Source organism: Scaptodrosophila lebanonensis, unplaced genomic scaffold (genome assembly GCF_003285725.1).
Source record: "Scaptodrosophila lebanonensis strain 11010-0011.00,11010-0021.00 unplaced genomic scaffold, SlebRS2 tig00000024-arrow-pilon, whole genome shotgun sequence".
In the NCBI taxonomy this organism is placed as follows: domain Eukaryota; kingdom Metazoa; phylum Arthropoda; class Insecta; order Diptera; family Drosophilidae; genus Scaptodrosophila; species Scaptodrosophila lebanonensis.
The window spans coordinates 21,550,183-21,831,551 of record NW_022060538.1 but is presented as its reverse complement, the minus strand read 5'-3'; the positions used below and the strand labels follow the sequence as shown (position 1 = coordinate 21,831,551).

General features: G+C 42.3%; 28 protein-coding genes across 49 annotated transcripts; 12 read left to right on the top strand and 16 right to left on the bottom strand.

Annotated features, from left to right (window-relative positions):
* The first annotated feature begins 2,111 nt into the window (after window positions 1–2,111).
* On the top strand, window positions 2,112–19,157 carry LOC115621434 (progestin and adipoQ receptor family member 4). 2 transcript variants are annotated; one of them, XM_030515087.1, is made up of 7 exons: window positions 2,112–2,672; window positions 13,455–13,670; window positions 16,251–16,354; window positions 17,106–17,243; window positions 17,326–17,334; window positions 17,464–17,604; window positions 17,674–19,157. In XM_030515087.1, the coding sequence occupies exons 1-7, from the start codon at window positions 2,153–2,155 to the stop codon at window positions 17,764–17,766; spliced, it is 1,221 nt and encodes a 406-aa protein (XP_030370947.1). In that variant the 5' UTR covers window positions 2,112–2,152; the 3' UTR covers window positions 17,767–19,157. The 2 variants fall into 2 exon arrangements, with proteins under 2 accessions (XP_030370947.1, XP_030370948.1); XM_030515088.1 differs by lacking the exon at window positions 17,326–17,334 and having other exon boundaries at window positions 2,116–2,672; window positions 17,674–19,156.
* LOC115621429 (neprilysin-1-like) lies at window positions 3,035–5,592 on the bottom strand. The gene has a single exon (XM_030515080.1). The coding sequence runs from the start codon at window positions 5,506–5,508 to the stop codon at window positions 3,394–3,396; it is 2,115 nt and encodes a 704-aa protein (XP_030370940.1). The 5' UTR covers window positions 5,509–5,592; the 3' UTR covers window positions 3,035–3,393.
* LOC115621888 (neprilysin-4) lies at window positions 7,782–9,963 on the top strand. The gene has a single exon (XM_030515716.1). It carries the CDS (start codon window positions 7,782–7,784, stop codon window positions 9,903–9,905), a length of 2,124 nt encoding a protein of 707 aa, XP_030371576.1. The 3' UTR covers window positions 9,906–9,963.
* On the bottom strand, window positions 10,324–12,670 carry LOC115621431 (neprilysin-1). The gene has a single exon (XM_030515082.1). The coding sequence runs from the start codon at window positions 12,523–12,525 to the stop codon at window positions 10,447–10,449; it is 2,079 nt and encodes a 692-aa protein (XP_030370942.1). The 5' UTR covers window positions 12,526–12,670; the 3' UTR covers window positions 10,324–10,446.
* Window positions 13,758–15,843, bottom strand: LOC115621432 (neprilysin-1). The gene has a single exon (XM_030515084.1). The coding sequence runs from the start codon at window positions 15,802–15,804 to the stop codon at window positions 13,864–13,866; it is 1,941 nt and encodes a 646-aa protein (XP_030370944.1). The 5' UTR covers window positions 15,805–15,843; the 3' UTR covers window positions 13,758–13,863.
* A 353-nt stretch (window positions 19,158–19,510) lies between the features above and the next one.
* On the top strand, window positions 19,511–22,014 carry LOC115621430 (THO complex subunit 1). Its single transcript, XM_030515081.1, has 5 exons — window positions 19,511–19,631; window positions 19,691–20,374; window positions 20,431–20,720; window positions 20,785–21,087; window positions 21,151–22,014. Exons 1-5 carry the CDS (start codon window positions 19,587–19,589, stop codon window positions 21,908–21,910), a joined length of 2,082 nt encoding a protein of 693 aa, XP_030370941.1. The 5' UTR covers window positions 19,511–19,586; the 3' UTR covers window positions 21,911–22,014.
* Window positions 21,942–29,474, bottom strand: LOC115621433 (zinc finger C2HC domain-containing protein 1C). Of its 2 annotated transcripts, XM_030515086.1 has the most exons (6): window positions 29,128–29,474; window positions 27,323–27,422; window positions 26,753–27,019; window positions 23,440–24,039; window positions 22,648–22,683; window positions 21,942–22,583 (listed from the first exon to the last, which is right to left on the bottom strand). In XM_030515086.1, exons 3-6 carry the CDS (start codon window positions 26,804–26,806, stop codon window positions 22,038–22,040), a joined length of 1,236 nt encoding a protein of 411 aa, XP_030370946.1. In that variant the 5' UTR covers window positions 26,807–27,019; window positions 27,323–27,422; window positions 29,128–29,474; the 3' UTR covers window positions 21,942–22,037. The 2 variants fall into 2 exon arrangements, with proteins under 2 accessions (XP_030370946.1, XP_030370945.1); XM_030515085.1 differs by lacking the exon at window positions 29,128–29,474 and having other exon boundaries at window positions 27,323–27,546.
* A 7,240-nt stretch (window positions 29,475–36,714) lies between these two features.
* LOC115621504 lies at window positions 36,715–43,052 on the bottom strand. The gene is made up of 4 exons (XM_030515173.1): window positions 42,875–43,052; window positions 38,838–38,885; window positions 37,853–38,242; window positions 36,715–37,260 (listed from the first exon to the last, which is right to left on the bottom strand). The coding sequence occupies exons 1-4, from the start codon at window positions 42,984–42,986 to the stop codon at window positions 36,815–36,817; spliced, it is 996 nt and encodes a 331-aa protein (XP_030371033.1). The 5' UTR covers window positions 42,987–43,052; the 3' UTR covers window positions 36,715–36,814.
* A 4,903-nt stretch (window positions 43,053–47,955) lies between these two features.
* On the bottom strand, window positions 47,956–48,819 carry LOC115621014 (chymotrypsin-2-like). Its single transcript, XM_030514534.1, has one exon. The coding sequence runs from the start codon at window positions 48,817–48,819 to the stop codon at window positions 47,956–47,958; it is 864 nt and encodes a 287-aa protein (XP_030370394.1).
* Window positions 48,820–53,470: 4,651 nt separating this feature from the next.
* Window positions 53,471–58,437, bottom strand: LOC115621394 (zinc finger protein 800). The gene is made up of 5 exons (XM_030515036.1): window positions 57,840–58,437; window positions 57,530–57,676; window positions 56,992–57,451; window positions 56,315–56,462; window positions 53,471–56,255 (listed from the first exon to the last, which is right to left on the bottom strand). Exons 1-5 carry the CDS (start codon window positions 58,026–58,028, stop codon window positions 54,161–54,163), a joined length of 3,039 nt encoding a protein of 1,012 aa, XP_030370896.1. The 5' UTR covers window positions 58,029–58,437; the 3' UTR covers window positions 53,471–54,160.
* A 165-nt stretch (window positions 58,438–58,602) lies between these two features.
* Window positions 58,603–78,411, bottom strand: LOC115621727 (fasciclin-1). 16 transcript variants are annotated; one of them, XM_030515453.1, is made up of 19 exons: window positions 78,257–78,411; window positions 76,515–76,792; window positions 71,639–71,677; window positions 68,703–68,832; window positions 68,479–68,648; window positions 68,167–68,400; window positions 67,924–68,092; window positions 67,699–67,859; window positions 66,909–66,926; window positions 65,975–65,983; window positions 64,692–64,700; window positions 63,910–64,061; window positions 63,751–63,841; window positions 63,468–63,688; window positions 62,864–63,026; window positions 62,642–62,789; window positions 62,428–62,463; window positions 62,112–62,237; window positions 58,603–60,219 (listed from the first exon to the last, which is right to left on the bottom strand). In XM_030515453.1, the coding sequence occupies exons 2-19, from the start codon at window positions 76,644–76,646 to the stop codon at window positions 60,215–60,217; spliced, it is 2,013 nt and encodes a 670-aa protein (XP_030371313.1). In that variant the 5' UTR covers window positions 76,647–76,792; window positions 78,257–78,411; the 3' UTR covers window positions 58,603–60,214. The 16 variants fall into 16 exon arrangements, with proteins under 16 accessions (XP_030371313.1, XP_030371300.1, XP_030371308.1 ...); XM_030515440.1 differs by lacking the exon at window positions 58,603–60,219 and having other exon boundaries at window positions 60,851–62,237; XM_030515448.1 differs by lacking the exons at window positions 58,603–60,219; window positions 62,428–62,463 and having other exon boundaries at window positions 60,851–62,237.
* Window positions 78,412–78,706: 295 nt separating this feature from the next.
* LOC115621360 (protein FRA10AC1 homolog) lies at window positions 78,707–79,601 on the bottom strand. Its single transcript, XM_030514984.1, has one exon. It carries the CDS (start codon window positions 79,585–79,587, stop codon window positions 78,775–78,777), a length of 813 nt encoding a protein of 270 aa, XP_030370844.1. The 5' UTR covers window positions 79,588–79,601; the 3' UTR covers window positions 78,707–78,774.
* Window positions 79,602–79,705: 104 nt separating this feature from the next.
* LOC115620779 (ATP synthase mitochondrial F1 complex assembly factor 1) lies at window positions 79,706–80,687 on the top strand. Its single transcript, XM_030514188.1, has 2 exons — window positions 79,706–79,971; window positions 80,023–80,687. Exons 1-2 carry the CDS (start codon window positions 79,727–79,729, stop codon window positions 80,612–80,614), a joined length of 837 nt encoding a protein of 278 aa, XP_030370048.1. The 5' UTR covers window positions 79,706–79,726; the 3' UTR covers window positions 80,615–80,687.
* Window positions 80,667–83,704, top strand: LOC115620778 (synaptic vesicle glycoprotein 2C). The gene is made up of 6 exons (XM_030514187.1): window positions 80,667–80,764; window positions 80,832–81,156; window positions 81,213–81,749; window positions 82,120–82,267; window positions 82,326–82,731; window positions 83,581–83,704. Exons 1-6 carry the CDS (start codon window positions 80,719–80,721, stop codon window positions 83,613–83,615), a joined length of 1,497 nt encoding a protein of 498 aa, XP_030370047.1. The 5' UTR covers window positions 80,667–80,718; the 3' UTR covers window positions 83,616–83,704.
* Window positions 83,705–83,834: 130 nt separating this feature from the next.
* On the bottom strand, window positions 83,835–86,526 carry LOC115620780 (neuropeptide F). Its single transcript, XM_030514189.1, has 4 exons — window positions 86,385–86,526; window positions 84,187–84,396; window positions 84,042–84,123; window positions 83,835–83,977 (listed from the first exon to the last, which is right to left on the bottom strand). The coding sequence occupies exons 2-4, from the start codon at window positions 84,366–84,368 to the stop codon at window positions 83,933–83,935; spliced, it is 309 nt and encodes a 102-aa protein (XP_030370049.1). The 5' UTR covers window positions 84,369–84,396; window positions 86,385–86,526; the 3' UTR covers window positions 83,835–83,932.
* An 8,228-nt stretch (window positions 86,527–94,754) lies between these two features.
* LOC115620777 (scavenger receptor class B member 1) lies at window positions 94,755–105,266 on the top strand. Its single transcript, XM_030514186.1, has 7 exons — window positions 94,755–95,231; window positions 102,917–103,008; window positions 103,087–103,599; window positions 103,673–103,833; window positions 103,894–104,174; window positions 104,373–104,491; window positions 104,557–105,266. The coding sequence occupies exons 1-7, from the start codon at window positions 95,195–95,197 to the stop codon at window positions 104,983–104,985; spliced, it is 1,632 nt and encodes a 543-aa protein (XP_030370046.1). The 5' UTR covers window positions 94,755–95,194; the 3' UTR covers window positions 104,986–105,266.
* A 2-nt stretch (window positions 105,267–105,268) lies between these two features.
* LOC115621013 (transmembrane protease serine 3) lies at window positions 105,269–107,127 on the bottom strand. The gene is made up of 3 exons (XM_030514533.1): window positions 107,031–107,127; window positions 106,252–106,438; window positions 105,269–106,196 (listed from the first exon to the last, which is right to left on the bottom strand). Exons 1-3 carry the CDS (start codon window positions 107,125–107,127, stop codon window positions 105,272–105,274), a joined length of 1,209 nt encoding a protein of 402 aa, XP_030370393.1. The 3' UTR covers window positions 105,269–105,271.
* A 4,669-nt stretch (window positions 107,128–111,796) lies between these two features.
* On the bottom strand, window positions 111,797–112,359 carry LOC115621717 (protein Asterix-like). Its single transcript, XM_030515431.1, has 2 exons — window positions 112,265–112,359; window positions 111,797–112,209 (listed from the first exon to the last, which is right to left on the bottom strand). The coding sequence occupies exons 1-2, from the start codon at window positions 112,302–112,304 to the stop codon at window positions 111,896–111,898; spliced, it is 354 nt and encodes a 117-aa protein (XP_030371291.1). The 5' UTR covers window positions 112,305–112,359; the 3' UTR covers window positions 111,797–111,895.
* An 11,373-nt stretch (window positions 112,360–123,732) lies between these two features.
* LOC115620809 (calexcitin-2) lies at window positions 123,733–137,412 on the top strand. Its single transcript, XM_030514233.1, has 5 exons — window positions 123,733–123,795; window positions 129,904–130,105; window positions 131,692–131,744; window positions 132,736–132,855; window positions 136,555–137,412. Exons 2-5 carry the CDS (start codon window positions 130,048–130,050, stop codon window positions 136,876–136,878), a joined length of 555 nt encoding a protein of 184 aa, XP_030370093.1. The 5' UTR covers window positions 123,733–123,795; window positions 129,904–130,047; the 3' UTR covers window positions 136,879–137,412.
* A 1,567-nt stretch (window positions 137,413–138,979) lies between these two features.
* Window positions 138,980–139,537, top strand: LOC115621331 (putative peptidyl-tRNA hydrolase PTRHD1). The gene is made up of 2 exons (XM_030514952.1): window positions 138,980–139,228; window positions 139,292–139,537. Exons 1-2 carry the CDS (start codon window positions 139,043–139,045, stop codon window positions 139,463–139,465), a joined length of 360 nt encoding a protein of 119 aa, XP_030370812.1. The 5' UTR covers window positions 138,980–139,042; the 3' UTR covers window positions 139,466–139,537.
* LOC115621330 (SWR1 complex bromodomain subunit bdf1-like) lies at window positions 139,428–141,006 on the bottom strand. The gene is made up of 2 exons (XM_030514951.1): window positions 140,939–141,006; window positions 139,428–140,872 (listed from the first exon to the last, which is right to left on the bottom strand). The coding sequence occupies exon 2, from the start codon at window positions 140,823–140,825 to the stop codon at window positions 139,623–139,625; it is 1,203 nt and encodes a 400-aa protein (XP_030370811.1). The 5' UTR covers window positions 140,826–140,872; window positions 140,939–141,006; the 3' UTR covers window positions 139,428–139,622.
* Window positions 141,007–142,444: 1,438 nt separating this feature from the next.
* Window positions 142,445–225,682, bottom strand: LOC115621012 (collagen alpha chain CG42342). Its single transcript, XM_030514532.1, is given in 19 exon segments — window positions 142,445–142,758; window positions 142,991–143,188; window positions 143,454–143,507; window positions 143,591–143,617; window positions 148,750–148,812; window positions 148,875–148,919; window positions 148,985–149,080; window positions 149,534–149,602; window positions 149,669–150,031; window positions 162,791–162,888; window positions 168,609–168,714; window positions 169,205–169,375; window positions 169,519–169,572; window positions 170,897–170,965; window positions 171,114–171,221; window positions 171,302–171,381; window positions 224,863–225,296; window positions 225,298–225,332; window positions 225,452–225,682. Coding segments are annotated over 19 exon segments (2,469 nt in total). The 3' UTR covers window positions 142,445–142,590.
* Window positions 225,683–243,540: 17,858 nt separating this feature from the next.
* LOC115621774 (caspase-3) lies at window positions 243,541–244,742 on the top strand. Its single transcript, XM_030515526.1, has 3 exons — window positions 243,541–243,889; window positions 243,960–244,289; window positions 244,354–244,742. Exons 1-3 carry the CDS (start codon window positions 243,544–243,546, stop codon window positions 244,614–244,616), a joined length of 939 nt encoding a protein of 312 aa, XP_030371386.1. The 5' UTR covers window positions 243,541–243,543; the 3' UTR covers window positions 244,617–244,742.
* Window positions 244,743–246,422: 1,680 nt separating this feature from the next.
* On the top strand, window positions 246,423–247,603 carry LOC115621011 (putative gustatory receptor 89a). The gene is made up of 2 exons (XM_030514531.1): window positions 246,423–247,382; window positions 247,439–247,603. The coding sequence occupies exons 1-2, from the start codon at window positions 246,423–246,425 to the stop codon at window positions 247,601–247,603; spliced, it is 1,125 nt and encodes a 374-aa protein (XP_030370391.1).
* Window positions 247,604–247,748: 145 nt separating this feature from the next.
* On the bottom strand, window positions 247,749–253,818 carry LOC115621770 (eIF-2-alpha kinase GCN2). Of its 3 annotated transcripts, none has more exons than XM_030515518.1 (11): window positions 253,534–253,818; window positions 253,303–253,475; window positions 252,740–253,245; window positions 252,055–252,685; window positions 251,429–251,986; window positions 251,191–251,373; window positions 250,759–250,967; window positions 250,321–250,619; window positions 249,207–250,253; window positions 248,180–249,141; window positions 247,749–248,103 (listed from the first exon to the last, which is right to left on the bottom strand). In XM_030515518.1, the coding sequence occupies exons 1-11, from the start codon at window positions 253,588–253,590 to the stop codon at window positions 247,977–247,979; spliced, it is 4,752 nt and encodes a 1,583-aa protein (XP_030371378.1). In that variant the 5' UTR covers window positions 253,591–253,818; the 3' UTR covers window positions 247,749–247,976. The 3 variants fall into 3 exon arrangements, with proteins under 3 accessions (XP_030371378.1, XP_030371379.1, XP_030371377.1); XM_030515519.1 differs by having other exon boundaries at window positions 250,321–250,616; XM_030515517.1 differs by having other exon boundaries at window positions 250,321–250,616; window positions 252,055–253,245.
* Window positions 253,819–254,318: 500 nt separating this feature from the next.
* LOC115621773 lies at window positions 254,319–255,912 on the top strand. Its single transcript, XM_030515525.1, has 2 exons — window positions 254,319–255,342; window positions 255,402–255,912. Exons 1-2 carry the CDS (start codon window positions 254,434–254,436, stop codon window positions 255,804–255,806), a joined length of 1,314 nt encoding a protein of 437 aa, XP_030371385.1. The 5' UTR covers window positions 254,319–254,433; the 3' UTR covers window positions 255,807–255,912.
* On the top strand, window positions 255,883–257,710 carry LOC115621772. The gene has a single exon (XM_030515524.1). The coding sequence runs from the start codon at window positions 255,964–255,966 to the stop codon at window positions 257,455–257,457; it is 1,494 nt and encodes a 497-aa protein (XP_030371384.1). The 5' UTR covers window positions 255,883–255,963; the 3' UTR covers window positions 257,458–257,710.
* Window positions 257,707–274,912, bottom strand: LOC115621771 (Y+L amino acid transporter 2). 3 transcript variants are annotated; one of them, XM_030515523.1, is made up of 10 exons: window positions 268,712–268,840; window positions 264,336–264,651; window positions 262,448–262,694; window positions 261,476–261,549; window positions 261,262–261,407; window positions 260,983–261,197; window positions 259,898–260,127; window positions 259,580–259,832; window positions 259,359–259,420; window positions 257,707–259,086 (listed from the first exon to the last, which is right to left on the bottom strand). In XM_030515523.1, the coding sequence occupies exons 2-10, from the start codon at window positions 264,621–264,623 to the stop codon at window positions 259,084–259,086; spliced, it is 1,518 nt and encodes a 505-aa protein (XP_030371383.1). In that variant the 5' UTR covers window positions 264,624–264,651; window positions 268,712–268,840; the 3' UTR covers window positions 257,707–259,083. The 3 variants fall into 3 exon arrangements, with proteins under 3 accessions (XP_030371383.1, XP_030371382.1, XP_030371381.1); XM_030515522.1 differs by lacking the exons at window positions 259,359–259,420; window positions 268,712–268,840 and adding an exon at window positions 274,859–274,912; XM_030515521.1 differs by lacking the exon at window positions 259,359–259,420.
* Window positions 274,913–281,369: the final 6,457 nt, after the last annotated feature.

The window sequence follows — 281,369 nt, the reverse complement described above, 5'->3', positions numbered from 1 at the left end:
TATTATAAATATTGTTTTGGTACAGAGTTTTGAAAGACCCCAAACTTCTTATTTGTAAATTCATTTAAATATATATCCAATTTATTTACAATATTCAATGCTGTAAAAGGAGTATGAAGGAGTATGAATTGTAATTATTTATTTATAAAATCTTTTTGTTTTTATTATTAATTTATAAGGAATTATTTAAATTGTCAACTACCGGACTGGCTAAAAAATCTTCCCCCAACTCGGTGGGAAATTTGATTCCCTTTTTTGTTTTTATTTTATTCGTTAATATTTAATTAATTACATTTCTCTGAAAAGGTTGTCTATTGTTTGTTAATTTTATTTGTAAGATTTTTGCTTATACAGACAAATTTTTTCCACTTTCTAGCTTATAAGGCTGTTTTAAATATTTTAAATAAATATTTTAATTACCTACTCGTCTGTATGTCGTTCATCTATGTTCGTCGGCATTCAAAAATCCCTTACTTTGTCCTGGCAACTCTGTGTTTCGTCAATGTTGATAAGCGATTGCGGTTTTGGTCAATCAACCGTTACAAATTCAGCGGCATATTCAAATGAACTATCCTTTCTGAGCACTGGATCCTGTGGCTGTGCCACTCTAAGCAGCTGGGTCGCACGATTTGGAATGCGCGTGCGCTCTGCCTTCTCTGTTGCCTCTTTCGCTGAAAATACTGGCTATTTGTTTCAATTGCATAACAATACGTCAAATAACGGTATCGTGGCAGCGTAGTAAACGCACGATTCAGTCAGATATTGACGTGCTTGCGTTAACGGTCGTGTGCTGCGGACAAACGCGCGTGTTGGTAAACTTGGCTATAAAATATTAACGAACAAATCAAGCAATGCCTGAGCAATAATATGATTTTGGTGGCTTTGGTTTAAAGCAGAATGCGTCGCCGACATCACTATTATAAAAGCAGCCGCAAACTAAACCCAAGTTTATAGCAGAAGTTTACAAATAGCCAAACGTGTTCACCCCCAGTTCGATTCCCTGCGCTGCTGCTTTGGCATATAAATTTAGGTCCTCGTAACGTACGTAAGAAATTCTTGTGCATTCCCCGCGCTGTCGTAGCTGTTGGTGTTGTTGCTGTTTCTTTAGCCATTTTGTAGCCTTAATTTTTGATAGTCAAAAATACGGCAAAACGTGTGCGCATCCAATGGCCGAAGAAGTGAGTAAAGTACTGCTTATCGATTTTTACTGTCGCACTATCCTAAGTAAGGAAACCTTAGTTGGGTAGAGTTCCAAAAAGTCGCGTGATTTCACATAAAATATTCAATTTGACTGTTGGAGTCAAGCGGCCTGCACACACACACACACACACACGCGCAAACACCCACTCATATTCAGAGATATATACACACATACATACATAGATGTATGTGTGTATATGTGCGAGCGTGTACATACCGATATGCTGATATAGAAGAATACAGGCGCTTTCACTTATACAGCTGCAAATATTTTTTGGGTCACGAGTCGGAGTGTTGACATTGTCCTGGCATCGTTCAACGTACATACATACGTAAGCACGTGCTTTTTTGGCACAGGATGTGCCAGCGTATACGTAACAAATAACGGCACTTCTCAATGTCTGCGACTTCTGTTTGTGTGGCTGTGTGCGTGTGTGTGTGTGTGTGTGTGTGTTTGTGTATGCGTCTGACATTTTATTCCATTGCGCTCTATTTTATAATTCATAGCGTTGGCATTCGCTTTCGCTTTCAGTTGCCGCCATTTTAGCAGACACCACTTGATCCCGAAACGAAGACTAAGACCAAAGCCCCGACGCTGACGCCCCGCCGCGCTTATCCACAAGGCATGGACACCGCTGCCGCCGCCGCTGCCGCCGTTGTCGTCGACTTCAATGCAGAGAGCGCCACAAAAACGAAACAGACAACGAAGCTGCTCAGTAAAGCAGTGAAGCCGACAACTAGCTACGTTCCATGCAGCATTGCCCAGGACTGTGGCAGTCCTGAGCAGGAGGTCCTTGAGTATATGGGCAGCACAGTTGAGGCTGTTTCCGCAACGCCTCCGCCTACGCCGGCGGAACTGCGCAAGGCGGACACAGGCGGGCCCACCGCCAATGGCGACGCACATGCGCCCCCTCCGCTTAACGGTCTGATCGGTCGGAAATCCGCCACCAGTATGGACCAGGATGTAAAGACTGCGACTAGCCTGTGCTTGGCGGCGGCAGCGATGGGCGAATCGGCCGAGTATTTCGGACTATACATGGCCCAGTCACACGGATATGCCTTCGAGCCGCAGCAGCAGCAGCAGCTTCACTCGCAACCATTGCAACAACAGCAACATCCCAAGCCGGAGGTGGCCACGCCGTTAACGCCGTTAACGCCGACAACGTCAACGTCTTCCACGAACGCTTCCACAACGCCAACATCTGCCTTGCTTACATCGACAACAACGACCACGAGCACCGGCGGCACGCCAAGCTCTGCTCCCGCCACACCCACAACTGCATCAAGCAACGCTTCCAGTGGCTCCAGTGCCGGACTGACGCCAGCCCAGCTGCTGCAGTGGCAGGACATGCCTCAATATCTGCAGTTCAATCCCTATGTGCTCAGGGGATACCGTCCGCTGCAGACCTTCAAGGGCTGCCTGCTCAGTCTCTTCTATTGGCACAACGAGACCATCAACATTCTGACGCACGGTGAGTGTGGGGGTTGGGGTGTGGGTGCGGATGTGGATGCGGGTGGGGGTCGTCTACAGTGCTTGCTCATTTATTGATCCAATGTCACTGTCGTCTTTGGCGTAGACTCGTTGCCCCGTAGCCTCATCGTCATCGTCATCGTCGCCTTTGTCGTTGTCGTTGTCGTTGGAGGCATAACAATCACGGTCAAAGCCAAGTGCAGGCCCATAAATAGATTATGGCCGTCACTCTTATGCATGCGACGGGGTTGGCGCCAATTTTATTCAAATTGCCGTTGGGCCGGGGGTGCGACCAACATTTCCGTTCCGTTGATTATTTCTGCAATTTGTGAGACCATTAGAAATCAATTAACTTCGATAGCGTGCGGTTTTGAAAAATTTATTTTCACATTTTTTGGATTTCGAAAAATTTAATTTAAAAAATAGTTTACAGCCAAACGGAGTATTTGTATTGGGTATTTGCGGCATGTGGTAAACAAACAGGTTAAATGGTTAAAACATTAAACAAAATATGCATCTCCAAGTAAACAACAAATTATACGCGAAGTTCAATCACATCAATTCATCATCCCAGATCATTTTTTCACTGGTTATTCAGTTCAGCCGCTGGTCGTTAATACCCTACTAGTGATATTTTAAAGCTATTTTGCAGAGAAAGCAATTTGTTTAGAGTAATCATCAACATTATGTGAAATCACACTTGGATTCCATTTCATTGCTTTCTAGTACATTTTACATTTATTCTCACGATTCATTTGTGTGCCCACGGCACAGTCGAACACAGTTCCGAACTCTTCAAAGTTGGAGAGAGGCCCGATTACGCGGTACATACCAGGTACATGTTGATCTGTTGAGGTTTGTAGTGCGCGCGCCTGGGGAACAGCATCGTTGCACCATACCTGGGCGTAACTGATAAAAAAGAGCTGCTTGCTGGTGTAATTAAACTTGGGCAGCTTCTCCCTGTCAGGATCTGTTTGCTTTGAGTACCATTCTAGGTAGGCTTTAAAGGCCAGTCGCACACCGCCATTATCCGCTACGTTCTCCGACTGCGAGATTGACTTCGGCAATCGGGCTTTATTGTAGACGTATTCGCTGTACTGATTACTGAAACACTCTTGGCGGATTAGAAAATTCTCAGCGGACTTCTCGTCCCACCAGTCATGATATGAGCCGCTCTTGTCGAATTTGCGACCAGCATCGTCAAAGCAATGAATCAGCTCGTGTCCAATCAGGGTGGCCAGAGTGCCGAACTTGAGGGCATTGGGATAGCTGGCATCCCACAGATAGAAGGGCTGGAGCAATGCTACCGGCACTTTGATAACATTTTCGATGAGGATATTGGCGGGCGTATAACTGAGCAGCTCTCCCGCCTCTAGAGGCTTTGCCTTCTGACCCACATCGTTGCGCGTTTGTCGAGCTGCGTGTATTCCGATTAGACGGAGGTTCTCTACTAAGTCGTCGTTGGTCAGGTTCAGGCCATCCATTTCCTCCGTGAAATTCTCATTGGCATACGAGTTTATTTCGAGCTTCATGGCTTTCAGTTTTTCTATGGCATAGCTTCGTGTTTCGGGTGAAATCCAATCCAGTTCGGTCGAGTTGAGAGTCTTGGTAAACGTAGATTTTAGCTGATCCCATATCAGCTCTATGTCGGCTGCCGTATCGGATCCTATGCCATTATTTCTTTTGGTATTGTAGCGGCGGTAGAGCATATTGTCCAGATTCTTTGCAAAATGCTGCTTCGTTTTATCTATGCAATTCGCATCCTGCAAGGCTGGAGTACTGGCCGTCTCCTGTATGAAGCTGTCGATAAGTGAGAAGAAGATGTAGTTCGCCACTATTCGCAGTGGTGTGCGACGCATGACGGCCATTACATTTTCTTGATATGGCGCATTATACTCGTAAATGGGACCGTCAATGGCCTTGTTGAGGGTCAAGCGCACAAGCGCCTCCACGTCTATAATGGGCATATAGCGTCTTTGCATATCAGCCACAGTAGTGAGCTTGGCCAAATCAGCCATGTCTCTGCCGTTTTTATCGTCATCCATACCCCTGGCGAGATCGATCTCGAACTTAATATGCTCCGTAGCCGTTTGGTCGGCCAATTCGGACCGAATACCCAGATAATTCTTCATAGTATTTGCGATCTTGTCGCGATAACGATCTCGAAAAGTCTTTAATTTTTCGTCTACATACACGGGACGGGTCCCCAGAGGAAACTCCTGACCACCAATATAGATAACGTTCGTTTCGTTGCCTTTAAAGTCTTTGCCTACATCCACGTCTATGATGATGTCTATATTGTAGGTATGTGCTATTTGTCCGATCGTCTTCAGCCAGTCAAAGTTATCCTTGTTCCATTTATCACCCTCCAGCACTGGCATAGTTCCGAACTCATTGATAATGCTCATTAGCTTCCGCTTATACCCGCTCTTCAGTTCTCCCAGTCGCGTACAAGACTCGTAAAAGTTCTTCACCTGCTTGTCTTCTGGCGTGTCAAGATCACTGTGTTTACCTTTTAAGAATGCAAACAACTTGCGATTCAACGCCTTGCTCAGATGCTCGAATAATCCGGTCGTTATGTCACCTGGGGCCTCAGCTCGATTTGTTTTATCCCACTTGCCACAGGCGAATTCGTAAAAGTTATCACACGGGTCCACATTCGGGTTCATGAAGCTCTCCATCTCAGCCACCTTGGCTTCTCTCATTAAATCATACATGAACTTGGGGCTCTGATCGCTATCGTACAGACTTATATCTCTGGGAGGCGGCGTGCTCCAGACGCAGGGCAGCACCAGAGCCACGGCGAAGAGCACAGTATGGCTCTTGTGGATAAGCATTTTTCCGTTTCAACGTTGTTGCTCGTCTCGTTTGAGGCGCTGAACTAAAACCGCTCTCAGCTAAAAGGCGACCGATTCCGACAGCTTAGTTCTTGCTTGCAGTGTGTGCGTGAGTGCCTCCATCTGTCTATAGTAGTCTGCGAAGCATTGAATGAGCTGACCTCGGGGTTATCTTTTATAATTGTTCCAAGAAAACGCATGCGAAACAAGTCACCTTATCAACATATTTTTCATGATTACAAGAAAAATCTTCAATATTTCCAAATAGTAGTAATTTTTCTTTAACCTTTTCTAAAAGCCAGTTTAAAAATGCATTTTTTTAATATTTAAGAAAGTATATATATATACATATATGTAAATAATAAATACACAATTGCTGCAGGATTGTAACGAGCTATGCTGATAAGCCGCACTGTAGTGCGATTTGGATTGCTTTTGAAGCCAATGGGCCAATTTTTCCACATTTCGGACACCAAACAATTTGCCACGACTTTAAAATACTCTGTACCTATGTGTAGTTTAGTTTACATATTTCTAAAAATTAACAAGAGAGAACGCTACAGTCGAGCAAGTCCGACAGTGAATACCCTGAGTGAAATTGTTACGCTAATAACTTTTCTTAGAACTGACCGATTTGGATGAAATGCGAAACAATTTGTGACTAAATTACGTGTGCAAAGTTTGGTTTCTGTAGGTTTTAAAATGTGGAAAGTATTGGCAAAATTCTGTAGCGGGAGGTGGGGAGGGAAAATCAAAAAAATAAAATAAACTCCAGCGTCTAAGTATCCAGTTTGGTTAATGTGCGCTCATCCGTTTCCGAAATCCAGGCGTTCATCCAGACGGACAAACGGGCGGACGGACATGTCTAGATCGATTTCTCTCGTCATGATGATCAAGAATATTAATACTTTATGGGGTCACAGATGCTTCCTTCTGCATGTTACATACTTTGCAAAAACCTAATATACTCTTTCTATCCTATGGGCACAGGGTATAAAAAAAGAAACACACAAAATTTTAATAAAACAATGGTTTGACCGTCTATACCTCATTCTGGATTGTAACTCAAAAAAATCCAAAAACTACGGTAGCTATGGAAAATTACTAAATCGGTAGAGTTGGAAACTAGAGAAATTGCACACATAAATGTTATATCTAGGATTTAGGGGCTTATTCGGATGGACGGACAGACAGACAGGGCTAAATTGAATCGTCTTGATCTGCTGATGAAGAATATATATTTTTGGTTCTGCCACGCCTCCTCTGCCTGTCCCATTTTTGCCCGCAAACCAAATATACTCTTTTTAATCTGATCAGTTTTTACCCTGAAATAGAGAGAGTTAAAGGCAGGAGTGCATTTAAATTGTTTTTAAAAAATTGGTGGGTTATTGTCAACTCCGGACTTTTGAATCCTCAAGTTTCAATCCTTTTAATATAAATTGTTTATCATTCAACTGATGTTTCATAAAATCTACGGAATAGAGTGTCTTACCAGCGGCAGTATAGAAAGCTTCCTCTCCCCCTTGCCTGAATACAGGTTGACATGAACAAAAAGTTTTGTCATTTTGCACATTTTATGGCCCACTGGAGCACAATAGCTCTAGAGCTCAGTTGAAATGCTTCAAGTAATTAATAGTTCCATGAGTTACGAGTATAGGCTACACACCTAATGAAGAGGCTGCAGAATGACATAAAAATTCTTAAAAACCTTCTCACGTAATGGGACTCGAGCGGCTAAGGCAGAGGCGTATATGAATACAAATGCTGCCTTTTGAGAGCGAACAGTGCAGATGTTTACCGAACAACAATTAGAGAGTCGTTTTACGCATACGTATATTATTTATGCATTATTTGTTTATTATAAAACTAAACTTACATACCTAGTTATGTAAAGAATTTATTTATTTACAAGTATATATCCATTCTATGGAGGTTGTTGTGATTATTGCTTATAAAGTGTTTGGTAATGCCCCCTTGTGGCCTAAATGATATTCAAAACTTCATAATAGTTATTCAAATTGATAAAATATTTGTAATTTGTTTCATTGAAAATTTTCACCTATCAATTATTACTTATGTACAATATGAAAAGGCACTGAGATTATAAAAACTTCGCAATTGTCACGTTCACATCACAGTCGGCGCGATGCCCTCGTAGGAACGCTCCTCAGACCAACGACCGGTCGGATGATAAGGCAGCCAAAGCTTCAGCTCAGCTGAGCTGAGCTTCGAAATGCGTCGCCGCACCTCTTTAGTCGCTCAATGTGTTCGCGATGAGCTGTACGCTAGTGTTCTTACTCGTCGCACTTGCGGCCGTGCTGAGGAGTGTCCCCAGCCAAGCGCTGTCCGCTTCCGGACTGCAGATTCAGCTGCAGGAACAGCTCATAGTACAGCACAATGATAGCGTCTATGTGCAGCGTGTGATGCGGTTGGCCAAGTCCGCCGAGATGCGCAACTACATGCAACCAGACACAGACGCCTGCGAAAACTTCTACGAGTACAGTTGCGGAAATTGGGCCAAGATAAATCCGGCTGAAGCAGTGCGGCCACGTGAGACCAACTACTACCAGCTGCTGGATAACGCCTATCGCCACAAGCGGTTGCGTCTGCTCGAACAGGCCGCCGATCCGGAGAGCGACGATGCTGCCGTGTTGAAGTTGAAGCGCTTCTACGCCTCGTGTCTCCATTTCCGGGAGACGCCGAGGACGCTCTATCGCCAACAGTTGCAGGCACTTGTCGGTGAATTTGGACGAATGCCGGTGTTTTTGCTGCCCGGCCAGGAGTGGCCCGCCAGTGAGTTCAATTGGCTGGAGACTGTAGCGCGAATTAAAAACAAGTATGGGTTCGACATTCTGCTGCGTTTGGATGTGGCGCCCGATCTCCATAACAATACACGTAATCGAGTATACATTGGACAGCCCTGGAAGCTCGGCTTGGAATCAAAATCCATGTACAGCAGTGCAGTGGCGGAACTCTATCGTCAGGAATATGTACGACACATATCCGAAGAGCTGGTACAACATCTGCACGTGGAGGCAGAGCTTGCTACTGTCACGGCACGGGAAATACTAAACCTAGAAATTGCACTCTCCAAAGGTATGGTGGATCCCTTAACTACCAAGCCACTCAGCGGTCTAACCCAGTCACGCACAGCTGCCGATCTGGCAGCTGCCTATGCGCCTACCTTCAATCTGACGCAGTACATCGAGCTGGCTCTGGGCCATGTGCCCAACGACACTCTCTATGAGTATGTGCCAGATTACCAGAAGAATCTCTTGGGTGTGGTTAGCAGCACACCGCCACGTGTGCTGGCGAATTACATTTTCCAACAGCTGCTGCAAAAGCTCTACTATGACCTAGACGCCCCCGCTGTGGATCAGTGTCTCAGCATAGTGGGGCAGCAGTTCCCCGAGATCTTAGACCACATGCTCTATTTGCGTTTGGGTGATGCTGCCACGTTGACGGATATCCAGGACCTATGGAAAGATATCAAGGCCAGTTTTCGGGAGAGTTTGCAAAACACCAGCTCCGTTTGGATAACTGCAACCACTCGGGAATTGGCGCTGGAGAAGCTGAATGCAACGCATCTGCAAATCAATGGCTATGCCGATGTTAACTTTACAGACCGGTACGCGCAGCTTCATATCGCCCCTCACGACTACCTGACAAATTTGCGAGCCGTGCTGGAACATGAGACACGACAGCGCCTTAAGAGTCTCAGTGAGAAGCCGGCTTCACTACCGGCCCCCACAAAACGGTCTTCATTGGCACCCGTTTATCTGGCAACGGAGAATGCAGTCCGATTACCTGTGGCGCTACTGCAACCGAACTTTCTTTGGTCCCGCTACTATCCACGTGCTCTCAAATACGGCACTCTGGGCTATTTGCTAGCGCGCGAGCTGGTGCATGGCTTTGATGAGCTGGCGGGCAGCCAGGCGGACTGGTGGGATGCGAAGTCCACGGCAGAGTATGGGAAGCGTAAGAAGTGCTTTAAGCAGCAATACGGACGCTTTCGGCAGGATGGTCATTATCTGGCCGAGAGTGATCTGCAGGCGGAAAACATTGCAGACAATGCGGCCGTTCAGCTAGCGTATAAAGCCTACTCCGACTACCTAAAACATCTGTCCTCATCAGCAATTGGCTCCGAGGCTCTGCCTCGCTTGCAGCAAACTCCTCAGCAGCTCTTTTTCCTGAGCTTCGCTCAGTTCTGGTGCACCGATGCCGACGATCGTTTCAAGGAGAAGGTCTCACTACTGAACATACACACTCCAAACGCTTTTCGCGTCATTGGCCCGCTTTCGAACTTTCAGGCATTCGCCAGGGATCATCGCTGTGCCGCCGAGACGACGATGAACCCCAGCCAGAAATGTCAGTTGTATGGCATTACCTCGAAGTAGCACTAAATTGTTGGTTTCTATACATTTTGAGAGACTTTAATAAAGTCGTGAAACTACAGTTTTGTGAACATTTGTTTTTTTTTTTAAAGGAACTAACATCTATGGCTATATTTTTTAGGCTAAATCGAATACCAATTGGAGTGTTAGAATGGGTGAATTTTAGAGAAGAAAAGTAAAACAAGTACTTATTACATTTTGGGCCAATCTTTCCTAAGCCAGAAAACCAATTAGCTGGCGCCTAAAAAGCTTTGCAGGTCAAGTTAACAGACAGATGCTTCAGCTAATAGTTGAGAGCGGATTACCGAAGATTCTAAATTGGCTTCCCTATTGATACTTCTTGAGACCTTTTAAGTATACAAGTATCATAAAGCTGCTATGTTGTTCTAAAAATTAGCTGAATAATAAAATAAATAATTTATTCAAAGCAGGAATTTAATTCGCAAAATATACATTTTTACACAAAGTGTTTCACGTATTTCTTAAAATGTAGAGTCGAAAAACTGCGCAATAAAGTTCGATTCGTTCCTAGTACAGTAGCATTTTAGTAAATGGCGCACTTGTATTTGGGGTCCATCGGCGCATCTTGGGGGCAGTTGAAGACCCAGGAAAACTCTTGGAAATTGGACAGCGAACCAACGACGCGAAACTTGCTCGGCGCGTGTGAATCCAGCGCCACTTTCGAGCGAAACTGTGTCTGCACATCATCACACCACAGCTGGGCGAAGCCCACGAAGAACAGTTGCCGATTGTTTATCTCTAGGCCAGGAAGTGTTTCCCGTATCTCAATGATAGGATTCGTGGGCGGCTGCTTCTGTAACCAACGCTGATAGGCCGCGTAGGCCAGCTTTACGCTGGCATTATCCGCTATGTTCTCCGACTGCAATTTGGAGTCCGGGAGCTTAGTTTCGCCGTACTGGTAGCTATGGTACTGAGCCTGGAAGCACTTTCTACGCGCCTCGAACTCATAGCGCGACTTGCGGTCCCACCAGGGGGAGAAGTTGCCGCTCGCGTCGTGTTTCTGTCCATCATCGTCGAAACCGTGGATCATTTCGTGAGCAATGAGGGAGCCCAAGGTGGCGTACTTGAGCGCCTCGGGATAGTTGGGGCCCCAAAGGTAATGCGGTTGTAGCAACGCTACTGGTATTTGTATCTTATTTTCCAAAAGGCTGTACGACGCAGCGAAGCTTAGTTCTTTGGTTGGCTCCAGTGTGGTCGGCTGATTGTTCAAACTACGGAGCTTGCGCTCGGCTTGAGCCGCCAATAGGCGCTGAACATTCGCTACATAGTTGAGCCCATCAATGGTTACATTGCCATAGAGCTCCTCAAAGTTCACATTCGTATAGGAGTTGATGGCCAGTTCCATGCGCTCCAGCTTTTCAATGGCCGTTGTGCGAGTCTCGTTGGCTATCCAGTCCAGTTTGTCGCCTGCTAGCTCCTGTCGGAATGTGGCGCGTATCTCCTCCCACATGCTGAAGACCTCGGCCTCAACGGCATCATTGCGGTAGCGCGCGTAGACCAGATAATCCACGTACTTGCCAAAGTAGTTTTTAGTTTTCTCAATGCACCATTTGTCGATGTCTTTGGAGTCCACGTCGGCCAAGAACTCCTGCAAGAGCCGCCACAAAATGTAATTGGCCAGCGTGTGGGGCGCAGTCGAGCTGGTCGTTCTGAATGTGGCCTCCAGATATATTCCGTCGTACGTGTAGATTTGCTCGGGTACGTACCCCCCAAGCACTAAGCTGAGAAACTCCGTCAAATTAATATTGGAGCCGTATTGCTCTTGTAGTTGCGATACCTTCTGCAGGCTCAGCAAGTCTTGCAGAGCGGCATCGCGAGTATTGGAGCTGCCCGCCTTCAGTTTATCGTCCAGCTCCAGTATATCTTTGGCTGTAGCTTTGGCCACTTCCTTACTTACGCCAAAAAACTGCTGTAGGTCCTTGGCTATGGTGCCCTCCTTCAGATTTTCGTACTTCTGAGTGCCCAAATAAATTCTGTTTTCACTGCCAGTCTTGAAATCGCGCATAATGTCTACCGCAAAGATAATTTGCTTCCCGTATTTGTGTTGAATCTGCGCCACAGTGCGCCACCAGCTGAAGTCTGATTTATTCCAGTTCTCGCCCGCCAGAGCTGGCAGCTCGCCAAACTCCTTGTAAACATTCTCCAGCGCCAACTTGTAGTGAACATCGTCGCGATGTACCAGCTGACAGGATTGATGAAAGCGCTGCAGCTTTGTCTCCACTCCCGTCTTGGCCTCATGCCTCAGCACTTGCTGCAGTCGTCGATCGAAGCCTTTGGAGATCAGCTGAAAGTTGTCCGTCATGCTATTGCTCAGAATATCGGCCGGGTTATGCCGTTTCCAGTTGCCACATGCGTAGCTATAGAAGTCGTCGCAGGGCAGTGTGTGAGTGTCTAGCATAGTACGGATTTCGGCCGCCTTCGCTCGACGCATTATTTGCTTGGCAATGTCTGTGGTCAGGTCATTTTGGATGATTGTGCTGCCATTGCCGTCGGCTGAGGAACGTGTTATAGCCGTCGCCAAACCGATTAGCAGCCAGAGGAGATTGAAGCGCCAGGTCGACATCGTCTCGCGAGCTCGTACCTCGTAGCTAAACTGAGCCATGGAATGTGTCTAGTTATCAGCTTTAATTGTCTACACAATGCTGGGAGCAATGGGGTGGGTTAAATTCTAATCTTGTTCTGAGAGTACGCTAGATTACTCTCTTATACGCTTCACAGAGGCAGAGGAAGCTGGGGTGCGCGAAACCAGCAAGGCCACAATTGCTACAGAAATTAAAAACAATCCAAATGAAATCGTGGAGTTCTAAGAGCACTTGCTGAAGCTGTGAATGCATTCCTCCATTTAGTAACTACTAAGTAGATGTTGATAAAAGAAATCGTGCCAAGAAGCCCATTGAGCCATGCCTTAAGCCACACTCCTTCCAAAGTTTTTGCTCCAAGCGAGCCAATAGTTATGCTTTACCTCTTAATTTAAAGCCTGCACTTCTAACACTAACTTTAATTAAGCCATCAATCATTATTTAGGTTAATTATATTATGACTTTGATTGACAAGCTGAATTCATTTTTCACTTTCCAAATGGGTTGAAATATTCGAAATGTGTCCCAAACATTGAATTGCCAGAGTCTTGAATATGAGAATCGCTTTTTGTGGGCTTTTTTCATGTACCTGATACTTTTATTGCTGCAGTCGTTAATTTCATGGACAACTTAATGTTATTTAGTCAAGGTTGTTGGTTGTGGTGTGTGTCGTCTTGAAAATAAAAGCAATATGTTTCTTTGGCACAGTTCCAAATTCGATGAGAGCTTTTTTTGAATCGTGCTTCAAAATGCTGTTTACACAAAGCAATCGCAATGCCAGAGTCGTAGTCGAACAACAAACACCCTTTCGTCTAGGCTCAAAACAATTAAATGTAATTTAAGATTTTAATTTAAAGTTAGCAAACTGTTCACTTTCATGTATCATCCCTTCAAGAACGTATTGCTATTAGCTTATTGTGCTTTCTTCTCTCCCTCTCTTTCTCTCTTGCAGCTATACCTATCGTCTATATATTGGCCATAGTGCCGGGACTTATGCCGTGGGACCGAGGCTATAGATTTCTATCGTTCTGCCACGTCTTCGGCTCCGTTGCGCCCTGGTGCGGCAGCTTCGTCTATCATCTGTTCATGAACATCGAGAAGGGCGAGAATGTCTATTATAGACTGCTCAAGCTGGACATGGTTGGCATCTGGGTGAGCCAGAGTTTCGGTAAGTGTAGAAAATGCCTAATCAAAGCTTGTGCTGAGAGAGTTCCTCCTGATAAGGGGCTATAATTAGATGCAACGTCACCTTGGGTACGTGAATCGGAATTTATTTAATACAACGGAATTATACGAGTATTTGAAAAACTAGTGTAATTAAGTCCAAGCCGCGTTACAGCCCTGCCGACAGACCAGGAACACTAGTACATAACGCACTTGTCGTGCGGGTTCATTTTGGAGCCCTCGCGACACTGGTAGACATAGGCGAACTCGTCGTAGTTGGCCAACATGGCGTAGAGTCGCAGCTGCTCGGGCGGATGAACGTCGCCGATGGTCGCCATGGAATGCTGGTCACGTTTATGATCAACACACCACAACTGTCCCACTCCCAGGAAGAACAACTGCTCCGCCGTTTCTGTCATATGGGGTAGGCTCTCCGTGGTGTTTGTTAGTCCCGGCTCCGTCTCCAGCCAACGGGTGTAGGCGCCATAAGCAATCCGGATGCTCACATTGTCTGCAATATTCTCGCCCTGTGCATTTGAGCGCGCCATGCTCTTATTTCGAAACTTGAGCTCACTGAATTGCTGTATCAGACAGGTTTTGCGCCGTTCGAACGCTTCCGTCGAATTGCGATCCCACCAGTTCTTGATGTTGCCCTGGCTGTCCTTTTTACGGCAAGTATCGTCGAAGGCATGGCCCATCTCGTGTGCGATGATGGAGCCAACGGTGGCAAATTTCAATGCTGTCGGATACACATCGTCCCAGAGATAACGCTGCTGCATAAAGCTGACTGGAATCAGTACATAGTTGAATTCATCGGCATAGAGGGGCGACTGATTATTGCTCTGGTACATTGACAGACTAGGTGCTTTGGCCAGACTTGCTATTAGTTGCTCGGCACGCAGCTTCAGAATGCGCCGTATATTGCCAAAGTAGTCGTCGGTGCTTATAATCAGGGAGGCATATTCCTGCTCATACTCCTCCGTCTCCGCGCCACTTATGCGAAAGTTCATGGCCTTAAGTTTGGCTACAGCAGCGGTCCGTGTCTGTTCACTTAGCCAGTCGGAGCTCGGCGACTCCAGTAGCTCGCTGAAGGCAGTCTTCAATTGCAGCCAGAGCTGTTTGAAGCTGGCCGGCATGCGGGGATTGTCCAGCTCTAGGGAGCGGTAGACCAATCGATCCATATAGTCGGGAAAGTGTTCGGTTGTTTTCTCTGTGCACAACTGCCGTTGCTGGTCCGCCGTCGGCTCCACATCGATTTTAAACTTCTGCAATAATGTTATTAGCATGTAATTGGCAAGGACGCGGTTGGGCGTTTTCTGCAGCAGCTTGCGAAGATTCCATAGGTAGCTCTCCACATGCTCGTAGACTGGCAGCTGATATTCTAGGCCAAGCCAGAGGCTAACAAGGCGCGTAAAATTTAATTGCGGCTTGTAGGACTCACTCATCTCGTCCAGCATTCGAAGACGCGTCTTGTCCTCCATGCTGACACCGGCCAACGGCTCGGAAATTCCGCGTGCCAGCTCAAACTCGAGATCCACAATCTCGCTGGCTGTTTCCATAGCCGCCAAGGAGCTCAATCCCAGCATCTGCGACAGTTCCGTGGCCATGCTTGCTTTGTAATTGGCGTAGTAGGCAAGAGCCTCGCTGCTTACCAATCCCTCCAGCTCCCCCAAGTACAATCGGCTCACTTTATTATTGCTTAGATCGGCGCCCACACTTACGTCCAACAGTGTGGTCACGCCATAGTCGCGCAAAATTCGTGTCATGACGTCCTGCCAATCGAATTTGGACTCGTCCCACTCACTGCCCTTGAGTGCGGGCAGCCCCCCGAACTCTTCCAGCACGCTCACCAAATGCGCCCGATAGTTCAGTTGTAAGGCGGTGCTATTGAGGCAGGATTCGTAGAAGTACTTGACGCGCGACTCCATAGTGCTGTCGGTGCTCATCTTAGGCTGCTCCAGCAGACGCCGAGCACGTCGCTGGTAGCCACGCTCCAAGGCGTCAAAGCGATCAGAGAGCACTTCCTTGGCCGGATTGATTTTCGCCCACTTGCCGCAGGCGTGCTCGAAGTAGTCGTCGCAGGGTGCCGCCTCTCTGTTCATATAGTTGAGCATTTCCGCCGACTTCGCTTCGCGCATTATGTCGTGCACATGCTGCAGGTTCAGCTCATCGAGCAGGCCTGCCCGCACGGAACAAGCTGCCAGCAGCCCGCTGACCAGGAACAGAAGAGCGACGCAGACTCGCGTGTGAGGCATGCTTGGTGGCTGCGTAAGCACTGAACTGAGAGCCGAGACGATTTGTGCGATTTTATGCGAAGCTCTAGCTGACAAGCCTAATAATACGAGTAGTTCGGCTATTTTTCGGTATCTCATGAGCCTTATTTGTAAACTAACATTTTTGGGAAAGACGGGCGACTGCCATTTTTTTGCCGTTTACGTCCAGCTCGTAGAAAACGCATAAAATTAGCTACCAATATATATTTTATTGGCCCCTAAAACAGGAAAACTTGCTCTATATTGGCATGAACGGTGCAGAATTTCAACGATTCTCTCAAACTCATCATCTCTACTCATCTTTCCGGCAGGTGCTCTTCCACTTGTTACGGCTACGACGCTATGCTTTACGCCTAAGCTCAAGTGGTTCATCATTGTCTCGTACTGTCTGCTCTCGCTGTGGGGCCTATACAAGGTAAGGATTGGAAGCAGAGCTTCAATATATATAATATATAATCACCGAACTATCAATCTATACTCGAAAGAATTATTGTAATAGTATTGAACGAATAACTTCGAAAATGTAAGCTTACATATAATTGTGAATGAGAAGGAATTTTCCTAAAATAATCTGGAATTTGTTTACAATAATAGAGTCAGATAGATGACAGCTAGAGAGGTTTGTACCTTTATGGTCCTCTTCGTCTGTACTCCAATTGTATGTACTTGTATGTACTCGAATACCTAGCAATGATGAACATATTTTATGGACGTATTTAGAGACATATTTTCGGATTTCTGAGCTGAGCTTAGGAAGCAGTTTTCTACGTATTTGGAATGTAATTTAGGAATATACATAGTTGTCAATAATGAAATCATTTCTAGGTAAAAGTTTATATTATTATTATACTTGTATGTGACTTTTGATTTTCAATTTCTAACGGAATTGATTAATAACTTTGAGAGAACTGTGCCGGGCTCTAAAACGTATTATGGGTCTTTGAAATATGAAAAAAAAACTTAGATATAACAAATGGTATTAAATATAACAATGGATTTAGAAATAAATACAGAACAGAAAGGGTTTTATAGCAAGGGAATGTAGTATTAGGAGCCGACGTATAAATAGTTTTGGACCTGCTGTGTGGTGCTACTTACGAGTATAAGAAGATGATTCTAAGCATAATTTAGAAAACAATAGAGCCTAATTTTTCTGTCTTCTCCAGGCCCTGACAGCAAGCTCGCCTTGGCAGCGCCGTCTGTGCTTCGCTTTGCCGTTCTCCATGCGCTCTGTGCTGACCTTTCTGCGTATCCAGGGCCTGGTGGGCGGTAGTCATATGGCGCTGTCTCACGTTTATTTGCAGGTTCGTATATCATTTGTTTTAGATTGATTAACTCTTTCATCTAATAAACGGATTTCTGTTGACTGCCGGTCTGTGAGCACAGGTTCAAGTTGTAAGTCACACCTTTGTATCTGGTCAGCACCCCTTACGTAGTGCTAGCCTGCTTTGGCTCCAAGAGAAATCGTTTATCCTTTCAGTGAGTTTACCTAATTGTCCAATACTTCTGTTTCTCTACTTACAGGATGGCGTTTCCATTTTGGGAGGCGCTATAGGAGCTATGCGTATACCCGAAAAATGGTTTCCCGGTCTAGTTGATTTCTATCTGAATTCCCATAATATAATGCATGTGCTGGTGGTGGTGGCTGTCTACTCCATGCATAAGGTGGGTCCTAAGACCATTTGATCCGACTAGTATCCCGTTTTCTGATGAAATACTTTGTATTCTTTACAGGCCACCATTAGGGATTTCGAATGGATGTCCATGCAGACGTGCAACTCGTATAGTAACAACACGGAGGACACTCTGACCCATGTGGAGCTATGACCCGTTTACTTGCTGCTACTTTTAACTAACAATTTCAATAACCTATGCTGAGTTGGCAGACACTCACGCGAAACGCAAGCGAAGAGCCGCGCCAATTCGCAAGCTGACTAGGCACGGCCATAACCATAGCCATAGCCATAGCCATGTAGAAATAAATATGGACAAGGAGAACGTAGAAAGGAAATTCGAATAAAGTTATTGCAATATATACCGTGTATAGAGCGAATGCTGTAACAGTAACAATATATAGATATGTGTATATATATACTATATATTTACATACAATATATATAGTACATTCTTCGACTGTGGTATTAAGTATTAAGGTTATTAAACATATTCAAACGAAACAAAACGAACAACATACAAAAATCTCTTGGTGCGTTTTCAAGAAATGGTGGCGGCCGCCATCCAAGGGGCGGCACTTCTATACGTGATTTCCATACAAAATACTCGAGTACTATACTAATACATATATAATATTATATACTTATATATAATTTTAAATTGTCATGCTCTGATGACGATGATGTTGATACATATGTACCTCATTATGCTTACAACAAAAATCTAATTTTCAAATATAACTTTGTACCTCGTCGAATACAAAACTAAAGATGCAAAACAATTAAAACTTACAAAAGTCGAACGTAAAGTTAATCTTAAATATCTTCCTAGTTGAACGTTTTTATTAAGCAAATTGAGATTAAGTTGTTAGCAAATGTTTCAGGAGTAGTGTAAGCTGAATACTTTAAACTGTGTGTGAATATTGTTGAATCACAGATTGTTGTTGAGGCAAGTAGCGTATCTGCGTTTTACATTAAGTGTTAAAGTTGGACAAAGTGTGAAATGTTGCAAACAACTAACAACCGTACTAACAAAGGCGCTGCTAAAACCAGTTATTAAAACTTCCTACCGTAGTTGCTATACTATATTTAATCTGATATTGTTTGTTTACAGGCATACATACAAATATGAATTAATCTTTTTAAGTCAATTCAGTAATTTGATTAACGTATTTAATACTTTAACAGTTTATTTAGAATGCTTTTGCGAAAAGCGCCTAATCGCTTTAAACATGAGACAATTATTTCCATTATAAGCTTTAATTAGTGCATGGCAAGACAGATCTATAACTGCTGCTACTAAAGTTAATTCCATCATACATACACACACATATTTTAGTGAAGCATGACGAGTACTAGGCTTTTAGTAGTTTAAATAATTTACACACGCCTATGAATATGACGAAGCAAATTCAACAAGGAACAATTGCTAACAAAGCTAACGAATTCAATTGAACAAAAGCAATAAAATTGAACAAAAATTAAAGCTTAGAAAGTATTTGTAAGTAGCAATTATAGCTAAATTAAAATAATAATATGAGTATGTATGTGCGATTTTCTGAGAAAGTTAATAAAAATACAAATTTGAAATATCCTCCAGGCAAAAACCACGACTTTTGAATTTACGTTCCCTGCGTGAAAATATAATTTATTTCTTTTTATTTTATAATAATTACATATTGCACAATATTAGCATATCAGCCCAACTGTGCCCAAGTACATTACGTGCCAAGAGCTATTAATAAAAATAAAATAAAGAATACAAATTCGTATAGCACACAAATTTGAATGCAGCTTTTTTTGGCGCTGCTCGATACAAAATACGATAGTCAGCCCTGCCAGACCAAAAAAAAAATTGACGTCCACATAATATCGATAACATTGAAAGTAGTGCTCGCACATCCCTACGTTATCGGAGTAATTGGCAGGCTGCAACACACGTATGCACGGATTCTCTTAATTCGCGCGTCAGTCATGGAGGAGACCGCTTCTTTCTTTGGGCTGCAAGCGGCCTGTGAGGTGAGCGATCTAACAAATGCCATTTGCCGGCAATTGTTCACATGGCTTTTATTTTACAGAAAGCCATGGAGGAGGCAATTGAGCAGAACAGCGTGGAGCCGCTAGTGAGCAAGTACAAGAGCTTCACTGCCAACTCCGAGCACGACAAACGCTCGCCCATGGACCAGGCGTTTCGCAATGTGCTGATGAATCGTCTAAGCGATGACGTTGAGCGCATTGGCACGTTGGTGAAACTCTCAGTGGAGGCAGTGCGTGCTGAAATTGTGTCCAACACCATTCCTGTGGTTCTCCTTGGAGACACGTTCGATGTGGTTACTTTGGGCAAGTGTGAGCAGATATTCCAGTTTGTGGAGCAGTTGGTTGAAGTGTGGAAGGAGGAGGTATTCTTTGGTTCGTGCAAGAACAATATTTTGCGCATGTGTAACGATTTGCTGCGACGCCTGTCTCGCACCCAGAACACCGTTTTCTGTGGCCGTATTTTGCTATTTCTGTCCAAGTTCTTTCCGTTCTCCGAACGCTCGGGCTTGAACATTGTGTCTGAGTTCAATTTGGATAATTTAACAGAGTATGGCCTGGACAGCAAAGACCACGATGATATAGACAACAAGGAGCTGGAGGACACAGCTGAGGATCTGCCGATTAAGATTGACTATGATCTGTATTGTAAGTTCTGGTCCCTACAGGATTTCTTTCGGAATCCCAACCAATGCTACAACAAGGCACAGTGGAAGATGTTCAATATGGCAAGTAACTCTACGCTATTCAATGATAACAGTGATTATAATGTTGGACTTTACAGCATGCAGAGACCATATTAGAGTCGTTCTCTAGTTTCAAGTTGGAAGATGTACGTCACAGCAGCAACGAAAGTAGCGACGACGCAAACTTGCAGGCCATGGAAGTTGATGATGCAGCCACCGATGCTGCTGCATCGCAAACCGTCCGCAAAGCGACACATTTCTTTGCCAAATTTCTCACAAATCCCAAGCTATTGGCTCTTCAACTTTCCGATTCAAATTTCCGGCGTTCCGTTTTGGTGCAATTCTTAATACTATTCCAGTACCTGCAGGTGACAGTCAAGTTCAAAACGTAAGTAGAATGGCATATAAGTATTAAAGGCGGCTTAAATCAATTAAACATTACGTTTTTGTAGTGACGCATATACCCTCGCGCCCGTTCAATCTGACTTCATCAAGGAGACGGAGCCACGTGTGTACAAGTTGCTCGAAGAGACGCCGCCAAATGGGAAACGCTTCTCCCGCACCGTACAACACATGCTTATGCGCGAAGAGATGTGGAACAACTGGAAAAATGAGGGCTGCAAGGAGTTCAAAAAACCAGAAGAGCCAGAACCCAGCGAAGATGAGGCCAAGGCTCCACCAGCAAAGCGACCAAAGCGTGCATTAGGCGACTGCCTGCGTGAGGCCTCCCGAAGCGGCAAATTCTTTCTGGGCAAGTAAGTAGAAGGTCGTCGTTCTCCAGTACATTACCAATGTCTACAATGCCAGTCTCCTAACAGTGAAAATCTGACGCGTCTGTGGAACTATTCTCCAGACAATCTACAAGCGTGCAAGAGTGAACAGCGCAACTTTTTGCCACAGCTAGAAACCTATCTGGAAACTCCTCACGAGAAAATTGATCCCGCCTTTGAGTGGCGCGCACTGCGTTTGCTGGCGCGCCAGACACCACACTTCTTCACATTTGTCTCGCAGCCGTCGTGCAAGATATCCGATTATCTGGAGGTGGTGCGCAAGCGCCTTATACGCGAGAAGGAGCTCCTTAAGCACGCCAGTGGCGGAGCTGCTGCAATCAACTCGACGGAAAGCAGTAATGGACTGACAACAAGCAGTGGCAGCGAATTAATTGAGCAGGAGTCTGTGGAACCTGAGCCAGAGCCGGACCAAGATCTCGAGGTGGAGGACACAGAGCCAGTCGTCGAGGACGACAATACACACGAGAAACCATTGATGGTGACGCGCGCGCACATTGAGGAAATTATTCCTCTTATTGGAGAGCCCTGGATGAAGGTGGGCAAGAAGATCGGCTTCACCAACGATGAGCTGCTCTTTTTCCAAATGAATCATCCCACGCCAGGAGTGGCCTGCATGCAAATGCTAACGAATTGGATATCAGACGATGATGATGCCACGCTTGAAAACTGGGCCTACATGCTGGAAGGTCTCGAGATGAACGAGGCTGCGGAGGGCGTCAAAGCCATCATACAACGCGAGAGGGCGACCTCGCAGCCGAACAACGATGTCGAAATTCTCTCGGACTAGCCACAGTGCACAAAAAAGAAACATAAGTTAATGCCGTTTCATTCATCAATTCCTTTATCACATGTAATATAATTGAGCTCACAAAACACGGGCTCGTACTTAATCTCATTGGGTAACAGAACACTTCTTAGCGCTTCTTCAACGGAGGCGGTCCATCACGACGCGGCTTATTGTGTATCATGGTGGCACATCGTGGTATGTGCCGCTCTGCTGCTTGCTGATTGAAGCGCCTGCCACAGTGCGGGCACTGGATATAGTCAGGGTTCTCTGAAGGCGGCGGTGGCGGCAAATCACTGAGTTTGCCACCACGGGCCAAATGCGCCTGCACCTGTTTGGCGGCGCGAATGGATTGGATAAACTCCTCATGTTTCTTTCGCCAATTGTTCTTCTTCACGCCCGTGCTCAGACTCATTTGCTGAGCGGCGCTGCTGTATTGTGACTGAGCCCGATGCATTGGACGCTTTACATACTTCTCAGACTCAGTGCCCTTCACCCGTTGCTTGGACGCATCGAAAATCTTGCGTTTGGTGAACATGGTGCGTTGGCACACTGCCTCATGTTTCTGCAAGCGCTCTGAATGGAAGCTGCGGCCGCAGAAACGACACTTGCTGGTCCCTTCTGGTCCGGCTGTATTGCTTTGAGTCGGACCCGGTGAATTGACAGTCTGGCGACTCTGCAGGATAAAAACGAATTATTAGTGGGCGCGAGAGAAATACACTGCAGTGGATTTAACTTACCATCGTATTTTTGGTAACTGGAGATTTGACGTTGGCCTAAAGGGGAGATCAAAAGGTAAATGTATTAGATAATACTTTGAATTGAACAGCTCAGCTACTCAGATATTGTATGTATGATATAGAATATGTTGATTTGGGTGGAGGCTAGGAAGCTGTTGAAAATCCACTGAATTCCGTTGGGTAATCTTGTATAAGGGCTATGTTCATGGTTGATTTGTATGAGAATCTTGGAAATGTAGAAACAAAACGGCTTTCTTTTTTAACCGATTTTTTTTTTGACAAATACGGAAAAGCATACGTTTTTGAAAATATACACAGAGGCGAATTGTATGAAGGGTTTCTGACTGCGGGTTTTTAAATTCTCAAGTGAATGTGAATTTATTCCACGTTTTCATCCTTGAATACCATGAACCCGCTGTTTTGTTCCTCACGGCAACTAAATTCAACTTTGTTATACTAACTTTTCTATTAACCGATTATTGCAACGAGATTATATTGAGGCATCATAATCAATCAATAATATAATCGTACCAATACCAAAGAAATCTTCAAAAACTAAATGGGATTATTTACATGTGGCAGCTATGCCAAATACTGAGCCTATACATGATTTGAAACCAACCAATGGTTCGGTTCAGGGGCAGTTGGTGTTCATATGGACGAACAGTCGGACGGACGGACATGACAATTCGCTTCGGCCTGTCATGGCGTCTATCATAACAGATAGAATGTAGATTGTAACAATTTAGTGGTTGTGGTGGAATTTGTGAGCTCTGAACAATTTACACTTACATTACGTGCCGGTACCCGCTGTGATATGGGCTGCTTCTGCTGTTGTCCTCCCGCCAAGCGCGGCGCGAGCTTGGCGCTAATGGGCGGTGTGGAAATGGAGCGTGCTCCATAGCCGGCGGTGCCTGGAGGGGTTTTTTTGGGGAGCACAGGCCTGAGGCGATTGGAATTTACAGTGCCAGTCGCATTGTATTTACTGTTGTTGGTGTTGTTGTTGCTATCATTGGTTATCCGTCGACCCGTTACCGGACCCTCTTTGAGGCTCATTGTGGACATCCCCTTGGTTAGTTGTTGGGTAGCGCGCGCTCCTCCAAAGCGGGAGGTGGTTGTACCGCCGCCCAACGTCCGTGCTGGTCTTTCTGTGGCGTTCGAAGTGGTGCCCGTTGTCCCAATCGGCTTGAGTGGATGGCTGCGGTCAATGCCGACACCGCGGCGTCGTTCGTCGAACATTTGGCGCACCTTGCCGTTGCCAGTAAGGCGATTAGGTTTAGCGCCAGGCGGCACCTCCACCGACATTATTGAGTCGTTGCCATTGGCCAATGATGTGTTCAGTTCACGACGTCGTTGTTCCTGTTCCTGTTGCGTCTTTTGCTGGAAGCGCATCTGCGTAGAGAGAGGGGAGATGGGTGAAAGGCGTTGTCCACGCTGGGCACCGTTCGCGGGTGCCGAGTTGCTGTTGGCATTGCCATTATTATTGGGCGGCAGGTGGCTAAGTGCCTCCATCAGTCGCCTCGCTGCCCAAGATTCGTTTAGCTTGAGTGGCATGATGCGATGGTGCTCGTGGTCATACTCGTAGTCGTAATACGCTTCGTCATGGACGCCCATGGCGATAAAGTCGTCCGGCTGCAACATATTCGTGCAACAGCCCCAAAGTGCGCGTGTCAACTAAACGGACACAGAGCACCGATTGCCCCAGGGATGGCCCAAAGCGCAGACAACATGTATACGTACGAGTATGTCCAATACCCGCGAGTGGTAATTAAGTGGATGTGTACACGCCCCACCCCCCAATCACAGATAGTCGACAATGAATGAAAGGGGTGTGTTCAAAGAATTGTTGCTGACAAAACCTTTAGCAATTCTCAGCAGACAGCAGATTTATGACAGCTAGTGGTACTCACCTATATTAGTTTGTATGCAAATCTTGGTCTAGTATGTTCTCCTTAAAGTTTAATACTGCATTCCAGAAAATTTAAATCTCAAATATACTGTAGTTGATTTTTTAAAGTATGCTTTTAAAAATAAATGAAACGTCTTTAACAAAAATGTAGAGGATCATGGGGCTTAGTCTTCCAACTATCATTTGTTCTTTGTCTTTTCGCACTTTGAAATACCAACGATACGTATACTATATGGTAGGCAGGCGGCATATTGATATATTTTTCGAACACACACCTTTTCTCAGTTGGGTTCTCGCCCACGCACCAACACACGAAACGATGACTAGAACGAACTGTCGAACCAACCCACTAACCCACCCATCTATCCACCTGAAAAACCGACCAGTCGAAGAGTCGGTCAGTCAGTCAGCCAGTCAGTTAGCCAGTCAGTCAGTAAGCTGACCACATCATACCACAAATCTATGCAACTTACGTGCCGCCAGTACATGTAGCCCCGTGCCACTCTCCCCGCCTGCGCGAAGCTAACTTTGGCCGCACTGGGCGTGCCCGCCCTGCTCGCCGCTGTCGTCGCAACAAAGTAGTTGGAGTGGGCTGCGGGCATACTCCCTGCCGCCGTTGTCCTCGTCTCCGCTGCTGCTATTGTGAACTGTCCTGCTGGTGGCCTTCGAGCCAGCCATGGCCACCTTGGGACCACTTGTCAAGAAATCGAAAATCTTTTCTATGTGTGGACACTTCATAAATTGGTGCGAGCAAAGACCTCAAAGACAAAGGCGAGGCTGTTGTTCTAACTCTAAGGTAGGCGTGTGGGCTCGATTAGTTGCTATTGTTGTTTGTCGTCGTGCATGCCAATAACTAAAATCAATGGCGCCGTTGCACATGACGTTGCCATGGCGCAGGGGGGAACCAGCAACAACAAAGTGCAAGACAACAAAAAGAGTGCGCACGGCATTTGTTGCACGTGCGAGTGGCAGCGGAGCCAAGGGATATCGGGCTGGGTGGGGTTGGGCGAATTGGGCGTGAGACCATGGGGCTGGCTACCCAGAGCAGAGTACTGTTTGTCACTTGAGCTCCGTGCATAAACAGACAAATTGCGGGGGAGTGTTGAGTGCATTACCGTCCACTACCTGGCCCCGGACTGATTAATCAGCAGTTGTTCCCTAAAAGGAACAACGCATTTTGTCTAAAGTTGTACGGGTTCCAATTAGATGATGGTCTAAGAAGTTTGATGACCCCTACTACTTTGTACTTAAATAAAGCTGTGCTTGTATTCAAACCATCTGTAAAAATCAGATCAAGTAGAGGGTATTTATTAAAACTTCTCCCTTTTTGCTGATCTTGCTACATTAGTCCCTAGTCCCATTCGGGCCTCGAGTAATGTTTCTGAATATAGGAGTAACAAATTATTTATTTAGCTAATGTTGTATCAACTTTTGATAACATCTCTGCCAGCAGTGGTATCCATTCCAAATTATGAATAATGCGAGAGAATCTATCTTATAGCCAAAGGGTAAAAGGCTATACTAATTGTCCATAATAACTTGTGTGGTAGGGTAATAAGAGGCTTACTATTTGGTTAGTCTGCTGAAAAGCTCTGGTTTCAACGACTTTGTCAAAAAACAAGTTGTTCTCGAAATACTTGCTTGTTCCAAGCAAACTGCATAAACTGTAGCGATTAAGCATTCATGAGCTTTAGCTCATCGGAAGGCATTTATCAAACAAAACTCTAGTAGTAGTTCTCTAGTAAATGTCAGATACTTTGGCAATTACAATTACCGTCAATATGTTGTCCGGCCTACACTTGTCAAGTGTTCAAGAACCCTCCTCCCATCCTCCCTTTAACTGAAAACAATAAACACATTACGTGCTGCCAGCGCTTTTGTTTGTTTGCGTGGGCGGCCGCGGCCTTTCCATATATGAGCCCAAAAACAAATTAATTAGCTGACATTTAACTGTTCGTTCATTCGTTCGTTTACTGTCTGTGGGAAACCCGGCCAACGGGCAACTTCGCGAACGGACGACTATGGTGGCTCGGCGATTCTGCCACTCAGCCTTTGCCATTTTTGGCACGTCACGGAAATTGAACGCGTAACGATGTGAACGTTAGCGACTATCTTGAGATAATGGCCAAAATGGTCAACTAATGGCAAGGCAGACGGCAGGGGAAATTATTTGGAAGCACTTCCCGAACCACTTACCCGCAACTGTCCCAGCTTGGAGCTTTGGCTCTCGCCGACACCTTGTGACGCCATCGCCAAATAAAGTAAGCTGCGGCAGAGCTTTAGCTTCAGGTGTGTGGGCTGCTAAGCAGAAAGGCAGTCAATGCGAGCGTGAGCGCTGATGACGCGTCTTGGCCGTCTGTAGACTTGGCTTAGACTGGAAATCTTGTTACTGGTGCTGCTTCTGACTCATGCACAACAGTCGTTGTCACCGGTTGCTGATGATGATGATGGTTGTGTGCCAAACTAATAAAAAAAAACAAAAAAACAATAAATAAAATGAAAATAATTTATGAAACAAGCGAATTATGAGCAGCTTTAAATGTGGCAGGAGGCGCGAACTGAGCTGAACAGTTGGCTGCTATTCGGCGTGGGGGCAGCTGGAAGCGATTGCGAGTCGTATCCAGTGCCAAGCCATGGGCCGTGGGCAGGCGACAGTCTCTGCCTCAGTCTCTGTCTCAGTCTCTGTCTCAGTCAACGGCATTCAGCCGCTCCAAAAATGGGCTGTTCAATGAGCAAACTAATTGAATTCAATTTTTATGCGCTTACCAAACTGAATGTGAGCCGATCGCCAGATAGTCGATGTGATAGTTCGTCAGCCCAAGGAAATGGTGGATGAATAGTGTTGGTGTTGTTGTTCATGCAAACGCTAAAAAACGTTCAAGAAATTTAAGAAAAATAAACTGCACAGCCTAAGTTTACTGCCGAAAAAAGAACTATGAACCTACAATAATGAAATAACTTTTGTAACTAATTTTGAAATATATTACTGAGAACGACCGAACAATGAACGAAATGGATTTTGGAAGCAATGAATTGTTGTTAAATAAATCAGAGCCAGCTCGATTTAGCACAGTTTAGTTTGCCTGCCGATGACAAATTGAGAAACTAAGCATAGTGTTCAAATAGCCATAAATAGATGGGAACTGTCAGATATTCATAAATATAATGGGATTGCCAATCAGCTTGGATGCGGGAGAACACTCTTAAAGTCAGTGGAAATCGGTAATTTACGATTATATACCATAAGCATTACATTTGTTAAGGAGGTATTTAGTCGACCAAATAAGGGGATTAATTTTAGAATAGAAAACTGTGTAAGCCGCTATTCTCTGCTGCTTAAGCTTCCATAAAGGCGCTTTATTACCTTCATGACTAAACCAGCTCTATTTTAAACAGTTTCAAAACAATGATCTAGTATTAATGGTGCTTCAGATTTTTAATAGAATTAATGTATTTAAGCATTTATTCTTATTTAAACTGTTGCTGGTGGAAGCTTATCGCCAGCTAAAGAATGTCCACCAAGAGGCAATTTTTCTTTTGGTCGCCTTTGTGGTTTCAGCAATAGAGTATTGTTTTCTTCATTATTTGGCCACTGCCTTAAATGGTAACTAAACGAAGATATAACATTTTTTTATTCAATTGACGGATTTTTTTGTTTGAGCATTGTGAAGCAGTCAACAAGATCTTCTAAGTGGAAGTATTTCTTTATGGCAACGCATTTTCATATAGGGGAATATAGGAGTATATATTTATTACTTCACACTTCAAAATATCTTAGCTGCTTGGTTTTAATCAAATTTTAGGTCTCTCTCTTCATGTTTCATTGCACAAGTATTATATATAGAAGTTTTGATAACAAACTGATTTAGCTCAGGACTGCGGAATTTTGAGCTGAAAAAATATGAATACTAATGGTATCAGTACTGTTTCAATATATATACAAGTAGATATATATATATATATATATATATATATATATATATATATATATATATATATATATATATATATATATATATATATATATATATATATATATATATTATAAGAAGTGTTATTTTACTGCCGATTGATATTCAAGAAAGAGTTTTTCAGAGGTTTCTCATAATAGAGGACAGAGCTAAAATGTAATTTTAAATCAACTCTAGCTGTCTGTTGGAAATGGCTTGCTTAAGCTAAAATGTTATTTGCTATACACTACAATTCCAGAGCATTCGAAAGTCGGCAAAGCAGCCAGCACACTCCCTGCTTATCTTTATTTCAGTTATTTATGTTGGGTTTTTGGCACACTTTTGTCGCTGACTAATTCAACTCTCCTTCTTTTGCATATTCAAGTAGTATGCATACAAGTATGTATGTATATACATATGTATGTAGGTATGTGAAGTATGTATATGGGTGCGTTTGTTGGACGTTTGCTATTCATTCTATGGAACAGCTGTGGCCGTAGCTCTGGCTCTGGCTGTGGCTGTGGCTCTGATTTGCATAACTTCCACTTCAAGTTGAACGCGGCGCGACGCCGATGATGTTGACGCTGAGCAGCTGCCAGTGCGGCAATCGAAGTTACTTACCAGCTATGCGATGAGAGAGCGAGCGTGTGTTTGCGTGTGTGTGTGTTGTGGAATGTTTGCGCCCAACCAACAACGGCAATTGGATGTGGCGGTCTGTGGCGGAGGGAAACAGCAGAAGGACGGGTACAGTCCACGAGAGTGGCACGCGAGTTTATTGACACACAAACGGCCACTTAGCCCACAATTGAACCAAACTGGGACACAGCAGGAACACAGCAGGAGCAGGAGCAGGACAGTCTCGTTGCACGCGGACACATGTGAGTGACCGGTTGATAAAAATTACGCATACGCCGCGTGCTCTGGCACCCACTCCACCAACGGGCAACGAGGGAAAACAAAAATTCGCTTTGTCGGTCGTTCGGCTGGTCACTGAGACGTCGTCGTAGCTCGACTGTTTGCTTGGAAGTTTGCGCGTTGACTGACTGCGACAAGATTGCGGTAGACATCACCACAAAGCGCCAAGCTCGTATTCGCATTCGCACTCGGACCGGCCCACGAACGAACGGGTTGCGAAGTTCGCGGTTGCGGCTGCGGTTGCAGCTGCGCCGACGCTGCTGCGCTGCTATGCGGCCGATTGCCCCTGAAGGGATCGATCTTGCACGAGAGTAGGAGTTGCAGTATCGAAACAAGAGACGCAAGGGAGAAGGTATTTCCATCTAAGACTGGAACTTTTCTACCTTCTACGTGCAAGTCGTCCGCTGCACAGAATCCCTGGCTAAAAATATGGAAATAAACACAGCCTGTCTGAACATATTACCTACACCTCTGAGAAAAGCATCGCACAGAAATATAGATATTATATAGTGTTACAAATTAGGAAATGTTTAATCCGACACCTAAGACATCTAGCCAACAAACAACACCTTTATAAGACATAGTCCAACCATCTAAAATGGGGCGAGCAATATCGTATAGCAAAGTTTTGAAATTCATTCTTGGTTCAGGATCGAAAATAATTATTTTGCTCTCGTACACTCTCACTCTCCCACACAAAGCAGCGACATTTTAGAACTAAGCAGGTGCCAATACGCACAAAAAGCACAATGTTAACATTATGGCAACGCCACGAATCGTCATGTGACGTCACAGGCACGAACACCAAATGATGCCGCACCTTCTTCTGTCATCTTCGCACCATGGCCCATGCATGGGATGGAGTATTGAAAGAGATGTGCGTGTTTCATTCCACAAGAACATGTACTATATTTATCGCTGAATTGTTGCTACTACACGTACTTTCGTTTTTGTTTTACAATTATAATTCATGTGTATGCGAGTACAATGGTGTGTTTGTTGTTTACTTCTCTTTGTCTGTCTCTATTAGCTCCCTCCCTCTGGCCGTCGATGTGCGATCCGTCGACTGACTCAACGACCAATTTGTTTGCTCTGTGTTTGATTAATGACGGCAGCTTGGAGTGAAGCCGAAGCCAAATAAAATCATAAGTACATTTTTAGCAGTTTACTTCAGCGTTTCGACACTTTTTTATGCATTGCTTTAGCTTGATGGTGTTGCTGTTTGTTGTTGCTTGTTGGCTTCGAGCTTCTCGCCTCTTCTGCATTAATGCTTAAAACGTAATTAATCATATTCTGTTTTGGTTTTCGCTTTGCGTTTCTTTATTTTGTCATATAGCTTTTATTGTTATTTTTATTCATTTGTTTGCTGTGGTTTTGAAACCTAAAGAGCGCGCCTTACACTTACAGTTCGAGCGAAACTTAACTATTTGATTTTCATTAGTTTGGATGTTTTCCATTAGTTGTTTGTCTCTTTGCCAAATTGTTTTGCAAATATGTATGTGCTCTAAAAATGTTCCTAACCCTTGTGCAAAATCTTTGAATAGGCTACATACATACATACATACATAATTCATAGACACGTTTATAAAACTTGCGTTCTTTGCTGATTTCTTGCCAAACCGTTTTTGTTTGAAGACCTTTGTCACAGCTTTTCTGATAACTGCCATTTGAGATAATCTTTCAACATGATTGATTATTCAAACGAAGTAATTGATTTATGATCTGAAATTATTGACGCCAATATCAAGATACAAGTTGGCTTTTCATCTCATTGGGTGTCAGAGTGAAGGTAAATCTCTGGCATCTGAATAGTACTACAATAGTACACAAACTATTTATATTTATCTCCAAATTGTGCCAAAGGTCTCTTCTATTCGGTATATCCGAAAATTTGCAATTCGTCGGCTCAAACGTTACATTCTGTTACATATTTCTGTTGCTTCCGTTGCTTGCAGTTGTTGTTCAGTGTTTCAATATTTCGGTTTACTTGTATAAGCGCTTTGTGTTCACTATAAGTATGTCGGTATATATTGTTTGTATATAAGTATGTATTGTATAGTATGCTTCGTTTCGCATTACACACAACTTACATGGACTAATGCAGCACTTGGCGCTATCGCCCTGGGATTGGGCAACATACAATACTATCTATATATTGCAAGTACAACGAATACGTACGGTTACGAATACGAATACATTCAAAGGCGTTACATATACATACACATACGAGTAGTACAGTGGGTACGTTTAACAGTGAGACGGCAACCAAAATCAACATCAACATCAACGTCAACATCAACAACGACGAACTGACTAATCCTACGCATCTAATTTGAAGAGCAAACCTAGAGACTGGTCCACGGGTCGTATACGCAACAATTTTTAAAATTTATTTTTTAAAGCGCCCGATACATTCTGCCCATGTCTCTTTAGCCGCGTTGGTTGCTCCACCTTTCCGATCAGCTGAACACGATTACACGATTGCACATTTATAACATTTTTCTATTTGCATTTCGCTTGACATTTGTTAATTCTACGGTTTTAATTTTCTAATTTTACATCAATTGCGTTTTCTCGATTTTAGCGCTACCTAAGGTTCTATTCACAGTTAAACTTGTTTTTTGTTTTGTTTTAGTTCGCCTCTTAAACACATATGCAGCAAAAAATAGTGTTGCTCGTTTAGAATACACATAAGTACGACTTTCCGGCTATTCAGCTAAGATCGGAAATGCATTTTATTACGTTTACGACTTGCGTTGCTACAAAAAATTGCATCTAAAGTATAATTTTTGTTTTGTTAACATTTTGCTTGGTTTTTGGAATTGTTTTGTTTGTTGTCTTTAGTAGTAGTAGTTGTTGTTGTTGTTACATCCAATTACTTTTCCATATACATTTTATAAAAAATATTTTGTTTAACTCAAGATAGGGGAGGGACTCATCGTCGTTAATTGGAGCTCTCTTTCTGTTTCTTCAAATAACTAGAATATACATATAGTACATACATTAATTATTCATGTGCATGAAGTTTTGGATGGCACTTAACATTAGTGATGGCTGACGTTCCCTCTATTCATGATTTGAATTTGTTTCTGTCAATTAAACAGCATATTGAAAACAATAAACAATCCATTTTATTTGTGTAGTGGCAGTGTTAAGCCAAGACTCCTTAGTCGTACGATAATGATGGCAACATACTTCCCATATTTGGCCTATTGGTCTACATTATTGAAAAGGCCAAGGTCAAGTTATTATAAACTGAACTCTTAACTTAAAGACAGTGGAAAAACTTGGGCAAAACTAATTATTCAATGTCATGGCTAATATCTACCGAACACTGGTAAACGAGTATTTTAAATCGCATCCACCCATCCTGTTGGTTTTCAGAATACACGGACAAGAAGAAGAGGTGTCTCTTTTATTTAAAGGATATATTTAACGAGTTGAAATTGTGAGATAGAACTCAAAAGTAAAGCATTTTTATTTTCGAAAAAGTTGGAGGACTCTATTTTTGTCGGAATTGTAGACCGAAAAGTGGTTTTCAGAATAAATGGACAAGAAGAACAGGTGTTCTATTTCTTTTATTTAAAGGACACATTTAACGAGTTGAAATTGTGAGATAGAACTCAAAAGTAAAGAATTTTTATTTTCGAAAAAGTTGTAGGACTCTATTTTTTGTCGGAATTGTAGACCGAAAAGTGGTTTTCGGAATAAATGGACAAGAAGAACAGGTGTTCTATTTCTTTTATTTAAAGGACACATTTAACGAGTTGAATTTGTGAGATAGAACTCAAAAGTAAAACATTTTTATTTTCGAAAAAGTTGGAGGACTCTATTTTTGTCGAAATTGTAGACCGAAAAGTGGTTTTCAGAATAAATGGACAAGAAGAACAGGTGTTCTATTTCTTTTATTTAAAGGACACATTTAACGAGTTGAATTTGTGAGATAGAACTCAAAAGTAAAGCATTTTTATTTTCGAAAAAGTTGGAGGATTCTTTTTTTGTCGGAATTGTAGACCGAAAAGTGCCAAAGGTTCTATTGTTTGTAAGCACTCTATGAATTGTAAGTAATGAGTTGCGGAGCTTTAACAAATTACCCAAAAGAATACTGATTTGATGATCCCTGCGCTCATACTCTCTGTATAATTATTTTCTTGGTTGTTCAGGCGAGCGAAATGGAACTGGATTTTATAGAATTTTTGAGACTTTCTTAGTTAACCGCTGTATTGGCTGTTCAATAAGTTAATAGCTAGTATATGGTAAAGTGTTCTACAACGGCACGGCTTTCGTATATTTTGGGGGCATTTGTTTACACACTCGAGCGAGGCAACAACGCTTTTTATCTTTTGAACGTCATGTCCAACACAAATGCGTCACAGTTGCTACCAAAACTTCAGGTTGGCTTTCCTTTCGTTGGCCAACTATTGAGCTGCGAACATGCGAACGGAACACCACTTAAAACTTATGGAATTAATTTGTTAAACTTTAATGTGTGATTGTCGAAGGTTCTTTGTTCTACGAAATTATGTTCTTTTTGCTTATTTTTGTTTTCTATATTTTTATTGAATTTACAAGTAATTCTTTTTATTTTCGCATTCGCCATTTTGCTTAAAATTTCGCTTTGAGTTTGTTTGTTTGTTTGTTTCATATCTGTTTCTGTCTCTAATATGTTAGTTAAACATTTTATAAGCCAACATTCAATGCGCTCTAATTTAACGTCATTACGACAATTGCTTAAGTCTTTTAGTCTACATTTGTTTTTTTTTGTTTTTGTTACTGTTGCTGTTACATTTACTGTGAGTTCTTTTTCTTACAACATTCATTATTCACTACATACATAACTGTTTGTCTGTCGGCCCTCCTAGTTTTGCAAGTGCTTCTGGTTAGTACATGCTTTGAAGGATTTGTGTGGGTTGCTTGCAATCTGCACAGCATTTGGCTAAGGCTTCAGGCGCTCAGGAGTGGGTCTCGATATTGTTGCTAAATTGCCTTACATAAATATATACTATATATATGTATATATATTTGGGTTTATATGCAGCTTTGTATATAAGTTCCTATGCCATATTCGCTTGACATTTACCTCCACTAGTATACATCATCGAATACATCTAAGTGTTTAGGCTATAATGCGATCGGCATACAATCGACATACGATACTGGTGAGAGGCAAGAATGCACTGTTTACCCGTAATTTTAAATTATTAATTTCCTTTATTATTTTTTCTTTCTGCCTGCTGCTATAGTTTCCATTCAAGTATGTGGTATGTCCTTGTTATGCCACTTTTTGAAAACCTGCACAGCATTGAACTTTTGGCTCTACTCGAACTTTCTTCTAATTTTCACTTAACTGTTAAGATTACTAATTCTATACGATTTTTCGTAAGGTTCTCGTAGCGGCGTTTTTTGGCACACGTGAGACACGTGTGCACAATTGTTTTAAAATTGGTTTTAATGTTCAACAAATTGATGGAAAGGCGAGGTGTGTGAACCTCGTAATTGCTTCCGAGTGTTCTGTGTTCTGTGCACTGAGTACTAAGTGGAGGACTATTTAGCGTTCTATTTGCACGAGAATCCATATTTCTATATTTTCGCTCAACACTTAATTTGAATTTAAGTAGGGGACAGTGGTCTAGTTCAAAAGTCTGAACAAAGCCCTCCTTTCAAAATACACTGATTGCACGGCTTTTGGATTCGATTTTGATTTCTAAAGTTTTCATTTGAAAATGGCAACTTATTACTGAAGAGCTGCTCATTAAAAATTTGCTTGTATTATAATTCTGAAACATTGATATCATCAGGCTTTGCTTAGACCATTACGGCTGTCATCAGATATCGAATACTTAGATTGATAGGAAGAATAGAAACACTTTAAAAATGTTCCGTGCAAACTCGAAGCTGCCAGTCAGGGGGGGGAAATACTATATGTATGTTTTCGGGCATTAATGAGTGCTTTTTGTAAACTTATAAGTTTGTTTTACTTTTCCTATAATTATGTATACATATATATTCTAAATACCCCTAAGGTTTTCCTATTTATAAGCGTGACTTTGTTTTTATTTGTTCGACAACTTGTTCAACAATCTTTCATAAAATTGATTTACTTTCTCTTAATGTGTTTCTTTGATAAATTTTACATCAGTACGGGTGGGCGTGTGTGTTTAAAGGTATATTTATATTCATTGTTGGTTGCTCTCTATGTATATATATATATATATTTATATATTTACTATATATGTATATGTGTATATTTATAGACGTGCAGCAGTTTATAAGTCATTGTTTTAGGCTAAGTTATTTGTAGGCTATAATGTACGCGACACATTCATGGATGGGATTGGCACACATCTTGCTATTATTACATATAAATATCTATATACGAACTATAAAAATTTGACGCTTGAACATAACCAGCATGTTCTAATTACACATAACATTTATTGTGTGTGTTTTATTTGGTTGTTTTGTTTTTATTATTATTTTGCTATGCTTACTCGAGTAACTCGCGCTGCCTGCGATTTCCACATGTAAAAATGTTTAAAAAATTGCGCACAAAAAGAGGACACAATTCAAAATTCTGTACAAACAATATGAATTTAAAAAATCGTTTACAAATTGTAACAAAAATATTCATAGGCATTATGTTTCTACATATACATATACATGTACATTTACATACATATATGTACTATTTCATTTAGTTCTACAAATTGCGTAGATATTGGGGCTTTGGTTTATTTTTCTCTCTTGAATGCAAACATTTTCTGTTGCCTACTTTTTTGCGCTGCCAATGCTTGGACGCGTGCATGCGTGTGTGTGCCGCAGTGTTGCTTTTTCCATATGCCATATGGCACTCATATGCCACACACACACACACTTATATACACACTTGCAATCGGAATTCGTTTATTGCCATGGCATCGACGCATTAGAATGCTCTAGTCGAGTACTTCTCGTACGAGAGTCTAAAGAGTATTGGCACACTTACAAGCACAAACACATACTTACGGCTAATACACACACATGCAGAGAACACACTAAATGGTAACCACACTACAAACGGGGCGTCTATAATTGCCACACTTGCCAACAAGGATGGGACTTGGACTCTCATCGACTCTTCCTTCTTCATTTGAATATGATAGTTGCAACGGCTAACTCAAGAATGGGGGAAGGGGGCGGCAAAGTGACAAGGTACACAAAATATATAGAACATACATACATACATGCATACTACACACTAGGCTAAGGTCTGCTCCTCTAATTCGATTTGTTTTTATTTCGGTGCGACGCTTGGGACGATCGCACACTTCGGGTGGGTTAGACTGCCGCTGCCGGTGCGGGCAGCTTTGAATTCGACAAAGTCGGGGGTCTACAATGCGATGCACGATGCCCTTTAGAAAATGAAATCTCCACAGTCCATGGCGTAGTCGAAATCCTCGCCGCCCAAATCCTCTACGCCCGTCGAATGAAAATCAAATCCGCCAATGTCCGTATGATAAACGGCACCGCTGCACGAGGTGTCGATGAGGTTGGTGCAGTGTGTTGTAGGCAGTGCGTGCAGCGTAAAGGTGTCCTCGCATTGCGACCAAGTCAGGCCGCCACTCCAGACGCCGTTAGGCAACGTGGCCCAGCCCCAGCCGTGGCCCCAGGGCAGCGCGCACGCCAGCGATGCCTTCGAGTCGGGCTTCTTGCTCAGTATGGCCACCGCCGCGTCGCTCTTCACCAGCGGATTTTGATTGTAGAGCGCACGTTGGGTGGCCAGCACCGATGATGAGGTATGATGCTTGCTGCTCCCGTGCGACGCCGCTTTTCGCTGCTTCACCTCGGAATGAGTGGCCGCTGTAAGGAGAGAGGAATAAATCAGATCTCAATTAAACTCGAATGCGACACTAAGCCTTTAATAGAATGTTGGGCACATTTTAAATTCACTTCTGGAACTGGCATGCAAAAATAAAGTTCCAAGTATGTCTGCTCATTGCAAGGTATTTCAAACCGAAGCGTAAATACTACTTAATATATTCTCGCTAAGGCTCGCTCTGAACTAGTTTTTGGAGAGAGCAAGATAGAGCAAGATAGATCATCATCAATCCTGGTAGCAAACGATTACCAACCGAGGGCAGTACTGTCAGGTTGCTCGGCTAGGAAGGCGACGACATTAGAGCCTGTTTCTTATGCGACTAGCCAACTGTAGTAGGCCCGCTGTTTCCGTTTTCCATTGGCCTGTTCTTCACTCTTTTTTTTAACGAAATTTTGATAGACTTTTAAGATAATACACAATAACGAATTGCGCTGCATTAACTTGTTCTGTTTGTGAGAAACTTTTTTGGTTACAATCTTCATCTTCCTGTATCAATGGTCCCGTAGCTTCAAGTCCAATCATATCATAAATTAGCGACTGTTCCTAAAACCTTACAAAGGGGTAAATACTTACGTCGTATGCGCACCAATGGACGTCGTAGCACATTCATTAGATGCGGCTTGTCCACCACAAGCTCTATTTGTGGTGGTGGTGGCAGCGTTTTGGTAATAGCGTCGATCCAGTCGCTAACCTCCTGCTCAGACTTGGCCAGCATCCAGTAGACCTTGGAGCGTTTGCGTCGTGACCCCAACGCAATTAATTGGGACACACTGCAGCCGTCTGGCAGTGGGGGGCGACGCGGTATCTGTCCAGTCCAGTGCGCTATGGCCAGCATTTCGGGGGCCTCCTTCACCAAAATCTTGCCCGCAGGTGAGGAACGACCTGGCTCTGTAAACCAAGCCATGGTAGAATCATCATAAAGCACAACCCACTCCTCGGCCCAGCGATTCCAGAGTAATTGCTCTGCGGAAGAAAGCGACGATTATGTAAGCTTTGGCCCATAATTGTCCTTGCAATTATAGTGGGAGAGGGGGGGTCGAGGCCTGCAGCGCCTCCGATCAATCCCCATGCACATACAGCCTTGGGCATGCACAGATCATGAGTAATTACACTTGAAAGCATGAATGAATAATTTCTCAGTCGCCCTGCCCCAGCTCCATGCAAATGTAATGCTGACGCCTCCTCGCCCACCCACGTGGCCCACTTCCGCCCTGCAGCTGCGTCATGTTTGGGGCCCTGCTTGTGCCTATTTGGCAGATTGTCACATGTGCTGAGCTGTGTTGGCTGTTGCTGCTGTTGTTGCTGCTGCGGTTGTCGCTCCTTTCGTTGCTGTCGTTGTTGTCGAGCTGCTGATAAGGGTAGTCGTAGTCATCGTCGCAGTCAGTACATCATAAACCGTGCTCATCCATTACGCCTGTGTCCCATCCATCTATCCAGCTGTCAGTCAAGCAGTCACTCAGTCGGTCGGTCAGTTACAAATGCGGGTCGCATTTTCAGTCTCTTTTCCGTTCGCATCATCAGTGCCTTAAAGCACTTCCCTACTTGGATGGATACTTACTTTTATAGCGCAGTAGGTAGCCTCCTTTAATTTGTTTGCCGCCAGCGCCTGCAATTAGTGTAACAGGGTTAGTGAAAGTGAAAGTGGGAGAAAGTAAGGCAGCTTAATATGTGACAATTAAATGGAAACGCAACTCCCACCGCATCGCCCATTGTTTGGCCTTTAATGCGACCAACGCTCGCCTCAAGGCTCACAGACCCAACCCACTGGCTACTGAGATTCTGCGCTCACCATTCGAAGCTCCAAATGTGTCCGCGTTTCAAAGGAAGCCAACAAAAAACGCACCAAAGCGGAGCACAAAAAAAAAATGCAATTCAAATTTCCGCTTCTCTCAAATTGGCAACAACAGTTCACGCGTCAGGGACGCAGCCCACGAACCGTCAACCACCGCCAACGACTGCCCACCTAAGCTCGAGCTCATCTCATATTCATCCGCAATGGCGTCAATTTCTATTCCAATGCCAGTGCGTTTGGGAGGGGGCTGAAAAAATATCAGCGGTAAGCTTTTCGCATGTGCTGGGTCAAGCTTCAATCTGTCGACTCTTAAGCCATTTTTTCCAAATTGGAATATATACTTGTAAGTAGATACTGACATTTTACAGAGTTAGAAAAGTCAGATGAGTCCTTAGCAATTATAACATTTCAGAAAGCACATAGTTCTTCCTTGTTGGCTTTTATGGATAAATATATTAGCAAAAGGTGCGACTCATATTAAGACTGCATCCATGCATCCTTTTTGTATCCTGCACCCAAATTCTCCAAAGACCAAGAAAGGACGAATGTTTTTTTGATGCACTCCCCCGCTCGCATTGCTTATATAAGCGCTTGCCTTCAAACTTGGGTTTAGACCAATTGCTTTAATGACAAAAATACAATCTACAATCTATCTTTTGAGAGCTTTATGAGTTATAGAATGTGCACATCTTAAAAAGTCAGAATATAATATAACCTTTTCTTATCCTTAAGCTTACCCACTCTTTCTCATGCTTATCTATCTTTAATCTCACCCATACACACGAATCTACAAAACCGAACACAATATTGCAGCACAGATTCTCCTCTACATACATTCCAAGCATTCAGCCAACTCTTTCACCCATCTAGCTGAAATAAAACAAGATAGAACGCTACAGTCGAGCAAGCCCGACAGTAAAATAGCCTGTACTCTCCACAAAAAAGAAAAATTAAAAAAAAAAAAAAAAAAATTTAAAAAAAAAATTAAATTATTAAAAAAATGAATGAATTAATTAAATTAAATGAGAATACATGTTTATGTTCAGTTTTAACAGCATACATTTACATCACGTACCTATGCGTGTTTATATGCGTGTATGTATGCAGCACAAAGTTGAACCAAAGCAGCAACAACAACAACAGCTGCGGGCAGCGCTGCCGACAGAGGCAGCGCATGAGCAGCGATTTTACTTATGGCTATAACTTTCTACAGAATTGACCTATCATGATGAAATTTGGCATACGGACACATTAGTACTAACTGGATGTACCTACCAAAATTGATTTCAAAATTCCGAGAATTACGGAAGTTATAAGAAAAAACACGAATTGCGGGGGAGTGGGGGGGTGCATCGAAAAAAAACTCAAACTCGTACTTTCTCGGCCTTAGGAGAATATGGAAACCAAGTTTGGTTATTCTAGCTCTTATACTTTCTGAGATCCTTGCGTTCATACGGACAGACAGACGGACAGACGGACAGACGGACGGACGGACAAGGCTATATCGACTCGGCTTCTCATCCTGATCAATAATATATATACTTTGTGGGGTCTGCCACGCCTCCTTCTGTGTGTTACATACATGCGCACAAAACTAGTATAGCCTTTCACCCTTTGGGTACAGGCTATAAAAATACTGATGGATATATTTAGATTGGCAAACTCCTCGTATTGATCAAATGAAAAAATACGAGTAATACATTAAAGTAGCGTCAGCTTGATTCTAGAATTCCCTATACTTTAGCCCTTTTTTCCATCAATTATTTTTGAGCAATCCCCTATTTCAATGAAACTTCAGATTATTGTGAAAAATTCGCGCAGAACAGATTTAACTCACAACTACAAGATACTACTAAGAATTTTGATTACCGATAGTTCCTATGGCAGCTATTCAAAGTAATGAGGATATGTATTGTTTTTAACTAACTTATTTATAAGTTTATTGTCGTCAAACCTTTTCATCTTGCCAGCATTTAATTAACTATAAAAAGGGGGGTTGGCCACGTCTCTATCTACTGGACTTTTAAGCATAACTTCTTAACTTTCAGTTCAGTACATATACGGGTATAATTTATAGCCAAAGAATTTGTTTGATTTATGACTGGCTTAAGCAAATACTTACCAGCCAGCATGCTCGTCTGCTGGTGAGATAAATAATAACTTCAGACTTTGGGGCTTTAATGGCAGATGCTCTTCAAACAGATTTCGCATTGTCATTGAGAGCACTATAGAAGGCAATATCTTTCGCCAGACGATTGATTGATGGCAATCTCGTCAATTCCACCGCTAGAGCGTAAAGTGGATTTTCAGCAACCTATGACTGCACTTGAAGAATAAATATGTCATCACCAGTTCAGCATTTCAGCATTTGAGCCTCGATGGGCCTTCAGTGGCCAGCAGGCCGGTTGAATTCCACAATTCCACAGAATAATCGGCGCAAGTAAGTCAACCGAGGACTGCGAATTGGCATACCCAGCAGGCTGACAATGAGTGTTTGACAATTTGTATACGAGTATGTACATACTATACTATGCTCCTAGTAGTATAGTATGTATTGAATGGCTTTCCATGTAATAAGCTTACACAGCAATTGAGAAAGGTTCGAGGCCTCGAGCTGTAATTCGCTCGTGAAATTGTCTGCTTTTCGGCGTCGATAACCTGCATTCAAGGCAGGCAGCAACAACAGCAGCTCGACTGCACAAAGTGTCGACAGAGACAGGGAAGGAGGCAGAGGCAGAGATAGAGACGTCGACGCCGACGCCGATGTGAACGTTGAGAACGAGGTCGCTGAAGGACACTGCGATGTTGCAGCTGCAGCCGATGTTGTTGCTGCGGATGCCACAGAGGTTGCTGCTGCAGGTTGAGCGGCAAACGGACAGCATGTGTGCCACTTCAGTGCACTCATACAAGTACATGCCCAACCCTCATACACACGCACCCCCATCCCCACACCCACACTCAGACCCATACCGAACTTAGTTTAAATTGCAAGTGGCTGCAGACGACAACAACAACAGCAACGTTGACGACGACGACGACGACAGGACTAGGTAGCAACATCAGCCGTGTAGAGACATAATTGTTGGGCCATCGTTGGAGCATTGCTTTGGTGGCTGAGGGGAGGGTCGAGGCGACTGGCTGTGCTGTGCTGTGCATGTTGCATGATTTATGCACGTGGCTGCAACCTGCCGAGGCATTCACTTGACTGGCGCTGGCGCTGGCGCTGTCGTTGTCGTGGCTGTCGTCGCTTTAATTCACTTTTCCTGACAGCGTTCTTGTGTACTCGTTTATAGTATGTGTGAGTGTGTTTGTGTATGTGTATGTGTACTCATGGGTATGTGAGTGGGTGTGTCATTTAGGGTTGGGGCTGTGGCTGTGGCTGATTTCTACTCTTCTCTTAATAATTTAATGAAAGCTGTAGGCGGAGGGCGTGGCAGGCCTTTGATTGCTGTAGAATATTGTTGTTGCACGCCCATCGTAATCAACAGACCACCACCAGGACACCAGGACAACAATGCATCCAGATAGAGACCTCCACACTCACACAGACACAGAGGCACACAAACACAAACACACATACATCACTCACACTTACGTATGTACGTGTATGTACACGGAGAAGCGCGCGCTTTGTGTCAGTGTGCGAATTCATTGAGAAAAATAGGCAGGCAGGCAGGCAGCAGACCAGCGAAATCACAAAAACGAGTTCAAGGGTTTCGTCAAATGGGGGCAGTCGCACACAGACACACCTATACACTATACACTATACACAGCTGTTGGGGCTGTGGCGCCTTTTAACTTACCCATTTGGTGTTGCTGCTGCAGCTGATGTTGTAGTTGTAGTTGCTGCTGCTGCTGAAGCTGGATGGAGGACGTTGAGCTTCTTGGCTTCACTTTGGAGCACATGGAAAACATTTTATTGGCCGTTGGTTGGTTACACGTTCGGCTCAGTTGTTAGTTGGCAGCTTCGTTAGTTAGTTTTGAAATTGATTTAACTGTAATTCTTCAAACTTAAAACGACGCTTGCAATTTAATATCGCGATAGCACGAGAGTTCAGTTCATTAGCGTTTAATATTTCGTTTTCATTTGCGGCAAAGACAGCGGCTTAGAGAAAGGCGTGGACGTGTGGCAAGAGCGACAGCCAGAGTGAGAGTGAGAGAGAAAGAGAGACGCAGAGGTGATGTCAGCAGCGACGCGACACCAGAAGGAGCAGCAAATGTTGCATGTTGCTAAGCAGAAAGAAAAAGGCGCGCGTTCCGTTATCAGCGACCAGTAACCAATACCAGTAACCAGTACCAGTACCAGTACCAAAAGCAGCGTTGTCAGCGTCGCTTTCGTTTTCGTTGAGCAAAAACTTGTTCGCTTTTTTCTGCAGAGTTGTTGCTCGCTGTTGTTGTGCTTGTTGTTGTTGTTGTTGTTGTCGTTTGTAAATATCCCGAAAGACCTCAATGAATTCCTTGTTGTAGTTGTGTTGTTGTTGCCAACATCTCGGCGTTTATGGCTCTTAAATGGCAAATGACTGAAGCACACAAACAGAAACGATGCGTGACTGTCGATGGGGCTGTCGTCTTCGTCGTCGTTGTTGTTGTTGTTGTTGCTGCTGTTTTTGTTGCTCACGGTGATGATGCTGATGCTGATAACGATGAGTCGTCGTCGTCGTCGTCTGTACTGTTATTGTGTTAAAAGGCCAGCAGCGGAAAAACAACAAATACAAATACGCCCTGCTAATTAGATTCTCTATTGTTTTTTCCTGCCTCGTCTTCGTCGTCGTCGTCGTCGTCCTTTGTTGCCTGCTTTCAGGCGCTGTTCGCTACAGTCACTGGGATTTGAGTCGATGCCACTTTTTGCTGGCTTAAATTCTTCCACTTCAGCGACAAACACAATCCAAATCCAAAGCAATCAAACTCCAGCGGGAAGGCGGGCGCAGGCAGGCGGGACATAAACACGCACTGAATGAATGCTTCCTTCGTTCCTTCCTTGGACGAGAAAGGCTGTGTGTGGGCGTCTAGTCGCGTAGGACAGAGGGGATGAGGGTCGCCAGACAGTGACAGTTGCACACTTGTATTATATAGTTTGAATAGAAAACGAAGCTAGAGTCCGAGCCCGACTGCGATTCCAAGTTCGAGTCCGAGTCCGTGTCCGAATGCTTCGCACTTGCCGCTGGCTGCGTTGAAAGCGAAATGAGACGCGAGCAAACACAAACGCACGCAACATGCACCCAGCGTTTAGTTTTACAGACTGACTGATTTCCTTGCTTTTTTTCTCTAGTTGAGCACTATTTTTCTCTGCTCTGTCTAAATTTTTCCGTTGGCCATTTGATTCCGCTTTGCGGCTAACTGGCACTGGCTTCTGCTGTGTCTGCTGCTGCTGTTACTGCTGTTACTGCTGCTACTGATGCTGCTGATGCTGCTGCGTCCACTCGACGGCTGCGTTGCGTTTTCACACCTCAGTTTGGTTTAACGGCCGAGACTCAACTGAGACACTGAACGCTGCTCGGCGGCTACTGCGATGCCGAGCGCGTCGCCCGAAACCGAAGCCAAAGCCAATCCGAAAGCTCTCGTTGAGGACTAGGACAACAGCAACGACACACATCCGACGACTCCGACAATACACTTAAAAAAAATGATGAAGAAAAAGCGCTTTTTATTTTGGAGAAATTGCATTTTTGCTTAAATTAATTAATTCCAATTGAGGGCAACTGACTCAAATCAGCTTTTAAAGTTGTTAGGCCGAAAGTTTCCACAAATGTGTTCATTTCATCCAGAAACTAGCCAGGGGGAAACAAAAGGTTATGTTCATACATACTAGAGTAAAGATTTTATTCATTAGCTGGTTGAGCTCGACACTATTGCGAACGAGGGTAATACGGAAATCGAGTAGCGAATAGCAGATGAACACTTGATATTTAAAAACAAGAGAGAACTCTACAGTCTAGCAAGCCCGACAGTTAAATACCCGGAAATTCCAAAAAATAAAATAAACTCGTCCTTTCTCGGACCTAGGAGAATCTAGATGCCAACTTTGGTTATTCCAGCTTTTATAGTTTCTGAGATCCTTGCGTTCATCCAGACAAACGGACAGACAGACAGACGAATGGAAATCGATTCTCTCGTCATGCTGATTCAGAATATATATACTTCATGGGGTCGGAGATGCTTCCTTCTGCCTGTTACGTACTTTGCACAAACCCAATATACTCTTTCTACCCTACGGGTACAGGGTATAAAAAGCACTTACACATTGTTATATACAAGTATATTGTTTAGAGTTTAATTTAGTTTTGATTTTTAGAAATATATGTCCGGGGCATAACTCAATTCATATTGCAAATATTGAAAAGAAATCAATGTATGTGCATCAAATATATGGGTTCCAGTCAAACAGGAAATAGTCAATCCTATGAGAGATAGGGAAAATAAACATCAACAAATAATAGCTGTGTAATAAAAAATTATTTTAAGGAAACACATTAAATGCAGAAAATATTTTTTTATGTTAAAAATAAGCTTTCTTAAAAGGCAGGATTGGCTGCCTTTGCTTGGATTTTAGATTTGTATGCTATTTCGTGAATTTCCCTGAGTGTGTCTGTAGCTTTAGGTCTGGCTTCTGGTGTCCTTCAACGTCCTATGCCAACAACACGGCGCGTTGAAATTCCACTGGCGGCAAACGACCCGCAAACATATGACAGACACAGACACCAATACACAGACACACACACACACACACACACACAGGAGTAAGGCAGCACACGAAGATGCTGCTTTCACTCACAGCCTCCTCCATTGGGGCACTGGAGCTTTTATTTGTTATTGCGCTCTCACGCGCTCTCACACGCGCTCTTTTGATGTGCGTGAGTGCCGCCAGTGTCAGGCCTGTGTGCGTGCGAGTGTGTGTGCGAGAGCCTCTGTGTGTTAGTAGGTTACACGCCCACACACTTCCCTCTGTTCTTGTTGTTGTTGTGTATGTGTATGTGTCGTTGTTGCTGTTGTCTTTCACTTTCGGTTCATGTTTTGGACACACCACAAGTGGGGCTCGCTGCCGTCTCTGGCTGCAGCAGCGACGGAGACGGAGACAGAGACAGAGACACAGGCAGCGCCAGCAGCGGCAGCAGCATCTGCTCGAAGTCTTATATACACACTGATAATCAGTAATAATGCGCTGTACAACTATTGGAATGAACCGAAAGGATATCCTTTGGTACAGTCGGGATACGATTAGCTAATCCAGGGCTTGAAAACAATAATGGGCTTAAGACAAAGATCAAGCAATAATATTAATTCACGGTACTACTTCTACAAATATAATGATTTCATTGTCTAATTAAGAATCCCATTCAGTTATTAAGAGTCCAAAAATGAACCAATAGTGCACTAAAATGGACTAAAATCTTCAAACAAGTTTTTTCAAAGTTTCTATAAAATATTAGTTTTAGTTCATGATACTTCTTCTAAAATTATTTCATTGTATCCGTATAATTAACGGAACGTAGGGAGCTATAGCTAAATCAAGCAATAATATTAAGTCACGGTACTACTTCTACAAATATAATGATTTCATTGTCTAATTAAGAATCCCATTCAGTTATTAAGAGTCCAAAAATGAACCAATAGTGCACTAAAATGGACTAAAATCTTCCAACAAGTTTTTTCAAAGTTTCTATAAAATATTAGTTTTAGTTCATGATACTTCTTCTAAAACTATTTCATTGTATTCGAATAATATAGTATACGGAATGTAGAAAACTATAGCTAAATCAAGCAATAATATTAAGTCACAGTACTACTTCTATAATGATTTCATTGTCTATGTAGAAAACTATAGCTAAAGGAAGTGAAAGGACATCATTTAATGCAGGCCGGATATGAGCTTATTAAGCTCTTATAATGGAATGATAATATATTATAATTTAAAGATCAAATACTAATATTAATATGACGTACTCTTCTGTAATGGTTTCATTGTCTTATTAGCACAACTTACGAATCCTTTTTAGATATAAAAGTAAAATCAAACTATAGTTAAATGAGGAGAAAAACGATTATCTTATTGAACAACCAATATTGCTTCAAAGTGCTCCACCGAACTTTAATCTTAATCTTTAGTACTTCCTTTAAAATGATTACACTGTGCAATTACAACCACTTGGAATCCTTACGTCTATTGGCTCTTTCAATTTTAAATGATCTCTGATTTATATACCATTTAAATTAACTAAGGAGAGAGGCACTTGCTAAGAAACTTGACAAACCTGCAACGTTAGCTCAACTATATTCCATAAATATGGAAATGTAGATTCCCAGAGTACAAATTATAAATCCTTAAACAGGTATTATTATTTAATTAACTTACATAATCTTTAAAAAGGACCTTTTAAGCGTGGCATATTACTGAATTCAATTTGCCGAATGCTTGTACACAAGATAAATGAAATAAGCATACGCGTAATACTTTGTGCATATTATTTTTATACTTATATGTTAGTTGCCCAGGAACCCACTTTTGTTTTTTAAAATCATCAAGTCGAGAAGATAAGACAAGACGAATAGGCTGACCCCAATAGTTTCTCGAAGTGCAGATACATATTTTCCAAAAACTCTTGATTCTTGACTTCAGTAAAAAAAAGGCTTCGGTAGTCTAATTAAATTTCTCCTCAAGCTTATTTATGTGAATGTTTTTACCACAAACTCCTTTTTAATTTAGCTTGAGTCCCAAGTTGGTCCCATAGGAAGGGAACCACAAAATAAACAAAATTTCAGCTAAATTGGCTTGGACTATTTTTTAAATTTGAAATTATAAATAAGAACATTGTGAGAGCTATCCTTTATACTGTACCTCATATAAAGAATATACTTGTATAATGTTAACTATCCGTTCATATTTAGCTCATTCCTGTTCAGCTTCGCATTCCGTCTTAGTGCCGTCGCCATCTTTTTGGCAACCACTTAGATGTGTGCGTATAAAGTCGTGATAGTACGCAATGCTGGCATGCGCATCCGGATAACCTCGGGCGCACGGCAGGCCCCAATTGACGAGCGCCACCAGCTTGCCGTTGTGCACGAGCGGGCCCCCTGAGTCCCCATGGCAGGCGCCCTTCCCCTTGTCGTTGAACGTGCACACATGTCCGATGTCCACACGGCTGCTGTTGTCGTGGGCCGCACGGCATTCCTCGAAGGGCACATATTTCACCTCGAGGCTCTGCAGCTGGACAGGCACGTCGCCGCCCAGCGACATGGTTCCCCAGCCGGTGAGCAGCAGCTTCTCGCCGGCCGCCAGCGGTTCATGATCGAACTCCACTGGCTGTGTGGCGTTGTCGAATACAATGGACTCGTTTAAACGGAGCAGCGCTATGTCATTGCGATACATCCGCGGCTTGTAGTTGCAGTGCATGACAATTTTGTCCGGATAGTACAATCTGGAGGCATTGTGCTGCAGATTCTGCGTGCCAGTTAACACGCGGAACGCGGAAGCTTCTTTGCCAATCACACAGTGCGCCGCGGTGACAATCCAGCGCTTATCGATGATGGCACCACCGCACGAATGGTGCCCGCTCTTCATGCCTTGAAGGGATATCTGATAGGGTGCCAGTCCCTCAGCCGCTTCCTCTCCGCCCACAATCCGATTTGTAGTGTACTGTGGCGGATATAGAATCTGCCCCAGGATGCCCTGAACGGACAGGAGCAGCGATAACTGCAAACAGAACGACATGGCCAGCAGTTGACTTTGTGGGCACTGAGCACTGCAATCCATTCAATTGGACTCTTATAGGCTTTCCGCGCGCACATCAGTGTGCCGGTCACGTAGCAGCAACGAATCGTATCTGGCTGTGGGCATTGGTGTCGACTTGTGACTCTGATTGTGATGGTCGGCACCCACCCACTGGGGGAACTAGAAGCCAGTTGATAAAAGCCGTCGCGTACATTTCGAGTTCACTTTTGTGGGTCACTGGGCGCGGAGTACGCACACATAGGACTGCATTTACATTTGAAAGCCCATTGCCAGGCTAAATTTGATATACTTGTAGGCTTCAACTTAAAGCACATCATTGAGCTGTTTTGATAAAATGATTCAACCTGAGATGTTATTTAACAGAATTTTCGTCACTTGGGCTTTCCTTCGCAACACCACTTTCAATTGAAGAAAATATTATAGTCGGAGAAATTTCGTTGTCACAAGCTATTCATTAATTTTTCCATATAAAATAATTTGGCGCTCAAAAACTGAACGCAAACACTATATTTCAGAAAATGATTTTCAGAAATCTCTCCTAAACTAAAAGAGTTTATGAAAGTTATCTTGAAATTGCAAAGAACGCTTAAGCAATCAATTGAATTGTGAGCATAAGGACTACATACGATGTGAAATTCCACTGAAAATTCCACACGGCAAGCCTGCCGTGACTTGCCCATCCATCATTGTCGCGGAAACTCTAGCACTTTCCCTTGCTTTATGATGAGAGTTGTTCAATATTAAGCATAATTCAAATGTCACTCCGATTATGTGTTTATGGCAACTTTTGTTTAAGTGAGAATAGAAAACTTTTACCTTTTTAACCAGAAACTGTTGCAAGCAGCTTTGACATATGTGCATGTACTATATGCTTATACATTTATTTAAGTCTTATTAAATGTTTGCAACCGACGGACAATTCCAATCCCCCTATCAATACGTCTTCACTATGCTGCTCAATTAAAAAATAGATACATGTGCATATGAACATATATATGTATGTGTGTTTGTGTATGCGAGTACATATAGAAAGCATTCTGCCTGCTACCTTCGCCTTATTCCGCTGTATAGCCTTGGTGGAGACCAAGCAATTACGGCCTCAATCAGGCAGATCTCTCAATAAGCGAGCGCTCACCTGCAACCACTTGCCTTCCACCGGAATCCCTCAATGCACACACATTCACATAATATTTGTTTTGTATGTATAAAGCGACCCAAAGCGCCTCCCCCCCGCCTATCCCACACCACGACCGCCCCAACAATAAGAGCAGCAGCAACAACAACAGCAAGGCATTTCATAGACTGCCTGCCATCGTCCACGTCGTCGTCGTCGTCGTCATCGCTATCGCCACCGCCATCGTCATCCTCATCATATTTTTCATCATCATCGGCTTCGTCATGATGATCAACGGCAGCCTAACAAGCAGCAAAGACAGCGACACCGACTCTGCCGACTCATATTACACAGAATCACACACACACACACACCCACACACTCATACACTCACACACTCAGCCATCGGAGCTTTGTTATTTGTGGTACTTTTGTATGTAAAACCAACCTGAAATCACTTAAGCAGTTTATTCTGCATAAAAAGCAAAAAAGAAGCGACGAGTACGAACGTTAAAGTCGCGCCAGTCCGACTCTTGCATACCCTTTAGCTGCAACTACACCCTGCGCTTGAATACTACTCATGCAGCATCGGAAGCATCAGCAACATATTGAGTCGGTCCAGAAGCAAAGCATACCTTTTGCACTCCGTAGTTGAAGCTGGGATCCCAACTTTCTTAACTCTTTCCCTACATCTACTGTTTTTTGATGACTAACAAATAATTGTTTTCCAATTATCAAATACTTCGAAAATTGTGTTCCGATTCAATGCTCTATTTCACTTAATAATCTAAAACAATCTCTATATCTCTCTACTGTGTACAAATGGTTCTCCATAACCATTATATTGTACCAATTGTCGCTACGGGCGCTATACGTATGAAATAGTGCACCGATTTTGATAAGACCTCAAAAACTCATGAAACTGAGATTGAATATATTGTAATAGATGACATTGTTGCTTAGCAAGAATGACTTTTACAACAAACGCTCCTTTGGCAACTACTATATTTGATAAGTACGTGTATCGTATAACTCAGAAATACCGGATTGGGTTGAGATTGTAGCTTTAGTTAGAGGGGTCGATTCTATGGCAGATATGAAATAATGCGCCTATTTACGGAGTGTAATTAACTTCCTATGTCGAGATTGGTGTCGTTAGCTCTTAGGGCTTAAAAGTTATTGTCGTTCATACTGACAGACAAATTTGCATCGATTTGTATAGACATGCTGATCGTACCGGCGTATGCACCTATAAAATGGGGACAGCACACCACGTTCCACCTGGCGTCTAGACCTTTAGCCATGCCCTTACACCCATTGGCTGCAGGGTATGATACGAGAGGAAGGGCAAAAACAACAAGGAAATGCAAAAAGCTGCTTGTATAGCAAGAGGTTTGAGGTAGAGGAGCCGCTGCCGTGCCTCTATTGAAACGTAATGCCTTTATAAGTGGCGTTAATTTGATGCTGTTGTCGTAGTTGTCGTCGGAGGCGTCCCTGCCCCGCACCCCTGCAATAATAAATCAATTTTAAGTTCATTTCTTTTAGAAATTGTGTCGTCCTCGTCTCGGGCTGCCGAGCCTGCAATACAAATACAAAGACTCTGATTCGTACTCGTACTCTTCGTACTTTTCTAGTTCAGCGGCAGCTTCTTTCAAGGCCTGGGCGTATTCACTTTCGGTTTCCAATTACACACACAAACATACACACCCGCACCCACGCCCACACCCACACACACACACAAGCATGATTTTAAAGTAAACGCTGCGGTGACACGGTTTTCTGGCTGGCGGGCGGCACCCGCCCATTTACCCATTTGCCCATTTGCCACCCACACTCCTGACCGTGACACAATTTCCATTGTTGGCACCAGCACCAGCAGCCACCGCAGCAACAGCGGCAGGATGTGGAATCACTTGTAATACACACTCTGCCACTCTGCCACACACACATGTACACTGGCAGAGAACACGCCCATATGGCTGCTCTATATTTTATCAATTGAGCGCAAACATTAGTCAAGGTAAACAATTCGGCCAGCAGGCGGCGGTGCGGGCAAACTTTCAATTCCACATTTATTTTTGCAGCAATGTACAAATGTTTATAGGTATCTGCATACACGTATGTGTGAATGCCACTTGTTGTTGTCGTCGTTATGGTTGTGTGTGTGGTTTAGTACCATTAACAATAATTTGGTGATTTGATTTAAGGCTCTAGTTGTTTACAATTCTTAAGTTTCTACATAGTATGTATGTATGTGCGGTCCTCATTGGCAGCACTACAAGCAAATAGTTTCGAAAAATGAACAAATAAATCAATTTTAAAATCGAGTTCACTTTTGTTCCTAAAAGCGTTCAAAATGTTGTTATTTTACAAGTCTGACTTGAAAAGTAAGTCCCAAAGACGAAAGCAATATTCAGGTTAGATTTCCTATTGGTTTCGAATTTCGAGATACTCGTATTTGAGTACAAATGTGTACAGGGTGCGCTATCTTTTATGTCGGCATCTAGACATTGAATAACTTTGTCATTAGTGAACCGATTGACTTGAGTAGACCAGTGTTGAAAACCTCAGTTCAAGAAATTGCACAGAACCAAATTAAATAAAAATATCTCATACTTGAAAATCGGTTGTTTATTTTCAAGGATATTCAATATTTGCATACCGACATAAAAGATGGCGCACCCTGTATTTCTGACTGTATCTTCAGAATAATTTTTCAAAATCCCAGTCAAACCAAATTCAATTTTATATTGCAGAAAAGGAATGCATTCTCTTTTATTGAAATCCAAAATTGTTGCTCTTTTGTTTTTTGTTTAAGAATGCTAATTTTTCGCATTTGATGGAAATATTTTAATTATATTTTTAAATATTTTGCGGCATATTGAAGATAGATTCCAAAGCCCATATGGGCACAAAACGACCTTTGACTAATTGCCGCCCGATTCCCCACCTTTTTGGCATCCTCATTATCTGAATATTCCTTCAAAATCATTTGCTTCTCTTTGTTTCAAATTGTAATCCTTTCTTTTAATTTGTAACATAGTATAACATAGTTGGTTAGGAAGTATTAACATAGTTTTGAGTTCCATAGCGTGGTGGATATATGAAAACTTGGGTATACCCCATAAAAGAAAAATATGCAGTAAGGCCGAAATATTGTTCGCTAAAATTGTGCAATGGGTATGTTTCAAATCGTCGAGCTGCTTTTTATTGATCATATTCTTCTATAATATCTGGTCTAGCTATATTCTTTCACTACAAACTTTCGCCATTTGCTCATTCCTTTCCGAATTCGATCGATTTATGGGGAAACAAAATTTGAAAATACCTTTAATTTTTTAAAAATATTTAGTTGTACTGCTATAAACATTCTGCCTTGAAGCTAGTATCTGAATTTTGTGCTCTTAGCCGCTTTTTATGCCGGAGAATTCAACCACTGGTCGAATACGGATACAGGCCCCATAATAAGTTCTTTATGTCGTCAATAAGCTGAAAATTGATGTAATGATATATTTTGCCTGGAAAATTCCAATTGGAATAATAAGAAAGTTGTGCATGTGTGTGTGGAGAGAATATATTTTGTATATACTACAAATGAGACAATTAACGAGCTTACTGATTTAGGGAAACATATTTGCTTGCAAGCATTCAGTGGCCTTCGCATAATGAATAATACTAGTGCATGCAGATATATGTAGACATATATACTCGTACATGCATATGTTATCTATGTATGTTTATACTAAACTATATGAATTGCATTATGTGTAACTTAGACGCTGGCCTTTTAGGTACATACTCAAAATGCACAGTTGCTGTTCATTTCTGTTTGAATTTCTTCACTTCCCGTTTCCGGTTTTAAGTAATCAACTAATATTTGCTAATAGCCGAACATTTTTGCTCTATACTTTGATGCTTTGTTTTGGTTGCGTGTTTTGTTTTTCAACTAAAACCTAAGTGCCTATACTATATATATTTTAAATATGTATATAAGCATGTATGTGTTTGTGGGTGTAGGTGCATAACTTAAAGTAACGCTTTACAACAAGGACACAATTGCGTAATAACTAAACATGTTAAGATACTCGTAGGTGGTAGGTGGAGAGATGAGAATCGGAACAAAACAAAATATAATTAACATGAAACAAAAAAGAAAAGATGCACTGAAATCTGTTTGTTTGTTTGCTCTTCTTTCTCTCTCTCCTCTCCCTCTTCCACTCCCTCTCTGCATCTCTCGAGCTTTTCTGCTCAGTTTTGCAGGGCAGCGCGCAACAGGCTGTCCAAAGTTAATTGAATGGTGCCGCTGGTTGCTTCCGCTAGCACCGAGGGCGGCTTGGGGAGCGCTGGAAATAAGGAGGTGTGTACATGGGCAGGGTTGCTGTTGCTTAGGCACTCTACGGTTGATGCAGGCATGGTTGTGGGCATAGCTTTTGGAATTACAGGTAGTGGTTGTGCTGGTGTGGGGGATGTGGTTGCTTGCGGTTCTATAGCCTGAAAGGTGCGCGGTGGCGATGGCGGAGACAGTTGCGAGACAGCGTTGTGCTTGCCATTGGGTGTCTTTTGGTCCTCCAGCTGTACGGTGGTGGTGGCCTGTTCTGGCTCCAGCTTCTGCTGAGCAATTACCGTGTTCACCTTGTTCCACAGATTGTTTATGGCAGCCGCATCCTTGCCAGCGGCAGCCGTACGCTTGGCGATCTTCTCAATAAACGACTCGGACGAACTGGAGTTCATTATGTCCAGTACAGGCTGCCGCTGACCGCACTCGCTGCGCGCCTGCGAGGTGAGACGAGGCCGTATTTGCGGACGCTCTGCGGGCAGTTCAGGCAGCGTGGCTGACACCGCACGTCCTTGTCTCACAAGCTCCAGCATTACACGACGTGTGCTGCCCTGAATTAGCGCATGTTTCGCCTCGGTTATGTAGTCCTCCCACAACTTGGGTTTATTCTCGTCCGCCGTCGCTGCGCCATTCTGGCGCCGCAGTTTGGCGCGCATAGAATCGGGTGCAGGAGGAGGCGGGGCTTGCTGCGAAGAGGCTGCATCTGCCTTGAAGCTAACGAGATCGTAGACGAAATCCTTGTTGACGGCCTTGACACGTTTTCGTATTGGACGCTTGTCGCTGCCTAAGGTTCGCGGCTGGTGTTCGCCCGAATCTGGGGAGAGTTGAGTGCGTGATTTGCGGCGCTTCTTATGTGGCGCGTGCTCCACAAGTTCCTCCTTTACCTCGACGGCTAGTTCGTCGATTGTTTCTGGAACAAGCATCGGCTCAGGCTCTGGGTCTATCGGCGTCTCGCTAATTGTTTTCACCCGTTTCAGACGCTTCTCATAGGTTTTGGGTGCCCTTCTCTCTGCTGGCGCACTGCCATTGTCTTCATTGGGCGGTGATGACGGTGCCGGATCCTCCTCCTTCCCGAGCACCACTATATCACCATCGACGTCGTCTCGTGAGTACTTACACTCATGTGTGGACACATACTGCTTAGTAAGCTGCTCACGATCGCCTTCGATTTTGTGCGTGAAGCCCAAATGATTGACAATGTCGTATCGCCTGAAAGCCCGGTAGTCGCACATGGTACATCCAAAGCGGCGTGCACGGTAGTGGAACATGGAAATGTGACGACGCAGGTTTCCCAGTGCGTTGAACTGTTTGTGGCAGATCTTGCAGCTGCAACGCAGTTGCTTCTCAATGGGCACTTGGCGTTTCTTCTTTATCTTTGGTGCCTGGGGATCGTTCGTCTTGGACTCATTGGAACCGATGGGATTGCCCGACTCCCGCTCCTGCTCGTCCTCGCTGGTGGAGCTCTCATCGCTGGCACTGTCGCTCTCGCGTAGCTGAAGCTTGTCCAGCGAAACGGTCTGCAAGCGAGCAGCAAAGGCGTCGTTCTGTTCGGCCAAATCGGCAAACATTTCATTCAAGGCATTGGTGTCGGTTTCGTCCACATCATCAGCTGCCTGATCCAGTGAATGTTTAATGCTTGCGTCGCTTGGCTCGGCTGGGGCAGCAGCATCATCTTCCACAGCATCAGTACTATCAGTTAGTTTACTTTTCAATTTCCTGACCGATGGTGCAGGTTTGGCCAATGCCTTTTGTTTTGCGCGGCAATTAAGCAGATGGGTGGACAGCGCGGCCCGACGCTCGAAGGATTTCTCACAATAAATGCAAAGAGACATGATCTTTCGCTGCTCGCTTGCCACGTCAGCGGCTTCAGGTTCGTAGCCCACGACATCGTCCGACAGCTTTAATCGTTTGAGTTCACGACTTGGACCTTTCGGTTGCACATTTCCCTGTTGCACGCGGCGCTTTAGAATAGTGTTGCGCATCATGCGAATGCGACGAGTGGGTTTTCTAAGAATACAAAGGAATGGGTAAAAGCTTATTACAGATTACAGAACGATGGGACTTACTTGTGATCCTTAGAGAGATGGCGTATCACAGCAGCTGCCTGCAAGAAAGTTAGCGAGCATGCAGGACACTGGAATACAAAGGCCGATGATGAGTGATGCTTCTGTATATGCACTTCCAGGGTTTTGTTCGTCTGAAACGTCAAATTGCCTGCGAAAAATAACAATTATGACCGTTAATACATACGCCTACTTAGTATGATAGAACGAGTTCATTAAATCTAGGGACGATAATACAAAAACAAGTGACATTTTTTACACAGAACCTTTCCAACTTGAAGATAAACTATTCAGATTTAATAGTTTCATAACATCAATTGCTCAATTAGACAATTAGCTTCAGACAACATTTGAGAATATGCAATGACTGCAGACCTAATTTTAATTAGAGGCCCCAATTCTCCGAAAGCTTTACGTGAGTCAATCACTTATTCTTCGCCTATTCGAAAAAAAAACAGTCAAATAGGGGCTGAGGTTAAAATATCGACACGATAAAAGCTAGCCACTCATTGCGAAGACGGGCCTACAACTTATATTCTTCTATATTCATACATATTTCGATTATTTGGAATGATGTTCTTGAAAGACACGATGAATGCCAATCTTCTATATTTAAAAATGTTTTGATTTCTTCGAATAAGGTCCTGGTAGGACATCCTGTCTCGATGGGGGCGGCTTACATATTTCACATATAATGTTCGTTTCGGTCTCATCACTGACGGACTGTTCCGCCGTCTCGCCAGAGTCGCTTCCGCCGCCCTGGCGCTCATACTGATTTGAGGTCAACGCCTTGCCATCAGGTCCCACGATGGTTCTATCATTGTTGAGCATGTCGTGCACCTCATTTATTTCTGTTTTTATGCTGTCCGCGTGCTCGCGCTTCACAGTCTGATACACGGCCTGACTGGAAGTGGGCACCGACTCCAGTTGGAGCACAGTGGGAGACGAAGGCACGGTGGATGGCGCCTTTTCGCGACGCAAGCGCTCAATGACGCCGCTAAGATCGCGCATGCTACCTCGGATTGGACGTGCTTCGCGTGGCACTGGGGAACAGCCTGTGCTGCGGCTCCTTAGCATATGCTCAATGTCCTGGCTAGATGGACCGTTGCCGGTCTGTATGATCATGCTTGAGTTCTGATCCTGCAAATGTTAAGCACATTAGTTTTAAGGTCTGAAGCGGACAGCCTTGCAAATTAGACGCTATTACTGTGCACTCACTGCGTATCCATTCTGGTTGACGGTGCGCGCACTCAGACAGCAGAACACACGCTTGTGGCTGATGAAATTGGCCAGACTACGAAACATGTTGCGACACACATTACACTCGTAGATAAGACTGCACTCTTGTGTGAGTAGTCGGCGCACCTGAAAAAAGAGATCGGCTTAAACATTATCCCGAAAGTAAATACACAAACACATGCAAAAGCATGCACCACTCATATTACGAAATTCGTGGTCACGTACGCCAAGCAGAGCACACCCACACACACACACACACACATACTTGTACTCCCCAATACGCACTCACCTCGTTGGTCCCGTTGTCGTAGGCTCGCCATGCTTCCTCGAAGCCCGTGTGCGCTGTACGCAGCGGCCGCTGCAACAGGCTTATGTCATTGTCGATCTCCGGGTCAACCGGGTTACCATTGCTGACAGAGCCCTCTTGTTTTACCGTGTCCGAGTTGCAACGGGCGGTGCGCTTTTTCATGGCGCTCATTTTTCACAGTACAGCACAGCTGCCTGCTGTTCCGGAATCTGAAATATTTTAATGCGCAATCGACGTGCCGTTGTTGATAGGCACGACGACGCGTCTGATACTTGCAACTTTTTTTATTGCCTCAAAGTTAATTGTTTTCTCTGATTGGAAGTTACACCTGCATCTTCCACACTTTTTTGTATTCCCCGTTTATTTCTTTCGATATGCACTTCCCTGCTCATCAGTGGCGGCCTGCCAACTGCGCCAAAGGTGTAAAGATGTGTCAGTGCGGCTGTGAGTGTATGTTATCGATATTTTGCAGGCGATAGGTTTTTTCTGCTCAGACAGGGCTGCCAGCGCTGCTTTAGTTAATTTCGCGCCAAGCTTTGAAGCAAGACTGCGCCGTTTTTCACAAACTAAATTTAAGGAAGCTTCTCGACGCCTCATAGTTTATCCAATAAATTTGATTAGGTGACAGTAAATTTGTTTTCTTTTATTTTATTTACAAACTCGTTTGTCACCAAACGGAAGTGTGTGTGAAGTGGAATCTTTATGGAAAGATTTGATTAAACCATATAAAAAAAAAGCGACGTAGTTTTTATTGTATTGAATTTTTATTATTCGCTTAAGCTTGCGGTAGTTTCTTGTTATTGCTGACATTAGTTTTCTAATACAATTTTTATTAAATTCAATAACTAATGCTAGACAAAATTAGTGATTAAAATTTGGATTCAATTGTTTTGTTTTCTGTTTGTTGTAGGAAAAAGCGTTTGTCGCAAAATAAAATGGAATATAATGCTTTGCACGGTTCTTTATCATAATAGCTTAAGCTTTGTTCTACATGTAACGCTTGTTTCAAAACTCAATTGCTAAATACACATATAGAATATACTGAGATTGAGATACATGTGTGTTTGTATTTTCATTTAGGTATCTTAATTTGCTTTGGAATTTTACATTAAATTAACTACATATACATATATATATACTTTTTATTCCGATATTTAATTAAATTTATGAAAAATATGCTTTTCCTCTTCATATCTTTTGTTGTTTGGATAAAATTAGTATCCGTGTGTGTTGTTTGTTTGCTTCGTATATTTTGGTGTAAATAGCGTGTTGCTCATAATAATCATAAATATTTCTTGTGTATATTTTGAAGCAGAAACTATTGTTCTTTGTTGGTGTTTTTTGTGGCTGCTGTTGCAATTGCTACGCGATATAAATATAATCTCATCTTTCAATATATGTATGTAGTATGTATGTATGTGTATGCATGTTTAAATGCAAATGCATTATTTATGTTAGGATTAGTTATGCTGAGGATCCATCTAGGCGGCAGAAGCACTTCGACTTGACACACTAACTCCAACGACAATCGTTTGCCATTTGCACTCACAACACGATTAGTGTTGTTGTGTTTGTTTTTGTTTACTTTAACATTTAGTTGTATTGTTATTTAAATTTGTATAAAGGTTAAGGTAATACGTTTATCTTTAGTAAGGCACTAGTTACACGTTAAGCCTTTGGGCGGGCACAGGCTGTTTAACGTGTAACTACTGACTACGACATACAATTACAAGGCGGTCGGCCTATATCCTTCGCCTCCTTCCGATCTCGGTTCACCTGTTTCTAAACCGAATCCTTAAAGCTTACGTGTACATTTTCATTTAGCGTATTCTTTACTTCTACTTTAGTTAGCTACTGCAGCACTGCACTTTCTCACACAGGGTACGAACGGGTATTTATGGAACAAAGGTGTTGGTCAACACAACAAGCTGCCATTTCACACACATGTACGAATTGCGAAAAACGAATGTGTTCGAATAAATGGGGATTGGGGGTCGAGCGAGCGAGCGAGCGAACGAACGGGCGTGGGTGGTGGTGGTTGCTCTGGATTGCTCTGCTTTTGGGTCTGCTCTAGACGCCAGGACAGCTTAGCCAACTGCAACATACAAAGCTACAATTTTGTACACGTTCGTTTGGTGTGGGTGGTTGGTAGGTAGTTGGTTGGTTGGTTGGTTTGTTGGTAGGTTGGTTGTGAGTTTGTTGTAGTTGTTCTTTGTTGCTGATAGTGTGTGTACTTGTAGGCTGATAGTTTCTGAATTTCTTTAAGATATTATTCGTATTGATATTATTATTACTGGATAGTTATACACTTAGCGCGTTGCTTGGTAGTTAGGACACACACACGCTAGTTACAATGTCTAACCTAAAACATACAGCGTAATGGGGAGAGATAAAAATAGAAAGATAAAGAAAGAGAGTTCGTAAGGTTAGCGCTTAAGTTTGCTTAGATTTGTAGTTCTAGTTTTAGTTGTTGTTGGTTTTGTTGTGTGTGTGTGTACTTGTGTGTTGCATATACAGACTACAAACTATATAGTTCTCCTCGACCTTTCGCTTCCTGTATATGTATGTATATCTATTGTTGTTGCCTTTTGCAACGGTACATAACAACTACAACATACAAAATTTAAAAATGCGACTGCTGTTGATTTGTTTTTGACATACGAGTATTTTAAAATCTTGTATAAAAACTTTTCGAACATCCGATTCAGTATGTATGTATGTTTGTAGTCGTATGCACAAGTTCTTGAGTATGTGTGTGTGTGTGTGTGTGTGTGCATAGAAAGTTTATTTACACAACATTCCACTCTCTTCTGGGGTGTGTAAGAATTGTCGCAATAGTTTAATGGCAGTTTCCAAAAGTTTTGCTCGACTTGTTTGAATCACGTTTTATCGTGTGTGTGCGTGCGTGTGAGTGTGGTGTTGGGCATGGGTGTGGCAGGGGCACATGCATAGCAGACTAACAACTAAGTGCAGAGTTGCTTGTTGGTTTACAATTTGATTTCATTATTTTATTTGTAGGCATACATTACACTCTACTCTTAAGACAGGGATGTTCGGCTGACTCTTATCTCACATTTTTAAAATAGTACATCAAATTAAAATGAAAAACTTTCAGTTTATTATAAAATGTTCACACGATTTCAAATTCAGATGTATGTGTGATGTCTGTATGTGTGTGTGTGTGTGTGTGTGTGTGTTAATGGTTATGAGAATGTGTGATGCGTGCTTATTGCTTCCAATTCTTCTCTCTTCTCTCGACATTCTACTTAAAAGTTAGGGTCTCGTTAACGTCACTTTACAACTCATAAATACATCATAAACTAAATAAAACAATGGAGAGAAATTTACACCTAAAATTAAACATTTATGTAACTCCATGGGAATAGACTTAAGACAAAGAACTTAGCGAGCAAAAATGACGAAATGAAAACTATAAATAATTCGTACATAATAGTAGATCATAATAGACATGCACATATCTGGTGTCTTCATCAAGTATATGCATGTACATACATATGTATATATGTCCAGTATATAATACATAAGGCCTTAGCGGGGGGAGTCGTGGGTTGTGCGAGCAGCCAGTTAGTAGTTCAGTGAGTTCAGGCTCTGGCTCTCGCGACACTTTAATACTTAAATGATAAATTGTTCATACAGCTGCCAATATGAAAGCCAATTCGGAGATGAGGACATCATGGGGTACGGATGCATGGGTGTGTATGTATAGGTGTGTATGTGTTTTGTTATTATTGTTGTTGCACTGAGTTCTGCTTCCTTTGTGACATAAGTATATGTATATGTATGTATGTATATAAAAGGATCATCATATCTGCTTGTATGTATGAATGCTCGCATATCAACAACATGTACACCTGTATGTATGTATGTATGTATGTATGTTAATATTGTACAGCATTATATATTCGATTAGTTTGATTTGAGTTTGAGCTCGTTTTAGAGTTCATGTTGTTGTTGTTTCTGCTATTTGTTCTGGTAGTTTTCTGTTTGATTTGCTGTTGTTGTTGTTAATTGTTGATTGACTTGAAGACTGTTTGCGGTTTCTTTTTACATAATGAATGCGTTTTGCGTCTGCTTTAGCTTTTGTTTATGTTTTTGTTTCTGTTTCGGCTTTGGGTTTGAGTTTGATTTGGAGTTGAAGTTGCAGTTAAAGTTTCTAGTTTAAGAACTTCGCTACTGTTATCATTATGAGGTTTGCCAACATGATGCAAATGCTTGATTCTGTCAGATAGCTACCTCCGCTCACGACAATGTCTTTCTCCTCCAGCAGCGGATAGTCGATGACATGAATGATGCCATTGGTGCATTCCACATCAGGTCGGTAAACATTGATCTTCTTGTAGTTCCATATGATCACATAGCCTGCAAGTAGAGCAGAAAGTTATAATATATATGGATATTTCAAGAGCATTTTCAAATCGATGTGGAAGCTATGTATGTGGCGGCTCTTTATACGAGTAAGCAGGGTGTATTGAGGTATGACATTTTTGAAATGGCCGGTTTCTTTGATAGTGTGTGGTTGTGCAAGGGGTTGAGAAATGGCAGCACTCACCAGTCCATTCGTGACTAGCATACTCATCATGTAGATCTTTTTATTTTGGTTGATCATACAAATGTTTGTTAGAACACACAAAGCAAGAATTCAATTCAATTAAAGAAAATAGTTATATACTAGTTAGTAACCAACGCATACAAATTGCACCAATAGTTTCAAGCAAACATTGAAAGCATTTCGCCAAGGTCTGTGGCAATCAAGCTCTACTTACGTCCAGCTTCCTCCTCCACCTTAATTTTGAGTGAATCGCGGAATGTGGGCAGCAGCACAGTATCGCTGACAAGCGACATTTGTGCTAGGTCCTTGATGGTGAACACACGATCCGCAATTACCAGATGACGTTCCAATATGGCCTTTGACTGAAAGCAATTGATTGTAAATTGTTTGTTGTACATAAGATTTCTACGACATTCAGATTCACTTTGCTACTTACATGATAGGCGAAATCGCGCATGAAGAGCTTCTTATGCGCCGATGGATAGTCCAGTTCGGTCTTCTGCCAGCCCTTGTCGCGTGGCACAAAGAACGTATAACGGCGCTGCGTATTATTTAGTTGATCGTTGAAGTTCGAAAAATGACCCATTTTATACGTATCGCTATAAAGTAGAAAGGAACAGCCAATCAATAACTTAAGCTTCTATGGCAGTTAAATGATAAGCTGCACCAATTGCAGACAATAAGAAACCCATAAATAGGGATAAGGCAAAGCTACCTAAATATCTATATACCTATATAAAGACTTTCTGTCATACACCCTTCGGGAAAGAGTTTAATGAATTGACGACTTGGTAAACGCCAGAATTTATTTAAATTAAATATTGATCAGCACGATGATGACTCTGATAGAAATAGGTTACGTTAGTTCCAGAAATTATTGAAATTTTCCTGAAACTCTTCGGGGAATACATAACTTATAATCCGAGTACTATAAGGAATCATCTTTAATCTCACTGTTAATTGACTTTTTGTATTTTTTTTTTAATCATTAAATCGAATCCGAATGTTTATCGGGATCAATTATTTGCTGTCGTAGTTACCTCATCATGGGATCACTTTCTAGCTTGCCCAGCACCGTTGTGTGTGGAACGCCGAGCACTCTATCGATGATGTGCACGAATCCGTTGGTTTGTGCTACATCGGCCTGGACCACGGTGGCATTGACACCGCCGCCTTCCACGGTAATGACCGCATCAGAGCCTTCGCCTCTGACGTTGAAGTACAGGAAGGTACGATTGTTGACTGTGGGGACTTGAGCAATCTGTGATAGAAGTGGAAGGACCATAAGAACTTGAATGATTGAGTAAAAGTTAGGAACCTCACCATATTGGCGTTCTTCTGTCTAATTTTCTCGACATTCAAACGTTCCTTGATGATGTGCATGTTCAGGATCTCACTCATCTTCTTGCGATCTCTGCAAAAAAAAGTTCGGATAGAAATGTAATTTTTTTTATCCTGACGCTTTTTACAGCATCAACTCACCTAACGATATTGTTGATGGACGATGCATTCCAGGCGTCATTGCTGGGCGCCAGAATGGTCACCTCGGCCAAATTGTTGATGTCATCGAGTACGGCGCCGCCATTATCCATTATCACTTCATAGAACTTGCGCAAAGCGCCATTCTCGTTGTCCTTCAAAGAAGAATCGAACTATTAGCCTAGACTTCTTGATTCTGTTAGGCGTGCAGAGATAACAAAATTAGCGAAACGAAGGACTAAGAAATAACAATTCAGCTGTTGAAGTTTTTAATGGGGTAGGGAGGGCGCGCAAGCTATGTTCTGAATAGTAGAGTATTACTGTGTTGGTTGCTTGTATTTTTTGTGTGTGTGTGGAAGTATTTGCATAACATCTAAGACAGAAGATCGTTTTAAACTGTACACAACATTTACAAAATGGAGGTTAAAAAGAATATAAATATTGGAGCCAATTCGGGTTTGTATTGCCGATCAAATGGAGCTGCTTATTGGGTAAAAAGTATGCTGGTGGTGGTGATGGAATCCTATTGATGAATGCTTGTGATTGACATGGGCCTCTCAGCTTGCCAATGATGTTCTACATAATGTGCCAAGTTTCTAGAGAACATGAAATTAAAACTTGATAAATGCAATGGCTTGCTGGGAGGGTTTTGATAAACAAATGTGGGCGTAGCGTGGCGTGATGGACAAAAGAGCATAACGGTTGCACTGATCGCTATTGTGACTGACTGATGTGTCGTGTATGTGTGTTTGTGGATGTGGTTGGTGGTGTTTTTAATTACTTACGTTCAGAAACTAAATCGGTACACGGTGTACACAACGGGTGGAGAAGAAGTACAATATGTAGAAGTTGTAGAACAAGAAAATATCGCACACAAAAAGTCGGTTTTATTTGAAGATAATTAAATGTGAAACCAAGTTTTCGTGTTTAGTTCAAGTTTTTATATTTTTCATGTTTAATTTTTTTATTTTCGGGATCCGCGCAGTGCAAGTTCCGCCACAGGATAGAAAAATGTTTGAAATGAATCACAATGTTAAAGATTTTTAAAATCGTTTATCATTTATAAAAGGCGGTAAGAATTTTTTTTTTTTTACAAGGCCAAGTTTTCAAAAAGTTTTTTAATTTTTTTGCGTGCAATTAAAATGAATAAGAAGTATTATTTTTTAATTTAAATAACAAATTAATAAAAAGGGGTTTTCAACCGAAAATATTATCCTCGGTACCACCGAAGTTTATACCTATATCTTTATGGAATTAGCAGAATCTGAAATATTTGTTTTTTAAATCTCTGTATGGAAATACTATGCTATATAATCAACAATCCAAACCGGAATCACTTCTAAGCTTCAATTTAAATAACAAAGTTTTCAAAACAACTACACTTCAGAAGAGATTGTTGCGAACTAATGCAAGAGCTGTAGACAGTTTCCCATTTCTAAGATTATCATCTATCGTGACAATTGAAAATTAATGCCTAATATCTGCAAAAGTAAATTCTGCCAACAAGATAGTCAAATATGTAAAAACACTTAGCTTAATTACTAACAAAGACGTGACTGTACTTTTTACGACTTACTAGGCAAATAATCCGAGATACAAAGATAGCAATAAGAAGTGAGGGATTCTCTGGTTTCTCTTGTTTTTGAATTTGATAGCGTTCTTTTCTTTAGCATTACAGGGTAAAAAATAAGTAATTTACTCTTTACTAAAGTTGAAAAGGCCCGATAAAAGCGACAACAAACTCAATTTTCCCATGCACAAATATATTGTTAGAAATGGTACCAAATCTGCAGGTATGAGGGAACATTATAGTTTGAGATCGTTTTGTGCGAAGGGTGGGTTTCTGCTCGCAAATCAGAAATTCTTAAACATAAGGTCGTGAACAGAATAGTACTAAAGAATTTAGTTTTGCTAACAACATGCAGATAAACGTTAGGTGACAACTAAAATGTTTGGGTGAGCCGCATGCTTTTCAAATACAGGTATGTGGTAAGTATGGGAACGAAAGTCAAATAAATACGTAAATTACAAAGTGTACAAAATGTAATTAGTTCCAAAATTTGTTTACCTTGAACGACTGTTTATTTATGTATACATATAATAATGCCGAATTGGTAGTCAATTGGGTTCGAATTGCAATACAATTTTCGAGCGATGTGGAATTTAGAAGATTGCATATTTTTTCAGCATGTACAAAAAATAAAAGAAAGGGCAATAGTCAGTAAAATGAAAATGGCAACTGGCTAGCAAAAACAATTTACAAATGGTTTCGCAAATTTAGAAAAACGAACGGAAAGTTAAATGCGCGCAGTAATGAGCCGAGCATGGGGGCGGCGACGATTTGAGTTTCGAATGCACAACAATGTATAAAATGTCGATGTGGGAATGAAGTACTTGTATTTCTCTAGCGATAGATGCTGAGTTGCAGATGCGAATGCGATCGGGTGATCGGGCGATAGGTGGCGCCAGCAAGCAATCGAACGAACGAACGAGCGAGCGAACGGGAAGCTTAAGCCAATTGGGATATGCGTCTGATAGGTTTCTTGCTTTCTTTCCAATACAATCAATAGGTGGCAATGAGATAGTTTTGGCAATGAAGTTTTTGAACTACTCTGACGATGGATGGTTCGGTTGAAAAGTGGCGCTTGCTTGTTTAAAGTTTTTAAAGCCAATCATTTTTTGTTTGTTTTGAATTTCAATGCCGAATTAAAGCGCAGTGCGTTAAACCGTCTATGGAGGTGTCTGCTTGAGCTGCAGCTTTATAGAAAGATAGGTTCCATCCTCAACATGTTCCAAATTGAATTTCGAAAATGTACAACAATCTGACGGTAGGGTTTATTTTTTTTCTGCTTCAAAGCTACAGCTCAAGTCGAATGATGTGAAAGTTTTTGGTTTTCGAAATTTTGGAACAGAGTTGTTTCATAGATAAAAATACATTAAATACATTGCGTTTTTTTTTTTTTTTTTTTTTTTTTTGGTTGGTTAAATTTGGCAATACTTACATTACACCCAAAATTTTTTTAAAATAAAATTTATATTTTAAAAATTATTTTAAAATAAAATTTTGCTTATGATTTTACATGGAACCGAACGAACAGTTTTCCAACAAAATTTCTACGCAGCTGCGTGAAAAACTTTGTGGAAACTTCTGGTAATCGCTGGTAAGTGCTGGTAATTCAGTTCTAGGTAAAATCAGACTTTGGGCATTTGTATCTGGAAGTGTTTGATAACTTTTTTACTTTTCACTCTAGAGACTGAGCGCAGTACATGGCATGTAGTCGTAATAGTAATAGTATACTCATGTAATGGGATAGTGTTTTGGATGGGGAGGGCGTGCAGCTTTAATCTTTGGTTTAAGCTTTGCACATAGAGGAACGCTCGATAACAGTTTACACCCAACGATTTCCACTTCAGAGGCAGCTCGACTAAATGCAAAGACAACAGCAACGGGCGCCCGCAACTGCACGTTGAGGCGGGTCGGGTGGGTGGTTGGGTGTGTTTGAATGTGTATGTGTTCATATGTATAGCCTTTAAAGTTTAAACTGATAAGCATTTGCTAGGGCAGCTAACAAGCAGCATTATTGGTCTGGCTGCCCAGCTAAGTGCGTGGCAAGCCAATCAAAATGCCAAGTCTTATCAAATTGCAGCCAACGGGCTAGGCGGCAATCCGTATCTGTGTTTGCTTTTACGTATATCTTTGTATGTGTCTCTGTGTGTGTGTAGGTGTGTGTGTCTGTGTGTGCGTGTTTCGCCTCCAAGTCTATAAAATGGTAAATTATACAGCCCACATACCTGTAGGAATTGTGTGACTGTCGTATCGATGATCATTAGCGGACGATGGATCAAGTGGACGACGCCATTCCGAACTGGAATATTGGCCTTCACAATCTCCGCCAGCACCACACCCTGGGGATGCTTGGCATCGCCTATGATGGTGTTCGATTTGACATACACTGCAAAAGCAAAGGGGCAGGCATTAACGTCTGGTTCAATCAAAATGACTAGTGGAGTAGTTACTCTTGCCATCCTTCTGCTTGAAAAAGCTGACTGTGACCTTGAGCAGATCCTCGAAGGCCGCGGAAGTCTTGGGTTCGTCGTGCTGTGAGGCGGCAGTGAAGATGACAGTGTTCGGTATGACATGTCCATCGATAACCTTGGCATCGACTAGACTGCTACGTGTCGATAGCTGCAAAGCGGGGCGATCATTGTTAACAGTTCACGGTGGAACGGATGGATAGAGAGGGGGAGGGCAGCACTCACCTTGAAGCCCTCATCTACTGGAAGCAAAAAGGTGTGGGTGCCGGGCGCCGAATAGATGGTCTCCTTCTTCATGAGCGCCACCTGCGAGCGATATGTGCGCACACGGTTGTCGCCGATGTTGAGCAGATCGGCCTGCTGAAGGAATTGATAGGCATCCGGGTTGGTGATGGCATCAGGCTTGGCAGTAGGTAGTGTGGTGAGTGGCTCCAGTACCTCGTCAATGATGTGCATGACCTGAATGGGGGGAAAGGTAATCATTCCTTAACTTACAGCTATCTGGTAAAGAGCTTACGCGATCTGATTGCCACTTACCTGTCGCTTGCCCTCGCGATTAGTCAGCTCCACAGTCAATGAGGGTATAATGCGAGCGTTGTTCACATAGACATCACCATTGCGGTTCTTGGTTATGTAAAGCGGTGGATTACCATCCATGTCAGATGACACCGTCTTAGGCAGTTGGTCTTTGCTGAGCGCCACGGTGACTGATCGAAGATCAAAGTTAATGTGAGTTCGATCTCACTCGCAGGACTACTTACTTATGTGATAGAGAACGTGTGTGGAGCCGCGATGCCGCTGGAAGGCTTCATTGGTGGGCACAAAAATGGTGCAGGAGCGCAAAGATAACGTCGAGTTAGCGACGGGATTCTGCTCCAGCAGGCTATAGAACTGTAACGGAAGTCGAAAGGCAGAGAGCAAAAGTGGCAGATGAGTGGACGTTCTACACTTTTGTTGCACAGTGTTATTTGCATGCAATTCTCTAACGCTCTCTCTCCTTTTTTTTTTTTTTGCTGCGAGTATCTGTGTGTGGTGTGGGGGGGGCGGTAGGTTGTGTGGCTGTCGTCGTGCCCATATTATCGAACCAAACAAGGGGCGCCTGGTAGCTGCGATTTTGGCAAACTATGACGGGCGGGTTGGCCAAAGGCGCTTGGCAATTTCCATGGCAACGTCAAACAACTAATAAAATTATATACGGCATGTCAAACAGAACCACAGCTAGGGCCGCCCGTGCAGCGAAAGGTTTATTGAACCAATTACGTAAGTGAACAGCGAACGATGGGTGTCTGAGAGACGGGGCTGCGGAACGACGAGGGTTGTTGGCCCATACACCCTGTGTTCCCATTTGTAAGTGGGTTGTGCGTCTCATTATCGAACGCTTTGCGACAGGACGTGCCACAACAGTCCATGGGCACATGTGGCAGAAATGCATGCATTGCCAGTCAGGCTACGAGGACTACCCTCAATAGCAGCCGCTGACCCTAACAGTCGTCCAGCTACCAGCTACCACCTGCCTGCCTGGCAACTGGCCCACACCAGCTATGCCGGCAACTGCACACTCTCCTGAGCGACAATGGCGACACATGCAACCGCATACTTTGCGGCTTCCAATAACATAACTGACCAACTTCCGCTACGCCCCGCTGCACTTTCTCAACGGCAAACATCATGGGCTGACACAAACGTGTGCTTGTGTCAGTGTGTGTGTGTGTGTGTTCGTGTCGAGGACAACACCTTTTTCTACTCTCCATTAAAACGTTCGTTCCTCGCCTGCAACGCAATGAGTCATGCCACTTTGCCTCTGGAATGTTTGTGCTTTGTTAGCCACCTTTCGCCATTTTTTTCCTCGTTTTTTCTGTCTTTTTTTTCTGGTCTGGGTCTGTATCGACAAACGTTTTTTGGTAATTGGAGACGTCAGTTGTCGTTTTCGTCCTCGACTTGGTCGTTATCGGTCCTTCGGTTTCAGTTTCGCTTTCTAAATGTTTTCGCTTATCTCGGGTGGCCAACGATTTTAAAGTGCAGAGCATTCGACAGCAGTTGCGACGTGGTGGACGGTTGTGGACAGATGGCGAAGGGTCGATGACGGTGCTAATCCCCCACACTAATAGACTGGGTTACACCGCAACAACTTTATCACTAGAATTGACGGAAAAGGTAGCAACAATGGGCTTGGTTTTGAAGTGGTGGACAACCCCTAGAGCGGCAATAACATACATTATGGTCCGATTCAATTCAAATGTTCTGTAGAGTGGGGGTAAAGCCATTGAAAGAGCAGGTTGTGCGATGATGACGACAGAGCAGATAGCTACATTTCCGTAACTCTGTAGAAAAGTAAAAATATGTTCCCTCGAACCATACAAAATTCCATAGATAGATCCATTAAAATAAGGTAGGTATTATAGTCGAAACCTGTATGACCGTGTTGACTTCGACATCCCAAGGCTTAATGCTACGAATAGCAATTTTCAGATACTTAACACATTAGACGATTATGTTATCAATAAAGGAATGCCAAAGGAAATATTTGCAGATTACAGCAGCTCATTTGTTTCCGAATCAATCGTAGATATATAGTATATTTTATTGTGTGAGAACAGGCCTTACAAGTAAGTCCAATCTGCAGCAGAGTTGTCGAAACATTATATAACAATGGGGTTCTGAAGTTTGAAAGCTATGTATGTATATCAGTAGTTGCCATTCAAACTATGTTTGTAATACAAACTTTGCATACAATTTAAATATTGGAAAGTGTAATTGGGTATGGAAAAATTGGTCTTCCATATAAAGGGACATCATTATGTGAGCAATTCGTTGAAAAGTGCTTCGTTAACAATTTCCCTAATTGCGTGGTCCATCAAAGGATGTCTGGCAGCTCCCACGAGTGCCATCAAGGGCTGTTTCAAATATCTGTTTTCGCACACACGCTGGCTGTCATATGCAAAAGGAAAGTGAGTCCGTTATCCCTTGAAATTGGACGGAGGACTAAGGGTGCCAATAGACTGAAAGGACTCTGGGGGTAGACAATCGAATTGGCTATTGAATATTTTTGACAATAACTGCCAAGGGTATCAGACAGTCGACTTATCTGGCAATTGTCGGGCAATTTTAGTGAAGGCTCATTTACTATGCAAACATGCGCAGGACTTGCACAACCGCTGGAAAGCACCCAGGAGGACATGAAAAGGACAATGACAACCAAACGAACAACCCCTAAAACAAAATGGTTTTGAAATGCAACTTGATTTTCATGAAATGCCAATGACCGAACCAACTTGCAGTCCCACAACGAGACGCAAGGCTAGACGCATAGGGCGACCCATTCCCATTCCCACTCCCATCGTCCTAGTCAAGGGCAAGTGGTCATGAGTCAGCCAACAGCCAAACAGACGACGGTGCAAACAAATTCGGCTAATGCATCGCCCAGCCAGTTGAGGGCTCTTGGCCATGTTGTGGATGCACGTTGCAACAACCCTACTCTTTGAACCCCATAAGACCGGCTGGCCGGCTGGCTGGCACACCCACTGGCAACTGGTGAATTGCCGGCAGACAAGCAAACCCTCGAGAAATAAATTATTATTAACCAAATTGAGGCAAAAACAAATAGCATGTAACGGCTTTTAGGCAGCTTGCTCTAATTATGGCCCTCTTCGTATTTCTGTAGCTGTTGCTGTTGTGGTTTCTTTTTTTTTCGGCTTACCCTAACTGGCATAATGCGCCTGAAAGTTTTGGCAGTGCTCTGAAAGAGAGAGAAAGAAAAGGAGAACCGCTAACAGTTCAAAATTTCAACACGTTTTTGTTTTTGGTTTTTGATTTTGTTTGTTTTTTTTTTTCATGAAATTGTGTGTTGATCAGATGGGGGGGTTTTAGCCAAATCTTTTGTCCTAGTCCAAAACAAACTACAGCGCATGGAAAAATATAGTGTGGGAGTGGGGGTGGGTGTGGGTGTGTGTTTGGTTGTGTGTGGGCAACTCTGTGGCAGTCTCTAAGTGGGGCGTGGCACTTGAGGAAATTCAATTCAATAGCTAATGGAGCCATTAAAATTAATTAGTGGACCGGCTTGCCTTACTCAGGGGATTCGGTTGTGCGAGTACTGCCCAAGCAGCTTCCTGGACTCTAAAAACGAGTCGCAGCGGGTCGCAGAGGTTCGTTTCTGGCCGGGGCGTGGCGGGGCGGGGTGGTCAGCAAGACTCTACGAGTATAGCATGTGTGTTTATGTGTGTTGTATAAATAAATTAAATTGGTACAAATTATGCATATGCATGTACATATGTACACGCTAGCACTAGTATATAAATGCATGTGTATACATATACATATATATATATATATATATAGATTGTAAAGTTTGGGCATAATTGCAGCAACCGACACAGCCCCCGCTTGAGGAAAATTTCTTTTAATTGCTGTTGAAACGCCATCAGCCGGGAGGGGAGAATGGAAGGGGGACTATTGTTTGGTTTTGAAGACACAGAGCAGCATCGGCAGCTGTGGCATCTCGATTTCGCGCCAACAGACCAGCAACATCTAATTTCTAATGCGTCTTTGCTTCTGTTTGCGTTCGGGTTCTATTAGGGTCGAGGCACGTTCCATAAGTTGTTGTTCTTAACGCATTTTATTGATGCTTTATTTGTTCTGGAACCACAATGAATCATAGAAAAGCAGCAGCTATTTTTCTAAGCCTGTCGATATTTAATGTGCGAAGTCTAGTATTACGATGATAGGGTCTTTGGGTAGACTACTCGTTGCCGCCTTGAGCTAAATAATAGGGGCTTGCAGAATGAATGAAGGTGAAGATGGCGTAAAAGCTAGACTCTCAAAAGGACAATTGTTGCTCCATTAAAGCTAGCCAACAATCGTTTTTGAGCGACCTTCACGAGATTCGTTCTGAAGCGAAAGACGTATGCGATTAAGTTATCAGAACCACGCAGATGCTATAGCTTTTAATGTTGCTCCAAATTAAATTCATTAACCCATATATGTTGAGATAAAATACGTATAAATTGTACAAAATATAAAAGCCATTAGAGTTGTTACGGAACAGATATGTTGAAATCGCTAAAGTCTTAACTGGATTGCTTCTGTGTTGGTTCAATTATCTAATGATTGCGCCTCGTACATACTCGTATATACTTGTATGTCCTCGATGTATGTACATACTATACATATATGTATATGAAAATTTATTACACTTCATAGAAACTTTGATGTACACACATATATCGTACAAGTTGCTACACATCACGCGCCATAGCTTCGCCTTCGCTTCGCACTGTATTCTTTAATTAAATTTAATTGAATTCGATGCTGCCGCTGATGATCCGACACATACTCGTACATATGCCTGCCTAGACCGCTTACGCAGTCGTCAATGCCAAGCCACCTCCGGCCCCAAAACCACTCCCACACGTTGCACTTGCAAGCTGCAGTCAAAGGTTAAAATTGAAATTAATAAAAAGCAGCACAAAACACGATGACAACGAAGACGGTGATGATGATGATCACGATGATGAGATGCAAAGAAAGGCGGTAAAGTAAAGTGACCGCCGGGCAGTCAAAGTCAATCGCATGCACGACAGGAAGTTGGGGGTCAGCCGCAGCCGCACAGGGGGTTAACAATGCCGCTGCATTACCGAGAACTGCCCGCACGTACATGCGAGTAGCTTCAGCGCCGATTCGCGGCAGGGTATTTAAAGAAGGGCTCTCATAACTGTCACAAACACAGACAGACACACGCACGCACAACCAGTCGGTCACTCCCACCACATATGGATGGATGGATGGATGGAGAGAAGTACTGAAGGAGTTTCGGTTGACAGAAATTTCATTTGGATCATTCCAAATGCTTTTCAGAGAAATTGCGGCATCATAATTGTGAGGGTAAACATTCATGTAAACGGGGACTTAGATCCACTCATGAGAAATGCCTTCGAAAGTACACGCATATTCGAAATAATCCGCTCTGTAACAAGATCCTATCCATTTGATATTCGAGTATGAAAAGTTGTACAAAGTCAAGTCCAGTCGAGAAAGTCAATTTATTGACTAACTCTGAATCTGTTTCTGTTTGTACATTAAATCAGAGCCCTTAATTAGTAATTACAAGAATTTCAAAATACAAGTAAAATTATACTCGATTGTTGAAAGATGTAGGGAAGTGTTTGCTGCGTATTAGAAAAGACGTTACTTATTCCGTTAAGTAAGGCTCTCGAATACTTAAGGGCTGTAGTTTATTTTCTATGCCTTTCAAAAAGTTGCAACTACTCTTTGCTGCAGAAAACAAAAAACACTCTGGACTCGATAGAAAGGCAGTTGCCACAAGAAAACAATACAACTTCACAAAAGATGGGAAATCCCTCAGTTTTCATTCAATTTGTTCCACCTTTCGTTTTCTTAATACAAGAAAGCAAATCCTCCGTAATTCTCAGTTCTAAGATTACATCAGAAACACTTAGTTTTTACTAAACTGTGCATGATAGGACTGGACAACTATTTGCCGATTATTATGGCACTTTTGTTTTACCATAAAGCAGTTCTCCTTTTTTTGACTTTAATAGAAAAGGAAAGCTTATACACAAGATTTCGCAACTAATAAAATGTTCTGTTTATGATTATTCGAGACGTGACGTAATAGCTAATACTCTCGGTATTATACGATGCTGTTAAATGATTTGTTTTTAAACAAAAAAACATATAAATCTATTCCAGTGCTACTCTTTATAAATGCTTAAAATTTTTGAATGCCTTTGATGCCTAAAAATACAAAATTATTTGTGTGGTCTCTATATGATCTGTATTAATTTCTAAGGCCAAAAACGGTGGTGACTTGTTAAGTACATAATTTAACTACAAATTAAGGGATTGCTAGTGAACGAAGATAATAGAAATTATTCTAAACATAATCTTCTTAGGTTGAATTATCGGATTGTATCGGATTAAGATAATCATTCCTCATTTGTGTTTCACCCTGTAATATACTCAAAGAAATACAATTTCTCGACATTCGTTTCAAGGGTGGATGCAGTTTTTCGTTCGAAAGCGATTAATTCGACCGTGTATCTATTGTTGTCTAAGTCTCCTATTTTCTGATCTTTCAGTGATTTTGCAGATGTAATTAATATAGCAGCAGCAGTACGTATAAGATTGGACTGTTAAGGGAAGTTCAGCTATGAAAATAAGTGCATAAGTATAGCCAAGAACAACACGCTCTGTTTACCCCCAAAGAAAATCTTTGCCAATCTGCGCTATGTGGTGTGCAAAAGGCGGACGGGTGTGGGTGTGGGTGAGCGGGTGGGGGCATGGGCATGGGCATGGGCTTGCCAGACCCAAGACACTATGACAGCGACAATTACAACTAAGACGGCGGCAGGCTGCCGACTCTCGGTGGTTGCTTGTTGGCGGCTTACACTCGCACGCTTTCTTTTCAATTGTGAAATTTTCCTGCACATTTCTGGTCTTCTGTTTTTGTTTTTTGCTCGGGTAACGACACCGACAACTATTTTTGGGCATTAAATGCTTAACAGAGTAGAACGAACGCCAAGGAAGCAAGGCGGCAATTGTTAAAGTTGCTGTTGTTGTTGCTGTTGATGTTGTTTTTGCTGTTGCTATTGCTGTTTCTGCCTACCTTTGTTGGCTTCTGACTTTTTACACTTTTATGTGTTTTCCACATGGGTCGCTGCAAAGTCGTTGTGTAAATATCTATGTATATGTTTGTGTGTTTGTTGTTGTGTGAAGGTGTAAAAGGCAAACTAAACTACATACATACATACATATGTATGTATGTCTGTACATAAATGAATAGAAAAAACTGTTATGCTCAGTCGACGGCAACGATGGCAGCCGGCAAACATACATGCATCATACATACATACATATAAACTTAAATGCATGTGGCTGTGTGTGTGTGTGTGTCTGAAAGAATGTATGTTTGTACTTTGCCTTTTGTTTAATTTATGTATTTTTACATAATATGTTCACCACCAGCAATGGCCATGCATACTAAATGAGTCAAGCTGAGCTCTGAGCCAGTGACCGATGCTGGACTTTGAACGTGGAAAGTCATCCGATTTTTGACCTGGCAATTAGGCTTGTAACTCCCGCGGCTTGCACTTTGAGTTGCATCGATTTTTCCCAACATTAACAACAAGTGAAAATGCTAAAGGTCAAGGTTGTCAACGGCAGTAGCGGCAAACGAGAGCAAGGAGGAAGCTGTCCCTGCTACCTGTGTGGGTGTCTCTTTTGCACGCAACCTCGCCATCTCCCTTTCTCTTTCACACATGCTCTCTTTCGCGCTCTCACAAGGTTTTTTCCTTTCAAGGGCAATGCAGGAAGGCAGCCACTGAGCCTAAGCCAAAAATTCTACATACTTACATATATACTATATTTTTTTAATGTGTCTATTTGTCTGTATGGTTGTCTGAAGGTGTGGGTGTGTGTGTATGTCAACACGACTAAATACATAAATAGGTAAAAATACGAACATGAGCCAAGAGCTACATACAATATTTACAAACATATTGCTAGTCTTTTTTATATAAATACATACATATGTATGTATGTATGTGTGTTTGACTCACCTGTGAAAGTTCCGTATCATCGCGCAATTTGTCCGCCAATTCTGCGCCAGCTGCAGTCGATGCCCAACAACAGCAGCAGAGCAGTAGCAGCGCTGCTGATGCACTGAGGCGGCGGCGGTGATGTTCAATCATTTTTACAATAACAACAAACGCGCGCACTTGTCTTGCGGACGTCGGCGAAGGCGGCGTCTTTGGGGGTGGCAGTATAAGTTAATGTGTGCGTGCGCGGTCTATCTATGTATGTGTCGTCTAACCGTACACTTGGCTACGATAAAGATCTGCAAATTAAACACAATCATTCATACATATGTATGTACATACATATATATTATGCATGCGGCGATGGCAGAAACACCAAGCTCAGCGCCCACACTTATATAAGCGACGCACTCACACGCACACACATACACCCATACATACATACAAAGTCTGAATGCGCTGAGAGTCTGGCTATATAAACAATGAGAAAATGCAAAATAAATAAATAAATATATTTTTGGGGGCTCATAAATAAGCGCATAAAAAGAAACATTAAGAGCAACAGAGGCGGCAGCGTCATTAATAAGAAGCAGCAGCAGCAGTGCTACGCCAGTGTTGCCAATTTGGCTATATCCGCATGAAATCTGGATATTTTCAAATGACGATTGCGCGAAATATTTTAAAACAGCGGTTGGTGGCATTACTAAAAAACCGTGTACTTTTATTTGTACTGTTCTGTTCTTGGCGTAATTGCATCCAAGAATACTTATGTGTATTAATGTTATCTCAGATCAAACAGCGCTGTTGGTCTGCAGTACTATTTTGCAATTATGCCATTTATAGTATGTAGATTTTGGTAATATTTGGAATAGAATAACTAGAATAACTTATAAAAGGAAGCATGACAGAGACAGACATTTAAATTATTTGTCTTTTTTGAATATCATTCTTGTTTACAAGTTATTGATTCATATTTATTTTCATATCGTACTACAGGAAAAGGTTTACAGCATTATAATTGTTTAGCTATTTCTAGTTTGTTTTAATTGCTGATCTAGCTTTTTCTGCCACTCAAGAATTGGCAACACTGGTAACAGCAGCGACAGCTTCCTGCCGTAAATTTTGTTTGGCTGCTGCCGCTGCAACAGCAGCACTTTGGGGCTTTGAAGGTTGTTTTTGCACAGCAAAGCCAAAACACACGCACACAGCGAAATACCGTTATGTCACATGAGAAAGCATTGCCATTGCCCAAGAATCAAGCACACCACTAAAACACAACACCACAACAACTGCTGCAGTAGCAAGAGCAATAAGCTCGGCTTATCGTATATTATTTTTGTTTTGTTCACTTGCAGCGTTCTTTCATTATTATGCACACATTCCGATTCCATATATTCATAGCTTGCTGCCGTTGCCGCCGATTCTCGCCATTTTGCACGTTAGCAGCGTTTGAGCTTTTCAGCCAGCGGTGTACAGCCATAGACATTCAACGATGTTAGCTTGTTGGTCGGTTTTTGCTCGTTTGCTCATTTAATTATTAATTCTTGGAAAATTCAAGCAAAGAGCACCAACAGAAAACGCCAACAATTATGCAATGCACCTGGGCTACGCCGCTGCTGGCGCCACCGCCAATAATGTAACGGTCAGCATCAACACTTTTATTTATTGGCTTAAAAATGGCCTAATTTTTGTTTTTGTCCGCTGGAGTTGGAGCACGGTGGCGGTAATCAATAACGACAAATTACTCTGCTTCGTTTTCTTACACCACTCTTCGCTTCTTTTGAACGCAGCGCAGCAGCACGCAGAAAAAAATCTATACTAAGCGCAGCACACGGTTTGCTACACAATCAGCCAGAGTCACAGCCACATAAACATGACAACACGCACAGACATCAGCCAGCACAAACGTACGGTACGATTTAACTTTTCCAACTGAAGCAAGCTGACAAGAACAGGTTTTGAGCGCGACCAGTGTAAGAAATTTATCGATAGGGCTGAAGCATCGATTGGTCGAATGCGATGTATCGTCGATGTTTTGTTGTACGACAAAAACATCGCAACAACAAAAATTCAACAGTTCAAATTAGTTTGCAGTGAAATCGAATTTTCTCTTAAAATTCAAATTATCGAATTTGAAATGTGTCTATAATTAATGAATAGAAAATACAAATAAATAAATGTTCGCACACATTTTCTTAAATATGGATGTATTGTGTATACTCTGATCTATAATAGAAACAAATATCGATCGACTGATGTTAAAGCCCTATTTTGACTGCACTTAAAATAGTAAATCATCCAGGTATTGTGCAAACTCCTGTTCACGCGAAGGTTTTTCCTCCACCTGAAGTGGTTTACGCCAAATATCGTCGTCTATAGTTTCTACAGCATTCGCAAGTGCCTCGTTCTGAGAACCGCTTGGCATTGTATCAGACGGCACCTCGGGCTCTGCTTCTTTTTCGGCCTCCTCTTCCTCCTGCTCTTCTTGGTCATCATCCTCGTCGTCCTCATCCTTGTGTTTCTTGCGCCGTTTTTCAGCTTTGCGTTGCTCCTTTTCCCTACGACGTAGGCGCTTGTATTCCCTTTTTCTGGTGCGGTAGTTAAGCTGCTCCGTGTGAATAGCGCACAGCCGTAGCTTGACTAGCGCATTAAGTGGCACACCTTTTTCGATATACTTAAAGTTCACTTCCCAGCTGCGCAGTTTTTCGCCATTACCGCTATCCTCGCGGACTCCGCAATGACGACTCCCGCACTGGAATTGACCAACACCGTTGATGACTTCTTGTTCCGTGCGCCATCGTAGTGCTATTTTGTTCTCCTTGTAGCGCGTCAGATCAGCTATGCAATACTCTTTAAACAGCTTGTTGTAGTACTTCAGTGCTAAGCGCTGTTCCCAGCTGGAAGATTCCGTTTCGTTTGCTTCATCTTCGTCCCAAAGGAACCGATGGTTTTCCCTTATCACATCAATGTCCCGCTTGTGTTTGCGTGCCTCGGTGGCGGATTTTGTAAGAACATACTGGTTCAAGACATAACTGTGGCGCTCTTTCGCCGACAGATTTCCCAAGTTAATAGGAAATATTTGCTGTTTACTCATTTTGTTGTTTATAAAACGAGCATCAGCTGATTCAGAAGTGTTGCTCGTTCTAGCATAAGTGTGACCATACTTGTGATTTCTTGACATTAGTCTGGCAGCGCTGTCACATTTAGATGTTGGTTGTGTAATTTCTCACGGCATGGCTAGCGCTCGTAATTTATTTTTACGAATATTTCCCCATAAGAACTCGATTTTTGCGCGTAGCATTGCAATGACTGCACCCAGGCGCGCCGAGGAAGCCTTGGAGAAGTTAAAGGACAAGAATCCATACTATGGGAAGTATGCGGACAAAATAGCAAAAATTCAGCAAATTTCTCCCGAGGAGTTTTTAGATAGAATTGAGCGTGTGGTCGATCCTATCAAAGATGGCAAAAGCCAGGCCAGGTGAATACCTATAAGAGATAGTCGAGAACATTAAACAACACTCTAATTCAGGTCGTACTCGGAGCTGCTGAATCCAAAGCAGAAATTGGAAAAAGCAAGCGACGCCGAATTGCCGCACAAGAAGCTGGAGGACGTCATGAAATTGGAACTGATTGCGGACAAGAGCGCCGAAGAGATATCCCAGATTTGGTTAGAGTACCACAAAACCAAGGATGTGCTGGCGGCCACTCTAACGAAGTCGCAGTATGAATTGCTGATAAGCCGTGCCAAGGAGCATCCCATATTCCTGCTGCCTTTGCCACGCAGCGAGGGCTTTGAATTCATAATGCTGCAGTTTGCCGCAAACACCGTGCACTTCACACCCCTGCTGGCCTACCAAGTGCACAAAGAGAACGCGCCCGAGTGCCTGACTCTCGTCCACTACACTGAAGTAGAAGACAAGGGCATTGTGTTGATGCGCGGCGAATATGATACCAAGGTGCTGACCGCCCAGGAGGCGCAGTGCCTGGCCAACGAATTGCAAATGTTCTACTATAAAACGGATGAGAGCAAATTGAAGCTGCTGGAGACGTTCACCAAGCGTCCGGACGAGTTTAAGCACATGGATCTAATCAAAGAGGTGGAGAACATACAGCTGGGCTAAATCCACTGGTTGGCGGAGAAATTTTAGTCATACAAATATAACTTAAAATAAATACTATACAAAGAATTTGAAATTTGAAGTTTTATCCGATTTTTGAGGTCGAAATGACCCACAATTTGGATGCCTTCGATGTTGTGATGGAAGAAATTGGTATAAGAGTGCAGAAATTTCTCTCCCCATTGACTATCAACTATGTACATACATATACCATTCGCAGGCTTCGGCAAGGTGCATCTATACGCAATGATCACCAATGGCCTGTTGCAGATGATGACCATACATGAAACTATGGGGATGGGTATTGTGGCGCCGGCGGCTGTCTGTGACCTACACATGAATCTCGTCCAGCTGTCCACTATAACAGCTGCTGGCTTTATGGGCATTATTTGTTCGTCATACTTCTGGGGCTACATCACCGATAAGATGGGGCGACGTTGGATATTGCTGCGCACAATATCCATAAGCAACATTTGTTCGATCATTTCCATGTTCATGTTCAGCTTCACCAGTTTCTTCATCATGCGATTTCTAACCGGTATTTTGTAAGTCTTTGCTATTTCATTTTTGGCAAATATTTAAGGCATCCTTTGCCAAGCAGTGTGGCGGGTCCAAGCTTTGTCGCCGTCACTTACCTAAGCGAGTTCTGCAACAAGCAGATTCTCGCCCGTGTCATCACTTACATGTACATGTTTACTGGCTTCGCTATGCTCTACACGCCTTCAATGGCCACGCTATTCTTGGCCACAAAACAGACGGACTTCGAGGTGCCCCTTTGGGGGAACTTGACGTACAGACCCTGGCGTTTGCTCGGCGCCATGTTCATGCTGCCGGGCGTTATTGCTTTCTTCATGCTGCTGGCCATGCCGGAGAGCCCCAAGTTTCTGTTTATGAATGGTGATACCAAGCAAGGCCTGGCCGCCATGGATTGGGTGAGCAAAAGGAATACTGGACATCCCTTGACACCGGCCCAGGTGGCCCTGATGATAAAATACCAGGCCGGCGCTGAGAGGAAGCGAAAAAAGGCCAGCAGCAACTTGATACAAACGATGTTCAACGACGCCATGCCGCTCTTTCGCAAGCCATACGTTGTCTTCTACATCGGATGTAATCTAGTGATGTTTACTCTGGGCCTGATGTAAGTTTTCATTTTCGCATTCCAATACGGTATTTATGGTTCCCCAGAGAAAGTTATAGTCTTAGATCATAAAAGCGTGGACAAATATAAAAAAAAATTAGCCTCTTCCGACTTCTAAATACTCATGAAAAGCGTATTTTATGAAGTCTGCTTTCACATGTATAAATGATGCCAGTTTGCATATTTAAGAATATTTATCAATTAATTCAAAATTGCGGATATGCAGATATGTCACATGGGAATATAAAGGGAGATTAATTGGAATTAGTGAGAATGTAATCCATGTCCTGACTAGCTAAAAATATATCTCTTATATCCCACTCAACTCCAACCTGACTAACTTAAGATAATTCTCTTTTCTCCAACTCAGCGCCAACGGTTTGGGTCTGTGGTACACGGCCATGCGAAATCGCATTAATATGCGCGGCGGCGACAAGTCGGACCTAAGCTTCTGCGAACTGCTGTTTGGCGAGTGCACCATCGAGGCTTTAGAGGAAAGTGAGCCAGAGATAACTGTGGTAAGTGGCATTGTCTTGTGGCATGGCAGCGCTGTCTTTCATTGGCATCCAAACGCAGGCCTGCAACGACGGATTTATGGGCTTCAACGACTCCATCACGCTGGGCATTACGTACATCATACTGTACAAGGCGTGTTGGGTCCTCCTTTATTTCATACCACGGAAGGTGCTCTTCATCGCAGCACTAGTCATCTCGTCCACTTGCGGATTCAGCATGATCTTTGTGACTCAGCCCACGCTGCAGCTTTTCTGCTTTGTATTCTTCATCGCCTTCCCTGGTGTGGTTGTCAGCCTACTGGGCGGCGCGCTTCTCGAGTTTGTGCCCACACAACTGCGTGGCAAAGCCCTCTGCATTAGTCTGATGTGGTGCCGCTGGGGCGCCGTCGTTGGCACCACCTTCATTGGCATCAACGTGGAGTCGCATTGTGAGGTCACCTTCATGTTGATAGCCATCTTTCCACTGTGTAAGTACCAACTACATACTATTAAAAAGGCCACGAGATGGGGAACAATTCTTAGCATGTAGCTAAGCACATTCTTTAAAGTTTTCTTTTATGAAACAATAGCACATTGGTCGTCCATATCTTGTAATAAGAAAGTTGGTGTTCAGCTATTTAATATCTACTATATATAACTGCATTCCACCCCCATACTTGGTAAAACTGGAATAGTTCTGGTAGAAGTGTTATGAGATAATAAACCACGTAGCTTTTCAACCCTTTTTGCCCCTAAAAGTAGACTTTATTTTTGCCAACAGACAAGGTTTTACGCAAAAATTCTTTTGCACGAACAAAAAGTGTGTATGTATTAAATTAAATTAAATGTTCACTTGCTGTTCAAAATCCAAATCGAATTAATATTTGGTCTACATTTCTAAGAAACAAGCGTCCATTATCTTCCACAAATGCGCATTGTAAGCAGAAATACATATATTCTGATCATCTGTCATGTTTATTAGAATTCGTTCCATTATGGATTTTACTCATTTAAAGTTCTTCTACACGCCCAAAAAGTATGTATGTATGTATATATAGCTTTTCCTAATTATTCCTTAAACTTTCACTTGTTCAAAATCCAAATCCAATTAATATTTGGTCTACATTTCTAAGAAACAAGCGTCCAATATCTTCCACAAATGCGCATTGTAAGCATAAATATATGTATTTCTGATCATCTGTCATATGTTTATTAGAATCCGTTCATTTATGGATTTAATTTATTTAAAATTTGGCTGACACCTTTCCTGTTCCCTAACTCTTTCCGTGCCCACCTGATTGATCTATTTCTAATTCAAATTTTCCCCTCCTGTGCAGTATCCGCCAGCATTGAGAGCTTTCTTCCGCTGTAGCCGCTTGGAGAGAGATAAGGAATGAAGAGCGAGTTGTAAACAAAATGTGATTTTTATTTATCAAGTGCTTGCAAGTAACTTTAATGTATCTTTTATATTACAGAATACAGTATGTATTTAATTTATTTTGATAACATTGAAGAAAGTTATAAGAAGCGCATGTGTTTGTGTTCTACAGCGTTTGTTCATTTGTTGTTTTTCTTGTTGTTCTTTTATGTGGCTTAAACTATTGCTCCAAAACTTATGCAACAACTTGTTAGAGTAGAGTCTGGCGTCGTCTTCAGTGTGGCTTTCGGTGTTCAAGCATTAACGTCCCTTTAAAGTAGCTCCTCAATATTCGCAAACTCCGCGCCCTGATGAGTCTGTTGGATGCAAAGCAGTTTTAGTTTCAGTTTTTGGCCAATGACCCGCCCACCACCAACCTACCAAATCAGCGGCATTATTGTTGTTGTTGCTGTTCTCGAATCGACTGCGGAGCAACTGCATCAAGGAGCCGCGTTTGCCAAACCTGTCGGCGAAAGGAAGAGCATTTCAGAAAACTAAACTTTGGCCGCCACCATCCATACCGCACCTGACACGCGCCCTGTCGCCATAGTAGGTGTCCAGATCCTGCAAGTATTTGAGTGCATCTGCCATGGTGCTGATGTCGTTGTTGCGAGGTGGTCGCGAGTTCGAAGCCTCCACGCTGGAGCCCGCAGCCAGCAGGGCGAGTGCCACGCACACGACCAGAATGCATCGCAATGTGTTGGACATGTCGGAAATGCGCCGGAGGCTGATGTGGCTGTGTTGGATGGAGTTTGGCAGTTGACGAGAAATTAATTAGAATGCTTTAGGTGGCCTAATGAAGGGGGTAAGATGAAGCGCTATGGAATTGTGGCTCGTTTTCAAAATGTGTAAGAATTATTAAAGATTTGCCCCAAAAATAGAAGCGTTTGTGGCTGATTATTCGATTCGAAAGATATTCAGCAGAGCACGAACTTCAAATGGAAGCAGAGTTGGGAGAAACAAATTATTTAGTTGCGTCTAATCGCAAGAAAACGATCCGAATGGCAGAACCACAAAAAAGGTTTAGATTAAGTTCTCTCCTCACTTTTTAAACTCATTAAAATCGTAATTGAGTTTATTTGATGGTGGTGGGACATGGAGTTTTGGGGAACTCGCATTTACTTTTTTAGGTGTGTGTTTGTCAAGTATCTCGGTGTTTTCTGCTATTAAATATTTAAAAAGGTCCGAGAACATTCTAAAATGATTTGTTGCCAACAACTTAAAATTATAAAATGCGTAGTTTATTTTTAAAATGTACAAACGAGAGTTCAAGCATAATGGTAATGGATTCTCCTTCTTCTTCTTTTTGAATGGGGAATGGTTAGTTCGGACTGACACGATGACTAAATAGTGTAATTAGATGGAGCAATGGAATTTTTGAGGTCGATTCAAAAACAACACGCACTTGTTTTCTTGTAGCCTGCCAACAAATGTTACATTTGCGCCCATTAGTGCAGACCACTATTTAGTAAATGTTTAACAAATTGTTGTAAAACTGAATTGTTTTTCCTATTCTAATCTATTCTTTCCTTACACAACTTCGATAATATCAGCAATTTAAATCTAAGTCGATGTGCGGCTCTAATCGGCGCTTTTATGGCCTGTCATTAATGACCACTTATTATTAGGGGTCTTCTTAGGGCCACGAGCTCATAACAAGCACTGACTTAAGGGGGCGTGGCATTTGGGGCGGCCTAATAGTTCTACCTCTAATCTATTTTTAATAGACATTGCTCGATCAAATGACGTAAGTTGCTGACTTTCCGCATAAAGATCAATGCATATTATATGCACTTAGTGACGCATTTCGAAAGCTTCGGAATTATGCAAATATGGAATTCTGGGAAATGATTTGAATATGTGAAAGGAGTACAACAAATGCAATGAGAAAAGTACTATGGAACGGTAGAGAACAAACAATTTGAAAAGGGGTTTGTGGGGCCTGAACTGGATTGGAGAGGCATATGGGAAAAATTCCATGCCAGCCTTTAAGTCAATGAATGAATGCTAGTCAAATAAATTGATTTCAACAAAATAGAACTCTATACTCTCCACAAAAGAGGAAAATTTAAATAATTTAATTAATTTTATTTATGGCTATAACTTTGAAGAATTGAAGATGATGATGATGAAACTTAACATAAGGACACATAATATAACTAATTGGATGTAATAATTTGAGTTTGAAATTCGATTTGCGGGGGAGTGGGGGGTGCATCGAAAAAAACTCAAACGCGTACTTTCTCGGACTTAGGAGAATCTGGATACCAAGTGTGGTTATTCTAGTTCTTATACTTTCTGAAATCCCTGCGTTCATACAGACGGACGGTCGGACGGACATGGTTATATCGACTCGACTGATCAAGAATATATATACTTTATGGGGTCTGCTACGCCATCTTCTCCACAAAACTAGTATACCCTTTCACCCTTTGGTTACAGGGTATACAAGCTGTACAAATTGGTCAACTTGCACATTAAAAGACTCTCAGTGCACTTTCTTTTGATTTACTTAATGCAGTAGAGTGCTGAGCATTGAAGAGTTTTTCATTTTGCTGTACATATGTTGACAGATATTTATTGAAGCCGAGCTGAACATGAGTTTTGAAGCTGCACGAAAACTTTTCAGCATTTTCACTCACACAATGCCCCCTTTGTTTGTGAGATTGTTTCGGAGCGTATGTTTTGTGTATTACGTGTAAGGCTGTGTAGGGCTTCACTTACCCCTACGGTTGAGTATTAGGAATTGAAAAGTGAAATGTGCTTTGTTGGCGGCACGGCACGCAGAATGCGTTCACAGTGTTGATGCGGGTGCCCGGAACGATGAAGAGACACAGCCAGGTGAGCCACAAGTACCGAACAGACGGAGTTCACGAGGTTAAATAATGGCAGAGTGCGCGCAGCAACTTCCTTTTATAGGACGGCCGAATGCACATCACAAAGAGTAGGTGGCTGATAAGAGAACCCCTGTGGGGTTTGTGGGTTTGTGGGAGGTCGTTCCGCGGAAGCCTCTAAAATATTATTCATATGCAAACTAATTACGTGCCGACGCGACGGCGAAGTTTGCGAGCAGCTGGAACGGAATCAGTTCAATGCGACTGTCGTGCTAACAAATGCTGACAGTTATCTAATGAGAGCGCAGAAACGGCAGAAATGCATAAATATTAATGACAAATTTCGATAGGCAAATGGATGGAGGATTAACGCCTGCTGCCATGCGAAGGGGCGCTCGAACGCTTCGCACCTGAATGGATAGAGTGGCCTGAAACGCCGTAAATGCCGTGAAATGCCGCGAATGCCGCAAATGCTGCAAACACTGGCGCCACTATCATTAATTATAATTTTTTGATTATTTTTTAATTGCTGCCGGCTTATATAGACTGCCAATCGCAGCTGCGATGGAGGTAGCTCTGATTGCTGCGATTGCGCGACTTCGATAAGGAACTCGACGTGCAAATGTCAGCGTCACTGCCATCGCCATCGCCATCGCCACCGCCACCGCCATCGTCATATATTGCTGGCTAATTTGGGGTCATGTGTGTCATAATTTCAATATCAATTGCAAATGTAATCTGTGGCACGGTGCGTATACGTAATGCACATGCATATGACTGCTATGCTTTATTACGTATACGTGGCGTTGAGTGTGTGACATCAGAGTGTCGCTAATGCTGCTACATGCATAGCCCCCCTCACTCTGCCGCCATCAACATATATATGCTATATATATTATTATCATTTTAATATTAGTTATAAACGGCTAATTATTAAAATACATGCTAGCTTTAGTTTTGTGCTATTACTATATACCGATGCTTTAGTCTAGATGTGGTGTTATGTGCTCCGTTGTGTGTTTCGTTTTAATGCAATTAAGCTCGTTAAATATTCATTTGAACTGGGCGGCGACGTTTCGCATTTAAATGTAATTGCCGGCTGCTCAAAACAGTCGAGTGTTTGTTCCTCATTGTTCGACAGTGCCAGATATTTTCCTATATTATTAATTTCGATATCAACAGATTTCAACTGGTTACACAGTCTTAGATTAGATGCTTGACTTGCCGCCCCAATTAAATAAATGCTGCTAGTCAAGCTCAGTTGGTCAATGGTCAATCAGAGTTATAGATACTCGTAATACTGGGCAGAATCTAGAATATTGCCTTAAGCTCTGCATATTAATGTGAGCGACAATGTTGCATTCAGTTGGAGGCTGGCTGGCACCCTAAAGAGCCTTGTCTCTGCCACTTGGCTGCAAGTAAACAGCAGAAGAGCAGGCTGCTGCGGTAAGTCCCCGACTGCCTACGTGACTGCGTGCTGGAGTGCTGGAGTGCTGGCGTGTCTGCCGTTCATGCCAGTGGTCAGCGTCAAGTTCAAGGATTTCACACGAAATTCCCCACATATATTCAAAAGTTGTATTGACATGTCGGACCATTAAGTGCTGCCCTTGCTGCGACCGAGCGATGGACTCGCGATTTTATTGCTTCAACATCTTTGACACCTCTCGTGCCGAGCTGAGCAAAACGCACCCAAACAATCGAAAATAATATGCCCAGCTATGCAATCTCCAACTCCGCTATACCAGCACAGTTAGTTCGCATTTAGTCTGTAATTTGGCGATGCACGCAAGGGGGATCCCTTAAGAACGACTGTTGACAATTTGCATATGCACTTCCTATACTTACTTGTAAATATTCGCCAAGTAGTCGATAAGCACGTGTTGGAAAACGCATCGCGTGTCCAGCTAAATTTACATATGTAGGTTTATATACAAGTATATATGGCTCGAAATTGTTGGGCCGCAGTATAGAATGGGCATTGTTTTCACAGTTTGAGAACAAAAACAAATTAGTCAGGAAGCGAGCACTTAACACGCACTATGGATCGAAACAAATGTCAACCGGATTAGCAGTTGTAACTACATTCATGGAAAACGCTGACTACATGTTTATTGTTTACTTATCTTATTTTATTTTATGCGTATGCACAAAGTCAACTAAACGGCTGTCAACATCACATTTTCATTAAAAAGTGATGACGTGTAGTTCCTGGCGGAAATCTTAGACACTTAGACACACAATCTTAGTAACAGAAAGAAAACAAACCGATAGATCTTCAATCAGCCTCACTTAGACTAGCCCGTCTCTCAACATAGAATAGTTTCTAGTGAATGCTTTATGACCAATACATCTTCAATCAACATCCCTTAATACTTAATGCAATCATTAATTTTTAAAATAAACCCCCGAAATGATGCGATTGATAGTAAAATATATTTTAAAAGATTTCATTTACCTTTATTTAAAGATAAAATATATTTTAAAAGATTTCATTTACCTTTATTTAAAGATAAAATATATTTTACAAGATTTTATTTGTGTTTATTTCAAAATATTTTGATTAATTTAGGAAGAATTGTTGATTTTTAGAGACTTTTTCCCTCCTTTGCTAGAAATTGTTGACGACATGACAAGACGAATCCAAATAGCCAAGTGTCCATGTCAGTCTCACTGCTTCAAGGGGAGTAGTGATCATCCCACAAATTTAGAGCTAGCGCGTAGAAACTTTGCAATGAGGCTCCTTTTTGACGGACACAGAAAATATATCGAGGCCGACCCTGGTCAGATCACCAGAGCACACAATATACTAGTTTTAATACATAATTTTTGTATCAAAAAATTGTCCATAGTTGTTGCTAAATTCATGAATGGTGACCATATATACTCGTATAAAATAAACCGAAAATGTGCTCTGATGAAAGGTATTGAACAGTAGGGCATATAAGTCGCGGCCCATAACCATGTAGATATAAAGAATTTTTTTTTAAGACACAGAGAGGTGAGAGATGAGAGCTGCCAAAAAGTCTTATTGATAATTGACTTAAAATATGTTTGCGGATGGATACTTCCCTCGTTTTTCTATTGAAGAAGTAAGCAAGTCTATACTTACAGGATGAAACTAACGTCCCATTATCTCTAATCGGCTCTTTTTCTTTTGCATGATTGAAACTGGCTCGTAGTTTAAATATTATTTTGGTAGAGTCTTTAGCTTTTTTAAGATCTAGGTTCTGACCCTTAAGTTGAGCCAAATAGCAAGCACTGGCCTAATAAGTATTTGTATTGTATTCCTGTTGAGCTCTGTTTCAAACGTAAATCATTATTTCGGGAGGTCACGATTCTCAATTAGTCTTAAATGGACTCACATTCTGAGTTTGAAAGCTACAGCCTTAACTTTATTGTGCTTGGAACGTTTCTCGTTATTATTAACAAAACACTCCAAGACTTGTAACTTGCAATTATCTTATTGACTTTCTCGGATATGTTTATTAGCTTATAGTTTATTCGCACCGATTATTGATCGTAGATGCCTTTGTTGTTTTAACAGTTGTACGTATCTGTGAAATCGCCTGATCCCTTTGAAGTTTATTTCTTCTACATAAACGTCACTTGTGCTAACAGGCGTTGCATTTTCGCAACTAGTTAACACTTTTTGCAACTCAAATAGTTGCTTGCTTTTGTTTCATCCAACAGATCGTAGCCTATGTCTTCATAACAAAATACAAATATAAAATATAATAATAAAATAAAAATAATTAGCAGCCCAACAATGTCCAGATTCACAATCAAAGCTGCTGTTCAACTTGCTCGTAGTTTAGTTTGCTCAAATAATGTGATATTAATTATATGCTTCTGTTTATTTTGGTAAATATTTACAATATTTTGTCGCTATAAGCTGTAGGTATGGAGAAAAGGAGTACTTTTCCAGTACTTTTCGCATCTACGAACAAAGCCGGGGTTAAAGTTGATGTTTATAATGTTTTGCAAACGTCAACACTTGTGTATAACACGAGTATGTGCACAGAATGATTTGGCAAATTTGAATAAGTATCTAGATATGTGTATCTGTTTACGTCTATTAAGGGGCGAAAGAGCTAAGCGTTTTATACTGCAAGTATATTTATATCGTGATAGCGACCTGGCACCTGCATACATGTTTGTCCCAAAGTCTGATATATTCAGTACTTTGCGGGCTTCCCCTCAGCAATAAGTCTTATTAGAATCGAAACACTTCTGCATGCTTAAACTATTTCACAATTTATTCCTTAGTTAGCGTTCGATTTGGTTATAGTCCGCTTTTATCGATGATTTGGATTACTTCACTCATAAAGAGTAAACAAATTTGGATACCTATCCAACTACATTTGAACGTATTTGGAGAACAAGTTACATTAACATCTGTGCCCTTCAAATACTATTCAAGCCAATATATATTATCGATTCTTCAAAGCAAAAATATAAGCTCAAACTGGTATAAGACAATAAATACTCATAATACTAATATTTATAGTTTTAATCAACACAAAGCCCAACCTATTAGACTTGAGCACAGAAATCTTAAAGGTATTACGATCCAGCAACAACAGCTCTCAAAACATATACTCGTATATACTATAAGTACGTCATTTATATTAATTATCTTTAAAATGTTGATGCATACACGCCATATATTCGTACGTATAAGAAAAGATGGCCTTAACTATGGGGCCAGTTTTTTCAACTTCTAAAAAGGATAGTATTACTTTTATGTATAAATTTTTAGATTATTAATGATTATGACAGCTCTCTGTCTCAAGTTTAGAACCGCTCTTCCAAGCAAAACAATAATATGAAATTTGTTTTTCTCGACAAACAAAAATCCCCTGTCATAGCTACGAGTATATATACTTGTATAATCTTTACAAAAAGGCACTTAGCCATATAGCCATATCGTCTGTTCATTTGAATACATTTTTCCCCGAAAATGTCGTAAATACAAAATTGATCATAAATACAGCTTTTGTAGCTGTGGTGGGAAACTTCCTAGTTGTACTTGTAGACGGCTTTGCAGTTAAAAATAAGAAGCAACATTTATGACAAAAATGTCCCTTTGGGTTTACCCAACAATACGCAAGTAGCGGCTTGTCGTTGGAAAGTAAACAGGTCCGAAGAACAACATTCAAAAACTTGCTCTGATTTGGATCTAGGAAAATTTCCATACCAATTGAGCTGACACTACCGCGCTATGGTTTTCATGTACGAGTATTTGAAGTAAAGGCCCCAATCCAATTCTATAGCATTGCCAGTTGATTTAGTTGCAACGACTATTATGATGAATTGGTAAGGATAGTTATATACCTAATTATGTATTTACACGGTAGATTGGTTCCAGAAAAAGTCGTTTAAAATAAAAACCGTGTATCCATATACAACATTTTTAATTATCAAACATTTTTAAATCAAAACCGTGTAAAAACAGAATTAGCTGTATTACCTTAAAGCTTAGACAAGGACTGAGCAGAAAGCAATCTTCGAAGCTGAGTCTAGACAAAAACGCCTAACCAGCTCGCTTTTTTCTATCCTGAAACCGAAGAGTAAAAGTCTTTACTAAAATGATGTGTCTAGTAGATAGAAGAAGCTATTGCCATGCCCGTCTTCTAGGTACATATAGATGCATCTCAAAAAAGGCCGGATTTTTAAAAACATTCCCTTCCGGACAATAGTCCTTATCGACGTCCGCTTCGTCTTATCTCTCGTCCAGCTATTGAGGAACGTAAAATAGTCTACGCTGTTGTATTTCTACACAGACTTAAAATTGGTGAATTTATTTCGCATTACCTTTTGAATAGAATCAGTAGCTATGGAATGGTAAACAACAGCGTTATATTCAAAATATTTCTTTTATTTTTATTGTTTGGCCGGCTCGAGGTCAGAGTAAGAAAAACCAATTTATTTAATTTTCTTTTCTTTTTCCGATATATTTCGGTTACGCCACGGTAACCGTCTTCAGGGCAATTATTTAAGCAAGTCTGCTCTGTTTGACTTGGAGTTACTAACAGAGCAGACAGAGCAGACTTGCTTAAATAATTGCCCTGAAGACGGTTACCGTGGCGTAACCGAAATATATCGGAAAAAGAAAAGAAAATTAAATAAATTGGTTTTTCTTACTCTGACCTCGAGCCGGCCAAACAATAAAAATAACTATGAGGAAGGTCACCAAAATACTCAACAATATTTCTTTTAGATAAATTAAAGAAATATGTTTTATCTTATTATTTCAAAACTAAACGAAGCTGTTAATTTATTATTGATATATTTATAAAGCTAAAATGCAATCACAAATAGCAACCAACTAAATATATCATACTTGTAGTAGATATCGAATTAAGACCTTCAGCTTTAGGTTTTTTAATTTCTTGCCAGCGATATTTAAGATAGAGCGAAAATATGTTGACAATTTTTACTATGGGAAGAGTTATATTTTCAAATAGAGATGGTTTCCATAAGGTATATACGATTTTTTGGACTGTATGCAGTCTCGCCTGAATGATAGAGTTTCTGAATTTCTAACGTTTAACGTAAAAAGAAAATGTCCTTACAGCAAAGAGCTTTCAGTTTATGGAACGTCCTTGGTGGAAAGTCGAAGCAAAAGCTCCGCGCACATTTCTACGTCGCAAAACTTTCCCGAAGTGCTTAAAGCACCAAATAATAACCGCACCAGCTGCAAAAATAACAAATCTAAAATGGCCTATAATTATGGTGCGTGCTGCCATAAACAACATGACAATCGCCAGTTAGTCCGAGCCGAATATTTAGAGCCATTTGCGCGTGCTGCTTTTTAACGCCCAACACAGTCCAATGCTAAGAGTTTGAAAACAGAACAGAGACAATGGCCGCAAAAAGTGACTCCCAAAATAGCGACTTGGTGGCCATTATAATTAAGTGCGGCAACAAAAGCACAAAAGCACATTGCTTAAGCAAATAAAACACATAACACATAGGTTTCTGGCATAGACGGGTAGAATCTGCAGCATCACGGATCGGCTGGGGTCGGATTGGACCGAAGCACGTCGGTTTTCGTCTAATGGGCGCGCGTGCGTCAGTGACCTGAACCCTGGCCCAGCCGAGCAGACGGGCGTACTTAGCAACTTGTTAGCAATCTAGCAGTAATGACTATCTATCCAGGCAGCTAATGTTCAGTCATAAATGTTGGCAAAAAAAAACAAGTAGTTATGCCGAGCACTTTCTTGTCTGGAGCATTGGACACGTGACATATATTGCGAGGCCCCCGGTTCATAGATCATTATCCGCATTGCTGCCTAATAGTTGCAAGTCAATTGTGGTGTGCGTCAAGAAATACAAGTAGATTCTAATTGCGACCACCTCATGCATTTATTCAAAAGCGTCGCGGTTCGTGTGCGTGTTTAGCGCAAATTAGCCAGCTTTGTTAGGGATTAAATAGAGTCATTTGTGCTATTAAAACGAAACAACAACAGCAGTCGCAGCGAATTGGCAGCGATCTCTAACTGCTCTGCTATAAACAAAGCAACTGTAGCGAAAACCAACTACAGATTACAGCAACAACAATGTGGCAAGTGGCGAACTCTAGTAACCCCCAGTCGGAGAGTAAATTATTCTAAGCAGCCCTACACACACACAAGCACACACACATACACATTTGCTCCAATCTGAGTCGCAGGGGCCTTAACGACCGAACCAACACTAACGTCCAGCCGAACACTTAAACAAAAAACAAAATGATAGCCAAGTAAGTACACACACTTAGTGCTGTTGCTGTTGCTCTTGTTGTTGTTGTTGTTGCACTATTAGTTGTTGTTGTAGTTGTGATCACTAGTGACACCCAACGACCGCCGCCGTCGCCGCCAACACCACACACCACACACCACACAGCGCCAGCGACAGCGACTGGCGACCAGCGGCTTGAAAGTGGACCGGTTCATGAAAAGATTTTTCGCGCTTTACTGCGAGATGCTCGGTGCTGTGTGCTCGATGCTCGGTGCTCGGTGCTCAGTGCTCGATGCTCGATCTTAGCTCGGTATGTGTCTCAGTCAGAGCCGAGCCGAGCTGGCTGGCCCAAGAGTCCATATAAAGGTTCCCACTGTAGCCGATCTGTGCGCATTAAGTTGTCAAATTTCGTGAGAATAGGAAGTGCGTGTCAGTCAATTCAAAAAAGTCACAACAACTTCAACTCAAGTGCAAAAAAATAAGTAATTTGAAAACAGAATCAAACCGCTAAATGCTAAATAATCGAATATACTTGTAGTAATCCAGTAAATCGTCAATTCAATAAACTTTTTCAAATAAACCCACATTAAAGCAGTGAGAAATAAACATAGACACAGATATTTGTGCATTATCAATGTAATATAAAAAAGACTCGCATATAACTACATATTAGGAACATATGCATATCTATGTACTATAATATATTTGTATTGGAATCAAATCGCATCAAATTAGTTTCAAGTGTGGCCATGCAAAGTGGCCTGAAACGTCGTCGCACGGCTTAATCGTTTAATTCGCTCGCGGGGCTGTCCGGCTGTCCCATAAACACATACAAAACAAATCAATTGAAAATTGCTGCGATAAGTAATTGATTTTCGTGATAAATCGCATTGGGCGATATCGGTTAATTAGTCTCTGTGCGACTGCTTTTCGAAATAGGCCGAAGGGATACCCACACACCTAAAGCAGAGCCCCAAAATGAAACTCTTTGCCAATCAAAATCAGCGCAATGCAAGTGAGTAGCAAAATAAACAAACAAACTAACTAACCAACAAACCAACTAAATCTGCCACCAAAAATGACCGAAATGTGCTCTTAATTAAGCCCACGTATTTGGTTGGGCAAGCAGTGGCTGGCTTTTAGCTTTTGGCCAATATGCATGCCAAAATCGCGCCAAAGTCTTAAGAGAGCCGCCCATGCAGCCAGCAGCTACCAACTACTGGCAACAACAAACAGGCAACAAGCAACTGGCTGGCAGGCTGGCTGGCTGGCTTGCGGCAGCATCGTAAAAAGTTTAACGCTCGCTTTCGGCAGCTCACAAAATTATGGCTGGCCGTTAAGAAATTTTAAATATACTTATAAAATGTACAAGTCGCAGCTTTAAAGTATCGTAAATGTCCATTTAATGCATGCCATCACGCCATTCAGTAAATATCCGAACACTCAAAAAATTAAGCAACCAAATTGAGCAAAGCTTTTGTTATTCGCTGCTGCTCGGTTGAATAATTTGCGAAGGGGCGGGCTAGAATTTGAATTTCAATTTGAAATCACCGCCCATTCCCTACTTCTAGAAAATTGTCAATGGCTTGCCAAACGTTACGTTAAGTGAGTAATAAATAAAAAAATAAAAAACAACAAATATGAACAGTGAATGCTTCATAAGACGAAACATCTCAGCTGTTTCCAACAAGAATTTCCTAATTAATTAACACATAGAACTATTTTGATTTGAACTCAATTAGGGTTCATAACCATAATGATTGATCATCGTTTGAGTGGGCGTTAATATATTCCATATTGCTCAGTGTTTTCAAATTTGCAACTCAGGCTTTTGCTTTGACACTTTATTTATGTGAAATTGTAAAATAACATGCGATAAATAGAAAAAGCACGTCCTCACGTATCTTATGAAAAACAGAATAGCAGCTCCTTTCTTTTTCACCGAAAGCTCTCATACAAATATTTTATGAATTTTAAATTTAAATTTTAAATAATAAAAAAGAAGTCCTGTGAAGATAAAATAAAGCTTCAACATACATTTTAGATTCCAACAATTAATAAATTTTTGATCTGTTCTGAACATAAATGCAATTCTTGCTAAATTAAATGAAATGAATTGAAGAAATCTTGATCAAATTTCGAGCTTACGAGATCTGTATAGCTCCCCATCGATCGGTGCAGAAATCGCTTTTAGCACTAAGTACATATTTTATTTAAAAGTTTTCCATTGTGCCTCGCCACATATAAACTGCAGTTTTGTCAAAGTCGCTGAACTATATCTTATAGTTGTCATAGCAAGTGCATTTAAGTTGCAGTTCTGTGGTGGAAGAAAAGGCTGGCTACAGAGTATTCAAGAGTCAGCTTGACACAACTTTAGTCAAAATTCTTTTTATTAGGAGATATACTAAAAATGCTTTTAGTTACTTAACATAAGCAATGCTTTCTTTGCACGTCCCTCTCCAGTGTTTTAAAGGCAATGACTATTACAATAATATGATTAAGCCTATTATAGCATATAGTATGTCAAGAGAGATCAGACCTTTGATTTAGCAAACACACAATACTTATTTACTTCAAAACAGAATGCATTTCAATGCAAATTGACGCCTAAAGTGGGGAAATGGGCATGAACATAAAATGCTATTTATAGGGATAGTGAACTAAAATTAGAATAGAGGCTTTTCAACAACAGAAACAGTACGAGTATCAGTTAAATCAAGATTGAAACCTGTCTTTCAAGTACAAGCAATTTCGAGTCTATAACGTTTGAAGAATATTTCAATTGGTTTTGGAAATCAAAGGTAAACAACTAATGCCTGGGCAAGCATTTTGCTTAGTTGTTCTGACAATCTTGCACACATATGAATACGTTATATACACATATAGTATACTTGTATGTACAACTATGAATGTCGGGTACAGGGATACAAAGACAACAAACCGATAAATATGTAGCTTAACAAAATGGCATATCAGTAAATACATTTTGATCTATAAATAAACAATGTTGAGAATGTTTACAAACAGATTTACATATGTAATGCGATTCACATTATAAAAGCTCAAATTAGAGGGCCACTTCTACATACAAGTTGAAGAAGTACTGTGTGTGTAGATGGGTCCATGCATGTATCTGTGGAAATCAGTTAGTAATTACTAATACTCACACACACACACACACACACACATGGATACAGACGTGCATGTATGCTTCGATACAGCAAGATATCTTGTCAGATCGATTCGGCAAAGTCATTGAATATAAACGAATTCCAAAGTCTTAGTCTCAATACGTGTCTGTATTAACGGACCTCAATGTAAATGTAATTTATCGTGCATAAATTTGAGTTGAAATTAGCGCGGTTATGACTAGAGTATCACGTACACCGTCTTACCATGAAGCCCGCCGAGTCGGCTGATCTCGATTTCGATCAGTTCGTGGCATCTGAGGGCAAACGAAGTATGTACGCGTATCCGAGATTGAAGGCAACCTGTGAGGAGCTAACCACATTGGCCTAAAAGATCGATAAGCCAGATGAGTGGGCCAAGGCGCCAAATTAATAGAAAGAAAAAGAAGTATTTCAAGGAGTTCATTATACTGAGCAGATATTTTGATTACTAATGCCAGGTATGGCTCAGAAGAGCAAGTGAGAAAAGCAACTTGCTGCCTAATGGATAATTCTACTAGTAAGTGTGTAGTACAATATTAGATAAAGTATTTCAAGGAGTTCATTATACTGAGCAGATACATATGTCGCTTACTAATGCCAGGTATGGCTCAAAAAAACAAGTGAGAAAAGGCCTACTTCGATGGTTTTTCAATATAACCAATACATCCACATATTAATTTAATTTAATTTAATTAATTAATTAAGACAGTAGTTGTACATTTGTTTTATTTAAACAATTAATTTAATTTAAGCAACATTAGTTGACAATTTATAGGCTACAAGGCGCAACATTTTTATCAGGTTTTTATTGTAGTATTTGCAATTATTTTTAAACATTCTAATATTTCAAAAATAGTTATTTTTATTCATTTTTCCGTCTTAAGGTTTTTTGTATGTTAGCTCCTCTTGAATTATATTTAGAAAACTGAATTTCAATCTTGGCTTACTCCGTACTTTCAAAATGTTTCAGATTCTTATTTTTGTTTAATGCTATGATTTTGAAATTACTAATGCAGGAAAGTAGAATTATGTATTTATTGCTATTTGGTGTCCTATGCAGGTCTGTTCTAATGATTTTTCATTTATTTCCTAACTTCATTAATCACCTGCTTGGCAACAATAAGAGACCACAGAAAGGGGAAGTAGGGAATAAATACATATAATATTAAGTGACACTTTCATTATTTCATTATTATTCAGTTTAAGTTTCTGACAATCAAACTAAAGCTTGCAAGGGGTTAAGTTGAAGAGAGATTAGGTTTACAGGGAAAAGCTTTAATTGCAGAAATCGAAACAAAACACAACTTGGTGACAAGGAAATGTCCTCAAATAATGACGAGCAGATAAAAAATTAGTTATTTTTAGGGGCTTTCATTGCTGATTGGAGACCAAACTGTTCCGGTGAACTGGCTTTGTTGAACTGCCCTTTAATAGCATCATAAATGGCTGGCGGACTGATAAGTAGCAGTTCCATTCCAACTCACATTGTAATTGTCTATAATTTATTGTACTCCATTGGGGAAGCAAACACATGCAAATGAGTGGCGATAACAACCACTTACTATATGCGGTATGGAATACCAGGAAGAGCAGTGAATGGTACATCCCATAATGGTGCCTGCCAACAGTATTCGTATAGAAAGTGACAGCCCGGTTCTTAGAATCGCAGCTCCACTCTATGAGTAATACGTGGAGTAGGGCAGGCAAATACTTATGAAGGCAAATATGTAGGTTATGTACAAACACTTTCGCTATAGTTTACAGAATACACGAGTGTGTGTGTGAGCGTGTTTCCCGATCGGGCAACACACCTGTTGGCAATTTCTTAAACTAGAGCTGAGAATTGTAAATCGTTAACAATGCGAAGCAGAGTAGAATGAACTGAACGTATTGGCGCGCCTGTTCAGCGGCTCAGCAAACAATGCAAATACAAAGCAATTATAATGCGATAGATAGCCAACAAAAGGCAGGCTATCAGTTTCAAAGCCAACAGCCGATCTGAGCCGATTCGAGCTGAGCTGAGATGTAACTGAGCGGAGCTGTAAACTTGGCTCGCTATTTACTTTTCCTTATTGGCAGGCGTCTAATTGTTAGCGAGACTTTGACTGCGACTATTTAAGGGTTCTGGGTTTTGGTGATGATTAAAAGCAAACAACAACAATGTGAGATTAATCATTAGCAAAACACTGGCGGACAAGCAAACAAACATGACGACAAAACGTCGAAACAAGCTCCAGTGCCGCACGCTACAAACGTTATATCTTGTAGATACAAAACCGCTTGACGCGTATCTGACTGGCTGGCTAGCTGGCTGGCTGTCTGACTGGCTGTCTGGCTGGCCGTCTGACTGCCTGGCTGGCTGGCTGGCTGTGGCGTGTATTTGCTTAATTTATTGTCGTTTGACGGAAGTCACATACACAGATACTCGCACATTTTGAAGGTGTTTAAACAGATCGCGGTGAGAAACAAAACAATTCATTCTTGACTTCAGTGGGTCAGCAGTGCGGCTGTTGGGCCTCGCTAAGCTCGTCTTGCCGCTGTCCCCTGTCCGCTGGCTGCTGCCAGCTGCCAACTCGAAAATTGCGTTTGCATCTTTAACACATTTTCAGGTTTTTATGCGCTCGCACCGCCAATTGCAGCGAACTTGAACTTCAGACACACAAGCCACAAGCCACAATCACAATCTCTACACACTATATATTTACATAGGTGTATTGTGTGTATAAAGTGTATTCAAGTAGCTGTCAATTACTGACTGAGACATAGAGATACATATATTTGTACATGAGTGCAGACTCGGCTCGAACGCACGCACGCACGCATGCGCAGCAGCGGCGCATTGTGGCCAATGCTGGGCCGTTCAGTTGTCGGAAACAAGTTCAGCATCTCGGCTCTTCACTGACTCACTCATTCACGGCGACAAGTGAGGGCAACAAGATGTAGACAAGACAAGCGCCGCTCATTCAGTGGTTCACTGGGCTGGCCAACAGCCAACAGCTGGCTAGCTGGCGAGTTGGCCAGTTTGGCAATGCAATTGCATAATGCTCCATTCCACGATTCGGCGGTATATGCCAGATTCGTTGCAGCAGAATAATTTGAGAGCTTTGTGTGTAGCGCTTAATTTATTGGCGCCGTCACCAGCGACGGTCGCAACTGTGACTGACTAGGCCGTTTTGGACAAGTTGTGGCTAATGGGTGTTCGTATCTTTGCCGCTGTCAGACTCAAGGCAAGGATACTTTTTGTTGTTGTGCTTATCAAAGAAATGTTTCTGTTATTTATGAATGATGTTTTTCTGCTTCTTCTTCTTCTTTTTCTTCTTTTCGCTGTTGTTGTTATTGTTGCTATTCATCGCTGAGTTTGTCGCATTTTGTTTTGATTGTGAAATCTTGAACTTATTTGCGCCAAAGCCGGAGACAGAATTGTTAATGAGTTTATGCTGTTGCCGCAGTGCGTTATGCGTTATGGCTTATTGGCTTAGGGGCTTGTGCTGGTTCAATGATCTGCTGAATGGGGCTCTACCCAAATCCCATGCAAGCAAGCAGCACTTGTTTGCTGCTCTATTGTCAAAGTTCCAGCTTAGCCCTGACCATTGAAAATCGGTTAAACATATAGAGTTCATAGAGTACGAATAATAGTAATTTAAAGCTATTTGAATGGGGAAAGTGGATTTTAGTTGACAAATTTGATTTAGTTTTGCGATCAGAGTGCGAAATTCGGTAGCGCCTTAAGCCCCATTTCAATGATACAATTAATAAGGAAATAAAACGAGTTCGAGCAGAATTAAGTGTGAAATAACTAGTTTTTATCAGACTCATTAATTGGTATGTAAACGGGGTCTTTATTTTAATTGCAGCGATTTTGTGTAATGCCGTACAACCGTACTTATAGTAGTCCATTAGTATTTTGCCGCAAAACAGATTAACTGATCGAATCACTCTGCGTAACAAGTTCAATTCCGATTCCCATTCCATTCTATTAGGGTGAGCAATAACTAAGTATTAACCTACCTCCCCAGTCCTACATGTTTATTGGTTTGCTTTTAAATTGCAACTAATGTTAACTGATGGAATTGTACCTAGCGACTTAATGGCTGGTGATCGCAATCGATCAATAAATACGAGTACGCTAGGATGCCGTCTTTCTGGCCCATGCCTGAACTATTGGCGACTATTGGCAATTATCGGGGCATTTACCTTACACGCAAACATGAGCCCCTTCATTAATATATGCAGTGATATTTTTGCTAATTTCATGATTTATTTATGTCAACAGAATCTTGTCAACTCAAGACTTAGCAGGAATTTCACTTAAAAGCTAATGAATAGAGTTAACAATAGCTTGGCATGTAACTAAAAGCTGTGCCTATTTTCAAATAATGCGCTGAACGTCACTGCATCGACAACAATGTTAAGCATTTGAGTGTGTTTTCCCTGTGAACAAAGGGTCACCAAATGTTGGAAACAAAAGGAAATGCTCACTCCCATATAGAAACAAATGATATAGAATTTATCTCCCCCACTCAAAAGACTGCAATTATTCAGATTTGCAATAAACTTTTTTAGAGAGAAATGAAAGAAATTGAATACTTTATTGAAGAATCCATGGAGCGATGGAAGTGGAGACATCATAAGTGCTTCCTTAAATACATATTACATTGTAATCTGCTAGCTATGGAAATTTTGCTCTTCCGACGTCGTTATCAATAACACAAACTGCTTAAACTTTTATGTGTTTATTAATATTTCTAATAGCACGTTGATCTGCTTTATGCGAGATTAGACTAACTTCCTAGGAAATGAAACATTGCGTCTAATTTTTATGGTCGTAGAAGCTGCGATCGTATCTTTATAGTACAAGTTTATGCTCTCGGCACTTGGCAATTACATCAGTACATCATATAGTATCCATATATACATATACTATGCGAGTACACTCGAAAGAAAATCTCAAAAGATGCTACCAAAATATCATTACGAAGCATGTACTCATGAACTTGAACCTCTGAGCAAGGCAAGGTCTGACGTGACGAATTTATATTGTACATACATGTATTTTTTTTTTTTTTTGGCCTATCTGCTATTCCCAGGAATCGTAAAATGTTTCGCATACTGGCAGCTGTTGTTGTTGTTGCTGATCATTTTTCGGGTATCATAAAATCGAAGAACGTTTATTGAACTCGTTAGTGGTTGGCTTGTCGGCGTTTTGCTTACACACTTGTCAGTTGTCAGCTTCCTACTGCTCCTGCCATTGAGGTAGGTCGCAGATCTTGCCAACCGAAATGCCGGCTGAGAATGCCGACAAATTGCCGAAAACACAGAAAAACAATAAAGACGCGAAGGTCAATAGCATGAGAGGAAGGAAGGCAGGCGGTCGGCAGGCAACTGCACGCGATACGTAAACTGTCAGCTTTTTTGCAAACTTGTTGAACTTCAACTGTGTGTGCAACATTCGCAATAACTTATATACATATAGTATAGTATATACGTTTTTAATTACATAACTCACCTCGTGCTCCAATTTATTTCGCAGAGCTGCTGCGACGCGCCGCTCTGGGCATGACGCTGCTCTTCTTTGGCGCACTCATACTGCTGACAGATCCTTTGAAGCGCATTGTTGATTGGGTAAGTGGCATGACCTGAGCGGGTACTGGACCTGAGTTGCTATCATTGCCGATATGTATTGCTGTTTTTTTCTCGCAGCAATTGACCCTGAGTCCCAACACCATCCTCTTCACACTGTGGAAGTTCCCGCCGATCGATGTGTTTATCATGGTCTATATGTTCAACTACACGAATGTGGACGAATTCATTGCGGGCACCGATGCCAAGCTGAAAGTAGTGGAGGTCGGCCCATATGCCTACCAGGAGGTGCTGTCGAACCACAACATAACCCTGAACGAGGCCAACAACACCGTCACTTATACGCCGCGTCGCGAATACATCTTCGTGCCGGAGCGTTCGGTGGGTGACCCGAAGGTGGATCGCATACGTGCGCCCAACATTCCCTACATGGGCGTGTCCACGCAGGCGGCTCGTCTCTCCATGTTCGCAGCGCTGGGATTGAGTGCCTTGACCAAGCGTCTGAACTCGAAGCCCATGCTTGAGATGAGTGTGCACGAATATATGTGGGGCTATGAAGATCATTTGGTGCACTTGGCCTCCAAGTTTGTGCCGAGTCTCATCGATTTCCCTAGCTTTGGCATCATGGAGAAGGTAAAGTGAACGGTGGCCCATTTTCCCCTTTTTCGCTGACTGACAGACCTCTTCTCATTTGCCTTGCTTGCAGCTCTTTCGCGAGGGTAACGAAAGCAACGTGGTCAACATGAATCTGCCGGAGCGTAGGGACAGGAATGGAATCATTTTGCCCGGCTCGCCACGAGGCTACTCACTGAATAGCATCAATGGAGAGCACGGATTCAAGCAGTGGCAGTACGAAGAGGCTACCAAGTAAGTAGCACTAGTCTGTTTACATTAGCTACTCAGCTAAGCTGGTGCACATCTTTGCAGCGGCACTCAGTGTAATCGGTTCCGGGGTAGTCATGATGCGACGCTCTTTCCGCGCGACATGAACGAGAACGATACCTTTCTCATCTATCGGCGCACCTTCTGTCGTCTGCTGCCCATGAAGTTCAATCGCACTCTGAACTTCCGTGGGCTCCAAGGCCACGAGTTTGTGATGGAGCCGACAGTGTTTGATAGCGACCTGGACAATGTGAACTCCTCGTGCTTCTGCAAAAGCAACCAGTGTCTGAAGCGCGGCGTGGGCAGTGTGGCGCCCTGCTATTACAGTAAGTTGCTTGCTGAAAATGATTCTCAATGAGTAAAAGAATTTAGAGCCCATCAACATTAGTTTCCGGGGGAATGTGCCTTGGATGCTCTTCCAAATCAGCTGGGGTTCTCCATAGTTAACTTATAGGCTACTCCAGTATAGACGTGTATGTAATTAAAAGAAAGCTAACCTTGTTTAAATTTTGTGATTTTTTTAGACATGCCATTGGCCATTACTTATCCACATTTCATGCACGCCGATCCCAGTTTGTTGGAGCCTTTTGAGGGCCTAAATCCAGACAAGTCCCGCTTTACTACCACCTTCACGCTGCAGCCGGTAATTTGTTATTCATAAAAAGTGACCGGCTTGTTGATTGACCCTCTTCCTCCCTCTGCTCTTAGCAACTGGGTGTTCCACTGAACGCGCACGTACGTCTGCAGGCCAACCAGGTGGTGGGCGAGGTGAAGTTCAATCGATTGATGTCTCCGTTCGAGAACATGGTGCTGCCGCTCCTTTGGGTGGACCTTACAATTGACAATTTACCATGGCCGCTGCGCATTCTAATCCACCTGCTTTTCACGATCTGCCCCGTCTTGCAGTGGGCCATAGCGCTGGGCATGCTCGGTGGCGGGCTCTTCCAGCTAAGTACCGCACTACTGCTTTGCTTCTGGCCGCCAGCGCCGCGGAAGGTGGAGCATAAAAAAGAATTGACTGCCTCCTTGGCGCTTCCTATTCTGCCACTTCTCAAGCAACAGCAGACTGAGGCAGTAGAGCCGGAGGAGCAGCACCTACTACAAAACGGCGATTCCTATAAGCTCGGACTCGTATGAGATTCAGCGACAGTCGTCGGATGTTGCGATGTCCTTACCTCAACTCAAAAGACGGGCCACCCATCCAGGTGGTCCCACTGTGATATTAAGAGCTAAGCAGGAGCGTTGGTATAAATTACTTTTACTCACTGGAAACAACTTAGGGAACATTTTATGCTTACGTAATAGTTAACGTTAACACGGTACTTCTTAACTAGGCTAACTACATAATGTACAGCTGAGTTAATACGCTACAATTACAATCTACATATAACATAAAATAAAATACATGACATAATCAAGATCTCTAGTGTGAGGCAATGGTGTCTTCAATCCACTTCATGTAGTATGAGGTGCGTGTGTACACGTCCGGAAAGCCCTCGATGGCGCAGCCGGAGCCGAAGGAGGTGACCCCGGCCAGTATCCAGGGTCCGTCCCTACTAAGGCGGCATTGCAACGGACCGCCCGAGTCGCCCACGCACGTGCCGCCTTCGCCATTCAACTTGCCAGCGCACAGATGACCGCTGTGTATGTTGACAAAGCTACCGTAGGCATCCTTACACCGCCGATTGTGGTGCAGTGGCACATGAGTCTTGAGCAGCTGGTTGGAGAGATCGCCACTGATATTGGCCTTGCCCCAACCTGTGGCCACACAATCAATGAAGGGCAGCTCTTGTGTCTCCTCGAGATGTTTGTGCTGCTTGGGCTCACTGAGTTCCAGGTCCTGACCCGATTCCTGACCCAGCTTCATGAGCTTGTCGTTCCGCCGCCTCGAGCGCTTCACACTTCGAGCGGAGCGTTGTGCCATCGCCTGCTTCAGCCGGCTAAGAATCTTCATGTTCATCAGCTCGCGCATGCTGGGTGCGGTGACATTTCTGTAGCGCCTTCGGCTCTGTACACTGCGCAGGAAGTTGTCGATCTTTTCTGGTACATCTGCGAGCTCCAGTTGCTGGCTGAGTGCATCGTTCCCCAGCTCGCCTGAAGAGGGGGGAGCAGGCGGCTCATCCTTGAATAAAAACGGTAGACAGATGCGTCGTATGTTGGAGGTGTGGGTCAGATCTGCCGGCTTGGACAACTTCATTAGCACCACATCATGACGAAAGTTTTGGTAGCGGCGGTGCAGCACAATCTTCTCGACGGGGATGCGCTGCTCGTAGCCCGACTCAACTCCTCTATCGTGCTCACCTAACACTACTGTCCACAGCGGTGGTATGGGCAGGTTGAAGAGGTCGCTGCGAGGGTTAAAAATTAGCAACATGCGTCATTCGGACGTTCAATCCAACTCACTTGTGTACGCAGTGTGCGGCGGACAGTATCCAGTACTGATGTATAAGCACCGCACCGCACCAGTGGCCCAGGAAGCCTAGCGAGGGATGCAGGAGCTCCAGAGAGGCCTGCCAAGGAAATTGACCCTCATGGGTGGTGGCACCGGCTATGATGCGAGATGAGCGTCGCACCGACCGGCAGCCGCAATCTGCGGGAGAGTGCAAATAGAACAGTAAGTCAAAGAAAATAATTACATTATCTGACATCCTTCAATACAAATATCCTTTAATATACATTCCAAGATTCTCAAGTAGAATGTCCCTTTATAATTCTAAAAGATGGTGATTTAATACTTTGCATGATCTGGGGAAATACTTTCATTTAGCTTATAAAAAGCACTCCTCTTCTGCTTGACTTAAACAAATTGTTAGCAATCGTGCTGAGACGGGGCTTTTCTATATGTCTAGTCACATACGAGTTTAATATGAAATGTGTGCTTAATCGCTCTTCGTAAACACTTGAGCGTGCGTTGTATAGCATGTGGGAAATTACTTAAGTGACTCGTTCAACTATAGATAGATACATGCTACAAGAAGGCAAACACTTAATCAAGCATGAACAAGATTAGTTAATGTCAACAGGGAAAGAGATTGTTGCGTAATGCGATGAATGCTTACTTAATCGCCCTTACAATGCAGGGAAAACAGTCGCTTGTCGCAATACCGATTGATAGGCTGTTTGCGGATGGGATAGGTATATGACCTTGGAATCATGGGGATAGATGGGTGGATTCGACTCACCTGTCTCGAATGGCGCATCTTTGTTGGAAGTGACGGCAGCATTGTTTACTGCCAGCAGTAGACTGAACAGCAAGAGGCTTGGCTGCTGTGGCTTCATTTTCTTGCTGCACGGCGGCCAGGCTGCATCACATGGTGGACTGGGCTTGGGTTGCCTCAGCTGCCTCAGTGGCGCATCGCGCGCATGACTGACCCAGCTGGCGGATCCTGCTGTTGCTGCTGCTTTTCACTTTCACGCTTGGAGTCAAATGAGATGCCACCGTCCGGCGTCCGGCGCACTGGCAGCTGACTGGCTGGCTGGCTGACTGACTGCCTCACTGCCTGACTGAATGACTGGCTGGCTGGCTGGCTGGCTGGCTGGCTTTGACTTCTTTAATAACTGACGCTGATGGCGTAGACCTTTTTAAAGTACAACAATTTATTATATTTCCCAGCGCTGCTTCACTTTACTTTTTCTTTTTGCGAGCGCGCTCGTCTCGAGTGCACATTAATTAGCCAGTGGGCGGCGTACTCGTAGCCGTAACCGTATTCGCACCCGTGCCCGTACTAGTACCCGTGCCCCTCTCCCACAAAGTCAAAGTCAACGTCGTAATTTACGCGCATGCGCGCCGTCGCGGCCAGAAACAGAAGCGGGCGGTTATATAACAGCCTGGCCAGCTGATGCTGCTGCTGCTTCTGCTGCTGCTGCTGCTGGTGGTGGTTAGCCCGCGGGCACTTGCCAGCATTAACAATAACAATAGCGATTCCAACAATACTGGCAATAATAACTGTTGTTTGCCCTTCTTTGGCCGCCTCTGGTCAGCTTCTCTGTCGCTGACCACAACCTACTCGCAAACCTTCGTGGGTCCGACTCTGTTTGGGAGATGGCTTTCAAGTGGGCTCGGCTGCTCGGCAGCTGGGATGCTTGTTGATGTTGATGGTTGTTGTTGATGGAGACGTTAATGGTGATGCTGATGGTGATGCTGATGGTTATGGTTATGCTGTGGCTGCTGCGGTATGCGAATCGTTTGTGGCGAGCGCCAAAATGCAACTGTGCGCCGCTCAAGTTTGCCAACAAAAATGTACCGTTTCGGTTACAACGATGCCGCGACGTCGGCGCCAGCGCCAGCACCAGCGTCTCCGTCAACGGCTCAGTCAGTCTATGGCTATAGTGTTGCATGCCCCCGTGGGCAGTTACAGCAGCAGCAGCAGCAGCAGCTCCAGCGCTAACAATAACAACAAAGCAACGCCAACGAAAGTGAAAGAGCAGCGCGGGACGATGAAAGAGTGGCAGCAAAACAAAAGGGTAAGTTCGGCTGGCCACGCCACTACAAAATCATTTACACACCATTACGCCAGCGATGAGGGCCTAGATCTAGAAGAATGCGTGACATTTGATTTTGGAGTCGATGTCTGCTGCTATCTGTGCTTCTGAAAGCCTCGATCATTGCAATAAAATAATAGTATTGAGTGATGCCAATTTGTGCTGCAGTCGAACAATTAGTTTTAAACGGCTTCTGTGCTTCCAACGTTCTAGTTAGCATGCAAATGCGCTTAATCTAATCTTATTTTAGACGCGTGCAACTGGGAATATTTAGCACAGCTCACATTATTCTTATGTAAAGCGCCTGTCTCTTTGTCGTGACAGAATCAATAACACGAGTACGGATTGAGTATGAATTGAATGAGTTTTCCACGCGGAGAGCGTTACGTGCCAAGTACAAGTGCTCGAATAAATACATACATATGTATGTGTGTAGACAGTGGCATTTATTGTGGTTCACACATTTCTACACATTGTAAAAGTGACATTTGAGTAAGTGATTAGGGTAGAGGTATTTAATATATTAATTACAGCGATTACCCGTCGTGTTGTGCATTGTGCTGTCAAATGCCATTTATGCTAATGTATGTGCATAATATCGGCGTAATACTTGTACTTGTAGTGTGAATGATGGCCAGAGTGTGTGGCAGCCGGCGAGGAGTGTGCCTGCAAGTGTGAGTGCGAGTGTGAGTGCGAGTGTGAGAGCGAGTGCAAATGGGTGTGAGTGCGAGTTACTTTCGTTTTCATTACGACGTCGATGCGGCAGCAGCAGCGGCAGTAGAAGGAGCAGCAGCAGCGGCAGCTGCTGACGCCCGCTCGTTCAACTTGAATTCCGCGTTGATGCACAAACTCATAAGTCATTTTGCTTGTTGTGGCAGTTGTTGTTTTTTGTTGCAACAGCAACTCAAGCAATGGGGAAGTTGTTAATGCAACAGCAACACTTTTGATATGAATGTGTGTTGGTTTGTTTATTTGTTTGGTTGTTTGTTTGTTTGTTTGTGCAGCAGCCGATTGATCATTTAAGCCAAGTCGCTGTTGGCCTGCCAGTCAATTGGTTGTTTTTGTAGGCGTTGTTGTTGCTGTTGCTGTTGCTGGTGTTGTGTCTTCGTCTGCTGCTGCTGCTGTTATTGGTGTTGTACTTACAATTAATGGAGGCCACACTGCGTATGCGTGCTGCAGTCTGTTTGTATTTGTTAGGCGCTGACACTGACGATGACGAACGTGGATGTTGTTCGCTTGCACAATAGCAGCTTACAGATTTTGGAAAAACCTCCCAGCCCCAATTCAAGTGCCATGAACTTTCCCAGCACCACCACCAGCAGCAGCAGCAAAAAGAAACGTAATATGTACAACTATAAAATAATATCAAATTTTACGCATGCGCCTAGCGACAATCCACGGATGCTCCATGACCCGTGGAGCAACAAAAATTGGTCACAAGCCACAACAAGCACGTACATTTGGCCGGAGAAATCGAAGTTCAGAGCCGGATGAGACCTTGAATGCACAATGTGCAGTGGGCAGCAATTTCACTGCCTCTGTTATTCAATTGCAATTGCATCATAGCACTCATAGCAGCAACATCAGCAGCAGCAGCAGCAGCAGCAACAGCAGCAACATGTGGCCAACATGCAAACGACGGCGATCAGCTGGCAACGGATGCTGCAAAAGTTCGAAAAACTCGACAATTAGATAAATAGGCAGACTGGCAGACAGACAGACGGACCGACAGACAGACGGCCAGGCGGGCTGACAACTTCACTTGAGCTGCGTCACAGCTGATCGATATCAGGCAGCAACTGCAACAGCAACATCAACAGCAACAGACGCCGATGCAGATGCAGCGACGACGGCTGTATCTCAAAGATGCGCGCTTTACATTACAAACAACTCGCGCAGGCAGCGGGCGCTTTCCACGCGACTGCCAAATGAAAACGAAAGTGCTCAAGTGGTTAGCGTCATGTTGTTGCTGCTATTGTTGTTGTTGCTGCTGATGTTGCGTGCCGCGCACGTTTCCCAGCGTTGAGATGGCCATGTTTCCTGTATCTCCAAGTTTGCCGCATGTTTATGTTTGTTTTCATTCACTGTGGTTGTTGTTGTTGCTGTTGCTATTACTATTGCTGTATTGCCACTGACAGTGGCAGTGGCAGTGGCGGTGGCAGTGGCAGTGGCAATGGTGTTGCATGCCACATGCCGCATGTTGTGCCGGCCCAACGCTTGGCGGTCGTGTGCGCAAAATATTTTGCTTGGCCACAAAAATTGCGAAAAAAAAGAAGAGAGAAAGAAAAAAATTGCTTGTTGAAAAAACCATTCACATTCATTCAGTTTGTTGTAATTGCTGTTGTTGTTGTTGCTGTTGTTGTTGGCATTTTTGCCATTTGCTTTTTGCTGGGCCTTTTGTTTGCCAGTGTTTGTTTGCACTGTTCGGTCCGCCTGGTTAGGATTTGTTTATATTCGCGCGTGTTTAATTACAAGCCACTACAACAATTAGTTACAACAAATGCGATAAATTTGAATTTACCTTTTCAAATCTGAACGAAGTGGTTTTGCATTCGAATCGTGTGCGGCCCCAGTGCTCTGCAAATGGCCAGCCGGTCTGCACAGCACTCTCAGACGCTTTGCCCATATCGCCAATTCAATTCAGAGTTTAATACTAATATTTAGGTATTGATGTTGCAAGAATTGGAAACCTGCTTTGTTGCAATTGTGGATGGTTCGATTGGTGGATTGGTTAGAAGCTGCTATAAGTATGGACATATTTTCCCAGTCACAACTGCTTGGCGAATGTGTCTGGTCGTTCAGTTAGCAGGCATTAAGCTTAGGATGTCGGTTGATAAAGATTAGATGTGTCTCCCTTTGACATAAGGTCTTTTTGAAGAGCGATTGGTTCTACCAATGATGGTAATGAAGAACAGCAGGGAGGGTCTTAACCGTCCTTGTTTTGCCTATAAGTATTACTTTTGTTTAAAACAAACAGTTCCGAAAGTTGGATAAAATGGTTTTGTTGTACTAAAAACTTAAAAGTTGCGAATCAACTAAAATCCATGAAATGGATGCCGTTCGTGTTAAATAATTTAAGTAAATAAAATTGATGTTTTGATGCTTCTGACGTCTTAACGATGGCCAACTATGTAGATGATTGGAAGAATACATACGTAATCGGTTATATTTAAAAAATTGCCAACGATTTGACAATAATTAGCTTGTCTGCGGATCTGTTTTACGTATTCAAACAAGTGAGTTCTGTTTCCTCTCCATAACACATTTTATTGTGCGGTCAAAAAGATTTAAGTCTCATACCTTAAGTCACAAGTTTCTAGAGGAGACAACAACTTCTAAAATATTTCAACGGAAATACTCTTAGCACTCGTTTCAACAAAATCTTTTAAAGCAAGACTGCTTAAACAATTTTTGTAAGAAGACAAAATGTTTATCCCCAAACATTAGATTGATTTAATTCGGTCTATTGGACTGTGAACTTTTAAAGATGCAGTCATTGTTATATTCAAGATTGATTGTTTGTTAAGGAACCTTGACAATTGCTACAGAATGGAAATATGTGAACTCAATTCCATGGAAGAGTCATGGGCTCTGGATCGCGCATATATGCCATAACTAAAGCGCTGATGCATACCACGTAGGAGGGAAAGCCCTGACTTAGGAAGTCAACCTCGCGAGAGGTGGCGAAGCTTACACAGGAACAGTAAAGCGAAAGCCAGGAGCACCATTTCAACCTCAATGTCAGTCCACACACGGAGAGGAACATACCCAGGAGGCTAACATAGTCCGAGCTGAGGCCTAGCGATCGATTCAGCGGGGGCTTGTAGCGGATAATCTTTCGCTTGCAACGAGGATCGGCAGACACGTCTTCCTTATGAGCTGGGGGAGTTTTCGGTCTATAACGATTCTACAACAATCGCTCTCACAAACTTACAAGCTTTGCCTTCACTCTTCGGGGCTTTGGAATGCGGCATATCAAATTTTGTATCTTACAATGTATGCAAAGAAATATATACATATATGTACATATATATTCTGTAGACAGCATTAGACAGGGAATGCTTATTATAACAAACTTTTAGATGTTTCTCACCTGGCTAAATTGATTTCAAATTTGCTTTACAACTTCGCTCTATGTTTCTTTTTAAAGAGTTGCAAAGGAGCTTTTTTTTATTCTTTAACATTTAAAATTAAAAAAGGAGTACTCTGTGAAGAAGTTTAATTTGATAAATCAATTATTCTTGCTTCTTAAAGTGGTCGACGTTCATCCATTTAGGGAAGTTAAAGTTATGCAAGCCTTTTTTCACACTTAAATATTTAAATATGTGGCTGCCTGTTGCCAATTAACGAAGCAACACCATCACACAAATGAATAAATCCAATTATTCTAAAAATTTGGCAGAGTTAACAAAAAAAAAACTTCTAATCGTTTGAACTTTTTTTCGTCAATTAAGAGAGCAATTATGGCAGGAACAATTGATTGCAGAACAATCTTCTTTTTTTTAAATATACTCGTTACGTTGTCAAACATTAGTAGTTTAGTGGCTTATGTTTTTTTTTGTTTTGGGAATTCTTATAAAACAAATATTTATGAATGTAAAAAAGGGTGTATGAGTGCGATTGGTAACGTATTGGTAATTAGTGGCGAACAATTCAACAACTGCATTATAATAATAATTACACAAAGAAAAAATCTCAAGAACTAGTAGTCGGGAATTCAAAATATTTGCTAACACATTTTTAAAGCAGACAAACCCTTTTTAAATGTTTGCCACCCAGAAACACAGAATTCTGATTTGCTGTTAAAGCGTGAAAGTTTAACAGCGGTGGAGCTTAACATCGTCGTTGCTTCCAACTTAACAGCGATACAACATAACAGCGATACAGCTTAACAGCGAAACAGCTTAACAGCAACACAGCTAAACAGCTTAAATTTCAATTAAATTATTAAGGTTAAAACATTTATATGAATAAATTGGTTGCTGGTTACAGTTGAACCCTTTAACAATTTCTATAGTAAGAATTCGAGTGCACTTAGTAATATATTACACATCCGTTTGAACTGTATGCAGCAAAAATACAAAAATGTCTACAGCATTTTTAAATTGGCCTTCAAGGTTTATTCTCAGCCTTCTCCTCGGTCTGTGTCTTTTTTTACGGGATCCTTCTTAACGCTTCAGTTGTCCCAGTGGCTCTGAGCTTTTATTAGCTTGAGTTGCTTTATTGCGTATTGTTTTAATTTTTGTAGTCAATTGTTGGTTTTGGGCATAATCTTAAAAATGCTAAAGAAAAACTAAAGCCTCGAGGTAGTTGCAGAATGGAAGATAAAATTGCAAATAATTTTTGAGTGCACCTTTTTTTTTACACCTAGTCGTACATGAATGGCATATTAGACTTGTACTTATGAGGTAGGATTTGCAAAAAAAGTTGTTTGCCCTTTTCGGGTAAGGCTTTAGCCATTGCTCAGTATTTCGCGAATGTTTGGCTTTGGAGCGCGGCTTCAATTTTGAACGAAGCCCCATGGTAGTGACCACCCAAGTCGTCTAGCTTGCTCCGATTTTTTTTGTGGGCAATGCTTGGCTGCACTTTATTAATAGCAATTAGTTGGCTTAAAAGCTGTAGATGCCGCTGTATTTTCCATTGACCAGTCAGCCTGGAAGTTGTTAGGTAGTTTGGTGGTTCAGTTTTCAGCAGTGGTTGTTTTTGTGTTTGTTTGCGGTTTCGATGTGGCGTTTAAGCGAAATTGCAACAAATCGAAAAAGGTAACCACAAACCGACAGCAACAACAATAACAACAACAAGTGTGTGTGTGTTTTGTTTGCCACTTGACAAGTCGCAAAATTGTCTAGCCGTTGAATTTTTAATAAATTTAAATGCTTTGAACTCGATTGAACTCGCAAACATTTTTGAGTCACAGCGTGAAAAAAGTTGCAACAGAAACACGGCAGGCCGTGTGGGCCGCCTTTCATTTGCCTGGTGGGAGGGCGGCCTCTCTTGATTGTCTAATCTCAGTAAGTGAAGCAAAACTTAAACAACACCAAGAGTCGAGTACACCGAACATCTTATGTCATAAAGCACTTTTTGCTTGCGTCTTTTGTTTGTCGCAGTGCAGTCGAAAAAAGTCGCACGCCACGCGACTGATAAACGTAATTATATAAATAGTAGCTACATATATACTTGTACGTAGCTACGAGTATTCGTAGAAAGAAGAAAAAAGAAATGGAAATACCAGCAAATACAAGGCCATAAAACAAAACAGCGAATAGGTAGAAAATCTTGTGACAGCCACCTTGGAGGCGCCTCTCCAGCTGCCGATCCATGGAAAAAGAAAAACCAAAAACTGACAAAGCGACAAAGCGACAAACGAGTCGACTTGACTCTCGACTCGAGTCGAGTCGAGTTGAGACGAATCGAATCGAATGGAATGGGGACCGAGCCAAAGACGTCTGTCTATCTGTGCATAATTACTAATTGCATTTTAATTGCATTGCAAAAATGTCTTAAATTGGAGATTGGGGCAGTTGTTGTTGCCTATGTTGTTGTTGTTGTTGTCGGGTCTGCCTCTTGGCCTATCAAATGCCTACAAAAATTAAATAAAATTTGATTTTTAAACGACGAAACGGCACTTGGGTAGCTAGTAAGTCGCGCCGATTGATGACGACACACGCTGACGAGCAGCAACAGCAACGGCGACTGCGGAACGCGCTTACATACATACATACAAGTAGCTCTCTATGTACTACTTGTAGTATGTAGGTATGTGCGCTTTTGCCAGATAAGGCACAGAGACAAGCCCCAAACACAAACACAAAAAAAAACAAAAAAGAAAAAAACACGAGAAAATGGCGAAAGAATGTCCCGTAACTCGGAGATAAACATAATGGTCTTAGTGCGGCTTATCAGCAAAACAAGCAATTGCAAAATTGCCGCAGCATTTCTATCTCTCAGATACAAATGCGGCAATTGCACAACGCCAGCGCTGGCGCTAGCATCGGCGTCGCCAGAGACGTCGCGTCGGCCGCTCGAGCAGCAACAACTGCGACCGCTTTGTTGTTGTTTAAACAAAAATGCTTGCACATGGTTGGCTGCATGTCATAACCTTAGCCTAGACCTCACACGCACACGAGTGTGTGTGTGTTGGTGTGTGTTGGTGTTGGCCCAAAAGGGTCGAGCAAGATATAAATTACCAAGCAAGTGGCAGTTCGGCCGTCTGGCTGCAAATTTGGGCCACTGCCGACTACTGCTGTGCTGTGTCTCCTCCTCCATCGTCCATTCCCCCGCCGCTGTCCCTGTCTCCGCCTCTTCCTCTTCCTCCGCCCCTGCTTCTATTTTGTAGTACCGTTTTCATGGCTTCCGTTGCCGTTGCCGTTGCCGTTGCCAAAATCAATGGAATTTTAGACTTCCGCCGTCATATCAACCGCCCACCATCTCTACTAACCAGTGCCCAGCACCCCCCAACGCCAGTCGTCTGCTGCCAAATTGGGCCGGCGGAGCAATAATTGTTATGATGCCATCGCTTTGTCTCTGCTGTTTATTTTGCATACATGTAGAGCATGTGTGTCGGACATGGCCCACACTTGTGATACCCTAACGCAACAGGAGAATGCATCTTCAAATTACAATCAGAAATCAGTCAGAAAAGTGACACTGTCTGTTACTAATTTAGAAGAATAGTAATTGGGAGTCGTAATTAAGTACTCTATTTAAATATATATTTTTTTGATGTATAACTTAATGCTCTCATTGCTCAACATAGCCAGTTATTTCCAACCACTTTACTCGTCGCTTGGTTTCATTCTTGCCAAGACTGTTTTCCTCTTCTATATTGTTTTCTGAGGACGACCTGTATCCTCCTAGTACTAGTCCATAGTATTTATTTCGTTTCAACTTCATAATATATTTGCAAAGCAAACAAAAAATAATTCGCATGCGAATTTATGTTAATTCCCGAGTGGGCTTTGAAAAGTAGATCCCAATTAGGTTTGTTACATATAATATTCTTTTGGTTTTAATTGCGCTAACAATATATTTCAAAGATACAAAATTTAGCAAATTATTTGCACACATTCATAAATATTTAAGCGATTACTTACATTCGTGTTGGAGTTGTTCGGTTTTGCCCAAAAATTAAACTAATAATAACAAAACAGGGAAATGCACCGAAAATTGGGAAAGTTAGATTAATTTCATTTAACTTAAAGCAATGATGAATATTTAAAATTAATGCTACTTATGTAGTTACAAATAGAATATTGTACCAGACAATGAAATGGAGATATCGGCATAATACGTCATTGCTTGACCCATTCAAGTATTTTTAAGCCCAAAATGAAATGATATATAACATTTTTACATTCGCCTAATAATTAATTTTACATTCGTTATATTAATATATAATATTGTTATTAACGTTGGCATTAATTTCAACATTAATAACAACTAAGTCTAAACGGCTAGAGATAAAGTATACAATTTCAAGTAATTAAGGAATTAATTAGCGCATTAAATGATACCTACCCTATATTGTATTCCACCTACATTTTTGGACGCCCCATATAGAAATAGAACAGAATATAGACTTCATAATATATTTGACTAGAAATCACATCGGGGAGCAAATTGCGAAGGCCATGGAAAAAGCATAATCTTATCTGATCTCTTACTAAATAAATAAGAAGCAGATGGGAGTTACGTACTAGTAGAAGCAACTTTGTATGCAGATGTGAAGCTTTCACAGCCAGCGCACACCTGGAAATTGTCACAATTATAACTATTATCAAAATTAACACACACAAGGCCTGATATGACCATCAGGGGAAGGGTGGGGGAGACAGTTCTTTGGCGTTATCAAGAAAATTTGTGTTCCATTTCTTTTTTTGTCACTTCCTCTCACGTGATTAAGTTTTCTTATCAGATGCAGTCGCACACATTATTTTTAGCGTAAACTCTTGGCGAACAAATAATGATATCGCTCTTTTTTAAATGCTGTTTTAAGAATTTATGGTATTGTTATTTGTTGCTAAGCGGCAATAATTTCACTTTTTAAAATAGCTTTTTAGCAATACTTGAGTAATGCCAGACAAAATGCTGTCGAATAAAAACATTTGCATGTAAAGGGCCTCCCCTTTAGGGTAAATTAAGGAAATATAAATTTTCAGCAGAAATCTTTAATTAATAATTAAATTCTACAGTAGTTGATATTGATTTACTTTTCATGGCTTACTTGAAATTTGGAATAAGTCCAAGCAGCTATCCCTAAATTAATTTGCATTGTGCTCTGGAATTGGGAGAGACTTGCACGGTAATTAAAATTTGGGTATACAGGAGTCGGTGAGTAGTGCTTAGATGTGGTTATGCCTAGTTTAGCATTTTATTTGCCTTTTGGCTAAAAAATTTGTGCCATGAAAGGTCAAGGGGGGTCTGGGGGTGCAGTGATCCAAATTAAAATTCATTTTATGGGGCCAGAAGTTATGCAAGTTTTTCGGTTGTCGTGTTGTGTGGGCGTGTAATAATTTTGAATGGGCTCGAGAGCATGTACGAATAATTGCATAAGAGGACTAGCCAAACGGTAAAATCAATTTCAGGGCCACAGCTCCAACTGGCGGAAATCTGAGCACATCAATTTGAAGGACTACTCGTAGAACGACATGAGACAAATATCGTTTGGCTGCACATAAATCTGCCCCCGCAAACAAACAAATGAGCAGACAAACAAATAGTCAGTGAGATGAGTTTACGGGCACACACACACACACACACCCACACACACATACACATGGACATGCAGTGACATGCAGACATGTTGAAAACATTGGAGGACATGTGTAATTTCTCACGTGCTGCTGCGGCTCTGCCCCAAATAGAAGGAGAACAAAACAAACAAAAATCTGAGAGCACGCAAAATGAAACAAGCAATAAAAACGTATGCAGTGCCAGTAAGCGCATAAAAGAAAAGTGCTTAAAAAATAACAGTAAATTACACACAGAGCAGCAAGAACCATCCTCCACCATCCTTCCACCATCCTCCCACCAACACATCCACACGCCATTGAAAAATTGTGCATGACGAGCTTGCATACTTTCGGGGGCAGCTGATATAATCCCGCCAAAGGATGCGATGCACGGCACTGCATGGCACTGCGGGGCTAACACAATGTTGAGGCCACCTTCACCCTATCCCTCCACGCCTCTCTGCCCTTTACATTTGGAGGGCGTTGAAGAGTTAACGGTTTGTGCAGCTGCCTGGATGGTTGGTTGGACGGTTAGTTGGATGGTCGGATGGTCGGATGGCGTTGGCGTTGGGCAAAGCAATTTTCAGCGCTTTAACCGCCACTGCACCTGAGTTTGTGGCAACCTCGGTGGCTGTGGCAGTCAGTAAATGGATGCAGGCGCCCCAGAGCGCTTGCAGTGGACCAAGTGGGAAAACACTGCGCTTTTGTGAGCGCCGGCGATACGGCGCCAAAAATGCTGCTCGGGGCGCTGCTCTATGCATGCTGATGTTAATCCAAATGAGCGGAACTTATAGGACACAGCCCGCATGCATAATTGTTCAATAATTTAAAACGTGTAATTTGAAATACAGCAAGCACTTGCCGTTTACAGACTTAACTATCGCCATTTTATAATTGTTTTTAGCCACAGGTTGTCTTTATGTTGTCAGTTCCCTAAAACACATATTTTATTTAAAAAAAATAAATCCATTTTGATAATGCAGCTGCACTACATTAAAGAGAGGGCTTTATTTCTGTGCCGTACAGGATAAAGGAGTACATTAGGTTTGGAATATACTATAATGGAAATTCCTGTTCGACTGAGGGACGAGGGAACCAAATGAATGAGAGTTGTAGACTTTTGGTAGAGCTTATAAGCCTTCTAAGTATTTAATTTCTTTTTATGTGTTTAGTCTTGAATAAATTTTAAAGTTAAAAGAAATAAACAAGCAATTCGAAATATTAAAATTACTTCATGCTGTTTTTGAATAAAATGTTATAGTTTTCTCGCGAATATCAGCTTATTAGCATCACAAGCCAGACAAAAAATTGTTCTCAGCTCGAATTCAAGACTGAATATTTTATTTTGAGGATCATAAAAATATGCAGCTATAAATATATGCGGCTGTCTTCAGTGGGTCCAGTTTTTGGAATCTTAAAACTTAAAAATTATATTATTATTTAGAGGCTAATAAAGTTCAAAGCGTATCGATATACTTAACATACAGCTCTTTATGCATATACCTTTATAAGGTATCCTGGTTTGTAGGAATATGTCGCCTCATCAAGGCACCTGAAAATGAAAAATTACTGAGGAGAGCATGGGGGGGGGGATGGAAATGCCACTTCGCGACAGCAATGCACGAGTAAGTGGAATCCTTTTGTTGTTCAACTTGTCGTCAAAATATTTGGGCAATTGTATACAACAATTGAAGAGCACAGAGAAGGCAGCGCATCTCAGCTTGGCAGAGCTTCGGTAAATTTGGTTTGTTTGGAGGTTTCTATTGTGCAGCTTCGGCTACGCCCTGCATTGTTCTTTTGGCCATTGTTGCTGTTCTGGTTGTTGTCGGTGCAACCAAAGAGAAACCCTAAACAATGCACAGAAATTACTTAATTTCATGTTGGTCTAATCAAGGTGCCAGTGTTGGGCTCAGTGGGCGTGGGGGGCAGGCTGGTGGCTGTTGTGTAAGTGTGTGTGCGACCGACTGGCCTGCATTTAATGGGCCGTTGTCGTGCCGAGCTCACGTATGCGTGTGTGCGGTCCACAACCTAAACGAGGAGCCCAGGACACGAACGTAGTCGGTTGCCTGCTGTCTGTTGCGTTTAGTGGGCGCGCGTATTTATGCTGCGAGTCAGTGGAGGAGCAGTGCATCACCCATAACATAAAATAGGTAGACAGCTAGTCCTACAGACATATACGTACATACATGTGCTGGCTGAGCATGCGATAAGGGCAGCAGCAACCTCAACAGCAACCAGAACTAGAAGTGTGGAAAAAAGCGATGCTCGGAGGCAGTCAACATTTAGCTACGGCCTGGTCATGCTAATTTCAAAGTGTGTCAATGTCGGCTTCCGTTTCCTTTTTCAACGCCAACACACAAGCAAATACGCACGCACCCACACACACACACATACGAGTACAGAGCGATAGAGCACATTTTTGCATGAATTTGCAGCCGCTGGCCACTTGAAAACCACACAGGTAAAAAGGCCACAAATTTAAACATTTGCACACTACAACACGCTCCAGTGTCCACCTGCATAAACATTTATGAACGATTGTACACTCACACATACGAGTACAACAGTGCAGGCATCCGTAGAGCAACAAGCATGGCTTAACATTTCAAGCTTGGCAGCAGATTCCACCTAAAAAATACATTTCTATCGCATTTATAGTGGAGATTTATTGAAATTATTTGTACAATTCTGCAATGAACGTTGAATATTATTATAAAATAGGGTTTTCTTATAAAAGCTTTCGAAATACAGGGTGCGCCATCTTTTATGTCGGTATGTAAATATTGAATAACTTTAACATTAGTGAACCGATTGACCTGAGTAGACCAGTGTTGAAAACCTCAGTTCAAGAAATTGTACAGAACCAAATTAAATAAAAATATCTCATACTTGAAAATCGGTTGTTTATTTTCAAAGATATTCAATGTTTACATACCGACATAAAAGATGGCGCACCCTGTATAACCGTTGCTTAGTGGCCAAAAACAACTGTTAGTTAGTTAGTGATTGAAACTAGCTTTCCCAAGTTAGTAAAGCAGTTTATTGTGTGCCGATCCCATCTACTCCGACATTACGCAAATATCAGTCGCAAGTATTGTATTAAAATATTTATTAATAAGGTCTATAATGGTTTGACATTTTTAAAAAAAATTAATAGTAGTATTTACAACCTATATAAGTTTATTACTTATTTTTTTTTAAGTGGTGCATTTTTGCATTTTTGGATACAACAAACGTTTTAACAAGCAATTCAAAAGGATTTTAAACGAAAAGTTTCCCTAATTAAGTTTCCGACTTCAATCTTTTTTGGGTTTTTGTGTTCAGATAATTAATCGTAACGAAATGTTGTCTGTACAGTTTTAAAACGTCACTCGATAACCATCATTTTTTCTGATATTTACACATTTTCGCCGAACGATTTTTTCTTTACAAAGTAATCAGCAACAGTCGACAGTTGTCAGTTGCCTGTATTGGAGCCTTCACTGTATGTGCAGTGGTGTGTCGCCCATTCGGCCGCCTGTCTCTGTGTTGGTGTTAGACGGCAATGAAACGAAACGAAACAATGGTAAACTGGTCATCCGCAATAGGCAGCAGCTGCTCAGGTCGGGCAGCGCAGTAGGCGTCGTTGCGCCAGACACTGCAGCTTGGGTGCACTGGAAACGTTTTGGAAACGAAACGAAATGAAACGATTGCCGTGACAACTGAATTGCCGCCCGCCTGCTGAGAAGACAGCAAGCAGCGTGTTTCTTCGCCTGTTTTTGCTCCTGTCCCGGCCACTTGATAAATTGGCAGCGACATTTCACCAAAAGTTGACAATTACTGGGCAAATGTATGCACTTATGGACGTGCCGATGTGTGTTTCTTGTATAATTAAAAGCATAAAAGACAGGCATAAAATTGCTTAAATGTTTTGTTCGCTTTCCGTTTGCCTTGGCTGCCGCTGCCGCTGCAGCTGGTTGGCGGTCTTTTGGCCGCTTGTTGGCGACAAGATTGAATGCGCCACGAAAATTATGCTGCCAAATGGGGCTGCTGGCGCGTCGCCCCTGCTGCTGTTGCCTCTGCTTTTGCTAGCTGTGGTAAATTTACTAAAGTATTGTTGTATGTGTGTGCCTGTGTCTGTGTTTGGCCATGTGTGCTTGTCTGCGGCTGTGTGTGTCAAGGCTGCGCTAAAAATTTGTCCAGAACATTTGCACATTTTGATTTGTTGTCTTGTCGCTGGCCATGCACTGCGAGAAAGTGGAGTGGCGGCCATTCTTTGGGAGAGGCTCTACTATGTACTATATATGCAATAGCCGTGAAGTATGCCACGAATATTGTTGTAACGATGAATGAGTTAAGAAAATGGCCGATTGCTTCTGGAGAAGTTTAGTTTGCTTAAATTCGGATATTCAACAATTTGTGTATATTCTTTGGTTTATGAAAATAAAACGATCCATTAATATGCCACTTTCTTAAGATATTGTTGTACAATTAAATTGCAGCTTTAATAAACAAACTTCCTTGTTATTCCCTGAAGTCGCTCAAAATGAAGAATTAAATTAATATCGACTTGAAGGCCTTGAAAGTTTGCACAGGTTATAGTTTATTAAAAAAAAAATAGGTTAAAAATAGTTTATTACTACTCTTAGATTTCAATCTATAAAGCTCTCAATAAGCTAGTAATGTTACAACATCCAGCAAGACAGAGTCTCCTAGAAGCTAACAAGCTTAAGTGCTTAAACGTGTATGGAAAAGTTCTTGAATTAAAAATAAAATCCCATCATAGCAAACCTAAATATTTGCATATTTGCTTACCAAGAATAGTTAAATACACAACTCATAAAAGTTCGCTGCATTATTGACTCCGATAACATTATAATCAATTTTAGTCGCTGTTATTAGAAAATAAATCAAGGAGCACAACATTATTATAAATGCTTAAAATGTTCAACAAATATATACTTTTCTACATATCATATTATAATCACTTTTAGTCCCTGTTATTAGAAAATAAACGAAGAAGTATAGCTTTGTTATAAATGCTTAAAATGTTCAACTCCAACCAGATAGCAGGTGAAGCTAAATGGGAAAAAGGTACTTTTAAGTGAAGACTCAGGCTTTTGTTCCATCCCAACCAAATGCACAACACAACAATGGAAGTGAAACTAATATAGAAATTGGTATTAGCTTTCGATCCTCAGCCTGCATTTTCTGTAAGTGTTCAGTCTTGAAACCAAAAATGCCGCATGCTGGCCTGAGTTGTGCACGTGGTGGCCGAAAAACAAACGGGCCAGCAGAGCACAAATACAACGCTGTGCACACAGACACAGACACACACACACACACACACACACAGACACACAAACATTCAAAGAGAAGCACGCGCGAAGTGCACAGCAGTAGGCAGCAGCAGCGACGGCAGCAGTTGCAGCGAGACTGTGGCAGCGACGTTGGCAGCGGCAGCGGCGCAGCGATAAGATAAAATTCGCGTTGACAAAGAGCGCCCAAAAGCGATGGCAGAGCCGACGACGCCAACGCCGCTGCCTCCGAAGTTCTGTAACGACAACGACGACAACAGCTATGACGATGACGATGATGATGATGATGACGATGGCTGGCTGGCTGGCTGGCTGCCTGGCCGTTTGGTTGGTGCTTATAAAAGCCGCTGGCTCGGCACGAGCGAGCATCACAAAACGGCGAAGCGCGTTCCCGAGCACACCGAGCACAGTCTAAGTGGAAAGTCAACCAGCCAACGGTAAATTGAAGCAGTTGCCTGTGTGTTGGTGTGTCTGTGTGCGTCTGTGTGTGCGTCTGTGTGTGCGTCTGTGTGTGTCTGTGTGAGTGCAGGCGTGTTTGTGTTGAGAGTTTCCGTTACAAAAATACAAATTTGAAAAACATTTCAAAAACCGACAAAAGAACAAGCAAGAAGTAAAGAGCACAAGTGGCAAGAGCGGCGGCAAGGCACAGTTCTTTGTATGCCTTCCTGAGTGGTAACTGCTGAGCAATGAACGGGGAATGGGGAGCGGGGAGCGGTGAGTGGACAGCGAAGGGGCGGCTCACCTGCAGGCCTCATCGTCCGTCATCGAGCGAAAATGTAACAAGTACAAGAAAACTCAGCTGTTGTGCATTTGCGCCTTTGTAATGAATTCACGGAAAATGTGGCAAGTACTGCAAAGTTTTCCATAAACTTTTCAATTTTTGAACAGAACAAAAAAAAAAACAACAACAACAAATAAGAAAAACTGAATAACTGAAAATACGCGTAACGAAAATGAAAATAAAAAAAAGAAAACCGCTTGCAAGGGACATGAAAAGAGTAGCGCGCTCAAGGATCCTCGTCCTGTCAGCTTCTGTTGTTTGCACAGCCGTCGCGCCTTAGGCTGCGTTCCTGGCCAGTGTCTTCTCGCTGTTGTTATTGTTGTTGTTGTGCCTGCGTCCACAGTTGCTGTTGCAGTTGCAGTTGCAGAGCCACAAATTAAATGTAAATTAATGCAAATTACACAAAATTACTGCGAGTTGTGACCAACGCACAAGCGCATGCAACAACGGGGACCGTCCCCCGTCTCCCTCGGCTTGCTTATTGTCTCCGCCTCGTGGTGGCGCTCAGAAGATAAAAACTGGACAATGCTCTATACTTGCATTGTCTATTATTTTAAATTGGCTCGACAAATTTACGGCAGCGAAAAGCGAAAAAGTAATTAGTGTCGGTCCGTTCTCAAATGCGCCATTGGAGTAAAGGCAGCCAACACTTTTCCGACTGTGCTTACATCTTGGCGTGGTACGTGGGATCGCTCGTAATCAAGGGAGATCAAACAGTTAGCTGCTCTGCGAAATAATTGCAGCCCTAGACTGATGATGTGCTTATTTTAAAACCCGCCCTAATTAGACGCAGACCTAAGTCTGTTACAGATACAGTTTGTAGTTATGGAACAGAATTGCATTTCTCAATAACTCTCACAACTATCAACTGACTCTGCATGAGAAGGCGAAGAAACTATTTATGTGGACTGTGTGGGGAGGAAATTCATTATTTTAGCAATTAGTGTGTGCAATAATTTGTGATTTACGATTGCCAATTTAAGTGCAGGAATTGCAAATCAAATGCTTAGCATTAGCTTGAACTTGAGTTGTTAAGAGTTTTAATGCTGCTCTGCTCTTAGATTTTTGCCCATTTCTTCTATTTTTTTTTTTCAAAATACAAATTTTTAGGGAAGGTAAATAATCACAATACTTTATTAGTTTTGAGTTATATTTTAAAATTAAAAATTATGAAAATTAAATCAATTGAGAGTCACAATTATTAGAAGTAGTCTCTTCTTGCAATGAATGTGAAATATAAGCGGACGTTCTGTCCAAATCCTTCGAGAAATGAGGATAACTAATTCCTGATTATTTCTAAACTAGACTTTTCGAGAATGGATTCAAAACGCTCTTCAATTATATTGCAATCACTTTTGGGATAGTTCCCCTCCCGAGAAAAAGACTTTTTCAAACGTGTGTCTTACTTAAGAACTGTTCTGTTATGTACAATTATTGACAATCATTTGTATATCCTTGCTAATGCAATGCGTGAAGCATTTGAAAAATTGACAGATATTGACAGATAGGCGCTTAGTGCAGGGCCAGAGGGTGCCAGCTATTCGGTCTTCCGGTCTGCAGGCTGTTGTGCAGCTGATTGATGGCCAAACGATTTCCGTGGTCGATGGACGTCACTGCAAACTGCGTAACAACAGCGCAGAGAATAGGCCTCTCAAGGTCTCTGTGAATGATTAGAGACAGAGCAGCTGCGCGTCTTTCTACAGCCGAGCATTGTTGTTGCCTCTATGTAAGCACCGTAGAATTCTACATTTTACAAGAGTTATAAAACTCTGATTCAATTACGATGCATCGCAGAAATTCATATACGGCTTCAAGTCTCACCCAGCATCTATAAATTTGTGGGGTCATCAATTTTGAGTTATATTGGAATATAAAAGTTCGGTGCCACTCTAGCCACCCTCTTTCGCTATGATTTTGTGGCACTTCCTGGGCCACCCGCGTCGCATGAGAAATGCAATTAAAATTTGATGTCCTCGCGGTTAATATATTACGCAGATGATTAATTTTGATGGCGAATAGTCTATAAACATTGAAGGCATAGCAGTGTTTGCTTTATTAGAAATTGAGTGTCAATTCCCCATGTTGCGCCCAATGCATGTGTGCGTGCGTCATTTTGTGGCATGCAGCGTGTGTTTTTAATGCGCTGGAGTATTGGTAATTAAAATGAAACTTAAAAATAATTTATGTCGATTATAGACGAGCGTCGCAAAGGGCGATATGAAAGCGAAATGCTTGGAAATTTATGTACGCGACAGCAACAACAACAACAACAGCAACACAAAGCAATCACACAGCAACAGCAACAACAACAATAACATCATAAAGCAGCAACAAAAGGCAAGGCCTATGGGAAAATTACGGCGCATTTTCGGCCGCGCTAAGCGGGTCGTATGCGTGATGTTCTCTCTCTCTATCTCCCTCTGGGTATGAGTGTATATTTGTGAGAGTGTGTGTGTGTGTGTTCGTATGTTTATTTGTCACAGAGTAAGAATTCAATTTACGCGAATATTCAATTATTAATGTTGCATCGTGTTGCCTATTAAAAGGCTTTAAGCATCCATTCAACGCATGGCAAATGGCGAATGGCGACATGCGAGGCTTAAACTGCAGCTGTTTGTGTGGCTTATAGAACGCGTGCGATGGCAACCCTGGCTGACATGGTTAATGAAAAACAGATTCGCTTTCGCTGCGTCTGAAATTCAATTTGTATTTTCCAAACCATGCCCACCGCCCACAAATAATTCACACGCAGGTGGGCAATTAATGAACTGTGACAGTAAATTGCGTTTGAATGTGTCTGGACAGGGTGTCGTATGCGCAATTTGAATACTATATAGTATATACTATATGTCGGAATTGACGCGTGCTTTAACTTTGGTTTCCATTTGGGCATCACGCGCCAGCCTTCAATGCTGAAAATACACAATTAAAAAGGCATCTACACGCATGTAAATGGCAATTATATGCAAATTGTAATTGTACGCGACAAATATTTGTGCAATTATGTTCGATGTTATTTTACTGTAGTCCTTGAACGACGAACATTAAGAATGGAGACGGAAAATGATAAGCTTCAAAGCATTAAATGCACAAATAATCAATTATAATAGCATATAATCGGTCGAAAGTAATTTAAGCTCGGAAAATTCCAATAGCTTGTCTGCCTGAATTTTAATTTATTCACCCATCTTTTGGCAAACCCAAAGTTGTATGTAAATTGTTTTGCATTGCAAAATGTTGCATTAGGCTTTGTTTTTTAAATTCCTGCCTCTCTTGTGTCCTTCATTACAAAACAAAAAGGTGGGCTTAAGAGTATTTTGACATTTAAATGTGGTTAAATGTTGGTTAAAGTGTCCGTTAGTTTATTAAAGTAAATGCAAAAGCATGAAAATGCAAGGCTTTTGAGCGGAAAAAGGGTATTTGAGTTTGGGGAATGGCACACCTATGAGTGAACATTTGTTAATAAAACTGCAGAGTGCTGATAGTCTTGTTTTCAAGAAAAAGCACAAAAAGTTTCAATTTAGTCTTAAGTTGTAACATCAATTCAAGTTTCCCAAATGATACTCCATTTATAGCGCTTCTAAAATCCTGAAGGACTGTTACTGCGGCTGATGAGCAAATTGCGAAATACTGTTCCCAGCTTTTGTTACTTTTGTACGGACTCTACACTTGGATTCTCTAAATAAGGAATCATTCGATTTTAAAGAGATGACAAGAATCTCAATTGCCACAATATACAGACATAGAAAATGGAATTCTTTAGATTTAAAAAAAGACTAAATTAGATTTCAACAGCAACAACAGTCATTTAATGAGATTTATCTCTTAACAGACATTTAAATTATTGAAGTTTAAAGAACATATTGCCTTTTCATACAACCTTTTTGGGTTTCAATTTTGCATAAGCTAGGTTTATTTGATTTTAGCTTCAGGTGTAATATACCGGAAATTGTATTGTTGGCTCATGCCTTGTTGGCAGATTGAATTCGTTTTGTCACTGCCATGAATATTGGGTCAAGGTTTTCGGCACGATCCAGGCTGCGACGTGTTTTAAGTTCACAACTTTAAAAAAATATACTCGGCCGATTCAAATGAGTCGCCAAGGTCTGAATCGATCTGTCGAATACCAACAGAACGATTTTCGAACACGTTTTATTTTCCTTTAGCGACCTTTCCCCCTTCCTCAACAATTTATTTGGGACATACAGTCTTTCCAACATATACATTGGAAAAAGACAACAGCAGCCATGTCCCTACTAATTAGGAAATCGTGTCCAAACCATGACAGAATATCAAATACATTAAATACCAATTCCTTTTATGTGCGCTTACTTAAGCGGAAATTCTGAAAATATTCTGTTTGTTGGTGCTTAGCCTTCTTTTTGAATTGAGCGTCCATTGTGGCTCACAAACTGCATCACAAACAAAATTACATCAGCCCCTCTCATTTAATTCAAATGATTAAAATGCTTGAGCCCACTTCTGTCAATGCAATTGACGTGCACATCCAATTTATCTCTTATTTGTGCTCAAGCAGCAGTATTTTAATTCAATTTCCAAGGCAAAGTGTATAGTTCTCGTATTGTTTAGTCTCCTTGTCTCTCCTCATTTTTTATGTCTGTGCGCTGTTGTTTTAGAATGAACAAAAATTTCTTGTCGCTCGCCTTAACCGTAATGTTTCCATTTTACAGTCGTTGCAGTTTAGTGTTCAGTTCGAGCGACTCTGCTCCTGCTCCTGCTCCTGCTCCCGCTCGTGTCCTCCTTTGCTCCTCGCACAACAAGCCAACAGCGTCGCGTCATCATGTTGCTTGCATTTCACGTTCCACTTGACATCCTTGCTGCAATTTCCTTGTTGGGAAATTATGCTCGGCTCGTCACACTATGCGATGAGATAAATAAAACAGCAGGTTTTAACATGCAACTCTCTGTGTGTGTGTGTGTGTGTCTGTGAGTGTGTGTGTGTGAGTTTGTACCGCTTGGGTTCCGGTTAATAATGGCAGGCGAGGCGCGTCATCGCCGCCAAAGTAAACGAAAGTAAACAGTTCTTGACGACGCAGCTTGCTTAATGGCAGCTTAACAAACACGAAGGCCCTTTGAAGCTGGCAATGACCAGCCAGGCCCTAAACGGAGGCTGTTGCCGCTGGCTGTCAACCTGAATCGTGCATTCAATGGCTTTATGTGCTTCCCTCTTTAATTTAGCGGCGCACAGCCATGCCTACCCGCTCAACTTTCTCTCCCACTGATTGAAGGTTAAATGAGCCGTGCCACGCAATGCACACACACACACACACATTAGCTCACACATACGTACATATAGTGTGTGCCTGCATGAGCTTAGCATAAGTTTGCATTGCATTACGCGTATCTCTTGCCATCTTTAGACAGTTTTATTTTATTTCCCTTGGCTGAATTAGCAGGCATAACTAAGCCAGTCAGCCCCAGCCTCCCAAGCCACCATGCCCTCAGTTTTGCATGCAAATCTCTTCCCTTCCGTTCGCCAAGCCGCCTTTTTTAACGAGCACTTAAATGAGCACAGACAGAGATTTAGATGCAGCCATAACTGTCGACGCAATCCTCTCCCAGCCCGCATCTTTCCTTCAGCTGCAATCGCTTGATTACACTAACCCAGCACTGTGGCAGCCTGCCCCGACGGATATACGTTTGAGGATATAAGTGTGCCAGTTTTAAATTTCAACGTGTATTGCCTCATTTGCCAATTTTATTGTGATGTGCATTTCTTTTGCTCTTGCTCTTGCCATTCCAGTGCAGTTTTCAATTTCCGTTTGTGCAGCTTTACACGACCGCAAACAGCAACAACAACTGGATAGCAACGAGGATAGCAACAGCTACCAGCAAACGAAATAAAAACAAGAGTGCAATAAAAACAGAAAACTAAAAAAACAACAATATGTCGATCTCCGATTTTCGCAAAAAGAAGCTTCTGTTCCTGTTCAATGTATTCTTTGGTGAGTATGGTGAAGCAGGGGAGGCCCTTTAAAAACACAAGATTGGGGGATACGGGGGCATATGTGAGTGTCTCCATTGGTGATGAATGGGAACTGCTAGATTTGCATTTTGGTTACCACTTGTGTTGCCTTCAATTGCGAGCAATACTAAAGCTTAATAGAATATGCTATAAATTGGGGACTATTACTATTTGGAGAATACTTTTATGCACAATTCGAGAGACAAAGTACATGCTTATAAAGAAATACATGCACTATTTGAAGAAATAAATAATTCAGCGGAGTAGCTTACAATTTTGTAAGGCAGGAACAATAACTTGTGGCAATCAATTAAAGTAGACTACAAGTTTAAGTGATTGTTAACTTTGAAGGGAAAAGGACACAGTGCGGGCTCACTAGAGAGACTGTTGAAACTTCAGATGAGAAGAAGCAGAGTTGAAAGACTTGTAGTTCTTTCCAGTAATATTCGAGTTGCTTGAAGTTGCGTTACGAGGGAACCTGTACTAGAATGGATTCAGACTGATCGATAGCTTTAGGTTGCCTAAGAAAGAAATGGTGCAAAAAACACCACACGGCGTATACGTGATGAGAAAATGTTGTCTCATAGAGTGTACATATTCGTTATCGCAGTGTCTCAAGTCGAGCTGCTTGCATATTCAACGCACTTGTTATTGGAACAGACGTAGTGTTTGTCTTAAATCATATTTGCTTTGCAAATGCAAATGTAATGTGCGCTCAAAAGCATGCTACACTTTTTGTTTACCTCCCACTACGCGAGCTGATGGAAGGACAACACAAAGTCCATCCTCTGAGTGGACTAAGTGCTTTTCAATTACACACAATGCATGCATACAGGCAACTAATTAGTGGCAGCCTTAAAGTTTGCAACGCCCGCAGTGGAGAGTCGCTACAACGGACGACTACGAGCATTTCTAATGGTGTTGGGGCCCTTGACATTGAAAGCCCTTTGGTTGGCATTGAACAATGAAGTGGCCATTTGCACACCGTTGCAAACGATACGTCTAACACGTCCAACACAGCAGCAGCAGCAGCAACAACAAGGACTGCAACAATGTCCTGTCAGCACGTGGCGAAAAGCCAAATTTTGGGTCAGTCTATTGAAGGGGGCAGGGGGGAGCAGGTCGTAGCTTTTGGCAGGCATTTGAAAATGTTCGTACAGCAACAGCAGGGATTATCGAGTGATGCAAAGAGGCAGGGGAGTATTGGGGCGACAGAGGAAGTGCAGCACAGCTGTGCGAATGGGGCGCGCACCATGAAATCCGTTTAACTTGCATTTATGTTGCTATTTTTCATTGTCCTCGCTGCGCACTTTCCAACAACAACCACAACAACGAAAACAACAATAATATGCTAACCAACTGCCGCAATACACGAAAAATTTGCTTTGCAATTTACGCTGACTGCTCGCTGCCGCCGTCAACGTCAACGCCAACGCCAACGTCGACGTCAACGCCGTTGCCGATGCCGACACCCGCAACGAATTGGCTAAAATAATAACAACAATGCAAACAATGCGCTGGCGTTCAAAAACGGAATAACAAAACACACAAACAACCAACCAACAGATGTGAACCAAAGCGGCGAAATTGACGTGAAGGACTTCGAGCTGGCCATTGAGGTAAGTGCGGGTGCGGGTGCGAGTGCGGGTGCAGGAAGAGTTGGGGGCAAGTGGAAAACTATGGAAAATATGCCGAAAAATTGTGTGAATTGTGAAAATTGCCGCAATAAATATGCAAAATTTAAATAAACTAGTTGGAATGTTGCAAAGTATTTTGTTGCAAGCATTTATAGCTCTAATAATATTTGTACCCTTCAATGCCAAACAAGATTTTGTGCTCGCACCAAAATGTATTGCCAGAATTCCTTAGGCCTCGCATGCAGTTTATGAGCATAAGAAATTATTGTTTTTGCATAAACTTGAAGACAAATGCAGCAACAAATTTGAATATGTTCTGAAGTCTGGCATGGGCAGAGAAATAAACTCTAAAATAGTACTTAAACCACTCGAATTCCAATTTCCATAGCATGGTTTGTTGCAACACTTGAAAAAGAGAAAAGCCACTAACTACAACTAGTTAGCCTTTGAGCTATTCTTTATGGAAACAACCAAGCCATTCTAAAGTGAAGTTTTCATGCGATATATATTGATTATTATCAGGAAGTAAGAAGGTGATTAAAGCTTTGCAATCTGCCAATACTTCAAAGAAAGTCCTCATTGCTTCGATGCTGGAACATACTCTTTATTTTTAGAAAAATGTGAAAACTGCACATATCCCTCTGAACCATATTTTTGGATAGTTCATATACTATATAGACGAGTTACTCTGTTTTTTTCCCCACCATTTCAGTTTATATGCATTTGCATTTTATTTTGCTTTTTTCTGCTGTAGCAGCCTTTTTTGCTGACTGTTGATTTCCTGGCATTTTTTTCTATTGACTTTCCAGCACGCAACTGATAACTCAATTTACATACGAACACAAACACACACACACACACACATACACATATATGTATATATAACCATATAGTAGTGTATTATACATACATCATGCATCACATGGCGAGCACACACGAGATTTTATTGTGATTGTTTTTGCTGTTCTTGCAGCGTGTTTGCAAACTGCGTGGCTGGGCAAAGGATACGCCGAAGAACAAGGAGACGTACGATGTGATGATGGAGATTTGGAATGGCCTCAAATCGAAAGCTGACAAGGATAACGACGGCCAGGTGAGATCTAATTTGTGGCTTTTCTCTCTCTCTCTCTCTCTCTCTATTTATTGAGTTGCACATTTGGCAAGCCCGAGGCAAAAGGACAAAACAGAGAACAGAAAACCAAAAACTGCCAACTGGCGACTGGCAACTGCATGTCAAGTGTTTGGGGGGCAGGCTTCATTTTTTGTTGAGTGGCTTCATTGTCACTGCCAAAAGTGCTGAAATCTATGGACTGCACTCGGGGCTATTGTGTCTGCAACTGCAACAGCCATAGCAATTGACAACGAGTGCGCAGTCTGACACAAAAACGCAAGTAGGGGCAGAGTCATATGAATGCGAGTTCATACATATATCAGAGAAAGTCGGTCGCATTGTGCGAACACTGCCGGAAATTCTTGGAGGATATGCCAGTGCTTAGCAATAAAGATGACGCCATTTTGAAGTCGAAGTTGTAAGAGAAGCGTATTAGTCCCACGGTTCCTTCAGCGGCTTATTTTAAATTATTGTGACACTTTTTCCTCTCGAGCTTCCAATGTTTTTCAGCTCCCATTGCATTTGAATGCAAATAGTTTGTTATAGCTTTTCTGCGAATGCTTGTACAATCTCGTTTCTAAGCCGCACATTTCCTCAGTGTATTGCCAGTTGAGTGCGCTCGGCGCTTCGCATTGTCAGCGGCAGGCGAATTTTCATAAATTTTCGTAAATTTCCTTCCATTAGTTTGGCATGCGGCGGGCGCACAATAAACAAATTCCTCAGTCCGCACAAGCGACGACCATGGCGGAAATTGAATTGTGAATTTAGAAAACACTCGTAAGTATTTGGAGTATGCAGATTTCGTGCTTGGCCAACTAAAGCAGACTGATGGCAAAGGAAAAGCTAAAGCCAATGGCAAACGACAACGACAGGTCGTTGCAGTAAGCGTTCAAACTTTGGCCGCAAACGAGTCTTTCGAATGATAGTTTGCACAAGTTTCGGCGATTTAGCGCAAGGTGCTGCGGAGCTGATTGAAATTGTGGGACGACGCCAACAACTATGACTATAGCTATGGCTTTTGTATAATCAGACGGCACAAATTAAATTATAATCTCGACTAGGCATTCGCATGCAGCACAGTTTCCACAATACAGTCGACAACAGCCACAGCCAAGGCGGCAACAAAGACTCGATTGCGATACAATGTAACGAGAAATTGAAATGTCAGCGCTATGCCGGCGACTGGTAAACGGCAACGGCAACGGGAAGCTGCACTTGGATAGGCCTGGGGGGCGCGACCGCTAGGGGAGGACAACGACCGCAGCTTAATTCAATTGAAACGAGCGTGCGCGTGCATTCGAGCTGGCATCGTGACAAGCCATACTTGTAATCACGTCGGATTTTCCCCAAATCCATTCCAACTCTACTCAATTGCCTTCCCTTGATTTGAAACTGAATTTCACTCCACTATGCAAGACTCAACTAAAGCCAATAACTATTTCTTCAGTTTTAATACCAATTCAAGAATTTAGTGACCCCGATGTCCGGGTCAGCATTTGGTTTATAAATTCTTTTTAACCGAATCTAAAAAGTGAGTCATCTTTTAAATTCGTCCATATCTTGTATTTGATTACATTTTAATGTTGCTTGCCTTTCTATGTATTGGTATTATCAGCAAAATCGCAACATACTTGAAACCTCTGCGATACTTGCATTGTGTTTCAATTCTACACCCATGAAATGAATCTCCTTTGATACATTTTGTTTTCATTTTCTACTCTAAATTAATCGCCATAATCACAAATGGAAATGAAGAGTTGACTTTTTACTTGCAACATTTATAATCAAAGGAATGAATTGGAAAGAATTGTTTCCAAGCTGGTTGATAATTCAATACGTATCTTCAGAAGTCCTGTTTAGCAATACAGTTATAGGATATTGTTTATTCATGTCTTATATAATTTTCTAGAGCATTGTCGATGGGCTGCTTCAGTCCACCATTACCACTTTGTTTCTCATTCGAATGGAACACTGTACACCCTTAAAACTACCACAGTTGTTACATTTCCATAAAACAAATGGCAGTGAGATTGATTACTTTCTTTAAGCTTTTTTCTCTACTTTATATAACTTCGTTTACATTTTCTAAACACTATGGGTGAGTTTTATCTTCTCTGTACAAATCTAGACCATGAGTTAGTATACAATATTGTTTTCGTATTCCATTTCAACTACTTCAACTACTACTTCCTTAACTTTCGTAATTTCTTCATTACTTTCCATCTCTACTTTAAATGATTTCGTGTCCATGTGTGTTTTTTGAGATACTAATTCGATGTAGCACTGTCGATGGGCTTCTCCAGTCCACCATTGCCATTTCGTTTCTCAGTAGAATGGAACACTGTACACTCTTAAAACTAGTACAGTTGTTTCATTTCCATTTAATTTTCTCTAGTGAAGTTGAGACTTTACTTCGTTTATATTTTTTTTATCTTCTCTGAACAAAACTAGACCATGATTTAGTCAACAATATTGTTTTCGCACAAAAACCAATTCGTAGTGAAACTTCCATAATCATTCTCATTTCGTCATCACTATTCCGTACTTCCATCTCTATTTTAAATGATTGCGTGTCCATGTGTGTTTGTGAGATTCTAATTCGATGTGGCATGGTCGAGGGGCTTCCTCAGTCCACCATTGCCATTTCGTTTCTGAGTGGAGTGGAACGCTGCACACCTCTGCAGCTACTTGCGTTGTTTCGTTCCATTGCACCAAGCCGATTGTTTGCTTTCTGGTCATTTCATTAGCACTTCCATCTCTAGCTTATGTGTTTGTGAGCTTCTAAGCATTGGCGCGCGACTTGGCTGATGAAGTGCTGCTTCTGGGACCTACAAGTTGGGTTGCTGGCCCTCTTGGCTGTTGGTTGTTGGCTGTTGGCCAAAAAGTTGACGAAGTCTCTGCAAATAAGCCGAGTGCCTTTTAAATTTACGAGCTTAGTTGCCGCTGTGGCTAACGCGACGTACGCATGCCGCGGGGCACACTTTTCGCAACAAACGCAACAGTAACAACAGCAACAACAACAGAAATTATAACTACAACAGGAGCGGTCAAGGATGGGCAGCCTTTTGGCATTTCAATTGGGCCACCAGCGCCACTTACAAGCAATAAACATAAAAAATATGCAGTCGGCTGTGCTGTGCTTTGCGGTCTCGCATTTGGCCAATTGGCTCTGCAATTGATGGGCCGCCCATTGTCTATTGTTTTTTATTTATGGCCATATTAAAACGTGCCAAAGCGTAACGGCTGTTTGGAAGAGACCTCAAGGTGGGGTGGGGGCCACCAAGGCGGTCAAGGCGTTTAGTGGGCTGCGACGCCGTCTGCGGTAATTGCTGTTGGCCTGCCGTTTGCCTAAAAACGCTAATAACGCTGCTGTGGTCAAAAAGTATGCTAGGCTTGTTAGTGGCGCATAAATTATGGGCTGGTGGAGGACCGCACTGCCGAGCCGAGCCGAGCCGGCCGACAAGTTTAACGAGTTTAATAGCCAATGGGATGTTTTATGTGCCAATGCTGGCCCGGGGCGGGGGTCAGGCCTTTAATGTGCTTTGTCGCGGGGCGAGGCGCGATGCGGCCATAAATCGGTTGCTTTTAACGTCCTGTCGTCACCCACTTCCCGCACCCCCACCCCCACCCTACCCCACCCCACCCACTCAAGAAACTGGCTCAACCACATTGTCTTTGCAGGTCAGCGTCGATGAGTGGTGCAACATGTGGGACGCGTACGCGAAGGATCCGAGCTCGGTCATGGACTGGCAGAACGCGTACATGAACTTCATGTTCGATCTGGAGGATGCCTCGCACGATGGCGGCATCGACGTCACGGAGTTCACGCTCGTCTGCTCCAGCTACGGCGTGGAGAAGTCGGAGTGCGAGCAGGCCTTCAGCAAGATGGCCCAGGGCCAGACGGATGTGACGCGCGACCAGTTCGCCGCCTTGTGGAAGGAGTACTTCTCCGCCGAGGATGTCAACGCGCCCGGCAACTTCATCTTTGGCAAGACCACCTTCTAACTGGGCTGAGGCGCCCCTCCCCTTGACGCGGTCTATGGCAACAAGTGAAATTTCAAATTTAAATTAGCAATTAACTTAAAGACGATTCAATTCAATTCTCTTAATTCGCCCATCCAGTTAGCCAAAGAAGACAAACCAAAAACAAAACCAAACAAAACCAAACAAAACAAAACAAAACAAAGAAAAGAAAAGCAAAAAATCCAAATATATGAAGCTCCGTCGTTGTTAGCTAATTAATGTTTTCCTCTCAGCTCCTTCCCAAACAACAACTATTCCAACTTAGTGTGTCTATTTGTCTATATTTTTGATCGCGAGTAATACTATAGTTAAAGATTCAATTATCAAAACGGATTCAAGTACCTTAGTGAGTATTGTTGACCCCCAAAGTAACTAAACCAGTTAAACCGTCGAGTTGTTTATGTGTGTGTAGATGTCGTTTATCGTATCGTAGCTATATTGTGTACTATTATGAATATAAACTATAAAGTGTTCCAACCAATTTCAACAATAAATGCAAAATATCTACTACTATTACTACTACAACTACAACAACCATTAAACCAATGCCTTGCCTGCATTGCATGTATTTATCTATTGTAGAAGGGGATGGCTGTGGGCCAAGAGACGGGCTGGTTGCGCATAACGTATACGTTAATGTATCCCTTCGGGCTAGCAATTTATGAAAATTATAATTTTCCCCTTGGCTAGCAGCGAAACCTTGAAGCCTCGCTGGCGGGTGCGTAATTTATGCAACGACATGCGCTTTCCAACACTGCTTAAGATATTAATGTATGGTAAGTGAGGGGCATTATGTTCTCATAATTGCGGTCTGCACACATTTTCAGTTCCAAGCAGGTGGCGGAAGTATCTCAAATTTGTGAACCAAAGCGTCCTTTGGATAGACTGTTTAAAATCTGTCTTAGTATTGTCATATACTTGTAGGTTAGACTTGGTGGAAAACACTGACAAAATTTTTATGAAATGCAGAAAAACTCTTTCTTTTAAAAAGGTTGGTAAGATTGTTAAGATATAGTTTAACATGAGAATCGCAGAAATGCTAGCATATGTATTAAGAAATCTCTTCTAAATAGTTTCTGGGCATCTAAAAAAATGAAACTCAATTTCCAATACTAGATTTGGCTCAAATTTCAATAAAAATGCACGTGTCTTGCCAGTTTTCGACAAATTTTCAGTTAAACCTTTAAAATAATAATAAAATTAAAATAAACAACTTCCCAATTGTAGAACATGTTTTTAAAATTACGCATGTTTTAGTATAGACATTTTTTTTCCAGTGTACAATTATGGATTGATTGATTGCAATTTCTAGAAGGAGAAGAGCTTTACTGTTTCTTCCTGATGTCGATGATATTGGTTTAAAATTCACAATAAAACTCTTTCGGACCTTGGTTTTGACTTTATTACAATTTCAGTTTAGGATTTGGGGCAGTGTTTGAAGAAGAAGAAGCAATGGAATTCTGAGATATATAGCTGGAGCTTTACAGAATGAAACTTCTTCCCAATAAAATGTATGCATTATATTAAAAACATGTTTTTGATCTCTTAATATTTGTGCTTCTAAATCTCAATGAAAGCTTTGAGCAAAAAAGTGTTTAATTTTGATATTAAAATTATAGAGGAATCTCCAAGAGTGTTTGCTTGGGTTTGCAAAAAATGTAAATTTTTTTTATTTAAAACTTATTTTGTTTGACTTTTGTAAAAGCCTTTTAGCAATCGATTTGGCAGAATTAATGAAATTTTTATAGCTAGTTTGTGAAATATATTTGAACAAATTTGAGAAATCCACTCAGGGCAAGTCAAATTCTATAAATTTGTTTTAATTCGGGAGCGGACACATCCTCGAGTAGTAATAATTCCATGAAATGGGCACTGCACTAAATGCCAGATATTGGCTTTTCAATTTAGATTGTTGTTTATTTTAAATAAAGCGGCGCTAAGAAAATGTTTGCATTGTGGCATGAAGTTTCGTACAACTGAGCTTTCAGGTGCCTGCAGTCGATTCAACCACCATGGCGAGCAAGCATTTTTGGTTGGTATGGCATCACCAAATCGCGAAAAGGCGGCATCAGAAGCAGCTGATGATGCCGGCTGCTGTCTTGGCTTTCAACCTGAAACTATAGACTGAAACTGAATAATCCCGGCGATGGCGAACATAGTGCAGTACATCGTTGTGCGCAGCGATTTGCGTGCGACACTCAACTGGCCACTCGGAGCAGTCATCGCTCAGTGCTGCCATGCCACAGCGGCGGTAATGAGCGTGCACGCCGAAGACGCCGACACGGTGGCGTATCTGAAGGACTTGGACAACATGCATAAGGTGGTGCTGGAGGTGAGTGGGTGCAGGGGCTATAACCATTATGAGAATAATGTAACCAAAGTCATTCCGTTGCAGGCCAAAGACGAGGCGGCGCTGATTAAACTAAGCGAAAAGCTGAAGGAGAACGAAATAAAACACAAGCTGTGGATCGAACAGCCGGAGAACATTCCCACTTGTATTGCCGTGAAGCCGTACATTAAGGAAACCGTACACAAATATGTGAAGCATTTGAAGCTATTGAAGGAGTGAGAGCTCCTCTATGTAAGCACGTTTTTTAATTATCTGTCCTTTTATGAATAATCAGAAATGCTACTCAAATGACTTGCTTGCTCCTGAATATCGGTTGCAGGCAGTTTATTGTGTGTTTATTTCGAGCCAGAAAAGTCGGTTTTGGCTCGGCTTTCCATTAGGTACGGCGGCTATTAGTAGCCTCTATAAGTCTAGTTACCATCTTGATGGTTATGGTATCCACGGTCTTATTTATTTCGTTGATATTGATCTCATCGTCCAGGGTGCTTGGAATGACGGGAGCAGCATTGGACACATCCTGTTCGGGGGCGGTCATCAATTGCTTAAGCAACTCGCTCGGCAACTCTTCGCCCTTGGACAAGTTCTTTAATGTTTGTACATATAGGATTCGGGACCTTTTTCTCGATTTGCCAATCAGGAATTTGTATTTCGGCAACAGGGTGTCAAAAATTCTCTCCATCGTTTCAACGCACTCCTTCGCAGTGGGACTGTTGGGGAAATGGTCGCGCACGTTTTGAAACATTTTGCGCACCGTCTTGGAAAAGTCGTCTATGCCTGAGAGCTGGTTGGCCCTGAGTTTCTTCTCTAAAATTGGCCAATCGAGTTTTTCCATATTCTCGAAGTTGTCCTTTAAGCATAGTTTCCATTCGCCGGCGTTCTTAAACGGTCTGTTGAATTCTTCAAACTTTTTCTTACACATAACCCCTATGAAGTGCTGACAGAAATAGCGCTCTACCAGATAATCGATGTGTTCGAGACTACGCTGTTGGCCGATTAGATCTTGTTTCTGGCAGTTGGACACCTCGATTGGCGGCCCCTGGCGTGTCAGTTCCGTGCTACGTTTCCGGGAGCTAGGCCCACCAGTCTGTGCTGCGTCCATCAGTTCTACATCAATGGCCTCTAGCTTGGCGTATAATAAGCTCCGCAATGCTGTTCTAGCAATGCGCTCTGGAGTCCTCGCCGGATAGTACAGCAGACAGTTGAAGAATATTAGCTCAAAGTCCTGTAGCGCTTCGCTGACCACCCGGTAGTAGTTATTGTTGAGTCTCGCTTCGATTGTGGACAGGTCCATGGGATAAAATATTCTCGAGTGGTAGTCTGGAAGGTTCTGAGCAATGGCATCTACCGGGTGTCGGAAGTACGCGGAATAGTCGCTACGCAACAGCATCTTTAGGACCAGCTTGAGCTTTTCTAACATGCTGGTTTGACGACCGGCATGTCTTGGGTGGGGCTTCACATGGGGCTGGACAACACCGTTCACCGGCCTGACGTATGGCTCGAATGGCGAAGCAGGAATCGTTCTCGCTGTCTTCGCAGCTTGGTTTATTTCTCTATCTCCAGGCTCATTTGAGGAAGCCATTATGGCAGTTTACGACAAAAAAAACAAAAACCAATAAAGAATGAATTCTGAAATATATTTGTTTACAACATTTCCATTAGAGTTCCACATAAAGAGGAGGCTTTTGTAATTACCTTTCGATTTGTATCCAATCAGACACCGAGTTCACAAGTAAAACAAAGCAATTGCTCGCTAAATGACATTTACTGACATTTTCTTCGCCAGAGCTGCTTTGAAATTTTCAATTGCAGTGCTGCCAACATTTATTTAAAAAACTAGTTCCCAATGGAAAAATAAATGACTTGATTAGAAGCGAACTTTGAGGGAGATGACTCATTAATTCAATGTTTTTGGAACTTGAGTAGATGTCTCCGAAAACTAATAGAAAGTGAATCGTATTGCACCATTCAGAACTGATTCGGGCTCATATTATTTGCATAGCTTCAAGATTATTCACTTGCTACGAAGTCATTAATATTTTTGGAACCACTGGGATAGTGTTGCGTCCACATTTTTGAACTCTAATTGACACGCCTTTTTTTTTTTGTGAGTCGTAGTCCAATAGGTTAGGTTAGGTTGAATCTCAAAATTCACATTCACGAACGTAAATTCCCAACATTTTTACAGCAGCGATTGTTTCTGGACGCCCTTCACGAGATTCGTTCTGCAGCGAAGGACGATCTCCATCTATATGTTTGAACCGACAATTCAAGAATTGCAAGCAACTTTCCAAACTTCCCAAATTTTTGGTTTAAAAGACTGCCAAGCTTGTTTCTGTTGAGTCTTTACGTTTATTTTTAGTTTGTTTTAAATAGTTTTGTAAAAAATAGCTGAGTGCGTGCTCGTGCGTGCTGCTCAGAGCTTAATGCCTAGAATGTAGTACGTAGTATAGAAGTTGTGGCAAAACACGATTATAGATACAACATTACAATTACACGGTAGATTACATGTAGAGTAGAAAGTATAGTAGAGTTTAGTTTGCTTTTGCTGATTTTGGCACAGAGGGTCGAGCGTTTTACAAATTACGGGCTACCAGTTATGTATGGGTTACAGGTCGATTATACAGTATACGAGTAGTCGTAGTATTTATGTTTTGTTCGCTTTCTACATTTAACAATAACAAGTAACTAAAATTAAGAGCAAAACGCTTAGATGCGTGTGAATATTGCCAAGACACGGGCGGGGCGGGGGTCGCTGGGCGAACGCGTTTGCTGCAGCTGAGGCAATTAGTTTTTTGATTTCGGGTGCTGCAGCGCGTTCAACTCGTCCTTGAGCCACGTCTGCCAGTGCTCCTGGGGAAAGCGAAACGAAATTTAAACGGATGTGTTGGCCGAAGCGCCGAATGATGTCAGGGAAGGAAAAAAACAAAAAAACAAAAAGCTACTTGCCAACACCAAGCCAAAGCCAAGGTCTGTGTGTGTGTGAGTGTAACTACTATGTGTGTGTGTGTGTGCGTATGTTAATAGCATGTACTTTAGTAAACCGTTAGAAGCAGCAGCAGCCACTTGGCATTTGTTAGCGCTAATTGCGAATGTCAACAGAGCGAAACGGAGCCGAGCCAAGCAGCGGAAATCAGAAATGCTTAACTAGGCGCCCGTGCGTGTGCGTCTGTGTGTGTGTGTGTGTGTGTGTGTCATTTCGTTTGCTTGTGCGGGTGCGTGGGTGCGTTGCTTGCTTGCTTGTTTGTTTGTTTATTTTGTGTGTGTGTGTGAGTGTGTTTGTTTGTTTGTTTGCCTTTGCATTCGGGTATGCCTGCTCCTCTCTTCCTGCTGCCACTTCTTTTTTTTTAGTCATTGTTATGCAAATTATCCTGATATTCATCATATTCGTTTTCATTATCCTCCGCCTGCTCCTCCTCGTCCTCCTCCTCCTGCTCGTAATCGCTGGCATTGCTTTCCGGCTGAGTTACATCTGGCAAATAGTCCTTGTGCACGGGCGTTGAGATGACAGGCTCCTGGGCTCGCGCATAGGTGTGTTTGTTAAAGTGTGTTTATTAATATGTGTGTGTGTGTGTGTGTGTGTGCGTGTGTGCGAAAGCAAAAGTTAGAGTTAGTCAACGAGAACAACAACAACAACATTAAAGGTGGAGCATGCAAATTTTTAGATTTGTACTTTCACTTCAGCCAATTAGAAATTAGAGAATAGAGAATAGAGAGGGGGTGGGGAGCATTGAAATGCTTGCTAACCTTTGGCGGACGCCAACCGCAGCCCGGCAGCGGCAGCCCGTCAGCACCCAGGGGGCAGGGCGCATCCAGTCCGGGCACGCCCTGTTCGCCCTTGTCGCCGCGATCTCCTTTGCGTCCACGCTTCCCGGGCGGCCCAGCATCGCCTCGTGATCCTTGTTCGCCACGCGGCCCCTCCTGCCCGGGGATGCCATCAGTGCCCTTTTTCGATTTTAAATGTGCATGTGTTGTGAGTGTTTGTGTGTGTGTGTGAGTGTGTAGGTGAATTGTGGAGGGGTAGAGTGTTGAATGTGGAGCGCCGAAAAGGTAGGAGTGGCATGCATACGAAAATAAAAATAAAAAAGAAGAGGAAGACACAAATTATTCAAATTAGTGACTACTAAAACAAGTGTGGGTGTGTCTGTCTGCTACATACATACAAGTACATACATACATAGGTAGTGTGTGTGGTGGGGCTGTTACTTACCGGCAAGCCCGGATCGCCGCGTTCGCCCTTCAGACCCGTCTCGCCCTGAGCGCCCTGCATGACAAATACGTTGATTGATTAATTGCGTTTGAAATATGGTTTGATTAGCGGGAGTAGTTAGCTAAATATGTAGGTACCTTCATGCCATCCAAGCCGGGCGGACCCTGCAGCGAATGAGAACGTAAAGCACGATAAGTGATAAGCGGAGGCAAAGGCGAATGCAGCTCAGCAACACTGGGCGGGCATTTGCGAAAAGTGTTGCCTAGCCTGTAGGCGCCTGCAGAAATTACCCCAAAAGCGACAAACATACATACATATGTACAGGTTGTTAGTAAAAAAACCATCACTTTATTGAAAATGCATAATTAATATGAAAATTATGTTAATTCCATTTGCCACTTTACATTATTATTCCTCATTCTTCATTCTTCGTTCGTTCGCACGTTCTTTCGTTCGTTCTCTCCTTCTTTTATTTGATTTGATTGCGTGCGTGTGTGTTTTTGGTTTGCTTTTAATTCATATTTGCACATGCTTTGACTCTTTTTATTGCGAATAACGGTATAAATCATGAATTTTCAATGCGCGCCGCACTGGAAAAACTTTGTTTGCTTTCAGTTTAATTGCATTACGCACACACACACACACGCGCGCGTACACATTGATATTTAGACATAAAACATATGTACCATATATGTGCATGTTTATATGTGTATATATATATATATATATATATGTATATATATGGAGATGTATTTATATATTTATAAATTAGCATAGTGTTTTTTCTTCTTCTTCTTCTTGGTTTTGTGCATTCGAAACGTTTATTTTAGTAATTAACAAATTTACACTTACACAATTAGTGTCAGACGCTTACAAACAAACATACAGTTGCATTTGCATTTAAGGAGCTGCACTATTCATTATCCTATCCTATGAGTGTTCGATAAGCAAGACAAAAGTTAAATGTGTGTTCGAATAGTATTAGTTGGTAGTTTGTAGTTGTAAGTTTTTAGTTTTTAGTTTTTAGTGGGTAGGTATTTAGGTAGGTAGTGAAGAGTTTCGAGAGAGATAAGGAGTTAAGCGTAAAAATCTCTTGTAAATTAACACATTCATGCACGAGTAGTTTCAAATGCTTCTGCATCTCTTGATTTCGTTATTCTTGGCCTTATGCTCTATGTACACATTTTGGTGGGGCTCGGTGCTCGGTGCTCGAGGCCCGAGGCCCGAGGCTCGTCTGTATTCGAATTGACATGCAAATCGTTTTTGCAACACACTGGCCACACGCACTCAACTACTCTTAATTGAAAACAAATTGACTTTTCTTTGCAGCTTCGTGACCCCCATCGGCCACCGACTACCTTTGGCCAGACAGGTGCGTAAATCTCTTAAGCTTTTAAATTCCTATTTGCATTTCCATAAACTGTAATTGCATTTTGCATTTTATTCGTTTTGTTTGCTGATCAGAAAACGCAGTTGCGCAGTCGTGCGAACAAAAAACGACATCATACATACTTGTATAGTATTCGTATGTAAAACTTTAATTTATTCGCATTTTTAATTTGCGCTTTTGTTATTTATTCGTTTCTTTTTCTTCCAACATTAAAGTTGAAAACACATTTTCGTCCAATACAGTTTTATCTCTTCTTGCATTTTGTATGCCAGCTTTGTTTGTTATTCGTTCATTTGGTTATACATAGAGTTTCGATTTCTTGTTTTGTGTTGTTTTGTTTTTGAGATGCTCAATGAAACCAATAGGATACATAGTAAGGGGTATTGATTTATGGCTGATGCTGATATTTGAGCGTAAAAACTGTATACCCTCGACAATTACAATTACAGAGCAGCTTTAAAGTTAGTCATAAAGATGTTATGTATTAGAATTAAAGTGTGAATAATGTATGATGATATCGATGCACAGCTGAGGTGATTGGATTAAATGAAAAGTAGGATGACTTAGCGTTGAAATTCCTCTCTTAAGAGCTGTACTTGGCAAGGGTATTCGCTTATCGGTTTGCCCGATATCTGCAGCTTTGTCGCTCTTCATATTTGTAGTGGTTTGTCATTTGTTTTCATTTCATATTTCAACTTTAGCCTAACTAATTCGAGTTGCTTAGCTTTGTGTAAATTGAAGTTTTAACATTGGAAAATATGCACAATTGGAAGATAGCTCTTTGTTGTTGTTGTAGTTGTTGTTATATCGTATTTCATATTTGGAGATTTTCTTGTTATTCTTTTTTTTTTTTCATTTACACACGCACGTGTGCATAGTATATATGTATTTGTATATATTTGCCATAGACATTAATACCATATGTACCATATACGCATAAACACTGAGAAGAGGTGAGAGAGAGAATTTATTTTACAGTTTAATTTTTTACTTATTTTAATTAATTTTGCGTTACGCCCTCAAAGCAGACAATTGCAATTGCAATTTCAATTTCAATTTGTCAGCGGACTGAGTCTGCCTTAAGCAATAAACTTGTATGTATGTATATGTGTAAATACTTGTATCCCTTTCAAAATAATATGTACCAGCATGCTCTGTGCTGCGTTTAGTTTCATTTTGTTTTGTTTTGTTTTGTTATGCACTGAAGGCTTGGCAATTATGCTTTGTATTTATAATTGAATCAACTATAGAACAAAGCCCATGGACGGCACCTAAGACAATGCATTGACTCAGCATTAACAGCAACTTCAAGAGCAACAACCACAACAACTGCAATACTTCAGCAACAAAAGCAGCAGATTACAGATAGATAATAAACAAGATAGCAATTACATGAACTTGCCGAGTTAATTTCCCAGAGCACGTGACTAATTATAGCTTGACAAGATGTGATCTCGAATTACGAAATTGAGTGCTGAATGCAAAATGTTGAACTGCAATTTAAATCGTTAAGTGCAGTTCTTGACACCAATTAATTATTTATGTGAACTGCAATTTAGAAAATGCAATTGCCTGCCTGACCGCAAGGACGATACAATTGAAATAAAATTCAACAAACGATAGCACGAACTAAGAAGAGCCGCAATTTTATTTCCAATTATATAACTGCTTGCGAAGAGAAATGTGTTTTCACTGCTCTCTGAAACATATTCGGAATGTTCCTCCAGCCAAGTAGTAAAGAAAATCAAACTTTTAGGTGCCACTCTTTGGCTTTGTTTCCTAATTCAATTTAAAAAACTGTTTATTGAATATTCAAACCATTAAGACCACAAACAATGAATTGAAATGTTATTTGGCGTGACAATCGTGACAGCTTTAAGGCTTGGCATTAGGATTTATTTTCAAAGGCAAGGTAAAGCTTTTAAATATAAGGAATAAACTGTTCTTTTGTGGCAACGTGGGGAGCCTTTATGCGTAAAATATACTCATGTGTGTAGTGGCAACGGTTCCTGGCTCGAATTTTCTTTACTGGCGCTTTGTTTTTAGCAGTCTTGGATATGTATCGGTGAAATACAATAATAAAATAAAATAATTAAATAACAGAATATTGTGTGATGAGTTTCTGTTAAAATATAACAAAATCCAGATAACTGGATTGATCCTTTGAAATGATTCACAAAAATATATGCTTGGCTTTACTACCCTTACAGAAATTAAAACTTTAAAGCTTGACAGCTTAAGGTGAATGTAAAAAGGAGAATAAGTCCATGGACAGATCGCCTAATTAGAATTAGAATTAAAAGAATTCAAAAGTTCTTTAATGGTTTTTGTGTCATTGATAATCCGGTGTTTCTCAAGCAATAAATAAAGCAGTGTTTTAACCATTTCCGTCATTTCATTTCTGCTTCAGACATAATTTCGTTATTAGCTTGGATTTTAGGTGTTAATATCTTGCTGCAACATCTATCGGTTTCGATTTCAAATGCCATCTCATGATGGCATCACTTGATTGTTCACATCATTGCTGACCACTTAGTTGCCAGCGCTTTGCCACAATTGTTGCCAAAAGCTAGAATTCGCTTAGACAGACAGCATATTGGTGACGGAATTTGTGTGCGATTTTCACGTACAACGGGGCGTATGATTTATGCAAGTGGAAGTTGTCGTATCGCTGTTGCTGTTGCTGTTGTTGTTGCTGCTGCTGCTCAAATGCAAATTTGCACGTGGCAGCGACAAATGAAATGCAATTAAAATATTTGCATTGCATGTGTGTGTTTGTTTGTGTGTGTGAGTTAGTTGTGTGTGTGTTTGTTTGTTTGTCTGTCAGTCTGCCAGTCTGTCAGTCTTTCTGTCTGTTGTGTTCTGTTGGGTGGTTGCTTGATTCGTGTGTCTCATCTTGCTGTTAGTTGTGTGTGCTTAGCGCTAGTGCTAGTGGGTGTATGTGTGTGTTTGTTTGTATGCCTGTGTATGAGTGTGTGTGTGTGTGTGTACAAGTTAGTTAGTTGCATCAATTGATAGATGTAAATAGATTGTTTCGCTCGTTCTCTGGTACGATTACTGGCTTATTTGTTATTGTAGATATAATTATGTTTGTTTATTTGCTTGTATAAATAGATACTCTTTCGATTTCGGCAATTTTCGTTCCTTGGCATGATATGAGTTATACTTTTCTGTGTGTGTTAGAGTGTGTATTGGAAGGGAGGGGGGGAGTGTCGATACTATATGGGGACATACGAGTATGCATTCAATAGTTTTCTTAAAAGCTGTCATGCTGCTTATATTCGGGCAACACTTTGTATTTACACAGATTTGTTCATATTGGTATATACACACACATATATATAGACATCTTTATATATGTATAGGTTCTATTTACGATATATATATAACTATATATAGACGATAACTGAGCGCGTTCTGACAACGATGCTTTCGACTAAGCACCAGCTTTGAACATTTATTGCATATTTTTGTTTGTAGCCTTTGTATATGTTTCGTTAGATTTCAGCGATTGGTTTTCTTTTTTGCACTTGTCTTCATGTTCTGATGTGTATGATCTGTGTGAGTGTGTGTGTGTGTTTGTGTGTGTGTGAGAATGTCGTGTGTTGTTTGTGTATTTCGCATTTCATGTGACTTTGCACCTTGAGTGTAGTGTTCTTTTTGTTCGTTATTTCTTATTAGACTGCATTTTTCTTTTAACTAGTATTAGTAGCCCCACACCTGTTCAAAGAAGAAGAAAAAGAGAGGGGAGAAGACATATATGTGGTTAGACATTTTTAGTGACATCGACATAAAACAGTTGTTAGAAAATTAACAAAACAAACGAATTTTCGCGTTAATCAATAGCCAATCAGATTAGTTTTTGTGAGTAAACGATATTTTCGAAAGAGTCTCTCAGTTACTTACCGGTAAGCCAGCTTTTCCAGCTGGACCGGAGGGACCCGACTCGCCACGCATACCCATGGGACCCTGTAAGTAGGCAACAATTTAGTAAGTGGATTCAATATTTATTCGAGCCAATTACTACTTACAGGCAAGCCCATGGGACCCTGATCACCCTTATGACCCTTCTCGCCCTGCAAAGCCAAAGAGAATTTCATTCTATCGTTGGGAAAACCTTATAGCACAGCTTCAAACTTACCGGATCCCCTTTGCGCCCGTCCAAGCCTCGTTCTCCCTGGGCACCGGTATGTCCAGGAGGTCCCATTGGTCCTGGCGGACCTGGTGGACCATAAAGCTGTGAAATGTAAATGAAATGTCAAGGGATTTGCTCTGAAGTACTTATCCATCTATTCAAATCTAATCGTTTTTGATAGATATAGGTCTTTGGGTTAATTTTAAAATTTAGAAGCGCCAAAATTGGTTTAAGTCTGAAGATTTTACTAGGATCCGAGACTTGTTAGATAGTCTAAAGTAAAATATCTCACACCCGATAACCCCTTTTTGGGTACATATTTTTTCATTTCAGTCGATATGTTCTAGATGTTAAATGTTATTTTTGTTCAAATAGTTTAGCGGTATTTTTAGAATTCCTTTCAAATCTAGCAATAAATTGAGAAAATTCGACTCCCAATTGGGAAAATGTTAACCAGTTGCTCAATTCGTGAATATATTGGTTACATTTTAATATATTTTCGGCCAGTTTGATATTCTGCAAGAAATGAATGTAACTTCCTTAATTTCTACTCACATATTCAATTGTGGGCATGTGGGGTGCATCGGCCATGCCATCGTCCTGACGGCGACGCATCTTGCGGTACTGCAGAGAACAGAGTTTTATGAGTGGCTTTTTCATTATGTGGAATCAAATGATTTGACGACTTACCGAGTCGCCGCGGTCGCCCTTATCGCCCTTGACGCCAGGGTAGCCGGGTGGTCCTGGCAGTCCAGGCGGACCCATTAAGCCCGGAGGTCCGATATCACCGCGATCACCTTTCTCGCCAGGCGGTCCTTGATAGCCTGGCAGTCCCGGCGGCCCTTCAATTCCTGGCTCACCGGGCAGGCCGTCTAAGCCGCGAGGACCCAAAGATCCTGGCTCTCCGGGCTCGCCGGCTTCACCCTTGGCGCCATCGCGTCCGTCCCGTCCATCCTTTCCTGCCAAGCCCGGAGGTCCTGGGGGACCACGCAACAAGGTAACGGGTGGATCGTCATAGTCCTCGTCCAGCTTCGTGCCTCCCGGTCCAAATATCTAATGAGTGCAGAGGAAAAAACGTGCGAGAGGGGGGAAAGAGAGACGGCAGGGTAGCCAGTTTAGTAAAGTGATTAATTTATGCCACGTGGCAACGCCTGAGGAGTGGCACGGCTCGCCGGTTCGTCGTTCCACACGCTTTGATGCGAAAACAAAAGCGGCGCAAAGCTCGCGCCGTACGGCAAACTTCTTTTCATTTCTTTTTCTGTGCTCTAGGGTGGTTCATCGGTGTGGTGTGGAGAGGTGTGGTGTGGTGCGGTGCGGTGCGGTGCGGAGAGGTGTGGTGCTGGGTGCTCTGTGCCGCAGCGAAAGTCTTTTGTGTGCCTTGAAATTGTGTTAAGTGCAAGTTGGAGTAGCTCCCACACACACACACACGCACACACGCACACTTGCACAATGGCTGCATAGAAAACCACAACGGAGCATACGAGTCGAAAATAAAGTCAAGCAACGACGTCTACGTGCCTCAAGAGTGTGTGTGTGTGTGTGTGTGCTTTGTGCATTGCTGTTTGGCTTATGCCATTGTGTGGCTGTGTCAATGCATGTGCGAGTATGTGAGTGTGCGTGTGTGTGTGTGTGCGTGTGTGTCTGTGCATAACGAGTGCCTGAGTGAAAGACAATTAATTGTTTTTTGTGCGCTCCTCGAACGTTTCGAGGAACATTTTCAAGGCGGCTGCGACAAAACCAACAAGAACCGCAGCAGCCGATGAAACTGCAGCCCGCCGGCGCCTCATCAATGGCGAGCGCGGGCACACGCACGCATGCACACATACAGACATATCCGCACATTTGCATTCATTAGACTTTAAGCTAGAACCCTGCACCGCGCCCCACCAGCAAGCCGGCAAGTGTGTGTGTTCGTGGCTTGGAAATTACCAAAAGTACCGGGGCGTTGCATTCAAACCGCAGCACACACCCGAACAGCAACAAAAGCTATGCGATAGTCTATTAGGCAAATGGCAGAGCCCATAAGGCACAACAACAACAGCAAGACACAAGAACACTATGGCGAGGAGTCTAGCATAAACGTGGCTCAAGAAAATAAAGCCACTCTCCTAAGGCCTGAATATTTTATAACACAGAACTTAAATATTTATGTGCTCGTTCACTGTTAATCGGCTTCGAATACTGTCGAGAGTTTTGGGGGAAGGTTAATCGATGCAGCAGAGCAGAGCTACGGATTTACCAGGAAATGAAATGCTTTTCAAACAATAATTAAGCGAAGTTAGGCATTGTTCAGTCCAGTTTCAGCATTGTGTTATTTTAGTGCAGACAACAAATTTCTATAAACCAGAATTCAAAACCCTTGGGTACTCTAATGTGTTAGAACTTCGAAGACCAACAAATGTAAGACCCGAAGAGGTTCACATGTCTTTGATAATTATTGTTTAAGTTCTTGCTGTTTATAAAGTCAGATCAGCGAACTGAAGGACACATCTATACAAAATTGTCCAAAACGAGCATAATCTTTCTTTTTATGTGAGTCTTTATGGGAATTTATTTATCTGCAAATTATTTATTTATATCGGCAAATAGAATAGAAACCTTAAATAGTTTTAGCTTTCATCTGTAGATGAATTTATGAAGAAAGACTTTGTTTCGAATTTAAGTTTTCAAAATCTTTAGATTGCTAATTTGCTGAGACAGACAATTGAATGCAAAGCAATTGGAAAAACATCTATAATTACTCTTCTCTTGAAGAGTTTTGAGTCTTTAATTTGCCTCTTTATTTTTCTTTGGGAGTTTTTTGAAATATTAACAATTATGTGTCATATTTTTCTTGACTTGAAACTTGTTAAATATACAATTTGAATGGAGTAGCTAGGCGCATATAGTTAAGCCCATATCAAGTTTAATGGGACTTTTGATTCGATGCTGTAGAAAATTGAATCAATAGTACTCATATGTGAAATCTTTAGATCATAAAATGGAAAAACTCAAATGAATTTATATTCCTCGGCTCCACTTATAGTAACTCATTTCTAATTCTAAGTAACGCCTTCCTCCATCTGTTTTTTGTTTCTCAGCTTTAATAGGAATTTGTGATTAATCTTGTATTTGTAATTAGTTTCATCTTAATTTTGTGCCATACGCTTAAACGTTTCAAACGAGTAAAAATGAGTGACAATTAGGCATATATAGTAATAAGTAGGAGTATCGTTACTAAATTTGATGGGCCTTATCTTCAAAAGTACCCAAAATTGGGAGCATACCAGCACAAATTAAATTGAAGAGCCCTTCGTAGAACAAAACGTGCATGTTGGCCGCAAATTAAATGCCTTGTTCTGTAGTACAATTGCCCTTTTAAAAATGTATTTTAATTGAAATCACTTTTTGGTTGGCTGCTGTTAGAAATATTTTGTTATTTTCGAAAATTGATTGCAGATTCGTCTTCCGTAATCGTGTGAAATGTGAAGATGTGTGTCCAATAGTTGTGTAATAATTCCTTTCTTTTGTTCTGGCAAGGCTGTGAGTTCTTTTGGCAAGTTGTCGAGAAGCTTGCAAGTTAGTTTCGAGTTTCCTTTTAGTTGTATTTTAATAAAAGTGAGTGTTTGCAGTTTTGACTGGCATTATGCTATTGATCCTGACTGTAATGGTGGCACACACACACACACACATATAGTTGCATTTATTGGTGTGAGTGTGTGTGCAACAATTACATAATGTTGCCTTTCCGTTTGCCGCATTGTTGTTGCAGGAAGTGCCGTACTTACAGTTATTAAAATACAACAACAAAAAGCAGCACAATGTTGAGTGAGGCACAAACTGCACAACAATGTGAACGCTTAACGCACACACACACACACACAGATAAACACACGCACACACTCATATGTGAATCCCCACATGAGATGCTTGAGCTTGTGAAAACAAAAGATGTAAGAAGAAATAAGGACTTGAGCCTCAGCTGGGGCGTTGCTATGGCGCCTAATCACAAAAGGAGGAGGAGTACGGCTGAGGGTAAAGGCGTCGACGACTTACGATTACGACGACGACGACGACTACGAGGACGAGGACGATAACAACAACGGCTCACCGCAAATGCACTGCTCAATGTAACTTTTCGCTTAGCCAACTTTTTCCTAGGCCAGAAGAGGCAGCTCATCTGCATTGGCAAAGGTGCGCCCAAGTGGCGCTCCAGTTGCCTTTCCTGCTCTGCCTTGCAGCACTCTGGGGCCCGGCTTTGTTGCCAGTGTGGTTCTTTGCGTTTTTCTTTTCATTGTTTACTGGCTTTGTTAAATTTCCGTTTCCGCGTCTCCGCTCTTTGTTGCCGATTAGTCGTTCAGTTGTGGCGCAATTAAAGACGCTTTAAATGGTCGGGCATTTAACTTATGCTGTGCGTCGTGTGGTGGCGATAATGAAAGGCATATTAAAGGGATTACATGCGGCGATTGCCAGCAATTGTCTGGTCTTGTCAGTGTGTCAGTCTGTCAGTCAGATAAACAAATGCCAGCGACAAATCAGCGGCTGTCAGTGCGTCGAAAAAAAGAAGAACAACGGAAATACTGAAGCAATGCTGTTGCTGTAACAGCAATGGCTTAAAGGCTTTAAGCTGCTGGCATCTGCAGCTAACAGCAGAATAAACGATAAATAACATAAATAAAAGATAGAAAGGCAGTCAGCGGAGCGGTCAGAGAATTGGCCAAATGCTGGCTTTGTTGGCCCTACAGCAGCTGCCCAACTAAAAGTGCCTCGAATGCGAATGTGAATGCGGATGCCTCTTAAAAGGTTCCTACCAGTTTGTGTGCGGGTGTGTGTGTGTGTGTGAGAAATCCATTAGAATGTATCAATATTTGTGCGAGTGAGCGCCTTGGGTTAAATTAAATTTTCAAAGTATGCACACAAATATGTTCATGTGTGTGTGTGTGTGTGTGGGTGTGTGCGTTTGTGTTTGTTGTTTGTTGGCAACTTTCACTTAAATTATGCGTAAATATTGAAAGTATTTGCCCGAACGCCTTTCAATTTAAAGCCGAAAGCGCGACTGTCGAGAGAAATGAGTTTTCAGGTTTTAAATTTTCCATTGCATACTTTCAGGGCGCGGCATTCACCTTCCTTCGGGCGCGTCTCGCTGCTGTTTTAGTGATTTCTGTGCGTGTGTGCGTGTAATTGTAAATTAATTGCCTCGTGTCGCAGTAAATGGCTCGTCTGTCTAGTGTTGCCTCCCCGCTCCACGCTCCCTGCCCCATCCCCAACCCGCTGGCTTTTCTGTAGCATCAGTGCTTCTTTTTTGTTTTTTTTTTTTGTTTCGTTGCCAATGCTCTTCAGCATGCGAAAAACGTAATTTCCATTTAAAATGCTCGAAATGGCGTCGGCTGGCTGCGGATGCAAAAACAGACAAATAGCCGCACGTAAACGCGTTAAATTGAAAATCATTTTGATCTTTGCGCGACCTTTTGTGTGACACACAACGGCCTCCCAGGGGCCAGAGGGCAACGGCCAAAGACACCACTCGGCCATGTTCAAGTGCAGCTTGTGTCCTGGTCCATCTGTTCTGCCCGTCATCGTGCCTGTGCCCGTGCCTGTGCCCGTATCTGTTTCTGTGTGCGTGCATATTTTTCACATTTTTTAAACAGTTTCCTTTTTGAATTTTCATATTTTCCCCCATGCCCTCGGCTCAGCAGCTACACAAACAGCAGCGAATGTCCTGAGGTGAAAGTTTTGCAGCTCGTTTCCGGCTCACACACAGCTCGTTCCGCCTGCCATGCCAGCGCCATGTAATGCGTTTTGCTCCTGCTCCCCAAAGTTTCCAGCACACAAACACACAAATACACAAACACAGAAACCCACCCACCCAAGCCCACAAACATATAAACATGTATAGAACGAAGTTCTTACAAAGTACGCGCGCACATTAAATGCGTAATATGTTCCGATTCGTGTTCGCCTCTTCAATGGGAGCAGAAGAGAGATCCATGTTGCATAAAATATGGAAAATGTTTCAGCTTAAGCTTCAGCTGGTATAGGGAGCTTAATTACTCAATCGTTCATGCATAGTATAGTAGGAATATTTGATATTTGAAGTCCCCAACAGCAGAGTTCAAATTACAAAATCAACAGAATACTTTTATTCATTGATTTGCTTGGATTGTTTGGTATTGAAACCATTTCATTAGAAATTCGAAAGTTCTATCGTTATGCATCCTTTCTAGGATGCATTTATCTTAAAGATAAGTAATTCGTCGCCAAAAATAATCACAGCCAAAACCAAAACATCTTGCTCATTCCTGTTTTTAAGTTAAATTCTCCAAATGCATTTCGAATTTTCGACCTTCTTATTTTAACTGAAGATACATTTAAGACACATTTTTAATTAGAATATTTGTGCTTAACGCCCATTGTACTTTTGAGTCAGCCATAAGAAAAAAGTCAAGACGCGTTGTAAAAAATTTCGCTTTCGCGTGATTTCGTTTTACCGCCGACAACGCTGTTCCTATTGTTGTTGTTCCTGTTGATGTTGTTATTGTTGCCGCTATATTGTAATATGAAATTCGGAAGTATTTAGGGAAATCGTTGTTAAAGATTTCGTTTAGCCGCCACCGCAGCCACAACAATACCACATCAGGACGCTGAGGCTTGAGTAGCACGATGACTGGATGCTTGACTGCCAGCTGCGGAAGATGTTGGAAGAAAAGGTACGCGGCAAAAGCGCAGACGAAGTTACAAGTTTTTGTATAATTTTCCCACTTTAACATGCGTCGTCGCAGCTTCGGAACAACCCCCCCCCCCATTTCTTTTGCTCCCCACTAACATCCCAGCATGTCAATGCTACATGCGTGCCTATAAATTTCTGCTGGGTGTGTTGGCAGGCGGGCGGGCCGGTATTTGGTGTCGCTAACTTGCGCTTTTTATTTGTCTACGTGTGTGTTTGTATGGGTGTGACTGGGAGTGTGAGTGTAGGTATGTGTGTGTGTGTGTGCACATACGTTTTTATGCGCATGTTGTGGGCTGCTTGGATTTCTTTTTTCAATCGGTTTTGTTACTCCCACAGCGCCCTCATCATCAGTTGCCATAAAATAAAAGTTACGCACACCCCAGGGGCCACATTACACACACACACACACAACCAGCCACACCACATACGCATGTCCTGTGGCATGTTGGCCCTTTGCATGCTTGACCGATTTTTACGGGGCACACATTCAATATAAAATATATGGACGTTGACCGCAGCGACGCGCACAAATAATTGCCGCAGTGAAAAATGGCAAATTGCGCACAAACAGCGAGGAGGGAGGGGAAAAAGGAAAGTAAAGGAAATTTGCATGGTGCGCACTTTTCAATGAACAATGACGTCACGCACACACACAAACAGAAACCCACTTGATGCCATTTTCTTCGTCTGTTTATTATTATTTCTTGTTATGCCTGTGTGTGTGTGCTTTTTTTTTGTATTTGTATATTTTTTTCTGCGGCGCAGTTGTTGTTGACGCTGCGTTGTTTCTTCTTATCAAATCGTGCGAATTAAAGCGACAAAGAAAGGCGATGCCAAGGCAATTTAGTCGCTGCTCAAATCGAGGTAAAGCCATGAAATTGTGCGAAGGGCTGGCTGGGCTTGCAAAAGTGTTAAGCTTATTGCGTCGTTTAGGCAACACCGAACCGAATTACAGGGGCGAGCCTGCAAAGCAACCCTTTGAGTGGCAGCCATAGATATATATATAAACGCACACACATGCACGCAAAGTATGTGTGTGTATGTATACTTAAGTGCTGTTACTGCGATTTGCTTATGCCAACGTCGTAGTCTCGTCAACGTCGTTTAGATTTCACGTAAGCAACTTTAAGACTTTGATTTGAGCCGAAAAGTATGCCAAGCTTTTTTTCGCAAAACGAAACGCACGTCAGCGTCAACATCAGCGTCAGCGTCAACGCCAACGCTAACGTCAAAGTCTGCGGTGTGCCACATGTGCCTTGTTGTGTGTCGTCGTCGTCGTCGTCATGTCAGAGCCCCAGACCCCGCCCATGCCCATCTCTTCGGCTTCCTTCCAGCTTACATTACCGCTCGTGCGGGGGGTTGTTTGAATTTTTGGGGTTTTCGGGAACGCGACTGCGGCTGCGACTACGGCTGCTGTGTGACGTGTAACGAATCGGCAAGTTTCTTGGGCTGTCGCAATTTTTATGACTCTATTTGAACGTCTTGCACAAAAGTTGCCTTTCCATGTAGTGTGCCGGTTGTTGCTGTTGTTGTTGTTGCCTTTGTTGATAAGAGATTCAAAATGCGGTGAACGCCAAGAAAATTTATGCAGATTTTGCTTGTACGAGTAGTCTGTCCAACACACACGGCCGAGCGACGATTGTAAAATATATTTACATAAATTCGACATAAATGCTTCACGAGCAGTTTTTGGCGCAATGCTTAAGGCAGAGATTGTCTATGACATGGGTTTGTGGTGTGCCTGCCTCTCTGTTGGTGTGTGTGAATTATTGTTTCAACTTTATTAAAAAATTGTAAACCAAATCTAAAATAGCACAAGAGCAGCTCCATCAAGTGGGATGACTGCGAAATAAATAGAAAATTTCGCCTCGGTGCGCCTTTCCCGCCCTTTCCCCACATTGCCACTCGTTGGTGGCATTGTTCTTGTTGTTGTTTGTTTGTTTGTTTTGCCACAGTTGTGGCGTTGGCAGCTCTCAGCATACAGTTTGATATTAATTTAAATTTTTAATATGATGCCTGATCGTAAATTTCATTTTTGAAGTGCTTTTGATTGCTAGTAGGTTGGGGCTGTTTTCTTTTTGTTTTTCTATATTGTTTTTTTTTTGGAAAAATTTTATTTTGTGGCGCATCATTGGAAGCATTTTTGATTTAACTGCGGCAATGTGAAGTGATGTGAGCTGTTGTTGAAATTTCTGATAAATGGATGCGCCAATAAAAGCAGAATTAATGGAGGAAACAATTTTCGACACAAGGATTCCCTCAAAGCTGATATACATTTTATTTGAATTTAACGCCAATGACAAAATGAATGAGCGCAGGACATTCGAAATAATTTGCACAGTTTCATTCAACATTTGTATTTTGATTGTGATTTGAAGCAACACTACTTGTTGTCTTATTCTTCCACGTGAAAAATGCAACTAAAAGCGGTTATTTATTGTAAGGTTTAGCATTCATTCAATTGATTCCAACATAAATAGATTGCGATTGTTTCAATACATTTCGGAACTTGAAAGTGATGAATTGATATGAATTGTCATCAAGAGAAGCTTGCTAATTTTATTTGAGTTAAAAATATCTGTTTTGATTTCTCTGACTGGCTTTTAAGGAAAACTTGAAGCGCTTTTTTCGCGTTGTAAAGGAAAGCAGCCAAATTAAATAATTTAATCGCCCTTTTAACTCCCAAACTAACAAATTCAACATCTAAGGCGTTTAAGGACAAATCCAATTTGAATTTAAAATAGAGCAGTATTTCAATAGGTTGCTTTATAAATGCGATAAGCAGAGTTTTAGAAAAAGTATGCATCAATTTAAGGAGGGAACTGTCAGCAATTCCCGATTTCCCCGACTCGAATGCAGCAGCTGCAAAAACATTCCTCGTCGCATTTAATGCTAAACTAAACACAATTATTGCGGCAGTGTTCAAATTCTGTTCAGTATTCATTCCTCCGCTGCCGCGCCACATGACGCAACATGCGAGTACGAGTATGTGCGAGTGTTTTGTTTGGACGCGACGACTAGAATAACATGTCAAATTTTTAATGCCAACAATTGCGCTTTTTATGACGCCTACGGTCGGCGTTCGCTTAAGGCAAGAGATCCGAGAAAGATGAAGGCGTACGGAATTATTCCAGCCATAACGCCACATTTGAGACACACATTATAGCGGAGGGACGATAAAGGCCTGCCTAAGCAACACGCAAGCAGTTTTTAATTTTTTACGACTTGCCGAACTAATTATGTGAATTTTTAATGCAGCCAGCGCGCTAATTTTTAATTGTTTATGAAAAAGAATAAGAATTTCGTGCTCGTGGTTTGGAGCGAGAAACGGCGCGCGTGTTGAAATGAGGCGCATCCAATGCCGGCAGCAGGCCCATTAACCAAATCGACAGCATCATCGACATCGACATCGTCGTCGTCAACGACAGCGGCAGGAGCCTTCACATCAGCCTTGGTAATATCTGTGCCTGACTGTTGCTGTTTTGGCATTTGTTGCCAACAAAAATCAAAGTCGCTGATTTTCGAATTGAAAAATTGACGCGCCGCCGGCAGCCGTCACGTTTCGCCTGCCCGGACACCCAACCAGCTAGGCAGCCAGGCAGCCAGGCAGCCAGACAGCCACCCAGCCAGCCGAAGATGAAGGCAATTGTTGCAAATAATTTTTTTATGTTCAGCTGCCTTCCTCAATCGCAGTCGCAGTCGCAGGCGCAGTCTCAGCCTGGACGCGAACTTTTGTTTGTTGCCAAAAGTTTTGTTTGTTTGCAAGCCCCATGGTGGCATTCATGCAGCTCGGCAGTGGTGGACAGGGACGGGGAAGGTGCCGTTTCTTATGGCTTTCATTTGTTTTGACATCACGTCGCCTGCCTGCCTGCCTGCCTGCCGCGCAATTGCAGCTCCAATGGGAGCTCTAGGACTGGCGCAGCTCTGGGTTAAGTGAGGCAGCGTAATCGGCACATTCAAACATCACGGCACGAGTGCGCACGGCAGCATAAGCATGGCATGGTAGCATGGCAAAGGCGATACCCGCAGCTGAAGGCGAATGCGAGGGTAGCTCGATGAGTTCGGCAATTCAGAAACACAACAAACAATCGAAAGCCAAAACTGTTTTGCCAAGGTGTGTTCCTAGGCAATATATTCGTACTTCTATTAATACATTTCACACATCTCCCCAAATCCTAATATTAAGCTCCTATTCAAAATAAAAAACTGAAAATTGTTTTTCTGTTTAATTCGATGGGACCCCCGACGGGACGTTTAGTTATAGTTAGTTTATACTTCTATTTATAAAAAATGATAATATTTTATAATCGTTTTATTCGATTGAACTCCTAAACGTTTAATCAGTTTTCTAACTATATTTATAAAAAATGATAATATTTTATAATCATCAACTTGACTAATGATAGGAGGGTTTTAACAGGCCTGTTTCCATTTGGGTTTAGAGTTCCGTTTTCACAAAATGAGTGAATTATTAAAATTTAAAAGAATATTTAAATAGTTATCATAAAAAATGTCTATTGAGGATATAAGATAAAAGATAAACAGTTGAATGTGATATATAACGACTATAAATGTTAGATATAGTTTTATATTCCTTAATTATATAAAATACAGAGCATTCTCGATAGCTTCAATAGCTGCTTCATTCCCTCACAAGTCGAGACACTTTGTTTATTTCCTTTTCATTTATTTCGGGAACTTCTGGTTTCTTTTTAAATGTTGACTGCCCTACTATTACCGAATCAATACCTAAGCTAAAAAACAAATCCTTGACGTCAATTTTTGTCGTTTGCAATTATAGCAAACAACTATAGTAAGTGATGTGTCAAGAGTAATGTGCTTGGACATCGGCATTGATTAATGGGCTTCAGCAAATGAAGCACAAGCTTTAAATGATTGATCAGGAAAAGAAGGTGCTTATAAAACCAAACAATGGAAGGTAATTTCGTCAACTGGAAAGCCACTTTAAAAGTTGTGGGAGCTATGGCTTTAAATAGTTCAACCACACTTTAGCTAAAGAAGTGTTTTAACAATGTTTGAAAACAAATCTTAATAGGCGAATACTTTAGAATTAAGTGGTAAAAAAATAATATTTTGGTTGAACAAAATTATATCTATTTATTAAGAATAACATGCAATATTCTTCGGATTTGAAAACTGATTGCATTGGGAAGAGAAAAATAATTCCATAGCTAAGCAACATTATGCAAATAATCATTTGCAACAAAATTTTGGGTAATTGCTTAAATTTGTGAAAACTTTAAAAGCTCCCCAATTTCGAGGAGAGGCGAGTCGACGGAAAAGTCATAAAAAGTGCGCTGCACGTTTGCTGTTGGGTTTGGGGTTTTGGGGCGTATTGGAATACAGTTGGCGCGGAGGAGGCTGGGTTCTGCCTTTTGTACTGTTTTGTTATTACGCGTTATTACAGCAACAAAACTAGGCACAAATAGACGAGTATTGCTAGGTTTGGGAAACATCAGTTGGTTATAGCCGAGGGCGCCATGCAATACTTATAAGTAGCTCTGCATTTCTCCCTCACACCCGCTCATATGAGCTGTTTGTGTGTGCGTTTCTCTGTGAGCTGCACAATAATCAGTCTGTTTTTGGCGAAAATTGGCAAAACGCGCTAATATTTGCGCACAGCAGAGCAGCACAGCGGGCAGATCCACACCCTCAACCTTCAGCCCTCGGCCCAGTGCCCGGCCTCATACATATTCCCCACTGAGTCAGTCGCAGTCTGTGATGGCGATACCGATGGCGATGGCGCCGCTTATGCATTTTTCATAACGTACACAAACACGTGCTCAGATACATATTCATATGCTGCCCGAGTTGGTGTCTGTGTGTGTGTGTGTGTGTCAAGTGCGCAAAAAATGAAAATTCTGAAAGTAGCAGCCGGTGCTCCCCATTCTTCATTCTTGATTCCTCATCCGCCATACCATATATACATATATCCATCAGCACATCAGGAGGCGGCAACAGCTGCCGAGGCTTCAAGTGCCAATAAAAATGTTAAGTATCTTTGCACTGTTGACATTCCGGGGCAAAACACATTACCCGCTCTAAGATACTAGATACTATATACTATACACGCGCTGGAATACAGTGAGCGAGAAATGTCTATGCCCCGATAAATGCTGCAGATACTTATATCGAGCTATAAATTAAGTTGAAGATTTACGCGCGAAAACATTTTTGACAATTTAGATGAGGCGCCAACGACAACGATGTTTATGTGAGTGTGTGTATGTGTGTGTATGTGTGTGTGTGTTGGACTGTCTGTCTGTCTGTCTGTAGTTCGGCCTCGCGCCCGCCAATGGCCCACTGGGGAATTTCTATTATACGCGTTGCGCAACTCACAGATACTTTTGCGTTTAATCAAAGGCATTACATCAAGCTTGTCGTAGTTGTTCTGACAAACTTTTATTGTGTGTGTATGAGTAGGAGTGTGTGTGTGTGTGTGTGTGTGTGTACCTACGCTTGACTGCTGCTTGTCTGCTTGTCTCCCTGAGCACGCTGTCAACATCAACATCGCCTTAAAAATGGCTTAAGTATCTGTAATGAGTTTCAGTTGCCCCCGGGGCAGGAAAACACGAGCAGGTTACATACATATTCGTACTCGTACTCTATGCGAGTATACGTGTTTCTGGAAGGACAAGCTGGGAGCACATGCTCTTATGTATTCAGCATGCAATTGGCTTTCAGGCCAGGCAATGGCAATGGCAACAGCAACTCTCATTAGGATTTAGATATGATGATGATAATGCTATATGCATATACTTATATGTATATTTACAAAGTTTCTCCGACTGTACAAATATTTACAGATTAGCATTAAATTAACGCAACTTCTGGCTGCATGCTCGCTCGCTCGCTCTTGCGCATTTTCACACAAACATTTACAATGGAATTTACACAATCATTTACATAATAATACATTTTCCGCTCATTTTTCTCCACTCTTTGTGTGTGTGTGGGGGGCGAGCAACCAAAATCGCCGCATTCAGTTTTCAGAGGCAGCGCTTCTGCGAGGCTGCTGTTTTCTAATTAAAATTGACTGCAAACGAGTTTTGGGGCCGCGATGCCACCGTATTTGGTTTACTCACCCGCTTGCCCCGCTTGCCGCGCGGTCCTTTCTCGCCCGGTGGTCCAGCTGGTCCGGGCGGTCCCGCCTCCCCTCTCTCTCCGGGCTCTCCGGGCGGACCTGTAAATGTTAATTTTTGCATTTTTAGTGACAGATTTCAATACTTGTACAACAACAAACACAGACACAAACAGATACAGATACAGATCACATGAATAGGCTCAGTGCCAAGTGTTGTGCAAACAGTGGGCGTGGCCTCGTAATTATGCACTCACTATTGTTGTTGTTTCTGCTGTTGCTGTCAACAGGCGAGCTTTGAGGTTTGTCAGTTATTTGGTCGCCTGACGGGGCGATGATGGGTTTCGATGGGTAGTTAAAAATGCAAATGCAAATTGTTTATTTGCCAAAAATAGAATGCCTTCAATTCACAGTGGTTTGGCAATTCGGTTCCCACTCTAGTTACCATTCGCTTGGAACTAATGAAGCACATTCTGAATTTGTACTGCCGATGCAAAATTGATTGACCTACATTGCCAACTTGTTAAGCACCAGAGCAGAGTTGCTTCGCATTATTCGCACACACACACACACACACACACACACATGTGATTACATTAGAGTTGCTTTCCATTTATGATTCACTCTCTACCTATAATAATTATTCGGCATTTTTGAGTGAATCGGTGCAGAAGAAATGCTCGCAAATATTAAATTCTACATCAATCATTCAGTGAAACAAATGGCAGTTTCAATTTAATTTGCTAAGCCTGTCCATAAAATGAACACATTCAATAAACTACTTATGTGAGATGAATGCTAAACAACTAATTGACTTGCTAAATGGGTTTGCAAATTATTGCGATATTAAGTGTTTTTCTCATTTCGATCACTGCATCAATATTACATCTGAAGTCTTCAGTTTTACTACAAATTCAGCCAAAACAGTGTAGGACTAAAAGAAATGAGTTTATTTCCCATCTGTTAGACGAAATGAGTCTTTATTTGACATTACTTTTAGATGACGTTATTCAATTGTTTTCCATTTATTTTATTTATAAAAGAAATATACGTGGAATGAATATCTATATAGCCTTCGCTTCAGTTGGAAGTTACTCTCCAAAAAATAATTACCATTAATTCCCAAAAAATTTGCTCAAGGAATAAATAAATAATAATAAATAAATATAAGACAATCTTTCTTATTTGAAAAAATTATCGCCATTCTTTTTCTTTACATTCAAATATATCGATAAAAGAAATTATATATCTGCTTTTAAGAAATTATATTTTCAATTTCAAGAATAATTTCACGCCAGCTCTGGGTGAATAATTGCTTCAAGGAAACCCTTGCTTGAGATTTCCTTTTATAGAGAAACATACTTTCCTATTACTAGAAAAAGATAAAGATTTGCCATGTAAAGGTGACAATCTGGTTTCATGGGCCACATCAGTATTCCATCCAGTTACATTATCTTTATAAACATGTAGATCTCGACATATTCTAATCATGTGTAAAATGTAGTCTATGATGCTTCCTTATGGCTGTTACAAACTAACACACAATGAGAATGTGCCTTTGCAGTTGTCAGCAAAGAGTATGCAAATTGAATAGAGTCCTTCATTATAATAGGCTTTGGCTCTCAGAGGTGATAAGCTCGGCCCCATTTGCTGGCATCGTCATGGAAGCTGGGTGCGCTTGAAGGCCAGTACAGTCATAGTTTGCTTCAAACTGGGTGCCAATTGTGTTGCGCAACCATAACTTCTCTAAACAACACAGACAATGTCCGCACGCTGCTGTCAGAGTCGTTTAATTAACTTTTAAACTACAAATGGGCTCAGATATCGGTCAGCAATTTGCATGGCTATAAATCCATCGACATAAAATTAGCTGTGCGCCATAGCTCCTATTTCCTCGATACCGACTGGAAAACTGAAAAGCACTGGGAACGGCCCACTGATGACGACTACTGCGACCTGTGTTTTGTAGTTAAAATAATGAAAAATTGTTTTCGGCTTTTTGTTTGTTGTGGCCATTAAATGGGACCATTTACGAGTACACAGCCCCACACAGATACACAGAAGGGCTCACACACTAGTGCAGGGAAGATAGTCGCCTGGTCGTAGATAAACCCAATTGTGCGGCTTGTCAAAATGAGTCTGTGTGTGCGCCTTTTCTCTCTGTATGTGTGTGTGTGTGTGTGTGTGTTTTGCGCTGTGCTGCTGGGCTGTGTAAAAAGATATAGACAATTTATTAAGTTCGTAAAATTGCGTTTAGGGGCGGGGCGGCTATGTAGGTCGGTCAGTCGACGGACGGCCAGACTGTGCATAAATTTGACTGCCTGTTGTGGACGCTGTTGGCTGCCATTTATTTATAAAGTATGTCCACCCTCTGTCCCTCTGCTGGCCCCTCAGCTGTGACTGCTGCGTCTGCTGCTGCTGCTGGCCATTGCGGCTCGGTGTTTGTATTTATGGTAGCATAATTTACCGTTAAGCATTTTAGGCGACAATTTCAACCATAATAAAAACTACTCCTCTAGCCGAAAGTTTACATGGCAGCTGGAGAGAGGCCGGAGCGGAGAAAGGCCGGACAGTGCAGTGGATTTATAGTGGCAGGATATTGGATTGTCGAGCGCTCGGATTTCTTTTTGTGTGTACTGTATACTGTGTTCTGTGCTGTTTTGTTTCTTGTTTTGGCAAAACGAATGAAACGAGATGAAATGTATGCAGATGAAAAGCAAAAGATAAGTTTTAATTTCATACGCACTGGCAGGGACAAGGAGACAAGAGGCAGGCAGGCAGGCAGGCAGGCAAGCAGCCTCGGAACCAAGTCGTTCAGAATGAAATGCAATCAGAGAAATAAAATGAAATCAAAATCAAATAAATCAACAAATAAATTGAAATTTTCAGTGCCACTGTGCTGGGCCCAGCATCTTTGACGCAAACACTGCACTATCGCAGGTCGATTCGTCTCCGTTCCCAGATCCCCAGATCTGTCGCCGACATCCGCCCACCTACGCATAATATACAAGTCAGCTTAACTAATTACGACAACGATAAGATAAGCAAGCAACAGAACGGTACGAGCCCAAATAAGACGAAGCAGGCATTCCAAATACAAATGACATTCAATTTATTCAAATCAAGCCAAATAGTTGGCGCAGCAATTGCCGGACCCTCGCCATGGCCGTCGAAGTCCCATCAGCTGGCATCTTGAGCCCGGTGACGATTTGGGAAAATAAATTGCAATTTCATGTTCATCAACGTGCACACAAACACACATGATGCTGGAGAGAGGAGGTCGAACCACTGCTCCTCTATGTGTGTGTGTGTGTGTGTATGTTTGTGCGTGCGAGGCAACTTGGATGGATGGATGGGTGGGTGGTTGGTTGGCTGGCTGGCTGGCTGGCTGGAAGGCTGCATTGGCGCAGCTACGGCTATCACAGCTGCAGATCTTGTTTAAAACTAGAAAAGTCTGTAGAAACAATGGGAACGACAACAATAACAACTTCGACATCAACATCAACATTAACTTTAACAACACAACAACGCTTTGATGCTTTGATAAGTCAAGTGGGAGGTGCATTATGCGGGTCGCAGCGAGCTCTTAATTGATAGCATTTGCCTCCCGAGTTGGTCAGCGGTCAGGCTCGACAGGGGTGCTCACTCGTCTTGGCATTTCTGATTACCAACGAATTGTGACATTTTTAAATTTGTGGCAATTGCCTTTCTAAAGACTTCAAATGCTTCACTCCCTCAATGAAGTAATCTCACAAAAAGTTTGCGCAAGATCTGAGAAAAAGTACTGTAACATTATTGTTTTGTTTTTCTGTTGCGACAGGAGTCGAAAATGTTCCTTTTAAATTGGTTTCTTCCCATGATTGTTCCACATTGGTATTGATAATCAGGGGAACAAAAAATCATGCCACATTCTTTACAGAGTTATTGAAAAAACTTGTGACATTTTAAAATTTGTGGCAATTGCCTTTCTAAAGACTTCGAATATATCAATTATCTTAAAGTATATTAAAGAATATTGAAAGAATACTTGAAGGCCTCTGTTTCAATTATGTGTTTGCATTGTAAACTGAAGCTAAATAATACATAAATATAATAATTCTAACTGCGCCTGAACGATGATTTAAAGGCAGCTTTATTTTAAATTAATAAATTAAATGCATTTCATGATTTATTTTAAACATGAAGCGAAGCTTTAGCTATATCTTCAAAATTCAAGCCATGCTAATTGCTATAAATGAACGATTATTTCCTTACTATACTTGTAATCTGACATCCTACATTCTCTTTGAAGAAATTATCTGCAAGTACTGGTTTTAAATGAAATGAATATTTGATAATTATTAAGTAATACTTTGATTTTAAGTTTAAGAACAGAGAGGCCTCAAAATGTAGTGCAATTCTAAACTTCTAAGCTAAACAAAAGCTTGTCAATTTAAATATTAACTTGTCCTAATACTGAAGTATTTTTCTCTGATGAGGGCTCTATCTATCTCGGTTCGCTCCCCGATTCATTTTGAATCGCTCTCAGACAGATTGAAGAATGGTTTTCTGCCCTAATTTAAAGTTGAAACTTTCTAGTGAGCACCCCTGCTGAAACAATAGCGTTGTGGGTTGCTGGCGAACGAGTTGAAGTCTTCCATCTAGATCCACGTATGTGTCCGTATCTTCATGTGTGTACAGTGCTAGTGGCAGTCATGCTAATGAGCTGCTAAGAGCAGCATAAACGACATAAAGTTGCATCTTTATGATGCCGGGAAGTGTCTGTTCGGCTCCGGGCTTTGGTTGGCACTATGCACTACAAATTTTTATGACAAGCGCTGGATAGCTTGGATTCCTAAGCTATGCCGACTACATGCTATTGCGGTGGAGGGCCGCAGCTATTCTCGTTTATTAAAATCGAATAAAGTGCAGAAATATGTTTGAGCGCGGGCGGCTGACTCATAAAACATAAACCAAATGGAAATTGTATCACTTTTAACTTATTGTTGTTGCTGCCATTGTTTATACTATAGCTGTTGTTGTTGTTGGTGGTATTGTTGTGGGCGTGCCATGGGCCACACATTTTTGTGGCCAAATTGCGCGCATTTAATTGACGCTGAACTATGCCGGATGGCGTTGCAACACACAAAGGTCGTAAATGTTATCGCAAAACGCGGCGAGCAGACAAATTTCCAAATGTGGAAAAAATTCGAAAAAATATTTGAAAAATGTGCGGCAATAAAAGCGAAGCGGAAATGCATGCGGCGCATTTGTTGGCATTTGATTTACATTTTAACGAGACGCTTTTCACACCAGCCCGAGATGCTGGGGCCGATGTGAGAGCCCAAATCACCGAGCGGACCAAACGACCCATTAAAGTGCAACGCACGCCAATGACTCAATTAGGCGCGGGCGGGCCACTGCAGGCGATAGCCCGGGCTCACGACTCACAATCATACTACTTGTATAGTAGTAGTAGTATTAGTAGTACTCGGAGAAGGGAGGGAATCAGGCACAGCCGCAGTCCCAGTCCCATTCCCAGTCATTCGGACTGCAATGACAATAAATTAAACGACCCGCAGCCGCGTGGCAGCACTTGAAAAAACTCATCGGTTCTCATCCAAACACCAGCAAGCTGCGGCTTAGTTTACGACTATATACAACTATATAAGTGTATATGTATAAGAGTGAGTGTGTGTGCGAGTGTTTGTTAAGTGGCTGGGATTTGCTGTTAAACAAACAAACAAACAAATGCCGCAAACCAATATCGAACACATACTCGTACCTCTCGACAATGGGAATGAGGATAAGGATGACGCTCAGCTGCTCTTTTTCCTACTTACCAGGTGGTCCAGGTTGGCCGGGTGGACCTTCAATGATGCCCGTTGGGAATTCGTCACCCTTGATAGTTGTGGTGAGGCCGCGATCGCCGCGATCGCCTTTGTCACCCTGTAAAAGAGACACAAAGCCGCATGAGTCATTGAGTCGAGTCTGTGTGTGTGTATGTGTGTGTGTGTGTGTTGAGATTTTAAGTGGAAATGTAAACGCAAAAAGGGAAAAAGGTGCAGGCTAAATACATAAATAAACGATAAATAATGTGGAAAACCGACAAAAAGACAATGGCAGGAAAATGGGAAAAACAAAGGCAGACTGCGCACGGACATAAAACACACACAAACAAGCACTCTAGCGCAGAGCCACACGACGATGACAATGACGACGACGACGACGACAACGACTCACTCGTAGTCGGTCACTTAAAATGTCACAATGTTTATCCAACAGATACAAATAATGCATTAATCCTTGTGACATCTTCGTTTTCGACGACTCGGAGTCGTGTCGCTTGTGTTCTATCTCCTCAGTGCGGTTTCATTTTTTCTCTGCCTTGCCCATTTCTATTTCCCGTTCCCGTACATTGCATCACACATTGGCTCACCTTTGCTCCAGCTGCGCCGGGCACTCCGGGAGGTCCGATCGGACCTGGCTCGCCGGCCACTCCTTGCACACCCTGCGCTCCAGTTTCGCCGGGTGGTCCGCGCTCGCCGGGGCTTCCAGGACTTCCAGGCTCGCCCGGGGGCCCTGGTGGACCAGGCTCACCTGGCTCGCCCTAAGAATAAATGTTGCTCATTAGTACAATTGGGATTGAGGCAAAGATTTCTTGGTAATCGTAATCTGGGACGAACGTGCAGTGGACAAAGGTTTCAAAGACACATACGAGTGTGTATGGCATGCTAGGATCCTGGCACTTACCTTCAGTTGTATGACCGTAGCAGCGGATACGTTAACGCCCGCTTCTTGCAAGTCCTTACAACACCAACACATAAAGGTTTAGGAATACGTTTTCAAATCAAAACCAAAAAAAACAAACAAAAGTTAAACGGGTTAAAGAAATATTAAGAAATTAAGATTGTGTTAAAGCAAATCAGATTAGGCTGCTGCGAAAAATAAGTAGGATTAGCCGTTAATGCAAATAAATTCGTTACCAAACAAAACAAATCAAACTCATAAAATGTTGTGTGCTCAATACAGAAAAATCGATTCAAACACCAGCCACCGCTCTATGAAATACTTTTGTCTACCCTACATGTGATTTCATTCAAACAAACTTTCTTCATATTCTAAAAAGGAAAGTGACTTTCTTTTTATAAAATAAGACGCTTAACGAGTCCTTAATTTGATGCGGATTTTTAAAGTAAAAATAAGTCATGTCTAAGTAAGGGATAACCTGCCTTATTCGGAGAATAAACTTAGAGATATAAACTGTTTAAAATACTCATAAATTGATTCCAAACTTTATAAGCATATGGCATTAGACTTTGCGGGCCATTTGGAACTATTTAAACATAATTAACATACACCGCTAAATCATTAATCTTTTATTTGTGTACAAAAAAGTGGCTTACACATTTAAAAATTCATCTGCACTAATAAAAAAAAAAACAATATTTTGTCTGACACCAAAGTTTAATTTCCGTTTCATTTCCTCTTCCACTCGCAAGACTTAAAGATCAGATAAGCTAATCCTAGTTTAATAGACTGTTAAGTTTCAAAGTCCTTGATAGATTTGTAGCTGCTCACTGACTAAAATATAAGACATTAGTCTGAGAGTGCAAACGCATTAGAGAGCAGAAATGCATTAGAGAAATATTATATGACTGCGTTTAAATGTGTTAAGAACAAAGAGTGTCTACAAAATAACAAAGTACTACTACAACTTAAATCCAATGATAAAAATTCCACAGCAAATACCCAACAACATTAAAAATTACAGAAGGATAAACGAAAGGAGCACCAAATGACTGAGCAAAAAGCTCACAGCAAAAGCAGTACAAATTTATGGTGCAGTTTAAACAAAAAAGCTGAGCCAAGTTAAAAGCATTACAAACAACAATGACAACGACTACGACAACGACTACGACTACGGCTACGAGTACGGCTAGGACAACAATAAACAACTACAACAAAAGGCAGTCGAGGACAACAAGTTGCAAATATTTTAAGCACAGTCCGACTGCATTTCGCCTTGAAATATGGCTGTCGTAGCAAGGATTGTGGGACTGGACTACGAATACTGTTGCAAATATATTTATATACTATATATGTGTGTATGTGCGTGTGGCCACAATACCTTGACAGCTACAATTTCCGCATAGCCCAACGTGCCGCCATGCAGCGTTGTCACCGATCTCTTGAGCCCCTAGTTGTGTAATGGGGTAGATGATGATGGGGTGGAGAGCAGAGCACAAAACGAATTAAGTTTGATTAGAGATTTTGGAGTTTCGCAGTAATTTTGAGCAGAAATTTCGAGCTGACTTCGAGAATGTGGAATGCAGCGACCAACTTACCTTTACAGTTTGGAAGACATCCATGCCCGGATGGCCGACATCACCCTTCGAGCCCTTGTCGCCGGGTCTGCCCGCAGCGCCCTTTTCACCGCTGATGCCATTGAGACCCTGCAATTGATGAGAAGTTAGTGCGAATGCAAAAGATGATTGCGATACTGATTGCTGGCAGGAAGCTCTCTAGCACTCACAGGGTCGCCCTTGTCGCCGGTGTCGCCCTTTTTGCCCCGCTTCCCTCGCTTGCCGGGTGGTCCGGGTGGGCCTGGTGGACCTGCAATTGAAATGCAATTTAGTGGAAATGAGAATGAGAAATTTCTTTTAAAAGTAAACAGCAGTAGCCAGATCTAAGTAATAATAAAAACTAAACAGCAAACTCGGTCAGGCCACGACTGCCGCCTCATTAGTTGCGCATTGAACTTTTCCCGCTTTTTCCGCCTTTCCCGCTTTTCCCGCTGACCGCGATGACTGCGCAACCTCAGCTTCAGCATCAGCTTCAGTTTCCCAAGTATGCCGTACCGCCCCCCTTAGCATAGCACTTGCAAAGTTTTTTCTCTCATTTTTTGCGCAGTTGGTGCAACTTCCGCAAATTCATTTAACTGAAAAATGACTTTCGCTGTGTTTGCTGCCATTTTGTCACGCAGCAAGGGTCCAACGGGTGGCCCCATTCGGGAGACCGTTTCTACTAATTTGAAAACTTTTCAGCTTACCACAATGGCCAGCTACATAGGAGTATAACAAAACATAACCTTTGCAGAGCATATGCGACTAATTTGTTAGGAGTTTCTTGCCAAACAAACAAAAGTGGACGAATTCCTTTCAGAACATTTGATATTTTAAGTGGAACTCAATTATTAGAAACAAAAATTTGTATAGAAATGTCATAGGTGGGGAACATGTTTAAGATTATAAGATTAGATTCCTAAAGGAGATTATGCTCTCCAAACTGGCTCTAAGAAATCCCTATTTAAATTGTCAGACAAACAGTTATCGACTATAACATAAATGGTAATAGTATATGGGCTCTGTCGTTCAACTATGGGTTAATAAACCTTTATATTAAGGATACATAGTTTAAAATAGTTATAAAGGCATTTATTTAAAAGCTTTTATTCCTTAAAGCAAGACTGTTATAAGTTTTTGCTGGAATCGGGGTTTTCAAAAGGTCTTGATGCTCTTCATTTGACAATAAAATAGAGTATTCGAGCAGATAAAATACTTTAATTTATTGATAACAAGTAAAGAATATCCGTTAAAGAACTGTTCAGAATTCTCACTAAAGCAACAAATTATTTGCACCAAAAATTAAAGTTACAAGCAGGCTTCAAAAAGATTAAAGATTCTGCGGCAGAACGCCTTATCTTAGTTGGTTTCAATCGAAATGGACAAATTCGACAAGGTTGTGTGCAAATTATTTGTCTCTCAGTCTGACCACACCTTTGTGTAATATGAGAAACAACCGGTAATTCCAATTAATGTTCAGAGCGGTCATTGGAGAACGTCTTCTGATTTATAAGCTTCATTAAATATTCAATGAACACAAAAGATAATGCTTGTTAAAATATGCTGAGTTCCTCATTATAGCTGTTACTTACAATTGGATTATATTGCATTGTGTTGATTATGCGACGAATTTCAGCCAAAGTCATTAAAAGACAATTAAGCCTTGTAATAGGTTTGCTTAACATTTGTGCAAACACATTTTTTGCCCGAAAATTCGGTCACCCTGTAGTTGCTGGTCGGGGTCGAGTGTCGGTTGGGGCACAAAATATTTATAACCACTTTGGATGCCATTATTTCAACGCTGCGAAAACTTTATCCTGGCAGATGCAACTGGTCTGCAAAGGATAATAACGGGGACCAGCAACAAAGGCAGTTGAGGCAATGCGAGGAATAAACTGCAGTCAATGCTTTTCAATTATTTCGCATGCAATTTTACGGCGCATAAAACTTGGGCCGCGGACATCGCGTCTTGTAATTTTCAGCACTAGCCTGCAATTATTCTTATTAGAGCAGACTTTCAATGAAAATTGCAATTTGCTGCTATTGTTGTTGTTGCTGTTGATGCCCTTTGTTGCAGCTGCCGCCCGAGGACGGGAAATGAACACCTCAATGCCAAAGCAATGGCTGGCGAAAGCTTAAATGAAGTAGGTGTGAAAATATTTAATTAAAATAACAGACAACAAGAAACAACAAACAAAAGGCAGCTATAGAAACACAGCAAGCCTGCAACGGAGGGGAATGGGAGGAGCCTTAGCTTTAGTGTCTGTCGACACGTCGCTGCCTTTGTCGACGTCATCGTGGGCTTTCTTCTGCCGTCGCTGCTATTGTTGCTATTGTTGTTCTTGTTCTTCTCGAAAATACGCAGACATTTGGGCTGGTATTTAATAATTGTTGTAATTAAGTAATTTCGTTTTTCTACCCCAGAAAAAGGTGCAAGAAAATGAAAAGAAAGAAAAGCCAGCCAGCCAGCCAGCCAGCCAGCCAGCCAGCCAGCGAGCAAAGGAAACTGATGCTGCCCTTAATGCAGGAAGCCTCGGCAAACAATTTAAATTCATTTCGCGCTAAAATGGCGCCGCAAACTACCAAAGCACGTGCCGCAGTGGGCCTCTTGGGTGCCGGAAAGTGTGTGTGGGTGTGTGTGTGAGACTGTACGGGTATATGGGTGTGTAGGTGTGAAGTGAGCCAGCACAGGCAGCCAGCATGACTCCAAGACAGCAATGGCTATAGAGCTGCCGCCTCACTAATGCTTGGCGCTCATTTAATTAAAAAAACATTTCTTTGCCGGCGCACACTGGAACCGGAAACGATGCTAATACTTAATCCTTAATTACACAGTCGCTCGAAAGACAGTTACGACTACGCACATAAACGAAATCTTTTTTCCAAACTCTGATATGCACAGCTTTTGATAATTTGGAGGAAACAAATGTACGAGTATATAAAATTCGAAAAGGCAATGCAATATCTCCAAAGCAAGTCAACTGATATATAAATGAGAATTTCATATTTCAGAAAAATTTGGCTTCTAATAGCTTTGTAGAAGTGTTTAGGTTTGAGACAAAATTTAGAGAAATTCTCAAAAAAAAAGACAAGAGATAATGAAACAAAAGTTTAAAGGCGGTAGAGAAATGCTAATAATAGACGATAAATAGACGATATATTTTAAGCAATACTTGTTTCTTGGGAGAAATATATTAGGAGCTGTCGATAATTACGCTCTTGAAATCGTTTCCCAGGTGGGAATCTGTAGTACGTTTGTGTATGAAATTCTATCAAAATATCGCTTGAAGGTTCTACATAGTAGACTCGTCTTGCAACTATTCAAAAATATATTTTTTTCATGAGAACAGTTAATAAAAGATCGCTGTTAAAATAGTTGCTTATCATTACTAACAAATTGAAGATTGTTTGTTAATAAATATTTGAAATAATTTTAACAGTGAATAGGAAATAAACTAACTCTGTCTAGGCTCTAAAATTTCAAAACATAATATGCCTGCATAAAGAAACAGCTCTTAAATAAATTGTTTTTATAATTGTTTTAAAGTCTTTAAAAACTTATAATTCTGTTTGAAAATACTTGAGATGAAATCGCAAAAAACGCTGTAAATTCCTTCAAATGCGCTCGTTTTGTATCAGTGTGCGGTGCTTATACAGTAGGTATGAAAATTATGCGCTTTCGGCGCACTTGCCAAGTAATAAAAGCTAACCAATTAAGCGTGGCCAAGACGCACTGCCGAGCACAGAACAATGGGTCGAACGCTCTGCTGGGCCGTTGCCTAGAAGCTGACTCTCTGCCCTACGCCTACCCGCCTTTCCGCCTGTCCGCCCGTCCCCCCAGTCCCAACGTTTGCTTGGGCGTCAAGTGTCGTAAGCCAAGCGAAGGCGCTGGCGCACAAAAAAGAGTAGAGTAACAATGGCAAAGTAATGGGAGCAGGCACAAAGCCAAGTGCCGGATGGCGTCGGTGTCGGCGCTGGGGCTAGGCAAGGGTGATTCTGGTTCTGGTGCTGGTTCTGATGCTGATGCTGATGGCTGTGGGTGGGGATTGGGATTGGGATGGGTGTGGGTGTGGGAGTGTGAGCGCAAAGGCAAAAAAAGTTAAAATTGCTCTTAATCTAATAACAACATAATAATCATAATCATAATATCGTTTGCTTTCGCATGCTTCGCTCGGCACGGCTGCCACTGCTGTTTCTTCTTCTTCTTCTTCTTCTTGTTCTTCTTCTCTAGATTCTTGTTCGTTATGCCGGCGAGTGTGGCGCGCTTTGCCATTAGCGCCGCATTTTTCGTATTATTTTCGCGTTGATGGCGTCTCCGTTTGCCGCCATTTTGGCTTACAGTTTGTTGGCTGTTAATGGTGTTGGCTGTTGTTATTGTTGTTGTTGCTGCTACTGCTGTGCTGATTATGTTTAATGCTCTAAGAAATCTCATTGTGTGACACACTCACACACACGCTCGCCTCGACGTTGACAGCATCCACAAACTAAGTGCAAGAACTCGTCTCTGCTCCCCGTCGCTAATGAAGTTGTTAAGTCAAAACTTGTTTTCTATTTTCAACTCGAGGACGTCGATGATGCTGGTGCTGATAATGATGATGACAATGCTGGTGATAATACCAATTGAACACTCTCGATGATGTACTCGTAATGTAAGACACACACACATAAATCCATAGCGGTGTCCTCAGCCTCGTTGTCGTCGGCGGCTGCTTAGCTGGCCACGCAGTGTCATCGCCACAGACATCGACCAAAGTGCCATTTACACCGCATCAACAGCATCTGAGCTGTGCAATTGCAAAAGCAAACACTCCAGCAAGTGCCTCCACCCCGCCGGCTGCAGCCTCATAAAGCATACTTGTTTGTCTGTCCGCCTGCCTGTCTGCCTGTCTGCCTGCCTGTACTTGACTCAACTGACAGAGCGGAAAAAAGGAATTATGTCAAGTTGTGCGCGTAATAAATACTCGGCATCGTTTACGTGCGTACAACACCACGACGACACGTACAACAAACAACAAGCAGCAAGCAGACAAGCCGACAAGCAGACAAGCAGACACACAAACAGACAGTCGGACAGACAAACAAACGGCAGCAGCAGCAGCAGCAGCTGGCGGTGGAGAGGGATCACCAGCAGGATAACGGGAGCAGCATGCAACAACTCAGGTGACATCATCCATCCAAGGACTCCGGAAGCAGCAGCAGCAGCAGCCCCTACTGCATACATGAGTTCAGTTAATGGGCAAACGTAAAGTATTTAATGCCCTCAATCTGTCTATATTGAGGTCTGTTCCCGATAAACTAATAAGACAACAAGCTTTCTCTATATACAACGACGTGTTTGTGTAGACTCGGGTAACACCTTAGCATTAAATGCTTTAATTAATGTTAAATTACAAAACCAATAACTATCTAAACGTTGACCTAACAGTAAGTTTTGGACAAAATGAAGCTATAGCTAGACATGCAAATAATTGCACAATAATATGTGGGGTGTCTATTGTCGCAGAAAACTCTATTTCAGTATACAGTCTAAATGGTTGCAATTCAAATGAAAATAATTTGTCTGTCTGCTCATACCTTACCGGGCACTATTTACTCAACACAGATAATATTGTTATTGTCTTCCATCTAAACAAAACAATGTCACGAAATTGGCATTAAGTGGCATTCTAGTTATCTACTCTAGCTTTTTAGGGTCAACGTTTTCTCAATCGATGTTTGTCGTTAGGTCTTTTGTTTTTATAATTGTATGCCCTGACTAAAGTATTCCTTCAGTGGCCTATTAAGTTCATCGGATTATAGATCCTTGTCAATTATATTTATGCATTTGGCTGTGATTAGAGTAGTGATATAAATATGCATCGTTATTCGATGTATCGATTTTAACGAAAGCGATTGTTTTCGATTTCAACTCGATGTTTTTAGATTCGATGTTTCGATCGATTTTTATAAAAATATCGATGTTACGTACATTTCTAAGCAGGGAAATCCCAGCAAACACACAAAAGCAATAAAACTGTGTTATGGCTTGCATCAAAGAGAGTTTTTATTCCCATTTCAATAATAAATTCGGTGCAAAGCACATCCATTTTTGAATTAAAAACTTTAAAATTAATGCAAAGATACATACGCTCCTAGCTTCTTTTTATACCCCGTAACCAAAGGGCACAATAGTTATCTTTCATCTCTTGTTTTACATAATTAATTTTTATAAATAATCGATGTATCGATGTTAAGTTTTTCGATACATCGCTGCATCGATGTTTGTAATGGCGATTTGCGTTTCCGATGTAAAACATCGATGTTAATTTCAGACTTACATCACTAGATTAGAGCTTTTGTGCCTGCTCGTAAAAATATATTCCTTAAATCTAAGTACTAGTAGTTAAATAAGGGCACATACTTAGTATTACAATTTCATTCATTATTTATCGGTAATTGCTTATATATTTCATTGATCATGTATTTCTCAAATTGAAATATCAGATCTATATCCAAGCGACTGTTTGACAACCATTTGTGAGAACTGCTTCAACGAACGAGCGTCGAAAGTGAAACGCTCCTCGCCGTATAGCGCATAGCATGAGAGACTATGGCACGTCAGCCAGAGATATATACTACTCGTATGTGTAGATCTGCTTGAGTGAATGTGTGGAGATATATACTGCTGTGTACATACATGTGTAGTCATCAATTGAGTTTCAACCGGAACGAGTTGGCAGCAGTGTGCGGAGACTGAGTTGGCTGCCTTCTTGTTTGCCGTTTGGCAGCTTGATTGGTGTAATTTCATGTGTGTGTGTGTGTGTGCTTAGTGGATGTATGTGTGTGTGTGTGTCAGTAAATAACGCTGATCTTTGACTTATGCGAAAAGTTTTGCACTGCAGGAGTGATGCAGGGATGCAAGTTCTCCGCCTCGCCGAAGTTTGTTTAAGCCAGCAACCACCTAATGAGTTTAAACCCAAGCTACTCGTACTAACACTTTTTATTAGCTTGGCGCAAAGTGACTTATTAAGCAAATATGGGACTGCACGAGAGCGGGACCACCACTCCCACCTGCCCGTGGGGCTGTCACTCAAGGACGTTTGTGTGCGAAATGAGCTGCCAGGACGCACTGGAAATGCAAGCAGTGACAGCAAACTTTTAACTTTTGCCGTGACACACACGTGTACACGCACACGCACACAACTACACTTATATAATGGTTGGGCAGCAACCTGAAAGCTTTGTCGAACGTGCTGTGCAAGAATTGCATGAAAAATGCAAAACGCTGCGAAGCCAAATACGAAATGGCGCGCATATTTATAAGCATTCGCCAATGTTATTGGTGTTGTTGTTGTTGTTGTCTGAAGCCATGAGGAGCAGCAGCCATAACTGAAAACTTTGGGACTGCGTTACGGCACACATTCCGTGCCGACAGAACTCACGGACGGACGGACGGACGGAGGGACTCACGCAGCGTAAACGAAATTATGTAGCAAAGTCGCAAAAGTTGCAGCAGCCACGAAAAGCAAGTTGACGCAATTGTGCATGAGGGGCGAGAGGGGGAGGGGGAGGGGGGGCGAGGCAGCACACTCAGCAAGGACATTTGCAGCAATAAGTTGGAAAATGCCAAAAGGCGCACAAAATGCTGCCGTCTGCTATCGTTGTTGTTGCAGTTATTGTTGTTTGTCTTGCATGTTTCTGTTGTAAATCTTCTATAAATGCGTATGAACACGCACACACAAACACACACACACAGACAGACTGAGCCAGGATATGCGATATGCGCGCAGCAGCAGCAGCAACAACAACAGCACCGACAATAAAGCATAACAGACGTCGCACACAACAACAACTACAGCAACTACAACAACAACTAGACAGTACGTCTGAAACTGTAAGTTGTCTTCTCATCCCAGTCGGCCATGTCCCTATTCTCGCTCTCCCTTCATTGCGGTCCCCTGTTGCTGCACTTGATATGCGATACTTTTTGATACAAAATAATTCTTGTCTCTGCTTTATTTTATTTTTTTTTTTTTTTCGCAAGTTTCTCTCTCATGTCCTTGTTGTTGCAAATGTTGTAGTTGGCGCTGCCTGTATTGTGAACGGTGTTTTGTTGCCAGACTGCCGACCTTCCCGTGTTGTTGCCACTGCTCTCGGCTGAGCTCGCAGACTTTGTCTCGAAACAGCGTATGTTACTTACTTCGCTTCTGGCGTTGCTGTGCATTTGTAACTACACATCTACCTACATATTGTAATTGTAGACTGATTTCGTTATACTCTGCATGTGTTTCTGTGTGTCTGTATGTGTGTGTGTGTGTGTGTGCGAATTTCCCTTCCAGGAAATCTAAATAAGACCATCTGTCATGTTGGGCAATTATAGTGAATCCTGCGACATTTCTTCAACATGTCTTTAACTCTTCAAGAGCCCAAAGGGGTGCACTCTGTGGTTGTTTTTTTTTTTTAAATAACAAAATTCGTGGAAATGTAATTCATGGAGAAATCAATAAAACTCTTGTATTCGCAATACAATCATATGTCAATGCAGATGTCTCATCTACATTGATCAACTCCTTATGTTCAATATAATCTCTCTGTGCTGAAGGAAGCACAGGGGCTGCTTTAAGTAGAAATCAATTGTCTATCCAGGCAGACCAAGCTGAACAACTTGTTACCCAATAGAAAACAGTACTTCATTTAGCTTTAAATAGAATTCCTAGAAAAGCATAGCAGTAATATAGCAGCTATTATGGACTACGCCTTTTGTAGTTCAACTACATATTTCAAGTTAATTAATGATTAGCAGATATTTCCCAACAAGTAACATACATACATAACATACATTCCTTAAAACATTTAATTCGCATACTTCTAACATTTAGCGAGGATATTATTTAGTTCGCCCTAAATTGTTTTTAGAAGACCTTCTCCAACTGCCTAATATGACCTTTGATTTTTTGCCAAGCCTACTTACTCATAACTTATTCAACGAATGTACATTTCCCGAATAATATTGCGTTCCAAAAATAACTTTGTTATTATCCGCTTATAAGTATAATAAGAGGCTTACAAGCCTGTGCCGAGTCTCGATATGTTGAAGAAGTAATAAAGCATCATAAGTGCAGTAAAAGTATTATTATTATCACAATAATTAATGTCGCTCAAATAAGTGCTTCGCCAGCTGATACATTCTGATACCCTTTACCCAACGCATAGGCAAGTATATGCGCTTCTTGACAACGAATCGCAGAGATGGATAAGAGAATTGCTCTCACATCTAGATGGATATTACTTTAAAGTTTGTAATATACGGACTACATCTTATTAAAAGCTTTCACAATTCTAGTCTTAAATCGGAAAAGGGTATACCAAAGTCCGCTGTATTAGTCCTTAATCTTTGGCCTTGTTATTATTACTTGAGATTACTGTTCGTTGTTTCCTTCTGTGCGTTGAGTATAATGTCTTCCTAATTATTTCACTTCAATACACATACTGAGAGCCACACTAATTAAGTTAGAGCCACTAAGGCTCTGCTTCGATGCCATGGCGCCCTAAGTTTATGTGCGTCTCTGTGTGTGTGTGTGTGTCTGCGTCAATGTCTCTCCATTCATGCATCAATTATGTCCTTCTTGGCTCCATCTGAGTCTAATCAAAAGCAACACACTGAAGATGGCCCAGTTATCGTGGTTAGTCCACACATCCCCCTTCATGGGCGGCTTAGATTTCGTTTCATCTGGGTCCATTGATGGACGGATAGACAGTATGCTTAAACTCACTTATGGCAAACTTTTAATAACTGCCTCGAGACAAGTGAGCTATTAAATGTCACACCCCCCTGGGAGTCCCCTACACACATAGGAGTGCTGCGTCTTGCGTTTCATTTGCATGTGAAATTTATCAGAGCCGGCGAGAAACTAATGCGCAGACACAAATGGGCAAACATTGAAGTACGTGCGTGTGTGTGTGTGTGTGTGTTGGTTTGTGCGGCTTATTGCCATGCAACAAATGAGTGACAAATCTGCTGCATTATTGGCCAATATACGTGCACATCGATTTTACTGAACGTTGCTCGGCCATTCTCTAATTAAATGACAACCATAAATTTTGTGAACTAATCAGCGCCACGCAGACGTCCTTACATGCGTGTGTATGCGCCCATATGTGTATGTGTGTTTGTGTGTTGTTGTGTATATGTTGGCGCCTTTGTTCAACTGTCACGCGCTTGTTACGCAATTTATCTGCAGTACGCCAGCCAGCCAGTTAGCCAGCCAGCCAGTAAGCTTGTTGCTCGCCGAATTTTGTGAGTTTCATGGCGCTTTGTCCTCCGATTTGTTGAAGCATTAACTGGTCTTGTGGGTGAGCATGTTTGTGTGCTGACAGCTTGACTCGCTATTAGGCTAAGCACAGGACTTTTGCACTGGCCGGCCAACTCTGCGAATGACTAATTGCATAATGCGGCTATTTGTGTGAGTGTGTGTGTGTGTGTGTGTGCACGCGTATTGGTATTATTATTCAATGCGCAGTGTCAACAGGTACACTCGTACTTGTATATATAACATGTCTCATTACCGCACTTGCTGTTGCTGTTATCGCTGTTGGCACACTACATGGCAATTAATTAACGTGCACTTTCAACTCACGCCCGCAGAGGCGTCATCCCGGATGGCCGACAGCAACACATGTAAATGTAAATGTATCTGTAACTGCGAGTCTCTTGACAAATGTTTGTGGTTTTCCTATAAATATTACGGGTAATTGCTGTGCATTTAAAAAACACTCCATTTTATTTTAAATTGCGCTGCATTCAGTTTGCGGCCCCAAATTGGGCGCCAGCCCCCCGCCCCCACACAATGTATAGTCATTTTTAATTATGGCCATAGAAATTCCGATTCATTTTCGCCTGTGATTGAGCGACGGCTTCATGGCTTTGTGGCTTTGCACCACAGCAGATGGCAGGCAACCGTTCAGGACACTCTTCGCCTAGCGCCGGCCCACCGCACATTTGCTGTCTGGCGTCTGTCGGCTGTCGTCTGTCGTCTGCTGTCACGTTGTTTGACATCGACAAGCTGACAAATTAGCTTCACATTTGTTTGTCATTTTATTTCTATTTGTTGCATGGGAAATATTTTCATTTTAATTCAATTTTTTCCTCTTTTTTGTTTGCTATTTATTTTACTGGTTTAATGAAAATTGCATAATTTATTGCGTTTCCTCTGATGATTTATGCAGATTTTTTAAACATGTGCTTTAACAATTTCTTTTAAGTGAATTTCTGAACAAATAAAATTTTATGAATTTTAAAATGAAATCAATGCCAAGCGCTTGTGAAATACTGTAACTTTTGTTTGGGTACGCCCTGCATTCCATACATAGAGTATCATGTTAACTGGGCATCAAATGTCGCTCTGCCAATAAGCAAACAATATGTAAATACCAGCTCTGTATACGGCCTTAATTTATAGCAACAATTAATTATCAATTTAAGCATATCAATGGTAAAAACAACTTTCCATCACTTCTATTGCATGAGTGTAGTCCCCGGACATAGTGATGTTTAGATTGTTTGGAAATTGCAAAATGTAATGTGATGTCCTTCTATGAGAAATCAGCTTTCGAAAGCAATTGAGAGTGCTACATTGTTATGGCTACCGCCTCTGGGTTTCCAACGATTACAAACCACTTAGCTATATTGCTTTTACAAGAGCAATTTAAATGCCTGACAAGTAAGCACATGAAATTGTTTGTTAAAGCCTTACATGTTCTGAAACTTGTTAAACAGCTTTCTTTAAAAGGCTTGACTGCTCCCTTTACTGCTGCACGGGTGCGCCTTGCCGAGTTAGAAAGTGAATGTTTGCAAACGGCCCATAAAAAAACTTTGCTCTGTCGTCCACACTTCATGCATTCGACCTTTATGGCGCAACTTTGCGTCTTTTAAAAACTTGAACAACTCCGAGCTTTCAGTTTTCTTCTGAGCTCGAGCAATACGAGTACTTTACGCCTAAGATCTAAACCATCAAGCTGCGTTAAACTCACTTCATTAAAATCCCAAGCAAGCTCCTACCACCACCCACCAAAAAAAGAACAAAACTTTCAACCCAAATAATAAAAAATAAACAACCGAAAACTTGTAAATCCCCAGTGCTACTTATGTTTAAGTAATTGCCAAAAGGCTTAAGCTGGTTCTGGTGCTGGTGACGCCCCAAAGTATGCAACCTTTTTGTTCGGGCCAGTTCCTATAGATTTTGTCGACACTTTGACGGCGTGCCGCCGCGTGCACCTCCTCCTGCCCCAGTCGCTGTCGTTGTTGTTGTTGCTGCTGCGGTGCTGTTTTCTTTTTATTACAAAACAAATAGAAAACAAATACACAACTAAAATTAAATCCCAGGGATAATCTTATGGAAATTTGAAAAAAAGGAGCAACGAAATATGCTCGGCGACGACAGCAGCCAACAGAATGGGAATAAAACTCGTTACAATAAAGCGTTAAAAAAATACACAGTAGCCAGTCGCAGCATCAGCAACAGCAACAACAACAACGGCACAATGGGAGAATCTAAAACAATTCCAACAATAACAGCAAAGGGAAAACGATAATCCCTTGAAAAAACACGCAGCTAGGTAGTTGGGTGAGAGGTCGAGTCGAGTCGACAAACGCGTTTTAAAGTGGCAGACGCGCCAGGTGAGAGAATTTCATTTCTACACTTCCCCTATGTCCCTACCTCCCTCCCTCGCTCCTCCTCCTCCACGCAGCGCGTTTGTTTCCAATGATGGACACCTAGTGGCTCCGATGCTGATTCCACTCCCGGAGTCAAAGGTGCGGCGACATTTTCATACAATTGCAACGCAGTTGAAAGTTAAAAATAAGCCTCGGATGAAAAATAAAAAAATGAAATAAACGTCTGTCGAAGTGTGTGATCCGCCGTTTGATAACGGCACTGCCCATGACAACTGTGACGACAAAGGCCCACAACACGCACACCTACAAGACCCACAACCCAGACGGGGCCTACGTCAACAAAAATACAAAAAAGAAAAAAGCATACGCCAATACCAACCACATTGTGATATACTATATATTTGTATATGCAGGGGTAAATCAAGAAATTAATCCCTTCAGCAACAATGAACCGAGCAACAACAGCAGCTGCGACAGCAGCAGCAACAACAACAAACACAAATAATGAAAAATATTGTGCCTCCTTATAAACACACACACAATGAATGGGAATGAAGCTGATGAAGAATGATATAATAATAATAATAACAGCAGCCACGGTCGCCAGAGTGGGGAGAGTGTAGCGGGGAGACTTGTAGCGGGTGGAAGAGCCATAAAAAATCACAACAGCAGCAGACGAGCAATGATAATAAAAAAGTGACAAGTGATACAAAGTAAATACACATAAACATACATACAAACATGCGAATATAAACGAATGAACGAACGAACGGGCGAGAAACGATGGGTGATGAGCGAAGCAACGACTGAATGAATGGAAATATCTTGTTGGGTGGCGATGTCTGCTGCTCTTTTTTTATACAACTTATTGGTTTTCCCCCTTCTTTTTTTGCCCACATTCCGCTGCACGAATGTCTCATATGGAGTGTGAGAGAATTGTGAGATTGGGACGACGACCATCAATTTTTTTGCGTTTGAGTCGAATTGGTCGTCATTCCTAGGGTGCTACCGCTGCATAAGCCTCTTGTAACGTCTGTCTGAATGATGGCGAAACGACTGTAATGGCATGTAACCCGGGAACTACACAATAAAATACACACACGAGCAACCATAAACCCGAGTAGGGGCTATGCCGAATATAGCAATGGCCATTGCGTTATAGCTTAATTGGAATAAGAATAAAGTCGATCTACCCGATGCTGGTCTGTAAACAAGAAGTTTTAAATAAAGACCAGCGCTTGCAAATACAGTAAAATATTTTTATTAAAACGCTGGGCATGTGGCGGAGCTTCATAGATGTTTTCAGAGCATAGTCATCGATATTGCATATTTTTTTTTAATCGGATAAGAATCTTATGATGATATGTCATGATAGCAGGAGTACAACAACTTTTACACCAAACATGATACACAAACACAATATACTCATACCCCATTAAAAACTGATGGGAAAGTAAAAATTAAAAATTTAAGGCAAGAAACTGCTGGAATAAGTATTTAATCAATTGCTATACCAATATTATTTCCTAATTTCCTAAATTTTGCAACTTCTTGCATTAAAATTATATTTGAGAAGACCGAGCCAATCAATATCCAGTACAGTAAGTTCTTTAGCTTTTTCTTGCATATTTATCAACATTTAATGAATGCTATGTTAGCATTCCTCAGCTTTTTAGATTAACTTTCCATGTGAAAAAGGAAAGTCCTTGGCTCCCTCAATCAGGATTTGCTCAACTTTTTCAAAGTTCAAACAAAGTTTTATGCAATATTTCTAAAAGAGCAAATAAGTGATATTTTAGTTGTTCAATATTTTATTTAGTTATACTTGTAGTTGTGGCTGGCAATGCACTGCCAATATAGGCAATAATCTCAGCTTTAATTAAACTACACGACAAGTCGAACGATGTTTGTCGGCCATTTTTGTTGGTTTATTGAGGAAAATGGAAAGACTTGGCAATTATTTGATGACAACTACTTTTCAGAAATGCACAAGCATTGCCAAACAATATTTTATGAAAACTGACTAGCTTCTACCTGAACCTGAGTACGCAGGAAATGACAGCAAAATCAAGTATTCCGTAAATAGAAATTCATGAATGTGACGACACTTTTTTTATTTTAATTTCAAAAATGTATTTGTCAGGCTGCTCATCGATTGCCGTTGCATATCCCAAGGCGAAACTAAGCAGACCCGTTTGTCAAGTGTCAAAAATCACACAAGCATACACACACACACACATGCACACACACACACAAATACATACATATAGTACATACATAAAGCTCACCACCCGCACTTCAACACCGCTTGGTTGGAAATAACTCGAACGACAGCGCGTAATACACGGCGTATGTGCAACGTTTCAGCTGCCATCTAGTGGGGGAAAGGACGAAAACACTTTCTGTGACCAAACCAAAATAAAAACAAAAAAATGAACCACCAGCTAACCCTCTGGTTGCGGGGCATGTACTCGTACATGGCTGGTTGGATGGCTGCTTTACTGGCTCGTTGGCTGGACGCGGATGCTGCCTGACTGCCTGCCATTGCCAGCGTCGTCGTCATCGTCGGCATCGTTGTTGTGGTTGTCGTCGCTCTTGTTGTTGCTTGTGCTCCTTAACAGGGGGTATGGTGCGCGCTCTTGTCTTCCACTGATGAAGTGACATTTACGCAATGATGTCGATATGTGCGCGATGCCATCACTCATGCCATGGCATGTTGCTGATGATATGAATGAATTATGCGAGAACGGGGCGAATGGGGCACGGCGAATGGGGCAGTGGTAGTGGCAGTGGCAGAGGCGGGGGATATTCATGCAGCTTGTCTGTCGACATGCGTTAAACTTGCGGCAATTCTGTAACATGGCACAATCATGGAGACAACAACGATGGGAACAAGGCGCACATTGCTGTTCGTGTTGTTGTTGCTGTTATGGTTGGTGGCATATGTGCGGCATGAGCCTTTGCGTCATTGTTCATGTGGCATAATTTAAATAATTGAAAGTTTTACGCTTACGCGCATAATGCAGCGCACAGCTGATGGCCGGATGAGGCAGGCCGCGCCCCCTTTTTGCCGCCAGCAGCAACACTTTGATGGCTGCTGTCAGCTGTCGCTGCATTTATGCTGCCATTACGATTATTCGCCATCTCGCTGCACTTTAATGAGCAACACTACCTCCTATTATGGTTGTTGTTGTTGTTGCTGCCATTGTTGCAGCCGTTGCTGTTGCGAGCGACATGAGAATTAAATTAACCAATTTCAATGCCTGGCCTGGCAGACAGCCCGGAGCCAAACGCAAATAAATGCGAGCACTAGCCAAAAATGCAAATGAGCAGCGGCAGCTGCAAAAAAGATTGTCGACGATCCAGGCCAGACCAGGCCTGGAGCTCCCAAAACTCACGCCATCGCCAACGCCACTGCTATTGTGGGTAGCCACAGCGCACACGGATTAAAATTAAATGATCACTTTTCCGGTGCAAATTCAAATAGACAAATGAACAGAGGCGAAGCAGGAGCGGGCAGGAACGGGCAGGAGTGGAAGATTGCGGCCCTTTGTCATGCCCCGCGCTTTTGGGACGTGAGTGGAAACTGCTTACGTTTTATCATACAAATCATGCTGCTGCCATAAATTCTAAATTGCCAGCCATTTTAGTGTTGGACAGACAAACTCACACACACACACACACACACTCCCTCACACACACACATTCAACATTTGATGTTGCTGCTGCAAGTGTTGGCAATGTGGTGTTCATTGGTTGTCGGGCGGTGCGGCGGTGCGGGGCGCCTGACTGATAAAAACGATGCTGCTGCTGTTGCTGGCAGGCAGACATAGAGACATATAGACATATAGATAGATAGACAATTCGTGCTGTTGTTGTTGCTGCTGTTGGTGTTGGTGTTGCTGTGCATGCTGCTGTTAGTTGGACTGGACAGTCGAGTGCTCGAGTGCTGTTGGTTGCTGGAAGCTGTTGTTTCTGCTACTGATGCGATGCCGGCGTTCATTCGGCGTTGCGAGGGTTACCTAAATTGTGGGTAAAATATAATGAAACTTGACATGTTATTTGTTCATTGAACGGAACGGAAAGCGAACCGAGTGAGTGTGAGTGCGAGTGTTTGCATGAGTGTGTCTGCCAGTCAGTGTTGATGTTGATGTTGCTGCATTGCTGGCAAGTCCCTCAGCACTGCAAAGCATAAACATTACAGCTGCAGCACAAAAACAATAGCAAGAACATCAACTCCAATGCCCAGCAGCGATATTTGTGTAAAACTAACAAACGTCGACGATATTGCAGTTGCTGCTGACAACGCTCAAAAGTTAACTGAAAATGAGAAGACTGCGACGGCGACTGCTCATACCAGCGTACGAATGAGAATAATGCAAGCGACGCACACGCCTTTGTTCTCTGTGCAACGCTACATGATGCCAGAATAGCTGTGGTGGCAACTGCCGAGGCAGGGGCTGGTGGCTGGGGGCAGGGGCAGAGGCAGAGGAACTGGATGTTGCAGCAGCAGCATCGGCACTGACTGAAATTCCCGCTTTGTAAATAAATTGAGTGCCATAAAAGACACACACTAGCGCACAAACACACACACACACACACACAGACAAGCAAGCATTGGCACTCTCAGCACACACACACACACTCACACTCACAAAGTCAAAGTCGAAGCCCAAGTGTATGCAAAGTCTATTTATTTTAGAGCCAAAATATGCACACCACCACCACGCAGCGACTGGCAGTGGCTGGAGGCGGCCTCCAGCCCCAACATCAGCTTTCTATTATTTTAACTTTTTTCGAGAACGCTTCGCCCTATTTTATGGCACTGCTCTAGCTGTTTGCGCTCTTGATCTCGCCTTCTTTTTTGCCTTTTCATTATTTTTATTGGATTTTCCACTAGACGCAGTTGCGTTTCTGCCCATACACTCGTAGTTGTTTTTTGTCTTTGACAAAGCCCTGTTGGAGAAGGAGCTTCCAGCTTCCCAGCGTTGGATTTACAATAAAAATAATAGTTTATGAGTAAGAAAATAAGAGTCGGGCCTGGAAAGCAATGCAAGTAAGCCAAAAGCAAATGCAAAGTCGAGAGTAATGAGCTTCTTACATAGATATAGAGAGGGACTGTCCAATCCATTGGAGTTAATTCAAAAGTTGAAAATGTTCGTCATAATTCGTTGTTAGCATGTTGGCATGTTACATGAAGTCTTCTTACAGAAACCCGACAAATTTAAAGCCAGCTGAACAATTTCTTGAAAAAAACTTTATGCGCTAAAAATGTTTTACAAAGAAAAAGAGGCGAACATAGTAGAAGCGACAATGTAGATAGAAAGAGATGTTGGACAGCTCCATCTCAGTATTTCTGATTAAACAGTCGAGAGTACGAGAGATATTGTTGGTATTACATTTCACGAACTGAAAGCCTTAATAATCGTTAATTCGTTTTGTACTTTTTCCTTTAAATATAATCATTCCTTTATAAATAATCATTCGTTTAGTATCTTTTCCTTTAAATATAGATCATATTCCTCACCACAAACTAACCGCATCACATGTTGTTGAATAATGTTGTTTTTATGACTTGCAATGATTTGTATGAGGAAGCTTTATATTTATTTTTTTAGGAGCCATTAACGGTTAAATAATTTTTGATATTAAACGCTTTTTCTTACAAACGATATTTGTAAAAATTTGTGAAGGCCTCTGTGCTAAATAGTTTTCTGACTCTCTAAGACATCTGGACTTATAAGCAGTACATGCGGAGTAGTACTCTGAATCCTTTATATGTTCATTAAAGTTCTATTGTTCTCATAATACTTCGTTAGCCAGTATTCTGAGTCACTGCCGTGGAGGCAGCTGTACTCACAATAAGGAGAAGTGCAGCTTTGTGGGCTAGTAACTAATAACCAGATTAAATGTAAATATTATTGTCATTTCATATGGCATATCAGAATTTAACTCTGGTAGTCTGAATTATAGCCGAACAGAATAAGTCAAATCAAACAAATTGCTGGCCAGGCATTAAGCACAAAATCGTTCACAAAGGCACCGTCTATAATTTGCTTCCCGTTCTCTGGCTCCTCCCGCTTACTTCTTTTGGTGCAAAGGCTATGTGCTAGCTTTTGCATTTTGAAGCGAACCGCATTTCAAACGAAACTCAAACTCAGTTTTCTGCTGCGGTCTTTGGCAGTCTTTTGCAGCAAACGCCGCCAGGCCACAACTTGTCTCATGTGTCTGTGTCTTACTCGTATACTCGTATATCTGTGGAACGGGGCATGAAGCGTACAGCAATGTGGAATGCTCATAATGGCATATTACACATACGCCCCGTGGCGCATTGTCTAATAAATACACATTTGGACAGCATGATTTGCAACGGCCACGGCAACAATAACAGTAACAGCAACAACAACGCAACAACAAGTCGAAAGGGTTTAAGATAAAGGCACTGTGGTGGCAGCCGACGAACGGATGGATGAATAGATGGTCGCTTGGGCGGATCGAGTGCAATGCTCTGCATGGGATTTATTATTTATTGGCTCCGGCTGCGGGCAGAACGTGCGTGCGTGGGCCATGGGCCGTGGGTCGTGAGCTGATGCGATTGCTGTCGCCCGGCCGATTATAAGTGTACAACAGGGTCATTAGGCTCAAGTGGCAATGCGTTAATTATGCGAATTTCCAACTGACCAAGGCAGAGGAAGGCACAGGCGGCGCCTGCAACGACAACCGGCAGCGGCAGCAGCTGCATAAATTTCTAACAACATTGCCAATTATGCACTTTGTGCCAACGCCATGAACGTCGCCCATAAATCCAAGTGCAGTGCTTACGTTCGGGCCGTGACCTCAAGCCAAAGCCAAAGCCAAAGTCGACGTCGCATTATGACAATTGCCGCACGAGTGGCAAGTTGGAAAAGTCGCAAAGTTTTTGCTGCACACTGCGGCGCACAGCTGCTGACCCAGTTGCGAAAAATTCTAATCTGTATAAATTATGAAGGTTGCGTGAGTAGAAAATTCGGCAAATTAAAAAAAAAAACAAACAACCAGGACATGAAGCAAAAGGAAACTAATTAGCTTTAAAGCCAGAATGGAGAACCTGTTTCGGACAAAGCGGCACTAAAATGTGCGGAATAAAGCTCAAAAGAGAAAAAAAGTGATAGGAAGAATTCTACCAAAGCCCATATTAGCTTGCTTTCGGCTCTTAACAAACAGTCGAGATGATGAAGCCATTTATTAGATTCCACTCACAATTTCCCTGAGTTTTAGTTTATTTCCTGCTTCTAATATCAGCACGTAGCTGTGCTATTTTAAATTTGTTTCCCTTTAGGTACTTGGGGTTTAGAATTAATAAATGAAATGCATTTTCTTATTTAAAGAGCACTTGTGTACTTTGTATTTGCGTTCTCAAAGAACGGTTTCTAATTTCAACTTCTTCGCGTATTTGGTGAGAGTGGGAGAACATTTCTGAGCATCCTACCGTCCCAGCTAAATGCAAACAATATACGACGAATGCTGTCTTGGCTTAAAGCAGCCCTCCTTCTCTGGCTCTCTATAAATAGTTAAAGCAATTCTTGCCATGCGCCCCAGGCATTAAGTTAAGGCGCTGAAAACTTAATGTGCCGCATCAACACGTAGTAAAGCTGTTTGGCCAGTGGCCGCCTCCACCTCCACCGCCACCGCCTGGCCCGCTGTGTAGGCTCCACGTTGAGCGGTCAAATTTCAAATTAAAATTAAAATTAACATTATGCAAATGTTGTCTATTGCTGGTGTTGTCTCGTGGGTCGTCGCGGTTCGTTGCCAGCCAAACAATCAGTCCACCCCCCAATTCTGCTGCGGCACCTATTGTTGCAGCAAGCGCGGAGCACACGGTGCCTGCAGCTTTAATTTGCCATCAAAGTGGTGAGTTGTGGGCGGGGAGGGGGCGCTGGGCTGCGTATCCGAGTATAATGTTGTGGGGTAGTCGAAAACTTTTTATGCAAATTAAGTGTCTGCGTCTGACGCGTGTGTTTTGTTTGCCTCCAGTGGCGAACCGGCAGCCAAACAGTTAGTCGAGGCAGCCGGCAGCGCCGCCGCGTCTCGCACGCTGTTTTAGCCGCGTGCAAAACGCGTGAGGGCCCAAAACTTGGTTTAATGAATTTTTTCTCTATTATTTTTTGTTCTTGCCGCAACACTGAGCAGTTTGTGTGTGTTTGCTTAATTAAAATGGGTATGAGTGTGTGTGTGTGTGTGTGTGTGTGTGTGTGGAGCAACAGCTGCTATTTCTGCTTCTGCTGGGGATGCTCCACGCGTGGCGCTTTGCTGCGGCCGATGTTGTTTACTTTGCTTTCAACATGCTGCGCTTCATCATCATTAACAAAATAGCAGCAGGCAATGCCGAAAACAAAAAACAGAAAACCAAAAAAAAACAGTGCAAGAAAAAAGTGGAAAATCAAAATAAATACGCTAACAAAGGAACAACAATAACAAAACTGCATGACAACAGAGCGCCAGCTAACACAACAAGAACAACAACAACAGCATTAAGAACAAGCCTTGTGGTCGCTGTCTCCTCCTTCATGTGGCAAGCTTCAAAGCAAGCCAGCAGCTGGAGTGGCGGGAGGGGGCAGAGACATATTGCCGGCCGGTCTGGCGACCGTTTTGTGGCCATGCTGCGCAACAGCTTTTGGCTGCTTTGGCTTTGCCAACAACGCCAACGCCAACAACAACAAATTATAATTCTTAGCCCACTTCCATGGCAATCGTTGGACTTTTTTTTACCCTGCCAGTGCAATGGGTATATTACATATCTGCCTTATATTTGTAGCATATAAGAAGAGACAGATTCCATTTTATTGTTTTACTTGCATACCGATGTACCTGCCAATGGGTATATTACTTATCTGCCTGATATTTGTAGCATATAAGAAGAGACTGATTCCATATTATTCTTTTATATCGATGTACCTGCCAATGGGTATATTACATATATGCCTGATATTTGTAGTAAACCATATAAGAAGAGACAGATTCCATTTTATTTTTTATATCGATGTACCTGCCAATGGGTATATTACTTATCTGCCCGATATTTGTAGTAAACCATATAAGAAGAGACAGATTCCATTTTATTTTTTATATCGATGTACCTGCCAATGGGTATATTACATTTCTGCCCGATATTTGTAGTAAACCATATAAGAAGAGACAGATTCCATTTTATTTTTTATATCGATGTACCTGCCAATGCGTATATTACTCATCTGCCTGATATTTGTAGTAAACCATATAAGAAGAGACAGGTTCCATTTTATTGTTTTATATCGAGGTATAAAACAATTGCAGATGAGTTCGGAAACTTGGTCCGATAAATTGGACTCCCACTACAACAATACTGATATCAGTTTTGTGTTCGTAAAAATTGAGAAGTTGTAAACTGATATAGCTATAGGAGCCTGCTGGCTCCTGAAGCTCTTTCAACCAATTGTATATATGTGGTGGTTTGTATAACATTACAATATATAGTATATTAGTCAGTAAATATTCTTAAAAGTTCTTAAAAGATAGCAACTAAGTATATATTTCAATGTTTTTTTTTTTTTTGAAGGTGGACCTTTTTTTTTCGAAGGGTATATAAACTTCGGCCATCATGCGTACATTTTCGTTCTCTATCTCTCTCTTTTCCTGTTTTTTATTAAAAGTAATTCTTGTTTGTTGTTGTAGCTGCTAAATTTATGCGCTCTCCTTCTGCCTTTGTTGTTATTACTCGCATTTTCCTGCTTCCGCTCGCTGCTGGCGACGTCAGCGTCGACGTTCGCGTCTCTGCCGCCGCTGCGCCTACAACGACGCCGCATGCTGAGTCTGAGCCTGGGCCGAAGACAAGCAACAGGCATGTTGTCGTTGGGGCAGGAAGGTGGTAGTAGTGGGTTGGGGTGGGGCGTGGGAGGGTGAGGTGAGGTGAGGGCGAGTCGTTGCTGATGGACTCTGTGGAGTGCTCGTGCCTGGCAAGCGCCGCGTGTTGATTGCAACAAAGCGTTGGGGCAACCAAACTATGTACAAGCTGTTGTAGTTGTTGCTGTTGTTGGGGGCGTTGTTGCTGGGCTCAAGTGCACTCGCAGTTGTTGCCACTTTTTGTGGTTGTTGTTTTTGTTTTTGTTGGAGTACTTGCCACCACTAGAGGAACAGCAGCCGCCAAAAGCTTTTGCCTCACTGCCTCGCCTTTGTTGTTGTGCTGTTGGTGTTTGTGTTGCATTTAATTTGATTGCTTTTTATTTATTTTTCAGATACATATATACAATTTATATATGTACATATATAGTAGATACATATACATTCAAGTATATACATAGACGGCTATGTTCGTGCCTCCAATTAATTCCACTTGGTGCAGAAAAATGTTATCTACTTGGCCATTGCCTCGACCTGCCTGCCTGCCAGCCTGCAACATTTTGTTGCATGTGGTTTGTGTTATGATTTGGCGCTGCTGCTGCTGCTTCTGCCTTTCCGAGTTGATTAAGCGGCAATTTATTAGTCATACTTGTTGGTGCGATTCCCCAGATTGGACGCTTTTCAACGTGCACATGAAATATTTTACTTGTTCTTGTTCTTCTGTTCTTCTGTTATTGTTTCTATTTCGTTTAATTTTTCAAAAGCAAACAACCCATGAATCAACATTAGCACTCGTGAATCGCTTCAACCGTAAGTTATTCAGTGGCCATATTTTCCTTTTGCTTCGAGGCACTTGCAATGGCGTGGAAAGTTATGAGACTTTTTGTGGAAAGCTATGGCTGTAGCTCATATAATTTTAGTTCGTTCCAATTGATTTACGGCTGAATGGCCGAATGGCCGGATGGGCGCATTGCCATTTGTTTATGCGCAGGCCAAAACTATTTTATGGACTGCCTGACTAATGGCTGTGGGCTAATACGAAACAATTAGAAAGCACCCATTAGAACAGCAAGTAGTTTGGCCAACTAATTGAGTTGTGTTGTTTTTTAATGAGTAGTTTACTTTTTCTTTCAGGAGAGGTGTAAATTAGGAAATTAGTTAAGCAGCAGTGACTAACACATTCTTCATTCCCAGACTTCTGCACAAACATTTCACAGTTGTTTTTATTTTTCTTTTTTGCCACATAGGGCCTTACTTGAAACATTTCTGCCTTTTTAGACATTGCATCGAAGGAAAATGTGGGAATGCTTTCAGAGCTCTTCATTCATTAGAAATTACAGTTAAAGAGGAAATGATTCAACAGCAAAAGTGCATAATTGAAAAAATTCGAAAGATATTTCTTTGGTTTTTTTCTGCATAAATATTGACTTTCATTTCTCCATTAGCAAACGCTTATTTCTTGGCAGTATTTAAGATCCTAGAATGAACAGTATGAGGCATCTACTGCAACTACAAATATGTGTCTATTCATACAAACTACTTCAAAAATAACCTGAATCAGTTGGCCATAAAAATTAATCTTTCGTTTGAAAGGTAATTGAACATTAGATACTTCTTATATCGTAAATAAGTAGGATGCTTCTAGAACTATGGTCTATAATTAAAAGTAAATTTTGATAAAAGACCCGAATTTACAAAACTATAATACAAATATTTCTAAGTAATACAATTCTGAGTTCGTACAATATTCCACATCCTTTTAGCACTTTAGAAAATATATCAAAAAGATTTTGGAAGCACCCATCTCTTCTTAGAAATCTTTGCTAAAGACTTCGCAATCAGTTTCGAAAATGTATATAAGCTGGTCTAAAGTAAAATAATAATGTTCACTCTTTAAGTACATTACAACCTGGAAATGGAAGAGCAAGACATGTTGAGGAATTACAATTTAAGTTGTTTAAACAACTTATTTATCTAGTGCGGAATGTTTCTGCTTCTCTCCTATCTGCAATCACAGTTACAGCTCTACCTTCGTTTAGTTTTCACCTGCGTTTGCTTTAAATTGCAAACTTTTGGTTGCAGTCTTTAAGGAACGTCGAGTAAAAATTCATTAGTTTTGAAATGCAAATAATTAAAATTTCAATTTTCGAGCACTGTGTGCAACTACGTCCGACACACAAATGAGAATGCCAGACGCACGCAAAGAAGTCGAAAATGTGAAGGATGTTTGCGGGAGAGCAGGAAGGAGTAAGGCAAGAAGCTTGGCAGCAGTTAATCACAGCAAACATGGCCAAAGGATGCAAGCTGTGCTAAAAAAGTCCTGGTGCAGTTGAAAGCGCCCAGGGAGCCGACGATGGTGATGACCATGACGATGACGATGACGAAGTTCTTCTTAGAAATGCTATTAAGTGCCAAGGCTGACACTTTATAACTCTTTAAAACCTGCCACCCACACATCAATACGAACACACTGGCAACCAGCAGACTAATTGCATCGAATGGGGGAGGGGGAGGGGGAGAGGGTTACATGACCCTCAACCTCAGGCATTGGGGCTGGCGTCAAAATCAATTAAATTGGCAACAGGCGGCACCCAAGTCCGCCATCCAAAACAGTTAATTGCAGTTAAAAATCGAAATGCCAGTGCCTGGCAGCCACATAAAAAGCAATGGCCAATGGCGGATGGCGGACCGTGGCCGAGTACAGTGAAGCACTTTACGTTAATTGCACGCATCGCATCGCACGAGGGGGCAATCAGAAGCCATAGTCATGAACATATCGTGGATGTAGACGCCGAAGCAGAAGCAGAAGCAGACTTTGCTGCTGTTGAGTGCCAAGCCAAATGGCAAATAAAAACACAAATTAAACAAAGTAAATAGAAATTCATCAACGTCATTGGCGTAGTCGTCGCCGTACCCATCGCCGTCGTCATCATCATCGTCATCCTCTCCAGTCGTTGGCAGTTGCAGCTTCAATAAACCCACAAACATTGCCGCCACAGTTATTGCTGTTGTTGTGTGGCGTCGTCGCCGGTTTGTTATTCTTTCGCTACAATTCCCGTCTTTTGCTTCTCGCACCCGCTCTTATTGTTGGCATTGTTGTTGTTGCTGCTGCTGCGGCTGTTGGGTTTTTGCGTGGCAGACATAAAGCAAACAAAACAATTGCAACCACAGGCTGGCAGGCGGGCGGTCTGGACGGCAGAATAGCGGCATTAAGCAATGCACCGTCGCCACAGTCGTGGCTCATTTATAGTGTGCAATAAAAAGCAAATCGTCTCACAGTGCCTCGAAGATAAACAAAAATAGAAAGAGAACTAGAGAGCTACGCCAAACTCAATAGTTTCTTAAGACGATATATACCTATGTATTTTCATATTATATTCATTAAAGGGATCGAAAGTACTTTGCGGATATATGGATTTATAGATTGGATATGTGTGCTGACTTTTGACGAATCTAATTCATACACTTTTTGAGATAATTGCGTTCATACAGACAAACAGGCGGACGAACTAGCAGGCGATTATAATAATAATGGGGAATTAGCAGTCTCTTATGGTATAGTTGCCCAGCAACTTTCTTAACGAAATTCTCGTATGTGTTTTTATTCTCGAATGTATTTCGAAATTGAAAATATTACGAGTATAGCGAATCGAGTGGTTTCAACTTAGTTGCATAAAATGAAAGAGTAAGGAGCTCACTTGCCATGACAACTTAATTATACATTTTTTGGGTATCTCTAAGCAACTACAAGTTGTTTGTGCTTATGGAAAGTATTACCAAGTTAGCTAAAAATAGTATCGCCTTTTTTGCAGTTGAGACCAATATGCGGATGTCTGTTTACCTGTCTGTGTGTGCTTTTGTGTGGGTGTTTGCCTGTTTCTCCACGTGTGTGTGTGTGTGTGTAAAAGTGTGCGTGGCTTACTCAATTGATTGGAAATTATACTTTTTGGGGTCAGCACCAACAAGTTGAGCGACCGCGCGGAAAAGCTTTTTCCGCAGCCACACGCCACAAGAATCAACTTTGATGTTCATTTTGACAAGCAGGCAGACAGACAGACAGACAGACAGAGAGTTGAACAAGCTCTGCGCACCTCTTCCCTAATAGCAATCGCATCGTTTGATTTCATTCTGTTTGTCGTTTTTCAATCATTTGCATCCATTAATCAATTTATGTTTTTCTCCAGGTCTCCCACCTTCCCACCGACCTGTGCCTCATGCTGCAGCGTCTGCTGCTTTCAACTTTTTTCTTCTTTCTGCTGCACTCAGCCCAGAGGCTGACCCCATGTTGCTCTCCTCTCGCTGCACTCTGCGCTTCCTTTGTGTATCTTAAGTGGACACAAAGTAGCTCCAATCTATGTACAGCTGGCCGACTGGTCAATGCAGCACTCTCGGGCCTCAACTTGCTACACAGACGCTGTCTCACCCACGGCTCGTTGCACGTCCCTTGCGTCCCATTCACTGCCAGCTAATATGCGCTCTCGCTCGTCTTTAGCCACTCTATCCGAATGTGTTCATCGCTCTGCTCCCCCGAGGCACTGTCCAGACCAATCTGTTCGACCGACCCGTCCATGTTCCATGCACTGTGCAAAAAATTGCTGCCCAGTTGCTGTTGGGCTGTGCGGTGCTGTGCTGTTTAGCTTAAGTTTCAGTTCTGTTCATTGTCTTGTTGTTCATCAACTTTTTCCACAGAGAGACCGCCGGGCCTTTGTAGCCCTGCAACAATGAACAGCATACTCGCATCCACAACGACTTGCTTTTATTTTTTGGGGGGTGTTGCGAAATAATTTGGTTGCGTTTTTGTGTTCAGCTCTGTTGTGCTTTTACGCCCTACAGTCATAAACTTTGCTGTGAGTGGAGTGCATGCCGATTTTTCAAGCATTTTTGTAACACATCAGAAGAAATAATTAAATAACTAGCTAGAAGTTTTCTGGTTCTTGGGATGACCAAATGTGTATGATTCAAATATGTACTTCAGATGTTTGAAATAGTTCTGCTTCTCCATCAAGGGCTAGTTATATAATTTCTCACATGCTGCATGGAATTCGAAGTTGTTTGTTTATTTATTTGGCTCGCGCTGACGTCTTTGAGGTTAATGCATTTTCCATCAAGGCATTAAGACATCAATCACAAAATTAAAAACGCAGACTCTAAATTTAGACTAAAGATGAAATACCCCAACAAGCTAGAATGGTTTTTTCATTCTTTAAGTTCAAGAATGTAGTCCACAAAATGCCGAAAATTGCTGGTAAACTGCCTGCGACTTCAAAGCTAAAAGCTAGGCTCAGCTTAAAGCTAATAAAATGGAAGTCTGGCTGCTGAACCTTTCAATAGTAAGGCTCCATATACAAATCAATAAATAATTCTATGTAATTTATTTATCAGCTATTTGAAGTTAAAGAGTTATATTAACTTAACACTCCTGACAGAAGTACTGGTTTCATAATTTGTTTGCTATAATTACTCGTATATATTTAAATACTCACTATTAGGGGAAGTTCTACAATGAATTACAACTGCTGCATTTGTACATACCTGTAATAGAAATAAATTGAAGTTAATTAAGGAATAGGTAAGTAATTATTGTACAACAATCAAATGCACTTTAAAGTCAGAAACACAGGACCGTGTAATTGGTAGCTCATGGTTTAGTCGACCAAAGCCGTCAGTAGCTTTATAATTTGTTTTCTTTTTGGAACTTTGCTGCCGTTTCCCCAGCATTGCTTGGGCTGTTTTTATTTTCTCTGATTACTGCAAATGGTAATTAAACTTTTGAACTCTCCACGGAGCTGCCGTTGACGTGTCATCTTCAGTATTGGGGCAATACAAGTAAGCAAGGCACTGGGTCGGTCGCCCTGTAGGGTCTCAAGCTAAGGCTATGGCTCAGCCAGCCACATAATCGGATAACAGAGAACAACAACAGCAACAACAACAATAAACAGCCACACCTACTTTATGCGCAGCGGCAAGCATTGAGATTCATGGCCCACAAAGTTGAGGATTTCGTTTGCGTCAAAGGGCAAGGGCAGATCAGCCAACAAAAAGAAGAGAAAAGAGCGCAGAGGCGGAGCGGGGCGGAGTGTTTGTTAAGTAAGCAGCGCGGTCCATTGGCACGGCCACTTAATTGTATAAGAAATGAGGCACAGCGAAGTGCCGGCCAGCGAGCTCTGAGAAAAGTTGCCCCACTAACGTTTTGTCTATGGCCGGGGCGTTAATTACATTTTTATTATTTTCATTTCAATGGCGCAAACGTCGTGTCGCATCGCATTGCGACCACAACCCCAGACGTCAGAGTAGCACCCTAAGGCCACGGAAACGCCACAATCATCCCCCATCCCCATGGCCCGTCTATGGCACTCAGACCACAACCAAAGTCATTTTCAATTCGAATTGAGTTTTGGGCAGAGTAAATTAATGATGCCATTGACGCGCCACATCTGAGGGGCAGGCAACCGAGCTGGTTGCGGGGATGCTGCAAGCGCAGCGGTAGCCCAAAAGCCAATTGACTGAGTCTGTGATTGAGCAGGAGGCGCAGCGGTGCGGTGGTGCAGAGGTGCAGAGGTGGGCGTTGCATTTGCACGACGCCTGCTTCATTTTTCATGCCACTCAACGACGTCACTGCAGTTTGGGTTGCAGGTCACGTGATGCTGTTAATTGCATGCCCAGAGCCGCAACTCTGCGTCTACGACTGTCTTGCAATCGTTCAGTCGACTTGACTACCTTACTAATTGAAAAATGTTTGTTGTTGCTGCTAATGTTGTTGCTGTTGCTGTTGTCTGGCATCTGAAGTGGCGGCGCATTTGCAACTAATTGAGTTTCTCGACAAGTCGTCGTTCGCAAGCCTAAACCAACAGGCCCTGCAGAACCCGAGGCAGGCAGGCAGGCAGGCAGGCAGGTAGCCGAAAAGGTCAGGCGTCGGTGAAATTGTATACACTCGACTACCTCAAATGAAATTGAAAACTTTCGAAACACACACACACACACACACACACACAAAGGTATCGCACACAAACAGTGGAGTGTCTGCTCTGCATCATCATTCATACTCGTCCGTAAAAGGGCAACCGTCATTCATATCGTTTCATCATACAAGAAGCCTATCATACATCTTAACCTACTCTATTGTGCCCGAAACAAAGTGGCTAGCCAGCAGCTGCCTGGTCCGTACGACACTTGAAACTGGCCTGTAAAATGAGCTGGCAACTCATTTGCTTGATCGCCATAATTATTATTTTTGTAGTCGTAGTTGTTGCTCTTGTTTTTGTTGCCTTGTGTGAACAAATAAAAAACACCAGAGAACATAAGCCATTTATTTTCCTGGGACCACGCAAGAGAGCGCAGGAGAGTGGTAGAGGTGGAGGAGGAGGAGGCTTGTTTTTGTGTTGGGGCTTGCAATTAGTGCCACACTTGACGCAAAATGCTCACTTCATTGCAGTGTCGGCAACACGCAACACGCACACACGTGGCTAAGGGCAGACATCAGGACAAGGCGAGTCAACTTCCTTAACACTTTGACAGCAATTTGCGAAATATGTTGCCGGCAATCAGCAAGGAAGTGAGAAAACAACAGCAACACCAACAGCAACACCAACAACAACAACTGCTACTATGCTCGTATACTCGTATAGCATCAGCAGCAGCAGCAGCAGGAATACTGCCAACAAAGTTTACAAGTCACATAAACACCCGAACGCGCGCACAAAAGTATGCTATACAAAATAACAAGCAAATACACAGACACAGACACATGCACGATGAACAGCCGTTGGCCGTGCGCGTCTGTGTATGTGTGTGTGTGTGTGTGAGGCTTTTGTGCACAATCTTACTAACTTCCTTCCGGTTCGCCAGCTGGCCCTCTGCTTCCGCTCTCTCTCTCCCTCCCTCTCCCTCTGTCTCTTTCTCTCCCTTGCTGCCTCCCCCCTCTGCATACGTTGTCCAAAATGCCTCGGCAGTTTCAGTTTTTTTGTCTGTCGCTTTTTGGTAATTAATTAAAAACAAAACAACAGGAGCGACAAAAAGAAACAAAACGAAACGAAACGGGCTGCCAGACCCTGCAGGAATGTCCGCTTGTCCTCTTGCATGACGGCTCGTTGTGTCTAGTTGTGGGCTAGCCAAATGAAAAGCGTGTTACTTTGTAGCATTTGCAACAATTTGTGTGGCACTCTTGTTGCTGTTGCTATTGCTGTTGCTGTTGAACGTGTGTCTAGCTGCCGTCCAATTTCCCAGTCAACCCGACGCCTTTTACAGACTGTTTTGGGTTTTGTTGCTCTTGGGCCGCAAAAGTGTTGCTGCTTTTTCTGGTAGGCTGTGCAAATAAAGGCTGCAGGCACAGAAGTTTGTTTGCGCCAAAATGGCAGCAGCAACAACAACAACAACCATACTAACAATGAAGGCAGCTACGTTGCCGTTTTTGGGTTTCCGGTTCGTTTTTTCTTAGTTTCATTTCAGTGTTACATTTTCGTTATTTATTGAATGTCTTGTTGCTGTTGTTGTTCGCTGCTGTGTCTTGTTGCCATTTCTAGGTTACATTGATGACGGCAACAACAATAACAACCAGAGTGTACTGCAAACAAATTGTACAGCAAATCAATAAAAACAACTTTTCCTTGCGTTTTTTTTCGCGTGTCCCTTTAAAAACCCCAAAGTGCTCCGCAACCCTTCAGCACTCTCTACCCACCCCACAAATAAAAAAGAAAAAAAAGAAAGAGGGCAGAACAAAGTTCACTTCGCCATGTTGCCGTGGATATTTAACTAGTTTCCAGTGTTATGCCCCTGCTAGCCGCCCTTGCTCTTCCTCTTGTTGCTGTTGCTAATAACAAAACGAGAACAACAAGCTGTAGAGCAAATATTTATTTGCTTCTTGTTGCTAAAAAGTTCAACCAGCACTCAATTTTTGAAATAACTACAAACAATTTGTGCACTTCTTGTTGTTGTTATTGTTGTTGTTCTCGTTCTAGCAACATTTTTTGCTGGAGCTTTCTGTTTGTTTTGCGGTGTGCGGCTTTCGAATGGAATTCCCATTTACCCTTGCCCTGCCTTAATCGTCAATTATGATGGGCGTGGTTGGGCGTTTTGCTAATTTGAGGCACGTGAGTGCAACGCCCCAGTTCCATAAATCCTTTCCTATACGCCATGAGCATAGGGGCAATTGGAATTCGTTTAGGGGTGACTACCACTGGGCTAGAAGCTCAACGAAAATACAACGATTGTTTTTCAATTGATATCTGTACGCCTGTCTGTTTCTATCTAAACTAGTCCCTAATTTCTTATCGGCCCATCGGCTTCTTCCAACTGGAACTGCAAAACATTAAGCTATCAAGATCACTTGCTTCGGAACTATACTTCAAGCAAAGTAAAAGATTTTATATATATAAAAACATGGCGCAGCATCGTTGCTTTATCGATTTCTTATTGCGGACATGAACAACAATGTTTACATCCACATCTCAGAGGGAGACATTCAACTGTAACGACGCGTTGCACAGCAACCAGCTGTGCGTCATTACGATGCCAAGTAGTTGTAAATTAATAAGTAATTGTAAGAATGGTAAGCCATGAAGGCGAGTAATTTTAAGTTCGGTTTAAGTTAGTTCTCTTCTGGCTCAGGCCCAACGCGCACTGAAGCGCTCTATATGTTGTTTTACAAGTAAAGAAACACGTGGAGAAGTTTGGGCATACCGCCCTCTTTTATTTGGTGGACACCTCGGCACTTTGGGGTGCCTAATTTATTTCAGCATACTCTGGCCGGCGAGCATACCCGCGGCAGAGTAACAACGTTACACAACTCCCAAAAGACTACACGTATAGGAATTAAAACAAAAGTAAACATCAAGCTGAGCTGGTTTTCAGATCTGAACCCAATAACCTCTTAAGCTCAGCTTGAAATGCTCAATACCGCCTGAGCTGCAAACAATATATTCAAAGGAAGTCGCAATTAGAAAATAAATTAGTGCCAATTGTTATATCGATGTTGAAACCGGACATTACATAACATTTAAAAAAAAACCCCTTTCGTCTTGAGTTGCTAAGATTATTTGTTGTTTTTTTTTTCTTTTTGTTGTTGGCCGATTAGTGCTTTGATGGAGTTTTGAGTTGTTTTTCAAAGACAATTATACTAAATCGATTTCTTAAATAGATACCTTTAAAAAATATTAACAATAAATAGTACAAACATTTTTATTTAATCAACTCTGGTGCACAAAATGCATTGAATTAAATATTCCTGCATTATACAAATATTCAAATTATTTCAATTTCCTCTCATAAACAAAATACCATAATCGTAGTTTCTAAAACTAATCACGGCTGTAAAAATTCGTTGTTAATTTTGTTGGGCGCGGATCGAACAGTTCTAACTGGGTCTCGAAACATTGCTGAAACATTGTCAATAAAAATTAAAAAAAAAAGATAATTGTCAACGTGTTTGCCACATACGATTGCAAAATTGTTTATTTTGTAATTGCTCGCACAATTTCAACAAAGTTTCGTTTTGTTATCCGGGTATGCAAACCCCACTCAACTACAGTAGGATTGAAATATATTGAAACGATGTTTTTTCACATTGCTTTTACTGGCAATTGGTCGAACGTATGTATATAGTATATAGAACGTATGTATTTTGTTAATTGGTGGCAAAAACTTTCCGCAACATGTTGCAATTTAACAAACAAATACACATCCATACTTTTACAAACGAGAAGGCGCCACATTCGAGCATTGATAGACTGGGAAAGTTCAAAGGCACCACAAATTTCGAGGGAGGAGCGGGTTCCAGGACGGGTGGTGAAATGGTACAAGTAGTTGGGGTGGCGATATGTGGAAGACATACGCTGAATTGGTTTGTTTGCGAAAGTTGCTTTAATTAGCGTGTTTGCGTGTATTTGTGGCGCATCGCTCGAAGCGCTAATCAGTCAACAATTGCCAACAACTCCAGCAGAGTTCATAAAAAACAAGTAAAAAAGCTAAAGTCGGGTGTCCCGACTTTGAAATACTCTGTACATATGTTTACAATAATTATAAAAAATAAAAAAAAAAATAAATAAAAAAAAAATTGGATCGATTTTACCTCTCTCGGTATTCGAACTCACGTAAAGGGTGTATAATTGCACATTTACATAGCAATTGCGTCTGTGTGAGTGTATGTATGCCTATGCGCATCAATTCGTGACTGTGTAAGCATTTTCGCAGTCAACCAAACAGCAACATCAACAACAGCCGCGGGCAGCGCTTGAGCAGCGCTGCAGCAGCGCTGCAGCAGCGCTGCAGCAGCAAATATATTTATGGCTATAACTTCTTGGTAAATCGGTCTATCATAGTGAAACTTGGCATACGGACACATAATTACTAACTGGGGGTATTTGCAAAATTTTAGTTCGAAATTCCAAGAATTACGGGAGTTAGAGAAAATCGCATTTGCGGGGGAGAGGGGGGAGGGAGGGAAATTCCAAAATATACATTTTCTGCGTATTTACACAAGGCATCTTGGACTAAAATTTGGTGTGCCTAGGTTTTATAGTCTCCGAGATATAGGCGATTATACGAATTGAAAATCGGGAAAACCCCCATAGGGGGGAAGTGGGGGGGAAAATCAAAAAAATAAAACAAACTCGTATAGAATATACACATAACGCATCTTCGTGCAAAATTTGGTGTCTCTATCTCTTATAGTCTCTGAGATCCAGGTGTTCATACGGACGGACAGACGGACAGACGGACAGACGGACAGACGGACAGACAGACAGACAGGGCTAGATCGACTCGTCTTGTCACGCTGATCAATAATATATATACTTTGTGGGGTCTGCCACGCCTCCTTCTGCCTGTTACATTTTTCAGCTCCCGCAAACCTAATATACTCTTGTACATTTCATGTACAGAGTATAAAAATAACGCCGAGAGTGAAGTTCAATGAAGTCGAAGCCGGAGAATGCGGCTGAATGCGAGAAATCGTTGTGGAATGGTCATGGCTATGCCGCTTGATGAATTGCATTTGCATCGCCTTTTAATGGGCCGCTTGTGCGTGCGGATTGATGTATTGACGTGCTTGAGCGCATGACTCATTGACGTACTATGAAGCGAGGCAACACGCCTAATTACGCTCAACGAGTTTTTATGACAGACGCGCACAATTGAGCCGGAAAAAGTGCCTTGCTGTGCTGGCTGTCTCGACTGCTCGATGGCGTCTGGCAGGAAAGGGGCGTTCGTAAGCTGACACCTTCTGCCTTCCTTCCACGCAGACGTTCAAGCATTCAAGAAATCACACACATACGCACACACACAAGCTCACACCCATTAGTTCAACACACACAGACGTCGACTAAGCATCGTGACTCACACACACACACACATTATATGACACCAACAACAACAAAAGAGTTGCTGCTGCTGCACACAGAGCCATGAACAAATTTGAGCAAAGCTACAAAACTGGCAATAAATAAATAACACCACGAACTCAACTCGCACGTGAAACACAATTAGTCGAAGCTCAGATGCACTTGGCTCTGCTGCAAAGATTTATGACTGGCCGTTAGCTTTTACTCATATATTTAAGAAATACGAGCAATGCTTTATATTTACAATATACAAGTACGTACTTCTTATTTATTTTTCAAATTTATTTTTGGTTACTGGAAAAGGTTATCTTGAAAGTTAAGCCACCAGTCAGCTGTAAAGAGACTCGAATAGTTGGTAGCTTAAGGCGTAAATAAAGAAACTTCCACTCGTATATCTGTTCCTTAAATGGTCTAACAAATATGTGCATAGAGTGCCCATATAAACAAATATATTTTGTCAAACCATTCTTGCTTTCTATTTAAGGCTACAACAATCACTCCTTAGTTTCATCTTCTTAGTCAAGTTCCATATTGAAGATCTTACGTTTATTTTATATACTTTTCTGCAATATAAGTCTTTATTTGAATCACATATTGAAACCACATAGGCTGCAACTAAATACAACTCAACTAATTACCTTTATCTAAGAGGGACGACTTACTAGTGTGATATAAATATCTATCGATTTTCTACACACACTGTACATACTTGAAATACCTTTTCTACGAAAAAGAAAAGAAAAATATACAAATTAGTTTCTTTAACAGCAAATGCTTTAAATTGAAGAGAACCCCCACAGAACAGTATTAGCATTTCAAGTTGAATCCGAGGCCTAATAATAGGCAGTAGCTACATACAAGTAGGGCCGCAATATTTAAGCCCCAGCTTTAAGGAGGCCAATATTCTGTGAACGTTGATCCCAACTATGGAAAGACACTTTTCTGCTTGACAAACTTGCCCGAAAGGCCGCAATGCTCACCATGTACCCAAAAGGGCATCATAAACGCTTGTAGGCAGCTTAGTGAGCATAACAATGCAGCTTAATAATACAATAAAAGTAGTCAAAATAACAATAAAACATGCAACATTTGCCACAAACGGCAATGGGCAGTGGCAACAGCAACAATAGCCCAACAAGATAACGCTGACGTCGCACAGTGGGTAGATTGGCTAAAAATTCGTGAAGTTAAAGACTGTGAGTTCCTTTAGTTTTACTTAATATTGTTCATTAGCTTCGTTAATGTAATGAATGCTTCGTAGTGTGCTAAAATTCTTCAAAGATGTGACTAGCATATTAATTTATAAGAATTCTTCATGTCGTACTAGGAATTAATAAACAAATAAATAAATAAAATAAATAATAATAAAAAAAGATGATTCGAGTATATCTAAATCTAATGGAAACAAATTGTAGGTTGATATCAGCACCACAGAAGAAAATATTGAATGACAAATGTTTAGTCTAGTTTTGGATGAAAAAGAAAATGTGATAGCAAAAGATTTGATCACGGCCGAGCTTTGTATTTGACAACATATTATAAGAATATTATTATTTTTGGAATTTGCTGTGAACTTAGGCCCACTGTGCGTCCGTTCAGTCGCACCAACAACTACAACAATTGCAGTGGATTCGATAGTAGTCCAGGGGGACCCAGCGTCAACGACTAGAGAAGGCAAAAGGTGAGCTGTTTAAATAACTACAAGTACAGCAAAAAGGCATGGAAGTGTCTGTGTGTGCGAGCGTGTGGCTGCAAAATTATGACAATATGCAAACGAGTTTTTCAAAAGCAGCAGAACCCAAGAGCAACAAAAAACGAAACGTTTAAAATTTCAGACAAAGGCAAGCTGGCTGGCTGGCTGGCTGAGCAGAATGACGTTCAGAGCCGATGGCTTGCTTAGTTGACTGGTTAGCCGGCTGTCTGCCTGACTGACTGACTGACTGCTTGGTTGGTTGGTTGGCTGGCTGGCTGGATGTCTGAATGGCAGGAAGCGGCAGCGGTGGTCCAGCGGAGGCGTTTGCATCTTAAGCCCGTTGACACGTAAAGAACGTCAACAAAGGCAAACCAAACAACAACAAAAGCAGAAAAAAGCAAAAGGCCCAGGTATGTCGAACTGTGCCATGCAGGGGTTTCAAAGGAATGTAAACAGGGTTACCGCTCACAAAGGACTTTGGCATTGGGATCGAATGTTTTTCTAATAACTGCACCAACGGGTGGTACACTGGCACAGTGGCTCAGGACCAACGACAAAGAGCGAGTGCTGCGCAATAATGATGAGGGGTGATGCAATGCTCGTGAGATTCGTATGGTTAGGGTTCGCTTTAAGATGAGTGATTTTTTTGTTGAGAGCTCTTTAAATAATAGCACTTGTGTTTGGTAGGTTAGGCTTCATTACACTTCAATAATTAAATGTAATTGCAAATAATCATTTTTAGCTTAGACCAACAATGTTTAGGGAAAGTCAAAAAAGTGACTTGTCATAAAACATTTCTACATATCAGTCATTCGAAGACAATTATTGAAAAAAAAACTATTCAAAATTTATGATATAACTGATTTTTCTGGCTAGCGAATCTGACTGAAGCTCTTATAAGAGTTCTTATAATATGTCTCCACAAACAGATGCTCTAGAAATTAATTAATAAAATCTGAACGGAATAGTGGTTTTAAATTGGAAATAAAATGTTAATTATTTCTATATTTAAGATTGAAGAACATGTGTACGAAATACTGTAATACTTTTGTGTTTTAAAAACAGAGACTCCATTAATTTTTCTATCAGCATAAAATCATTTAAAGAGTTGTAGTAATAATTCTTATATTTCATATTCTAAGAATTAATTACTTAAGGTGCCACTTTTTATGGGAGAATCAATTTGGATTAATGCCCATGATTATATTGTGTGTCTGAATGGCATACGATTCTCTGTTTATTATTCGATTTTATTGCTGAAGAGACTCCTCTTTCTGATACAAGCGAATCGCATAACGATTTTAGCTACAAAGTCCAGTCGATTATTGAGTCACCATTTTCAGATATCTGCAGATTTCTTCATCTGGCTTTTGCTAATCATGATTTACTCAGATGTTGGCAATTTGGCTGCCAGCCCACATACTCGTACCCCCTAACCGAAGGCGCTTGCGCAACTCGTTTGTGCATTTTGAGTGGGTTTGATGGACCATGAAGCAGCCAGCAAAGTGGCAATGGCCATAGATGCCACGTCCATGTGCATCCAATGTGGCGGCAAGAAGGTGTGAGTTGTTTTTCTTTTTTTCATTTTTTCTGTGCCACAAAATGGAGAGAAAAAACCCGCTTTTGAATAGCAACGAGAATTACAATAAATTATAAAGTGTTAAATGTGTGAAGAGGCAGATGTGGCAGCAGCTAAAGAAGTGCAGCTCAGGCGCGCTAACAAAGCAATCGCCGGGGCTAGAATCTAGAGCCATGTGTGGACTCGTATGGAAAGAAACTCGCATGCATATAAAATTGGGCATTTTGTTGAACAAAACGTTGAAAAGATTTCATTTGTTGTCAACATTTAGCGACCTTTTCTTGGCGCGCACCCCTTCGTTATAGATACAAATGTATCTCAAACTGTAATTGCCGCTCGCTGCCGACTCTACTCTGCTCTGACCCTGAAGATTTATGGTGTTTAATCAGGCAAACTATTCACTCCCCACTGCCCACCCTTTCTACACACACTCAGCCCATAACCAATTTGTAGTGACAACTCGAAGCCACATTCTGTTTGTAAAAGCGCCATAATGTCATGTATCTTTGTATCTTGGGGAACGCGAACGCGAAGCTCTCTTTATGCATGCATGCCGCGTTGAAGGTGTCAGAACGTTGACGCCATTTGAGTTTGTTAAACATAATAAATGTGATTCTGATTCTGATATTCTCTGTTTTCTGTTTTCTGTATTCTGTTTTCTCTCTCGTCTCGTCTCGTCTCGAGTCTATGTTTGTTTTCGAGTTCTCGATACGGAGCTGGAACTCTGCATTGTTGATAAGGTCGCGGGGCTGAGCTCTGAATGCGGTCGTTGTCATCATCATCTGTTGTAGGACCGCTCGTGTTGACTTTAATTGACAACTCTTTGGCCTGGTCCAGGCGCAAACAAACTGTTGAACTTATGAGCAGCATACAGCGTTCTGAAATCGACAGGCGGCAGAAGACAGACAGCCTAGGCAGTCCAGGCACAGTGGTTCTCAGTCGTTGCAGTTGACTTCACTTTTCTGTTGTTTACCTGCTCGCTTACCTGTCCCTTTTATTGTGTGTGTTTGTCAGTCGGTCCTTGTGGCTGTTTGCCTCTTTGTGTGCTCTACGTGCGCTCGTGTGTTTGTTTGTGTTGTTGTGCTGTTGTGCTGTTGCATTGTTGTTGTTATTGCTGTTGATGTTTACATAAACATTTCACTTACTTCTACACACATGCACTTACACTTAGAGACATGCTTAATATGTTTAACTATGTACATTTTCCATGTTTATGCGCTGCTCGCTCGACGTGTGTAAAACACTTAAAAGATGCTAAAACGTTTCACACAAAAAAGACCAAATATAAACAAATCTGAGTGCAGCAGCAACAACAACAACAACAACAACAACATCAGCAGCAGCAGCAGCAACAAGCTCGAGCGCCACACATGACTGAGTGTGGGTGGGCGGGGGACGCGGAGAGTGTAGAGTGTGTTTCAAGTGTGAGAGAAAAAAGTTGCGCATGAAATGCAAATGTTTAATTTACAACTAAAAAATGGAAACACAAACAACCATGAAGTGTGCATAAATAAATACAAAATTCGAGACACTCTCGCCCCACTGTGCAGGCGATCGCAATGCTCCAGAATGCCGCCGCCTTGCCATCGTCTTGCATACGTAATGAAAAGTAACTGGAATCAAAAGCGTTGCGTAGTTATGAATGGGCTGGGGCATGGGAGGGTTAAGGAAGAGCACTGGAGGGGGGGACGTGGTCTGAGGGGTGGGCCACAGACGCCTCTTTAAGCTGATTAAATTTGTAAGCTGCGTTTGTGCCAACGAGTTGACAAACTGGTCGTCGTTGTCGTCATTGTTGTTGTTACTGCAACGAATGGGCCGAGCTGGGCTGGCCAGGAATGGGCATGGGAATGGCAAGGGCCATGTTTCAATTTGGTGCAACCATGATGACGGCTTGTTGTTGCTGCGTTGCGCATGCGTCTGAAGCCCAAAATGCAATTCCAGCGAAATTGGCGCGACAACGACAAGGCGAAGCAGATGAGTGTGACAAAAGCCGCAGACAGGCGGCTTGGGAAAAGCCGCAAAAGCCAAACAGGCAGTCAAGAGCGACAAGCGAACAAAAACCTGCCAGACTCTGGCAGACAGAGCCTCAGTGCTGGCTAAGGAAATGCGATGCAAATGATAAAATTGAAAGGAAGTCGCAATACAGGAGAAATCGCAACTCTCGCTATTGACGAAGCCATAACGCCCTAAATACTAGAACGTTCAATTATTATTATGCAACCAGATTGAATAATTAAAGGGAGATTTTGGCGTAAACACTTCCTAATTAACTAGAATTGCCAAGCATTAAAAGCCATATTTATCATAAAAATTCCAAGTTTTAGGGAGCTCCATTTTAAATTTTAAATTCATTACATTTCGAAAGAGATTTCCAGCCCCATTTAAATCAGATAAATATTTTTAAAGCGTTTAAGGATATTGTTTTTATTTTTAAAGCAAGCTTATTCGCTTGAAAACAAGAAGTAAGACAAGGACAAGGAACACCAAAAATAAGTAGAACTACTATCATCAACTAACTGAGCTACAGTTGACAAAATTTTCTTAAGCACTTGTCGAAAAGGAGATCTAACAATCGTATTAAATACAAGTATAAATCCCCTGTGCATGGCATCAATAAAAACTGCCGATATGTTGTTTTTGAAAGTGCACATCTCTTAAACCATAAATTCTGTACACCCCTATATATTTTTGATATAAAGGTAATTAGTTGCTGGTAAAAACAAGAAGACACATACATAATTATTAGGATGAAAAAGGAACAAAAAGAAGGAAATAGTTTGAAATATTTATAGCATTTTAATAGTTATATGTTTCGATATGTTTCACCATTTAGTTATTAGAAGTTTTAATACGATTTAGAAAACACTCAGACCAGGACTCTTTAATGTCATTTAAGAGGGCTATTTTGTTTTCGAATTGTTGTAAAGAATCGTAAACTACTATGGGAACTTGAGAGTTTTCTATAACCACAACTACATTAGTCAGCAGGACACATTTCTTATTGCTTATGCATTTATTAATGGCCGGGGAGTGCGACTCCAGCTACTCAATAAACACATAATGCCTTCGGGTGTAGAGTGAGAGAGTCTCTGGCAGCGGCAGCACTGAACATGTCAGAAGGTGTCGTCGCTGATGTTGCATGCCATGCACTTGAAAAACTTGTCGCAGTTCGGTTGTAGTTGTTGTTATTGCTGTTAATTTGAATAGCGAAATGGCAGGCGAGCGATCAGGCCCCAGCCTACGTGCGTGCCTCGCCATTCTCACACGCTCCAATGACAGGCAGGCAGGCGGGCAGGCAGGCGGGCACCATGGAGTGCCAAAGAAAGGCCGAGAGGTGGCCAAAAGCAAGCAACCACCAGTAACCAGTAACCAGCAACTAGCAACCAGTAAGCAATAACTAGCTGCCAGCAACTGGTAAACAGGCAATAGTGACAACTACGGCAACACCGTCCTCATCAACATCGACTGCACGACAAGCCATTCGCATTTTGATTAGATTTAGAAACATGAACATGTCGTTGGCGCTCCAATTGTTTTGGGGGGACGCGGTCGCAACGGTTTTGATTTAAGCGACATCGTCATCAGCATTGTCGTCCGTCCGCTTGTTGCTTTAACGACGTCGCATGTTTGACAATGCGTTTGCCAAATGCAAATGAAAATGCCGCAGACAAGGCGCGGCTGACGCGTCAATAGACACATTGTGAAAGGAAAGAAATGGGAAAAAATGGGCGATGAGGAAAACCCAAGCAGGGGTACGAATCGAATCGACTCGACTATTTCTGTTTCTATTCGAGACCAGCCGCCATTGATGGTGACAAACGACGACAATTTTGATTGAGTTTTGGCACGAAGAGACCCTGGGATGGGCGCATATGACAAAGCGATGATTCAGAGCTGCTGCCACAACAAAGGAGCGCAGGTAATTGTTGGCACTTTTTTCCTCCGACTGATATCCTGTCTGGGAACTGCAACTGCCATTAGTGCCATTCAAACAGGAGCGTGTGAGGGACTTATCATTAGCAACTTGTTACTAGAATGAGTTGCAAAAGAGTTCTGAATATTGCACTCAAGTGGTGCTCAAGTGGGACTATATTATTGATTGGTTCCACAAAACATTCCTTTAAAGTCACTTCTAAGCTTTTTTCCCAATCTAATATAATTATTTATAAGCTTTGTAAAGACAAATATTTGTATGGACGTATGTATGATGTCAGCCCAAGTTGTTTATTTTGCATGCCTGAATATATATTTGGATGCTTCGAATGAATATACATTAGATAAGCCCTGATGCTTATCGGAAATACAAAAACATTCCATCAGCGCATTTCAAGTTTATGATTATTTTTTAAAATGTAATATGAGACAATTCTCAATGCTGAAGCCGATAAGCTGGTCGATTTCGTATAAAATTTGTTGCTGGGTTATAGAATATTTTATTACGCTTTTGGAACTATTTTTGCAACTTCATTAAATATTCTTTGACAATTTATCAGTTTTTCAATTGTGTCCTTTGTGCAGAATTATACATGTGTAATTGTAATTGCAATTGTCTAGCTGTGCTTTTTTTCTGAATAATTTTAAGAATATATATTTCCTAGACTGGCAGTGTTCTGCCGATCCCCATAAAAATAAGTAAACGCGATATCCGTTCTATTGTTGTATTGAAAATATGTTTTTTGTAACACAACCCCCATTTGGCTTACTGAGAACTAAAAGCGGGTTGGCAGCTGAGAATGAATGTTTGAGAATTCCTCGAAAACATTATTTTCAATTAACAATATTGTGCTATCCTGAAAGGGCATCAAATGTGAAATTTGAAATTGTAATTACAGAACATGAATAACAAATGCATCGAGATTTTTTCCATATCAATAATTTAGACTGATGGGCATTACGTGTTTGCTGTTTCGCAAGCGGAAAAATTATAGCATTGAAATAAATTCCAGTCCTATTCGCTTCGATATAGGAATCGGAAGCAATGCACACGATATGTCTTCATACATCCTTAGAGAAGACAAATGGCTTGCAGATGTATGTGAGATACGAGTAGTTGACAGAGGGCTGTGAAAACCTGTTGTCAAGCTGAAGCCGAGTAGCGTATGTGAAAACTAAAACCCTATAATAATATCTGCAAAAAGAGACACTTCTGCGCTTGATGGCAATTGATGGATTTTGTCTGCTATTTATAGCGCTTAATTTACTATAATTCATCAACCTCAGCCGAAAACCAGTTCGCCCTGATGAGTGACGAGTGTGCAACGTGAGACGCCTCAGCTCGGAGTCCTACCCTCAATTACCATTAGCATGTAAAGCTGAAAAGGTTGCACGAACACAGTGGCATGAAAATGAGGCGATGCACACCACTCCGCCCTGTGGTGCCCTTCAATTTCATTGTGCATGCGACGCTCTTTGAAATTTTATTGAATTTTCTGAGAAAAAGATGTAAAAACGTAATTTAATTATGGCCAACAAGCAATCGAGCGCGGAGTTCGAAGCGCAGACATAGAAACCACAATCAGCAGACGACAAGGAATGGCGTTAAAATTTTTCCCAAACCATTTTCTCGTTTCAGCTGATTATATGTGGTTTTCTTCTTATTTTTAACGATTATTATGTATTTTTTCGACAATGATCGATTGTGATTTGTAAGAATGTCGAAGCTGACGTTGGCTTCAACGCTCTTGTTGTTGTTGTTGTGGTTGTGGTTGTGGTTGTCGTTGTCGTTGCGGTTCAAGCAATTAATATTTTTGAGCACAGGCAAACGAGGGAAGAATGAAGGCCCACTACAGCACAAAGAAAGCCATGAAATGGATATGGCCGTGAAGCGTGAGAGTCGCATTAAAGATTGATTTTGACTTTCGCTTTGTGCGCCAAGTGTTTGTTGTTGTTGTTGTTGTTGTTGAGTAGTGGGAGGGGAGGGAGATGGCTCATTACAAGCAGATTGTGTTGCCAGATTGTAAGACATTTCAAATGTTGACGATGACGATGACCAGGGCCAAAGCCAAAGCCAAAGCCAACGATTGCAGCAGCCCGCCTGCCGGACTCTGACATTGATGGGGGTTTTGATTTTCGTTTTTCTTTGATTGAAACATAAAAAAAACAAACAGACCGAAGAGGCCGAAGAAATCTGCCAAATGGCAGTTGTTAGTTGCCAGTTGACACAAACGGGCGACACAGATTCAAATTTTTGGGGCCTAATGAGCCGTGCGACGGACTCACGCTGCGTATGAGTGATATTTGCCGTTTATTGAATGGGAAACACTTCTTGCTGTTCGCTGTTCGCTGCTCGATGGCGGGTGTCAAATTTTTACGCGCCAGCGAATGATGCTGCATAAAAATTATGACATTTTCAGCTTTTATGCATATTTACAGCTAATTTGCATAAATAGTCGAAAATTGAAAATGAATAACATGACTGGGAAATGATGTGGCATAAAAGGCTGAGCACTCTGCCCATAAAAGTTCGACGTGCCTGCCCTGGGTGTGGCGCTCGACACTCGCTGTGACTGCGACTGTGACTGTGACTGCGACGGTGATGGTGATGGTGACTGTGACTCCGCGGGCGTATTGTGAGGTATTCAAATTTTCAAATTATGCAATAAAATTCATGTTAGCCGATGGCCTTGTGTGGCGAATATGCAAAGAGGGCACGAGCAGGGCGCCTCGATCTTCCGCGCACTCCCGCCCCTTCCGCATCCGCATACGCACCATGAAGAGCTGCTAAAGCCGTTGGCTTCAATTAAAAGGCCGCTTAGCTGGATGCCAGCGCGTTTTAACGGATTTACCGCCGATTTAATATACAGATAAGCAGATTCTCAGGGCCAAGGTAACAGAGCGGAAAGAGAAAGCGGCGAAAAAATATGATAAATTGCCAAAGATTCTATTTATAAACGTAATTGCTAATCCTACCTGAAAACATAATCCACCCACTTGGTGTCGCCGCCGCCGGGTGTTGAGCTGCTCAAATGGGCGGCACGAGGCCACAACCGCAGCCACAGTCACAGCCACAACCACGACGAGGATGCGGATGCGGACGCAGCACAGACGAAGACGGCAACGTTGGCAACGACGGCAATACATCATCTTTATCGCGGCCGCGGTCCGTAGACAATGCCAGTGACAGACAGTCCCAGCGATTGGGGCAGGAAAAGCGAAACGAGAAATGTCGGAGGGCATGGATCTGAATATCAGCGCAAAAAAAAAGCACAAATGAGAAGAACGAAAACAAAGCCGAAGATAGACAACGCAAAATGAACAGCAGCAACAAAAACAACAACAACAACAACAGCAGTGGCAGCAGCAGCAGCAAAACAAATGAAAATAAAACCGGACTATTTGTCAACGAGAATGAAGCCATTTATTATCCATCATAAAACTTGTATTTATCGCTAAATGTGTTGGCAGGGGGAGCCGCCGAGTGCACAAGCGCTGGCGAATCCCCCAGACAGGGTCGCCTGACAACAACAAATCCTGTCACAACTAGCCCGGAGACAAGCACATAGTTTTCCACTTGGCCCAGGGAGTCACTCAGACAAACAAACAAACAAAGCAACATCAGCAATACACAACACAGAGCACCAAGCAGCAAGCAGCAAGCACAGAACACCGAACACAGAGCTCAGAGCACAGAGCACAGAGCAAGTCGCTCCAGTGTCGAGGCAATAAATCATACGGCAGCCACCGAGTGGGTCTGGAAGCCAAAGCCCTGACGCTGCGTACGTGAGCTCGACATGAAAGTGGAGCTGTACTCGCTGAATTGTCGTTGAAAATCACGTAAAAGTATAAAAATGAAATCTGTTTGCCTCGCCCGCAAACAACGCCCCTCGCCTCTCGGCCAACACGCCCGCCCAATACACTATAGTATATGGCAAACGCCAACCGAACTGTCTGAATGGCTGCCTGTCGCAGCGTCAAATGTCGCCATTCCGAGCGGCACACAAATACGAATAAATTTTAGTTTGAAACGCACATTTCACCGTCTCTGAAATATCTACGCAGCACGCGTTGTCAATGTGCCGCCTATTCCGGGAACCAGCCAGCCAGCCAGCCAATAACCAGTCCGCCAAACTACCAACTGGAGGTGCGCGCTCCTGTTCAAGAAACTTAACTAGATCCCCAGTTCATATGCAGTTCAAGCAAAGGTTCAGAAGCGATCCTGTTTGATAAACCTATCCCGATATTTCGTACATCTTCTAAAAGCAGATCAGCTTCTGTTGCAAATATCGATGTCTTTATGGGAAGCTAGTCAGGTTTCCATTTTAAAGATGCCACAAAATAATCTATTCTATCCAAAAAACCAATTCTGTCCCCACAAGTATTTAAAATGTAGTAATGTCTTTGTATCCTCGAAAAGATACCATAACTTTTTTAAAGAAATTTATTTCCAATTCAAATAGCATCAGAGAATTCAAAGCAGCAAAAATTTCGAACAAGACTGAAAGAAAATTTCTCTCAAGCTACCGACTGCTTACAAAACTGAAGGCGCGTCCCTTTGAAAAAGTTTATTTAATTAATCAGATAGTATTAGGATAGGCGGAGCGCTGAAGTAGTTGCAATTTAGTTTATTAAATTGATCGCATTCTTGTGAAAATTTTTAATAGTACCTGCGTCTACACGGCTATAAGTGTTTGTGTTGAAATCGAAGAATTCAAATGCGTTTCAGAGTTCTTTGCATCGATATCTGTATTATTCTATGCTACGCGACTCTATCAACATATCTAGTCTCAGTTCACATACTAGTTGGATTTTAAAGCCTGACTAGAGAACAAGTTTGCGCCAAACAGACACATCTCTGCCATATAGCATCGATAGCAGGCAGTGGGGAGGAGTGGCAGTGGCAGTGGCAGCATCAGCTTAGCAAAAGCTTAAGCAACCAAAACCAGAGCCCGCTACGAGTCGAATCGCATACATATGTGACTAATAAACTAAGCAAACACGCAGACAGCTGCAGACAGGCGCACGCACCAGCGAGTATCTGCCAGATACATACTTATAAGCCAGCGAACATGTGTCTGTGCCCCAATCTAAGCAATCGCATTTGCTCAGCAGACGGAGAAGCAGTAAGACAGGCGGTCAGCCAGACAGGCAGACAGATAGACAGGCAGCAAGCAGCAAGCAGGCTGGCAGCAAGTCTGGAGATTCGACTCGTCTGCTGCTCGCCTTGATTGATGGGCCAGCAGCACGGGTAGTGGCAACCTTTTGGCTTGGTTGTGTGGGCCTCTCCTACAGATCCCATCAATCGACGTGTCCACTGTGTACTTTCGGGGCTTACCTTGCCTGCTAATTAGCAAGATGTTTTCTCAGAAATAACGGTAGCACTATGGCAAAAGGTAAATGGCCAAGAAAGGTCAAGTCAATAGATTCGAACAAATAACCTTTTTGTAGGCGGTTGCGCTCAAATGGCCACTCTCTAGACAAGGTCAACAGCAAGCCGTGCAATAATAGGTGTAAGAAGCACTTGATCATTTAATTAGCAGTCTCAGAATGTGAAGGTTTTTCAATTTAAATTGTGCAACTAATTTATTCGATAGCAGTCCATTTAAACGTGTTTATAAAATTGTATTTAATACGTATGGAAAGCGAAATATTTAAAAGTATTCTTTAAAGTTTGTATAATTCCCAATTATCTTTTGCCTTTTTTTTTTGAATTTCCAGCAAATACCTTAATTAAGGGAATGTGAATATCAACTATAAATAATTGAAGCTTCAAACATAGAGAAAGGAACTTAAAAGTTAAATTTTCATTTAATTTATATTAATTGAGTGATAAATTAGAGTGTTAGTTTTATTAGGACCCCTATCTATAGTCTTTTGACTATCAAAATGCCCGATAGTTGGTTCCAAATTCAAAATTCCTAGATGCCATGACGATCTTATAGTCTGTAGACTTCCCTGTCCTCCACATTCTTATGGCAACTATAGGACTTGGTGCATCGATTCAGATAATACTATGACTGGTATGATCATAATCTCCTACAGCAGCTTTATTATATTGTCAGCCGATTTTAATGACTCACAAATACCAAATTTCGATAGGATATCTTCTTAGAGTTACCAAACTAAAAGTGATTTTTCCACCAAGCGGTCGTGTGGCAGCTGCATTCAGACTTATAGATGCTATATACAGTACGAATAGGACAAGTCTATTGTCTAGTGTCCATTCATGCTGATCACATCCGTACCTGTAACACAGTCCACCTATTGCCTGTCACATACATCCATCGGCTTCAGGACATAAACATACGAGTACCTGACTTCATTAGGCTCAACCCTCACTATATAGTAGGTAGCCATCGTTCATTCGTCAGCGAACGAAACCAAGCCCAGGCTTAATTTTGCGTTCCCCAAAAATATTGGCTCTACTTTTTGTGCCATTTCACGTTGTTCATATCATTTTAACTACAATGGGGTGCTATCGGATCTGCCACTTCCTCTCCTGCACCCACAATCGCGAGCGCAGCTCCGCTCATGACACGCCACGCCGCGTTCGATTTTCCCCGTCGTTGAGGCACAAATTACATTGCCTGCGAAAACTGTCTAGTGGGAAAGTGTACCAAAAATAAATAAAGTTATATATGTACACGAGTATATATGTACTCGTATGCGCATATATAAAAACAACGCACACACACAGACACACACACACGTGGACATCCACACTCGTAACGAATCTGATGAAATTTATGAAATTCTTGTTGGTAATTCATTTATATATTTTGCCAATGAATTTATTTTATTTTCTCGTTAGTTTACGTTTTTGCTTTATTGTGTTTTTTGTTTTATTTATATTTGTGTTCTTGTTTCTGCATTCATTTGCTGCTGCTTCTCTTGTGATATTTTTAATGGCATTTTTTCCACAGCCAAATTCCGACGCACAACAACAACAACTTCAGCATGGCTGGAGCGGCGCCTGAGAATCCGAGCAGGGGCCGGGCCGGGACGGTCCGGGCTGGGCGGAGACGTCATGGCACACGACAAATAAATTTGTCAACGAATGTGGACAGACAGACTCGCGGCGGGCTGGGGCTGTGGAAGAGGGCTGGGCAGGGCCGTGGGATGGGGGATGTGGAGCCCGCGAGCAGGCGTGGGCGGGCAGCCGCGCTGGAGCACGGGCAGGGGCAGGGGCAGGGACAGGGCGGTGTGAGGCGGCAATCGCACAAATAACGACGACAGTTGCTCATTAATTTTTTCACTAATTAATAATTTGTTGTTGGCTGTGCTGTGCTGTGCTGCTGTTGCGGTGAGCGCTGGTCAATGAAATGGTTTATTGGGCTATTAGCGCAGCATTTAAATGGCAATCAGGGCGTGGCGCAGCGGGGCAACCGGGCAGGTGAACCAAAAAGTCACGCAAAGTCACAAATTAAACGCATAAACAAACCGACAAGCGAATAAACAAACAAACAAACACAACTAACGAGCCACCCGAACGAATGAGCGAGCATATGAACGCTCACATAAACAAAAAGCGAGGCATCCACCGCTCCACTCGTCCTGCCTCCACTCCACTGCCCACACAACCGGGTCCGACAAGCTGGTCAAATTGAAAACGAAAAGGAAATCAATTGATGTGTAGCGACAATCGATATGGTCGATATGGTCTGCTACGACTCGGTCAGGTTTAACCGAAAAAATGAAACAACAACAAACTGAAAAGAAGAACTCGAGCGTCTGTGGACACGCTCGAGCGATCTGAACCAGCAAGGAGGGTTGTCGGCGATGTTGTTATTGCGCTTTGGCACGCCCTAAACCACAGAGAACATGCAAGGCTGTGGCAGAGGGAGGGGAGAGCAAAAGTTTGGGGTGCGGTCTGTGACTATGGATTCTGTATTTTTGGTTAACTCTGTCTATATCTCTGTGCTGTGCGGTGTGACGGCATATGCGACCGAGGCTGCTACCTGATGGCAGCATATGCAGAGAAGCGAGCAGACGCAGTCGAGAGACATATGAGTATATCCACTTGGTGTTATCCTGACAACGTGATTGAAATTTATGACTGGCAAATACACGAACACCAGGCAGCCAGCAATGACAGTCGAAAAGCACCGGTGGGGTGGTGGGGTGGTGGGGTAGGGGGGTGCATGGCTTGGCGCGTGAGTTGAATTGAATTGGGCGAAAGCTCAACGGTCCAGAGCAGCACATTGAACGTCCTTCCGTCCTCGACTCGCTGTGAGAAATTGCACTGAATAAAAAGCACTTGTACGCATTAAAACCTAATTGGGAATTTCCATAGTTCATATGCCATTTTCTCGTACTACTGCTACTATCATCTCTCTGTGGCATGTTAGTGTATCTACATGCATCTATAGTATACGAGTATATAGTATATATACATTTATGGGTGCGTTTGTGTGTTCTACTTGTATGTCCTCCACCGTGTGTGGCTTGTTCTACATATTTTGACTTGCAAAATGTCACACGCAGTCAACAAACTGTTCCTCGTTGTCCGGCGCCGGTCGCCGGTCGCCATTTGCCAGCAGTTGTTGCTGATACTGTTGTTGCTTCTGTTGTTGGTGCTAAAGTGGATTTTGCGCTTGGCTATGATAAATTGAGGGTTTGCTGCTGGCCAAAGAGCCATGACTACGGCGGCGGACAGTCCGCCAGTTAGGGCACTCGTTTCTAAGCTGCATGCAGCACTCGTCGCACAGATGAGCACAAGTGGCCGAATGTCATTTGCAGGTTGACAACGCCGCCAGGGACACATCCACTCCATCCACTCCAGCTCTCCCTCTCCACCTCTGCCTCTGCCTCTGCCTCACCTCGCACAATGGGAGAGAATCTCATGTTTAGAACGGATAACTGACGTAATTCTATCCACACATACATGTGTACGAGTATGTACGTGTAATTGACATTTTACAATGTTTTATTTGCGGCATTCGGTCTATCAAATAATAGCTTACAGACATTCGTAATAGTTCTTCAGGCAGAGTTCGAATCATTCACAACAACTTTATTATTTCATGATTGATACCATTTTGTACAATTTAGAAAAATTTCTTGCTACTATTTTTATGAGTATTACATTATTATACCTTTGATTAGTTAATACAAATTTCCTATTTCTAAAGGAGCCAATACAAGTATTGTATTCTAATGCACATTGTTAATATTTTTCCACTGTCGCTTACCCTCTGTATTGATGCATTGCTGTATTGCTGTATTGCCGGTCATCTCAATAATTTTCTGCTAAGCTGCTGCACTTGGTTGCTGTCGCACTAATTTGATCAATTTCTGCTGAAAAACTGCCAACGACAAACCCAACCTAATCGACTTATCGTCCTGCCTGTCACATGCTGCGAGCCCCGAGCTTACTTCTGCTGCAATGCCCTTGACATGAACTTCAGAGCCAGTCAAAGCACTCAAAACTGTGCTGCACATGCAGGCAAAGGACGACGACGACTTCGATGGCAACAAGGACCCGTTTGCAACGTCTAAGCCTCAAAAATGTTGTGATAAGCAAACGCTGAAGCAGCCCCAGCCCAGCCCTCCTTTGATTTATTGTGTGCGGCTTAAAGTTGTGAAGAGCCTGAATGGCTGTATGGCTGTGTGGCACGCTTATCAAGGCTGCCAAGGGACTCCAGGATGCGTTGGCTTGGTCCAAAATGTATTTATTTGCAGTGACTTTGAAAAGAAACTTCGACTGCCGGGCTGGCTAGCTGTCTGCCTGGCTGACAAAAACTTTGACCCGCGGGCGCATCGATTATAAAACTTTTTGTCGTATCTTGTCTGAAGCCAAAGTCCGCATGGGGAGAGCGACAGCCGGCGTGGGGTCGAGGGGGCGAGCAGCGTGGATGGAAGCCAAGAACTTGGCAAGTTGTTAAATAGTTGCGTTGAGCATTTAGTTGATGCAGCAGCTACTGCCACTTGAAATGGTGCTCGCAATTAGTCGCAGCCATGGAAGATGGTAAGACAGGAAGGCAGAAAGGCAGGCCAGCAAGGCAAGGAAACAAACGGAACGTATGCGTTATAAAACTATATACGAGTATACTATATGTACAAGTATGCTTGCGTCCGACTGCAGTCCCAGTTGTGTGTGCCAGGCGAGTCATGCGTGGCTGCTGGCCAAGATTAGCGAAGAACTTTGCGAGGCCGCTTAGCTGCCACTCGCTCAAGTGGCCCCTTGCTCTCGTACAAGCACGAGCACAAGTTTGAGTGTCTGTGTGTGACTTAATTGTGTAAATGTCAAGACAAATTGCGTTAATACGCGGAGCACACAAAGGGCACACGTCGAGGACAACGCGGCAGGCAACATTGCCGCACACAACTGCAGCCAAAGTTGCGCATGTCAAATCCCTCAAGCAAAGGTCAGGGGCATGTTGTGCAGGGGCAGCGTGTGTCGTAAAAGTTTTTAAAAAGTATTTTAAGCAAAATTTATGCAAACCACAAAACAAGTTGGCAGCCAAGGCAGCCAAGGCAGCAGCAGCAACAGCGGCAGCTTCTTATGGCGCGCAAAAGGCGTTCATGTGCGAAGCAGCGGAGACTTTGGAACGCAGAAGCGCGTTCACGCTAATCCCCGAGTAATCAAAGTTTGGCAACGGCATGTCAGGCCAGTGGGATGGGGAGTGTGGGGGCGTGGCAGAGTGCCGACCCGGCAAAGACACACAGCAGAAAAAATGGCAAGCCGAAACCAAACAGCGGCACAAAGGCGAACGACATCTCGAATAGAAGCGGCAGCAGGAGCAGGAGCAGGAGCAGGAGGCTGTGGACCACTATGGTGGCCATAAGTTGGTTGGGGGCCAGACAAATTGCACACAAAAAGTTGCAGAGCATGCATACGTGAGTGTGTGTGTGTATGTATGTGTGTGTATGTATAAAAGTGTTAGAGATGGGTACGTGAGGAGTGCAAAAAAATAAGCTCACAGATGAAGGCATAAAATGTTAACGAGAATACAAGTATGAAAGACTTATTACACACGGTTTACTTAGTCTTTCAGATCCTATTTAGACACAAGTGCTAAACGGAATTTTTGTGGAAGCAGGCTAATCCTAAACGATCTAACATTAACCGATTCAGTTAGAGCCTTACACGGAACAGTTTATTACTTGAGATAGCAATCGAACTGTGCGAACAGACATAGCTTTGTGACTGACTATATGTGTAGCAGCAATGGGCAGACATGAGACATCCTTATATTGGAGGAGCGACAAACTATTAGCTTATTCTTATTTCATTCTCTTTCCGGCTGCCTGCGAGCTCATTTCCGGAGTTACTCGAGCCCTTCTCTTTGCCACCAACACGTCACTCAGCCGTCTCTAGAGTGTGTTGTGTGGCAAAAGCCAGAACAGTGGAAAAACCAAAACAAAAAAAGAAACACTTTTCCAATTAATGAAATCTCTAAACTGCCATAAATTTGGCCAAACCCAAATAATTAAATTTCGTTGGCATAGTTGGGGCGGACGTGGCCAACAAACACACGCACAACGTCCCACAAACACACAGACACGCACACACACATAAGCTCGACTAACAGTCAACGACTTGTTGACTTGTGTGCGTGTGTGTGTGTGGCAACTAATTGTGTGTTGGCCATGCCTGCCACACGCCGCAAAGTAGGCTGCAAATTATTTGCGCTTAGACACATGCGGCTGCGGTCAATTTGGGCAGCGGCAATGTCCTGAAAAGGTCATTCTGATTCACTCACCTGGTTGACACTGGCAGTCGCCATTTCCGTTGTTGTTTCCGCCAGCCGCCGCCGCTGCGGCAGCCGCTTCTGCCGCCTGCCTGCGCTGCTGCCGCCTCGTCAACTGCAAGTGGGAGACGTCGCGCCGCAGGCGATGCAACTCGCGTCGCACATGCAACGTCATGTGCTGCGAGCCATTCGCCTCGTTGCCAGTCAGCAGCGGCGCCTCCTGCTCCTCGGCCGCTGGCCAGTGCAGCAGCTGTTGCTGCTCCAACCGGAGCTCCAGCTCGACAATGCGTGCGTCCAGCTGCTGCAGACGCTGCAGGCGCTGCTCCATGCGTGTTTGCCTCACGTTTGTGTAGAGGGCGAAGCTGAAGCCGCAGAGACAGAGCACATAGCAGGCGATGTGCAGCAAGGACATCAGTTGCATTGTGGGCCGCGGGCGCTCCTTGGACGCTGGTCGCTGGAAGGTTGCTGCTGTTGTTGGTGTTGTTGTGCCTGCTGCCGCCTCAAGGCGACTTGCGGCTGCTGCTGTGGTTGGTGTGGCTGCTACTCCGCTGGCTGTTGCTGTGGCTGTGGCTGCTGCCGTCCTTGTTGCTGTTGCTGTTGCCGTTGCTGGGTTTTCGTTGGCCGCATGGCCCAGCAGCATGCGCTGCTCCATTTCGATTGTGGGCTGTGACAATTGTGCTTCACATGCAGGCGCTGTCGCTGCCCCTGCTGCTGGTTCTGCCTGTGTCGACGCCTGCGTCGCCATGTTGTTGGTGTTGCTGTTGCTGTTGCTACTGTTGTGGTTACTGTTTGTCCTTGGGCTGCCGCTGGGCGGCGTTTTGTGTTTGCGCATTGTGCGACTGTCAGAGTGCGCGTCTCCTTCAAAGTTTCCTCTGCTTCGTGTCCTAAACTAAAGCTGCGACCCCTTCTTTGCCACCTCCTGCCACTACTGTTGCTGTTGCTGGTGGGTTGCTGATGCTGATGCTGCTGCTGCTGCTTGAATATTGTGCCGGCACTTTGAGTGTCCTTGTCGCATCACAAAAACACATGTGGCGCACTGTTTGTCCCTCCGACTGCTCCTTTCGCCAGCGCTTGAGTTTATTTTAGATTTTCGGCCAATGCTCGTGAATTCTATGCTATGCTATACAAGTATAGTCCTCTATTCTGTTCTATTCTATTGCGTTTGCTTGCGACTTTTCGTAGCGGTTTTTGGCCAGCACATAGCGCTTGTAATTCCCCGCCTGCTGTGACACTCTATGCCATTGTTATACTTCCAATTGTTGTTGGAATGTGCGCCGCATACAAAATAACGCGACTCTGTACTGCGGTCGCCCCTGCCACCAGAGGTTGGGAGCGGGCCACTTGTGCCACTTCGCGTTGCGACGTCAACGACAACGACAACCACTTGCCAGCAGTGCCTTTTGTTTTTTGTTGCGTCAATCGTCACAGCAGCTGCTCTGCTTCTTCTACTTCCACTTCTGCTTCCACTGCGGACTCTTCCTCCAGCCCCTTGTCACTCCGCCTTCCGTCTTCCGCTTCTCGATTCGTTTTTTTCGGCGCTTTGTTCTGGCCTGACAAGTTTCTGACAGTCAACGAGGCGGTCGCACTCACGGCTGCCACTTTTCCCTTTCTTCTTCTTCTTTTCGGCTGCTGCTTCTGTCTATTTGCTTCGTGTAGTTTTTCACTCGCCACTTGTCTTACAAGCGCTTTTCACATTGCAACTTATTTAGTTTTCGTGGCGAACAAAACCCGTTCACTTTTCAATATGCGCCTGCCGGCCTGCAAAGAAAATAAAAAAGAGAAGGTGGGGCGCTTGAGTAAAAAGTGAAAGAAAAGTTAGCACAAGTTTTTTTTTCGCAAATCGTTCCGAGCATTTGCCGCATTGGCTATGCTTGAGTTATGGCAGCCGAGAAGCCAAACCCGGCCCAACAACCCAACCAACAAGCTCCGTCCACCCGCTGGACCAACGTCAACACATTTTCAATAATCAGCCACCCGGCAATGTTGGCCAGGACGAGAGGACCGCGGAGTGGCCAGAAATGACGTGTCTTGGCGTTAACTTCGTTTTAAAGTTCAGCGAGCCGTGGTCGTGGTCACTGCGCCCCCGACAGTACTTCACTTGCGCCCAAACTTTTGCCACCGTAAACTTTTTTAGCTCAAGTAGCGGCATCAGCAGCAGCAGCAGCAACAACAACAACAACACAAATGAAAATAACAACAACAAGCTGAGCAACAACATGCCACGGGTGCTGCAAGCATTTGACCCACAGACTTGGCGCGTCAAAAACATTTGTACAAGTAACTTCCAACTCTGAAGCGGGTAAATGGCCGCTTGGGGTGGGGGATGGGGTCACATTTGTGACGAGGGCTGTGTGCGAGGGCAAGAATAATGAACAAATACACACAATAAAAAATAACCATAAAGAACAATTGTCGAAAGCGAATTCAGAACACAACAATAGGCACAACAACTGAATTGTAAATACACTCTCCCAACAATCTTGATTGTAAGCGAAGCAACTATCCTCTTACTGATTGGCTCACCCAAAAGCATTCTACGTTATTTTTCTTACAGGAATAAAATCTAATATAAACAAACTAATTCCAACTGTAGAAGCACACGCAAGTCTGCTCTTAAAGATAAACCGGTAAGTGGACATTATTATTTTTCAATATTATTGTCAATTGTCCATTTCATAGATATTAATTATGAATACTTACTACAATAAGATCGTTCGTTTTTAAAGTTTCAAAACAATCTGTTTTGTTAGGTACTGACAATTTAATTCCTTTAACTCAGAAAAAGAATGATTGAAACTAAAATTGTATCGTTAAATACTCTTAGAAGGTATAGACAAATATTCCGCGTTATATAAGTGTATGTAATGCGTTTAGTAAACACAAAAAACAGCACAATTCTTCATCTAGAATGCTAGAGCATTAAAGAAAGTATGGAAATGTTTCTTAAGAAGGGGGCACTTGTTCGATCGCTTTTCATTAAAATGCTCAACAATGTGCTCATTGTTGTTATTGCATTTAATGTTTGTGTGCTTGTGTGCGTGTGTGTGTGTACACTTAAACTTATATTGCGCAATCATGCGCCAGCAACAACAAGCGCACATAAAACTCAAAAACAATCAAATAAGAAGACCCCCAAACAACCACAAACAAAAATTGAACACCCCAGCGAAAAGCATAAAAGTCAAAAAGGCCAATTTCGAACAACAACAACACTGCCCATTGTGTGTAGCAGTAGCAGTAGCAGCGCCAGTAGCAATAGCAGTGGAATGTTTGCAACACCCTAATAAAACTAATTGAAAGTCTTGTGTGCTGCGAAGCCAATAATGCCAATGATGCCAACGTTGATGTCGGTGTTGGCGCTACCGACAACGTCGACGACGACGACGGCGACGACGAAGCCGACAACAATAACAACTGCACAGCAATGAAGCTTTTAATTTAACAAATAAGAGCGTGAGGCACACCGACATACTATATATACACGCACATACCCACATTCATTGAGAGCCTGCCACTCAGACTCGACGCGACTCGACTCGGCTCGACTTGCCACAGTTTTCGCTGACATTGCAACCGTGCCCGTGCTATCCATTTCGCCTGTCCAGACACGCAAACCACCAAAAAGAGAAACCATCGCCGCCAGACAGCTGTTTTTAAGCAGCAACAGGCGATATTCTCGTCAACGAACTGCCTTTCCATTATACGAGCACGAGTATTGCAGTCTTAAATATTTTACAAGTATGTAAGCACTCGCATAACAATGCTAAAATATCTGCGAAACCCCAAACAAATCAGGTCGAAGTTCTTATATTTATTGAAAAAAAGAGAGTAAAACATATATTTTTTAAAGTCCATTTAATTTAAACGTGCACTATGCCCAAAATCTCTAAGCCGGCTAAAGCACAAATGCTCCATTATATTAATTGATTTCAATTTATATTTCTTTTCGCTTGTGCCACTTGGAGTTCGAGCAGGGAAATGTAATAAACTGTCATTAAAAGATGGGCCCACTGTAGTGTTTGCAACAATGTAGGCGCTAGGTTGCCAATTCGAGGGCAATGGTCGTGTTTTCTCGGTGCGCAAAGGTTAACGTTTTTTGATGCTAACTCAATATAAATAAATTGATTTCAAATTTCAACAACTTGACGCAGCTGCTGGGCAAGCAAAACGAACGGCCGGATTGGGCTGATTGGCGGTAGGGTGGGGAGCGGCAGCAGCTGGACGAAGCTTTTGTCAATTACATGTCGGGGGCGGATAAAGCGAAGCCCCCAAAAGCATGCTATGAATTTTTTTGCAGCACAAGAGCGTTCAAATTCAATTATGTGTGTCGGTCGGTCTCTGCACCGCACGCCCTGAGCGCGCGTGTGTGTGTCGTGGATGTGTTGGTGCAGACGCTGCTAAGCAAACACACGCACACAGAATCAGATTGCAATATGTGTTGCCAATTGTGTGCAAGTGTGTGTGAGTGTGTGTGAGTGTGTGGCAGATGGCAATTGAAAAATTTGATTTCAAATTGAAATGCAAATCAAGCAAAATTGGACGGCATTAGCCGGACAAGTGGCCTCGAAGTCGTCCACTCAAACCAGCACTAAAATTGCGCAATGTTTAGTTAAGTGCCGCACTCATGCTCACATTTGTGTGGGTGTGTGTGTGTGTGTGTGTGTTTGAGTATTTTGTGTGGTTGTCTACACACGAGCATACTCGTATAGTAAGCATGTATGTATGTGTGTGTTAAATGTAAACCAGAAAACCAAACCGAATCGAATCGTAGTCGTAGTCAATGGCTGGTATAAAGTTCAATTGCAATGCATTCAAAAGGATTATTGTGCTTATTTATTTTGCTAAATTTATTCGTTACGCACAAATGCGCAAACCAATACACTCACACCTCACACAAGCCCCCCAAGAACAAAGGGCCAAGCTAAATAAAAACACCAGAGAGGGAAGAAGGAAAGCACAGCATCAACATATGTATACGTGCGAAATCAAAGCACATAAACAATAAAAATAATCGGGCCGTTAGTAACACATGTGCATTTTTCATCATCATCATCATCAGCATGGGCATCAGCATAAGCATCAGCATTGGCTTCCAGCAGCCACAACCTCCTTGATGGAAGCACCAGCAGCCACAACAACAACAACAACTACTACTACAAGAAAAGGCGACAGGCGACAGCAACGGCAACGGCAGCTCGAAACGGGCGGCAATAAATAGTTGTCGTGCCATAAGAAAAATGCAAGTAGTGTTTAAGTTTTTTGGCATGTGCCCCAAGCAGCGGCAACCGAAAACTCTGCCCCTGACCGCACTCCTCCCTCCTGCCCCATAAGCCACGTTGCTCTTTTCGCTTAAGCTTTTCTGCTGCTTCATCACCGAAATTGAAAAAAGGAGAAAATCGAGCGAGCATAGTGTGGCAAAAGGGAAAAGATAAAGATATAGGGAAATGGGAAGAGAAGGTGCGAGCGCGCAACAAAGCAACACTTTTGTGTATCATTTACACTTCTAGGACTTGACTGCATTTGACTGACAATGATTGTCAATGAAATGAAGCTTTGGTATTGATTTCAGATTCCATTCCAGATTGAATTCGAAATGGCACCGGCACAAGGGCCGAAGTAAAATATGTTCATGGCTTGTCATTGTTTAAACACGTGTTAGACCTACGTGTGTGTGTGTGAGCAACTCTTCGAGTCAGTTTTGTTGAATTTGCATGCAAATAAAAATAAATGTAAATCAAAAGAGTAACGAGAAAGTGAAAGAAAGAGGCCTCTATTCAATAGACTGAGTGTCTTTCATCCTCACATCACATTCCTTGTTTATGGATCTTTACAAAGTCAAGAATTGATTTGAAATGAAGCTAACTGAAAAGGAAAACTATTCAGCGAATATAAAAACATGTCAAAAATTACATGAACTAAGCTCTTCATAGTCCTTACAATACATATAAAATGGCTTTTCCAGTGATATTAAATTCAATTATAACAACGAAGCTTCTTGTCAATCGAAGTGACACGGATATGTACAAATTATAGCAAACAATAATCAAGGACGAATGGACGGCCATAAAATTTAAATTGTTACATTGTTGCCAGTGGCTTAAATTCTGAAGAAATTTCTGTTAATTTTAAACTTGTTAGTGCCTGCAGGAATGGGCTAGAAGTATGCTGGGGAGAGAGCGAAAATAATTTAGAAATTCGTTTTCAACAACAATTTCTCACACAAGGATTACTCTGAGTAGAATGAGATGATGATTCCTGAGAAATCTCGATTCGAGAAATCTTGAAAGCAAAGCAAATAATAATCAAAGATAAATGAACCGCAATAAATCGATTTATTTTGTTACATTGTTGCAAGAGCTATAAACTGCCTTAAATTCTAAAAAAATTACTGTCCATTTGAAACTTTTTTGAAGAAAACGTGAAGGGGCTTGCTGCAGGAGTGGAGTTGGAACTATAATGGGCAGAAAGTTAAGAGAAATGTAATATTAGGAATACTTTAGAAATTCTAATTTCCGCACTTTTTGCTTTACTAAAGAACTTGATACATTGTGTGGAATGAGATTATTCCTGAGTTAAAGAAATGGGTCATGCTATTTCGAGAAATCTTCAAATCTTATATCCAAGGGTATGCAAGTATGAGTTGAAGCTGATAAATATAAAGCAAAGCAAATCATAATCAAGGAAGAATGGACGGCAATAAATCAATTAAATGAATTGCCTTAAATTCCAAAAAAAAAATTACTGTCCATTTGAAACTTCTTTGAAGAAACTGTGAAGGGGCTTGCCTGCAGGAATGGAGTTGGACTTATAAAGTTAAGAGAAATGTAAACTTAAAAATAATTTAGAAATAATTTCCTCACAATTTTCTTCACTAAATAAATTACAATATCTGGAATGAGATTATTCCTGAGTTAAAGAATTGGTTCATGCTATTTCAAGAAATCTTGAAATTATATATCCAAGGGTATAGACGATAAACCTGATCACACAGCTACCACCGTTGAAGCGAGGAATGACCAGCATTGTTATCCACTTCTGGGATTTTTGCAGCACCCGAAAGCTTCGTAATAAGTATTAATAGCTCTTCTGCCTTTTATGGGTAAATGATGTGCAGCCCTTTAACCCGTCCAATGTGCGCTTTTCATTTGCTGTGCTCACCACACTGTTGCTATTGTTGCTTTAGTTGCTACTGCTGTTGTTGTTGTTGATGTTGTAGTTCTTGGTGTTTTAGTTTCCTTATAATTTTTACAGCTTGTTCTCTTGCGGCAAGCATTGCCGTCGCTGCGTCTTCTAGCCAAGTTTTTACGTTCGCAGACTGTCGAGGACTGTGAGGCATTGGACGCCCATTGTTGCGCATGCTGCATACAAGCTATTAGTGCCACCCATTGTAGTTGATGTCGTCTTTGTAGTTTTATGTGTGCTGTTTTACAACACTGTACGCGCCCGCCCACCACTCGTCCACCCACACCCACAGCAGGCCCACCAGAGAGAGCCCTGCACAACTTGCCCTTGGGGAGAAATTACTTAATTTTGGAATTTCAATTTAGCACTTAAACACAAGCACAGGCAGCAGGACCACGACAAAGACAACAACAGCAACAACAACAACAATGAAGTACCTACACCTACACACTAGCGAAATAAATGAATTACATGTGTGTGTGTGCGTTTCTTGTGGCGGCGGAGTGTGTGTAAAAATTCAGCTTACACATGTTGTGACTCTTAAAAATTTCCGGAATTTTTGGCACGCAATGTTTGCTTTTGTTTACAGGCTACCTCCAACAAACTGCCGCCGCCCCGCCACTCACTGACTGACTCCGATTACAGCTTGCCAGGCAGACTGGTTGCTGTTCATTCGACACCGACTATACGTATATATATATTTCTATGTGTGTGTGTTCTTGTATGTTTTTCTTTGTTGATGAAAATAATTGCAACGGCTGAGGCAGAGGCAACTACTAACTGCAGCAACAACTTCGGCTTTTTTGCAGCATTTCTCGACAGCCTCCATGCGCTTTTTACAGCTTTTCTTGTACCGTTTGCAGTGGTTGTTGCTGCTGCGTGTGGCATTTGCCTCCTTTATGAGGCGAATACATTTGATTTGCTGTTGTTGCTGCTCGTTCAACTATACGAGTCATACACATACACACATTTCGATATGTGCGTGGGCCAGCCGCAGAGAAAGATGCCAAGGTGTTTAATAAAATAAAGAGGAATTACAATTAACGCACACTCGGGCGTACACACACAAATGTTGCCACAAAAATTGCGGTCAGGCTGGAGCTGGCAACGGCAACAGCAACAGCTCGGTAAATTGTAATAAAAAATTGCAAAAATAAATAAATGCAGAAAAGACAAACGAGGAAACATTGTCACCGACGACAGCGTCGTCACATATGTATGTGCACCTCACGGCACTGTGGGACACATTGAAAGCACAAAACTATACTCTAACCATAAGTATTTGTGAGGCATACCCACTATACTATCTATTTTACAACCGACGCCCATCGCGGTCCGTGAACTCAAAACTTTTCCGTGCATTTCCACAAAACATTTCTGAAACAGTTACTCGGGAAATATAAACAAATCGCAACTACGAATTGCCTCGTTTTAGGGTTTAAATATGAAATGTTCTGACTTTGTGCCAGATAAATGCAAAAAAAAAAAACAAAATATTCCCAGTTCGAATAGTAATTCATAACATAACAGAAAGTAATTCAAATAAAAGCACGGAATTACAAAATTACTTTTGATTGGACAGACTTTAAAATCTCTATTTCATTCATTATTTAAATTCGGTGCATTTCTTCAACATTCACCACATTTCTGGAGCAGTTACTTGATAAATCTACGAAGTGCCTTGTTTTAGGGTTTAAATATGAAATGTGCTGACTTTGTTCCAGATAAATGCAAAATATAAACCGAAATATTCCCAGTTCGAATAGTAGTTCATAAAATAAGAATAACTAGTCCAAATAAAAATTACAAAATTAATTTTGATTGAAGCTCCATTTCATTCATTATTTAAATAAAGCCAAACAAACTAAATTTGTTGATAAGCAAATAAAATCCATTCAATACATTTTAGCAAAGTAAAATAGAGAAAGTTCGCTAAAATATTGGAACATGTTTGTAAAACAAATCATACAAAGAACAGCTAAATCAATTTCATTTTATTAAATTCATTATGGTAGCTTCTATTTCAAATTTAACAACATACTCGTATTTAAAATGACGATCTGAATCCACCTGATTTGATGCTTGCCCCATGGTGCGCGGCCGACACTAAGTCAGAGGTAGCCACAACCGTGTGCAAGTCTGTTAAATAGTCTAAAGTTACACGCAACTAAGCACTTAACTGCACAAAAGCCAGACTTCATGTATACACCGGAGAACCGCAGACCCAGCGTACGACTCCACTCCACTCCTCTCCTCTCCTCTCCGCCGGACTCGACTCAACTCTTTGAACTACGGGAAACTTGCAACCGCAAGCGGTCGCTGCGAAAGCGACACTGGAGCCGACCAGACATGCAACCCGCTGCGTCTAAGGCCCGGCAAGAGCGCCCTTGGACTGGTCACCCCGAGGCCTTTGCGTGCGTTTTTATGAATGGGTCTACGTGGCCAGCGCTATGTAAGTTTGTAGCTCTTCCCAAGCAACAAATGTAAATCCGCGACCCCGTTAAAAGGTCGACAATGTGGCAAAGCAGATGGCTGGACACACCACGGGTGGGTGGGGCAGTGTGTGGACTAGTCGCTTGTCTGCCACACAGCAGAAGAGGTGGATCGTCGACTGTCTGACTGTCTGCTGTCACTGCTTAGGCGCAAATTGAAGCGCAGACAGGCCCAGGTTGGGGCGCAGCAAACGTGCGACCATAAAAAGACGCCTGTTGGATGTTCTGCGTTGTGTGTTGTGTGTTCGTTTCGACTCCCAGTGCGAAAGGCCACGAAATGTAAACAGACACAGCTGGACATCGTTGCTCACTAGCCAGGGCTGCAGATGCCCCGGACTGTCTGGATTAGCCGGCCTGTGGGCTCAAGTCGGGCAATGAGTGCGGACCAACAATTGAGTTGCAAAATAGTGAATTGTGCGTACAAAGGATGGACGAGACACCCAATTATATGAGCACATAATCCATTCAATATATTAACAAAGGCAGTAAAAAAGCATTCAAATGATGCAAAAGTATTTAGATTGCTGCTGCTGCTACCTACAAGAATATAAGGCCGACAAAAAGGTGTATTTGCAAAGATATTTGGGAATAAAGCCAACTCAATGCCTATTCACTTTCTATATATGTCCCAGGTCTAACAACAAATTTTAGACGCTTTAAATGTATTTTTGGATCTCCGCATTCTTAAAACTTAACTCAACCGCTCGTTTTTAAGGAATCAATGCATTTCTGTGATATATTTATCACTGGATTTGAGAAAGGGTATGATAGCTTTGTAAAAACTGTCTTCTAACCATCTTTTTCTTCTCTGACTGATAGCCCCTCAAGTCGCTTCATAATCTGAATCATTTGAATCCTAACATACTCTAAATATTTATATTTATTCAAAATATGATTTTATTTTTTAATAAATTTTAATAAATAATTCAACTATCTTCATAGATAGTTACAAAATCAAGCCTTCTCTATCAGTTTAAAGAATTTGAATTGCCGCTTAGCTGGAATTTTTAGTTGGTTGTTTTTTGTTTTTGGTTGGAGAGAGCAAACATCGGGGAAAGACGAAGAGGTATTATTCCATTCATCCGTTTTCAAAAGTGATTTTAACAATATTCGAAGGAAACATTCTTTTCTTTATAAACGAACATTATTTGAATGCGGCTCAGCTTTCTTAAGGGTAACTAGTTTGTCTAGTTTTGTAACAGATGACATTATGGCATCATCCTTCCTCACACACATTTGAAACAACATTCACGCAACTGTCAATGCACACATCAGGATTTGTTTGCACACACACGCATTATCCTGATTCTACGTAAATCCGCCTAAAGCCTGCATTTCAGCTCAGTCCAGAGCGCTGTCTAAGCCCAGGACTTGCGATAACCTTCGAAAGTGTACCGCTGACCACAAAGCTGCCTCTACAAAGGGTTCACTAATCAAGGCCACACATCAATGCGCCCTTGCCGTTGCCGATGGCGATGCCCGTCCGAATTGCAACCCTGCAGCGCACAATTACGTGCCAGCCCTTCCACACAACTTCATTCTATAGACACCCGTGCTACGTACTACCTATGCTGGCAAATAGCCGACCCTGGTCGATGCATACCCACAAACACTCACACACCCACCCAAAAGCTGGTGTGCCATTTGGTCGACGCAGTAAAAAGCGCAGCAACAGTCACAAACACTGCTGCCCTTCTTCCCCTCCCCCCCTTCCCCGGGTGGTTCTTCCCGGCCTGACTCTCTCATGGCATGCCCAAGTGCCTGGAAGTCCTGGGCAATTTAAATTTCCACGTAAGCTTCACTCGCTTTTTGGCTTGGCTTGGCTTGGCTTGGTATTTAAGTAATTTCCTGCCTGCAGTAGTAACCTGTTTCCGTCCCGGCCTGCCGCTCTCTCCCGGTGCTTCGGTGCAGCGCCCTGTGCAATTTTTCACCGGCTGACAAGATGTCGCCGATGTTGCCAGCCACGGGCAGCGGTTGCTTCTGCTGCTGTGTGTGCTGCATAATTGCTTTGTGGTTAAAGGATTATTTACTTTTTGCTGCCTGCCTGGTTGCCTGCCTGTTCGACTCTTGCTTGCCTGCTGACTCACTCAAGACAAGCTCGACGGCAAAGGCAGTGGCAATGCTTGCAACGCCACTAAGCCGTCGGCTTGCGCATGATTTGCGACTGCGACGGCAGCATTTGGGCTTAAATGCATTCGAGTCATTTAATTTGCAGCGCGCCGCATTAACCAAAAGCCGCCCAAGTGCCGCGTATTCCCTCTCTCTCTCTCTCTCTCTCTCTCTCACTGCCTCTCTCTTTCTCTCACTGCCTCTTTCTCTTTGCTTCGCAAATTATATAATTAAGTTAAAGTGAGCGACGGCGACACTTTGTGGACACTTTGTGCCTGCCTGCTGGTTTGCCGCTGATTTCCAGCAATTTACTTGCTAGCCCATGTCCCAGCCCGAACCCAAGTCTCCGACCTCAGCTCTATGCCCAGCGTTTGTCCCATTAACATCAGCATCGGCATCAGCATCAGCATCAGCTGCCCCCATCGCTACGCAACTCTGTGCTCTGCACGCTAATTTCTTAATTTTCACCTTCCGCTTTCTGTGGCTGGAACTAGCGATGGCTTCGAACTCTTGCCCCCATCCCCAATGTGCGCAGCACAAAACGTGTGAAGCTGACAGCCACCCCTTTGTGAACGCCCAACAATCATTTCCGTATTTCTCTGTCTATTATTATTATTATGACTTTTATTGTTATGCTCAACTGTCGACTACCGGCGAATGCGAATGGGCGAATAGCCACCGGCAGTCGAACAGAGATAGAGTAGAGGTGGGCGATTCGTTATTCTCGTTATTCTGAAGCTACGATTTGGTCACGAGTCGTCGTAATGTCAAATCACGAAAACACGAGAAAGATCAAAATGTATATTAAAAGAAAGATCGATATACATACAAGTATGTATATAGTGAGGTAGTTAGATAGATGAATATACTTGTATAAGTGGATAGTTTTATGTTGGTAGACAATCTATAATTGAAAGTACTTGTATCAAGTATTTCGAATAGAGCAACTAGCAGAGTTATCTATGCATATATGGATTTTATATTTATAAATCTCATCGATTTCTTAATTTAGAAAACTGTGATTTTAATATCTTTGATCTCTATTTCTACTAGTGCCTACAATTAATAGTGACTCATCTTTCCCGATACACCTTTGGAAAAGGCTTACATAATTCCAATACTTACGATTTGGAAAAATCCGCTTAAATAGAGATAGAGAGAAGACTATTCTTGCTATATCTTCCAGCTCTTCTAATTCTACAATAATTGAAATGTTTTATTAAAGAAGAAGGCCATTCACAGCTTATTCTTTATAAGGATAAGGTTTGCACTTTATTTCCTAATATCAAAAGCGCCATATTATAATTACTTTGATACGCTAATAGATGTCCATATCATTCAAAAGCATTTAAATTTAATAATAATATCATCCGCTCATATTTTGAGATATAATGAGGAGGTGTTGTGGTTAACTTTAAAAATAGTAAACCATATTTAATCTAAAGGAGCTACATTTGAGGCTTTTGAGTGCGAGTGACAAAGACCTTGGATGATGACAAATTAGCAGAACTTTTTGAGGAGACTTGATGAAGCCAATCAGTCTTCTTTACTATCAGAAGGAAACAGAGCTGATGGGGTCGCTTCATCCCAAGAATAAATCGATTCCGAATTTTTGGATTTGACCAACGGCATGGAGCTCTGGCGCATCTCTAACCGGGAGCAAGTGTGCGACGGACCGGCTGTTATCAACACCCGCAACAACGGAGCGGCGACGAAGACCACGACCCCAAGCCAGGCCAGGCCAGGCAGTCAACCCTCTGTGGCTGATGCTTATTGCTGGTGTTGGTGCTGTTATTGTTGTTGTTGCTGCTGCTGCTGCTGTTTTAGGTTCATTCGCGCGTTAAATGTACGGACGGGTGGGGGTCGAACGGAAGGCGTGCGCGCTGCTTTTGAAAATTACACCACCCCCTATATGCCACCAACTATGAGTGACTATGGCGGACTATGGCTATTCTTTGTAGTCGGTGTCGACTCTTTGGCACGACGGCGACCTCGTCCTCTACCGCCGCAGCTTCGTGTTCAATTTAGCGTCATAATTTCGTTTATTGCGTTGGCAGGCCCAGCGTTTCGTTTACTTTCGGACACTTGGGCAGCCTCTCTCCGCATCGGCATCGGCATGGGCATGGGCATCATCTCCTCATCAGGGCAGTCACAATTTTCCAGCATCATCGGCGTAAAGTGTTTTGTTGAGTTCATAAAAATTGTCGCTGGCAACTCGCTTTGACGACATCCACTTAACGCAATTTGCAGCAGCGGCTCCACTTCACAGTAACTTGCCTGCCTGCCTGACTGCCTGACAGTCACTCGTACTCGTTCAGTCACTCAGACCATCAGTCAGCCATTGATGCTTGTGAGCCGTGTGCCGTGAGCATTCATTCAGCCAGGCAGCCAGTCAGCCAGTCAGTCATTCATTCATTTATTTACGCAGCTCATTCATTCGCTTGCCTCACACCATTTGCTGTTACAATTAATGAGTGTTTGTTTGTTTGGTTGGTTGTTTACTTGTTTGTTTCTTATAACACTTGCTCCGGCTCCTTCACTTCTGCCGTGCCGCTCGTCAGCTCTCATACGGGCAACATCAAAGTGGCTGCTGCGCCTACCGGAGAGCCCCAGAGAGCCCCAGAGAGCCCAAACCCCCACAACTCGTCGGGCCATTTAAAATGAACTTGAAGCGACAGAGAGCTTGCATATTTAATCATTTCCCAACCGGAGTTTATAAAATACTCGTACAACAGCAGCAACAACAGAAAATACAACAGCAAAAAATTATGAAGACAGAAGAGGACTTTGCGACCCGACCAATTGCCCCCAGGGAGCAAAAGGGTCGAGAAAAGCGCAATGCCAGTCAACTGGCTGCCCCGGTCCGCGCCTGCTCCTCCCATCCCATCCCATCCCTTCCATGTCATGTCAGGCACATAAATAAATATTTTTGCAAACCGGCCGTAGAATTTACACCTTGCAGCAGATGCTGGCTGGCTGGCTGGCTGACTGCGTGGCATGTTTTTGGCCAGCTGGGGCATGCCATAAAGTATCTTAAATATTTGACTAAGGTGTGTGTCGGAGCGCGCGGCCGAGGCGCACAAACAATTTAAGGGAGCGCATTCGTGCTGACGCTGATGCTGGGGAAAGCAACTTGGGCAGCTTGGGCGGCTTGTTGCCAGGGTTCATTAGATTTGCAGTCAACTCAATTTGCAGCCGAACATGCAACACAAGTGGAATTCACTTGCCTACTCCCTATAGCAAGGCCCGCCCCCTCCCCCTTTCCATATCACGAAAATGGCTAAAACGGTCTAAGCCGTAAGCGACAAAAACTTTTCTTCCTTTCTTTTTTTTTGTGGCACAATAACGTCGCTGGGCTGCTACTTGATGTTGTTGTTGTTGTTGATGTCGTTGCTGCCGTGTGCGGCACAATAAGCGCGCCTATGTGCCGAATTTGAATTTTTTCAGGACTCGGCTTTGTCGTCGTCCTCGTCGTCTGTTTCAGCATTTCGCGTTTTAATCTATTTTTCATGTGCTTTGAATAGCCCCTACCGACCCACAATTTTTTGTTCGTTCTCCTATTTTGTTTTTGCGCTTTGCATTTTTTAGCGCAGCGTCAGCGACAACGGCTAGGGCTAGGGCGCCTAAAAGCGCGCTGCCATTTTTCGTTGCCATTGTTGTCGTTCTCTTTTTGATTTGATTTCGTTTTGGCGTTTGGCGGCATATTTCAGCCGAGGCTTTTTGGATTCATTTCGCTGGTCTTGGTTGCTTTTGTCATTTTGGTGAACCACCCTAATTTGTTGCACACACACACACATACACACACCAACCTCTCTGAGTGTGTGTAGGTAACAGTAAACGTGCTGATTATTAATCACGAGCACTCATCCCGCCTCCTTAACATACTACGAGTACTTGTGCTTTGCTCTCACACCTTTTGATATGCCGTTGGCTGCTGCAATGGCGACGGCGACGGTGACAGCGACGTCGACTGCAACTGCGACTGCGATTGTTGCTGTTCTGTTGCAGTTGTTCGGGTCTCCTCCTTGCTTTTCACTTGATGCACTTCACTTTGCTGCTGTTGCTTCCACTGATTTATGCACTTAATATGATTTAATTGGTAAATACAATATCAGAGATTATTACTTGCACAGAAGGGAGACAGAGAGTGAGAGAGAAAGAGAGACACCCACACGCGTATATGCGGCACATAAATGGCACTGAGTGTAGTTGTTGCTTTCCTAACTGTTGGTTGCCGTACTTGTTCTTATTGTGCTGCAACCGCGCAAATATTTTCGATTCGACTTGACTTTTATAATCAGAAAAAAACAACAACAATTAAAGCGCCGATTCACACAACTTCTGAAGGAAGGCAACCTCTTGGGCGCCTTACACGATTTATTCTATTCGCGACACTTAACAATTCACAAACACTGATGCACACGCGTAAAGCTACTGTTGTTGTTTTTATTTGAATTTTTCCTCTTACGCTTGCTACGTTGTCTTTAACTTTTCTACTCGTATGCGCTTCAAACCGATTTCACGTCCGCTCGCATTGCAAGTCGTCGCGCAACTGAAACCGAAAAACGAAAATGAAATGGAACGAAGTTGTTGCTGCTGCTGCTGCTTTGCTGTTGCTGTCGCAATTGTGGTTGTTGTTGCTGTTGCTGTTGTATTTGAAATGTTTCTCTTACATCGCTGATGCTGTTTTATTCCTGCTCTGCAACGGCAGAAACTCGCATTTGATTTTTGTCTGTGGTCGCGCCTTCAACTGGCCATTCTTGTTGTTAGTGCTGTCCGTATTCCTATGGCTGTTGTTGTTGTTGTTGTTGTTGCTGTAACTGAAGTTTGTTGTGGTTGGCGTGTGCACGGAATAAGTGCCGAGCACTCGCAGCAGATTTGAGTGCAACACATAAAAGGGCACTGTAATCTAATGGAATTGGTTCAGTATTAAATGATGCGGCCAAACTTGTATAAACGCTACATATATATATGTTTGTATATAGTATATATCCAGACGAACATATTTTAAGGAAACACATACGCTGCTTTATAAATACTATAAGCAGCTCAATTACTACAGCAATTAGCCAATTTGATAGCATCGGACCGCTAATTGGTAGAAAGGGATATACTGTAGACCAACACACTTACTAAGTACATACATACAACTACCATAAGCAGCACGATATTGGCAATAACTACGCTATATAATTACATGAATATAAAAAACACAATCAAATAATTACCAATTAATTGCAATGTACAAGTTTGTACTTTAAATATAATGTAGCAGAATTGATTTAAGCCAGAATGCACTTAAAGAAAATTGGAGCTTAAGTGATTCACCAGTATATTCAAAATAATAAATAAAAATATAGGAATACGTTAAAGATTCATCCCTTCTACGCGTTCTCTTAAACGTATTTATTTAATTGTATTATACACCTAATTCTGTTTTTACACGGTAGATTGGTTCCAGAAAAAACCGTGTAAAAAAGACATTGATCATATGCAAAAAGGTGATTGGTTCCTCATCTGTGTTATATCAAAATCGTGATAAAAAAGAAAAGAAAACTAATATTTTGCTGATTTTATTAAAACGATATTCCCCAACTACGCTTCCTATACGAGCATCGAAAGCAGTTCTTAAAATCAAAGTTTGGCTGTCGTCAAAACTATTAGAATTATATTTTTGTGAGCACGAAACAAACACAATTAAGAAGCTTAATTTAATTTAACCAGGAAACGAATGTAAGACAAACTTCAGTTGCTGGAAGAGTGTTTTTATTTTGATTCTCAAATGAAATTCTGTAAACCTTTTCTAACAATAATATTCAATGAAAACTTGTTTTATTTTCTGATATATTTGCAGTATTTCATTTATTGGATATTGTTGTTAATAAAAATTGCAATAAATAATGAACAAAAGCCACAAAAGATGACGATTCTCTTAATTATCGGTGCATGTCAGTGGTGAGTCTTTTTTATTTATTTATTGATAAATGTGCATAGAACCGTTAGTCGTTTTTATGGCACGGCTTTAGATGGGCAGAAATGTAAATAGTTTACAAACATCATCATTTTCCAATCACAGCAAATTAAACTTTATTAATTATCGCCAATTGTTATTGTTGTTGTGCATCACTCGCCAAACTTGCCTGCAACATGTTCCGCTTCCATTCGTTCCGCACACTCTGTGCTCTTCCGTTTCAGCTTGGCGCGCTCTTTACACTGAGCGTCTCTTTCGCTCTCTTCTGGTACTGTACGCTACAACGGTACTAAGAATTGCTTGGTACTTTGGGTGCCATACTCATTTCCGGTTTCCGTTGCTTTGTGTGCGTGCCAGCAACACTGTGTGTGTGTGTGTGTAAGTGTTTGTGTGGGTGCGCTAAAGTGCGTGTAAATTTCGATTTGCGTGGCGCCCAGCGTTCTGCTTTAAGTTTTTTGCGCAGCACCCATGCCAAAAATATTGAAAACACATTAGCAGACGTCGCAGCAAACACTGGCGGATGTTTGTAATTTCCAGCTCCCAAACGACTCACAAAAAACAACAAGAACAACAACACCAAAGGGGGCTGGGCGGTCTTGGTGGGCGTGTCCCACTCGTGCCCCAAATCGAATTGTCTCGTGCAACTCAAAACTCATTTTATTAGCAGCAAATTGCCGGCAATGAACAGCACTTCCCGTGGAGCAGGCTAATCAACGAGCAGAGGCCTAGACACAGACCCAGCAACAGAAACAGAGAATTACAATGAGAGTGAGAGTTTTGGTAGGAGAGTAGCTGTGGTATTTAGAGGCGACTATCAGCCAGAAAGCGAAGTGATAAGCGCACTGCATTGATAAGATAAAACGATCGCAAGAGAGCTGCGAGCTTTCGACATTGGAAATAATAGGGTTAGTCATTGGTTGCCAGCGGAGACAGTCAGACATGGATGACACGGACTTCTCGCTCTTTGGGAAAAAAGACAAATCGAAGTCGAAAAAAGACAAAGCGGATGCCACCCAATACGCCAAGTCGCCTTCTTCGGAGTTGCCGCCCACGGACTTCAATCGCGTCATCACCTCAAGGCCCACCACCGACGACACCTATGAGAATTGTAAGCGAACGGGCGTGGCTCTAATCTTCAACCACAAAGAAGTCAAGGGACAGAAGACGCGCATGGGAACCGAACGGGATCGTGATGCAATGCAGAGCACCCTTCAGAATTACGGCTTTAGCGTCCGCACCTACAACGAACTGACCTTTGCCGATCTCTATGAAGTCCTCAAGCAGGGTGAGCATGCCATTGAACGACTATTATACATAAAGGTCAACCAGCATGCCAATTCTATTTCCGTGTGCAGTCGCCGCTGAGGATCATAGTCAGAACGATTGCTTGGTGCTGGTGGTGATGTCGCATGGAACCGAAGGCAAGGTCTATGCCAAGGACATGGCTTATCCAGTGGAGCGTTTGTGGATCCCCTTTCTAGGCGATAAGTGCAAGACCCTGGTGAACAAGCCGAAGCTCTTCTTCATACAGGCCTGCCGAGGAGCGAATCTCGAGAAAGCGGTGGAGTTCGAGACATTTAGTGTAATGACGCGGGCGATGCCCGCGGCCGCACAACCCCCACAACCAGTGACTTACGCCATACCCAGTACGGCGGATATGCTGGTCTTCTATTCCACCTTTGAGAGTAAGTTCCGAAGGGGATACTTCTGTTCTTAGAATTTCATAACTGTTCATCTTTCTGTGTACAGCGTACTTCTCGTTTCGCAATGTCGAGGACGGCTCCTGGTTCATACAGAGCCTCTGCATGGTGTTCAATGCAGCGGCCAAGGGCGAAGCCGCCGAGCCCTCGGGCACGGAGCTATTGCGTCTACTGACCGCGGTCAATCGCAAGGTAGCCTATGAATATCAATCAAATACCAAAAACGAGGCCTTAAATCAAATGAAGGAAATGCCCAACTTCATGTCCACGCTCACCAAGACTTTCTACCTACGTGTGAAGCGTGAGTCCTAGATCTCAGGAGAGTTCTTCTAAATGACAGTTATAGGCAATTCGAAGTTATATTTTATACCAGCAAGCAACAACAACATTTATTCACATTAAATGCGACTGACTAACTGTTTCAGTCCAAACCGAGAAGCGAACCCAAACTATTTCTGAACACTTACAATAATAACGAAAATTGCTTCTCTAATAACAATGCCTGTTATTCGTTTATACATACATATGTATGTGTATTTATCGATCGAAAGCACACTTTGACGCGCTTATCTCCAAATGGCCTAATACTCCGGGGTGCGATAACGACCACTACTTGAGCGTACAGCAGTAAAAGATTTCGCTGCACTGATAGCCTAAATAGACTGCCAAACACCTCTCTCCCAAGATATAAACAGGGGGACAACACTTATCCCAGCCGTCACAGTTCGAAAACGCAGGCATCATAGGCAATGGAAGAAGAAGCAGAGTTACGAAAGAACTTGGTATCCAAATATTTTCGGGAAATGAGACAGATGACTTGTGAACTTAGTGGAGCCAATCGAATGGGAATATTTATTGTGTACTGCAAATTATTGGTTTCCTAGAACTGAATTGCTTAGATTACCAACAACGAATACTATATTTATGGCTGCGAATATAAAGTTGGTCCCTAATAATTGAGTCATGACTGCACTGCACTTTATCCAGAATGTCGCTTAAATTTGACGAAGCTTAGCGACAAATATTAGTCACTCGAGTTGTCTTGTTTTTATTAAATTACAAAAATAAGTTATCTCTAAAATGTACGATTATCAATACCCAGCGATATGCATAGAAACTGAAGTATAACTTCTTCATTCCCGAACATATAGTACATATACTTGTACTTATATTGTTTAGCAAAATGTTTTCAAAATGATTATCGTTTGTTGATACCAGACTTAGAAACGATTACTCTCCAGAGAATGCTAATCAGATATGACAGCAGTGGAACGAGAAATAACAAGAAAGGAATGATAAAGTCGAGCAGGCTCAACTCTTAAATACTCTTTATAGTTTCTGAGATCCTTGCGTTCATCCAGACGGACGGACATGTCTAGATCGATTTCTTTTGTCATTCTGATTCAGAATATATGTATATACTTTATGGGGTCGGAGATGCTTCCTTCTGCATGTTACATACTTTGCACAAACCTAATATACCCTTTTTACCCTACGGGCACAGGGTATAAAAATGTATTAAAAAATTTAATTAATTAATTAAAATTCCAAGAATACCGAGAGTTATAGAAAATCGCGAATAGTGGGAAGTGGGGGAGTGCATCGGGAAAAATGAGCAAACTTGCCCTTTCTCGGGCGTAGGAGAATCTGGATACGAAGTTTGGTTATTCTAGCTCTTATACTTTTTCAGATCCTTGCGTTCATACAAGCAGACGCACATACGGGCAGACAGACGGACTCGGCTTGTCATCCTGATCAAGAATATATATACTTTGTGGGGTCTGCCACGCCTCCTTATGTGTGTTCCATGCACACTCGCACAAAACTAATATACCCTTTTACCCTTTGGGTACAGGGTATACAAATCTGATTTTTGGTCACGCGGCTGCATTTAAACAATTTATCTAAATAGGGATCTTGTTTTTAGATATCGAATTTTAAAGTAGTTGGCTCGTATTCTATATAGCGAAATATGGTACGAAATCTGAAGTATTACATAAGCTGGAGTCTAAACCGTTTGCAATTTGTGGAATTGAGTGGAGCACGATTCGTGCTCTTGGGTCCCACAGGTCCTGGCAAGTAGATGGTGGCCATTTCAAATCGTCAGTTGGCCGCAAAATGCTGCCTTGGTTGCACGCGCCGGTTCAGCGCTTTGGCACGCTTAGCCTCTGCCTGCTGCTGTGGCTGTGGCAGCTGGTGGACTTGGCGCCTCTCACTTACTGCCGCCGCCATGGTGTCTATCGCAGCCATCGGTTGATAACTTCGGGAGCCCTGTTCAAGTTGGTTGGTCTGTGGATAGTTGCGCCGCTGCTCTTTCGCCTGACTATGGCGCTGTACGGGACCACGAATGTGGCGCATAGTGATCTGTTCACGACCATTGCGGAGCTGACCATGGCCAGTGATATGATTATCTCGCTGGTGCTACTGGGGGCTCACATCTGGCGGCGCCGGCACCTGGCTAAGCTGTTGAACGGTGTGGTGCGTCTAGAGCTGCATCGGCAGGGGCTGCGGCGTCCACAGCTGCTGCTGCTGCTGTGGGCCAAACTGCTGCTCTCCTCGTACGAGCTGCTCTGCAACGTTCCCTTCCTGCGCCGCCACGCGCGTCTTCTGGCCTGGTGGCGTCTGCTCGCCTATGCTGCCCAGCAGTATGTACAGCACCTGAGCACCGTCTACACCAATGGCATCTTTGCCCTCCTGCTGCTGATGCTAACTGGCCTGGGGAGGCTGGAGCAGGACTGGCAGCAGTACGAGGGAGATCGCTCCGAGCGCCGACGTCTGCTGCGCCGCGAACGGCAGCTGCTGAAGCTGTGCGAGACGTTCGTACAATGCTTTCAGCTGGGCATCTTTCTCGTCCTCATCGGACACTTTCTCAACATTCTGGCCAACATGTACGCCATGCTGGACTACTTCGTGTCCCAGCACGGAGTGCCCTTGACCATGTCCAACTACTGTCTCTTCGTCACCATTGAGCTGTACGCCCTCGTGCTGGTCGCCTACATGTGCCAGGCTCGGCATGCGCGCCTTCGCGACCGTTGTCTGGAGCAGTGCTATGTGCCCGAGCGAATGAGTAAGCAGCAGGTGGTCGCAGCATTCGAAAAATAACTTGCAATTCTAATCACTTCCACGATTCGCAGGCCATGCAAAGGACGCCGTTGTTTCTTCTGCCCACATCCACTTTTCAGTTCTCGATCCTGGGGCTCTTCGTGCTGGACAATGAATTCTGGCTATTCCTCGTCTCGTATGCCGCTGACTTTATTGTTATCATACTGCAGTTTACTTTAACGAACATTAAACGTTAAGGCCGCTAACGATTCATTATCTAGATCTATAGAAGATCATAAGTCTATATAATAAAGCATTGCACGTTCTCTAAAGATTCACAAAAGAGACCACACGGGCTCTCCACGGGTTTGTTTTGTTCGGATAAGAAATAATTAAAATTGATTTGATGGGTTCTTCTTAACACTATGTATGCATCTATTTGTATTTAAAGTTATTAGAAGTGTTCTGCCGACAATGTTTGCGTACAAATTAGTTTGTAGCTCTGTAGAATTCAGCGGCCAATCAGTATAAAATATTTTTATATAAACTTTGAACTTAAACTAAATTGCAAAAAACACCAAAGCTAACTCCCACTGCAGTTCTCTCGGTTGCGCTTGGCGCCAATCCTCTCTAGATGATAACTCGGTAGTAGGAATCGGAAATGCTGTACAAGGCCACAATTGGTGTTTTCGCTTCGCTTAGATAGTCTACAACTTCCTCGTGTATTTCCGATATATAGCGTCTGTATTTGGGAAATCTGTGGAATAGGCCAACACATTATTAGGTTAGAATAGTTCAGTTCAGTTCTTCAGATGTTCTCTCATGTAGCACACCTCTCGATCACAATATTAATTTCCGATTCAGTCTCTTTTTTACCAATCTCGCGTGGATTGATTGCACCCACAATGGCATTCAACACCGAGGGCGGCAGCTCGACCACCAGCACCACAAACGACTCCTTCTTGATGAACTGAGCCAGCGTCGAGCTCATCTGCTGGGTCACCTGGTTCTCCAGGCGTCTCCGGTAGTTGGCAGTCATCTTGTCATGAATGATGAAGGCCACCTGCACATTCGGTAGCTGACTCAGTCCGCTGGGAGTGTAGTTGTTCTTTATGTTCACATTCGAGCTGGAGGTGCTTAGGCCGTTGTCGCCACGCCCCCCTCCGGAGACGTTCATGCTTGACAGCTGGCTGACGTAGTCGACGCTGGCGCTGCCGGAGATGTCGCTGCGCAGCACTTTCTGTATGAAGGGCTCGAGCTCGGCACGCGTTAGGTGTCGCTCCTGGAAACGTTCGCGGTCGAAGGAGCGCACACGCAGACCACCATTCTCGGCCACCATTATTACGTGTAGGGCTCCAAGTCTCGCCAAGTCTAGGGCTTCGTCCCCACCACCGCTGGCTGCCTCAACAATGCCGCAGCGTATTCCTGCGGACCAAAGCAGTCGCATAATGTATGTGACGTCCTTCAAGGGTGGCCGCGTGCCGCATACACAGATGCCGATATCAATGGCGCGACAATCCTTGGCATATTCCACGCCCACGGCGGCCACCAGTTTGTCTAGCGAAAATGACAAACCGGCGCCACTCAGCACACCGCGAGCGGGCAAGGAAGCGTTGTAGCTCTGCGCCTGCTTCTCGAACTCATGCAGCATGCTGTCGTAACGCTCGCCTACGGCCAGAACGGACGGATGCCCCGAACGATTCGGTTTCAAGTCAGCGGTCATTTGCCACACGATGCCCCCACTGCTGGCGCGATCAAAGCTGATGGGCAGTCCGGCCCATATATGTATGGGACACTATTAGGGAATACAATGTAGATAAGTATATCTAAGAATCAAGATCGACTGAAAAAGCCACATACCGTCACTCCTAAGCTGTAAGCGAGGCACACAACTGTCTCCATGTCACGCAGGGCGCCCCGGGCCAAGGATGCAGCCTCTCCCTTTCCACGAACGAGAGATTTTAGGGCCGAGTCGTCGACGCTGCTGCGCGACCCAGTTAACAAGAAGTTGGCGAGCAGCATGTCCATCAACGTTTGGGCAGAGGTGCGTGACCTCTCCATGATCAGTGTAATGCTCGAATGAAACTGGAAGCGGGAAATGCGAGACTCTATGAAATCCAAGATATTGCCGAACAGAGCCCCGTACTGAGACTTTGGAACATTGCAGAAGATGAGGATGGCGCGCAGGAGATTCGTATGGTTCATGCGTATGATGATATTCTTCTCGCGCAGGCGTGGTATCTCGTTAGTCACCTCGAAGGCCAGGGACAAGAGCTCTGCATCGACCAAGTGGCTGCCAGTCGTGGGCGTGATGATGTCAAAGGAGCATTCGTAGTTCTGTTTCGGATGGAAATTGAAGACTCGCTCCTCCCGATACACACGATCCACACAGTAACGACGAATGAGATTCACGCCATTCATTGCGACGTGACGAGCAAACTGAGTGCGCAGATCGCAGGGCAGCAAGACCACACAACCGGAGTGGGTCATCAAATGGACTGCGTTGCAGCTGGCATTGCGATTGTTCGCCGAGAGTGGCGAGAGCAGCGGGGAGTCAACTTCGATGGCTCCGTGCTTGCGAAATAGGTTGATAACCTTGGCCTTGACGAACTCGATCACCGGACTGAGCGATACAATGTCATCCATGACAATGGGCGAGTTCCAGGACTTCATGGAGCGACTGCTGCCCAGGTGGTACGTATGCTCCAGCACCGCATCGCTCTCTTGCTGCAGACACCGGGCCACCAGATTCTTGTAGGCCTTGCTCTGTGGATTGGCCAAAGCGTGTCGCAGCATCTCCTGAAGCTCGTACGCCTCCAGCTGCGCAGGCGGCACCAGATCCGACACGAGCAGCTCCTCGGCGGTGGGTCGTTGTGCGGGGTCGTGGCTGAGCAACCAACGCAGAATCTAATAGACAGTTTGAACAAGTAAATCATTTACGTTTGCTGTGTTACTTAAAAGTTGAGACACGCACCTTGACGGTTTTCTCGTATTTGTTATCCTGCAGCATGTGCTCGGGTATTACTATGGAAACTGTTCGCAGCGCCATAATGGTCTGGGCGCGTTCCATGCTGGTGTCGAATGGGGGCTGGCACATCTCAAAGAGTATAATGCCCAGCGTGTACATGTCCACTTTCTGGTTGTACACCGACTTGGAGGCATTGCCTGTCAACTCAGGGGCCACATAGAGCGTAGTGCCCACTTTTCCTGTGCCTGTGCCATCCTCGGTGGAGGTAATATGCTGCTGTGCTGGCGTGTGTGTTGGTCCATCTGCTATAGATGAAGAATTTTATCATAAAAGTTGCACTTTAAAGGAAGAGGAAGTCAAGTCCAAAAGTAGAGGATGAGCTACTAAACACTAACTAGTCATTTATTCTAGTCTGTTTCCCTCGACCCTTTTCTTGCAACTTACCATGCGACTGCAATGCCAAGAAACTCGTTGTAGCTAGCCCGAAATCGCCAATTTTGATTTGATCGTGCGAGTCTAAGAAAATGTTGACGGGTTTTAAATCGCGATGTATGATGCCTTGTTGATGTATGTGCGACAATCCCTCGGCGATCTCCCGAAACAAGCGCCATAGTCTATCTGTGTTCTCGTACAAATTATCATCAATAGCGGTGCTGCGTGCCGAAAAGGGAGAACAACATTTACTAAGCTTGGAAAACTGCACAACACTGAGCTCTACACAAGTGGGGTTAAACTTTAAAGATCCTAAATGAAATACAGGTTACCAGGTAACCGATTTAAGCTTCACTTGAACGTTGTCCGATATTACGGTAGTTCCTAATCATACGACTATTGTCTGCTTTGGTTATAGAATGCAAGCCTCAGTAAATAGCTTACCGCAGCGTACACTTCTCGCAGAACTCCATCTGAATGTACATGACCTGCATCTGGGGACGTGGAGAGGTGGCCTTGAGTCGCGAAGAATCGTCCTCGTCGTTGTCATCATCTTCGTAGACGGCGACCTGTCCGTTTGAGTCCACAAACTCAATTCCATCCGAGTCTGAGTCCTCCATATTAGGCCTGCAAACAGAGGCTAAGAATGAGTCGCTCTACTGATCGACCAAAAATTATTTACATGTAACCAGTCCACATGCTGGATGAGCTTTCCGTCTCGTCAACGGCCACGCCCAGCTGCGGCGATTTGGCAGGCTTGGTGCTCTCATGGCTTTGCGACCACTCTCCGCCCATTACCTTGTCTAGCTCGGCAGCGTCCGCATCGTTGAGGTTTTCTATCCAGCTATTGAAGTAGCGAACCACGTTTTCGTGATTCAAGCGCGAGAGTAACTCCACCTCGCGTGTCATTTTCTTGTACAGTTGCCGATTACGAGAGGACAGGGGTATACGCTTGATGGCGTACTCTCGATTGTCCAATATATTTCGAACCTTCAACACATCTCCAAACGCACCCTTACCCAGATACATCAGCACCTCGAACTCGGTGCGTAGTCGGGACTGACTAAGCGTCAGCGTAGGCATCTGAAAGGGCACCGCCGCAACATTACGCTGTGCGGGCGAGGTCTCCAAGGAGCCACGACGTTGTGTGGACTGCGGCAGTGTCGCATTGTCTACAAATATGCGCAGAAAAGGATGCTCAAGCAGCTCCGAAGCCGAAAGCGTTCGATCTGAATTGCACCTAGGAAGGATATTAAAAAGTTTATATTATTTTAGCCCGATTTTACAGGATATTTGGAATTCACTTACTTATCCACAAAGTCCCGCATCTCATAGCTATTAGTTGGCATCAGACCCTCAACCAGGGCGCCCAGAGCCGGCAAATCGCCGCGTGTGCTGCTCTGACCAGCACCACCAATCAGTTCAAGCAAACTGGGGACCAATGAGAAGTCCGTGCAGCGTATAGTGCCTGCGTTGTCCATGAAAACAGTCGAGTCCAGCAGGTGGCTGTGCGATACGCCCTTGTTGTGGAGGAAGACCAAAGCATCGAGCACGCCGCGGGCCACCATTCGGGCACCATCCATGCACCACCCGAGGGAGGAGGAGATGCTAAAGACGCTTGTGCCGAGCAAGAAGTCCTGCACCAAATAGACCAGCAGTCCTTCCTTACGCTTAATGCACAATACACACTCGTACTGAATGAGATTTTTATGCTGCAGTTGCGCCAGAACGGCGACCTGCTTCTCGATCGAAGCTATGAGCTCGTCCACGCGATGATTTCCCGCGCACTTGGGATCCGTATTTTGCCAGTGGCACTTTCCGCCACTGCCGCAGGGCTGTTCCAGCTGCGAGTACTTGATGTTCCACTCAGTTATGTACAACAGTTGGCCGCTATTGATGTCTATGCCTGTGTAAGCAATGCAGCCGCGTTGCGAATGACCTGAAAAAACAGCGAGATAAAAATACTTCCAAGTGGACGTAGAGAAGCACGTACCGAGGCAACAGCCGCGCTGTACTTGCCGCCCGACCTTGTGAAAGTACAAGGTCTCGGTGTTGCGATGATCCAGACACCTGTTCGGATAGATGTGGCCGCGATAGTAGGGGGACGAGTTCTCCGAACTCTCCGACGAGCTGGGATGCCGATGGTTCGATTCGCTCATGCTGCGCCTTGGCTCGCCACGCCTCTTCGCCTCTGTTTTAAACATTTCTTTGCGACGCTCCACTTCGTTCAACAGCGTCTGACGCTCTAGCGTCTCCTTCTGCTTCTGCATGTCCAGCAACTCCTGTTCGCGCTTCTGCTTCGCTTGCAACATCTCGTCATAGAAAGAGCCCTTCGGAGGCTTATTGTGCTGCAACAGGAAAGCCTGCACACTTTGTGCCAGCTCATAGATCATCACCTCGCCGCGCAGCTCCTGCGACTGCCCCTGCAGCTGCTGCAGCAGCTCCTCCAGCAGCTGGTCCGACATGCCCTTCGACTCCTCCAGCGTTATTTTTGGCGCCCTGCAAGCATAATGCAGCATATAAAGCAAGCATATGTCAATGGCAGCCTCAACTTACAGCTTCGGATATTTAGACGGACAGGTTACATGTAGTTTGGTGCACACATACGCTTGGGCCTGTCCGTTGGACGAATCCCGTAGCGGTGTGAGCAGTATGCGTATGTCTGTGGGCTTCCATTGCGTGGCAGTGCTGTAGGGCCGCAGATCCTCCACGTCGCTTCCGAAAATTGACTGAAAGAGCCGACAATTATTTCGTCATCCATAGGAACATGCGCAGATTTATACTTACTTTTATGACCTCCAATTCCTGCGTCTGCCTCTCGCGAAATGATTCTTTCGCTGCCATTTAGTTGCCAATTTGTTCATCAAATCCTGGTTGGTCTGAAAAGTTCGTATTGGCGAGGTATTTACGAGTATGTATGCGTGTGTGTTTGTTATGAATTTAGCGGCCGGTGTGGTTCTGCGCTAGCAGCTGTTTTAATTGTTGATAACTTCTGCATTACTTTGGCGCTTCTTTCTCACCGCCAAGTAAATGCAAACCAATTATTTGATCTTTCGGAGCACCCTAAATGCGTAAATTGAGACTTGTTGCGCATTTAATTCATTTAAGTAAATGTTCTGTCGATTTAGTTCAATGAACAGCTGTCCTACCGAGCTATCGAACTAGTTCTTACGATTCAGTTTCAAATGGTTCTACCAATTCCGTGGTTTCCGTTTTGTTGATATTTTAGTTTTCAAATTTAATAATTTAACAAGTCAGATTATTTTGAATTGACATATTAATACTATAATAAAAAATGTATTATGCATTGATAAATGAAGCAAAAATATTAGAAGGCGAAAGTTCACTGTGTAATATTGCAAAAATTGACGCCTATGGTTATCTTCCGGCACGAATTGATAACTTTGTAGTCTTGCAAAGAGGCTCGTCAAACTGATTATACATTTATGCAAAACCACCATATGTACTTTATTACCTGGAGATAATGTTTATTGTAGATATGAAAGCGAGCATGCCACTCCGCTGGCTGTGGGTGCTGCCACATCGGTAATAAAAAATAAAAGTGCGCGCCAGTTATAACGGTGCTTCTATGTAGTTATATACAAGCGTGTCTTCTCCGTTTTGTGAAAGTTATAAAATAAATGTTTAGCGAGTTATTGGTGCGAAAACCAACGTGCTTTTGCCAAGATGAATTTTACGCGAGTTGTTGTATTTGTTAATGACAATAAGAAGTCCACAGGCACGGTGAGTGAGGGGCTTGCTGAAAAAGAGGGCCGCTTTGGATATGGTGGCGAATTGCACCTTTTGGATAGAACCTCGCTGCGTCTGCTGTGCTGTCAGAACGCCTCCAAGCCTCATGTGCTGTTGGCTAAGAAGCTACATTTTGACTCGTTGGTGAGCAGTGGAGCGATAGATAATACGCAGACGGAGCTTTCCGGCCTGTTGCACTGGATGTTTACGAATCAGCGAGATGGCTTGCTGCTCCGGTTGACACCTAACCGGAACTGTAACTTCATGTTCCTAATGAACGCGCTGGCTGTCCAGGTGACCGAAAAGTTGGAGGAGTTGCGGCTGAAGCTGGAACGGGGCCAGGTTCGCTACAGGCAACTGGTAGAGGAGCAGACGTTGCCCAGATGTGGCTGTGCGAGCCGCTTGGAAACGCAGTTCAATTTTTCGCACACTGGCGAGCTATTCAGTTGGTTCGTGAACGAATACCGCCTGCGAGCAGGCTTGGCTACCGGCCACGAGTTGGTCGAAGTGGAGTACCACGTCGAGCAGAAGGAGAAGAATCTGAAGTTCTGCGTAAAGTTCGGAGTTGTGTTTGTGGCTATGTCTGACCTGGGCCTAGAAGGCTTATGTGCTCTGCGCAGCTACTTCAGTAACGACGTCATTACAGCGGCTCTGGCACGCACCGCTCTGGCAAAGTATTTGCGGCACGTAACGGAGGATGCAGACCGCAAGCCTGTGGTGGTGCTGCTGCTCTGCCATGTGTTAACCACTGGCGCCAAAATTGATGCCGCCAATGTGCAGTTGCTGGGCTTGGCGCATTTGGCCTATCGGCAGGACAAGCCGGGCCTCGAGCGAGAGGAATCGGTGGTAAGTTGGACGGACTCTCAGTGGTCTTCCACTAAATGCTTATTATTGCATTTTTGCAGCGCACAGCGACTCTTGCTTCAGACCATTTGCCGGCCTACACTTCAAGCATGGCTCCTCTGACGGAGTTAAATCAGCTAAAGCATCTTGAAGAGGAAAATAATGCGAATATCATCACCTTGCAGCAATGCCTGGAGCACTGTGTACAGGAATCCCATATAATGAGAAGCTTCATCGCCTCCAACAGCATCTTCCAGCACTGCGAGCTCGATGGAGACATACAGACCGTGCAGACATCCTTGGAGCGTTGCGTGCAACACGCCCAGCTGTTGGAACTGTGCCGCAATAAGTTCGAGGAATGTTTTTCCAATAATGTGGAAATGTCAAGATTGATGGCCAGTCCTGTGCTGTCCCAGATTATCGCGAAAAGCTTCAACTCCGCCAATAGGAGCAATAAATTAATTTGATTCCAATAATATCTCAATGTCTCATGATCGTGTACTTACAATTTAGAAATATCTTAGCATTAAGTTATGAGTTTTGTAGCATTTTCAAAAATTTACTGTAATACCAGAAGTTATTTTTATTTTAACAAAAAAAAGGGTTGCATAATCGCCAGCTAGCATGAGTAACAAAGCTCATCGGGTTGCTGTGGCATTCACGGATGTTTCACGCAAGTCGGCCATTTATGCAGACAGTCGCTTCGACAGCGACGTCAAGATCCTCGACAATCACGCCCTGTTGCTCCGCTTGAACAACAATCAGCAGACCAGGAAGGTGGGGTCTCTGCCGGCCCGCTACTTTCGCCATTTGGAGTTCGATGCCGTGGGCTATGAGTACGAGCCCCACATGGTGTCTGAGACGACCGACCTGCTGGACGAGATGTTTCGCACCAAACAGAACAGCAGTTTCGTGCGATTTATCGTGCCGCGCATCAACAATTTGAACCTGCTAAGGCGCATCCTTGTGGCCGACGTCGACAAGATTATGACGTCGATGCGCTGTCGCATTAAATCCATTACTCTCGAGTACTACGATGTGCGAAAGTTTGACATGGTCAACATGCTGGCCGAAGGGGCTTCGCGGGCCCGGTCCCCGTCGATGCGTCGCACGCTGCAGGCCATTACCAGTCGGACTATGCAGTCGACACGCGAGCTCTTCCAGTGGCTGGTCACGGAGTATAGCGCGCTGCGGGGCCGTAGCATCGGGGATGACTTCATCGACGTCGAATTCGTTTACAGCGATTGCAATCTGAGGCTCCACCAAGTCCATCTCGCCCTATTCCAGGTCTTTGGCTGTGATACGCGCACCGATGTGGCCAGTCTCTTTGAGACGCTGGCCTCGGGCAAGAACCTGAACAGAACGCTGCTCACCGATTGCATCAAGGAGTGCTTTGACTTTAAGCGTCCGTTGCGCGCGTTGCTGCTGTTCGAGATGCCACTGAATCGGGAGCGCGACTGCCCCGAATGGATGCGCAAAATGCTGCGACTGGCCGACTCCGCGTACACGAACATAAGCAAGGCACTGGACATGTGCTCCGATGTGGTAATAGCTGCACCGAAGCAGTCCCTGCTAAGTGTATGCAAGACGGGGCGGTCCGCATCCTCTGATCCTGTGCGACCAGTATCGCAGCTGAAGTCGAGGATGATCAGCCAGTATAAGCCAGTTGCTCCTACAATTGCAGAACTACCGCCAGCCACAAGCACCTACGACCTGGAGCGCTGGTACAAGGAAATCGACAACAAGGTGAGCGAGGTGCGTCACAGCATGGACAAGTTCTACATGGCCATGTACGAGAACAAGTCGCTGCAGATGTGCAATCAGCTCAGGTATGCGGAAGGGGGCCAGGACGAGGACAATGAGTGCCACGGCGACAGCCAATCCGTGCACAGCAAGGCCTCTCACGAGGCGGACGCGCGGGATCAGTACAATGAGGACTTGGCCAACTTCAGACGCCTCGAGAGCGAGGTGGAGCACTCCTGCTTCGCATCCACTCTGAAAGTCTATGTGGCCAAGAAGAGCTACGAGCTGGCCAAGGCCGAAAAGGAGCTCAAGCAGCGTGAGATCGACAATCTGCGTCTAAACGTAATTAGTTGCATCAAAATGGAAACGCTGTGAACTCGGAGCTGCCATTGATCCATTGGCTCCGGCACGGGCACGGGCACGGTCACTCGCTCAGTTGAGGATTAGAGCACGTGCAGGGGCCAAGGGGAGTGTGGCTGCTCCAGACACCCACAAGCGTACTGTGTGGTTAGTTTCTGGAAATGAATCTTAAACATGACTCTGTTCAATATCTTTCGTGTATCGTACTTCCGGCTTTGGGGCGCACGTTTTGAGAAATAAATCAACTTGATGGATTTTGCTCGTACAATTTATACTTGTAGATCATATCGCATATAGGTATACATTTAAATACAATAGGTACATATATAAATACATTCAATATTATTGTCAACGTCAACATACATACATATACATATACTTAGTACGATGTACCCGTAATACGAGTAATAGTTAAGAGCATGCTCCCAAGCTCGCTTGCAACAGCTTCCAACAGTTACTTCAATGCTACGAGTAAGTAAATAGAATAGTATCTGGTAACACATATGTATAGTATATCTGTATCTCTTAATGCATACGTAAAACATCCAAAGCAACAATTGAACAATCAATGCACACAAAAACACAATTAGACACTCTGTAATAACGAGTATATAGGCAACATTAATCATCTTGGTTTCTATTCTCGTTTCTTCTCTTTGGATATGTGCGGTTGGCCAAAATGTATTCTGATATATTTTCGGGAGGTTTATAGATTGTTGGCTAGTGGCAGTTCACATGATTATAAGTTTATAGTTGTAGTAATCAGAGTCAGATGATACCCCTTCAATCGAAATGGATCAGTGTAAGTGGGAAGGAGTTCTGAAGCTCTGGTCTCTGTAGAATTCTTCTAGTTGCTCGTCTATGTATTGGATTTATCATGTTACAACAATTATGTAATATCATTTCATTTTATGGAGAGTATTATAACAATAATCGGCAGAAACAAACGTCAATTTGTCGCTTTATATAGCGATAGCTATAGATATACGTATATAATATTTTCGCAATTAAAATGTGTTATAACTAGCATTGTACGATATTTGTAATTCTCGCACCTACACTGAGAATGTTTAGAAAATAAATGAAATGAAATTCTGAAATGAATCGAACTCAACTCAATTTGAAACTTATGCGTACAATCTGGACTCGAACTCGTCTATAGCATAGTCAATATCGAAAGAACTTGAAGTAACAACAAGCTATGGACACAAGCCTTGGGCGTTTCTTTTGTTTCTATTCGTCCTGCAGTCCAAAATCCAAAAGCCCTGTAGTTGTGACATCGAGTAATTCTACGCACTGGGCCCTATTCAAGAACTTAAAACATATATAAAAATATATCTATACATACATAGTATAATATTGTATATTGCTAGGTTGGCGATATATGAGCAGCCCATGGAATTCGTCGTATAAGTATGTACGAGTATGTGACTTAATATATAATATTCTGTAGCCAGACGAAAGCGTTCAGTTTGTAACACCATTACTTATGACATAAATGCTTTCCAACTCCAACTCCAACGCCCCCTCTCCATCATATATCGGCCAAGTTATCAGAAGAACATGCGCTAATTTACACCTGAGCTGGTTTCGTTTGCTTGCCGAGTACCATGAGCATTTTCTGAAGGTAGTGTGTGAGGCTTACTGGAATAGAAGGGGAAGAGAATACGAGTGTATCGGATTAGTGGGGAGTACTTATCGGAGCTCGTCTAGTTCAGCTACTTAGGACTACTTGTACAAAGAAAGTGCAAGTGAGTTTCAACTAGAATTGAGGGTGCAAGAGAAACGTGTTACGACTAGTTGGGGAAGGACCCGGACCCAGTCGTTGGTAGTACGAATACTTAGTGGTAAGTGTGAGTGTTAGAGAGCAGGCAAACAAACTAAATGGAAAGTGCGGAAAAGTAAAACTTAAAAACCTTTGACGCCGCCTTGGGACGCACAACCATCATCAGTTTTTGGAGTGCTTGTGTGAGTCCGCCTAGAAGAGTTGCAACAATGGGTGGTGGCACCGATTCGTGTGTGTGTGTGCACAGAGGCGCGCAAATCATATGAAATAATATTAGAAATAGCAGTTGAGGAGGACGTTTCAGGTACTGGAGCATTTGGTCAGCTTGTCCGGAGGCCGGCGATAACTTACCCATCATTTTCTGGAACCAGATGGGCTTCCTCTTCCAGGCAATGAAGACCAGGTAGACGGGTATGCTGGACAGAATCATGAGAATGCCGTAGCCCGTCTCCACCGGACTCGCATACATCGGCACAACCGTCACGAACATCGTCGCAATCAGATACACAATCGGAAAGACCAAGGGTACGCGGATGGGTCGTGGCAGGTTCGGCTGGGCCCAACGCAGCCAGGGCAGACACAGCACGGCAACGCCAATACTCAGCTATGGATTAAGTCCAGAATTCGATTAGCAATACCCCACACGATGGGTCCGGAGCACCAACTCACCCAGGTGGCGAAGCCCACGTAGTTGATGAGCGCGAATATGTCGGAAACCGTCAGATACAGCATGGAGAGCAATGCCATGGCCAGCACAGCGGGGGTGGGCGTGAAGCGTTGTATTTGTATCATCGTCAATATCTCGGGCATCTGGCCCTCATTGGCGCCCGCATAGAAGAGACGCGACGAGGTCAGCAGAATTCCGTTGACAGCGCCGAAGGTGGAAAGCGCGACAAAAACTGCAAAATGTAGAAACAAATGTGTTTTACGTTAGAATCCAATTAAACAGAATTGATTTTGCAGAAGAAATCGAACAATTTTGTAGTAATCGAGAAAAGAAAGATCTATGTGTTATGCGAATTTTAATAATCCTTTGAACTACTAATTTATTTCAGCTCAGCTCTTTTAAACTAAGCGTTAAGGCCTGAACATTAGAACTATAAACAGCTTATTACATCGAAATTTTTTAGCAGGTTGTTGGTCCGACAAATGTAAAGCAATTGAAGAAAAGTTTTAGCTGCAATTGAAACAATATGGTTACTAAAAATATTTATTCGTTACTAAGCTCTGTTTGTCAAATTCTTCACAAACGGAAGCTACAGAGTTCTTAGGAGCATCGGAATTATATATAATCGAGCTAGTTTTATAGAGTTCTAAAGCAATCTTTAATAAGATAACAAAAAACATATAGTAGCAATGAAATCATGGCTTGGAAATTCCATTTAAATAATTATATTATAATTTTCGAACATTGGAATTTATAATAAATTGTTGAAAACTATAGTGGAAAGTATCAGAAAAGTGATGAGTGCATGACTTATTTAGAAGTGTCGGAAAATTCGAATACATCATACAGGTCTATCTTTCTATCTAACAACTGAGAGTTCCAACTAAAGAATCCAGTTTACGAACTGTGAGAAGAAGAATAAAACACATTTGGTTCGCAAACCTCGTGCCTGTTTGCGATTAAATTATGTCTGGAATGAAGTAGAATCAAAGCAGTTCTATCTAGTTTCGTAGCTTCGGTTGGGTCAACAATTTTGTTGCATATTTTTGGTTGGTAATTTCTTGGTTGAAAGTATTGTGCCACCCACCTGGTATGGTCCATGCAAACATGCCAAAGGCTCGCTCCGCATAAGTGACCGCCACTGCCGAGGAGCCGAGCACCTCGTCGGGCGAGAGGATGGTGTAGAAGGACACATTGGCCATGACGTAGACAATGGTGACCAGCGTGCAGGATATGGCGATGGCGCGCGGCAGATTCTTGACGGGGTCCTTCAGCTCCTCGATGATGAAGTTCAAGTAATTCCTGCAACACAAATCCAATTAGTTCAGACAATACGGACATAAGCCGCTTATGCTGCGACACCCACCAGCCGTTGTAGGCGAACAGGCCCGAGTAGAAGGAGAGGGCCAGTGACGTCACGCGCGTATCCGTATTATCAAATGTGAAATACTGCACATTTCCCATATACAACTGATACATGCCCGTCGCTATAATGATGAACAAGGCCAGCAGCTGCAAAGAGGAAACGAGGAAACATTACAGTCTCTGCCTCGAAGCGTCATTTGCATTTGGGCGCTTACTTTCGCATAAGTGAAGATATCCTGCACAGCGGTGGCCCATTTAACGTCCCAGCAGTTGATGAGCGTAAGGACCACTGCAAGCAAATAGAAATATATAGATGGGACTTAATGTAAGCTCTAAAATCACGGCGCCAGCAACTCTATCGTCCATCGTCCATCGCCCATTTCCCATTGGGTGATGTAATAATGCGAGGATTTGCACAATGTTGCCGGCATTATTATTATTATTTGTTAGTGTTGTTGCGATTAATTCCGAGTGATTAATTACATATTAAATAAGTTGCTGTGCCTATACACACACACACACACACACACACATGTACATACTCGTCTATATGCAGAGGCACAATGGCTATCAGCGTGCCACGCAATCGCAGGCATTTTATAAATTGGTCACCCGGTGTAGCAAGCACATACTTGTACGCACATGTTGAACCTAGATTTTCAGTTCCTCAACCATACACAGAGAGAAATACAGTACATACTTTATTTTATCTTCCTTCATTGTACACATTTCAATCCAGAAAACTGATTGAATGTGCTGTGCTTCAATCAAACCTAACAATTTTTGATAATCAGCTAAGTGTACTAGAGAGGCAACAATCTATCTCTCTCTCTCTCTCTCTTGGCTGTCTCTCTCTCTCTCTTGGCTGTTCCCTTGCTCTATTTGTATTATAATTCCCAAGTGCTTTCTGCATCCAGTCTTCAAACAAGTCTTAAGAAAGCTTTTGTTACAAAATTGCTAGAGTTTTTCTCTCCGTGTACTATACATAGTCGTATGTTTATCGCTCTTTATTTCGTTTCTTTTTTTTGCATGATTGCTACCCAAATGGAATATTATTTGTATAGTGCTGATAAGCGAAGCGTCAAACACTTTCTGCTTTTTGTCTCTAATCTATAGGTCAAGTACATCGATTGCGAGTGCATTGATGCTACATATTCCAAAACTCACAAGTGGTTTTTGTTACTCACATATACAGCAAACGGCCAGGAGGCGAGAGGCGTCTTCGGGAGGCGTGCATTCGGGGAAGAAGGGCTTCAACACATAGGTACTGAACGTCAGAGCCACGATGGCCTGCGAGCATGGACGCACTATCATGCATTCAATCCACAGGCGTATGAAGGCCATAAACGGGCCAAAAGTCTCCATAATGTAGGCATAGTCCGCACCCGATTTGGTGATCATGGTTCCCAGCTCAGCGTAGCAGTAGGCGCCCACCTAGAAAGATGAGAGTACATCTGTAAGCTTCTATTTTTGTCAAGCGAGCCATTTGTTGTCTACAGAGAGCAATGCTTGTTTCTGATCTTGGGGTAACTGAGTCGAAATTATACAAATTAATTGGACTTCTATAATTGCTTTCTATAAATATTTATTCTCAGTATTTCCGCGTCATATGGATGTTCTTATCGTTGTCTTTTACAGTATAAAATATAAATAGAAGTGCTGCATAAACTATAACTTTTGACTGGAAGTTTGGTTGTATATTTCTTTATTTAATTCGGATTCAATTCCTGCTACGTTTCCACATTCATGGCTGTTCCCCAGATTTATTCTTGACTAACGGATATTTTGGATATTAAAAACGATAGCTAATAAATGAATTTTTTTCAGAATTTACCTCGTTAGTATTCGTTTTTTTTTTTCGCGCAATATATAAGTTTTTAAATGTATTCTAGTTGTGCTTAAATTTATTTCAAAAATCATGAGTCAAGACTTTACAGATTTCACCTGTAATTCTCTATTTAAGGAATTTAAAGAAAGTATACATATTAAGTAGAAAGTAGATAAATAATTGCCATGCTCTTGAATGATAAGAAGCTTAGGTCCTGAAGTTGTAGATTGCCATAAAGAGTAACTAAGGAGCAGTTTTGTTTGTTGCTCTTAGTACTGGCATCTAACTGAACAATCGGAACAGCAGAATAACCACCTTTATGCAATTTTATTTCATTCTAAAAATAGTCAGTTAAGTCGGGAGGTATTTTATACGACCCTATTGTAGATGCCTGATATATAGATTTTATATGGAATGCAAACATTTCTCAACATGTTTTTCTTTGTCTCAGTTCTGTCTGAGATCTACTTCAGATGAGATATCGATTCTTTAACGAACCAACTTTAAAAACTTTAAATGCTTTTCTATTTATTTTCGGTTTAAATATTCTGCTTTCCATGAAAGAGTGAGTTGCCTATTTTCAAAACTGTTTAAAGTCACAAATGAACAGAAAGGGGGTTTAAAGCGCAGGCCGACGCTCCATTTAAATAATTTGATTGCAAGGCAAGTGCCCATCTATCCATCAATTGTCAGGCGCAGTGTTGCGTATACGTAATTTTATTGAATGGTAATGGGCGTGCAGTTGACACGAAGAGCGACATGGAAAGAGGCCCTAGTCTCGGGTCGAGTGCGCGTGTCCGTGTCTGCGGGAAGGCGGGCGGTGCCTGTGTAACTGGGAATGTCTTTGTGGGTTGCGTGTGTGCGCAGGAATTTCAATAATTTCATTAGATGCCAGAAGGCAGTAAGGCGTTTTGAGAATTTTTAATTGAACGAAAGGATCAGACGGACAGCTTTTTATTGCCAACTCTCCTAATGCGCCTGGCCACGTTCTACTGCTCCCTTTGTGGCACCAGATACGGGGCAGTTGGAGCACATCTGTTGCGTCATTGTTTACAAGTGGACCGCACAATGCAACAGGTGTTGACTTACGAAACTCGTAGCATTTGCACACACGAGTACAATCGCACATACAAGTATTTGCATATGAAGTCGACGCGCCGCGACTTATCAATATTTATAAGCATTGCCAGTGTCCCACTAATCAAATTATGCATATCAGTTAGGTGTATCGCTCTCGGCATACTCACCATTGAGAAGAGACCGGAAATCACCCACACAATCAGAGCCAGATTGACGCTGCCCGTGTACATGAGCACCCCCGTGGGTGAGACGAAAATGCCGGAGCCAATGATGGAGCCGACAATGACCGTCACACCGTTGAGCAAACTCATTTTGGCTTTGAGGGTGACCTCGCCCCCGCCATCGCCACCAGCTCCGCCACCACCATCTCCATTGGCCCCTCCTCTGTCCCCACTGCCGTTAACAATGGAGCTCTTCCGCGAGGAGTTCTTACGGTTGAGAGATTCCGTTTCCATGTTGCAGCGCTAAACTAACTGGAACTGCCTGCAAAAAGAAAGGGAAGCTATTTAAATGGTAGATGGAATAAATTCATTTATAAGTATGACAATCTGTCTCTCCTCCATTTCTTCTCTCTCGAATGTATTTGCTGTGCTTCTTAATGCGTTGAACTTAGTATTGAATAGAGTGTATAAGAGCAGTTATTATTTATTTTATTTGTGTCTTTATTACGATTTAGAATAGAGTTTGTTAATTTAATTATTACTTATTTTATTTGTGACTTTATTACAAATTCTCAAGATAAATAATGAAGTTGGAATGTTGTTGTTTTGTTTGCATTTGTTTGATATTAAAATGTTTCAAGGCCTGCCCCCAGGTAGTAATTCATTAAAAGTATGTGAACTTTTCGTTACTTCCTTTTTCCTAATAGGTGTCTTTGTATATTTTAAAAATGTTTAAAATCCCCTTTTTTGTTGAATTGGAAATCTAGAAGTTAGGGGAAACTGTATAGTCTTCCAAGCATTTTGATTGAAAATGTTATAGTTTCGAAGTAAGTTAAGACTTGGAAGTTTAACAAAGATTGTTCGTTTACTTCGCAATTATAAAGAACATTTTACAACCTTTTGTATATATGGATTTATTATTACTTGAAATTAATATAATTAGAATAATAATATGAATTATTACAAGATCAAAAGAATTCTCTGTTTTGAGAGCAAATGTTATAGCTTAGAAGTGAATTAAGACCTGAGTGTTTTCCAAATAATATTCGTAAGCTACGCAATTATTAAGAACCTTTTATGTGTGGCTTTATTATTAATTCAAATTAACATAGTTAGAATTAAGAAGAATAAGAATTCTCTGCTTTTGAAAATAGTTTGCGGAATATTGAAAAGTATTCCCTCAGACGTTCTTTTCATTCGGAATTGGAGATTTTATTCATGTCTGATCAACATTAATGGGCCATAAATTCGACCGAAGCAGCATTGTTTACTGCAATCGAACAATCATCGAATGCTGTGAGCTATTTCTGTAGCTTTTTTTGCTCGCCAGTCTCTCGCTGCAAGTAGCCTTCAACCAAATGTTAATGTAAACAATAATTGCAAAAAACTTAAACACCCCCTCCCCCGCCCGGCAAGCTTTCATCGGCCTTTCACATTCATTTGCCAGCGCTGTGCTTGTCATTGACTTTGAAAAATGAGCGTCGCTAATCGCCGAGACAACAGCAGTGGTAGCTTTAACAGACCCCCTAGGCCGCTGTTAACCTAATGGCTGTAACAGCCGTGCTGTTAACCGCTGCGACGCAGCTCTGTTAATTAATTAGCGCAGTAGATGTTTGGAAAACCGTTTATCGAGTGCCGTGCGCTTCTTATCAGAGACAACTCAATTAGGCGTCCACAGATTTGAATTTTTAGAGCTGTTGTAGACCTGCTAGGCCAGTATAATTCTGGAATCGTCACTTTTATGCGCTGCACACTCACAGAAGTGCCAGTAGATGCTAATACGCATGGGCCGCATGGGGGGCAGAGCAGATTTCGGTGAAAGGCAATTTGAGGTCATTGCTCAAGAAAGCAACGCCTAATGGAGGGAAAAAGGCCTTTTACTTGGGGAGGCTGACTGGCTGGAGGGCCATTTCCATATTTCAACTTCCACTGCCACTCTCCCCGCCCTGCCACCGGCTTTAGGCTGTCAAAATTATTTTGCCAGGCAGAAACAATAAATAAGTAGACGGGCACCGCTCATGACTTCATTATCAGCAGTTTCTCGATTTTTGGCAGGCATACGGGTATGAGGAAGCAAATGCGCCGTCGAGAGTTCAGCGAGAGTTCAAAGAATGCGAATCGAAAACTGTGATGTAAACAAATTTGATTAAATTAAAAGCTGTGTAAAATGTGCCTACACATACGAGTATGGACAGAACTGATGGGGCGTTGATCGATTCCGAAATCTGTTGTTGTTACGCACGTGCTGTGACTTGGCTAAATATTTTCTTTTGCGCAGTTCAAGGCTAGCGCGCCTGTGTTTATAAGTCTGAGGCCGACCAACCAACCACCCGCTCTATAAGGTCATGCTGTTCGGACACTTCCTCTAAGAACCATACTGGGCTGGGCACACTTTTGCATTAATTAGCATAACAACGAACAACGGGAGCGTCGGGCAGAAAGTTGGCCCAGAGAGCGAGCGGTTATTACCAAGATATCTACTACCTATCTAGACGTATAATCAGACGGAGCGCTTATCAAGGTGAATAAACTAATGAGCAATGAGCTACCAAGCCGTTAATGCACGACATTAAAATGCTAGTTTGTAGTGCTCGTATGTCTATTTGTTTTGCTTCGTTAGAATACCCTCCAACTAAACTGTAATGCTATATTAGCTATAAGCAGGAATGGACTTCAAGATGTGAGCAAGATTCTCTTCTTTTAATTAATAAATAATGTCATCTTGGTTTTCCTTTCACTTTTAAGCTGAGACTCCAACTCTTTAGTGACTGATTAGAGTTTACAGAGCATCTCACAGCCGGCTGCAGCATATAGGTATGGTTTTTTTTTTTTTATATAATGCGCAACTAAGCGGCGCTAGACTTAATCTAGGCAAACAAATTTTGAGTTAATTGCTTTGCCAATCTCTTCAGTGGGCTTACAGTTGATCAGCCAAGCCTGACTAATGCATATAGTCGAAATCTGAAGAGTGCTAGAAGTTGAATAAAAACTTTTCTTTATCACCTTGGCTGGCTGGTTGAGGTTTTAATTTGAAATTTAATGGTATACTAAGCATACTTATAATTATAACGTATAACCAATCTCCTCTATTGATGAGAAACCTATCGATATTTAAGAGATATGTTTAAGCTTCTTAGGGAGAGGGGAAAACTTGTGTTTGATGTTACAAGGAAAGAAAGCCTGTTACTCCTCTTTTATTTCATTTAATTGCATATATATTTTGTTAGAAAATCTGTTTCTACGTTAAGGAGAAAATTGGAAGGAGAAGTTAAAAGTTTCATCATATTAGTATGCCTCTTTTAACTGTTTTGCTTATTTATTTTAATTGCAGCTATGGCTATGCAGCTGAGAAGAAAAGAAAACTTTCTTAGAGGCATCGACTAGAATGAAGGGTAAGCTATAAATTCCTTTAGTTGTTGTATTTATTTCGTTTGATTGGCGTTGTGTTTTGTTGGAAAAATTGATGCTTTGGCGCCACAGTGCAGCATTCGTCAGTCTGATTGGGTTTTTCTCGTTTTGTGAAATGACGTCGGCAATGCGGAAAACGCGCGAAAATTACTCGGAATTGCTTTACATTGGGAATCTTAGTCAGGCACGATTTGTGGAACGTAATTGCCTTGTGAAGAAGGCAAAATACATAATTGCGGGCAGAAGTAGAGTGTTGTTCCGTATTGTTGGCTGAGGCAGGCATATCATGGCCCTAATTCTGTGGAAATCGCGCGAAGTAATTGTGTGTGCATATAGTTTATTGATTTGTGTATCAAGGCCCCGTTAATGGGCTCGCTGAGCGTAAAAACAACACAAAAAGTCCATTAATTTTCTGATGCAAACACAAACAATGCGCTCTTTGGTTCGGGCCCTGACTCTACACCTGTGGTGTGCAACCGCTAGGTGCTAAATACGATTTTCGCTGCCACATGCTGTTGTTGGCCAATAATGAAAGCTAATTGCCGAATTTGTCACATTTTGCCAATAAGTGTTTGGCCATTTGTTGGCATTTTGTGGCAGGAAGACTCTAAAAAGTGCCGATTAGATGTGACTCGAAACCGGCTTACAGTTCTGAATATTCAATCATGGATGCTTGTATATACACACGAGTATATACATATATCTAGATTTAAGCAAACGCAGGTACATTTGTTTTGAACTTTTTTATGGCAGTTGCGAGCAAAGAGATGCGGCAAACAATTCACTTTTTGCTCATTTCTATTTGATTTGCGTTTGTTGTTTGGGAAAAACAAACACAAGTGCTGGCCAAGCTTAAGATAATGCTGGCTTTTTTTCAAATCTTATATATTTATTTTGGTTTTATCTCAAATGCTCAAATGCCTGGCACGTCTGGAGACTCTGGATAGCTTTCTTGTCACGATTCACAGCATTACCTGCCCAATGTAAACACACAAAAACACTTTTACTCGAGCACCACACGCCGTAGCGGCTTAAATACTAATCGGTAGCTCGCAAGTCGGCGGCACAACAACAACAAGAAATGGCGCGCGCGCAGCAGCAATAACAACCGCACGCATTCGACGGATTCAGCGGACTGACGGCGAACGTTCTGTGGTGGCATCTTCAGGGCAGCGGCGGAATTCTCGCATAAAAGTTACGCCTCGGCGTCTGCGGCAATCACCTGTAGGCGGCAAAGCTCTGCTCCAGCAGCTTAGTCGCTAGAGAGCCCATTAATTCCACGCCTGTGGCAGTGCTGCCAACTTAGCCTTTTTCCCGCCAGCTCTCAAGTTGCGAATTAGAGAGCACGGCAAAAAAAGACCATTTCCAATTTAATTCCCAGTGACACGATTCCTTTGATCTGACTTAACTATGTTGCCTGTCTGTAGTGTTCGTTTCTATTTTCCATATTTTTAATGGGAACTTTTACCAGAGTGGGTGCCATAAAGGTGTGTTCTAAAAGTGGGTATTATAAATGTCTTAAATAGGTCTGAAGTGGAGACAATAGGTTTAAAATAGAGAGCGTATATTGTAAGTAATGATGTCGAAATAGCTATTTACGGCTGAAATCTGGCTTTTATTTATATTAAAAACGTTTTGAGAAATGACTATAATAGCTTTTTTATATAGCTAACTGAACTACATTTCTTAGAATTATTAGTATATTCTGGTTATTTTTTCCAATGTCAAAAATAATTACGCTCTCCACTGTAAATAGCTGTTACAGTTGAAATCTGGCTTTTATTTATATTAAAAACGTTTTGAGAAATGAATTAAATAGCTTTTTTATACAACTAACTGAACTAAATTTCTTAGAATTTGTAGTTTATTCTGATTATTTTTTCAAATGCCAAATATAATTACGCTCTCCATGTCAGCATGCTGCCCCAAGTGTTATAAAATACCAAAATAGCCAAATACCATCACTTAATTATTCAAAGCCAGTCTAGCTTGTTTTAGACTGTTATGATATGCTTCATTAAGTAAAGAATGATCAGTTAATTAAGCTAAAAGCGGCTATTTTTAGCCCTTTTTCTGCTGATCATCTAGCCTTTTTGGAAGCGGCGCGAGTGAACGTCATCGAACATGTGCGCTGGTTCGGTTGGCTTGGGAGGCACGACTCGGGTTCGATGGTTCGTGCTCGGCGGTTTCTGAATTCGTAATATTTTTAAAACGAGTTTTTGACGTCGCGTCGCTGTCGAGTTCTGTGTACGAGTATTTCAACCAAACTCTGTCTTTATTGTTTGGCCGAAAAATGTGTTAGTTTTTTCTTGTTTTTATGGCATTGTCGTTGTAGTTGTCGCTGTTTGCTGTTTGCTTTTAATTGCTGTTTACTCTGCTGCCAACGAAGCGGAAAAGGTACAGACAGGCAGTGCGAGGCTATATTTCCTATATTTCGGCAACGCCTTCTCTCTCTTTATCTCTAACAGTTGCGAGCACCGATCCAATTCATTTGCGCGGCAAGGCTTGTTCAGTTCTAAGTATAGTATGTACCACGTGTTAGATAAAGTATCTAACAGTTGTAAAGTCCCTGCAGCTTTCAACGAAACTAGCTCCACAGCACCCACTAAACTAGGGGACAAGAACTTTTACAAACTAGAGCCATGCAGGTACTTTCTGCTTCCCTCTATTTAGCTCCAATTTGCAGCTTGTGTTCTGCAATCGTTCATTTAAAGTTCATTTAATTAGTCGGTTTTCAATACAAAATTGTTTATTGCAATTTGCAATGAATGTGTCGTGAAATAATTAAAATTCTCAAATTGTTGCATCGATTTTTTATTCTTTGATAAACCTGAACGAATAATTTGCATTTCCAGCTCTTCCTGCAATTCTACCAACAAAACTTTTTTGTATAAATAATTGTAAAAAAGTAAATAAATTGCTTTCGCTTACAAACACGTTTACAACCCACTTAATTGCAAAATAAACATATTTCACGAAATATCCGAAACAGCATTTCATTAAAAAGTATTATTCATTAAAAGATTATAGATTCTTTGTATCCTTAATACTTGAAAGCCCAATGCCATCTACTTATTTCTATTTAATTATTATTTGAAAATTGCGACCATTTGCGGCCTACAACTATACATTTTTTAGATTCAAAATCCAGCTGATCAAAGAATTAGAAGTAACTGGTATATGTCTTTTATAAAACAATTTGTCGCGACTGGAATTTGAAGACAAATGTCCTTTCACAGTGTAGATGAGCACTGAGAATTTATTCTGGAACATTTCATCTCCAAATGGGGATCCATGGTGTGTATGAAAAATCTGCATTTTCCATCAGATTAACTCAAACATTTGGTTTTATGCTCCAAGAAGGTACACAAGTATGCGCTATTCACGATTTTTTGAGAAATTTTCTTCGGCCCTCGATTATTAGGGCTTTCTTGTATATGAGTCTATTGAGATCGTTTTTTACAGATTTTCGAAAGTCTTAAGACTTAAGAAGGGAAATTATTATTCTAGGCCATCCAACTTGAGTTCTCGAAAATGTTTATGAATACAATAGAATTTTAATTTCGAGCAATCACTGTCATTTATACAAATCGTGTCTACGACAGCGAATTCATCGCTAAAAAGTTATGGCTAAAAGAAATGACCTGCAATCTGGCCAACCAAGTGGTCCCAGATAGCGCATAGGTAAGAAATTCTTAAACCAATTAAGTAATCCGTTCGATACGAGTTTGGGAATCGCTGGGCTGGGCCTTTTTAGTTCTACGTAGCTCTATTGTTTGTGTTGGGACGCAGCAAAGCGTGGGACCGCCTTATGTATCGCTGCACAATAGAGAACGATTGCCATTGTAAAAGAGCTTTGTGGCAAATGCGAACAAACAACCAACAACACCACAGAAATAAAGACACGTGTCATGTGCTAATGATAATGATAATAATGGGTTGTGGACAATAATAGGGTGGGAGGCGCATGCAGCGGGGCCCCACTGTTTGGCTGAAGGAGGGCCAACTGTGGAAGAAAGCCGCATTCCATGTGGGCAGAACTCGAATTGTGCGAATTGTATGGTTTTCGCGCGAGCATTTGAAGGCAGTTGTGTGGCCAGCCCCTTAATAAGGCTTTAATTGAATATATCCTCTAGCTGGCGACGACGCGTCGTCTAATCAAGTTACTTAATTCAAATGTGTGTGATCGTGGGTCGCCTTTATGCGGATTGGAGCGAACGGAGGGCCAGAGTGCCAGTTAGTTGCAAATTTAGCGCTTCAATTCAATTTCTTTGGAAAGATTTATTTAAAACGTCTTATTAGCGCGTAACTGACGCCGCGACCGCCACTCAACTGTCTACTTATGCCCCATTGTTGGAGATAATTGTGCCCTAGGCATCGTGAGATCGCTTCGAATGGCGCGCGCGCTCGAGTTTATTGACTTGCGGCCTCTGCGGGGCATCAGCAGCTCGAATGGAAGGCAATTTTGCGGTCTAGTTTCTAGGTATTTGGAGGCCAGTTTCTTACAAAACCCCACACTTACCTACAGCTGCGAGTATGAATGTAAATGGCTCTAGAGCATTACTATTCATGAGACTTAATTCAGGTTGATCTGTCATTCAAATAGAATACGTCATTGATTGAATCATACAGTGGAAAGTGTCTATAATACTTAGGCAATCAAATGGCACCCTCTCGAAGAGAGGAAACGCTCTGCGCTTCTTTGTATTCTCAGCTTAACAAATGTGTGCCGATCCAGCAGTAATGGAAAAGCTTAGACCCGAAAAGGAATTCTATACATTGTTGCCTGAATTTTCCCTTACCTTCCAAATTCTCTTCTACAAAAACCTCTATAAACCTCTATAAATCACTCCATCGGAGCCTAAATCTAAACAGCATGCTGTTCTGAGTTACACTTAAGTTTCATTTAAACTTAATATCGAAACAGTCATTGTTTAAATACGGAAAATAGTGGAAATCACTATCACAATCATCCAAATATACTTTTTAAAGCTCTAATAAATGCTGCTGAAACGAGTTAAAATTATTTGATAAATAGGCTGGAATTGAGATTACCCATAAAGCGAAAGGCTTAGAAATTCGGGGTTTGAATGCCTTCACATTTTTATCACAGTCGTTGATTAAATAACTAGCTATTAATAAGTTATAGTTAGTTGGATGTGAAAGAGTGATGTAAATCTGAAATGAATTCGGAATTTACGTTGTTATTCACTTTTAATCTTTATTTAAGATCTGTCCTGGATTGGACAGTTATTAAATTGTACGATAACTTTGAAATTTCAATCAGTCTTTAGCCTTGATGGTTGCGGCGTGATTCGAACCAAAACAGGAACAAAGATTGTGGGATTCCTGCTAGCTCGTGAAGGATATGCCAGGCCCTGAATTTACGATTGAAATGGGAATAATAACTTGCTTTGGCATTTGCCGGGATTTCCCTGCTTAGGAATGTCCGTAGCATTGAGATTTTTTTAAAAATCGATCGAAACATCGAACCTAAAACCATCGCCTTAAAATCGAAAACGATCGCTTACGTAATAATCGATACATCGATGTATCGATGCATATTTACATCACTAATGTGAAGTGCTTTGTAGTAATAAATAAATTAATAAACTATTAGAAACGAAATATATTCTTGTACCTAAACAGGTTTTTATTTATACAAGAAGCCAAAGCTGTAATTTAAAGATTTTTGTTTTCCAGAAAACATGGTGTTTTGTTTTTCAACAAAACTAAGCAGAAACTGTGAACTTTTAAGGAACTGATTGGTTAATCAATAAAAAAGGCAAACATCAGCTATTTGAACATCTTTCATGCTACATTTAAATGTAAAAAATGCTTCTGTTAGAATATTGCTGGGAAACATTGAGAAACAGTTACTTAGACCTTTTCGAAGTAATGTTAAGCTTTTAATAGACATTCAGTAAAAGTTATTTGCACGAGCATCTTCAAACCTGTTTGAAAGTAATGCTTAGGTTTTATTTTTGCAGCTTTTCCCCCAAAAAGTCGAACGTTCTGAGCCGTGATTTATTGTATTTTTGGCATTTTGCCACAAAACTCCTTTATGGCCGAATAATGATTTGGCCTTTTCGTTCAGATTGTTTGGGGCTTGTGTAAATATTGACTGTACCTTATTGCGATTATTGGAGATAGGTATGTGTGTCGTAAATTTAAGAAAACAAAAAAGGGGACAAGCACTTGAGGCACTCGCATTGAATTCGTTTCAAGCGTCTTACAAAACCAATAAATTCTGAACACCACCACACAGTCAAGGCCAAGTCACGTTATTTCGGCCAAGTCGCTCCCGGGGCTTTGACCCTCTGGGGGCAAACGACACGCGCATAACTTTCGGCAAATTCGAGGCAGCAGATTGTGATTGTGATTATGAGTGGCGGCATCGGATTTCGTGGCAATGTGCCGCCTGCATGCTTATACTACGAGTATATAAATGCATATAAATGTTTATAAAGAGTAGATATCGACTTGGCTGCTATGCTAAGTCGGGCGCGGGCTTGCTTGCATTTCAAAAGCTCGCCCTCTGGCCGCTCTCCGGGCCTCCGGACCACCTGGCTGGCATTTCAATTGCATGCCACATTCACACGTTGTACGAACAAATGGCGCATGATAGCATCGCTCGCTCCTATTGCATCAGACTAGACGGACTTGGCTCAATTATTTCCCGTATCTGTCGTACTCGTAGAATTTCTACTACGCATTTAATTGGGCGCCAAAACGTCTGGCAAATTGATTTTCGCTTGCAGCTGAACAATGAAAACGTGCTTTAACGCTGCCTGGTGGGCGTCTGTGTAACTGTGACGTCACAGCACGCATACAAAAATAATGCTGATTGAAATAGCTGGCCTGTGACGTATGGCGACTCTTGTGTGTGTGTGTGTGACGTTTGTCCTTTTGCAGCCAAAAATTGTTTTACAGACTCGCAAAGGGCAAATGGGAAAGTCGTAGCTTTTTTCCGCCTCCGCTTCAATTTTTGCCGCCACTTCTAATCACTTCAACTAATTGACCGAAAATGTGGGCGTGTAGCGGGAGTCTGTCTTCACTTTTTCACTCAAAATTAACCACTGACCAGCAAATTAGACTTTAAATCACAGAACACAACTAACCCAACGAAAGTGGCACGTTGCTTGTTTTGGAGGCAGGCAGCAGCGCTCGAAGACCCGTTCTCGTGGCCACAGCTCACGTTAAACTGAAAATGCGAAGGCATGTTGCAGCATCCTGTGCCTGATAAGAAGGCGGCCTCTCGAGGCCAAGAAGGGGCAGCTCCGCTCAGAGTGTGCAGACGAGTGAGGCCATGCTTTCGCATTCAAGCTGAATTCGTGCCCGTGCTTCAAAATTACACGTTTCGGGCAACCCTCTGCTCTGTTCTTCTCAGCTTTGCTTTGCTTTGCTAACCATGGAGTGCGCAGAGGCACTTAAATATTAAGGGTTTTTGCTCATGAATTCCTTGAATAATGGCAGACCAGCTCTGTGGATGGGTATGTGCTGTTTTGGACCTTTTTTCCACCTTTTCCCCTTTGTCAAGCTGATTTGTTTTGCCGCCTCATCGTCGTCCCTTTTGTTTGGCGCTACAGGAAGCACATATTTTTGGCATCGCACAATGTGCTTCGCATTGCAGCCGCTCTGAGGACGCTCTACGAGGTATTATTTCGCCGATGTTGAGCACAAGGTCAGCCATGTCCTTCTGCGCAGGTCCAGCTGCCGAGCTTTGCTGAAACAGATTTGAAATTAATTTGCAAATTTGAATTTGCGTTTTGGTTATATAGAGAAGAGCTTTTGAAAGCTTACGCAACTTACCATGTGGTGTGTTTCAGTGTGGTAAGTGTGCGCTGCTTTCTAAAGCTACAAGCAGTGCATTAATGACGATAAAACTGCTTTGTTCGTTGCAACTTTTTCTTTGCTTCTTCCTGTACGCGTTTCTAGCCGCGCACTGCTTCCTATCCATATTCAACTGCTTCAGCTAAAATATTCTTGCATCTCATTCCCGCTATTTGGATCGTGTTTTAAGCCATATTGGCTGAATTCCTATTTAAATTGGGTCTTATTTGTTATTAATTAGTAGTGAAGTGCTTGATATGCCCATCAGTTTTTGTAGAAAACTCTGTAGTGGTAAGCTTCTCAATTTGCGCTGCTTTCTAAAGCTACAAGCAGTGAATTATCGACGGTAAGACTACTTTGTTCGTTGCAATCTTTTTCTTTGCTTCTTCCTGTACGCGTTTCTAGCCGCGCACTGCTTTATATCCGTATTCAACTGCTTCAGCTAAAATATTCTTGCTCCTCATTCCCGCTATTTGGATCGTGTTTTAAGCCATATTGGCTTTATTCCTAAGCAAATTTGGTATTTATTTATTATTATTAAGTAGCTATAAAGCCTGTGAAGTGCTTGTTATACTCGCTTACAATTATTATAGTCGCTACAATTATTTTAAACGCATTTATTTTGAAGCACTCCTATTAGGTCTAAAGAATTAACTATTTGATGGATAGTTCCAATATAAACAGCATTTTTGTAGCCTTTGCTCGGGTTAGATATTCAGCACTTGCTGCTGCCACAACAGCAAGAGAAACTTGAACGTTGCTTCTGTAACCCGAATTCCAACTATGTTATCAGAGACATCGTCCCTTGCGAAAAAATTGCAATCTTCTATGAATCGATCTGGAATTACAGACCTTTCAATAACATTTGACTTTCTTGAAAGCCTTGTTTGTCTGGATTGCCTATTCCCAACTACATTTAAATTTTACCTTAAAATCAAATGCATATATGAACAATTAAGATTCCAACAAATAAACTGATGAGAGCAGGAGAATCTGAATTTAAACAATATTAAGAGTTTTAAAATGTTTTAGCTGATTCTCTGAACATATTAGAGGGAGAGCAAGTGCATTATTCTGATAATTAATAGAATAATTCATAATTAAGAAAATCAAAAACTAAAATGAAGAAAATGTTGGCTGTTTACGGAATTATAAAGACTGTTGAGACAATTTAAAGGCAGCACATCTTTAGTTATTCAGTGTAAATCGGAGTCACGACTCACGCGGCGCTAGCATGTCGAGTGTGTGTGTGCTGTTTGCTCTGATCCTGTTGCCAATCATCGATGCGTAGAAGCTGTATTGTTGTGTGTTTATGCGACGATTCGAAGCCATGTAGCGTATGTATTTGTATAAGTGTATGTGTGTGTATATACATATGTGTGTGATATGAGTCGTTCGTTGCATTTTTCGTCCCAAAGCAGAGCAGAGTCCTTATTGTTGCCCATCACGGCGGGTGGTGGCAGCAAACAGAACGTATACGCACCGTTGCACAGCCTGCCAGCATATAAGCTTGTGTGTGTGTGTGTGTGTGTGTGTGTGTGAGAGCTTATTAGTTTGTTTTGCAGCTCGACAAAATCAATCAGTGGAGAGGAGCCGCAGCTAGCCAAGCACCTGCCACCCGGAATTTGTCGCTATCAAAGCGCCATTTGTTGTGCCTCTGTGGCGCTTCATTTCTACTCGCACGTCTCATTTGTTGCTTTTTGCTGCTGTCCTTGCCAGCGAGTGTGTGTCATATGTTCGGCAAGCGGAAGCTGCTCTGGCAGGATATGAGCTGGTCCTGCAGGACTACAGCAGCAGCAGCAGCAGCAGCAATCTATTGACCAAAGCGAACGATGGCGCGCAACTTTCCAACTATGCACGACCACCTGCCCGCCCGCCTTGCTTTACACCTACGAGTGTGCCGAGGTAATTTTTTTTGCTGCAGCATCCTGACACTCACTGCTCACTGCTGACTGCTGACTGGACACGGGACACTCTTTGATCCTTACGTGACTGCGACAATTGTCGCTGCTGCAAATGCTGGCACCTGTGTCGCCTGCCACTCGTCCGCTTTGTTGCAGTTGTCAGCGACCGGAGCGAAGAAGAGTGGCGCGCACTTTTGAAAAAGCCGCCACATGTGGACACCGGCGTCCTTTTTGTTGCTGATGAAATGGGCCGGCCATGGAAAGGGATTTTGCAGCACGCGTGCATTTAGTTTGGCAGCGATGTTGACACAAGAGCTCAACTAAAATTGGACTCATGATAGGGCTGCCTGTGTTCCTCTTCCATTGTAGTGGATAGTCGGAAAAGTTTGCCAAAAAATTGCATCCTTTAATGGACTGCAAAGGCGCCAAAGATGGGCTTCGCCTTGCGCTCGAACAAATTTTGAATATTTTGCTAGCGTGCGGTCAAAGCGGATTCCAGTTGATCAATTCTTGTTACAATGAGAGCTGCTCTTGGGGTGGCTTGGGGTGAGGATGGAGTAGGGGTTGGGAGTGGGGGCTGGGGTTGGGCTGGAGTGGAGTGGAGCCGGGTGGGAGAAAGGAAACATTTGCTAAGCTACTTACGGGCAGGGAACAGACAGGCCGACACTTTCCGCACAATTTATGCACTTTCTGGTTGACGTAGTGAGTCGGAGTGTCCTGTCCCATCCAAACACATACATATACAGACATATATGCACGGTCAGGTGCCGCTAACCGGAACGCCAATTTGTATCTGTTCAACATTTGAATCGGTCTTTAATATAAACATATATCAATTGAATGGGATTGGCTGAATTTAAATTTGAACTCTTTTGTTCTTAAAAATGTTGCTTACAATTGTTACTTAGGATCTGCACTTGTTTTCTACCTTCTACTTCTACTCTCTCCCTCTGCAGTTCCCTTTGAGTTACCTTTGTTGAATAATTCCTTCTCTTATGTGAATCTGGACTGTAAATCCTATTGGTTGTTTGTAGTATGTCTGTCTTGTCCGATTTAGTACAAAATGTAGTCGTAGATAGAAATCAAAAATAAATTAAAAATATTTTCAACCAAATAAACCCTAGAAGTCTTAGCGAAAACAGTTGGAAAAACCCAGCAATGTTTTGGTTCGAAGCGCTCAAAAATTCAGAGTCCATGTGGGAGTTTTAGAAGACAACGCGTCGCTCACACATATTATGTATATTCAAAAGTTTCAAGGACCTACTAAGTCTTCTTCAATGCGGTCGTTTGACTGTAGGGGACATCGGCGCAGGCGACTCTTCGCTGCTCGACAATGAAGTGCAAAGCTGCTTTTGATAGCCCGGTGAAGGCGACCGATCCAGGACCTGGTGCCTACTTGTATTTATGCAAAGAGCTGCAGCTGCTGCTGCTGCTGTCGGGTCTGGCTGAAAAATTATGTTAATTTTTGAGGGAGGAGGAACGAAATCAATTTGGCGAAGTGGAATATGGAATATGAGGAAAACGGGCGAACAATCAAAACTTTACTAATTACAACTTGCCAAAAATCTGCTTAATACAATAAGTGCGACATTGCCAAACTGTTGGGCAGGGGGTAGGGCAGGGGCAGGGGGAAGGGGGTGTCATAGAAAGGGGAGCCATGGGGATAAAGTGCTGGGCACGCCCACCAGCAAGTGAGCAAGCCGGAAAGCTTACGGAGAGTGAGAAATTAACTTGCGTTTTCAATTACAAGCGCAAGCACACACACACACACCAACACCCTCACATCACACGCAGCAGACAAACAAAATGGCGTTTGCGAATTGTTTGGCCCGGCGCCGCCTCAAATCCTTGAGTGTGCAGCTGGAAGTGCGAGCCTGCTGCCAGGCATCAAAGGATAGACGCCGTCTGCTGACAATGCGAAAACGTAAAGAGCAAAAGTACTTGAAAACAATATTGAAAGCAGAGCCAGCCAGAGCCAGAGCCAGAGCCATAGCGAGAGCTAGAGCCGGAAAGGAGAAAGAAAGACGAACACGACAATCGGTGAATGCTGAATGGTGAATGGCGAGTCCAAGTCGTCGCTTTTGGCTCTTAATGAAAACTGTAAAGTGTAAAAGTTGAATGGTGATTTGCCTTGATTTCTATTATTACGATATTTTCTTTGTTTTATGTTTTTGCTGTTGCCCCTTTTTTTGTTTTTTTTTTTTTAGTCCGGGGCGTGCGCATTAAAAATGAATTAGCCCTGAAGTGTGCTTCAATAACATGGCCACTTCATGGCCAGCGGACCAAAGCAACACGGATGTGCCTTACATTTCGTTTGAATGACTGGAAATAATTAAAACAGCGAGCACCGGCGATCCGGCGAAGTCGAACTCGGTTACTGGACCAAAACAAAAAAAACGGATTACGGATTCATTCCTGCTCTTACAAATTGATTTATCCTGTTGCCAACCATAGACTTAATTATTTACATAATAATATATTCATATTCATTGCAAAATTTTATTTCAGCATATTCTTTTATAACTTTCTACTGATGCAAATGCAATATTTTAAAACAAAACCTACATTTGAAACGAAAAAAACGTATTGGAAGCGAACTGCTTTGCACTGCTTGCCTGTGCGCACCACAAAGCAGTTGCAGGAAATGAGTAGGAAATGGGCTTTTCCCGGAAACTAACACAACTTTTTAGAAATCAAAATGAAAATCTAAATATCTTTTTCACACTTTCCGTTCAAGTTGAAAATATTTTATAAGCCAGCATATTTTTGTTATTCATTTGACAAGCAATATGTCCAAATTCTTGTCTTAAACCAAAAATATTGCCATTTTCATTTTAGACGCTATAATTTGGTTGTAGAAAGTTGGGGAGAGCTATCCAACAGATATTTCCACTAACTTAATGGATCAGAAAATGTATTGCTTACAGAAAGTATTCTTCAATGAAGTCAAGTTCTCCATTTAAAATTTAAATAACTAAAAATTAAAGAAAAGTCAAGTTCTCCATTTAAAATTTAATTAACTAAATAAATTAAATAAATTAAATAAATAATATAAGTGTTACTCATTTAGTCGACTTTTACTTAAATTTTATTTATTAAAAACTACAAAGCCGACGACTAATAGCTTTTTCTTCAATTATTTTAAAGCTAACAAAGTTCGAAGGGTGTTTAAAGCTGCCTTCATTCGTTTCTCTATTATATGATGAAGCAGATATATAGAAATAGTTCATTTTTTTCGCGCAGTTTAAAAATATGTCTAATTTTTTTAAGTTTTTAAAATGGTTCGTTTAGCAAAACCATAAACTGTTTCTAGATATCTATTAGATATTTAAACAGCTTTTCTTGATTACTGGCCTCAATTTGACTCTGTCAGAGATTTCTAAATTCGACGTCCTTAGGCCATTTGATTCATTAACTGAGGCTCCCCTATGGAGTCCCAACTCTGACCGATTACGATTCCAGCGAGTGTCCAGCTCAGGCGAAAAGTGATTTTGCAGCCATGGAATGGTCAGGAGAGCCAGGAGAGTTGGCTGAACACGAAAAGTGGGGCATACCTGGCCCTCTTTGATTCAGTTCTTTAGTCGAGTGGCATACTTCATTAGCGCGTGCCGCACTTTGTTGCCGAGGGTCGTTCTGATCTCAATAGGAAGGGACGCGACACGCTCTGTTTATCCTCCATTTTTGTAATTTATTTAAAGGCCCGTACGGCCTGTGGGATGGGATGCGACCGGCTTTTCTGAATTATGCGTGCACTCGGATGCCATCAAAAAGCCAGTCCTGCGACTGTTTGCAGTTGCAGTCTCCGCCTTGCCATTTGACACTAGTGTCTGCGCCTTCCAAAGGATAAAGTTTATAATTTCATAGACATACCCTGCTGCTGCCAGCGCGTCTTGAA

What these genes read in the sequence shown, in the direction of transcription:
- LOC115621434 (XM_030515087.1), top strand. Translation starts at nt 2,153, where the DNA reads ATGGACCAGGATGTAAAGACTGCGACTAGCCTGTGCTTGGCGGCGGCA. An exon ending in CATCAACATTCTGACGCACG is followed by an intron (nt 2,673 to 13,454) that starts GTGAGTGTGGGG and finishes TCTCTCTTGCAG; the next exon opens with CTATACCTATCGTCTATATA. An exon ending in CTGGGTGAGCCAGAGTTTCG is followed by an intron (nt 13,671 to 16,250) that starts GTAAGTGTAGAA and finishes TCTTTCCGGCAG; the next exon opens with GTGCTCTTCCACTTGTTACG.
- LOC115621429 (XM_030515080.1), bottom strand. Translation starts at nt 5,508, where the DNA reads ATGCTTATCCACAAGAGCCATACTGTGCTCTTCGCCGTGGCTCTGGTG.
- LOC115621888 (XM_030515716.1), top strand. Translation starts at nt 7,782, where the DNA reads ATGAGCTGTACGCTAGTGTTCTTACTCGTCGCACTTGCGGCCGTGCTG.
- LOC115621431 (XM_030515082.1), bottom strand. Translation starts at nt 12,525, where the DNA reads ATGGCTCAGTTTAGCTACGAGGTACGAGCTCGCGAGACGATGTCGACC.
- LOC115621432 (XM_030515084.1), bottom strand. Translation starts at nt 15,804, where the DNA reads ATGCGCGAAGCGAAGTCGGCGGAAATGCTCAACTATATGAACAGAGAG.
- LOC115621430 (XM_030515081.1), top strand. Translation starts at nt 19,587, where the DNA reads ATGGAGGAGACCGCTTCTTTCTTTGGGCTGCAAGCGGCCTGTGAG. An exon ending in GTGACAGTCAAGTTCAAAAC is followed by an intron (nt 20,721 to 20,784) that starts GTAAGTAGAATG and finishes ACGTTTTTGTAG; the next exon opens with TGACGCATATACCCTCGCGC. An exon ending in GGCAAATTCTTTCTGGGCAA is followed by an intron (nt 21,088 to 21,150) that starts GTAAGTAGAAGG and finishes GTCTCCTAACAG; the next exon opens with TGAAAATCTGACGCGTCTGT.
- LOC115621433 (XM_030515086.1), bottom strand. Translation starts at nt 26,806, where the DNA reads ATGGCGTCACAAGGTGTCGGCGAGAGCCAAAGCTCCAAGCTGGGACAG. An exon ending in CCAAGCTGGGACAGTTGCGG is followed by an intron (nt 24,040 to 26,752) that starts GTAAGTGGTTCG and finishes CTCTCTACGCAG; the next exon opens with ATGCGCTTCCAGCAAAAGAC. An exon ending in AGCGGGTACCGGCACGTAAT is followed by an intron (nt 22,684 to 23,439) that starts GTAAGTGTAAAT and finishes TCTCCCCTTTAG; the next exon opens with GCCAACGTCAAATCTCCAGT.
- LOC115621504 (XM_030515173.1), bottom strand. Translation starts at nt 42,986, where the DNA reads ATGTTTTCCATGTGCTCCAAAGTGAAGCCAAGAAGCTCAACGTCCTCC. An exon ending in CTACCTACTGCGCTATAAAA is followed by an intron (nt 38,243 to 38,837) that starts GTAAGTATCCAT and finishes TTTCTTCCGCAG; the next exon opens with AGCAATTACTCTGGAATCGC. An exon ending in TCCATTGGTGCGCATACGAC is followed by an intron (nt 37,261 to 37,852) that starts GTAAGTATTTAC and finishes CTCTCCTTACAG; the next exon opens with CGGCCACTCATTCCGAGGTG.
- LOC115621014 (XM_030514534.1), bottom strand. Translation starts at nt 48,819, where the DNA reads ATGGATTGCAGTGCTCAGTGCCCACAAAGTCAACTGCTGGCCATGTCG.
- LOC115621394 (XM_030515036.1), bottom strand. Translation starts at nt 58,028, where the DNA reads ATGAGCGCCATGAAAAAGCGCACCGCCCGTTGCAACTCGGACACGGTA. An exon ending in TCAACCAGAATGGATACGCA is followed by an intron (nt 57,452 to 57,529) that starts GTGAGTGCACAG and finishes TAACATTTGCAG; the next exon opens with GATCAGAACTCAAGCATGAT. An exon ending in GAACATTATATGTGAAATAT is followed by an intron (nt 56,463 to 56,991) that starts GTAAGCCGCCCC and finishes TATTTTTCGCAG; the next exon opens with GCAATTTGACGTTTCAGACG.
- LOC115621727 (XM_030515440.1), bottom strand. Translation starts at nt 76,646, where the DNA reads ATGATTGAACATCACCGCCGCCGCCTCAGTGCATCAGCAGCGCTGCTA. An exon ending in CAGTAGATGAGGGCTTCAAG is followed by an intron (nt 68,093 to 68,166) that starts GTGAGTGCTGCC and finishes CCCGCTTTGCAG; the next exon opens with CTATCGACACGTAGCAGTCT. An exon ending in GACAGAAGAACGCCAATATG is followed by an intron (nt 63,689 to 63,750) that starts GTGAGGTTCCTA and finishes CTTCTATCACAG; the next exon opens with ATTGCTCAAGTCCCCACAGT.
- LOC115621360 (XM_030514984.1), bottom strand. Translation starts at nt 79,587, where the DNA reads ATGAGTAAACAGCAAATATTTCCTATTAACTTGGGAAATCTGTCGGCG.
- LOC115620779 (XM_030514188.1), top strand. Translation starts at nt 79,727, where the DNA reads ATGGCTAGCGCTCGTAATTTATTTTTACGAATATTTCCCCATAAGAAC. An exon ending in GATGGCAAAAGCCAGGCCAG is followed by an intron (nt 79,972 to 80,022) that starts GTGAATACCTAT and finishes ACTCTAATTCAG; the next exon opens with GTCGTACTCGGAGCTGCTGA.
- LOC115620778 (XM_030514187.1), top strand. Translation starts at nt 80,719, where the DNA reads ATGACCCACAATTTGGATGCCTTCGATGTTGTGATGGAAGAAATTG. An exon ending in TGTTGTGATGGAAGAAATTG is followed by an intron (nt 80,765 to 80,831) that starts GTATAAGAGTGC and finishes TACCATTCGCAG; the next exon opens with GCTTCGGCAAGGTGCATCTA. An exon ending in CGATTTCTAACCGGTATTTT is followed by an intron (nt 81,157 to 81,212) that starts GTAAGTCTTTGC and finishes TTTGCCAAGCAG; the next exon opens with TGTGGCGGGTCCAAGCTTTG.
- LOC115620780 (XM_030514189.1), bottom strand. Translation starts at nt 84,368, where the DNA reads ATGTCCAACACATTGCGATGCATTCTGGTCGTGTGCGTGGCACTCGCC. An exon ending in GGCGACAGGGCGCGTGTCAG is followed by an intron (nt 84,124 to 84,186) that starts GTGCGGTATGGA and finishes TTTCGCCGACAG; the next exon opens with GTTTGGCAAACGCGGCTCCT. An exon ending in ACAATAATGCCGCTGATTTG is followed by an intron (nt 83,978 to 84,041) that starts GTAGGTTGGTGG and finishes TGCATCCAACAG; the next exon opens with ACTCATCAGGGCGCGGAGTT.
- LOC115620777 (XM_030514186.1), top strand. Translation starts at nt 95,195, where the DNA reads ATGAAACTCTTTGCCAATCAAAATCAGCGCAATGCAA. An exon ending in TGAAGCGCATTGTTGATTGG is followed by an intron (nt 103,009 to 103,086) that starts GTAAGTGGCATG and finishes TTTTTCTCGCAG; the next exon opens with CAATTGACCCTGAGTCCCAA. An exon ending in CCACCTTCACGCTGCAGCCG is followed by an intron (nt 104,492 to 104,556) that starts GTAATTTGTTAT and finishes CTCTGCTCTTAG; the next exon opens with CAACTGGGTGTTCCACTGAA.
- LOC115621013 (XM_030514533.1), bottom strand. Translation starts at nt 107,127, where the DNA reads ATGAAGCCACAGCAGCCAAGCCTCTTGCTGTTCAGTCTACTGCTGGCA. An exon ending in AGATGCGCCATTCGAGACAG is followed by an intron (nt 106,439 to 107,030) that starts GTGAGTCGAATC and finishes ACTCTCCCGCAG; the next exon opens with ATTGCGGCTGCCGGTCGGTG. An exon ending in GCCGCACACTGCGTACACAA is followed by an intron (nt 106,197 to 106,251) that starts GTGAGTTGGATT and finishes TAACCCTCGCAG; the next exon opens with CGACCTCTTCAACCTGCCCA.
- LOC115621717 (XM_030515431.1), bottom strand. Translation starts at nt 112,304, where the DNA reads ATGCCGCATTCCAAAGCCCCGAAGAGTGAAGGCAAAGCTT. An exon ending in GAAGAGTGAAGGCAAAGCTT is followed by an intron (nt 112,210 to 112,264) that starts GTAAGTTTGTGA and finishes AAACTCCCCCAG; the next exon opens with CTCATAAGGAAGACGTGTCT.
- LOC115620809 (XM_030514233.1), top strand. Translation starts at nt 130,048, where the DNA reads ATGTCGATCTCCGATTTTCGCAAAAAGAAGCTTCTGTTCCTGTTCAAT. An exon ending in ACTTCGAGCTGGCCATTGAG is followed by an intron (nt 131,745 to 132,735) that starts GTAAGTGCGGGT and finishes CTGTTCTTGCAG; the next exon opens with CGTGTTTGCAAACTGCGTGG. An exon ending in ACAAGGATAACGACGGCCAG is followed by an intron (nt 132,856 to 136,554) that starts GTGAGATCTAAT and finishes TTGTCTTTGCAG; the next exon opens with GTCAGCGTCGATGAGTGGTG.
- LOC115621331 (XM_030514952.1), top strand. Translation starts at nt 139,043, where the DNA reads ATGGCGAACATAGTGCAGTACATCGTTGTGCGCAGCGATTTGCGTGCG. An exon ending in TGCATAAGGTGGTGCTGGAG is followed by an intron (nt 139,229 to 139,291) that starts GTGAGTGGGTGC and finishes ATTCCGTTGCAG; the next exon opens with GCCAAAGACGAGGCGGCGCT.
- LOC115621330 (XM_030514951.1), bottom strand. Translation starts at nt 140,825, where the DNA reads ATGGCTTCCTCAAATGAGCCTGGAGATAGAGAAATAAACCAAGCTGCG.
- LOC115621774 (XM_030515526.1), top strand. Translation starts at nt 243,544, where the DNA reads ATGGATGACACGGACTTCTCGCTCTTTGGGAAAAAAGACAAATCGAAG. An exon ending in CTATGAAGTCCTCAAGCAGG is followed by an intron (nt 243,890 to 243,959) that starts GTGAGCATGCCA and finishes TTCCGTGTGCAG; the next exon opens with TCGCCGCTGAGGATCATAGT. An exon ending in CTTCTATTCCACCTTTGAGA is followed by an intron (nt 244,290 to 244,353) that starts GTAAGTTCCGAA and finishes TTCTGTGTACAG; the next exon opens with CGTACTTCTCGTTTCGCAAT.
- LOC115621011 (XM_030514531.1), top strand. Translation starts at nt 246,423, where the DNA reads ATGCTGCCTTGGTTGCACGCGCCGGTTCAGCGCTTTGGCACGCTTAGC. An exon ending in AGCGAATGAGTAAGCAGCAG is followed by an intron (nt 247,383 to 247,438) that starts GTGGTCGCAGCA and finishes CACGATTCGCAG; the next exon opens with GCCATGCAAAGGACGCCGTT.
- LOC115621770 (XM_030515517.1), bottom strand. Translation starts at nt 253,590, where the DNA reads ATGGCAGCGAAAGAATCATTTCGCGAGAGGCAGACGCAGGAATTGGAG. An exon ending in AGGAATTGGAGGTCATAAAA is followed by an intron (nt 253,476 to 253,533) that starts GTAAGTATAAAT and finishes CGGCTCTTTCAG; the next exon opens with TCAATTTTCGGAAGCGACGT. An exon ending in AGCATGTGGACTGGTTACAT is followed by an intron (nt 251,374 to 251,428) that starts GTAAATAATTTT and finishes CTCTGTTTGCAG; the next exon opens with GCCTAATATGGAGGACTCAG.
- LOC115621773 (XM_030515525.1), top strand. Translation starts at nt 254,434, where the DNA reads ATGAATTTTACGCGAGTTGTTGTATTTGTTAATGACAATAAGAAGTCC. An exon ending in TCGAGCGAGAGGAATCGGTG is followed by an intron (nt 255,343 to 255,401) that starts GTAAGTTGGACG and finishes GCATTTTTGCAG; the next exon opens with CGCACAGCGACTCTTGCTTC.
- LOC115621772 (XM_030515524.1), top strand. Translation starts at nt 255,964, where the DNA reads ATGAGTAACAAAGCTCATCGGGTTGCTGTGGCATTCACGGATGTTTCA.
- LOC115621771 (XM_030515522.1), bottom strand. Translation starts at nt 264,623, where the DNA reads ATGGAAACGGAATCTCTCAACCGTAAGAACTCCTCGCGGAAGAGCTCC. An exon ending in CCTGGCCGTTTGCTGTATAT is followed by an intron (nt 261,550 to 262,447) that starts GTGAGTAACAAA and finishes ATTTGCTTGCAG; the next exon opens with TGGTCCTTACGCTCATCAAC. An exon ending in ATATCTTCACTTATGCGAAA is followed by an intron (nt 261,408 to 261,475) that starts GTAAGCGCCCAA and finishes TCCTCTTTGCAG; the next exon opens with CTGCTGGCCTTGTTCATCAT.